At 39.8% G+C, this 234,216-nt stretch overlaps 1 protein-coding gene across 3 annotated transcripts; it reads right to left on the bottom strand.

The window, feature by feature from the left end:
* Positions 1-48,930: 48,930 nt before the first annotated feature.
* Positions 48,931-224,132, bottom strand: MAN1A2 (mannosidase alpha class 1A member 2). 3 transcript variants are annotated; one of them, XM_045478811.1, is made up of 14 exons: positions 223,003-223,523; positions 185,569-185,824; positions 177,332-177,428; positions 166,161-166,279; positions 160,503-160,583; positions 145,526-145,620; positions 120,055-120,178; positions 115,670-115,763; positions 90,565-90,680; positions 87,144-87,363; positions 81,438-81,610; positions 77,529-77,644; positions 64,646-64,697; positions 51,357-51,446 (listed from the first exon to the last, which is right to left on the bottom strand). In XM_045478811.1, exons 1-14 carry the CDS (start codon positions 223,302-223,304, stop codon positions 51,420-51,422), a joined length of 1,872 nt encoding a protein of 623 aa, XP_045334767.1. In that variant the 5' UTR covers positions 223,305-223,523; the 3' UTR covers positions 51,357-51,419. The 3 variants fall into 3 exon arrangements, with proteins under 3 accessions (XP_045334765.1, XP_045334768.1, XP_045334767.1); XM_045478809.1 differs by lacking the exon at positions 64,646-64,697 and having other exon boundaries at positions 48,931-51,446; positions 223,003-224,132; XM_045478812.1 differs by lacking the exons at positions 64,646-64,697; positions 223,003-223,523 and adding an exon at positions 190,637-190,719 and having other exon boundaries at positions 48,931-51,446.
* Positions 224,133-234,216: the final 10,084 nt, after the last annotated feature.

Below are 234,216 nucleotides of genomic sequence, written 5' to 3'. Positions count from 1 at the left end.
AATGTCTCATGGAAGTGAAGGGCAGACAATATTAAGGGTTTTCTTGTGTTTTGCGTGTACATGTGCATGCCTGAATGTGCATGCGTGTGTTTGGCCCCCTTCAATCCCTTCCTTGACTTCAGTTTCCAAGACTTGGCTCTTGTCCTCTCCAGTAGGGCACGAGACACCTTGGAGACCCTTCTTCTTCTTAACACTGTTTGTACGAATCCATTTGGCTGTGGTAACAAGCAACCCCCAAATCCCAGGGGTTCACGACGACAACAAACATTTCTTTTTCACTCCCATCACGTGTGGGTGACTGTCAGCTGTGGCTTCCATCCATTCACACTCCACTGGCCAAATCACGTCACGTGGTTAAGTCCAAAGTCAGTAAGGTAAGCATATATGCTACTCTCAAAGGGATGGTAGGCATGGATAGGGCATACAGTAATACAACCTGCTCCCTTGGTCCGCTCAGCAGTCTCCTCTGTGCGAGCCGGTTTTGTTCCAACACCTTTATGGAATGATAGCAGTTGCAACAGTGATCAGTAAAGGTGCTAAAGGCTGTACTCTTAACCTCAGCGTGATACCGCTTCTTCCTCTGAGGCCGGGGTCGGAGTAGCAGCAGCTGAACCAACTGAGAAAGGTGATTTGACTTGCCCAAAGATAACGCATCATAAGCTGAACTAAACTACAAGGAGCCTGTGATGGGCATTAAGGAGGGCATTGTTGTGATGGGCACTGGGTGTTTTATGCAAGTGCTGAATCACTGAGTTCTATTCCTGAAACCAATACCACCCCATATGTTGGCTAACTAAGATTTAAATTAAAAAATTTAAAAATAGGGGGGAAAACCCCCAAAAGATCAAATATAAAAAAATAAAATACAAATACAAATACGCTTGTGTTTGAAATTCAAATACCCTGGCCCTTTTTGACCCACCTCACTGCCCCAGGGAGCCCACTGGCTGCCCTGGTTTCTGGGGGCTCCTCCAGAGCACTCTTCTCCTCAGCAGTGCCCCCCCCCCCACCAGACCTGGGGGCACGGTCGTCCAACACTTTGGAGCCTCGACCACTCCTTGTGCTAGAGCCGGACAGAGTGAGGCCCCAGGCACTGTCCCTGTCCCGTCTGTCTGCCTTTCCTGAGGGGCAGCCCAGGGTGGTGAGGAAGCCAGGTCCTGGGGATCAGATGGACCCGCTCTCAAGCCCTGGCTTGACCACTGATGACTTCAGGCAGGTTCCTCGACCTCTCTGGGCTTTATGTGCCTCTCTGTGACATACGAGCTTATTTAGTGGGTAGGGTCCACTGCTGAGTACCGGCCTTGCTGTTCCTCTTCAGCTCCTCCATTCTGCGTCCTGGTACGTCTCCTTGGTTAGAACACTTGCGTCTGTCTCCGTCACCTTCCACCCCCACTTTTCCACCCCTCCTTTTTGGGCTTGGGTCACTCCCACTGCCCCCCCAGGCAGGTTGGTGCCAAGGCACAAGGTGAGGTGGGCGCACATTCCCATCTGCATTTGAACAAAGAAGCGAAATGGACGGGTTCTCTGTACTCTCTACCTGGACACACATACACCATACACACGTGCACACACGCACGCACACACGTACCCACCCATGCACGCACCTATACATGCACACGTGTGCGTGTGTGTACATGTGTGTATATATTTATACACACAGCACAAACACATATATGCATACATAGACAAACACGCTCATCCACACACGCACACATGCATATATATACAAATAAACACACATACACAAATACAGACGCACCTGCATGTTCCATGCTTGCACAGTCCCTGAACAGGGTGTGGCTGGTGGAATGTGTGATGCTGTCTGTCCACCCACTTCCTCCCACGCAGGGTAGGAAGTCAGGGCCTTCTTCTCAGGCAGAGGACACCGGCATGAAGAGGGCCCTTGGCGGTCCAAGTCCTTCCCCTGGCCCCGTCTTGTAGGTGAGGAAACTGAGGCCCCAAGAGTAATAATAGCTAACACATAGTACTTACTACAAGCCGGGCCCTGATTTAAGCGCCTCGTGTGTATTAACCCACTTAATATTCACAATCAGCCAGAGAGGTATCTCTTCTCTTGTTTTTCCAAATGAGGAAGCCAAGACCCAGAGGGTCATTGGCCAGCGGTCACACCGGGGGGGATGGTGTCAGGGTTAGGCCCCATGGCTCCAGTACCCATGCTCCCAGTCACTCAGCCGGGCTGCCTATCTGCCACCAACTATAATCTCATGTCCCTGGGCAAAGGCCTTATGATAGCAGAATCCGGGTTAGACCCCAGAACTCTGGCCCCCTGCTGCCTCGCCCTGGCTACTTGGCTGAGAGGCCTGTGACTTGACTGCTGGGCAGTTTACAAGGTGGGGCCGAGGGTGGGAAGGGTATTTGGGAGTGCGGTGGGGTCCTCGGTGCTCCTCTCCTCCTGCTTCCCGGGCACAGGGCACCAATGGCCCCCAGTTCCTGAGAATTGAGACCAGCATCTGAACAGGCCAGATGCCTGGCTTCTTTGGCAACTTTGCTCACATTCTCCTGGCTGTGCTTTTTGGGGGTTTGATTCAAGTTTAATTCCAGCCGGAATGACTGGAAATACCAAGTATTTCGCTAGGATTAATGCCTGGCTGGAAGAGCCAACAGCCTCCACCACGACCAGGTACCCTGGACCTCAGAGGATCGTTAATCCCAAGGAAATCTCTGTGACTCAGCTCCGGGAGGCTTCTCGGCCCCAGGAGGGCCAACCCAATTTTCAGACGCCCAAGTCCTGGGCTCTGCTTAGCTGGGGGAGGGGAGAGGGCGGAGCAGGATGGCTGAGCTCCAAGCAGCCCTGTTCACCCAGCCACTGCCTTGAGCCGGTCCAGCCCATCCCCCATCAGCAAACAGTGCAGGAAAGGGGGGGAGCGGACGGGTGGGCAGGCAGTGTGCCCTGGGGGCGGGGTGGCACTGTGCAGTGGTCGAGGGACACAGCCCCTAGCCACGCCACCTCTTATGGTTTCTCGGCCTTGGCCCCATGCCGCGGTTTCTCATCTCAAAGACGGGATGGTACCAGCACCTCCCACGCAGAGCCGGTACGAAGACTGGGTGAGGCGATGTTTTCAAAACACACAGCAGAGTGCCTGGCACGTGGGAAGCCCCAAATAAGACTAGGGACGGGTATGAAACCTGTCACGCTGGCCAAGGCCTTGAAGTGTGAAACACCCCCATCCCAAGGTGATTAAGCCGGTTTTCCTTCCTACTGGTCCACTCTGAACCCCCATACTGCTGCCCCAGGCTTGTATCCCTAACTGGTGGTGTTGCCCTACCCCCACACCCCCCCCCCCACCCCCAGTCATAGCTGCATCTTCTCTGCCCGGGGCTCTTATTCCTGGTTCTGACCAGCCACCCTGCTGGTACCCCAGATGCCCTCCAAAATGGGGTCCTGCTCTGAGCCCCACGTGGTGATTAGGAAGCAGTGGGGGAGACTGTCTTTCCTTTCCTAGGCCTAGCTTCCCAGCTGGGTCCTGCCACCACAGAGAGGTCCCCTCTCATCCCTTGGGCATCAACTGTCTCCTGAAGTCCCTGCCCTGCACCTCACCTCTCTGTGAGCTGCTGACGCAGCTGGAGAGCCCGCTGCATGGCTGGGGAAGTCCCGCAGTGCCTTGCGCCTGGTGCTAGACTATCTTAGAAGGGGCAAACACAGTGCCAGGTGAGGGAGTTAGAAAGAGAAGAGGTCATGGGGAAAGGATGGCAAGATGCAGAATGCCCTCGAATGCCAATCAGACTAGTACGTACTGCAAGGCAATCAGTGAAGAATTGCCCACACTATTCTCCAAGATGAATGCCTTGCTCCCAGGAGTGAGGTCGCCCCAGCAACCCAGCAAGACCTCATCAATGATCATAGCTCTGTACCCATCACGTACCTTCAGACCTTCCGGGCCCTGCAGATAGAGCTATTCCTTCTGCTAGAATGCCTGCCTACCTTCCCTACTATATACCATGAGTGAACCCATATTTATCCTTCAAAACCTCCACTTGAATGTCACCTCCTCCATGAGGCTTTCCCTGAACACTCCCTCCCATAGTCAATCATGCCTCCTTGTGGTGTCCCACACTTTGCACTTTGCACCTGTGCGTCTCTCTGTGTTGTGGTTTGTTGGCTATGCCATCTTCCCTCGCTCTGCTCAGGGCAGGGAGAATGTCTGGTCCATCTCTACGTCCCCAGCTCCTGTCACAGAGTTTGGCACTCCGTGAAAGCTCAGCTACAACAGTGACGTCTTTTGGCTAATCCTTCATGCCCGCCCTCAACCCTGTCGAAGCAAATCTAAACCCCAGCCCGAGCCCTCTATGGGGCCAGACGTCCAAGATGGACATCAAGACAAAGCTCCAAACATCACACAGCCTCAGGATGGGCCACCTTCAGGCATGGGGAGTCACAAAAAAGTTTCCAGAGGGGCTCACGAGTCACCTCCTGGTGTCCTGCCATGAGAAAGGCATCCCAGCAGGTGGAGGGCATCTGACGTGCCAGAAGCGTGAAGAATGGAAAAGCAGAGTGTGGCCGGCACTGAGAGGCTGGCACTTGTGAGCTGTTGCAGCCAGAAGAGAAGCTCCGGCCCTCCCTTGAGTCTCTCCTCCCTGACCCACCGCCCCAGGTTCAATCTCAGCCTCGGTCCCCTCCCACCTAGAGTCCAACATCCAGCCTCTAGGGGCTGGCGCTCTTCCAGCCCTGCCCCCAGGGCAGACCCTGTTTAAGACTCTCCCCGTGTCACCCCTGCCCTGGAAGAGGCAGCTTGGGGGAATGAGGCAGGGGTCGAAGGCACGAGAACTCCCAGCCCGGCAGACTTGATGCCCTCTGCTTGTCTCTCCAGCCGCTTCTCATCACTCGCATTGAATGTCCTGGCCTCCCTTCTCCACCTGCTGCCATCCCTGTCTGTCCCCACTGAGCGCGGGAGGAGCCCCCAGTGTTCACAGCCCCGGGCCCCACACCTCTTTTACTCTCAGGCTCGGAGTTCTGAGTTTCAATAACAGAGCCCCGGGGATACAACCATGAGCGAAACGGTCTGTTTTGTTCACAGACTGGATGGAAAGTATACCTTGTACGCATACGCATATGCATATGATGTCTGGTTTTAGGGGGGCGCGCTGGGGATTAAGCGGGGAGTGCCAGTGGTGCCTGACATAAGACCCCAGGGGAAGAGGAGCCAGCCACGTGGATAACTGAGGGAACTTCCTGGGGTCGTGGAAATGTTCTATGTTTTGACCACAGTGGGGGTTATGCAGTCGCATGCATTTGTCCAAACCCGCTGAGCTGGACACTTATAAACGGTGACTCTTACTCTTACTTGAATTGGACTGTAAACCTAACATCATAAAAGAGTGTCCCAGACAACAGACACCGGGAGGCAAGAGCGTGGCCGGCAGGATTGTGCAGGGTTCAAGGAGCCGCAAACCGGCCACGGTGGAGAGGACAGAGCAGGTGTGTGCAGGTGCAGAGCTGCGTGTGTGCGGGTGCACACGCGCGTGTGCCTGTCGTCTTCCCTCGAACGTCTGCAGCTACGCCAGCAGCATAGCTCGTGCTTGTCGGCATCTGGAAGCCGGGGGAAGGCAGGGATGGGGATACGCTCGCCTCTGCACCCCCAGGTCCCCCCTCACTTCCTGGCACCCAGGAGGGGCTCTACATGCAGTGGGTGGGGATTAAATGGCATTGATTGCCACTGAATCACGTCCGAGGGATGTGTAGCTGTCTGCGGTGGTGGCTGTCCCCCAGGCTGCAGGAGGGGGGCCCAGCCAAGCTCCCCGTGGATTTGGCTGGGACAAGCCTGTCTCCAGGGCTCACATGCTCCAGGGCAGGGACTCGCTAGGTGTGTGCAGTCCCACACGCTGGCCGATGCCGGGTTCTCTCCGCTCCCACCTGACACCACAGGCTCCAGGCTGGACACGAGCTAGCAGCCCGTCCGCCTCCTCTGTCCTCAGGAGCAAGGGAGGAGGGTAGAAAAAGCCTAGTGAGCAACTCAGAGGAGATTAAGTGAGGTTGACAGGCGGAGGCCTTACATGCCTTATCTGTGTGCGTCACTGGGGGTTAGGTGACACAGCTTTGGAGGCTTGAGAACAGAGCTGTGAGGAGAAGGGAGACTGTCCGAGGGGAGTGAACCCCACATTTCCAGGCCTGGAGCCAGCGCTTCGCACACGTCCTCATTGTCTCTTCGCTACAGCCCGCAGGGGGACTGGGTCGTGTTTCACAGACAGGGAGCAGAGTCCCAGAGCGCGAGTCACTGCCCGCAGCTGGACTCAAACCGTGTCTCCCTGCTCCCAGGTCAGCACCACCTCGGAAACCAAGGAAGGAGGGGGACGCTGTGAGGGAAGTCCTCACTGAAGGGATGGGGTGCGTGGGGGCTGTGGTAGCCAGGAGCCACGGGACAGGCCTGGGGCTCAGGGCAGGGGAGCCATGTCTCCCAGGCTAAGGCCAGTAAGCCTGGCAGGGCCTGGGGTGGGAGTAGGGTCAGCCCAAGGAAAGGATAGTGGCGCCTCAGAGGGTCTGAGCCAAGGGCAGATGGGAGCACAAAACAGAGAGGATTCTGGGGGACTTTATGTTGAGCCTGAGTACCACAGAGCCCTGTGACTGTGGTTCACCAGCTGCAGGGCCTCTGACGTCTATGCGGCAGGTGGTACTTCCAACAAGTGTCTTCATGTGACTATGGTCCATCTCACCAGCGGGCTTGAGGGGTGTCAGAGCAGACGAGGGGATGAGGTGGGAGAGTTAAGTGAGTGCACAAGGTTCCACGGCAAATCAAGGCTCAAGCAGGCCCAACGAAGGGCAGGGTGCATCCCGGGTCTACTCCTGTGACTCGTCCACGTGCCCCTGCAAGGGCCGGGTTCCCAGGCGGGGTTGCCCTGGATGGCGGGTGAAAGAGTGCTGCAGACTGGATGTTTGTGTCCCCCAAGAGTTCCTATGTTCAATCCTAATCCCCAGGGTGATAGTATTTGGACGTGGGGCTCTGGGAGGAGATTAGGTGGTGAGGGTGGAGCCCTCCAGGAGGGTGTTAGTGCGTTTATAAAAGAGAGCTCCCTGGCCCCTTCCACCATGGGAGGACATCCCAAGAAGACAGCCACCTGTGAACCAGGAAGGGGATCTCAGGAAGCATGGAATCTTCCGGCACCTGGATCTTGGACTTCCCAGCCTCTAGGACTGTGAGAGAGCATGTGTTGATGTTCAGGTCACCAGTCTGTAATGTTTTTGTTATAGCAGCTTGCAGGGTCTAAGAGAGAGGGTCCGACCAGGCCAAGGGTGCCAGAGTTCAGCTTTTGGAGGAATAATATCACCCTCCCACCTGTGGTCCCCAGGGCTCATGGCTGAGTCGGCCAAAGCAAGCAGTCCCAAGTTCAGTCAACTGTCGTTTGGTTGGGGGGCCACCAAGGGACATCCCTTTCAGCACCAGGGCTGGCAAACATGCAGAGAGTGAAAACCATCCAACCATCCGTCCATCCATCCATCCAACAGATGTCTACAGAATCTTGATCACTGCTTGGCACTGGGGATACTGGGGTCGAGGCCTACAGCCTAGTTGTCATGAAGCTTTGCAGCCTAGTCAGGGAAGCAGACGTTAACTGGACAGCACAACCCAAGCAAAATTCAGCAATGGCAAATGCTTCCAAGAACAAGGACGTGGTGCTCATAAAAAGAAGGTTTGACCTGGTTGGAAGATCTGAGAGAACAGTGGGTGGTAATAAGCAGAGAGGAACTGGAGGACCATTCTGGAAGGAGGGAGCAACGCCTACAAAGGCCCCTGAGCTGTGAAGCAGCAGGCCTGCTGAGAGGAACAGTGGATGGTGAGGGTGGCCCGGGGCTGACAGTCTGGTCAGGGAGGCCACAAAGATGAAGCAACGAAGGCCACCAAGAATGGAAAGGTGATAAGTCAGGTCTCCCTGGGGTGACAGCCAGGGCAACAGGAAGTGTGGTTACTGTTAGACAAATGCGGTCCTCATGGCCAGCACTGCTGAGAAGGAAAGCTAAGGTGCTTGCCCGTGTCTGGGTAATGGGATGTCTGTGTCTCCCCAGCAAAGACCTGGGAACTCCAACCCAAGGGACGTGGGGGGACCATTCCCTTCACCCCAGCAGCATCCATCTCTACTCAGTGCCCCTTTCATTCTGGATGTTTGAAGGCTGCAAGGGGCAAGGGCAGGGTTCCCCAGTGGTCGAGGGGTGGGGGCCACTGTAATGGGCAGGCCTAACCTGTGGGCCCATGTGGGCAAGGAGGATGTCAGAGGAGGCCTCACCACCACACACCCACTTACCGGTGGGGGGGGGGGGCGGGGAAGGGCCAGCTTAGGTGCTGTTGGATGACTATTAACACAGGCATTTGGTTTTCTGGGCCCACATGGGCCATCGTCAGGGTCTCCAGGGGACCCCAGCTTTGCTTTCCTCTCTACCCTTCTCCCTCTGAACCCCTTCCCTTACTAGCTTCTCTCCAGAACAACTAGGACAGTCAGCAGCCCCCCCAGACTCCCCACCTTACAACCCCCCTTCTCCACCCCTCACTCTATACCTCCTGAGCCTTCCCACCTTCCCCTCCCTTGACTAAGCCCCTGGGGGGGACGTAAGTCCTCAAACAGAACAAAGGGAACTGGCTGCGAGCCACCTGAACAGTCGTTTGTCCAAGAGGGGAAGGATCCGGGTCACTGCAGACCCCAAGGTCTCTGGCTGCCAGCTCTCCTTCTGACTCCCGCTCTGTGCTGCTCCCCCCCCCCCCCGGGGGCCTGATGACAGAGCAGGAGAAGAGCATGAGTTGAGGCTGCTGGGGACGCCTCTCCGAACTCCCGTCCACCCGTCTGCCCATATTCCTGCCAGAGTCTTCTTCTGGCTCATGAGTCCCAGGCAGGATGGCTGAGAGCTGCGGGGCTCGCCACACGCACAGCCCCAGCACATGTGTGTATTTGCACAAGTGCACATGCGCGTGTGTTCACAAGGAGACCTCTGATCCCCAGCTCATCAGGCTAGTCGTGGTCCTCAGAGGTTACCCCCAAGGCCCCAGCATCCTTTTGGGAGTCTGGGAAGCAGGAGCCTCTCTCTGGCCTGGCTGATAGAAGCTTGGGTGGCAACTCTCTGCTTCCTGGGCACAAATGGCTGGTACCTCCGGGCTGGGAGAGGCTCTGGGAGAAAATAAAAACGACCTTCATTCCTGTCCCCGCTTTTGTTGATTTGCTTTTTCCCACTCTCACCTTTAAGCTTCCCCAAGTTCCCACACAGATGTCCAGCAGACACAGGCCCCAGGGCCGTTGGGCTCGGGGCACCATCCTGGAGGCCTGACACAACCCCCTCCTCAGTGCAGGCTCGGGGACAGTCCCCGAATACAAGGACCGCACAGAGTTACTCGCTTTGGTGCTTGCCAAGCATATTGTCCCCGGGTCCCCCTGGGGCGTGTGGCACTTACTAGCTTGGGACACTAGCTGCCATGGAACTCATTGGAAACCCCTATGCCCAAGAAATGCCCTTCCAGGGGGCTCCCATTCCCACTTTGCATGCACACCTGCAAGGCTCTCGGAATCAAAGTGCTTTCTCATAACAGGCGGTTTTGAGTGTGCATCATGGAAAGTAGCCTTTGTGTTCCCTTCTTCAACAAATATTTATTGAGCTCCTTTATTACCTTTCCCTTTGTTAAATAATCGCTTCGTATGTACTTTGTAGGAGGCAAGACTTTCCCACCGGGACCCACACGTTCCGGAGCCTCCAGCCCTTCCCTTAACTGCCCCCTTTGTGGAGCTGGAGGAAAGCTCGGGATAAGGGATCCTGGCCAAAACAGAGCCCAAGAGATAAAGCCCAAGGCCAGGGAGGCAGAGATGGGTGTGCTCGGGGGCAGGGCTTCAGAGACACAGAGGGTGGCCCTTGTCAAACAGAGGCCCTGGGAGGAGGGAAGCAATCCTGGGGCGAGTGTGGCAGACGGGCTCTGCAGAGGCCCAAAAGGCTGATGGAGCTGTGCCCTGCAAAAAAAGCAAAGGAGAAAAGAATGAGTGTGCCCTTTCTCTCCATGGGACAAGAGACCCCAGAAGTTTGGGCCAGGCTTGGGCACCCCTCCGGAGTTGAGGGCTAAGGATGCAGAGGTGGTTCTGGGAGGAGCAGCAGAAGGGAAGGTCCATGTGACAGAACTGTGACAGAAACCAGCCATTGCAGTGACAGCAGGTGTTGAGGGCCTGCACACGGAGCCACATGACAATCACCAGCCAGCAGAGGCTCCCAGAGCCCTGTGCTGTTGACATGAGGTCCGAATGGTGCCAGGCCCTAGCACTGTTTGGGGTGGACTTGAGAGAACCTAATACAGTGGTTCTCAAAGTGCAGGAACCGATTAGAGATGCAGACTCATAGGCCCCACCCCAAACCTACTGAATCAGAGACTCTGGGTGTGGGCCCAGCAGCCTGTTTTAACAAGCCCTCCAGGTGATTCTGATATGCACTTAAGTTTGAGCACCTGAGGCCTAATGGGATCCCTGGTCCCCACCCCCCACCCCCAAATCCCAGAGGAGGGCTGGATCGAGGGCAGACTGGGCCTGTGGGGTTGGGCCCTTGAGGAACAAGAACCCCAGGACCCTTGCACAGGAGCACAAGCCGCAGAGGCAGAACTTGAAACCATGCTACAGGGGTGCTGCTTCCCCTGGTCTCTGCCCTAACTCCCTAGGTCTCCAGTGTGAGGATACCTGTTCCCCGTCGCCACAGCCAGGGCGAGTGCAAGCTGGTGTCACAGTGGCCTCGGGGGTTCCCTTCCAGGGATCAGCGTTTGACTTGGTTCTCTCACCCCAGAGCATGTGAATGTGGATTTGAATGTGTCCAACATCTCTCAGGAGTTTGCTTATGGGAGGAGTCTCCAATTCTAAAGCCTCCCCTCCTGGCACTCCCCGCACCCTGACCCACTGCTGGCATCCGCAGTGGTGTGCAGGCTGGTGGAGACAGGGGACGAAGGTGCACCTTATTTCCAGTGAGTCAGTCACGGGGCCGCGCTTCCCTGGGGCCTTTTTTTTTGTTTTGTGCTACTCCTGGGGTCTCATTTGCACTGTGTGTGCTCAAAGACCGCACCTCTGGAGGAGGACAGGTGTGGCGGGAGCGTGGGCAGGAAACCGCAGAGGAGCCTCATGCCCTGTCTGCCCCCATCGCTTGCGGCAGCCTCCTATGCTGGCAGGGAAACCCCACCGCCACCGCGCGGTGATGCTCCGGAGCCCTGGGCTCCGCCTGGGGTGAAGGGTCAGCCTGTCCCAAGGCATCCAGGAGGGCCAAGCCCAACGCTTTGCAGGAATGGTTAACAGTGCAGATTCTCGGGCCTCTTCCCAGACCTACAGAATCAGGAACCCTGGGGGTGGACCCAGCGCTCCACTGGAACAAGCCCTCAGGTGTTCTTGGACCCCAGGAGGGGTTCCTGGACAGGTAGGTACCCCCGTGCACCTGCCAACCTCTTCTCTCTGCACCAGCCCATACCCTCACCTGTACCCCCTACTCCGCTCACGCACCTCCTTCACCTGGCATGGCCTCTAACCACCTTGTCACTCTGTCCCCACACGCAGAGGCTCCCTTCACTTCCTCCCGCCGCTGTCTCCTCACTTCCCCTTCCTCGGGATGGATGTCTTTTTTCCTAACTCCAAAATAACTGAATCCTCGGTTCTTATGTTTGACGATCTCACTGCCCCATCTCCACGCGTCACATAGCGTTGGGCCCTGGGGACACGACAGTGGACGTACACAGCTGACAGTCCTGTGGGGGCTTGGGATAGAGAGAGGACTTTAACTGAGCATCTGTTCACTTACCATTCCAGGCCATTGGCCACCTCTCTGAGCCCGTGCCTGATTGGGTGCCAGGCCAGCGCAGGGCTTCCTCCCCACCCAGAGTGCCACCAGCGCCCCAGGTGCATGCACACATGCCCACAATGCCTCACTCCTGCAGCTGGCCGAGGGCCGAGGGAGGGGGCAAGAACCCGCGCAACTGGGCAGCACCGGGGGGATCCTGGTGGCCACATCGGTTCTTCGTACCGCTCACTGTTGGTAGCACAGGGAAGAGCCCCAAGGAACGTGTCCCTTTACTGAACGCAGAGGAAAATAGATGAAAACCATTTTCCATCTCGGTTACACCTTGCGTCCTCTGATGAACACCAGCATCTCAGTAGATTGCCTCAGTTGTTCCCGAAGCTTCTGTTGTGTGCTGTTCTGAAAAGAATTCACCAGAAGCCACCCCACTCATGGGGTCTCAGGCCTCTGCACCCTTCAGCTAATTGCAGACTGGCGGACCAACAGTGCCCACTGCCTCGGGCAGGCAGCATGGCAATACGGTGTGGTGGGTGACGGTGTGGCCCATAAAGTCAGACTGTCTGGAATCAAATCAGCTCCCCCACCCATCACCTGCTTACTGTGTGACCTTAGAAAAGCTACTCAACCTTTCTGTGCCTTCATTTCCTCATCCCACTGTTAAAATGGGCATAATAATAAAGTCTACCTCATAGAATTATTATCAGGTTTAAATTAACTAACACACACAATTTATTGAGTAGGTAATAAATGTTAGGAATTATTTTGATTGGCTGGTTTGGTGATGACAGATTCAAAATCCTGTATTTCTTACCAGGACTGGCATTTTCATGCAGCAAAGGACACCTAGATCTCAATACAAAGCTTCTGACTGAGACTATGAACAGGAAAAATAACATGCTCTTGGTTTATTGTCTGCCTTGCCAGTTAGGGTTCTGTGGGAAGGCGCCCTGGGGATTTCCGCAGACCCACAGAATAGACCGATGGAATTGACTAGTTCCAGCTACTAGGTAACATACATTCTAACCAGTGTTGGTTTGGGTAAGGTCAGTTTCCAGGGGATCATCCAAATGGACGAGGCCCAGGCTGGTTACTTATCTGCCTCCCCGGGCATCACCAGCCCTGCTCTTGGGAGTGTAGATGTCTCAGCCTCTCTTTTCTAGAAAGCACTCGGCGACCTGCAATGAAGAGCAGTAAATGAGCTCATACCCTTTCACCTAGTCGTAAACCCACTTCCAGGAATCCCCATCAAGGAAATAAGCAGAGAGGTGTACACAATTTTAAGTGGAGGTTTGTCCACCATAGCCTCGATTGTATCTAGAATAAAACAGGTAGAAATGTCAAACACTAGGGAAATAGTTAAAGGAAGTACATGCCAATGACCAACTATTATACAGCCTTTGATAACCTAGTCGAAGACTATTTAACACCGGGCATAAAATGAAGTGGAAAAGAGGCCTCTGGGAAGGGGAGTGACCCCACCTAACTCACAGGACCTCGGGAACCTTGAACAAGGCATTGAGGCTGGTAGAGTGCAGGCCACCTCGTCGGTACTCAGTAAAGGGGCTGCTATTCTCATTGGCTCCCACCAGCTCCCCTGAGCTAAGGGCCAGCCTCCCATTTTAACAAGAAGGAGCACAGGGCTTGGAGTGGTTGCACTGGTGGGTCTGGGGCCACAGGTTGAAACAGAAATGCTGGTTTAGCCTCAGAGGAAGTGGGTGTAGGTGTGACTCCCCCAGACCTCCCCTCTCCCATGCTCACTGGCTAGCACATACTTCACGTTTGCATTGAGCCTTCCACGTCCCGGAGAGTATCTTGGACGTTATTGCTGCAAACCTCTCAGCGACCCGGGACCCTGGCGGGGCCCAACGGGAATTCAGACCCCGCCACTTAGCGCTGCATGAACCGAGGCAAGTTACCTTCGCAAGGCCTCAGATTCCTCTTCCTGGAGGGGCCACAGGGAGCGAATGTGGAAGTGGCCTTTCAAACGTACGATGCAAAGCCGTGCTAGGGGCCTGTTTTGCAGATGAGGGAACTAAGGCCCAACGATGTGAATTTAAAAACTTTGCTCAAGGTCCTGGGCTTAGGCAAGCATGGAGCTGGGAAGTACCCGGCTCTTCCAAAGTCCTAACCTTTCTTTCCTTTCCTTTCTTTAAGCAGCTTTATGAAATATAATTCACATGCCATAAAATCCGTCCCTTTAAACTGGATGGTTCAGTGGTTTGGGGTGTATTCACCGAGTTATACACCATCCATACACTCTCATTTTAGAGTATTCTTATTACCCCAAAACCAAACCCTGTCCCCATCAGCCATCATTCCTCACTCCCCACCAACTCCCTCTGCCCCAGGCAACCACTAATCTGCTCTCCGTCTCTACAGATTTGCCTAATCTGCACATTTCGCGCAATGGAATGATGCTGCGTGGTCTTTCGTGGCCAGCGTCTGTCGTTCCGCAAGTTTTTAAGACTCATGTTTAGCATGAATCAAGACTTCATTCCTTCTTACGATGGATTTGTCTACTGTGTGGGTATTTGTCCACGCATCAGTTCTGGGACATTTGGGTTGTATCCTCTGCTTGACTGTCACCAGCAATGCTGCCACGAACGTCGGGGACAAGTTCTGTGAGGACATATGTTTTCAGTTCTCTTGGGCATATACCCAGGAGTGGATTTGCTGAGTCACTTGGCTTTACTGTACTATTTCTCAGAATGTTTGACAGAACGGGCATTTTCCACACTTCTTTGGCCTGGAAGCCGTATTTCCACAAAGCATCTCAGAAGAACTTGGAAGAGTCTGATTGAGCCCCACCCCCTCATTTTGGGGAACCGGAAGCTCAGCCGAGTTCAGTGACCTGTTAAGATCACCCAGGAAGTGCGAGATGAGGCCATCTCAGGAAACCAGAAGAAGTATGTGGCTCTTTGAGTAGCAAAGAGCTTCTTAGGCCTGAAAGATACTGAAGAAACCATAAAGGTAAAGAAAGATAAACATGGCTGCACCCGTAAACACTAGAACTACAGGACCTGAAAGACAAAGTCAGCAAGCAAGTGATGATACTAACACAGACAACCATGTCTGAACCCTGGCTACCGAGGGAGGTGGGAGTGCTAATTCTAATCCCCAGACCTCACTCTGGGAGTTTGAGAAGCTCCCAGGTGCCTCTACTGTGATCTAGTATTAAAAATTAGAAGATCCAGTGTTAATATAATTAACAGATAGAGACGTATTAAAAAGATCAGCAAGAAGAAGTCCTGTATTCCAATAGAAGAGTGGGCAGAAGACAAACACACTCTTTGTTGGAGAAGAAAGACAAGAAATGCAAAAGAAAATTCAACTTTACCATTAGCCAAAGACATGGAAATGATACATTGATTAAACATGTATCATGTTCCACGTAGCTTGCATTATCATTTTTAAGCCTTGCAACACCTCCGGGACGTATCCCCATCCTACAGATGAAAAAATTGGCCAAGGAACGCACCCAAGGTCACAGAGCCTGTAGGGGACAGGGCTGTGGCTGTGCCCAGCAGTCTGCCCCCAGAACCTGCACTTGAACTGGCACACCATGCTTAATATCCCCAGCGAGATGCTTTTTTTTTTTTACCCACCAAATGGAAAACAATATGGAAATGCTACCTTTCCATGTCGAAGAGGATGAAGGGAAAAGGAGGGCTTTTGCCCACTGCTGGAGGACTCTTCGGTCGGTGCGACCTCTCTGGAAAACTGATTGGCCATATGTGGCACCAATCTTAGTGCTGAGGCCCTTTGACCCGGGACTTGCACTTCTAGTAACCTGTTCTGAGGTGTAAGCACAAAAGAGGACACAGGACATTCCAGGAAAAGCAGAGTCCTAACTGCATTTCACAAGACAAGAAACCTGGGGCTCAGGAAGGTTAATACTTTGCCATGGTGACCTTGGTCACAGGACAAGAAGTTTCCACCCAGGCCCAGAGGCCTAGTGGTGTGGATGGGCCCCTCTCACGCTGTGGTCCAGGACGAAGCAGACAGCACGGGGGCTCCACAGTGGCTGGTGCAGACAGTGTGCAGACCTGTTTCATGGGCAGCACAAACCAGGGAACCTGCAGGTGCATGGGCAGGGCTCACTCCCCACCCTGACCCCCCTTCTTCCCGGAGACCCCTGGTCCCGACCTCTACCTTCCATGCCTGCCCACCCCCCTCCAAATCTCACAAGGCAGGGTCATCCCAACCCCTCCTGAGTCAGTGAGGGCCTGACTCACTCTTTGTCTGGCCTCCTTTCCCACCGGATACGGGAAACGACTTCAGTATCTACAACAGCTTGTGTGACCCAACATGGCTTCCCCGGAAATACTTGTTGAATAAGCAGACGTGATCAAATTTGGATTTGCAAAAAAAAAAAAAAAACAAAAAAAAACAAAAAAAACCAAAAAACCCTTTTTTTTCCTCTCAAGACTCCTTGGTTTTGTAAATGCATGCAGATGGCTTGCACAACTTTTGTCTCCGGAAGGGACCGTAAGAGCCGGTGCCGTGATGTTCTATCCTTTGTATTCCTGCTGTGACAATCCTCATCCTCCCAGAAGTAAGGGACGGCCCTGGATGAACCTGGAGGCTGGCAGCACACACAGAAGAGGCGAAGGGAAAGGCCACACGTTTTATTTATCATTCTTATTACTATTTACCCAAGGATGCCAATGAAGGTGTCACCAACTCGTCACCGAGCACTCGGTAGGCACTACCACCGAGAAGTTTTGAGTCCTGCAGGGCAGAGTCCCTGCTTTGCTGCTATCTTAATCCCCAGCACCTGGCCCGGGGCTGCTGTTTGATCACCAGAGATCAAAGACAGAAAAAGTTAAATATTTAATAATTATTAGCTATCATTCTTCAGTGACCCTTGCCCAGAGCTGTGTCGGCGGTAGGACGGTGGCATTAAGGACCGGTTTGAGGAACGGATCCTCGCTGCACAGGCCTGCAGGACGGACAGCCGAGCGCCACGCCTGGAGGCTCATGACCTGGCTTCCAAGTTATGTGACCTTTGGGAGTCCCTTCACCTTCCTGAGTCTCGGGCTCCTCATCTATAAAATGGCTGCAATAAGCAATTGGGTAGGCAAGAGGTCTTCTGAGTAAGGTGACCTGGTTTCATCCTGATCCTCGTGTTTCAGGGCCTGTGACAGGGCCGAGGGTAGATATGTGGCCCATATAGGCCTTCCCAGCCCCCTCGGATTACATACTGCTTCCCCTTCAGACTCATCAGACTGTGTGGTGGAAAAATCTGAGGACACTGTAGGGCCATGAGCCAGAACACTGCAAATCTGGGTCTCAGGCTGCCATGCCTCTGCGTTGTCTACAAGCGCTGCACACGGCTCGACAAGGTCCCCTGAGGACAACCGTGGTCATTGCCCCACCCTGAGTCCTGCCTGAGCCCCAGCAGTGGGTGCCTCTCCAGGCTACCTAGGCAGATGGCGCTCCCCCCTCCACCGGCCCTCCCTACCCCTCTGCCCTCTCCGTTCGGTCACCAAGGTGATGCTGGGCATTGGTCTGCAAGAGTGGAAAGCAGGTGTCTGAGCACTCCTAGGTCCATTAGTTGCTAAGCGGGAAGTTGCCCTGCAGCCTGGAGCCTGAGGTTCAGGCAGACATCCGTGGACCCTGGGGAGGGCAGCTCCCCCCGGAGCAGACTTGGAGGCCTCCAGGTTTGGTGGCCTTGCTTGGTCCCAATGTGTGCTGGCCACCCAGCTCATTTGGAAGTGTCCAGCCAGCCTGCGGGGGAAATCTGGCTGGGAGACCTGCCCCATGGCTCCTGGGGAACCTCCAGAGGCCCCGAATGTGGTCTTGTGTAAGGCAGTCCCATAGCCCACCCCCTGTCCCCAAACACCTCCTCTACTTGCCAGCCACAGGATCTAGAATTCACTTTGGCACACATAACAATGTTCCAGACCGCAGCCTAAACCTTGGAGAGACCAGGAGGGAAGATAATGACAGGACTTGTGCCAAGTACTTGTCCTGGCGTGAACACGTTCTCCTGATTCTTCCTAGGGAATGACGGGCAGAACTCAGGTTACTTTGATTATAGCAAACATTTATAGATTATTTCTTATATGTCAGGCATAACCCTAGATGATTTCACAACAAACTTCTGAGGCAAGAACTATGTTTGTCTCTCTTTTCTAGATGAGGAAATTGAAACCCAAAGAGGTTAAATAACTTGCCCATAACCACAGCTGTCAAATGTCAGCGTTGGAAGGAACCCCAGTGATCACTGGGTCTAAATCCCTTCTTTCACAGATGAGGAAAGGGAAGCCCTGGAGAGAGAGACATGTTTTATCCAAGGTCGTTCCCAGCTGGAAGGTAGGTGGTGAGTGGAGAGGAAAGGTCCTCAGGTCCAGCCGGCTGGGGGGACCAGGAGCCCCAGGCACTGGGTGAAGCCGGATGGTAAGTGTGGATCCCCAGGATCCATACTGCCTTTTTCACTTGAATTATCAGCCTGGCTGAGTTGAGGCTGGGCACACAGCTGCTGTGCCAGAAACGGCATTTCCCACATGCCCTTGCAGTAGGTGTGGCCACATGTCCAAGTTCAAGCTGACACATGTGAACAAAAACACCTCCGGGTCCTTTCTTAACACCCAGCTGGGGGCCCGGCATGCCCTCTCTCCCCTTCCCGCTACCTGAGAGATGGTGACACTTGGGGCCATTGCCTGGGAGACACCCAGGTGCAGAGGCCTCGTGTGGAGGGTGGCACAGAGCCTGGCTGCTGGTCCCCGATTGGCCTCAGGGCACAGAACTGCCTCCTCGGGAGAAGAGAGGGTCCTCGGGATGAAACAGACCCCGTACATGTCTATCTCAGCAGGGATCTATGCCACTTCGGCCCTGAACTAGCTCCAGGCACACACCCAACCGCCAGGGCCCTCATCCTGTTCCGGCCCAGGAGGTGGAGAGCCCTGGTGACCAGCAGGGACGGGCTCTGCAACTTTCTCCGCAGTCCTACCGGGGACCAGTCCTGAGAAGAGCGGCCCTTGACTGCCTGGAGTCCAAAGTCGTGTGGCCTGCAGACCAGGGTGCACGTGGAGAGGCCTCTTGGGTTCCCCTGGCCACACGCCATGGTGCGCTCCAGAAGCTCCAGGTGGAGCACGGGGCCGCGGGCTCTCCTGCAGCCCTTCCCAGCAGCCAGCGGGGCCTGACCCGGAAAATAAACTCAGCTCCTTGGTGATGGAGAGGTGGATAAGAATGGACAAGTCAAGCAACAAAGGCCATAAGCCTGGGTCCTGAGGTGGGCCTGCCTGGGGTGCAGTCACCTTCCTGCCCTGGCCCGGATGCAGCCGAATTCACTTCTCAGATATCTTCCTTGCAAACCTTAATTCTTTTTCTTCTTGTTTTTTTTTTTTTTAATTTTTTTTTTTAATGTTTATTTATCTTTGAGAAAGAGAGACAGAATGTGAGCCGGAGAGGAGCAGAGAGAGGAAGACACAGAATCCGAAGCAGGCTCCAGGCTCTGAGCTGTCAGCACAGAGCCCGACGCGGGGCTCGGACTCATGAACCGTGAGATCATGACCTGAGCTGAAGTCGGACGCTTACCGACTGAGCCACCCAGGCGCCCCAAACCTTAATTCTTCTGATTTCATCCCACTGGACACTGGACATCCCACCTGCCAAGTGCCAGGCATTTTTGTAGGCTCTCTGGGGTGACAGGAGGGGATCAAGAACAGGTCCTGCTTTTAATGGAGCTCCTGGCCTGGAAGGACTGAGGGACAAGTGCCCAAGGGATGACTCACCTAAGGTGAAACATTCGCAGGGGGAAGAGACCAGAAGTACTCTGTGCTTTGGGGAGCACTGGGAGAGAAGCAATGATTTCTGCCCACCTGAAGGGGCAGGTGTAGGTGCAGTGAGGGTGACAAGTGAGCAAGGCATGAACGATGAGCGGTGTGTCCCAGAAGGGTCTGGGGAGGTAGGGACTCCGAGTAGAGGGACCCGAGCAAAGTATTAAGATGGTGGCACGAAGGCCAGGCTTTGGGTCATGGAGGCAGAGGCCAGGAGGGCAGGGACAGCTGGCTGCCGGGTGATTACCTCCAGTTTCCAGCTTGGTGAGAGCTGACCCTCCCCTGTGCCTTGAAACCAAGGAGCTGTGCAGACCTTACTGTTCTCTCGCTGTTTACCTTGGAGAGGCATTTCTGTCTTTGGGCCTTGGGCTCCTAGCCCATGCGTGAGGGGCCCTGCACTGTGGCAAACGGCCAAAGAGCCACCCCAGGAGGAAGCTGTGGAGGGGAGGTGTGTCTGTTGCCTTTGGGGACTCGGGTGCCAGGCTCTGCTCTGCCTCAGGGGACTCTGGCACCTGTTGGGCCAGCTGCCTGACTCCCTGAGGTCCCACCCCTGGGGCCTGGGGCTCTCTGTTCTCTCTAAAGGTGAAGTGCTGACATCAGCCGGGCCCCTGTGGACATTTCCCACCAGCTCTTCCTCCTCTTCCCAGGCGCAGATGACAAATGTGTCCTGGCAGCTGCACAGAGAAAGGTCCTTTGATTGGGGGGGGGGGGGGGGCTGGGAGGGACTCTGTTTTATTTGTTGACTATAAAAATGTCAGCTTCTTTGGGCAGCTTCTTGAATCAATATTTGCTGTTCTGAGGCTGAGTTCAAATGCTCAGTAATCCACTCGGCCTGGCTCCTTCCTCCCTCACCTCACTCACACCCACAAATGCTTGGCAGGGTCCCTGCTGCCTGGGACGGGGAGCCCGCTCCGTGCCCTCCCACCCTGTGCCTCGGAGAGGCCGCCCCTACAGCGCTGGGGCCCAAAGGTGGCTCCCGAGAAAGGAAGGTTCGGGAGAAAGGATTTCGCTGTGTTTCAACTTGTTCATCTGAAAAACGGGCAGAATCATCACATCTACTTCCCGGGGCAACGCCAGCTCAAAGAAAAGAAAGGATGTGCAAGTTGTCAGGTGTCCAGCCGTGTTCGGTATAACAATGACTCTGATAACGACAGTGATGGCGTTGAAGGCCGCCTGCAGAAGCTTTCCAGGTGTTGCTGTTGCCCCGGGGTTATCCCTCTAGCCCAGTCATGTGGCAGTGATCCGACGGCAGATTCTGGAACGCTTTGCTTTAAGAACCTCCACACTGACTGCTAGTTCTCAATCTCCAGCAGGCTGCCCGCCTTAGGCTTCTTTCTGGTAAGGGCCCCATAGAATGTTAGTGGGGAAACATGGGACTCTGAAGCTGGATGGATCCTTGAGTCTCCTCTTAGGGCTGGGTGCCTTTTGGCCAGTTACCTAACCTCTCTGAACCTCAGGTCCATCTGCAAGATGGAACAACAAGGTTTACCCTGCAGAGGCGTTGTGGGGCTTAGAGAGAGCGCACATAAAGCAGCCAGCGGGGCACCTGGCACTTAGTGGGGGCTTCACGGGTGTTCATTCTCCTCCTCCATAGTTGGCGCCTCCCGGTCCAACAGGATTGTCTACCTCAGACGTGGTGCATGCACTAAGTATTGCCATCCTGGGTGCCAGACTGAACACCATCCTGAGAGATCGTGAGGCTGCTTTGCTGGCATAGAAGAAGCTCCCACTCCAGCCTGCTTCGAGTTACTCTGTGTCCTGCTTTTGTTTGGCTTCGGATTTGGCTTGGCTGCAGAGTTGGCAAGGAGCTTGATACCTGCAGGGTACAGGGCAGAGTCGTCTTCCCGGGGCAGGTGGAAGCCTTGCGTCTGAGTGGCCTTAGGGTGAGGGGTGCACATTGGGTCTGAGTCACACAGCGCCAACCCCAGGCTCCTACACATCGCTGCAGGGGACACAGGGCCCCATAGCCTCTTCCTACCCATTGCTGTTGGCCGTGAAGTTCTGCCAAGGTGGCCCTACCTCGGAGGCGGCATCATGGGGGAAAGTCCCAAACGCTGGAGGCGATGAGAAATGGCACAGTTATTTCAGGACACTGGAAGTTTCTTTAAAAGCAAAAACATACATTTACCCTAATTTGATTATATAGTAAACCGCAGTAAAACCACATCACTGCCGTTTATCATAACTAGCATTCGTGATACACTCTTGAAGGTATCTTTTAAGATTGAAGTCACAGGGAAGTGGCTGAGTTGGTTAACTCGGTGAGACTTGAAAAAGAATTGTCTTCCATTTCCTGTCTCCCCGTCCCGAAAGGCAATTCTTCCTCAAATCCATTAGTTTTTTCTTTTAATTTTTACAATTCTCCGTTTTTCAGATTTTTGTAGTCTAATTAACTTCTCGCGATGGAAGATGAGAATTTGGGTGTCTTTAATCAGAACCACCGTACATCCCAATCATCCTCCACCAACCCCTCTTCCTATGGAGCTACAGCTCAGAGTGTGTTGGATATTTAGTATTTACAGTGTTATTCTTTTTTAATTTTTTTTCACATTTATTTCTTTTTGAGAGACAAAGCGAGACAGAGCATGAGTGGGGGAGGAGCAGAGAGAGCAGGGGGACACAGAATCCAAAGCAAGCTCCAGGCTCTGAGCTGTCAGCACAGAGCCCGACGTGGGGCTCGAACTCACAGTCCCGTGAGATCATGACCTGAGCCGAAATCGGACGCTTAACCGACTGAGCCACCCAGGCGCCGCAAGTATTTACAGCGTTACGATTAAACGCTATTAATGGCTGAGCCACGTCCTCTACTAGTATTATTTTTTATGTCTTAACGCTACTTTTGAGTTTCCATATCGGTTTCTTGTTTATTTTAATCTTAGCCCAAATCCTTTAAAAAGTAGAGTCTGAAGTACAGACAACGCTGCATATACTTTATTTGGGACATGCAAATCCAGGTTATCGAGGGTGGGGAGAAAGGAAGGGAAGAAGGAAAGGTGGGTAGCAACGCAAAGTGGTGTGTTAGTGCGTTCGGTAACACAAAGAGCCACTACGAGCAGCAGGTTGCTGGACGGCAGATGCCCCCGTGATTTCTCCAGATGAAATGACAGGTTAAACTGGGCCCCCGTGTCCTCTATGGAAGAAAAAAAGAAAAGAGAATTTCTCCGCCTGGCTCCTTCTTGTCTCTGGTTTCTCATTTGGTAAAATTCACCCCATGTGAATCTACTCCCTTGCATTTCCAGGTTGGATTATCCAGTGCGTCCACGAGCTACCACTTACCCCAGTCTGGGGTGTAGTAGTTTACCTGACACTGGAAGTAGCGAGTGGAGACAAAGCCTGGGAGGCTGGCTGCTTGGCCCAGCTGCAGGTATGGCGAGGAGAGGCTCACAGAGCTTGTGTCTCATACAGTTTTCCACATACATATGACTCACGCAAACTTACTCTCCGCTATCCACCTAAAACTCCCCTCGATCATTCAGACACATCAGGTTTTCTATCAGTTTCAGTTGCCTGGAGAGGGATCTCTGATTCCTTTTAACCTGTTCCACTCAGGACTGACGCATTGCTGTTGTCCTAAAATCTCCTTTCATTGTCATTTGGAGGTTTTCTTCCTGCCTTCATTAAGATGGAACTCTGGTTTCATGGATTGCACGTTTCCTTCTTGTTTTACGCCTTTGTTTTGGTAGGCGACCGCCTCAGAAATGGAGAACAGTTTGCACAGGGTGCAAATTAGTTCAATTTTGGCGTTAGTATTAAGCCTTAGCCTTACGAAGGCCAAAGAGCCAAATGCATACTCCAGCATGATGTCTGGCATCCACAAGTTTGTGATAATCCATAATTACGTGACCTTGAGAGTTACCATCATATATAATGAGTGCAAAAATGTCAGTCATAGGAGTAAGTCGTGCCGTTCAGAGAATTGTTATATTAGAATATGCATCTTTGTGAATAATCGTTTTAGATGGATTTTGGAGTGAGAATGTCTTTGTGTACCTTGTCTGTTTTAATTCTATAAAAAAGTCAAATATAAATGTGTATCTACTATTGTGAAATTTAAATGCTATGACAATTAACACGTGGTTTTATGCACAAAAACAATTGTTAAAAACAAATAGCTATATAGGAAATAGGTTGTCAGCTGATATGAAGGGCAAGATAGGATGGGTTAGAAGGATAACTATAGGAAAAAAATTTATGAACCAAAAGTGTCAATAAAAAGTTAAATACTGCGAGAAAGAATAATAGAGCATAATTCAAATCGTTATAGAATAGCTTGATGTACTAGCACTCTTAACACTAACAAAATAAACTTTAAGAACTATATTTAGCTTTTGGTTATTTAATTCCACTTAGGCCAAAGGTATTTCAAGAACGCTTGTTATGGCTTCTGAGGATGTATTTTTGTCCCCTCAACATTTCAGAAGAAGGAAAAAAATCAAAATCATGTACAACACCAACCACAATAAATCATCTTCTATCTAAACATAATATGTAAATAATGTACCAAAAAGAATTTTTAGGGGAAAAAACGAGGTAAACAACACATTTTCTTTTCACTTATCAGATTTCAAAGTGATAGACATCATCTTAAAAGTGCTTTAAGATAGTTTCTTATGGTTTTGTGTCCTTGGAGAAAAATGCACACAATATACTTGTTAAAAGAACTGAATAGACTGCCATCGATTTTCAGTACTCAAGGATGACGTATTTTTGAGATTTGTTCAAGCAATGAATTTCAGGTTGAAAAAAAACCATGACACTAAAAAACTTACTTCTAATTATCTGCTATGCAGAAATGGCAATATTGGTAATCCTTCTGATATTAATGTAATAAACCCAGATTTTTTTGATTAGTATTTCCATGGTGTACCTTAATCTAGTTTATTGCTGTTTTTAAAAAAACATGTTATTGCTCTTAACATTTCTTATCCTTATATTTCAATAGAATCTACTGACAGCATCATATGGCTTATTTTGTTTGTTTTTAAAAATTCCGACTATCTTTGCTTTTAATTACAGAATGTAGTTCATTTATATTTAATGTAATTGTTGACATATTTGGGTTTAAATCTGTCATCTCATTATTTATTTTTTACTCATCTCAACTGATCTGTATGGCATTTTCTCTCCTTTTTGTCTTTTAGTACATTAATAAGTATATATTTTTTTATCATTTTTTCTTCCATCCACTAGCTTTTTTATATTATTATCCTTACAATTTACAAGGGTCTTTGACTTATTAAAGTCTACCACCATAAGTTAGTACTTCTACTGCTTCCCAGATATGGTATAATATTGTGATACAATAAGATATATATATAGATAGATAGGTATAGATATAGATATAGATATATCTTATTATATATATAATAAGCATATATAATATATAATAAGTATAAGTATAATAAGTATGCATATATGGTACATTATATATATGTATATATGTGTATATATATATATATATAATAGATCTATATATATAATAGATCTAAACCTTAATAAATAGATCTATATATATATAAATATATATAGACCTATTTATATATATAAATAGATCTATATATATAAATATATATAAATAGATCTATATATATAAATAGATCATATATATTTATATAATATATATATTATAATTTATATTTATATAATATATGTATATATATAATAGATCTAAAACCTTAATAAATTCCTAAGCAATAAAAGTGCTAGGAACATCTTCTATCCTAATATTTGGTCCTTGATTCCAGTTCCTGACACAGAGTTCCTATATCCCTTGGAATTTCCTGGGTGGTAGGAATACCTTTGTTCTAATAAGGTGACTCTTGATGGACTTCTAGATGGCTTCAGGATGGGGAATGGTCACCAAGACCAACCAAAGCTGGGAACTTTCAGCCCCACCCTCATCCTCCAGGGAAGGAAGCAGGACTGGAAATTGAGTTACTAATCAATCATGCCTATGTGATGAAACTTCAACAAAAATCCTTGAACTGGGGGGGGTTCAGAGAGCTTCCATGTTGGTGAACACATTTATGTGCCAGGAGGGTGGTACACCACAACTGCACAGAGAGAGAAGCTCTTGCTCTCAGGATGCTTCTGGACCTCTTTGTGTATCTCTTCATCCGCTATCCATCTGTATCCTTTATCATACCCTTTATTGCATAGTAAACCAGTAAACATAATTGTTTTCCTGAGTTCTATGAGCCATTATAGCAAATTATCAAACCCGAGGGGGAGGGGTTGTGGGAACCCCTAATTTGTAGCCAAGTCAGACAGAAATGTGGGTAACCTGAGGACTCACACTTGCTCTGGCTGTATTAAGGGAGAACAGTCTTGTGGGACTGAACCCTTAACCCATGGGATCTGCCTCCCAGTAAGTGGTGTCTGAACTGAATAGAATCGTAGGACATCCAGCAGGTGTTGGAGAATTGGTTGGTGTGAGAAAAAATCCACACATTTGGTGACCAGAAGTATTGGTGAAAATAGTAGTGAAAGGAAACAGTAGAGGAAACAATTGTGTTTTTCCTTTTCATAAGGTAAGGACTTCCAGGAACGAAAATACTCAATAAAGTAAAGTAAAAGTTGCTTGTCAAGGAGTAAGGCAGGGGTGGGGGAGTGGGGAAAGGCATTCTTACCGAAAGAATGGCAAAACTGGTAGAAGACACATTTATAGAACAGAAAACCAATCTTTAGACTGACAATAGAAAAATCACAGTGAAGATAATAAGTGACCTAGGCATCACAAGCAAAACATTTTGCACGCATCCTTAAGTTATGTATTAAGAATGTAATTACAGGAGTACCTAGGTGGCTCAGGCATTCAACTTTGGCTCAGGTCTTGATCTCATGGTTCGTGGGTTCAAGCCTCGCATCGGGCTCTGTGCTGATGGCTCAGAGTCTGGAGCTTGCTTCGGATTCTGTGTCTCCCTCTCTCTCTCTGCCCCTCCCCGGCTTGTGCCCTCTCTCTCTCTCTCTCTCTCTCAAAAGTAAATAAATAAATAAATAAATAAATTTTTTAACAAAGAATGTAATTGAAACTGTATATTTTAACAGAATTACAGGCTGAAGCAAAAAAGATAATGGGCCGTTTTCATGGTTCTTCCCCTGAAGAGAAACTGCATGACTTTGGAATTGTTTTGTCATTTACTTATACGAGATGGTCAAACAGATGGAAAAGGAGCTATGACCTATAAAAGACGGCTTGACATTTTAAAAAAATGACCTAATCTTGTATGCCTGAGGTAGTAACACCAGCTTCGTGGGATTAGCTAACATCCCCTGGTTAATTGCAGAGAAATTAATTCATTTGCTAGACTCTGCTGGAGAAGTAACCAGAATGAAAGACCTTGAGAGAACAACATTTTCTTAAATTATGCCTGTTTAAAAGATCCTCCTTTTGTTCTTCTCCAGGGAAGATGCAGAAATTGCTGTGCATGCAATAAGTTTTAGATGCAGATGAAAATTTATAGAAGACTTTGTTATTCTGAAACCCACTTCTGTTACTTCATTTCCACACCCGTGTATCCAAGCCTTTAAAAAAAAAACATATTTGTGTGAGAACAAATATTTGTTTTCTTTATGAGAATACTGCAACAGTACAAAGCTTCCATGCTATTTCCAGGAAAGAGCATCTTTATTGGCAACCAAATCTTCAAGTAGGAGTTGAAAAAGGAAACAAGCATTACCTGAGTTAACTATAGAGAAGAGGAACGATTAATCATTTGGGAACAACGTTACCTTCAGGGGTACCCTGTGCCGGCAAGGAGACACTAAAATTAGTTTTCTCCACCACGAAAGCTCAGTTCAAAGTCAGCATCTGTTTGTATGACAGATATAATGACCACAGGAATAATCAAGCAGGCTGAAGTGCTGACGAAAATGCCAGACTTTCAAACTCGACCTCTAACGAAAGCTTTTAGTAATAAAATTGTATCGATAGGCAAACTTTTTAAACGAAAATTTCTGATGTAGCCGTGTGTTTCTCAGATGGTGATTTTCGGCTTCAGCCAAACATTGATGTTCGCTTGGCCGTTTCGCAAGCGTCTCTCGTCAGGTGGTAAATTTTTAAGACCTTGCTCGTCTGAAAATGTGCTTATTTCAGCCTCATGCTTGACAGTTTGGCCAAATGTAGAATTCTAGGTTGGACATCACTCTCCTACAGAACATGAAAAGCAATGATCCATATGTCCCCTCATCCAGGGTGACTGCTGGGGAACCCAAACCCATTCCTGATCCTTTTAATATGGCTTTTATACTCTGACTCTCTCTCGAAGCTCTTCAGGTTCTGTTTGTTTGCTGATAGTGTTCAGAAATGTCAGTTTCGGATAGGTCGTCTTTCATTTTGTGATGGGTACTCAGAGCATCTTTTCAGTGTGTGTAAGTTCGTGTTTTGTTAGGTTGGGGAAATTCTCTTTATTTGTTTGAGACCCCCTTCTTCTATTTTCTCTTTCAGGAACCTACTCTCACTTGGATGTTGGTCTTTTTCTCAGGAACTGCCTACTGCTGCCCACACTTGAGAAATCTGTTAAGATCCAAATACAAGATCTTATATTGATCTCAAAATTTTCCTTATCTCTTGGAAAAAAAAAAAAAAACAACCAAACAAACCCTTTTACCTAAAGAAGAGGCAAGACGAGTGGGGGCGGATGGAAATACAGGCAGGGGGTCGGCCCATTTCTTTCCCACTGACTCCCTCGTATCACCCAGCAGAAAGAGAAACCAGCCCACACCAGATGAGCCGGCTTCCTTTCCCACCGTTGAGTGAGCTCAGGCAGGCCACGTCAGTTTCTGGGTCGCCGTCTCCTCATCAGTAAAAGGAAATGTGAAAAATAATACCTTCCCAGCCGACTGAAATAATAGGATCTCTTATTATTTTGAGGTGAGCTGTGAAGAACTTGGGAGAGCAGGGACTTGAAATCAGCCAAGCTTTGTTCATGTGGGAGGAATTTTTATTGCAATAACATTGGCGTTGGTCGTTTTAAAATATTGTGTGTGTGTCTCTCTCTCCCTAGTGTGCTGTTAGTTTCTGAGAGAGCGGAGACTCAAGTGAGAATTGCAAGAGATAGGTTTTCAACAGGACGATTGGACAGTCCCCTCCCTCAGTGGCCGGATCGGGAGGCCCGGACAGTCTGGGACACTAATTATGTCACTTGTAAGTAAGAGAAGGTGAACCTCTCACAGTCCTGGAGGCCCTGATATGGAGTTCAGAGTTCTGGCCTGGTTTTGGCACAAACGGTTACATTTCCCGGTTTGAGACCAGGGGCCTGTGGCTGGCATTCTGATTGGAAGAGCGTGGCCACTGTTGGCTTTCTGTCAGGATGACTGAGATGACTTTTTCATTCTCCCCACCCGGCCCTGCCGGCCCCTGGTCACTGCCACAGCCTCAGCTCGGGTCCTGATCGTTTCTGGCCCAGACTGTGGAGAAGCTTCCCGCCCCGGTGCACACGCCACGGGGGGCAGCCTCATCGTCCCAAAGCTCCGGTCTGACTTGCTGATCTCTTACGATAAACCTCTCGACGGGGGCATTTAACTTGTGTACGGACTTATCATTTAGTCGTGCGTTGCGTGCATAGCCTGGCACTGTTTTAGTTTATCCAGACCATTCTTGCCCTTCTCCATTCTTGCCTTAAAAAAAAAAAAATCAAGTTGTTTCCTTTATTTCATATTTTTCTGTCTCTCCACATTTGAAATGTTCACGTGTTATTTCTGTCCTTCTAGTGGTCACCTTCAAAGTTTACCGCACATATTTAACCGGAAATCTCTCTACCTCCCCTCCACATTTCTCCTTCTCTGAACTCACATGGTGCTATTTAGAATATCTAATTCAGGGGCCCCTGGGTGGCTCAGTCGGATAAGCGTCTGACTTCGGCACAGGTCAGGATCTCACGGTCTGTGAGTTCAAGCCCCACGTTGGGCTCTGTGCTGACAGTTCAGAGTCTGGAGCCTGCTTTGGATCCTGTGTCTCCCTCTCTCTCTCTCTCTCTGCCCCTCCCCTGCTCATACTCTCTCTTTCTCTTTAAAAATAAATAAACATTTAAAAAATATTTAGAATATTTAACTCAGGGGAAAGCTGTTTTTCGTTTTTTGATATAGTAACACTTAAATGCTTACTGTTTTTTCTTGCATATCATACCATTGGGTTGGCATCATTTTCTTCCTTGAAGTTTATTCTTTGGAATCGTTCTCTTGATGGGAAATGCTCTCAATTTTGTTTCCTACAGCTATTTTGCCCTTCGTCTGGAACAGTACTGTTGCTGAGTGCACAGATCTAGGGTGACAGCTATATTCGCTCAACCCTTTATGGTCAATCTTCTGGTGTCCATTGCTCTGTTGAGAAGTTAACTTGCTTCTAACTGTCTTTCTCAAGGGATCTGTATTTTCTCTCTGGTGGCTTTCAAGGTCTTCTCTCTGTCTTTGATGTCCTGCCATTTCAATACAGGATGTCTAGGCATGAATTTGGTTTCAATTTATCCCACTTACCATATGTTATGCTTCCCGGATCTGTGGGTTCATCTGTGTTTTTCATCATTCCTGGGATTTCCTTAATATTGACTGCCTCTGCTCCATTTTATCTTTATTCTCCTTCCAGAACTCCAATCAGGCATAATAGGCTTCATTCTATCTTTGACGTCTTTTCATTTCTCTTTCATTTTCTCCCACATTCTTCTGTTCCTTTGCTGTGCTCTGAATAAATTCTGTTTCAGTATGTCTAATCTTCTGTTTACTTTATTGAATGTGATTTTTCACTGCAATGGTTACACTTCTTGTTTGGATTTCCATTTCTGTGTTATTTGGATCTGTCATTTTTTGTTGCCTTTCTGTAGTAAACTTATCTTTGTAATTGTATCCTTGTTGGGGATAAGACAGGAGGACGTCAAAGAAGAATTCCTAATGGAAGTTTAGAAATACTCAAAACTAAACAATGGTGAAATCGCCACATATTAAAACATGTGCAGCACAGCATATGTGATGTTTGCAAACGTTTATATCCTAAACGCTTGGATCAGAACAGAAGGGAGACTGAAAATTAATTAGGTAAGACTCCACCCTAAGAAATGAGTGGAACAGAAGACCCGAGGACCATAGAAGGAAGTAAATAAAGATAAGCGTGGAAATTAATGTAATAGAAAACAAAGGAAAAGAGAACGAACGAAGCCAAAGTTGGTTCTTCTGAAAGAGTAATCTATACTCACTGTCTTCACACCCGCAATTTGGCTTTTATCTCATTATTCTGCTGATGTTGCTCCAGCAAAGGAACTTCTAGTAGTTTCCTGCAGACCAAATCTGAAAGAACTCTTGGTGGTCCTCACCCACCTTGCCTTCTGCGTGGCCGTGGGTGTTTCTGACTGGTCCCTGAAGTTCAGATCCAAGCGCCTGCCCAGTGTCTCCACTCAGATATACCTAGGGGCATTTTAAACTTGGTATGTCCCTGGCTGAGCCCCTGCAGTCCCCACCCCCAGCCTCACTCCCCTTGCCATTTCCTTGTATCAGAAAGGTCAACTCCACTTTTCGTTCCTCAAATTGAAAATACTCCACAAGTGCTCCTTGCTTCCCTCCTTGACCTTTTACGGATTATCGGAGTCCCTGTCCAAATCCCCCCCGTAGCCTCCCATCACCCTTGGAACACCACCCAAACTCCTCACGGGGGACCTTACTGACCTGTCCCCTCCCTTGCCTCTCCACCCACCTTTCCACCCGTTCACAATACTCCTGCCGTCTGGCCAGCAATCGTGTTCCTACCCCAGGGACCTTACGCTCGCCAGTTCCCTTTGCCTGGAACACTCTTCCGCCAGAGCTCCCAGGCTCACTCTGCCACTTAGTTTGGGTCCTTGTTCAAATGTCTCCACCTCGGAGAGGACTTCTCTGACGCTGTATTTGCAACGGACACACAGGCCTCCCTGTGTACATTCGGCCTGTGATCCCTGCACCTTATTTTATTTTAATTTACAACACTCACCATCACCGACCTGGCGGGATGCTTACCCATTCATTGGTCGGTGTCTTTCACACATCCCCGCCTATGGGAATGCACACAAGTGGTTGGGACTTGATCTGTGCCACTCCCCACTGTATGCTCGAGTCTAGCATAGGGCCTAGGACACCTTGGAGCTTCATAGGTATTTGCTGAATGTGTGCACGAATGACCCAGTGAGTGAATAAATACTTGGCTGGGATAGGACAGAGAGACAGAAGGGGGTGCAGAGTTGAGGAGGGGTGTACTAACTCTCTAATGTTGTCTCCTTCATAAAGTCTTCCTGATTTCCAGCTGTGTGGTCTTACCCTCGCTGTCCACAGCATGTCATGTCTTTTATGGCCACTAACTCTACTTAAAAATACCTTTGGCCTAGGGGCGTCTGGGTGGCTCAGTCAGTTAAGCGCCTGACTTGGGCTTGGGTCATGATCTCACAGTTTGTGGGTTTGAGCCCCGCGTCGGGCTGACAGTGTGGAGCCTGGAGCCTGCTTCGGATTCTGTGTCTCCCTCTCTCTGCCCCACCCCTGCTCACACTCTGTCTCTCTCTCTCTCGAAAATAAACATTAAAAAAAAAAATCTTTAATTGTTAGCTGAGTCACCTGACCCAAAACAAACCAGGTTTGAAATTTATTGACAGAGACTAGATGGTATAAAGCTCTTTCCAGGGTAATTTTTTTTTTTTTTTTGATTCCAATCATCCTGAGAGCAGAGCAAAAGTGACACTATAGCGATAGGTCCTTGAGCCCAGGCACTAACTATAACAATCTTTGTAAACCCTCCACTAACTCAGCACTAATGATTACAGAATGTGCTTTGTAAATAAATGTCGCATGAATGAATTTGACAAAAGCTCCCTCCCCTACCTCTCTCTCCCTCTTTTTATTTTTCTGTTTTCTGTTTGCAAATTGTCTCCAAGGACTGTCCCCAGGACCCCTTCAAGCTAGATTTAAAAAAAAAAAAAAAAAAAAAAAAAAAATTCTAGCTTCTTTTAAGCAGAGGCTCTTGGTTCTTAAGCCCAAGGTGAGAACTAAGGGAACCTCCAAGCGCCCTGTGGCTATGGGTGCTGGGTGGCTTTGCCCCTTTGCATCCTCTGCTCTCCTGGTGTTGGTCTTTTCTGGCCTATACTGGCTCCTGGAAGGGCCACAGAGGTCGCAAGACTCTGTCTTACTTTTCCGCAGGCTGTGCCAGCGGCCGGCACCTGCTGCCGGCTCTAGGGGGCGCTGGTGGCAGGTCTCTGCAGCTGCTCTCCCTCCGGCCCGACCCGGGGAAGCTGGGCTGCATGGCTCAACTGGTACTGAGCTGGGCTGACAGGGAATGGGGGGGGGGGGGGAGGAGGTGGAGGAAGAAGGAAAGGACTAGAGCAAGGGAGGAGTCACCTGTGCCCTATAAATCACAGACGTTTGCCAAGTGGAAAAATACCCAACCCTCAGAATGTTTCATTTTGTGTTTCTTAGAAACATTTCATCACAGGAGTAAAACGAAACCATCCGCGCGGGAGCCAGGTGCGACCTGCTTGCCTCCGTCCTGCGTCCTGCGCGCACCGGCTGCCTTTCCCCGCTCTTTGGTCTGAAGGGCGCCGGGCCCTGGATGCCCAGGGTGAAGCGCGCACCGCTGCGTCACGCTGGTGCCCTTTTCTGGAGAAGTTCCTTGACACGCCTGGAAGGCCTCCAGCGGTCTCCGGTCCTCTGCTCATTCCAGACCTCTTTGGGGACCACATAGAGCACACAGCATGGCCACGTGGTTGGCGGGGCTGTGCTGCTGCTTCCTCTGCGCCCCAGCGGAGGAGGCTGGCCAGAGGCCTGAGCTCTTGTTGGGTGCACATCCCCGTGGACAGCCCAGAGCTCCAGCCAGACTCATGTAGCCCCCAGCAACATGACCCCCGCTTGGACCAGGATGCGGAAGAAGGGGCCCACCCAGCTCTGAAGGAGATGGCCGGGTCCCTGTAACATTCCCAGTGGCCACTGGCGCTGGGGGTAGGCTGGCTTCGTGCTCTAAGAGCCAAGGTGGCCGGGGCTGGGCCCACAGGCAGACTCCATTAGCCACTGCCAGAGGTGGTGCGGCCTAGCGGTGAGGAGAAGGGGCTCTTGTTTCAAAGCATCACGGGGAAACCACTCAGGCTCTTCGAGGCTCAGTGTCCTCACCTGAAAACGGGAGCTACCAGAGTACCTACCTCATGCTTTGTCACGAGGATTGCATAAGATGATGTTTGTAATGTGATTATCGGGGCGCCTGGCATTTCAGAAGGGCCTGGAATACAAGGGCGTTTTGTCAAGCTGAATAACAAGAGCCTGAGTTACCGAGGGATCTAGGCTTCACAGGATGTATGCAACCACTGTCACCTGTAAAAGCCACATAGACTGGGGGTTCGTTGAGCAAGGCTGGAGCCGAATGGCGTCTCTGAGTGAAGACCCGACCCCTCGGCCTGGCTGCCAGCCAGCAGGACAGCTGTTCAGGGAGCAAGGTGGTCTGAGCCTCAGCGGGTCCAGCCTTGTGATGCCGTGTGGGGGACAGGCTCTTTGATCGCCACAACCACCCTATTCGAGGGGAATTATACCATTTTTCAGATGAGCAGATTGAGCCTTAGGGAGGGTCGATCCATGGCTCACGGTCACGCGGCGAGCACATCCCGGACCTGAGATTCGAACCTCGAGGGTTTGACTTTATGGATCATCTGTCTTTTCTGTTGGTGCTGCTTGCCAGCACCCAGACGGCCTTCGAAGGTTTACGGAATCCCTTGAGACATGAGTCTCAGAGGACAAAAGCTGCCCCCTGCTGCCCCCTCTCCACTGTTCACCCCGAACACAAACTTCAAACCTTGCGTGACGTTGCAAAGCAAGGGGTCACTAAGAATAGGCCGCGATGGTCCCACGATGGAGACCGTGTCTGACGGTGGCCTCCTGCCCAGGGGTGTCTGTGGCCCGGCTTCCTGAATCCCTGGTGCCTACCCATTCTCCAAGCCTGTGCCTCCAGCTTTCTGTAGACGGTCTGAGTCCCTGCATATTCTTGTCATAAGTCCCTTGTGCCTGAGTCCCGCTCCGTGCACTGAACACTGACAGCCCCGGGCCCAAAGCCACACCAGGCGTCTCTTCCATCGCTTCTGCCGACCTTGACTAGGAAGCGGGGGTGGGGGCTGCTTCAGCCCTACATGCAGAGCGGGGGTTTCGTTGCCTGCCTTTGACCTCATTCTTTCTGGCTTGGGATGCCCTTTGCTAGGGGCGCCTTGGGGGGCTCAGTCGGTTAAGCGTCCGACTCTGGCTCAGGTCACGATCTCACTGTTCGTGGGTTCGAGCCCCGTGTCGGGCTCTGTGCTGACAGCTCGGAGCCTGGAGCCTGCTTCGGATCCTGTGTCCCCCCCACCCCCGCCCCGCCCCTCCCTGCCCCTCCCCTGCTTGTGCTCTGTCTCTCTTTCAAAAATAAATGTTAGATATTAAAAATAAACAAATAAATAAAATGCCCCTCAGCACAGGACTTTAGAGGTTCTTGCTGGCCCACATCGGCTATGCTCCCTGCAGTCAAGAGAGGTGGGACCCCAGGGCCGGCCCAGGGCATCAACACACACCATATATGCCTCACATTCTCGCACACGCCCCACCCGGCTTCCCTACCTCCCCTGCCCCATCCTCCAGGCACATGCTGCATATGTCCCTTCTGGGGCCCGCTGGCTCCTGCGGGCCCCGTTGATTTCCTTCCCCTGTCTGCCAGCTGAGCTGCCCATTCTGGTGCCAGTAAAGTGAAGCCGGGAGGGAGCGGTGAGTGAGAGGCTAGAAAAATGACCAGACTTGGCGTGGGCACGGACGTGGGCTTGTGGGCTCCACTGAAGGCTGGCCTGTGAGCAGAGAGGGCCTCTGAAGTGCAAGGTCAGATATGAGACCTTGGGGTGCCCCCCCCCAGCTCCCTGCTCCAAGAGGTCAACAAGGCAGTGGCACCCACAGGGGCGGGGGAGAGGGTGGTGTGAACACCCACATGCAGAACCCTGGAAGGCCCGGCCCCTCCCACCTGGTCCTGTGCTTTTCTCCTCCCCCCCCCCCCCCCAGCCTTGCGCCACAGGGCTTTCCATCTTCCAGAGCAAGAGGGGGTAGTGAGGGGAGTGGATCAGTCAGCCTCCTGACCACCTGTGCATTTATTCTCACCTGGGCCCTCAGGGACCCCGGCCTGAGCTGCCCCTCCCCCCACATCCAGGGTTGTGTCCTGTCCCCGCGGTGCCCAGAGGGGTGCCTGGCAGTGTCCCACAGACGCACAGAGGACTGAGGGGGAGCCCGAAGGACGGGGAATCCGTGCGGGCAGCTGAATTGGATGCCCCGCTCCGGTGCCGCTGAGGAACTCAGTGCCCCAGCAGTTTCTTCCCTATCACCAAATGCCCTTGGGTCAAAGGTGGCCTTGAGCGTGGGTCTGACTTCTTTGGGTTCACGGCTTCCAGATTTGGGTCTGATGATACTCTGCTAGCTTTTAGTTCTTCAACGCTTTTAAAAAGATTTCTCTTTCCTTGTTAAAATTTCATTTGGCTTTTTCAATGGCCCTTGGTGTGAGCATTGATGGAAGATGGCTGGTAGAGTTCTTACAGCAGATGATGAAACGGAGGCAGCTTCCTCAGTCTTCCGTATTTCCCCGTTCCCCTGAAACTGTTTCTGACGCCTTTTCTCACCTCCTTTCTCCTTAAATCTCCTTAGATCCCACCTCCTCCACCTTCTCCCGGGCACCAACCATTGCACACCCTTACCCCCCTAGCCACACGGCTCCAGTGGCCACCCTTCCTCCCACAACAGCAGATTCTCCCTCCTGGATGTTTCCATTGGAACACGTCACAATATGTCCTTCTAAAAGAAAACCTGTCCTTGGTCCCGAGCCTCTTTTGCGTGGCTACGGCCTGTTTTCACACTCCTCATTGCAGCAAAACTCTTCTGAAGAGTTGTTGACACTGGTCTCCATCTCTTCCCCTCCCGCTTCTTCTTGATCCCGCCCCGAACTGGCTTTGGTCCCCACCGTTCCACAGAAGAGTCTCTGTCAAGGTCACCAATGAGCCCAGGTTGCCGAGCCCAGTGGTGGATTCCCAGCACTCGTGTGGTGGTGTCTCCCACCCCCTTCAGCCACGGTCTTCACTCTCTTCCCCTGGACCTCAGCCCCCCACCCCACTTCCCCAAGGCTTCCCTCTCTTGCTGCTAAGTGAGTGTCCCCCTGCATGACCGCAAGGCAGCCATGTGGCTAGGTAGCCAAGGTTTCCCCTCCAGCCTGGACTCTGGTGAACTCCAGCAAACCCCTCACCGCACCCCTCCCAGATCTTCGTCTTTCCCATTCAGCGAAGGGTAACTCCATCCTGCCATCGCTCCGGTCAAACACTTGGGAGCCAACCTTGACTTGTCTCTTCTGCACGCAGTGATCGCCAATCAGTGAACAAATCGCGTTGGCTTTTCCTTCCGAATACAGACCAACTCACTGTCCTCACTACTGGTCTGAGTCATCACGGTTCCTCACCTGGATTAATTCAGTAGCCTCCTAACGGCCTGCCCCCAGCCATGGGTTGTCCACGCAGACCCCTTAAAAACACAGAGCGATGGGTCTTGCGCGCTCCATCACCCAGGGCTCTCTCTGGCCCCAGTAAAAGCCCAGCTCTCTGCAGTAGATGGCTGGCTGTCAGGTGACTGGGCCCGGGCATGTCTCCGGGCTGCCCCCAGCTCGCTGGACCCCGCCACGTACCACGATGACCACCCTGCAGCCCTGCCTGGACGGGCTGGTGGCTGTAACATGCGCTCTCCTCCTCGCCTCCGTGTCTTAAAGTTGATGCTCGCTTTTCCTAGAATGTCTTTCCCTGTGTGCTGCAGCCCGGCTCCTCCCACATCCAACAAGCTCCCCATCCCTCAAACTTCAGCCTCGTGCTTCCTCCGAGTGAGGGTGGTTTGGGTTCCTCTGCGCTCTGCTGGCCGCCTAGGAGCCCTGCCTACTCCCAAAGGTGCAGCCCTCGCCCTCAAACCTTGCCCTTGCTTAGGAACACTCACTTCACAGACAGGGAGGACTCACAGTCAGGGCTCGTGGTCGCCCTGGCACATCCTCCTGCCCCCATTCCCGCAGTGCCTTCTCCCAAGCTCCGGTGGCAGCAGGTGCACACCTTTCCTAGAGAGCGTGCTCTCCGGCTTGCCCATCTAACCTCTTCTAGCCACAAGTGGATCCCCAATTGCCAGAGTTGATGCTGTATCTCCAGTGCCGGGCACGGTTCTGGCACATGGAGGCTCAGTAAATGTTCAAAGAAAAAATAATTCCGAAAGGACACAAGCGGAGCTGTATAAATAGGAAAACCAGCGGGCGATTACAATTTCATTTATGCAACGTTATTACATATACCGTTCCACAATATATCTGTTGAGCTAAAATCATTTGTAGGGTTGGAATTAGAATTTTCCTAGGTCTGTCTTCTGACGGAGCTATTTTTCATCTTCTAACGACTCTTACCTAGAAGTTCAAAGGCTTTAAAGGAAGGAGGGGCATATTTGGAGGGAAATGGAGAAGTCTTTTTCAGGCGACGTTTGTCTTCTGTTCGGCAAACATCCCATCGCTGACTTGGTTTCCGTGCGGCATGAGCTCCGGGGCAGGTGGGACCGCTGTAGGTCCCGGAGAAGCCTCAGTGTCAGTTTTGTCCCGCAGCAGGAGCTGTGGCATCCTCTGTTAGCTGACGTTAGGGTGTATTGAAACACACAAGAGGTTTCACTGCGGCTCTGGCCTCACAGGCTTCAGCCTGCTGAAGAGCAAATAAATAAAAATAAAGTAAATTGAGACCATCGCCCTCTAGTGGCCTGCATTTCTGGCTTCCTGCCGCTGAACTGTTTGAAAACACAGAGGCCACGCTTCCTCGTTTTGGAGTCAAAGTTTTAATGAGTATTTTTGAAAGACATTTTCAGGAGAGTCCCTCAACCACTTCCTAAGTGAAGTCTTTTTTTGTCTTTCCTTGGAGACGGCTGAACCCAGGCTTTCAGAAGGGAGAGGCACTCCCGGGACCCTTGGAGGGCCCCCTGTGGGCCTAATGCGGGCCATGGGCAATGCAGTCTCGGGGCCTGAAGAGAACAGCATTGTTTCGTGGGTCTCTGTGAAGCGGATGTCCTTTCTCAAGTTCAAGGCTAGTCTTCTCACCTTTGGAAATCATACCCCCTGCTTCTTCAGGTATCTTTCTTTGCCTTATCAAATGCCTCCTTTCCTCATCTTCAAACCCACTTCCTCTTACAATTTAGTTCAAATATCAGCTCCTGAAGAATCTCTCTTGGTGATCCTCTCCCCTCCAAACCCATCCTAAGCTTGATTACGTGCTCCTCTTGCTGTATATAAGACACAATGTATTCTGCTCTTAGAGCATTTGTCACAATATCAAGCAGGCCAGTCCCTGGTTGAGGGTGGAGATTTAAAAAAAAATTTTTTTTTAATGTTTATCTTTATTTTTGAGACAGAGAGAGACAGAACATGAGCAGGGGAGAGGCAGAGAGAGAGGGAGACAGAATTGGAAGCAGGCTCCAGGCTCTGATCTGTCAGCACAGAGCCTGACATGGAGCTCAAACCCACAAACCCTGAGATCATGACCTGAGCCGAAGTCGGACGCTCAACAGACTGAGTCACCCAGGCGCCCCAGATTTTATTTTCATTTGTGTATATTTGAAGCTTTTTAGAGCTTCTGGAAACCGTGGAAGTTCAATAAACGTGTGCGGAACATAATAACCATTTAATTATTTTATGCATCATATTCAAATTTTCTAGCCCAGGTCCTTCATTTTATAGAACATGCACCGAGCTCCAGAAAAGTTGAATGACTTATGTAAGGCCTTGCAATCAGTCAGGGGAAGACTAAGGTCTACAATTTTGGAGTCCTAACTAATCAAGAGATCCCTGTTCCTCCCACTAGGATTTCCTGACATTCTGTGTGTCAACAGCACATTTGCATAAAAAGGACACAATGCATACCATATCCCTTTTATGACACTTAGACTTTTCTTAGTGTCTGTGGCTTTGATAAAGTTTTTGTTGATAGAAAACTCCAAATCAAGAGGAATGGACTATAATCCGCCTTAAATGGGGCAGTCTGGTCTGGTGGTAAGTACCGAGGCCTGAGAACTGGGGGTTCGTTCAACACATATTTAGGCTGTTAAGTGGATTAAAAAGGTGACTAGTATACTGGCTACGCCCTTAAGCCGCTGACAATCTAGTTGAGGAAGTAAAGGCGTGCCCACAATGAAGGTAGGGCACAACGATATAAAGGACGATGGATGTACAAATATGCAAGAAGTCTCTTGAAACTGGAGGAAGTCGAGGAAAGTTCTGTAAAATTTTCAGTATGTGGGAACACAAACGATGAACAGGATTAAAGAATAAAGCTTTTAAGAAGGCTACAATTTGTAGAGAAATTTATGAAGAATGTCCATAAAGATATCCTTCCATCCATCCATCCATCTTCTATTTATTCCTGGAATGGCAAATGGCAGAGTGAGGAGAGATCCTTCCCCCCCTCCGCCCCAAAGTAACAAAACGGACATTTCTTGAAGTTGAGCAAAGGTGTACAATAAATCAACAAGTGCTTATTGAAGAAAAATCTCTGACTTGGGGGTAAGAACAGTGTGCCTGTGGTATTTTAGCCTAGAGCTGCTCCTGCCCTCTTCCAGCCCCTTCCCAGTGGCAGGTCTATCTAGCAGAGCAGGACAAGCTGGGAGGGGACCACTTGGTTGAGAGTGGTGTGCAGAAAAACACTCCCTTGGGCATTGTTAGCAACAGAAGCCATCTCAGTGGCCAATGAATGGGAAAGGTGAATGCAGCTAGCCTGAGGTTTGAATTCTGGTGGGGACAATCAACACACTGGCACACTGGCCAGAAACGTAGCAGGGAGCTAGATTTGTGGAGTGACACAACCACACTCTAGCTGGCCACACATCCCTGGCGGTCCGGTAGGCTGCACACAAAAGCAGGGCCGAGCAGAGCACACATTCAGCGAGACCAGAAGGAGCCCCAGACCTTTTATATACATCCCTGGATGAATGTGAGACCTTGGATACAGGCAGCCCGCATGCATACACACACACACACACACACACACACACACACACACACACACACACGAGGGCCTACGGTCAAAAGCTAGGGAAGGCATGTAAACTTCCTGAACTTTGAATGGGTTCCCCAACCTACACACAGCTCCACTGGCCAAGGTATTTGAGTACAACTTTTGACAAATTATTGACTGACCTCTAAGTAATGCTGACACAGGGATGACTCCGGGAAGCCAGATCTAAAAATAGAAGATTTAAAAGTACAAAACTGAGGGGCGCCTGGGTGGCTCAGTCGGTTAAGCATCCGACGTCGGCTCAGGTCATGATCTCACAGTTTGTGAGTTCGCGCCCCGCATCAGGCTCTGTGCTGATAGCTTGCTCAGAGCCTGGAGCCTCCTTCAGATTCTGTCTCCCCTTCTCTCTGCCCCTCCCCCGCTCACACTCTGTCTCTGTCTCTCTCAAAAATAAATAAGCATTAAAAAAAAAAAAGTACAAAACTGAGCAGAGACCTCGGTGGCCAGGAAAGACAACGTCCATACAATTAGTGCAAGGAAAGCACTACACAAAACACAGCAATAGCAACCACCACCACCTCCTTGGGTGGAGGAGAACAGATCCGAATCCACAGTCATTATAAAAACATATTACGTGAAATGTCCTCTTTTTAGTAAAAATTGTAAGCTATGCCAACAAACCGAAGAGTAAGCTATTATCAAGGTGGGGAAAGGAGTGAATAAATACTATCTCTGTCCCCGGTCTTCACCCACTAATGTCAGCAGCACTCCCCTGCCCCACAGTCATGACAATCAAAACTGTCTTCAGCGGCTCCTGGGTGACTTGGTTGAGCATCAGACTCTTGATTTCAGCTCAGGTCATGATCCCGGGGTCGTGGGATTGAGCCTGGTGTCCAGCTCTGTGCTGAGTGTGGAGCCTGCTTCAGATTCTCTCTCTCTCTCTCTCTCTCTCTCTCTCTCTCTCTCTTTCAAAAAAAAAAAAAATGTCTTCAGACATTGCCAAATGGGGAGGTAGGGTAAAATTACCCCTTGGTTGAGAACCACTGCCCTAAAGCAATAGTAATCAACCTAATGTGGTATTGGCACAAGGAAAGGCATAGATCAATGGAAAAATAATTAAGAATTCGGCAATAAAATCTCACATTTATGATCAATGGATATTTCACAAAGGTATCAAAGCAATTTTAATAGGGAAAGAGCAATCTTTTCAATAAATAGTACTAGGACAATTAAATACTCACATGCAAAAATGACTGTAGACCGTTACCATAAAAATTAATTCAAAATGGATCGGAGACCTAAAATGTAAGAGCTAAAATTATAAAACTTTTAGGAGAAAACATAGTTTTCTAGTCATAGTTTCATAGTCTCAAGTTTCTGTAACCTTGGATTAGGCAAAAAAAAGAGGACAATCTGTAAAACAAAATGTTGGTAAACTGTCCATTATCGAAATCAAAATATTTTGTATTTCAAAATACACCATTAAAAATGAAAAGATATGCAGCGCCTGGGCGGCTCAGTTGGTTGAGCATCTGACTTCAGCTCAGGCCATGATCTCGAAGTTCGTGCATTCGAGCCCTGCGTCGGGCTCACTGCCGTCAGCCTGTCAGCACAGAGCCCGCTGGGGTTCTCTGTCCCCCTCTCTTTACACCTCCCCCACTCACGTGTCTCACAAACAGTAAATGCAACATTTATTTTTTTTTTTATTTTTAAAAATTTTTTTTCAACGTTTATTTATTTTTGAGACAGAGAGAGACAGAGCATGAACGGGGGAGGGGCAGAGAGAGAGGGAGACACAGAATCTGAAGCAGGCTCCAGGCTCTGAGCCATCAGCCCAGAGCCCGACGCGGGGCTCAAACTCACGGACTGTGAGATCGTGACCTGAGCTGAAGTCGGACACTTAACCGACTGCGCCACCCAGGCGCCCCTAAATGCAACATTTAGAAAAAAAAAAAAAAAGGAGAGAAAAACCACAATGTTAAAGAAAATAAACATAGAATACAGAAAGAGCTCTTACAACTCAGTAAGACAGACAATCCTATTTTTTAAATGGGCATAATATTTGAGCAGACATTTTACAAAAGACACACGAGTGGCTAAGAGCATAGAGAGCCAACCATTAGTCATTAGGGAAATGCAAATTAAAACTACATTGAGCTACAACTTCACACCCACTAAAACAGCTATAAAAAAGATCAAAAATAACAAACGTTGGTGGGGGATGTGGAGAAACTGATCCTCTCACCCTTGTACACAGCTGGTGGGAATGGAAAAAAAAAACAGTTTGGAAGACAGTTTGGTAGTTTCTTCAAGAGTTACCCATAACTTTACTTATTACCTAGCAATTCCACTCCTAAGTACATACCCGAGAGAAATGGAAAAGTATGTCCGCGCAAGGACTTTTATGCAAATGTTCCTGACAGCGTTTTCACAATAGCCAAAAAGTGGAGACGATCCAAACGTACAACGTTCGTCCCTTGGTGAGTGGATAAACAAAATATGGTATATCCATACAATGAAGTTATTTCCAGCAACAAAAAGGAACGAACTCCTGATACTTGCTACCGCATGGATAAAGCTTGAAACGTTTTGCTAGGTTAAAGAAGCCACGTGCAAAAGACCACATATGAATGATGCCATTTATACGAAATGTCCAGAAAAGGCAAATCTATAGACACAACGTAGATTAGTGGTTGTCAGAGGCTAGGCTAGGAATGAAGACTGATTGCAAATGGGCAGGCAGGGTCTTTGTGGCTTATGAGAGTGTTGTAGGAGCCTCTAAGCTTACTCAACAAGCACTAATATTCCCACCTAAAACGGGAAAGCCATATGTAAATCCCACCTCAATGAAGCGGTTTTTTCTTTAAAGTTGAACAAATACCATAAAATTCTTACATCTTACCCCACAAAGATAAATGCCACTTTTAGTGTTTTGTTTTGTTTTTCTGTGTATGTGAGCAAAAAAGTGACTTCAATGGTTTTTAAACTGCTTCAACAAACTGCTTGGTTCACATTATGAACATATTTGCTTGCTATTAAACTTTTTTAAAGCAAAACTGCACAAGTCTTATTTCATAGAATCATGAATGATGAAACTGGAAAACCATCTTAAAGATCATCTAATGCCTTTATTTTACCCCTCTTTTGGTTTTAATTTCTTTATGTATAAAATGAAGAGGGGTAGAGCTAGATGGTTTTCTGGGCTCTTTACTGCCCTGTTCTTTTCTCTCCTCCGCTGCCCCCTCCTCCTCCCCCCCCCCTTTTTTTTTTTTGGTTTACAGAGAGAGAGCGTGAGCAGGGGAGGGGCAAAGGCAGGCAGAGAGAGAATCTTAAGCAGGCTCCACACTCAGCACAGAGCCCCACACAGGGCTCCATCCCACTCCCCTGGGATCACGACCTGAGCCGAAATCAAGCATCAGACCTCAACTGACTGAGCCACCCACGTGTCCCTTTACTGCCCTGTTCTAACCGCCCTTCCCCTCCTTATTAAAAAACAATTTCTATTCCTTCAGAAATGATGACTTGGATCTGCTAATAAAAATCATTAAAAACTAAATGAACTCGTGAGCTCATTTCAGGCCAGGTATATGGATTTTTCTCAAAAGAGAATTCTAAAAATTCTGTACTATCCTGCTTTTACCAACAAGAAAATTGTGATTTCCCTTGGTGTTAAGAAATTGGGATTTTTTGCAAGGGGAGAATGGGGAGTTATTTCTTAATGGTTATAGAGATTATCTGCAGTGAAAAGCACATTTTGGAGATAGTGATGGCGGTTACACAACATCATTAATGTAACTATTAATGCCAAGGGACTATATGCTTAAAACTGGTTAAAAGGGCAAATTTTATGTTATGTTTTACCACAAAATAAAAAGAAATTGTTAGGTCAGCCAATGACCTACAGTCTCATCTTATGTGGTATGCCACTTATATCTCGGCAAAGCTTTTTTTTAAAAAAAGCTTTTTTTCCTATGTTTTTTTAAAAACAGCTGTATTGATATATAAGTGGTACAAACTCAAGGTGCATGTGATTTGCTGATATATATTGTGCAATGATAACCACAATAAGGTTAACATATTCATCATCTTACATACTTCTGTGTGTGTGGTGAGAACACTAAAATTTCTACTTTCTTAGCAAGTTTCAAGTAGGGAATATGGTATTAATTAGAATACGGTCATTAATAAAATGACCGATGGTCACCATCGGTACATTACATTCCCAGAACTTATTTACCTTATAGAGGCTTGTGCCCTTTGGCCAACATTTCCCCCCATTTCCCCCACCCCCTAGTCCCTGGCAATCACCCATCTATGATGCCTTCTATGCTGAACCCATTCTCTTAACACAAAGGCTATTTGCACAGTGACAGTCTTTTGCAACCCAGTAAAATACTGGTGGAAATTTCAGGTATCTGGCAGACAGGCCCAGATTTTATCAAATCATAGTCATTTGGAGATCCTTGTTCTTGTATCTGGTCCTATTTTAAGTTGGTCTTGAAAAGGTAAGCCCACAATGCATTTTGGTACACTGGCAACGTAAATTTCCAAGCTTAAAATGTTAAGTTGACATTGACTGTGCTGGAAAGAAAGAGACCCCGAGGGTGTAAATTAGCTGCTGCTTCAGAAGGTTTTCCCATTACCTAACTGGATGCCACATGGGCTTAGGGTTTTAAATATCCCGTGTCTTTATGGCATCAGTAGATTAAACCACTCTGTAGTCCAGCTGATCCTACTCAAGCCCCCGAGGCTTTTGCCCAAGAATCAGGTCACATTTTAATGTGACAGAATGAGGTCCAGTGATTAAGGTGAGATTGAAGCTTGATGACCTCAGAGGTTGGACTAGACGAGGTACCGGCACAGCACTACCGTTAAGATTGTTACATCGGTCTATAGTTGGTCTTTTCAAAATCAGATGGGGTAAAAACTACCCTTGACTCAAGCTCTTCCCCTTTCTATAACATCAATAAATGTGAAGATGAGCTGAACCCAAAGAAATCCTCTCTGGAGGTGGGAGACTGAAGATTACCAGCTACCGAAAAATGGGCCAAAGATGTCGTGTAAGTAGGAAGACCGAACTGTGTTGCGATCAGTGGGTACAAATGAAGGATGAACAAAGACTTTCACTGAAGGAACATCTTTATTTGATCTTTAATATACAGTATTACCTTGAACTTATAAAAATTACATATGGAGGACATGACTGGAAATCAGCTCAAGAGCGGCCAGTGGGTACCGATTTTAGGAGGTTATACTTACCCCACTCACTAGCTGAGGGAAAAGTTTTATCAGTGAATTTGAGACCAGTGAGATTGAGGAATGGCATTTCAATCTCCAAATCTAGTAATTAAAACTGGGGATGCCTTATTTAGTTAATCCAACCCAAACTAACTTGTTTTCAAAGAAATAATTTTTCCCAAGAGCAAGCTGAGCTTATCTCTATGGAGTGTTCTGGTAAGCAATTTGCAGAATTCTGTAGCACTCAATAGCTGCTAAGACATCTGCCAACTGTTTAAAATCTGCCTATTAACATGTACGTATGTGGGCTTATGTGTCTGTGTGCATCCACATGCTTCACGTCCACGCTGAACCGAAGCCGTCTGTGGATGTCGGACCCAGAAAGGTAGCTCAGTTACAGGCTCTCCCTCTAGAATTTCCCAAACTAGTGAAATACCTACTTGATAAACTCCTTAGTGAAAAATCTCTCTCACACGGTGACTGGTGCGCTGCAACGTATCTACTAGTGACAGGGAGTCGTGTAACTTTGAGTCATTTCATGAGTGCTGCTGGGCCCGAGCCAAGTTTAGGAGATGAGTTGTTACACATTGGAAATGTAAGGCTGAGATTGAGGGACGCCTTCATTTAGATATGATGCATATCGACACTCTGAAATAATGGTACTGGCTTGTACAGGATTTGAGTCAAGTTATGCAGTACAAGAGAACTCTCCTTTTGGACAGATCTTTTCTCTACACTCCTCAGATTTAGGCTGTTCACGAGGTAACAGAAGCGGTACCATCCTGCAGTCTAAAAGAGGGATAGTGGCTGCCAAACGGCAAATGAGGCACGTAACCCATTTTCTGTTGCTTAAATTTTTTCAAGAGATTGGTTTTTGCAGCACAGAGGTCAGATTCTAGCTTATTCTCATTGGAGGGATCTAAAAGTACTCAAGTGGAGGAGTTTTTCCAGCTCCAGCAATCCAGAGTCCTGGTCCAAAGGTCAACGAGCAGGCAGAACTTGGAGAGAACAGAATATTTGGACACCACAGAGACCCTCCTTTTTACATGGGGTCTGGAACCGTGGCATTAAATGACAAGGCAAGTGCCATGCCCCCAAAACAAACGAAATTGCCTCTTTCATGACAGTCATATGATACTGCGACCTGGAGTCCAGAAGAGTGCATCTATTTTCAAGACAGCAAAACATACAGCGTTCGGTTTACAATCGTGCAGACACACACCTTTCTGCTTCAAAAATGAATTGCGTAACCCAAACACAGAGAAAAGATGCAGATCAAGGATTACAGGGTCTTACAGAAATTAAACGTGGGATCCAGAGTTAACGATTATGACCCGGGGGCCAAACCCAGCTCCCCATGCTTTTGTCAATCAAGTCTGATTGGAACGCAGCTATACTCCTTCACTTACATAATGTCTCCACCAACTTTCATACGTTCCAATGGCAGAGCTGAGTAGTAGAGAGAGACCGTACGGTGTAGAAAGCCCAAAATACCATCTGGCCCTTTACGGAAAAGCTTGCTGCCCCGTGAGAGGTCAAAGAATGTTTCCATCATGATCTGAATGGGCTGAAGTTAACAGAAAATCATCTTCACCTGTGTTCTTGAGCCAGAATAAGTACACTAAAATATCTCCAGATCATAATCTGGTTATTCAACTATTCTGCTTACGAGGTGTGTAGCCAAAACTTACTAACAACTGTGTTTGCTAGTGTTTGTCAACAAACACAGACCATATTAAAAATCTGTGTATAATTGTGTTTATGTATGTATCTATGTAAAGGGTGGATAAGATAGGAGTTAGCCAATTTGAAGGGAAGGAGACCTAAAGGAAAATAAGAATTCAAAGCACAATTACTAGAAACTATTATTTGGAACTTAGAAATATTTTAGTATATTTTTCTTTATATTCAACAGCATGGGACCATCAGTAGGGCCATTGGCAGAGCAAAAACAACATACAACTGCAAATTTGACCCATGACAAAATGTACGTGAATATAAAATAACCAGCGTTTCTATAAAACATTAATTTTTAATTATATAATTAGGGTGATATAGCAAAAGAAGAATGCTTTAATTTACTTCAAAAGTAAATATTTTAGTCAAAGTTGCATCAGAAGTCAAGTATGTCTTTAACATTTTCCAAGAGGCTTTAGTTATTAGCTACAATGATAGCTCTTAGTATTATATAGTAACACGTTGCTTAAAATATATTATAAACCATTTATTTTTCTCTTTAAGTGACATATAAAATTAGGGATTTTGTAATATGACTCAGACTGGGAAACAGTGGAAATGGTATGCATGCCACTGGAATCACAAAACGTCTGATGCTCGCGAGTGCCTGGCGTAAGGCTCGGCACCTACTAGGTACTCCGTGTTTGCACACTCATTCTCTCACTCACTCACGCATTCATTCATGGAAATCCAGGCTTGAGGGGAAGCTGCATAATGAGAATGGCAAGCGCAATCTTTTATCGACAGATCTGTGGCTCTGACAAAGACTTTGGCAATGGAGAGTGGAGAGGAGAAGCTGATGGTCCCGATTCCAAACCGCGTGGCACCCTGGGGTGCCTCAGATGACATCACAGAGAATGAGGATCAACATTCCACAAAAGGAACACACTCCTCCAATATCCAGGTTTTACATTTACATATAAACATCTGCTCAAAGACAGAAGTAAGGTGGTGCCAGACACAGGACAGAAAGAACGAACCCTCTGACCGGGGCCTTGTTTTTCTGCGCTGAGACTTCTTGGTTAGGACCGCACTCGCTTGGTTTGATCAATTTTATACCAGTTTCAACAAAAAAGCATGAATCTAAAATTCTAAAAGAGAAACGCAGAAGGGAGAGGGGTGTTCAACCTCCATTTTTCTTTTCTTTCATGTGCCAACTGATCGGCCTACTCAGCACACTTACGCCAAAGGCACAAAGCGGGGTGTCAGCTCTCTGAAGAGGCATCTGGAAAGGAGCATCTCTAGGTTCTTTGCAGAGAGTCTTAGACGTGTAATGAGTATTTTAACCTGAGGAATAAGGTCTACGAGATGCAAAGGACTGGGAGGGATGGAAGAAAGTAAATACTCTTGGAAACTAAGTAGAATACAGGACAAGGATTGATTCTGGAGGAAACAATTTTAAAAATCTGTAATAAAAACAAAACATGACACTGGCAAGTCCTTTGTAGCTGACTTTAATTGCCTTTGGTATCCAGAGAAGAAAACAATGGAAGCGTTGGGGTCAGCTCTAGTCTTACCATCACAGGGAGGGAGCAGGCAGTGAAGACGACCGAAGCTTCCCCTGCCCCTCTCCGGATTCTTCGCTTGCACAGAAAGGGCCATACTCACGCACCTCTCTGCCTTCTCTTAAGCCCCAGTCAGCCGAGGGGGCGGAGGCTCTGTCTTCTCTTTCCTTGAGAAGCTCCTGGGAGACCAAGAAGGCCCCTTACTCTGCCCTCTTCTGAACAGGGTACGGGCAGACTCGCTGCCGTCTACTCAGCGGCTCTGGGTCTTCGCCACCTCAAGGGGTTCACGTTTTTTAGTGACTCCTAAGTGGGCTTATGCTACTTTTAGGAAGAAGGCTAACGTTTTTTGGAGAACCAAATATTCTCCCTTTCTCAGGTTAGTCATCTCCCCTTCTCATTTCAAAATTTTAACTTTTCAAGTAGTAAAACATACTATAATTTCAAAATGTGTGCTAAAATTTAACTCTCTTAAAAACTTAAATAATGCAACTGGCTCCACATCCTTATTTCCTACGTATCCTGAAAAATCTCGGGTTTGGTTATCATTTATGGATCGACTGCTGAACTGTGAGGACGATTTGTGGCGTAAGATGATCACCCTTAGAAAATACTTAATTATGTTAATTTATTAAATCTTTTCTCCAATTAAAATCTGCTACGTGCTAATAAGAGATGAAAAAGAAAAGCTATCAAAATAAGAAAATAAGCCTTCAGAATTCCAAGGTGGGCTTCTTGCACAAACACTGTTTCATGAAATCTTCAAGTTCAGAGTAAATACTAGACTGATTATAATGCTCCCAACTTTTATTGTCAATGGAAGCTGTTTGTATTAAACGTAAAGAAGAAAAAGTGTCTTGCACTGTGACACAAATTCAAGGGACAGAAAACTTACAATCATATTTATCTTACAATACAGTTCTTGATAAAATTTCAGTTCCTCCCCCCCAAATATGAAGAAATAGTAATTTCTTTAAAAATAAATATCACTGCAAAATCTATTTATGGTAAGAGAAACTCCCTTAGATATATCCCAAATTTAGTTAATATGATTAATTATACCACACTTTTATCACTAAAAATTACTTTGAAGCGGTTCTGATTCTTTGGATTTCTATAAATATCCTTGGAGAAAATAAAAGCTGAATTTTATTTTTGACATAAAATATTTGTGAAAAGTTCGCTCATCTGACGAGATAATACAGGATCCCCCTGTTCCCATTTCAGATAGAATGTATGAGCAAGTTTCACTGTATTTTGTTTTTGATTTCATAAGGTTGTAAAAGTAATTTGGCTCATCAAGGTAAATTTGGAGCTGCATAATAGTATAGCGAATTGTGCCAAGCCACAGAGAGTTGTAAGTTGAGGGATTTTACTAAATTTGTAAGAAGGTTAAAGTGGATAAAATTCACTTGGTAGATTTGCTGGTTTGGGGAAAAAAATCTCCTACCAACAAAACCAAGGCTTTCTCTCAAAACGGGTTTCAAGGCAACAAACTGCAGCATTTCCCCCACTTGTCGTCATGCTACCAACACTAGACTGATCAACATGCACGAAATCCCAAACCCAGGCTCGTGAGTAGTGGTTTCGATAAACGACAGTTTCAATGATTCCGTATGGAGACGAAGACTTGAAGAGTATTCTTTGTGAGATCATGCCCCCAGAGAAAATCAAATTTAACCAAGAGATTTCAATGGAATAGATTGAGAGTTGAAATGGTTGCCAGTCTGATTGTCCAACAGGGAACCTGAAAACTGAGACAGGAACAGGTACTTTTGTTGTCTTTTGCCAGACCTCTTGCTCTTGATGCGGTTCCACTGCTCTTTTGTTGTTTGTTTTAGTTCCTTCCATTAAAAATGGAGAAAAAAGGGATGAACGATGAGTAAATATCTGATTTGAAAGCTGCTCCACTTTGGAAGGAACAAATGTATAATCAGTTCCAAAGGCCATCCCTCACTTCCACAAGGTGCTCCGCATTCTTGGCTTATTCTCAGGCAGTCTGGTCTCCGGATGCCAGGACTCTAAAAACAGTACAGTAGTAACAGGCATGATTTCCCATGTGACCATCTCCTTACGAAACAAAGCGTGTCAGGTCGCTGTCCTACACATACCAGAATATGTTTTGGTCAGGTATAAAATGGAATCATTTCAAAGTTGAGATATCTACAAGTTGAAAAGTCTTGTGGGGCACAGTCATGTTTCACCCTGCCATGTTGACTTATGAGGTCCAGGTTTCCAAAAGCCCCCCCTCCAGACTGATTTCTGTAGTGGTCCATGTAAACAAAACACAGGGGAGAATGGTCTTTCTGGAGCTGCTTTTCATCGAACAGCAGGATTTCCTGAAAGTGTGGTGTTGGCTAAATGTAACACGGGCAGAGGATGAGCCTCTGTATTGAATACCCAGTGGTCTAAAGGTAAAAGGTCATCACTGGAGAACAGCAGATACAAATATCTGAAAATAAAAGAGAGAGAAAATAAGCTTTGATTAGAATTCAACAAGAAGATCGTGTGATCTAGCTATGGTGGCAGAAGAAATCAATAACCTACTTTGAGCAGCTTTGATGAAAAACATCACACAATGAAACTCAGTCACGCAGTCACTCACATCATCTAAAACACAGTCACAATGAGTTCTAGAAGAGTGCGGTGTGTGAGAAAATCCAGTAAGATGCACAACTAGACTTTGGAAGTAAGATGGTTAGAAAACAAGCCCCACCTACCTGTCTGAAGCACATCAGACAACAGTGCTGTGAATCGGGATGAAACCACTGCGTCATAGTATTTCATGTTCTTTTAAGAGTCACATGTAACATCGGTCATATGTTTTGGCCAATTACAGTTCATAGGACAACTAGAAATTAATCAATTCACATTTATTAGCAGACACTGAGGCACTAACTAGTACGTTATTTGGACACAGAAAGGACTTTTTAAGTTTACTTATTTTGAGACCGTGAGAGTGAGCATGAGAATGGGGGAGGGGAAGAGAGAAGGAGAGAGACTCCCAAGCAGGCTCCATGCTGTCAGCACAGAGCCCGATGTGGGGCACAGAGCCCGATGTGGGGCTGGAATTCAGGAACCTCAAGATCATGACCTGAGCGAAAATCAAGAGTCAGACGCTTAACTGGCTGAGCCACCCAAGCGCCCCAGCAAGGACTTTTATATACTCTTAATACTTTATATACTTTACATACTCTTAATACTTTAGTATTAAGTACTTTATTATATAATAAATATAATATAATATAATATATAGGATAGAATATAGAATATTATATATAATGTATATATATATAATATAGAATATTATATATAATGTATACATTATATATAATATTCTATATTCTATTCTATATATAATATATATTATATATTATATATAGAATACTATATAATATTAAAGTACTTAGTACTTTAGTATTACTCAAAGTATTAATACTTTGAGCAGTTACTGCAGTGTTACATAAAAATTTCAGAAACACTATGGATTTACAGGAGGTCTAAGAATCTCGAATTGCTCTCAATAGGTAGTAACATTGTTTATATGAAAGCAAGACTCCTGACCTCTCCACGGGCACTGCAAGCCATGATGGTCACTTGGAAATCAAAATGACAGGGCTGACACAAACAATAACTTTTACTCATAATGTTCGGCACATTCTAATCTGAATTCTGTTAAAGGGTTATCAAAGTGAGCATAAAAAAACCAACTGCACTGAGTCAGGAAATCTGGGTTCTAACTCTTCATTTCAGCAATAACTAGCTGGGCCTAGCATCAGGCTTCACGGAAGAATTCCTTTAGAGTGGTTTTGCTGAAATCCCTATTTTAAAAACAGGCACATTAATCTTTTTCTGATTACTATTACAGTTCTAGATGGCAGAGTAAAAACACAGCACTGAGATAAACAGGGACTGTATACCAACTTTGTAACTGGTAGAGCTGGATGGACAGTCACAGGCTTCCAACCTCACTCCCTGTCCCTACACCTTGAGACCTGCCGGACTCGGATTTATTCACCAGGTCATGGGCAGAGACATTGGAAATGAAAAAGCAGACTTGGTTGGGCATAGCAAGAAGCTCTGCTGGGTCTGCTAACTCTGGGACTAGGAGCACAGTGGAGCTCGGGGCACTGACGTGTCCAGGAATGCTAGGCTCGGTACGATCCCACGGCTCTTGTTAAATGTGGGCCGATACATCAGGCTCACTCTAACCTCATCACTCTTTGAGACAGAAAATTCAAGAGTTTCCAGCAAAATGATTCCTTTCCACGGGAGACGCTATGGAAACATAGCGGATATAAACACAGGTTGTAAAAAATCAAGAAAATAACGAATGCGGACGTTTTAGATAATCAAAGTGATATTATTCTTAAACCATCATTTTAAAAATGGATTTTAATTAAAAACTACTGTAGTGGGTTGAACAGTGCCCCCCTACTCACGTCCACCTAGAGACTCTGAATGTGACCTTATTTGGAAAGAGGGTCTTTGGGAATTAATCAGTCAAGGATCTTGAGATGAAATCATTCTGGATTTAGGGTGGGCCCTAAATCCAATGATTTGTATCTTTACAGGAGAAAGGACAGGGAGATTTGGACACACACGCGCGCGCGGGGAAGGTTATGTGCAGCCAGAGGTGAAGATTAAAGTGATGCCGCCACCAGCAAAGGAAAACCTTCAGTGGGAAGTGGTTTCAAACTCCGTTATTCCACCAAGTGTGTGGTCACTTGTTAAGGCAGTGCTGGAAACTAATACAACTTTCACCCCCAACCTCCAGGATACCTTTGGCCCTTAAACGCTGCTGGCTTCCTTGGGCCAAGGGGTCTGGAGTAAGACTGGAGAGCAGGGCTTAGACGTACAGTCACACACACACACACACACACACACACACACACACACACTCACACAAACACACACCACATACATTCTCACAAATTTATAATAAAATCAATGTTTGAAATTAAAATAATATAGCTAAACATTCTTTTCAACTTTGGATTACACATTCAGAAGAGGATTTTTCACCAGGATTTTGAAAACAGAACAGTTGGAGAAGAGTGAGTTTCGCTGCGAAAGTTGAGCAAAGTCTACACTCTAAATTAGTTACCACACTACAATTTTTCCTCTACTAAGCATTTTTCTTAAACTATGGTTTTAATAGATGACAAACAGCACTGACAAAGCCTGTAGGTATATAAAAAGGTGCTATTAAGTACATTTCAGTTTGAATGGATGTGGAGCTTAATTTGTAGAGTTGTTTTTTTTTTTTTTTTTTTAAGTTTGTTTATTTTGAGAGAGAGACAGCACCCATTCACAGGCACAAGTTGGGGAGGGGTAGAAAGAGAATTCCAAGCAGGTTCCGCCCTGTCAGCACAAAGCCCAACACAGGGCTCGAACTCACGAAACGTGAAACATGAGAGATCATAACCTGAGCCGAGATCAAGAGCTGGAGGCTTAATTGAGCCACCCAGGCACCCCCCCCCCACCCCGCCCAGAGCTAATTTTCAATGTTGTTCACATATGTCTCTTCTAGCTGTCTCTTATCTAAAGACAAGGTATTCAGTGGAGGTGGTGGTGCCCCCAAGTGTTGGCAGTAACCAAACAGGCAAGTTTTTACAGACAGAAAAGTCCAGCAAATCTGAGGAGACAAATTTAAGGTCGACAGAGAAATGGTAAGGCTCACAGAACCAACTGTCAAGTTAATGTGTGCTTACTGAGTGCTTTATTTACTTATCAACCGAGCCTTGATGACTCATTTATTCTTCTTAACTATGCTAATATCTAGTATATTATGGGAAGATGTTACAATTCAAAGAGGCTTGCATGTATATGCTCATGTAACTTCTAAAAAAAACCTTAGACTGAAAAAATAATGTACTTAAAACTTGATTTCGTTTATACTAGTAATGTTTAATGTCTTTGGAACAGACTAGTTAGAAATCAAATTAAATTAAAGATACTCAGTGGAAATTATATTCTAAAAGGTAACACATTAAAACATGCCATTATTAATCTCTCCAAAAGACCTGCCCCTCTCTGCTCTTCCCCACATCTTTTCTCAAATCTTAAAGTTTTTTTCCTTAGGGGGAAGGGGTGGGTAAGAAAAAGAATATTAAAACTAATGTGGGTACATTACAAATTCAAGTGCAAAATAAACATGCATTTTTTTTTTTTTTTAAGGATAAACTGAAGAAAGCAGACATTTCTGATCACTGCAATGGCTTAGGCTTTCTCTTGAGATATAAGGGAGCTGGGAGGGACTCCTTTTCCTCTGCTTTTAGGGGCTGCATAAGTTAGGATGCAGAGGTTAGGTATCCTATAGGATAAGCATAAACAAAGGAGGTCTGCTCCTATAACAAAAAGCCCAGAGGAAGACAGCGACAAAGGATGGTTAATTCAGCAGTACAACACAATCTGGGTTGCAAAGGTTTTGTAAAGGTTAATAACGAAATGTTAAGTTTTTCCTGGTGCCAAAAGACCTTATCTTTCTTTCCCTTTTTCTTAGATCACTGCCTTGAGAAAACTTTTAATTGTCCCTCTGAAACACAGGTATATCTTTTTAAAAGCCAGCTTTACAATTTAGTTTTTTCTAAAGGCCTGCTTTTGTAATGTGAACGTCGAGGAAGATGCATCCCAATGTCTCTATCACTGTGGGAAGCTAGCTTAGGTGCCTTTTCTCCAAAGCTTTACTACCCCGTGTCACAGAGAAGGAAGTATATGATTTTTCCTTTGGATAAAGACAACTAATTAACATAGATGGCCACCCCAATTACCACGTGAATTTAGAACGAACTATGTATGGCAAATGGTGCTGTGGAGACAGTACTCTTATTTAAGGACGAGTTATCACTTATCTTCAGAACATGTATATAATGGATTGTATCCGCCTGGTTATATGGGAAGGTGAGATTTTCTGTCTTTGCAATCTGCCTGTGATGCAAATTGCAATCTGGTTTAGCGCTTATTAAACGATAAAAATATTTTTTTAAATGGTTTCTTTTGCTGCTATATTTGTGGAGAGGATTTTCTGGGTTGGCAGAAGACTTGAGTGCCAATTTTTTCCCCAGTAATCAGGATCTCCGTGATTTTTTTGACTTTCTCCTCAAATGATGCTCCACACCTTATATTTCCCTACAAGTCCAAAGTCCAAAAGTGAAGGGCAACATTTCTTCAGGTATGGGTCTATTTTGATGGTCTAATACATGTATAGTAGTATCTCACTATACAGTTTTAATTTGTACTTGATCATGTTATGCATTTTTTCCATGAACATATTTACCATCCTTGTATCTTTTATGAAGTATCTGTTCATTTGCCAGGTTTTAAACTGGATTGCATGTTATCTTATTTTTGAGTTTTTAGAATTTGTCATATAGCCCAGATAGAAGTCTCTTGTGAGTTACATACTTTGCAAGTGTGTGCCGTATCTCCTCATTCCTTTGCTTTCTTTCATACTCTTTCAAACATATTCCAAAGAGTAGATATTTTTTTAATTTTAGGGGCGCCTGGGTGGCTCAGTCGGTTGAGCGTCTGACTTTGGCTCAGGTCATGATCTCGCAGTTTGTGAGTCAGAGCCCCGCATCAGGCTGTGCACTGACAGCTCAGTGTCTGGATCAGCTCAGAGCCTGGAGCCTGCTTCAGATTCTGAGTCTTCTCTCTCTGCCCCTCCCCAGCTCATGCTCTGTCTCTCAAGAATAAATAAACTTAAAAACATTTTTAAAAAAGTAGATATACATAAATTTTTGACCAAGTGATCAAGTCATTCTTTTAGGTATCATGCTTCTGGTGTAGTTATTTAAGAATCTTTGCCTAGCCAAAGATCACAAAGATTTTCTTCTACATTTTCTACTAAAAGTTGTTGGTTTTAAATTTAGGTCTATGATCCATTTTGAACTGATTTTTTTTGAAGTTTATTTATTTGAAAGAAAGACAGGGGGTGGGGAACAGAGAGGGAGAGAGAGAATCCCAAGTAGGCTACCCCACTGTCAGAGCAGAGCCTGACGCGGGGCTCGAACTCACAAACTGTGAGATTGTGATCTGAGCCGAAACCAAGAGTCAGACGCTTAAAGGACTTCGCCACCTAGGCGCCCCTTGAACAGATTTTTTTGTTTATGCATACAGAAATTATTCTAGCACCTTTCGTTGAAAAGCCTGTTTTTTTCTCATCACAATGTCTTTGTACCCGTCAAAACTCAGGTGCTCAAATATATCTCAGGTTTTCTCTGGATTCTATTTTGTTCCATTGATATATTTACCTAGCATTATACCAATATCACTGTGTTTTGATTATCATAGCTTTATAGTAAGTCTTGAAACCAGGAAGTGTTAGGCTTTCAACCGTGTTCTTTTTCAAACTTGTTTTGGTTATTCTAGGTTCTTCACATTTCAACATTAAATTTAAAAACAGCTTATTAATTTCTATAAAAAAGCCTCTTGAGATTTCGAATGGGATTTCATTTAATCTACAGATTGATCAATCTGGGGAGAATTAACAATACTGAGTCCATCACCCAAGTGAATCTCTCCATTTAATTAGATCTTTAATTTCTTTCAGCACTGAATTTTAGTGTCCAGTGTTCAGGTCTTTTATGTCTTGTCAAGATTCACCCCTAAATATTTTATAACGTTACACTATTGTTAAGTGGTTTAAGTTTCAATTTGATTGTTTATTGTTAGTACATACATAATTAATTCTGACATCTTAATCTTGCATTTGCAACTCTGCTAAATGCTTATCAATTTTAGTAACTTTCTGAGAACTCCTTAGAATTTCCTACGTTGATAATCACGGTTTTTTTTTTTTTGTTGTTGTTTTTTTTTATGAAAAAAATGATTGTTTTCCTTCTTCCTTTCTAGTCTGGATATCTTTTGTTTCTTTTTCTTGGCTGACTATACCAGCTAGAAACTCCAGTCCAAGACTAAATAGAAGTGAAGAGAACAGGCAGACATCTTTATCTTATTCCTGATCTTAGGAGGAACACATTCAGTTTTTCAGTATGAGGTCAGCTGTAGGTTTTTCCCTTATGCCCTTTATCAGGTTGAGGGAGTTCCTATCCATTCCTGGTTTACTAAGAATCTTATCAGGAAAGGAAGTTCAATTTTGTCAAATAACTTTTCTAGGTCTATTGAAGTGATCATATGTTTTTCTTTTTCAGCTCACTGATTTTCAAATGTTAAATCAAATCTCCATGCCTGGGATAAATAAATCCAGTTGGTCATGATGTATTACCTGTTTAATAGGTTGTTAGATTTGATTTGCTAAAACCATATATATATGAGGAATATTAGTCTTGTTTTCAATGAGCACCATGCTGCCATTCTTATATTTGCTCCTTTTTACCTAACTTGTCTTTTTTCCTCTGGTTGCTTTTCAGATTCTTTTCATTATCAACTGGTTTTAAGGTGCCTTAGTGAAGTAAGTAGTCTTCATGTTTCTTGTCCTTGGAGTTTATTCAGCTTCTTGGATGTGTGGGTGTAGAGTTTACATCAAGTTTGGAAAGATTTGGGCCAATATATTTTTTTAATCCATTTCTCTATCCTCTCCTTCAGAAACTTCAATTTCACATATTTTAGGCCACCTATAGTTGTTACACAGCTCACCAATACTCTCTGCATTTTTATAAGATTCTCTTTTTTTTTTTGCTCATTTCATTTTTATTTTAACTGCAATGTCTTCAAGTTCACTAATCTTTTCTTTTACAATGTCTAATTTACTATTAATTCTATATGGTATTTTTTTCAACACAGACATTGCAGTTTCCATTTCTAGAAGTTTGATTTGGGTTTTTATATCTCCATGTCTCTTCTTAAGTTTTTGAATATATGGAATATAATCAAAACAACTGTTTTAATGTCATCTGCTAATTCTAACAGCTATATGAATTCTTAGTTTCAGTTGATTATTTTCATTGTTGACCATGTTTTCCTGCCTTACCGTACACATGGTATCTTTGGCTGGATGCCAGACATTAGGAGTTTTACCTTTTGGTTGATGGATAATTTTGTATTCCTATAAATCTTGAGTTTTGTCCAGATATATAGTTAAGTTACTTGGAAACAGCTTGATCCCTTCAGGACTTACGTCTGTGATTTATTACGTAGATCCGAAGCAATAAATTGTTCCCCACTACTGAGGCAGGACTGTCCCAAGTACTCTACTCAGTGCCCTGTGAAATTATGAGATTTTCCAGTCAGGCTATTGGGAATAGGCACTGACTGTTCCTGAGCCTTGTGTGATCACTGTAAGCTGTTCCCTTTAACCCTCATAGATGATTCTTTCCCCCAAACTCAGGCATTGTTTCTTTCCTCTGCTGAATACTCTTGGGGATTCTCCCGGGTTCTCTCTGTGCAGCTCTCTCCTATGAACACCAGCTATCTTAGTTTCCTTGGACTCACAATTCCAACTCCTTAGGGAGACTGTGCCTCAGGTACCCCGCCCTATGCTGTGGCCCAGAAACTTGTGGAGGCGGCAAGCTGGGGCAAACCCTGGGCTGCTCGTTTGTCTCCCATCTCTCAGAGATCACATCCCTTCACTGCCTCCTCTTCAGTGTTTTGAAAGCCACTGTATCCTATATTATTTATCTGTTTGCTTTGGGTGGAAGGGTAAATTCTGAACCTTGTGACTTCATCTTAGAGGAAGAGGCCTGCTCTTCCATTTTGAGATACTTTGCCAAATAATTTGCTGAATCCCATGTACCTATGTTCATGGAATCACTTAATCCTCTATTATTAAACCAATCCACAAAGGACATTAGAGTTGGTGGACCAAGAACTTGTTCTGAGGAAGCCTTTCCGGTTTTTCTGGATTACTAGTTCTTCTCCAGAGTCTTCATATCATGACTTTCTAGAATTTCATGAAAATGGACATTAAATCCATCTACTTTTATTTTCCTCAATCCAACTTTTCCCCTTCTTTAAAATTAGCTATCTATTCTGTTCTTTCCCTCCATCATTCCTGAAAGAATACTGATTATAATATTACATTTGCAGTAGCACCTTGATATGTAACTTCTTAGGATCCTTGCAGTCATTTAAAATAAGTTACTTTTCTTCCTTTAGGGCTCTAATTTTCTCTCAGCCATATTTGTTTTCCTTTAATTTCAGCCCTAGTATAGGTTATAAGGATTGGAGGAAGAGGTTGGAGTTAAAGTGTAGATGCTTTGCATTTTATCTTATGATTCCCTTTTTAGTGTGCCATTGCTTCTTCTTCTTTTTTTTTTTTTTAATTGTGGTAAGAAAACACACAATATAAAATTTACTATTGTATGAGAGCCTGCCATTTGTGACAGCATGGATGGGCCTGGAGGGTATTATGTTAAGTGGAATAAGTCAGAGAATGATACATGCCCTCTGATTTCACTCATCTATGGAATCAAAAATAAATATAAATAAATAAAGGAATAAACAAGCAAAAAGCAGAAACAGACCCACACAGAGAACAAACTGATGGTTGCCAAAGGGGAGGTGGTGGAGGAATGGGTAAAATGGGGGAGGGGAGAGGGAAACCGGCTTCCAGTTATAAAATGAATAAATGGATAATGTGGATAAAAGGGACACAACAGGCAATGTGGGCAATGGTACTGTAACAGCACGGTATGGTGACAGATGGCAGCTACACTTGCGGTGAGCACAGCATACAGGGACCTGTTGAAGCAGCATGTTGCACACCTGACATGAATGGAATATTGTGTGTCCACTTTAAAAAAGAGACAAAGAAATTTACCATCTGAACCATTTTTAAGCTGAGCAGTGTTGCTATATTCACACTATTGTGAAACAGATTCCTGAACTCTTTCATCTTGCCAAACTGAAACTCTATACCCTTGAAAGCAACAATTCCCCCTTCCCTTACCCCCAGCACCTGGTAACCACCTTCTCCTTTCTCTTCCTATCAATCAGCTTGGTCACTGGTACTTCATGTAAGTGGAATCCTAACAGTATGTCTTTTTGTGACTGGCTCATTTCATTTAACATGATGTTCTCAATGTTCATCCATACAGTTGCTTCCCTGATTTTGATTTTAGAAGCCTGTCTCCCATTACTTCTAATGAATATTCTTTAGTCAGTCTAGTTTTCTTCCTGTCTTTTTATTTATTTATTTATTTTTAATATTTATTCATTTTTTTTTGAGAGACAGAGAGAGAGCACAAGCAGGGGAGGGGCAGAGAGAGAAGGGGAGACACAGAATCCGAAGCAGGCTCCAGGCTCTGAGCTGTCAGCACAGAGCCTGACGCGGGGCTTGAACTCATGAAACGCAAGATCATGACCTGGGGTGAAGTCGGACGCCTAACCGACTGAGCCACCCAGGAGTCCCTCTTACTGTCTTTTTAAAGAGAGGTAGCATTTCTTTTCTCAAGCTGGATCTCTTTTCATGAAATGACTTTCTGCTTTGCCTCACCTATTAACATATCAGGTATCATTTAGCATTATCTCAAACTTTCTTCATGACTGCTCTAGCCCAAGCCAAAGTTCCCTTCTTCGAATCTAAAAGACTTATATTCTATTTGGTACTTGACTATATAGTCTGTACTTTCATTGAATTTGCCCGTTGCCAGAAGGAAGAGATTTCTTAACTAGCCTGCAAGTTCCTCAGACGGTATTACGTTTCATATGCTTTAATTCCCAAATCGCACAATTCTGGAAAGAGAGCGGTTACTTAATAAATACTTTTGAATTGGACTTAGTTTGCAAATCAGCTGTCAGAGCAGAGAACAGAACAGCACAGAACAGGAGACCTCATATGCTACTTTCCTCATCCAGCTGGAAAAACAGTCCTTCTCTCATGGCAGGAGGTTAACTTTAGGATCCAGTTACAGACAAGATAAAAGATAAATGGAAGGGAACAGTGGCTCTGTTTTCCCAGACTTCCCTCTTGAATTATTTTTTCCTAGGCTAACAATCCTCACCCCAATCATCTCATTGATTCCTGCCTCTCTCTCAAATATATTGCTTAGACACTTTTGCTTATGAACTTAAAAGTCATACTACCCTTGATGCTTTATTGACAAAACCATTATCAGAACTGTCTTTGAACCTACTTCAAAACCTTGTTCACTAGGGGATAAGCTTGAATAGTCTGATAGCTGGCTAACTGGGCTTTCATTTGCTTATACTGAGAATAACTTTACTGGCGCAGGCAGATAACAGGAGCTATAAAAAGCAAAACCAGAACTACCAGAGGACAGGATAGCAACATTTGTAACAATATCTGTCCTGTGCAACAATTCACTAGCTTTCCCCTCCTCCCCGCTCTAGTATTTTACTATAAAACCTTCACACCTCAGAAACTTTGAAAGGATTTTACAGTGAAACCCATACATACTTACCTCCTAAATGCTACTATTAGCATTCTGGTATATTTCCTGGTCACAAGTCTATTACTCTCCTCATGTATTACTAGTTTTATCATTCTAAAATATTCTCTCTAGAAAGAGCAGCTAATTAGCAAACCTAGCTAAAATATCAAGAAAAAATTTGATTAGTAAAATTATTTGCAAAGGGAGAACTGGAAGTCTCACTAGAAATTTTTAAAAGGCATTTCAAATTTTGAATAACAAACTTTAGGCAACGATATTTACTTGAGTTTTGACAGGAAGACTGGTGCCACAAATTTTGACTGCTATGGGTTCTTCTTTACCATCTCTAAGAAGCACCAAGATTAAAATATTTAAATATTTTATTTAATAATGGCAAACTATTTGGTAATAATTGGTTATTTGATAACAGCAAATTAGATACCACTACTTTTAAGGGAAGAATTAAAAAATTCCTAGAAAGAAAAAAATTAAGAGCTAGATACATGTAATCAAATGGCAAACAAACATAATTCCTCTTCTTTCCCTGATTCCTTTCAAAAGCACATGACTAATGCCATCAAAAAGAAGACAGATCCATTGATTGATGAATGGATAAAGAAGGTGTGGTGTATATATATATATATATATATATATACACACACACACACACACACACACACACACACACACACACACACACAATGGAATATTACTCAGCCATAAAAAAGAATGACTTTTGCCATTTTCAATGACGTGGATGGATTTAGAGAGTATAATGCTAAGCAAAATAAGTCAGAGAAAGACAAATACCATATGATTTCACTCATACGTGGAATTTAAGAACCAAAACAGGTGAATATAGGGGAAGGGGAGAAAAAAAGAGAGGGAAGCAAACTATAAGAGACTCTTTTTTTTGGGGGGGGGTACCTAGGTGGCTCAGTCAGTTGAGGATCCGACTTTGGCTCAGGTCACGATTTCATGGTTTATGAGTTTGAGCACCACGTCGGGCTCTGTGCTGACAGCTCAGGGCCTGGAACCTGCTTCGGATTCTGTGTCTCCTTCTCTCTCTGTCCTTCTCCCCCATTTGCACTCTCCTCTCTCAAAAATAAATGAATAAAATATTTTTTTAAATTAAAAAAAAGAGGTTCTTTTAAATTTTTTTTTTTAATTTTAGAGAGACACAGTGTGAACAGGGGTAGAGGGGCACACACAGAGAGAAAGAGAGAGAGAGAGAGAGAGAGAGAGAGAGAGTCAGTCTCAAGCAGGCTCCATGCAGGGCTCAATCCCATCACCCTGGGACCATGACCTGAGCCAAAATCAAGAGTGGGTCCTTCAACTGACTGAGCCACCCAGGAGCCCTGAGACTCTTAACTATAAAGAACAAACTGAAGGTTTCTGGAGACAAGATGGGCAGGGGATGGGCTAAGTGGGTGATGGGCATTATGGAGGGCACTTGTGATGAGCACTAAGTGTTGTATGTAGATGATGAATCAATAAATTCTGCTCCTGAAACCAATATTACACTATATGTTAACTAACTGGAATTCAAGTAAAAACTTAAAATACATACATACTAAAAAAATAATATGCCAGGGCATTATTTTGGTTGGGGCTGTTCTAAACAGCATAACCATGTATATATGCTAAGACTTCCTCAGGAAAAAAAATTATGTGGTACCATGTGTTTTTCTTTTCTTTTTTTTTTTTTTTTAACATTTATTTATTTTTGAGACAGAGAGACACAGAGCATGAAGGGGGGAGGGGCAGAGAGAGAAGGAGACACAGAATCAGAAGCAGGCTCCAGGCTCTGAGCCATCAGCCCAGAGCCCGACGCGGGGCTCAAACTCAAGGACCGCAAGATCGTGACCTGACCTGAAGTCGGACGCTTAACCGACTGCGCCACCCAGGCGCCCCTGTTTTTCTATAAATAAACTCAAGTTTTACAACCAAAAAAATAGAGAGAGAACAGATACACAAAACACAGTATATCCATACAACAGAACACTACTTACCAAAGAAAAAAGTGATACATGCAACAACACTGATTAATCTAAAAAACATTACGCTGAAAAAGTTAGCAGACCCAAATAAGTGCATACTACATGATCCCAATTATATGAAGTGCCAGACAGGCAACCTACAGTGATCAAAAGCAGCTAAGCGTTGGAGGTGGGGTGAAAACCACCATCACTGCAAGACTAGGATGGAAATGTTCCAGAGTGACTGGGGTGGTCGTTACCCAGGCTTATATATTTGCCCAAGACAATGAACTGCACATCTAAAATACTTCAATACAGTGGATTTTTAAAATTAAAATAAAGAAGACTAAAGGAAAAGGACGAAAAAGGAAAATAACCTTATTATGTGTTACTGACACATAAATACAATTTGGGTTGTAGCTCCCTCTGCTGCAGGGAAAAAAAAGGCAAGGATGTTTCAAAGTACACAGTTTTGACACTGAAAAAAATGCTTCATGGTGAAAGTGATATTCACTCTGTGTATGTGTGTGTCCCTACTGTCTAACATTTGGATTGCACTGTGACACTGTGGGACATCCTAAGAGGAATCAGAAAACAGGGAGACCATGGTTTTGGTCCTCCAGTATACCATTTGAGGAGACTGGATCACATGAACAGGCACTTGGCAATGACTTGCCCACCCGACCTCAAGGTGTACTGGCTATCCCTGGTCAGTGCAAGGAATTCCTTGATCCCTAACTTCTTCCATAATGGTTTACTGATTCACAGGTGTCAAGGGTTCTCAGAGTGTGATTCCCTAGACCAGGAGCATCAGCATCACCTGGAAACTTGTTACAAGTGCAGATTTTTAGGCCCCACTCAACACGACTAATCAGACTTTGGTGACAGAGCCCAGCAATCTTGTTTTACAAGCTTTCCAGGTGATTCTGACGCAAGCGCAAGCTTCAGAACCACAGTCCCAGGTGCACCAAAACTTCCAGCACTAGTTGGCGTGCATGGTTTCTGCTCTCCTTCTTGTGGGCATCTCAACCTCTGCCTCTACTGAAAGCAGGTCCACTGCCCTGACGACCTCAATCTTTTATTTAACAGATACTTAATTCTGAAACAAGTAGGTGTGGTCCCACCATAGATACAGAGATAGAATAACTAAAATACACAAAAATTACTGCCCTTATGCTTATATGGTATATGCTTATTCTCTAAGTTGGGGAATGCCTATGGAAATGACAGTATGTTAGAAGTTGGGTGCTGTGGAGTAAAGGTGAAGTAAGGGGAAATGATACGGGAAAAGGGAGCAATCTGAAATTTTATATAGGATGATCAGGGAGTGCCTTAAAAATATAATTAGAGGGTGCCTGGGTGGCTCAGTCAGTTAAAACATCTGACTACAGCTCAGGTCATGATCTCATGGTTCATGAGTTCGAGCCCCACATCAGGCTCCAGGCCGTGGAGCCTGCTTTGGATTCTGTGTCTCCCTCTCTCTCTCTGCTCCTCACCTGCTCTCTCTCTCTCTCTCTCTCTCTCTCTCTCAGAAAATGGATAAAACATGAAAAAAATTTAAAAATATATATAATTAGAAATGATAAAATGACACAACTAAAAACTACCATTTAACACCTGAAACTGCAAAACTCCTAGAAGAAAACACAGAAAGAGCTCCTTGACTTGTGCCTCAGCAATGATTTTTTGGCTATGACACCAAAGTGCAGAAAACAAATGCAAAAATAAATAAATGGAACTACACCAAACTAAAAGGTTTCTGCAGAGTAAAACCACACACATGCACACACACATACACACACACACACACACAAAATGGAGGACAACCTATAGAATCAGAGAAAATATTTGTAAATTGCATATATGATAAAGGGTTAACATAGAAAATATATAAAGATCTCATATGACTCAATAACAAAAATGAAACAATTAAAAAGTGGGCCAAAGAACTAAATAGACATCTGTCCAGAAAAACCATTCAAATGATGAACGGGCACATGCAAACACGCTCAACATCACCAATCATCAGGGAAATGCAAATCAAAACCATAATGATATCAACTCACATCTGTTAAAATGGCTGTCATCAAAAAAACAAGAGAGATGTTGCGTGCTATTGGTGGGAATGTAAACTGGTGCAGCTGTTATGGAAAACACTATGGAGATTCCTCAAAAAATTAAAAATAAAAATGCCTTATGATCCAGTAATCCCACTTTTGGGTATGTATCCACAGGAAATGGAAACAGTGTATCAAAGAAATATCCACATTCCCATGTTTATTGCACCGTTAAGCTTCACAATAGCCAGGATATGGAAATAACCTATGTGTCTACCAACTAATGAATGGATAAAGAAGACATGGTATGTATAAAACACACACACATACACACACACATACACACACACAGAAATACTATTCAGCCCTAAGAGAGATGATTTCCTGCCATTTGCAACATGGATGGACCTTGAGGGAACTTTGCTAAGTGAGATAAGTCAGACAAGAAAAGACAAAGATTGTACGATATCCGTAAGTGGAATCTTCAAAGGCCATACTTGTGTAGAAACTTCTAGTTGGAAGGTGAGTTCTGGGGATCTAATGTAGAGGATTAGATTACAGTCAACAATGCTGTATTATATACCTGAAAGTGGCTGAGAGAGATCTTAAACGTTCTCACAAAAGAGAAATGGTTAAGTACGTGACATGATGGAGGCATTAGCTAACACTACGGGTGGTAATCATATTACAATTAAGATAGATGTATTAGATAATCACTCTGTACACCTTACATTTACACAACACTGTATGTCAATTAGATCTCAATAAGGCTGGAAAAACAAACTACGACCTAAGAGCATCAGAGTACAGATGCAAATAGCCAACTTTGTTCTTACGTAACACATATTTATTGAGTATCTCTTACACTGCGTACTGGGTGCTAGGAAGGTGACAGTAGTTAAAAGGAAAAGTTCCTGCAGTTATGAAGCTTACATTCTACTTACTGGTAGAGACAGATAAAAAAACAAACGCATGTATCAGGTGGGAATAGTGCTGAAAAAATAAAGGAAAGATGAGAGAATGGAAAGTACAGATGATATATATACACAGGGCCTATTTTTATGGACAGGCACTCAAAAAACACAGCAGTTGGAAGTCAAGGGGAGTGTGAACACAATTTGTGAGTCCCCTGATGTCAAGACTGTTCTCTATACATTCACTGCTGTATCTCTGGCACATAAAACAGCAAAGGCACACATGAGGCATCAAGTATTTGTTGGATGAATTATTTCATACACTACAGTGTGTCATCTCTATATTCTGATCACCATTTACTTAGTAGATAAGGACACATCAAGAGTAAAGAGGTAGAATTAAGAACCCCAGGAAATAATAGTTTAAAAGGGTGAGCAAATTCTGAAACCTTTATCCCTATTAATTTCCTAAGAACTTCCAACTGTTTGGACTTTTTATCTGTGTTCTTAACCTATAGAAAAAAAAAATCAAGTGACTTATTCTCTTGAGTTTATTTTGAATCACTTAAAAATTCAAAATAATTTAAGACTGACTTCTAAAAAGCCTACTCATTCAAAGCTTACTTTACGTATCAAGTACTATCTGAGTATTTTGTTACTTCTCAGAATATTCTCAATTCTAATGTTTCTTACCAGTTAATTTTGTAAAATACTTTTTTCCCTGAACTTTCAGAGCTTTCCATCTGTGAGAAGTTTTGTGAAGAGTTAGCTCTCTAGACTTAACTCTGTTTAACTAAAATGATCATAACTCAAATGCACATGCCCCTTGACCCAGCCATTCTACTGTAAGGAATATAAATGACTATTTATAGTCATACAGGGAGCAGAGTTATATACAAAAGGATACTCACTGAAACGTTTATAACAGCAAAAAACTAGATCGAACTTCTATATCTAACAATAGAGTACTGATTAAGCAAATGACATACTCCTCAGTGGATTTATGTGTCCATATGGAAACCTTTTCTAGATAAAGAGTAAGATGAAAATTGCAAGTCTCAGAACAGCAGGTATACGTGATTGCATCTGTGGGCAGGGGAGGGGGGAAAAGGCTATTAAAAGGATACACATTATAAATATATATTTTTACATGTTTGCTTATACCCTGAAAACCTCTAAAAGGATACCTCAAGAACTGTTGAATAATAGTTATCTTTGGGAAGTGAGACTGGATGTGGAATCCAGAGAAATTTTTCTTCTCTGTTTTTTTTGTTTAATTCATTTTGCCATATCCACATTTTATTTTTATGATTAAAAAAAAGCTATATTAAAAACAATCCATTTGGCCTTGATTTTTGAGGAACTGCACAATATAGAGGAAAAAGATGTTTACACAACTAATTTTAAATATTACAAGAGCTAAGCTGTTCATTCTGTATCATTCAACAAACATTTGTTGAGTGTATACTGTAACCCAAATGTGAAACTAAATTCTAGGGCATTAATATTTCCTGTAGACTATTAGGACAAGGAAGTATCGTGAGTATACTTAAGGATCGATTAATTCTGCCTTAGTGTTGGAGAGAACTCACGGACAGTGATATCTAAGCTACACCTTGAAAACCTAGTTAAGAGTTTGTTAGGGATAAAAAAAGGAATGAGGAATCGCATGCAGAGAAGGACATGTAAGTGAAAATGCATAGTAAGCAGGTATAGACCTGCTAAGTGGTTCAGCAGGAGACGTGACCGAAAAGGTACATGCAGCACTTAATCTCAATTATTCAATATAGGAGCAAAGAAGGTGGACAATGTGGAGGCAAGAGGCATCTTTTTCATCCCTCTTTCTCACCTGGTGGAGTATACCTGCAGGACAGTTCAAAAAGCAGGACTACTGGAGCAAAATTAATGTGAACTTAGTATTTCAATAAGTTCTTTCCCAATGATCTTTACCCCCCACGTCAAACAACACTCTCACCCCTCCTGTATGACTAGATCCTTATATCCCTGCCCACACCAGAATATAAATTTTTAAAATCTGAAGTAATCTGATAGTAAAACATAATATTTGATTATTAATTTACGTCATTTCTCTATGAGTGGGTCAAACATTTAGTTTTCATGTGTTTACAGTATTGTCCAACTTTATTTTCAGTGAACTGCCTTTACTTATTTTAGCTTAGCCTTTGTTCCTTAATTTCAAATTTCAGTTATTCTACTATCAAATGAATTACAAATATGTTTTCCCAGCATGCCACCTTTTACTTTAGTGTTCTTTTTTTTTCCCCTTGCGGATGTTTTCCATTTTCAAGTGGCTGAAGTGTTTTATCTTTTCCTTCTATGATTTCTGGGGTTTGTGCCATGCGTCCTCACCCCCAGAGTTGGGAACAAACATTTCCGACTTTTTTCATGATTTTATTTCATTTTTTATATTTAAAGCATGTTCTATGTAAGATCATTTTTTGGTATTTAGCAGGGATCCAGCGAACTAGCCATGACTCTTTCCTAATGAACAGTTTTCCTAGTATCCTCTAGTAACTAATCTAACTTTTCTTCAATGATCTGGATGGATTTTCTACAAAGATGAAATTCCCACACACAAGAGGGCTTATTTCTGAACTCTGTTTTGTTCCACTGCTCCATTTACTCTTGTACCACTACTAACCTCTTGGTTTTTATAGCTTTATTAACAGTTTTTAAATGATCCTCTATGTATAAATATTGCATACTATATGATATAAAGTAGCTTATAATTTCTTTTATTGTCTGGAAGGGCTTGTCCCCTGCAGTGACTGTGTACTTTGTCAAACACAGCTAAGCTGGAACTACATTTGTCAGAACCACTTTCTCTGTATGCTCGTGGGTTAGAGCTGGCTACAGAAGACAGACCCTGCACGTGAGCCGGAGGCCGAAGTATGGCGGCACCCACCAAGCGTCAGAGGAGTCTAGTGTTGCCATGTGCTGTTAACACGATGCACTTGCCGGTCACTGCCTGGCTCACCTTGCAGGGTGGGGAGGCTGCCAGACCTTCAACACCTGCCACTCCTGTTGGAGCTCCTCAGTCATTTTTACAGTTCTGAAGCCAGGCATATATAGTCCCATGGCAAAGGGTGCCAGCTTCTTCTGCAAATTAGCTGCTTATCAAAGTCGGAGGCCATGAGACACAAATAAGGGATCATTTGTCCTTGTGAGTTCCAGTCTGCCCTTGTTCTCCTTTGCTTCGCATCTAGCTTCTTTCCCCAACTATTAGCACAACCATCCTGCAATGACTTTCCACCTGCTACCGTGTATTTTGTGCCAGATATAATTCTAAGTGCTTCACTATATTAATTTCCATAACAACCCTTTCAGGTGATACTATTATTAATTTTCTTTTTACATATGATAAACCTGAGGCAGAAAATTCAGTAACTTGTCCACATAGTTACTACGGGGAAGAGTTGGGATAAGACAGACAAATATGTACTGGTAGAGATGTTTGTATGATCTGATGAATTTGGTATATATAGAGAAGACATTAAATCTGTGAGTGTCACAAAGCTAGAAGAGCTAATACATTAAATGAAAAATGCAACAGTTCAAAAAATTTCAACAAATCAGAATATGTTAAATCTAACAAAGTAAAATTTAATAAGGATAAAGATAAAGTGAAATAAAATTAATTACATCAAATAGAAGAAAGTAATTATCTTAGTTCATGTTAAAAAAAAAAAACACAAAAAACCAGACTGGGGCGCCTGGGTGGCTTAGTCAGTTAAGCATCCCAACTTCAGCTCAGGTCATAATCTTGGTACACGGGTTTTGAGCTCCGCGTAGGGCTCTGCGCTGATAGTGGGAGACTGCTTCAGATTTTCTGTCTCCCGCTCTCTCTGCCCCTCCCCCGCCTGCACTCTGTCTTTCTCAAAAATAAACATTAAAAAAAAAAAAAAAAGACCAATAGCAAAATTTCAAGCTATACTGACAGGGTTACTAGAAAATAGAAGAGTATTATCTTGCATTGATGTGAGTATAATGACCAAAGTAGGGACTGGTAACCTGAACTGGTTTAACCACATCTTAAATGCAGTGTTCAGTCCAGAAAACCATGGACTCATGTCCACAGAAGGCAAGCAGACCAGTGCCATAGAAAGAAATAGTACACAAACCTGCAATCTTTAGCCTGGCAAATATGCAGCAGACTGTATACTTCCAAAGGGCAAAACATGTATCACTGAATGGAGCTCACAGTGAAGCAGATTTTAACTCAATGTAAGAAAGAGTTTTCTAATAAGAAAGGCTTTTGAATGGTGGCATGGGTTGGCCTTCTGAGGCAATGAGCTGCCCATCAACCGAAAAGATTAACAGAAGACTTTATGACACAATACTCTGTATGTTGTAAAGATACTTTTAGCACTGGGAATGTGTGTAGGAGGAAGAAATGGATTGTGGTGGTTTCTGTTGGAATGAATGACCTCTAAATTTTCTTGCAGCTCAAAAAATTCCTTTTGATTCTAGGCACAAAAACAGCAATTAAATTTGAGGCAGGAAAATATGGTTGTAGTTGAATTTACTTAAAAGACTGTGGTTTTTTTCTGATTACAAAAGTAAAAACAATGTTTTGATGTGGAAATACATATGAAGACATTTATCTACATGTTTTATCTATACATGTGTATATATATACATGTATATATTTATATGTGTATATGTGCAGGTAATAGCCTACTAATTATACCATGAGGCGTCTCTATTACTGGATCCATAATATCCACTATGGATGTGCCATAATTTATTTAACCATCCAACTGTTACTAAACATATAATAACTCTTTATTTTTATAAATGCACTAAACACCCTTGTACATAAATTTTTTTCTATAGCTTTGACTAAGATTCTTGACCTATTCTTACATAGTTTTCCAGAATTTTGCTATTATATTCAAAGTTTGAATTTTAAGAGATAGGAAGGGGGAAAAAGCACATAAGGAGGATTCACAGGAAGCCACACAAAACATAACTTCTGCCCCCAGAGATTTTCCCACCGAAGGCAGACACACTGTGGTGGCAAGCTTGGCCTTTACAGTGTTTCTCTTTCAATAACAAACTTTTAAGAGGACCATGGTTCCAATAACCTGTGATTTCTTGCAGCCTTTAATGCCTAATATATAGGAACGCAGAAGAACAGATGGGAATGCGTCTTCAGCAAGTACGCTTATCAGACCTTCGAATCAAGACCCAACAGCACTGTGCTGAGATCCGATGAAAGCCAAACGAGACCTAGGTTAACAGATGTAGATACTGAGGTACAGATATGTCTCTTGGAATTGTTGTTAACTTAAGGGGCCCTGGATCACCTGCTACGTCGATAAAAACCAATGAAAAAAACAGTCCTCAGAGCAAACAAACCCATTATCAAAGACTCTTTCTTGCAAGTATGGCACAGTGGTATTACCTCCTATTTCTGTATAACAGTCCAGACTCCAAACAAACGCTTCAAGTTTAGCAATTCCTCCTGAGCTGAAAGCTAGTCAAGGCTGGCTTTTCCTTTCTTCCATAATCCTTCCCCTCACCTAAAGAGCAGACTGCCTTGTATTACTAATAATATGCCACCATTTTCAAGAGCCTAAATCTCCTCTTAAAATATGCAGATATAAATATTCTACAAATTCAATCTTGAGAAAATCCCTCCAGGGCCTTCTGTCCCATTCAATCTAGACTGATAAACCTCTTGATCTTTCTTTCATTTGTTCCCTAATTCCATGTCTTCTTTTTTGGTTTCTACTCAGCGTTGATGGCACATATCCTCCAAGACATTAACTGAGAAAGTAGGTTTGTGAGACCCTGCATGACTAGAAACTTCGAATTCTAAGTTGGAATTTTCTCTCAGAATTTTGAATCAACTGCTCCACTGCTTCTAGCTTTCACTGTTGTTCTTGAGAAGTCTGAAGCCCCGCCTGATGTCAGATCATTTTTCTCGGACTTTTATTCCCCCTCTCTTTGGAAGCTGCTGGATCTTTCCTTTACCCGCAAGTGTTCTGAATATGGCCTTGTGCCTTGGTGCGGGTCTGTTTTCATCCGCTGTGCTGGAATCTTGATGGCTGCTTTCAATCTGGAAACGTCCTTCAGTTCTGGGATATTTTCTTGAATTACTCTGTTGTATTCATATTTTGTTTTTTAAACAAACTTTAAACACTTGAAGTATAACATACAGACATAAACATGCACATATCTTACATACTTATTTTGACAAATATTTCTAAGTCAATACTGCCCATTAACATTTAAAAGTGAAGCCCCAAATGCTGACTAGACACCGTAGGCATGTTGGCATTTCCTGGTGGTTGCACCACTCGGGGATGGGGGAGGAAATGGCCATTTTGCTGAGGGAGCCTCACGTAGCAGTGCCTCTGGATTTTCTTCTTGCAGGCAAATCCATTTCCCCGGAAAGGAGCCCTCCAATCTCCCATCTACTACCTTCAGCTGGGCCTGCCATCCCGGCAGCCCACAGCCTCCGTGATTTGACCTCTTCGGACAAGACATCTCTAGTTTCATTCGTGGTAGAGATGAGATGAGGCAGGGGGGGACTGGGGTCTAGCTACTCATTCTATAAAATTACTTAAAAATTCTACAGTTTTCAATCCTACCATGTCAAGTCCTGCGTTGTTCCAAAGTTCTAAAGCACTCACCAGTTTGCTTCCAGTTAACTTCTCCTGATGCAGGTACTTAGCTTTCTCTGTTTTCCATCTTCTAAAAATTTGCTGACATCTCTTGTCTCTGTTGATTTCTTTCTCATTCTTTTTGTCCTTGAACATTGCACCTGCTTAGCCCTCTATAGTCATTTTAATGGCTTTCATGAGAGAGTGGAGGATAAATCAAGTGTTCACTCTGCCAAGCTAACCTGGAACGCCTCCTTTGTTACATGTAGCCATCTTCAAACATCAGATATATGCTTTCTTTTCTCTTCATCCTCAAAAGCTTCCTGCACTTGTATTTTGAGCTCCAGATCTATATTTGCAAATGCCTCTTGGGAACATATGTCAAAAGTAACTCATTATCTTTTCTGAAAATCTACTTCTTCTTGCAACTTGGTGTCATAATCCTTACAGTTACCCACACTGAAAACTGAAATGTTATCTCCTACTCTTCCTTCTTTCTGGATCTCCCTATATCTAGTAAGATACTAGCACTTGTCAATTACACCCTCTAGAGCACCTGAATCTCATCCTTCATATGTCACTGTCTGCCTTACAGCTATTCCCCGGATACTAAGTCATCCTACTCTACCCATTTTGCCTTCAAGTCTGGCTTAAATGCCACCACTTCCATGAAGTCTTCCTTTCTGCTTTCTAGGTTAAGTAAACACTTCCTCCTCTGGAGGACTGCTCACTTTATTAACATTTCTCTTGTACACTTAACTATATTTAACATTTTTTGCAAACCTGCATGTGTTTTATTTCCTCTGTTAGAATGTTAGAGTTTTAAGGAAAGAGGCCTCGAAGGAATCTATCCCTGACCTTGCTCATTACATAGTTTTTATCATGCCATCAGTATGTATGCTATAGAAATAAACATATTGGCAACTACTGAGGCAAACAAAAGAAACAGAGGACACAGCATTTTACCTTCTGGAGAAAAATGTGTAGCTATAGCTGTAGGACAATAATATGTAAAAGGTAAAACAGCCCTCAACTAGGTCAAGAACACATGCTATTACATTTAACTCTGCTGCTCCCAAGCCAATCAGTTGCCATCTCTGGTAGCCAAAACACACGGATTACTGCCCTTTAATGAATGGACAATAAATATGAACCGCTTGATAGAATATACAATCTTCAGTCAACAGCTACTCAGCTTCTGATAAAAGCCTGTTTAAATTAATTGGTATTTGAGAAAAATCTATGAAGTCATACTAATCTTCATTCCTCTATAGAGTTTCAAGCTCTATCTTAATAGTAAGAAAAATATAAACCTACAACTACATTAGTCTTCACAGAAATGTCTTGATTCAAATGCATTCTACATTATGCAATCAGTTTTTATAAAGAATAAGTCACATTAAGAGTTTTGCATCTTCTATAAAACGTCACTGTTTGAAGATATCTGCCATTATGTACTAGGATGAGCCCTATAAAACTGCCAGTATTTCACTGTTGTTGACTTTTAAAAAGGGCATTTTTATGTGGTTCATCTAATAGTTCAGTACTTACTAACAAGCTATGAAATTAGGTCATCTTATAATTTAGCAGTAAGAAAAAATTGGTCTCATTTGTCAAAGTCATATGTTCTCCCAACTCACAAAGATGAAAATGACACTGAGCAAGATGCTTCCTTTTTGCTACCAGGAGGCTCAGTGCTGATGTAGTACTCAACTGTGATAATTCTGTAGCCTAGATTTTGTTATAATTATCTGAATGATTCTTCTTGTCTCACCCTTTTCACTTTTATTGATTCAAAAACGTATTATGTGTTTTTGTGAAAGTGAGTATTGTGGCAATTATATATATATGTATATATGTATATAAATGTACATACATATATACATATATATATATGCAAATTATATATACATAACTGGTTACCTAGAGTGCTGTGTTGAGAAGGATTCTTCCTGAACTTGGCAGTGGAAAGTACCAAGGTCAGCTGGTAATATTCCATATACGTAACTGGAAGGGGAAAGGCAGCATGCCACATATTTGCAACTCCATCTCATGTCCTAATGGGGACACTGAAGAGGAATCTGAGAATTAATTATGAAAGCCAATCTGCAAGAAGTGAGATCTGAACTCAATTTAGAAATAAGAGAGGGGCATTAATTGATAGAAATGGTAAAGGCATTCCCATCAGAGCCAATAAAACATGAAACAGACAATAAAATGAAAGGCAGTATATACATGTGTGTGTGTATGTGTATGGATACACAAACAGTCACTGTGCCATCCTTACAATTTCCTGGTCTAAAAAAAAAAAATAAGAGATCTTAGATAATTTGGGTCAAAGTCCACCGTTTATGGCTATGAAAACTGAAAGCAAAGAAACTTTATTCTGACACACTCTCCCAGCTTACAGCAAGTATGTAACTAAAGCTGCTGTGGTTTTGCCTTCTCACCCAGTGCTCTACCTCACACGGTCCCAGTCTAACCACGCAGGGTGAGCCCAACAAGGAAGGACCAGAGGCCGGGGGCTGACTACTGAGCAGATGTTCTAAACCATCAGCAGCAGTAAGGGTTTGGGTTAGGATCAGTCACAGATAGGGAAAGGAGGGGACAAAATAAAGAAACAATGTAACACGAATCGTAAAGAGTTAACGATATATTAGAGAAAAAAGAAATAAGTTTATAAATGTACATGAAGAAAAGGTGGGAAAATACAAGTGCTAGGGACACTAAAGGAAAAACCAGAATAAGATGGCCATTTGAGATCAGAAACTTAGTCTGCGATAGGTACATTTCGATTGTAATGTCCCAACACATACGCCAGAAGTAGACTAGAATGCAGACTCCAGGAGGGTAGGGATTTTTGTCCTTTTTGTCTGCTGATACATCCACAATTAGCCTGAACAATGCCTGGAAATAAACTTTTTTTTTTTTTTTTTTTTTTGAACAAATGAAGTTTGTTTCTGAGGCACTCAGGTACAGACACACAGGAAATAGAAATATGAAATTTACGAGAGGGTATCAAAAGAGATTTACTTGGGAGATCCGCAGGGAAGTGGACACATGTAAGGTGTCAGTTTCTGGAGCTCTGCCTGGAGTTCTGAGTACAAGCCCAAACAACAGTGGTCTTTCTTTTCCATTGTTCCTTTTATGTGTATCTTTACAGGAACCCTTACAGAGAGGAGGGATGACTGTGGTCATATACCCTCTAGTACCATCACAACTCCGTTATTATTCCTAACGGACTTCGTTAGTGTGAACAGTGGGTTCAGGTGCAGTCCCAGGGCCAGCAGGACCAGGGTCAGCAGGGAGTTTGCCAGAAACGCAAATTCTCAGGTCCTGCGCTAGGTCCACCACAGGAGAAACTGTGCGGTTGCGGCCTCGTTACTGATGCTTTCAGGAGTCTTCCAGGTGATTCTAACGCATCCCACAGAGCCGAGAACAAAGCAAAGGTACTCAACTCTCAGTGGACAAAATACCTACCTCATAGTTTAAGTCATTCTTCTGGAGATGCAGCTAACAATTTAAGACCCGATTACAGAAAAAGATATTTGTAATAGAATCTGGTGTCACAGGCCACCAGTCGTAACTCCTCAAGCAGAGACCACGCAGCGACACCTGCCTACAGCAAAAACAGAGTATTTAAAGGCATCCACTTACTTCAACGTCTCAGCGAGAAAGAAACTCTGCTGCACATCGTCGTGGGTAGGAGTAGACGAGTACACGTCCTTCACCCCGGAAAACCCGCCGCTCACTCGGCAATACTTCTCAATAGCCTGTGAGAGAGACCAGACAGAAGAATCAATTCCACACAATTTCACGTCTTGGGGACAAATTAAGGAACCCCAGTCAAAAGTTCACAAAGATCTATCTGAGGATTTGACAGGTTAAGAATAAAACTTATTACTAAATGGGAATATTCTCACACTGGAAAAATTAACGGAGGGATCTGTTTCCTGTGGAACTTTTCCCCCTCCAAAACTCTTCAATCTTTTAAAAGCATCTTCTATTTTCCTAACTGAAGAAAGCCAAGTTTGGGCTATTCACACTGAATTAGAGACCTGTCTGGCATAATAAAACCTCATTAATTCTAACAAATCAAGGACGGTCAGTCTGAATTAAAATTTTCAAAGGGAATTTTTTCACTTCTAAGGATAAACCACCCAAAACAAGCTTAAAGAAAAGTATTACCTAAGAGCTCTGCTCTCCATAGTAATAAGCAAGGAGGTAATATTTACTGCAAACATACTACGTGACAGATGCTACATTACAATCCTAGCAGTTAGACATTACAGGTGGTACCAACTGGCAGGAAGCAGCCATCCACATACTCACTACAACAAGAATTACCATGTTAAGAGCCAACCATTAGGATGTATTTGCTCCAAGTCAAGGCTCTTCTAAGAGCTTCACATGTATCATTGAAATCTCCCAACAACCCATGAGGTTGTCTTAGGAGGCTCCACTTTTCCCACAGGAAAACTAAGGCAAAGGGTGAGTTGCTCTACATTATTGCTAACTACTGCGCTCTGCTGTCCAACTCGGAGCTAAAACTCTTAATTTATATCTCTTCTTGCAGCTTTTGAACGTGCCTAAATAAAATATACTCAATCCAATGGAATCCATTCAAAACCCTGTTTTTTTAAAGTTTGAGAGAGAGAACCCATTCAAAACCCTGTTTTCTTAAAAAGTTTCTTTATTTTGAGACAGCAAGAGAGCACCCACAAGGGGGGGGGGTGCAGAGAGAGAGGGAGAGAGAGAATCCAAGCAGGCTCTGTGCTGTCACAAGGCTCGATCTTAGGAACCGTGAGATCATGACCTGAGCTGAAATCAAGAGTCAGACGCTTAACTGACTGAGCCACCCAGGTGCCCCTCCACACCCTATCTTTAATTCAGAGCAACCAAATATCCTGCTTATGCAGGTGTATATCATACTCTAAAATTAAGCCATTCATGAGAAGTTGAATTACACATGGTTCTTTTCTTTTTCTACCTAACCCTGAGATACTGTCTAATGAAGGTATAGTTATTTAATCATTACTGCCATGGCTTTTTGTTCCTAGTCTTGCTACTTTTCTTATTCTTCTGGTCTCTCTCCTTTCTAATGAGAAGCTAATTAACACTGAAAGTTTTTATTTAATCAAGCTGTTCGTTTTTATATAATTCCATTTTAATTACAGCTGGGTTTTAAAAGTCTTCTTACCAAACAGTTTGGGGCTTTTTTCTATCTAAATATTTTAAATGTATTTTGAATTCAAGAGTTTTTAAATGCCACATTCTGCGCAATGATCATGTGTCTTTACCACCAGAAAACTATCAGAGCAGTTTAAGGATACTGAGAAAGTAGCAGGGAGGCATGACTAATCTTTAAGCCATTTAGAGTCATTTCTTGGAGGCAAGTTTTCATGCAAATATATTCAAGTTTGGAAGTTTGAAGACGTGACTGGAATAGCTAAGACTATAGAAGACATACGAGATACCATTCTTCAGTCTCAGCCTGTCTTCCCTTTACCTTCTTCATACCCAACAGGGAGGTCAGTGATAGGGAAGAAAGCAACTTCTATTTAAGAGGTGACTCGTCCTCTTTTGTCTTTGCCCCCCTTTTCTGCATCATGGCATACTTCTGAACCTTGAATTTAGAGTATAATTATTTCAGTTCTTGTTCTCTATATTTGGAGTTTGTGTGTCTATCTCGACTGTAAAAACAACATTCTAACTCCTGTCATTCGAAAGACTTAGGTTAAAGCCTGAGCTCGTGAAACCTCTTTTTAATAGACAGAGTAGGGCCATACTTTAAGAAGGTGCACAGGAAAAAAGAACCTTAAGGATAGATTATCCTATAGTGTTTCTCACTGAGTGGACAGGTTTCTGCCTCCACCCCCCACTCTGCTGCCCCACGTGATTCAGATAAATCTTTCTTATTCCTCTGAATAAGAATCATTAAATATTAGGAGACATTCAAGTCAGACATCGCAGGGTTGCTTTACCTATTTCTCGCATATACAATATTGCTTAATGTACATGAGCATTAGTAAGCCACTGCTATCCACACAAGTGTGTGTGTCCTATTCTCGAACCACTGTGACAACAGTTGGTTATCTTCCCAACTGTGGCAGGACTCTGTAAAGAGAATTTCACCAGCAGTTATGATCCTGTCTGGAATTCTGGAAGTAAGAGGCCAGTGAAAAGCAGCATCAACAAATGCAGCATCCCTTCCCGTTCAATGTAACCACCTGTCTCCGCTAATGTTCTTTTTGTTAAACTCCACAAAGACTATCCAGGTCTGAATGACAAATGACACAGAAGTGCCCTCACTGTAGTGCAAGTCTTTATCACACTGCTCCTAGATCACTGGCAGCGGTCTCCCAAATCCAGCAATTTGCAGCTTATAATCAGAGCCTTTGTTCGGTCACTCCCCACTAAATAGCCTTTAGCGGCTCCTTTCTCTTTAAAAAACGTTTAGTAATCCTAGAATGGACTCTTCCAGTTAGTTGGTCTTGGTGGGCAAGACGTGGTGAGGAAAAAGATCTGACAGGCTGTTTAGACAGGCAAAGGACTTTCTATCTCCAACTCCTGTATGAGAAACACTTATGTAGTAACTGGGAGAGGTGTCTGGTTGTGAGTGCGTGTGTGTGTGTGTGTGTGTGTGTGTGTGTGTGTGTGTGTTATTCCTGAACCACTGGGTAAAGGACACATCCCTTGATCTGGCATGTAAGACCATCTACATAACGGCTCCAAACGGCTTCACTCCCTCTGGTGGCCACTGTGAAACCTTCTTTTTACATAAACTGGTCTACGTTCTGCCGGAAAACCTATCTTGCCCATTCTTACTTGAGCAAGTTACTGACACTACTTATCTCACCTACAATGTCAACTAGGCTGCACATTCATCATAATTAGTGCTATTTATCACAATTAGCATATCTCAGACAATAAATGCTCCCTCACTCCTGGGAATAAGCTATACTTTCATGAGAAGACTAATATTTTTCTTCCTCCCCAGGTACTGACAGCCACCTTGTTCTCTGAAAGGCTAGTCTTTTAGGAATAAACTGCTTGCTTCCTTTACTTAATAACCATTAAAATTTTCTCATAAATAGATAAGTAAATAAAGTCTTTCAACCTAGAAAAATTTTAACAATTCACTGATTCTTCATTTGGTGGTTACTAAGAAATTACCTGGAACACAAGCGAATACAGGGTAATCTACCCAGGTAATTGTAAGTCTGGGCAATTTTACGATTTTTTTTCTCCCCCTAGGGTTAAGCATTAATTGTCAAGTATAGAAACTGTATAATCATACTGAAACTCACAATGCCTTTTAAATGACACTTTATAGTTATTCAAGAAGAAGAATGAGTGCACACCCATAGGAAAATAGTTTTATTCAAGAACTAAATCGGATTTTCCTTCTATTGCTTAAGAAACTTAGAAATCGAGTCACAGAGTTTTTCCATCACATAATTGGCAGGAGCACTATGGTTACCGAACATGAGGCAACACGGATGGCACGATGGGAAAGCTTGATTTAGCGCTCACGCACATAAAATGAAATATTGGCTTATTTACCAGTGCTGCTTCCCAGCCCCACTGCCTGTATCTTGGATCGTGAGTGAATCGCCATAGGTACCAATAGGTTTCAATTACTTCTGGACGGAGGATGTAATACTTTTCAGCCTGCCGGACGGCCACAGCCTCTACCGCACCATCAAACTTGAACGACTCAGGACCCAGCTTTAATGCTGTAACGTGACCAAAGAAACAAATGAGCACAATAAGCCACTTGTGTTTGTTCACTAGAGCTTCTTTCTCCCCCCAAAACATGGGGTATAATATAAAGTTAGTTCCATTTTGTTTTATTTTTATTCTTGCTGTTTTGCAAAACCAGTGACTTTAAAAGATCTACATTTAGTTTTCTTGTAATAGACTTACAAATATTCCTACTATCCTGACACGAAATATTTCTCATACATAACGTTCATCAACATACTGCTGAATCTAACTATACTGACAAGTCTAGTAATCCTCTGGAAACAAATGCAAAGCTAGATGTAAGCACATTACATAATCTGTTTTGTTCCAAAATAAAATGACAGATAATTGTGTTGTACAGAACTATTTTTTTAAAAGTCAGGACAATTTTAAAGTCCTTTTAATATAACACACATATATAGGAAAACACTGTAGAGCTCAGATCTTGAATTAGATTTAGATGTAAGTTATATACTCTTCAAGCATACCATAGTATACAAAATGCAATATATTTTAAAACTTAAACCAGTTTTAAAAATAAACTCTTTTATCCTATAGCCTCTGTAAATATAGCAAGAAAGAGATTCAAATCGCCAATCACCAAGAATTTTACCTGTGGTGCTCATTTACCAGTTTGAATAAAATAGCGCCATTACACATATATTTCAACGCTACATACTATTCTGTGAATGATACGATTTCCACTCAGGCTAGAATATAGAACTACATGAAAGTCTTTTTAATCACCTCTTTCTAATCACGCCTAGCACCCTAACTTTGGCCAATATAAAGTCATCTTCCATTGGGATGCTGGAGTCACACACAATTACCACTCTCAGCGGTCATTCTTTCCGTTTATTGGTGGCAAACAGTTTCAAGGTCTCTAATCTTTCAAAAAATGCTGGAAATTTTTATATTTTCTCAGAAAAGAAAAGGTAAAATAAGAATGATAATGCTGGTAGACCATAAACAGAATCATGCCATAGTTGCTGTCATGACATGTGTTGCTGTGGCCAAATTTCAGCCTTACAAGGGAGACAACGTAAGCTCTAAATAATCACATACAATTGTGAAAAACAGTCTTTCTCACCATCTACCATTCCCAAGAGAAAACACAAAACCAAAAAACATTGTACCAATGGTAGATAATTCTACTGAAAGCAAAACATGTGATCCAGAAAAATGTATTGCTAAGTCTTAGAGAACTAAAGTAGAACTCAAGCACAGGACCTTCAACCTGAAGGTCATGAATTCTATCTCTGGTGGGCTCTGAAAGAAGAAGACATTGTGTTGTGTTGTGTTGTGCTGAGAAGCCTCTGAAATTGTATGCAAAACTCTGTGTGCACATAAAGGTTTGACCAGCTTCTCAATGGGATCTGAGATTAGGATTAACCAACAAATCCTCAGTATTTTTTGTTAGAGAACTTCTAGCCAGCTCATTGACAAGGTCAGCATATGATCAAATATGATTTGGCATTTTAATAAATGCTTTTAAAATGACTATAAAAGTCTAACATCCTAATGATGCCAATCTAATACAAGTACAGGAAGTCATTTGATCTGAATTTCTTATGTCTTTCCCTTCTCAAAGACTGAGTGGTAAGAACTGATTATATGGAATTTTTAAATGTTAATCTTAAGGCTAACTTTAAATTAGATAACTTCTGTAATGATAATATTGCCTGAATTTGAAGTAGAAATCGGCTGCATGGAACTAATATTTTTAACTTCTCACTAAAAATTATGTCTCACTTATTGGTCATTCATAAATTCACAAATAAAGCACACCAGAGAGAGAACATATCTGTTTTGTGAGGAGCTGGCAAATAAAAATGTACAAGCCCAAATTATACACACATTACATCCATTACTCTGGTCAAATCGCTGGTTTTCATGTTTCTAAGGCATCATTTCTTAGTGCTGTTTTAAGAACGTAAAAAATAATTTCCTAACAATCTATCTTGCATTTAATCTCTATTTTCTACCTTTAATTTCCCACTTACACTTGATACTTCATTTCCAACAAGTAAAAACTGAGTTGAAACCATAAATAATTTAGTGCTGGGATACAAAAAGAATTCTAAGAGGATGCAAAAATCATCTAACGTAGGCAAAGGAAAGAGATATGCACAAATAAAAAAAATTAAAGTAAAACGTCAAATATGACAAAGGTCAACAGTAAGACACTAAAAAGTACATTTAGAGAAGGCATAGATTAGTCTGCAAGTCATAAGATTCTTCCAGATATGTAGAATCTGTAGAGATCTCAGGAAAAATAAGCATACTCAGGTCAACAAAATAAATACAAGAAAAAATAAAAAAGCATAATAAGGAATATTCTGGGACAGGTAATTTGACTACAGTTTGAGTAAGTTAATAATAAGGGAAGAACCTAAACTATTTCCCTCCTATTAACTTCCAAGGAAAAAAATAGTTGAAGAAACTCTTAAAGTATGTCTAAAACTCATGTCCAATGGATCTCTTTTCCATTGGATACGTTAAATGTATCTAAATATTAAAATTTCCCCCAGATGTGATAGTACGTGGTCTAGGGAAGATCTTACCCAACTTTCATACGAAGTAAATTAAATAAAAGTCATTTTATTGATGTTCAGTAGTTTTTTTTTTTTAAATCTAGAAACCTAGAAAAAGAAAGAATAGTACTACGTTTTGGAAGTCTACCATCTTGTTTGGCACCAATTCTGCATTATACCTCAGAATAAGCTAAAACAATGTTGTCTGAAACTAAGCTAAGTTACTGCTCAGTTTCACGAACAGACTGAGAAATGTTTCCTACAAACCCAGCTAAATTATTAAGCTGCAGGCCATGCTCATCAATAAGGCAGAATATATAAAGATTACCAAACTTTGAATTAACATTAATTCTAATTCCAACAACAAATGAAAGTGAAATTCCAAAGTAATTATTGTGTGAATTTAGCTGAAATAACTGCTAAGAAGTGAACAGGTATTTTTAAACAAGGTGGCCAAAAATACAGCACAGCTATACCAAAACACATAAGATATAATAACCAAGTGGGAAGGAAGCAACACTAGAATCTTGCCTTTTAATTCGAGGATCTAAACTGAGATTAAAGATGAGTAAAAACAGGGGCGCCTGGGTGGCGCAGTCGGTTAAGCGTCCGACTTCAGCCAGGTCACGATCTCGCGGTCCGCGAGTTCGAGCCCCGCGTCAGGCTCTGGGCTGATGGCTCAGAGCCTGGAGCCTGCTTCCGATTCTGTCTCCCTCTCTCTCTGCCCCTCCCCCGTTCATGCACTGTCTCTCTCTGTCCCAAAAAATAAATAAACGTTGAAAAAAAAAAAAAAAAAGATGAGTAAAAACAGTGAAAGATTTGAAAATACAGGACACAAATCAAAGAGTAACCTTTTTGGGCATACCATGGCAAAGAGGGCCACAGGTTCATTGACTTGCAGGGTGAGAATGACAATCAGAACAAGTATGACAGCAACAACAATAGACTGGATGGTTTAAAATTTCATTTATACTCACAACAGCATTCTGAGGAAGACAGGATAGGTATTGTTATCCCATTGTTTTGCAGATGGAGCACCTGAGACTTAGGCAGGTTAAATGACTTGCCTAAGGTTCATAGATAATAAATAGTGGAACATGGGATTTTTGAATCCTAGGCCACATTTTCTTTCTAAAATATCACAGTATTTCATATCAGCATCAGCAATGTCATTACAAAATGTGAAAGTCAGGGAATCCTCTCATAACTCTGGTATTCTATGGATTTCTCAAAGGCAAGGGACAGGTCTTATTCACAATTCCACCTGTAAGCATCTAGCATAATGCTTGGCACATAATAGGTGCTCCATGTTTAATGGAGTGAATGATTAATTACACTAACTACAGCATATCACAATCACATTTTTAATACGTCTGTATGAAATCCTACTGTTTTATATCTATTAGTGGATTTGTGGCCAAGACCTGCATAATAAGTCTTATTATCATGGGTCCTAGTACATACACTAAATAGCCATAGTGGTCCTCAATGTTTTACTAATTTTAGCTGCATTTTAAATATATATTTGATACTCTATATTATTAACATAATATAATTTAGCTTCTATTTATAACTTAGATCACTGACTTTCTACATACTACATACCAACACTAAACCACCCTAAAATAACTTCTACTTCAATGTCCTTTTGACTTAGTTGTAGTTTGTCAAGAAATGGAATCCCTGCCTTACTTAGTGAGAGAACTGAAGGGTCAATTTCACCATAAGTTCAATTCCTCATTATATAAAAACAACCTGAACTAACCTGAACTAAAATGAACTAGGATAAATTTTAAGCCAGTCACACCTGTGTCATGGTACCTGATGGCACAGCAACCCTAAGATGGAAATTCAGTTATTTAATAAAAGCAACAATTCAATTTCTGAAATCACAAATAGAAATTACTAGTGTTTACTTTTTCTGGGAACTCATTGTCCATTATTTCATATAGAAACACATTTTTAAAACCAGAAAAAAATCTTGGAAGGTCTACTTCAGTATTTCTCAGTCCTTTTTCAGGATTTTTAAAAACCTAATTATGGGGCGCCTGGGTGGCTCAGTCTGTTAAACGTCGGACTTTGGCTCAGGTCACAATCTCATGGTTTGTGAGTTTGAGCCCCTTAGCGGGATCTGTGGTGACAGCTCAGAGCCTGGAGCCTACTTTGGAATCTGTGTCTCCTTCTCTCTCTGCCCCTCTCCTGCTCATGTTCTCTTTTTTTAATAAAAAAATAAATAAAAAACCTAATTGTCTTCTCTCTCTGTGCAATTTTAATAATAAATATACACTGTTTATCTATGACTGTATATAAATGACTGTATCTATGACTGTATACAAAAAAAGAAAAAAAGATTTTTTTCACCCCCAAGAACCAATTTTTTTCACCACTGAAAACCAACTCATTTTCCAGGTAAGGACACTGAAGCCCCAAAATATTACATATGTGCCTAAAGCAATACAGAGGATCTTTTTAGTTAAACACACAATCAACTCTAAAATTACTGGTAAACTAAGAGACTACTAGATACCTAGATAATAACTATACATTCAAATAACTACTATTATCTTTTGGTCACTCTTATTTTCACAAGAGTATAGACAAGCCAGTAATCTAAATCAGGTTTTGTGTTCTTTTAAGTAACTAGTCCTACAGAAGCTGAAATGAATGGCTAAAATGGATTCTTACTATACTAAATAATGTAATCCCATACCTCCCCAAATGTCATTTGTCATCCCCGCCTCTTGTCACTAAAACAATTTCTTCAAAATCTTTATTAACAAAGTTAGTAGTAGAATTCAGAATTGAAAAAAATGATTCAGGAATACATTTCCAGAATGAAAAATTCAAGGTCTTAAGAAAATGATTTACTGTGTTAGAATAACCTATTTTAAAGTGAAAACTGCCCATATATTTTCCTTCTAATTTCTGGACATATTTTTAACTTAGAGGTTATTTTAGTCTAAGTAGTTAGTGCTATTAATACTCTTACCAGTTCTGTCATATGACTCATGACATGTACGTGCAATTTCTGCCCCTAGCTCTAAATAATGACCAGCTTTATCCATCCTGGAACCATCTGCTCCTAGTGCAAACATTCCCCCAGCAAAACAGGCCAAATGCCCCATCTTCTTTTCTAAGTGCCCATTTTTCCACTCTCCAATAAAGGTGAGACCTCCTCGGGACTTCTTAATAAGATGTTTCTCTATAGCCTACGAGAAAGAGAAGACAGTTAAAATTTTAGAAGCAAAGTGTTAGTGTTACTACATCCTTCTACTTATCATAAAACCTTGGTAATAGGATATTCTACAAACTGGTAACTTTCCCAAGCCGGAAGAGTTAATTTATAGTAAGTAAGTTTTGGAGAGTAAACAAGTTGCATATAATCTTGAACAAATACCCCATCACTACTACGACAAAGACAAGGTGGAAGAGGGAAGACTGGCCTAAAGACTACCTTTCAACACACCACCTGTATTATAGGTTTTTTTCTTCTTGAGCTAAATGGAATTCATAATAATCAATTGAGATCATGAATAGAAATAAATTAATATAGTTATATATCAAGTTTAACCCAAAAGACTCTACCAACTTATTTTCTATTTCATACAATAAAACTGAAGATGAAGAATATCTAAGTTAGTCTAAAAATAGGATTTTGACAGTTAAAATGGTTTCTCCTTTTCCATATAACTATACCTCTTGTCAAAGTACTTTAAGAAGGTACTAGTAGATGAGGCATCTTATAAGTTATAAAGCTTACAAAACTAGTTAAAGGTTCAAACTTAACTCCATAGCCCCTTACTTTGCCAACTTAGGCACTTATTTTGGGTGTTGTGCCATGGCTATGAGAGACCAAGTGACAAACACAGTCCATCCTACTGGAATGTCAATTTTACTCACAAGATGTAGGGATGGCAAGAAAAATATTTTGTATTAAACTTGAATGTAACATAAAATAGAGTCCAACAATCACATTTAACTTTAAAAATGGGATTTTTGGGGCACCTAGGTAGTTCAGTCGGTTGGGTGCCTGACTTGAGCTCAGGTCATGATCTCATGATTCGTGGGTTCAAGCCCTGCGTTGGGCTTTGTGCTCACAGCACAGAGCCTGGAATCTGCTCCAGATTTTGTGTGTGTGTGTGTGTCTCTCTCTGCCCCTCCCCTGCTCGTTCCCTGTCTGGTCTCTCTCTCAAAAATAAGTAAACATTAAAAAAATGAGATTTCTAAGAGCTTTGTTCCTTTGGACTATGTTCTCAGACTTTGCTAAATGGGGCTATAAATTAATTTTCTACCTTTAGTGATACTTCTAGGGAAAAGTATAACTTCATAAATTCAGTTCTCTTTGGTGAAAAGGTAAAAAGTATTACATCTGATTAGAAAATATACTTTCCTGACAATAAAGAGGAATAAAAGAATTAACCCACATGTTTGTAGATTGTTCTCTGACAAGTTCAATAACAGCTTTGGAAAAATCTATTGTGTATTCTTTATAATGATGAGGTTTGTTTCAGAACTATAAGGAGTATGCCTTATTCGTCATGTTATACTTCACAAGGCCTGGTAAGTGTAGCTTACAGTCAATAAATGCTTGATTTACAAGTTTTTGTTGTTCTTTTAACCACAGTACACTGAGGCACAAAAGAAAAGGTTAGTTTTTCGAGTGCAAGGACAATGTTTTTTTATCTTTGTGAGCCTCGTGGCATCTAGCACGTTTTCTACATGTAAGGCACCAATAAATGCCTCCTCAAGAAACATTTGTTGACTGCCCACAATGGAAAGAACACTATATGCCAAGTATTAGTTTAACTCCTCTGAGTTAAACAACTACAGGAAATTAGTTCCTTAAAAAGTAAGGATATAAAAAGGATAAGATTTTTGCTTTACTTTAAAAACAAAACAACTGTAACTCTGAATAGTGTTAATATATATGAAATATATATACAATCAACAAAGCCTAAATGTGTCTCTTTGAAAATCACAAACAGCTTTGATCCAAAAAAAAAAAAAAAAAGGAGAAAAAACAGAACTCAAGAATATCAGGAATAAGGGGAGAGAAGGACGGGCAAAATGGGTGAAGAAGAGTCAGATATAGGCTTCCAGTCATGGAATGAGTAAGTCACAGGGATAAAAGGAGCGATAAAAGTCAATGGTGAGCATAAAAGGGATAAAAGTCAATGGTGAGCATAGCATTATGTACCGACTTGTCAAATCACTGTTTTATACCTGAAAATTAATGACACATAATGTGTCGACAATACTTCATTAAAAATAAATGAGTAACAAATTAAAAGAAATGTTTATATGTAACTTTAAAAACTGATTAAAATCACTAAAGGGCTATGGGGTTATAGTGGATCAGAAAGCAAATAACTTAAGTGGTTAACACACTTCTCTATCTCACAGTGTTTGCTTGGTAATATCGCATACAAGTGCTTCCAAGACTGAAACCTGTTCCAATTTTAAGCTGTCACAACACTGTGGTAAAAGGTTACATAAATATGAAACAGTCAAGTGGGTAAAAGCACAGGCCCTGGAGCCAGACTGTTCAGTTCCAGGCTCCATCACATACTAGATATGTGACCGTCAGCAATTATTCAACCTCTTTGTGCCGTAAGGTCCTCATGTGTAAAATGATGGTAAAGATTATTTGCTTTCATATACATAAAAGGGGTTACAACAGCACCTGGCATGTGGAAAGTACTAGATAAGTGTTTTGCCCTTGCTATTTATACATAAGGCTTTCCATGTGTAGGTTCAATGTCATTTGAAAGAAGAAATGTTTATGGAAATGTATATGTGACGTCAGAAGTTTTTTCAGTCTGTGTAGATAATAACTAAATGTAATTAAGTTTCCATACATAAATATGTTACACTAAATTCTTCAACAATTTCTTTAATGAATCATGGGAATCTACTCCCGAAACCAAGAGCACACTGTATACGCTGTATGTTAACTTGACAATAAATTATATTTAAAAATTTGTTTAATGTTTATTCATTAATGTTTAATGTTTATTCATTCATTTTTGAGAGACAGAGACAGAGCCTGAGCAGGGGAGGGGGAGGGGGGAGGGTACACAGAGTCTGAAGCAGGCTCCAGGCTCTGAACTGACAGCACAGAGCCCAAAGCGGGGCTCGAACCCACAGACTGTGAGATCATGACCTGAACCGAAGTCGGATGCTCAACCGACTGAGCCACCCAGGCGCCCCAACAATTAAATTATATTTAGAAGAAGAAAAAAGTAATAAAATTCCCCCAAAAATGAAAACTATGTAAGATTTTTATATTAAAATTCTAAAACTCTATAGGGAGGGCATATAATAAAACGCATGTAAGGTGTTCACTGGTCACTATGAAACACAGCATATATTCAGAATGTTAAGCAGGTAACTGTTGTGACAAGAATTACCTCAATAGCATCATCATACATTTTCCTTGCCTCATGGTCTGTTTTATCTGACATCAACCATGCTTTCAGTAAGTATTCATAAAAACTGTCTCCCAGCCCGCCAACTGATGTATGATCTGTAACGAAAGGAAAAGAGAAGGGTGAAGGTGGAGGAAAGAGAAGACAGAAGGCAATTCAATAATCTTTCTCAATTATAATGACTATTACTGGTCAGTCATTTAAAATTATACTGACAGCCTTACTTCCAGCCTACTTCAAATTTAGTTGAGCAAAAGTATACTCTCATCACTCTCCTCTACGTGGGTACCCAATTTTCCAGAAGTCTCTTCCTGCTGGATGAGGTATTTCACATATTTAGGAGTCTTTTTCTTCAGCCATGTAGTTTGTACATTGTCACACAACCAAGCTTTTCCAGAACTGAAAACAATTTTCTTTCATATGATAAGGACTTAAACTATACAAGCTAGAAGATTAAATATGAGATATACCTAAATCTGATGTTAACCAAAAAGAGCCCATTTTTTCCATAGGGTGGTTAATGATGATTTCTATTCTATAGACAGCAGATTAAAATAAGTCCAAGAATTCCTTGGTAATAATGCCCTGCACTTTTAATCCTATCCAAGGCAACATCATAACTCCCAAGACAACCGTACTCTTTTATCCCTGACTTTTGACAAGCCCTGCCCTACATTCTTGAGCTTTGTTTAAAAACACATATCCTCCCTGCATGAAAAGAAAAACAGCACACTTTTGCAAGCTGTCAATCATTCATGGAGTACCAGCACTGGTTTTCTACTTTCGCGGGGAAAGGACAGACCCCTGGGTGGTTTGTGGAACAACTGGTTTTCTGCTTGGGGGAAAATGCATATTAATGTTTTTATCTGTAGCTTATAAATATAAATTTGTGGTGGATTAATGACTTAACAGTAAAACAGAAAACTGTAAGTACACCAGAAAAAAATATAATAAAATGTCTGCCCTTCTTTAGCGAATGATCTTCTTTGGCAAAACAAAGGAGCCACAAAGAAAAAGATTTATAGCAATATATGGTACAAGCTACCATAAATGAATCTGTAAGGCAAGAAATAGAATAGGAACAGATATATGCAACACATAGAACAGAAGTAAGGGTTAATGCCCTGTACAAAGAAGCCTGATAATTAAATAAGGACAATTGCTACTGAGCACACACAAGTAATTTAAAAAAAGTAACACAAATTGATAATTAACGTAAAAAAGGAAGTTCAACTCCATTAGTGACCAGAGAAAAGCAAATTAAAACAATGAGGTTTCATTTTGTTGATTTAATTGGCAAACATTTTTCAAAGTATTTTTTTTAAGTTTATTTATTTTGAGAGCAAGTGAGAGCGGCGAAGGGGCAGAGAGAGAGAGGGAGAGAGAGAATTCCAAGCAGGTTCTGGGCTGACAGCAGGGCTCGATCTCACAAACAGTGAGATCATGACCTGAGCCGAGATCAAGAGTCGGACACTTTACCAACTGAACCACCCAGGCACCCTGGCAAACATGTTAAAAATTGTTAGCACCCAATGTGGATAAAGTTATGGTTCAAAGTTGCTGGGAATGGAGGGAAGTTTTATAGTAGCTTTCAAAATTTAAGTAGGCTTTCTACTTCTGGAATTATGCTGTAACAAATACTTGCACAAACACACAAGTATAGATATAAAAACAAAACAAACACTTCATCAGAGCACTATATTCATTAAACATAAGATAACTTCAAAAGTCTAGAGAAGTAGCTACATAAATTACAGTACAAACATATGTAACAGAACATGCAATCATTAAACAGAATCAGATGAATCTGCAATCTGTACCAGATATTGAAGGATATCTATTACATGCTGTTAAGTAAGGGAAGGACAAGTTTCAGAATAATATAGTTTGATACTGCTAAAATTTGTATTTTCAAAGAATATTACTGTACACATAGAAAAGGTATGAGAAGACAACTGTGCAGAGTAATTACATCTCAGAAAGTAGTCCTTCAGTTTTTATTTTGCATACTTATGTATTACTGGACTACATGTAACTTGAGTAATTAAATCATCTTTTGTTACAGAAAGTAATAAATGGGGGGAAGGCCACCAGTCACTTTCAAGAACATGTCTGCTAATACTGTAGTAATTTGCTTGTACCTTCAGTAGCCTGCATCTCATATGCTCTTTTCTCACTTTTTTCCCCACTAGTCATTAGTGCACATGATGAATTTCATGTATGTATACACCCACAAATCCACCACCAAGATGAAAATACAATGCATTTCCAGCATTCCAAAAATCTGCCTCATGTGGCCCTCACAATCAATACCCAACTTCCAAAGATAACCATTTTTCTGACCTCAATCACTAAATGATTTGTCAAGTTCACATAAAACGGCCATATACTCTCAAGAATGATTTGGTAGCTTAATGATTTCCTTTGTTTTCCATCTAAATGTCTAGAAGAAGGACCCCCTCTGCCTTACATAGGCTTCCTCAGTCTCCAGCATTAAGTGTTTGGGTATCAGAGAAGACACTTAGGGGAAGAGAAGACAGGTACAACGATCCCTTACTCTAAGCTTTGGACTGCACAAGAAAATCACGATTGAATTTCTAATAGTTTTCAATACTCATCACACATTTAAGAATTTTATAATGATGGTAATATATGGTGATGGGCTGAGAGGATAAATTATACTTAGATGCTAAATTAATTCTAAAAGATTTAAATATTTTATGGTTACTGGAAATCATTAAAGATAACATATAAAATATTAAAACAATATGGAACTAAGTAGACAGGGAATGTCCCTCATATTTAATGAACATATAGGACAGAGAAAGATTTAGGGATGCCTTTTAGGTACATTATTTGCTAATGAACAAGAACGGAGTCATTTTATATTTGGCAAGCAACTATTTTAAAGCAGCTATATCCAAACAAGTATGACAAAATATCCCCATCAACACTGCTACCTCAATTTTGTGGCTATGTCAAAACATCTGGACTCACTCAGCAAATGATACCATTACTATCTTACCAGCTGCCCAGTCTTGTCTTAGACTTCAATCAACTGCTTAAAAACATGCCTTACTGTAGTTGTCCTCTTATTTTAACCATGACTTTCTCATATAGCTTTTAGGTTTCATCCCCCAGATTTTCTAGTTGCCTTCCTTTCGTCTCCTATCTTTTTCTCTCACCATTTTTATTCTTTCCCATCCCCTCAGTCATGTCACTTACACTGAGTCACTCCTGCATTTCATCACCCTAGAGACCTTCTTCCTAAGCTATCACCTTCAGACTTCTCTTTTCCTGCTTTCCTAAGTTAAACCCATTATTTCCTCAATACTCTGTCTTAGTTCACGCCTGTTGTACTGAATCATATTCTTCTATGATTTCCCAAGAAAGACTATGTGGATTGTAGCTTTATTATGAGCTTCTTAATTTTATTTCATAAAGATATCAAATTCAAGGTTGGAAATCATTTTCCCTCAGAGGTTCTCAAAGGTACTGTTCCAGTGTCCTGTAACACAAGTATCATGAGTGAGAAACATTGGCGATGCTGTTTTATAGGCTCACGGTGTTCTCTCTCAATGCCCCCTTCCTCACACTCAACTCATTTTTCCAAGCTTTACATCTTCATTTTGATACTGGTTAATTTTTTTCCTACATTCATTGTGCTAAAAGTTAGTATCTTTCAGCTCTGAGAAAATTCTCTTCTATTGTTTATTTTCTTCAGTTTTGCTTGTTTCTCTCTTCTGAAACTCTCATTAGTTGGAAATTGGACCCCTTGGATTGATTTTATATTACCCTTCTCTCTCAAATTAGTCTCTTTGTTTCTATATTCTGGGATTTTTAAAAAAAATCAATTTTTTCTTTTAGTCCTTTCACTGAGGTTTTTCATGTAAGCAATTATACCTTTTACCTCCTTTCTGTTCTCTAATTCTTTCTTTTTCAATGTACCCTGTTCTTCTTTTATGAACACATCATCTTCTTAGAGTTCTCCAAAATAAACAGATATGTTTATTTATAGAATTACTTCAGTTTCCTCTAGGATCCCTGTTTGACTTTAATGATTTTTTTTTCTGCGAAATTTAACATGTGCACAGAAAAGCATATAAAACATAAATGTTATGCTCATTATAGAGAACATCTGTATAATTTCTACTCAGAAGAATGTCAGTACTCCAAGAGCCTTTCACATATCCTTTCTCAATTACAATTCCTACATCCTCAAAGGTGAACCACTATCTTGACTTTTGGGGTAGTCACTTTTTTACATGGCTATCATCTACTACCCTCTCTCATCTGCTACTATTTAGTTTTGTCTACTGGTATGTTTAACAAAGGTATCATATATTCTCTTGCATCAGTCTTCCAGATCTCAATGCTTAAGACTCAACCATGTGGCTATATGTATGCACCGCTGTTTGATATCCCACTGCACCAATCAACCATAATTTATTTATCTGTACTTAAGAATGAAGTTCTCAGTAGCTAGTGTGGGCTTTTCTCTACCAAACAGTAGGTACTCTCTCACTGAGCAGACTTATTGGTCACAAGGTCTCTCTCTTGAGTGGGAATTCTGACTGGATGCTTTCTGTGTAGGCTAAGTTGAGGAAAGGTGGGCTATGTGCGAGGCTTTGCTTTAGAGTCAGAAAAATGGTACTCGTTGTGAAATTGGATCTGCTCGAATTTCAGAATAAAGGGAGGCTTTATTCTGGGTTATTAACATCCATATGGAAAATTTTCAACTTTCTTCTCAATGAAATCATTAAATTTTTAAAAAATAAGTGCTCAAGGCATCTGGGTGGCTCAGTCAGTTGGGTGTCCAACTTTGGCTCAGGTCATGATCTCATGGTCTGTGAGTTTGAGCCCTGTGTCGGGCTCTGTGCTGACAGCTCAGAGCCTGGAGCCTGCTTCAGATTCTGTGTCTCCTCTCTGCCCCTCTCCCACTCCTGTTCTCTCTCTTTCTCTCTCGAAAATAAATAAGCATTAAAAAATTAAAAATAAAATAATAAGTGCTATGTAGTTATGCCTACTAGTAAATGTCAGAATGAGCTGGTGCATAAGAATTTTAAGTGGAGCCCATGTTCCCTTTAACGATCTTATACCTAGATTTTAGCTCTACTTTTTACTCATTATTCAATTACATGTACTTACAGTTTATGAACTCTGAACCTCTCTGGAACTAGATCAGTTACGGTTTTTGTAGTGTTCTTGTAGTATATTCTAGGTGTGCCTTTCTTGCTTCTACTCACACAGTCCCAGCCAGAATGCATTATGCTAATTTGTTGAAATATCTTGTCCATTATGATCTCCCGTTTATCACCAAATTTCTCTACCATCTTGGGTTTATTGTTTTCTACATTTTTCTATACTTTCATTTCATTGTGATCTCAATGAGGACGGCTGGCCACAGTGGTGAAGTTATAGTTCAATCTTCCACCATGGGGCAGAAGTCCTAACAAAGCTTTCTCAAGTTGAATTCTTTCCGGATAATTTGTTAATGCTGTATATGTTGGATTTCTCATTCCCCTGTCTCCTAATCTGCTTCCACTGTTGTCCTATCATGAATAAAAATCAAAGCAGGTGGGAACTTAGAGAATCTTAGTTTACTCCAGTATTTCTAGACTGTGTGCAACTTGTAAGCTTGCAACCACGTAATTCAAGATGATTTTAGGTGGTTTATGGAATAATTTTTTTAAAACCTGTCATAGTTTTATAATGACTTTTGTCAAGACGATCTTTTAACTTCATGCAAAATCCTGCCCCTTCCCTGAAACACACATCAACAACAAAGGATGAAATAATATTAAAAGGCATTTCCACACTTGAAAACAAAATACAAACTGTAATACATAAGAAATACAAAGAAACTCATTGTGTTAAAAGCAGAAGTTTCTATTTCTTGAAAGTGAAGTAAATAAAGACATCTAGAAGTTTCCCTCCTCCAACATAATGGGGTTCAAAGCACTCACTTATGGTGGGGACTCCTAGACTAGCAGAAGGAAGCGGAAACAGCTGTTATGATTGAGACTGGGATAAATTGCTATATATTGGGGAAAATAGATGTATAATACCCTTGGGAGAGCTGAGATTCCAGCATGAAAAAGAGTAAGTTCTAGACCGATGAGCCAGTGGAGGCATTAATAAAACTTCCCGGAATGGAGAAGTAATGAAAGTGGAAAGAAAAACATACACTTCATGAAGCTCTCACTCAAATTGAGCTTGCAAATGAAAACTCCAATGCAGTGTGCCTGGGGGCTCAGTCGTTAAGCATCTGACTTCAGCTTAGGTCATGATCTCATGGTTCATGAATTCGAGTCCTGCATCGGGTGAGCCCTGCTTCTCTTTCTCTCTCTTCCTGCCCCTCCTGGGATTCTCCCCCTCTCTCTGCCCCTTGCTCACTTGTGCCCCCGCCTCCTCAAAAACAAACAAATAAAAAAACTCCAATGCACATAAGGAAAATGAGTTATGAAAGAATTCAACTATGTTAATAGAATTTACCATACCACGAAAAAGCAAATAATGCAGCTATCTTCTGAAAGCAATTATAAAATAAGTATATTTTAAAAGTATACTAATAGAGGGGCACCTGGGTAGCTCAGGTGGTTAAGCCTCCAACTTCAGCTCAGGTCATTATCCACAGTTCAGGAGTTTGAGCCCCGTGTCCGGCTCTGTGCTGACAGCTAGGAGCCTGGAGCCTGCCTGGGGTTCTATTTTCCCTCTCTCTCTGCTCCTCCCCTGCTGGTGCTCTCTCTCTCTCTCTCAAAAATAAAGACTAAAAAATTTTTTAAAAAAAGTATACTAAGAGAAAGAAATTAATATATAAAGCCCAAACTGATCAACTTGCACTGAGAAGTTGGCAAATATGTAAGATTTTAACACACCTATTTGAAAACAGATAAGAAAAAAAAGTTAAAAAAAAGAAAAATGAAAAAAAAAATAGCTAATGAATCTGAAATGCCTTAAAGGAAATTAGACTCTCTGCTAAACTGTGAGCAACTTGACAACAGACACTCGTTGGCTTAAGTTTCTTTATATATCCTATAGCACCTCACATGATTCTTACTTACAGAGTACTCAATGAGTAATTATTAAACAAATGGCTGACTTTCCATTTTCAAGTATTAAAAGATTTTCACAATTATAATAACTTGTCTTTAAGGTATTTTTTCTTTTTTATTTTAAGGTATTTTTTCATTAAAAAAAAATGATTCCATCTTCAGTCTCTCACTTGTTTTCAGTTTAAGGAAACAAATAATTATGGGAGAAACAGTAATACCTAGCATAACACCTAATACTTACAAATTCAACAAAAAAAAGGTTTACAGAATGAATGCATTAACTACTTGAAGCACTCATTCTTGCAAGTTTTACTAAAATTTGCAGGTATACAGTTTTAAACACCTTCCTAATTTCCCCCAACATGAAGATGTCTATAATTGTAGTATATTCAATATCTTACATGGAAAATCCACTGAAAATATAAGTTTAAAAAACTTAAAACACCTCATTCCTATGAATTATCAGAAATATGCAAAAAAAAACCCTTTGTATTAAGATTTTCTTTTTGGAGTTTTTAACCTTCTGTAAACACATCTTTACACTGAGAGCTTTTTAATTTTCTCACAGCTCACTGTCCAGATACAGTATTTCAAACTACTCAGGGGACTGTAGTAAGAATGTATTTTGTAAAAATACCCAAATGCCCAAACTCCATTCCTCTCCTCTCTTTTTAAAATTTTTAGTCAATTAATTAATTAATTAATTTTATTCTTTTTTTTCCCCCAATATATGAAGTTTATTGTCAAATTGGTTTCCATACAACACCCAGTGCTCATCCCAAAAGGTGCCCTCCTCAATACCCATCACCCACCCTCCCCTCCCTCCCACCCCCCATCAACCCTCAGTTTGTTCTCAGTTTTTAAGAGTCTCTTATGCTTTGGCTCTCTTCCACTCTAACCTCTTTTTTTCCTTCCCCTCCCCCATGGGTTTCTGTTAAGTTTCTCAGGATCCACATAAGAGTGAAACCATATGGTATCTGTCTTTCTCTGTATGGCTTATTTCACTTAGCATCACACTCTCCACTTCCATCCATGTTGCTACAAAGGGCCATATTTCATTCTTTCTCATTGCCACGTAGTACTCCGTTGTGTATATAAACCACAATTTTTTTATCCATTCATCAGTTGATGGACATTTAGGCTCTTTCCATAATTTGGCTATTGTTGAGAGTGCTGCTATAAACATTGGGGTACAAGTGCCCCTATGCATCAGTACACCTGTATCCCTTGGGTAAATTCCTAGTCCTCTCCTCTCTTAAAAGAGTTTGAACTTAAGGGTGCTGCTTGCTCCTTATTCCCCTACATTCTGGCTTTAGCCTCCCGCACAGAGCCGAAGCAAAATGGTACTCTACAAGTTAACAGCCACTTTTCAGTCCCAATACATCAAATAAAATTTACAAGTCAGAGAAGATGACTAGATCACACAAGGCAGAAATAAGGGAGAGAACAGAAGGCCCAAATTAACTAAAGGGAAGAAGAAATCAAGGAACCGATTTTAGAGTTACTAAGAAGGTAAAAACAACAGGACAGGAATCTGGCCACACTGTCAAGTTTCTGGCACAGGCCAGGCTATGTAAAGTGTGGGTGAAATAAGGAATCACAATGAGGAATAAGTTTTAAAGTAGAGATAATAAGCTCAATTTTGTACCTAGTGAGTTTAAGATACCCCCAAACAATCAGGAAACAAATATCTTGTACATGGAAGGTTTTAAGTTTAAAGCCCAAGAAAAATCAGTAATGAAATACTGACTTCTATCAGGAAGGGGGTGGAGGGACAATTTTTTCCGTAAAGGGCCGGATAATATACAGCCTCTGCTGCGTGCTCCTCTGTTTTGTTGTTGTTGTTGACGGTGATGATGACTGTTTAAACCCTTAAAAAACATCGAAAAAAGAAACCTATTTTTAATTTGTAGGCCGAACAAATGCAGGCCAGAGGGTAGCCTGACGCAGTTTGCCTACTGCTGATTCAGATTTCACTGATATATAGGACACAGTTCATCCTGTAAAAAGAGAGGAGGTCTGTGAGGCACAAATGGAAAGGATAAGAAGAATTCCTGGAAATATTAACATTTAAGAAGCTAGGTGAAGAAGAATATGAAACAAATTCCCATCCCTTTAAAGCACACTGGCCTTGTGTGAATGTGGTAAAAAGTAACATCATGCTGGTTTCAAGTCCAACCCTCAACAGGCCTTACATGCTCCACTTCTTTTTATGGGACCTTGCTACAGTCAGGGAAAGATGCATGGTATAGCCCCTGATAGATGGTGAGAAACCCTAGGGAGCAGGGCTGTGTCTCCCCGGGCAGGGCCGTGCTAGATCAGCCAGTCTTCAGCCAACCTGACTGCTCGCTGAGACACATGAGTAAGTCCAGACAAGACTGGCCTCTCAGCCAACCTGTAGATTTTGAAGAAATAAGAAAGTTTTAAGCCACTAAATTTAGAGTGGTTTGTTATACAGAAATAGCCAACTCACACACTGTCCTTTCTGGACCAGTCTACTGGCCCACATAAGAAATTACTTTTAGTGGAGTGATAGAAAGCAGAGCCCAGAATGCAACGCATTAAGGAGTGAACAGAAGGCCAACAAGAAAAACCAACGAATATAAACATTTCTTCAAAAGGCTACGTCATGATAGGAAGAAGAGAGGTGGAGTGTCTGCTAGAAGGGGCTATGATAATGAAGAATCAAGGAAATAGAGACAAGGACTTCCCGGCAACTGAGAAAGGAACCAGGAGTGTAACACATGGTAAAATTAAAATGGGAACACCAAGACAGAAAAGAGTTCAAGAGTTGAAAGAAGACATAATACAAAACATAGGTCAAAGGAAAATCCTACCCAGGATTGTCTGAGGCTAGAAAAACAGAGAAAAGCCCAGTGACTAAATGAGCTGAGAGGTAGAGATCTCCTACATAAGGATCTTTACTTTCACTTTGACTTAGGAAGCAAGGTCACCTGGGTGAAGGGAGGTAAAGTGTATGGTGACCAACTTTTTAAAAACTACCAGAATACTTCTGGGAATAACTGCAATTTTTGAAAACTAGAAGAATAGAGGGGCACCTGGGTGGCTCAGCCAGTTAGGTGTCCAACTTTGGCTCAGGTCACGATCTCACAGTTCGTGAGTTTGAGCCCTGTGTCAAGCTCTGTGCTAACAGCTTGGAGCCTAGAGCCTGCTTCAGAGTCTGTGTCTCCCTCTCTCTCTCTGCGTCTCCCCCTCTCTCTCTGCGTCTCTCCAGCTTGTGTGCCTTCTCTCTCTCAAAAATAAATAAACATTAAAAAAAATTTTTTTTAAGACCTAGAAGAACAGAATGAGACATACAAGGGGCAATAGGAAACAAAGAAATTAATACCTTGAACAACAAGTTCATGATGAGGTTAGGCAATGGAACAATAGAAATGTGCTTCACATCTTGTTCAGAGGGAAGATACAGTAATGATTAATTCTAAATGTCATTAGAAAAATACAAATAATCAGGGTGCAAGTTAAAATTCAAGGGCAATTGTTAGAAAAGATGAAAAAATATATATGTTTTTGAAACCAGTAAAGAAAAAGACAATGAAACTAAAGACTTAAGGCAGCATAGGGAAGATATTTTAAGAATGTATAATAAATAGAAAAAACCCTAAATAAACAGAAACTGACTTAGAAAGACTTGTGTTTTGGACCCAGATGGAGTAACCAGTGACTGAGTTTACTCTGTAACCTAAAACAGCCAAAACTAATGGACATGTACATGAAATGATGGTTTTCAAGATACTGAGCATCAGGCAACAAAGAACGGTGATCTGTGAGATATGGAAAATAAACAAGGTGAGTCCCATGACTGCCCCAGATTACTGCCTCAAGAAAGTTTCCCGGCAGAAGCACAGGGAGAAGAAAATAACGCAGTCCAGAAAGTCCAAGGCAGCCAGGGTTCCCAGACCAAGGTGCCAGAGAGGAGACCTGCACAGAAAGAGAAACTAGGTATCTGCAAACGGTTCCCTTGAGTATCCAGCAGAGTACTGAGTAGCACACATATGTGAGGAAACTACCTGATACTGGGAGAAAATAGCACAAAAGGACTGTCTTGGGCTCACAAAGAGCCTACTGGTAATAATGCCTCTTCCCCTGAGCCAGACTAGAAAAATTCATACTTCATAGGGAATTAGACCAGAGAACACAGGAAGGGATAATTAGCCCTAGCACTGAGTGCAAGGCACCAGATTCCCCTAATAAATCATAAAATCAACACAGGAAAAGGTCCAACAGTTTCCAAGTAACTTAACTGTATCCCTGAACAAAACTCAAGACGATTTCTAGGAAAAGGAAACTATCTGACACTCAAGCAAGGTAAAACTGACAATGTCTGACACCTAATCCAAGATTACCAGGTATGCAAAGAAGCAGGAAAGAAACAACTCACAATGAGAATAATGAACCAGTCAAAACTTTATCTAGAATTGACACAAATGGTACAGTGACCAGAGAAGAATATTAGAAGTTATTAGAACTGTGTTACCTATATTCAAATAGGCAAGTAGAGAGACAAGGAAGATATAAAAAGATCCAAAATGAATTTCTAAAGATGAAAACTACTGTGTTAGAGACAAACAAATATAGTGGAAGGGATTAAATACAGTGGAAGGGATCAGATAATACATACGAAAAGATCAGTGAACTTGAAGGCACTGCAACAGAAATTACTGAACATGAAACAAAAAAAATTTTTTTAAAACAGAAACAAGTATCAGTGAACTAAGTGGGTCACTACACAAATAATTAGAATCTCTGAAAGAGAGACACGACAGAAAAACTATTTGAAGAAATAATGGCCAAAATGTTTCCAAATTTGATAATAACTGTAAACTCACATGATAATGAAAACACAACATATCAGCATTTGTGGGATTAAAGCAGTGCACAAGGGAAAATTAACAGCATGAAACCCTATTAGAAAAAAAAAAGGTTTAATATCAATGACTTCAGCTTCTACCTTAGAATCTAGAAAAGGAAAAGGAAATTAAACACAAAAGTAGGTTAAAAAAAAAGACAAATAATAAAGGTTGGGGTAAAAATCAGTGAAACAGAACCTACAGATTTTAAAAGGATAAGGGAGTATTATGAACAACTTTATGCCAATAAATTTTTAAAACTAGATGAAATGGACAAATTCTGATAGACCAAAATTACCAAAACTCACTCAAGAAGAAATAGATAATATGAAGAACCTTCCATCTGTCAAAGAAATTGAAATTGTACTTAAAAACCTTCCCCCCAAAAAACTCCAGACTCGGATAGCTATGTTGGTAAATTCTATCAAACATTCAAGGAAAACAACAATAAAACTGAGGAGGAGGGAATACTTCACAACTCACTCTGAGGCCAGCATTGTAATAGTACTAAAACCAGACAAAGACAAAAAAGAAACCTACAGAGGAATATCTCTCATTTAACAAATCAATTATAAGAAAATATTGAAAGGCTAATACATCATGAACATCTAGAATAAATACATATGATTTACTCTAGAAATGCAGAGAAGGCTTAACATTCAAAATCAATCATGTGGGGTGCCTGGGTGGCTCAGTCAGTTAAGCATCTGACTTTGGCTCAGGTCATGATCTCACGGTTCATGGGTTCAAGCCCTGCATCTGGCTCTGTGCTGACAGCTCAGACCCGGGAGAGAATCTCCCTCTCTCTACCCACCCCCTGCTCATGCTCTGTCTCTATCTCAAAAATAAACAAACATTAAAAAAATAAGATAAAATCAATGTGATTCACTCTATTCAATAAACCAAAGAAGAAAATAGATGCACACACAAAATATTTAAAATACATTCCTGATAAAAAAAATTTTAAGCAAACCAGGAAAAAGGAACTCCCTCAATATCACAAAGGGCATCTACAAAAAAAACCAAACCCTACCGTTAAAGACTGAATGCTTTCTCCCTAAGATCAGAAATCAAACAAGGCTGCTCCCTTTCATCACTTTTCTTCAACACTTCCCTACGGGCTCTAGCAGGTGCAAAGGTCAAAAAAGAAATGAATTAAATTTAAATAAATGGCATTCATATTGGAAACAAAGATGTAAGCTATCTTTACGTAGAGATAATAAGGTCATCTATGAAGAAAATTCAATGGAATCTACAAAAAAGCTACTAGAACTAAAAATTGAGGTTAGCAAGTTGCAGACACAAGATGAACATACTAAATCAATTTTATTTCCATATTTTAGCAACAAAATATAAGAAACTGGAATTTAAAGTATCATTTTTAACAGCATCAACAATATGAAACATCTACAGGTAAATCTGGTGAAACACATGAAAGACCTGTGCACAGAAAGCGACAGAATATTTGAGAGAAGTGGTGAAGAATACCTAAATAAATGTTGAGACTGATACAACCTGTGCACAGGCTGAAGATGTCAACTGTCAAACAGTGTTAAGATGTCAATTTCCCCCAAATGATTTCCCAATCAAAATACCAGGAGGGTTTTCTATAAATGCTGACAAAGTGATGCTAAAATTAATATGGAAATGCAAAGGACTTAGATAACCAAGACAGTTTTGAGAAAGAAAAAACTCAGAGGGCTAATCCTACTTGATTTCAATACCTGTAATAAAGCTAGAGTAATCAAAACAGCATGGCATTGGCATAATAATACATAAATAGGCCATCAGAACAGAAAAGAATCCAAAAACTTATACCTATATGTACAACTGATTTCTGACAAAGGTGCAAAGCCAAAGCCAATGCAGTGGAGAAGAGACAGTCTTTTCAACAAATGGGTGTATGGAATAATCAGACACCCACATGCAAAAGAGAAAAAAAAAAAAAAAAAAAGAACGAAAGAAAAAAAAAAAGAACTTTGATACCTATATAAAAATCAACTGAAAGCAGATCACAGACCAAAATATAAAACCTAAAGCTCTGCAACTTTTAGAAGAAAACACAGGAGGAAATTTTGTGGCCTTGAGTTAGACAAAGATTTCTTAGATATGACACAAAAGAATAATTCATTAAAAAAGACTGATAAAATGGGACTTCATAATTGGCATCTTTTTTCTTTAACATTGTTAAAGAATGAAAAGACAAGTCAAAGACTGAGAGAAAACATCCATTTACAAAATGGGCAACCGGAGAGGGGTCTGGTCTGATCAGATAATTCACCAAAGAAGATAAATGGATGGGAAGTAGCTCATGAAAAAGACATCTCACTGGTGATTTGGGAAGTGTTAATCACCTATTACAGTGGCTAAAAGGAAAAGGCTGACCATGTCAAGTGCTGGTGCACGTGTGGAGGAACGCTGCTCATGGGAATGGAATATGGTACATCCACTTCAGAAAAGAGTTGGACAATTTTTACTAAGTTAAGCATACACACCTACCATATGATACGAACATTCACTCCCAGGTCTTCACTCAACAAAAATGACAACGTATGTCAACGTGAAGGCTTGTATGTCAATGCTCATAGCACTTTTCTGTGATAACCCCAAAGTGGAAACAGCCCAAATGATCATCAACAGGTGAACGGAGAAACAAATCACGGTATTCTAGAAAGTAGAACTCTACTCAGAACTACTGATAAACATGGCATGGGCAAATCTCAAAATAATCATTCTGTGAAAGAAGCCAGAAATAAAATAAAGCATACAAAGGATTCCATTTATACAAAGCTCCACAAATGCAAATGTATCTATGACGAAAGAAAGCAGATCAGCAGTTGCTTAAGGAAGAAGTGAGAAGGGGAGTGAAAGAAGAATCAATCATAAAGGGGGATGAGGAAACCTTTAGAGGTGATAGATAGGTTCATTATTTTGATTGCAGTGATGATTCCATAGGTATATACTCATTTAAAAACTTACCAAACTGTACACTTTAAACATGTACCGTTTATTATATGTCAATGACACCTGTTTGTTTATTTAGAGCGGGCATGCAAGCAGGGGAGGAGCAGAGACAGAGGGAGAGAGAGAATCACAAGCAGGCTCTGCACTCTCAGTGCAGAGCCCAACGCAGGGCTCGATCTCACCAACTATGAGATCATGACCTGAGCTGAAATCGAATCGGGACGCTTAACTTACTGAGCCACCCAGGCTCCCCGACTCTACCTTAATAAAGCTGTTATTAAAAAAGCAAGTAAACAAAACAAAAAAGATACCTGAAATTAGTCCTATCAGTAACGCAACAAACTTAACTCCATTTAAAAAATACTGAGAATCACACTGGAATTCAAAAAAAATTTTTTTTAAACCTCTATAAATACACCATAAAACTTTTTAATCAAGATATACCTAAATAAAATTGCTCAGGAAACTGAAAATAAGGAAATGGTCAAAAGTGAGTTGGGGATGGATAGGAGGTTTGTATAGAAGATTTGGAAGAGTAAGCAAGACAAGTAAACTGATCAAAGAACTGTCAGAGGTACAAAAGATCCAGGTGGAATTGGAAATTATAAATTTATAGCAACTTCAACATAACTACAGATGATTTTCATCAGCAATGCTCAGCTGAGTCTACAAATGGGAAAGGTAGATGGCTGGGTTGATAAAAGTTTTGGGATTGGAAGGACAGATAAAATAGAAGGCAAAGTACTCGAATACTCCCCCGTTGGTTTGGATCCTATGCAGTCCAGGCTGGATACGAAAAGAAGCAACAGGTCACCAATCCTCTTGTCCAAATATTCAGGATCCTTGCTCCATTGTTTTGTTGCACCCAACCAGGTAAAACAGCAGCCCAGTTGTCAGTCTGCTCTACTATTATCCCCAAATTCGCAACTTTCACCATGAATGAGAACCCCAACATCGCTTGTCAACTTTAGCGTGACTTCTTGATTACTGTTCTTTCCCGGTCCTTAAAGCAGGTATTTGAAATCTCTTCTTCAAAAGTCCCCTACAGCTCTACCTTCTGCCTACTCTCAGCATACAACCCTGCCTCCTAATTCACAGAAAAATATAGACCACTGATGGGGGAGAGAGGAAACCCTAAAAACGTATCTTTCAACTTGTTGCACCCCCAACTATCATTTTATCTGTTCGCTTTGCTTATTAAAGAGGAAGAAATACCCCTTGTCTACATACTCCATCTAGCTCTGGATCCTAACTACTTCTGCTTCCTTCTCAGGAATCCTCCCCCTCTTGGCTGGTTTTATCTATAACATCTACCCTTCAACTGAATTTTAATGTTTATTAACATCTTAAAACTGAATAATCTTTCTTGAAGATACTATACTCTTTGAGTTTGAAACCTATCAGATGTTTACTGGAAAAAAAAGGTGAAAAAAGAGAAATCATGGATGATGTCTAGATTTCTGGCTGGGCAAATGGGTGAACAATGGTGCTCTTCACTGAAATTGATAATACTGAAGGAGGAAATGATTTAAAGTAGAAGGAGTTTGAATTTGGGGCATGTGGAATTTGAGGCACTAGCTGGATATCCAAATAGATGTGACAAACAGACAATCAGGTATGTGGAAATCCCGAGAGACTGGGGATATACACTTGGGAGTTACCAATATATGAAACAGATTTGAGCCATGGGAGTTTGCAGGGAGTGATTAAAGAACACAAATGGTACGTTGGGGCATGACACTTACACAAGTAAGAGTCATTCAAGTAACACAGTAACACATTGGGCATTTTCTATTTTGTCCTAGCCACCTACAAATATTTCTAGGCATGGTGTCATCTACAGAAAGGATTAACAAATGAGCAGGAAAGAAAACAAAGTAACGGAGACATACAGGAATTAAAGGAGGTAAAATAACAGTGTAATTAGCAGAGAAAGGCAAAAGTCTTTGGTATCATGATTTAGGGGAGATGTTGTTATAGGTCTGTGAATTACTGCCAGGGTTTACAGATTTAGTTCTAAGTTACCAAGGCCCTAGGACAACAAAGAGGTTCTCTCCAGCTCTTCTAGGCTGTTGCTCTAGTTGAAGATTATAGGCTTAATAAATGAACAAACAGCCGAAGCCTGAGATCCATGGTAACCTCAGAATTTATCACCCAGTAGTCTGACCTTGCTTAAACCACTGAATCATGTCTTCCCAGGCGTCAAATCTGATGAACCATGTCACTCTCAGGTCCTTCGGAGATGCAGACATTGATAACACATCATAAAGCACTACTAAATATCAATGATTCGTACGATCTGCCTCAGCATGTTATTAAGTTAATGGCAGGTTTCTAACGGAAGGTATTTTTTGAAGTTTTCTTATAGGAAATTCTAGAATAAAAGCTGATATTTGTATCATGTCATGGATTATGAGGCATTTTCAAACACAGTACCTCAAATATATGACCTACATGATCATCCTATTAGAAAAGGATAATGAGAACAGATGAAGAAACAAAAAGCATGGAGAAGTTAAATAACTCATCTAAATTATTACAGTAAATTATTAAGCAGGAAAGCAAGGGTTAGTCTTCCAACTCATACCCATACTTGTTTTTTCCATGATTTTTAATTTAGTAGTATAAAACATACTGAATCCGTAATGAACAATTTCCTATATTTTCTTCCCTTTAGTCATTATATGGCATAGGCTAAGCGCTGTGCTTGGAAAGCCAGTGAGAAAACAAAGAGGAGAAAAGAGAAAAAAATACTAATAATGTGCCTTTAAATCTAGGTTCCTTACTATGTTCTTTTATATCTGTTGCCAAGTACTTTTCCTGAAGGTAATTACCAGTAATTATTCTCTGTGATTGCTATGTGCATGTCGCAGACACCACCATTACTCTAATTACAATACAGTCAGCCAAAGCTGGATTGTTAAATTTCAGTTCGATTCACTGTTTGTTTTGCAGACTATTTATAGATGTGACAGATGTATAGTGCTCAAAGACAATAATGGATTTGATACACTTTTCTGAAGCTGATATAAAATATACAAAAACATTAAAAGGAACAAATTGGACAATTTAGTGAAGACCACAGCTGCTAAAAGGATATTACGATAGTTTCCCTAGGATTTTGAAGTCCCCTTGCTAAAATAACCAGTGAATTGTTCTTTTGTAACATTCTCAAAATTAATAACTGCTATGTGTGAATATATTCTGAAGAAGTAATTTGAATTTATTGTGAGAAGAAAAGGAAGAATGAAATATTTTATTGCCATTTTTTAATCGTGACGAAATATATGTAACATGAAAGTTGCCACTTTAATCATGCTTTAAGTGTACCATTCAGGAGCATTAATTACATTCACAGTGTTGTACAGCTCTATTTCCAAAACTTTTTCATCATCCCAAAGAGAAACTCTGTACCTATGGAGTAATAATTCCCACCTCCCCTTTCACCCAAGTCTCAACCACTAATCCACTTTCTGACTATGAACTTGACTGCTTTAGACTATTTGGTAAAGTGCAATCATACAGGACTTGTCCTTCTTGTGACTGGGTTTTTTCATTTATCACAATGCCTTCCAGGCTCATCTGTGTGGCAGCGTGTGGCAGCTCTTCATTCCTGTCACAGCCAAATGATGCTCCATTGTGTGCATGTGCCACAATGTGTTCGTTCATTCATCTGTTGGACACTTCGGGTGTTTCTACTTTGGCTACTGTGAATAACGGTTGTGTGAACGTTAGCATACAAGTATCTCAGTCCTTACTTTCAAACGTTGGGGTATATACTCAGGAGTTAAACTGCTGGATCACAGTGGGTTTTCTGTAGTTAACTTTTTGAGGAACTACCAAATTGTTTTTCACGGTGTACGTTCCCAGCAGCGATGTGTAAGGATTCCAATTTCTCCCCACCTTTGCTTACACATATTTTCTGTCTTTTTGATGACAGCCATCATAGTAGGTATGAAGTGGAATCTCACAGTGTTTTTTGACTTGCCTTTCCCTAATGACTAACGATAACGAGCATCTTTTTCACGTTTATTTTCCACTTGCAGATCTTCTTTGGAGAAATGTCTATTCAAGTTCTTTGCCCATTTTTTAACCACCTTTTCGTTGCTGAGTTGTAGAAGTTCTTCATATATTCTGGATATTAAACTCTTATCAGATATGTGATTTGCAAATATTTTCTCACATTCTGTGGGTTGTCTTCCACTGTCATGATAGTCCTCTGATGCACAAGTTTTTACTTTTAATAAAATCCAATTTATCTACTACTTTTTCTTTTGTTGCTTCTGCTTCTGAAGAAACCACTGCCAAATCCAAGGTCATGAAGATTTGTCCCTGTATCCTCCTAAGAGTTTTATAATTTATTTCTTATTTTTAGGGTCTTTGATGCATTTTGAGCTAAGTTTTGTATATAAAGTAAGGGCCCAATTTCATTCTTTTTCATGTCATTACTCAATTTTCACAGTACTATTTAAGAGAAAAAGTTGTATTTTTAATAATTAAGATGCTGTGAATGCTATACTGTTCGTCATTTTAAAGGCTGGCAATTCTCAGTGAGCTATTTTTTTTTCATTATTCTAAGATTTTGATGTGGAAAATGACATCCTCTTTTTTATTTAAAAATGTTTGGGGGCGCCTGGGTGGCTCGGTCGGTTAAGCGTCCGACTTCGGCTCAGGTCATGATCTCACGGTCCGTGAGTTCGAGCCCCGCGTCGGGCTCTGTGCTGACAGCTCAGAGCCTGGAGCCTGTTTCAGATTCTGTGTCTCCCTCTCTCTCTGCCCCTCCCCTGTTCATGCTCTGTCTCTGTCTCAAAAATAAATAAACGTTAAAAAAAAAATTAAAAAAAAAATGTTTGTGCACAGGGATGCCTGGGTGGCTCAGCTGGTTAAGCAGCCAACTCCTGATTTTGACTGAGGTCATGATCTCACAATTCAAGAGTTTGAGCCCCGTGTTGGGCTCTGCGCTGACAACATGGAGCCTGCTTGAGATTCCATCTCTCCCTCTCTCTCTGCCCCTTCCCCACGCCTGCTCTCTCCACCTCTCTCAAAATAAATAAATAAACTTAAAAAAATATTTGTGGGGTGCCCAGGTGGCTCAGTCAGTTAAGTGTCCGACTTTAGCTCACATCATGATCTTGCAGTTCATGGGTTCAAGCCCCGTGTTGGGCTCTGTGCTGACAGCTCAGAGCCTGGAGCCTGCTTCAGATTCTGTCTGTCTGTCTCTCTCTGCCCCTCCTCTGCTCCCACTCTCTCCCTCTCACTCTCAAAAATAAATAAAACATCAAAAAGAGTTTTAAAAAATATTTGTGCACAGTGAAGGAAACCATCAACAAAATGAAAAGGCAACCTACTGAGTGGGAAGAAAATATCTGCTATCGATATACCTGGTGAGGGGTTGATATCCAAAATACATAAAGAACTCATACAACTCAATAACAAAAAAAACAAAACAACCCAATTAAAAAATGTGCAGAGTATCTGAAGAGACATTTTTCTAGAGAAGACATAAAGATGGCCAACAGGCACATGAAAAGATGCTCAACATAACTAATTATCAAGGAAATGCAAACCAAAACCATAATGAGATACTACCTTACATCTGTCAGAATGGCTATTATCAAAAAGTCAAGAAATAACAGGTGCTGATAAGGATGTGGAGAAAAGGGACCCCCTTGTGCATTGTTGGTAGGGATGGACATTGCTGCAGCCACTACAGAAAACAGTATGGAGGTTTCTCAAAAAATTAAAAATAGAACTACCATGTAACCCAGCGATCCCTCTTTAGGTATTTATCCAAAGAAAACTAAAACATTAATTCAAAAAGATGTACATACCTCTAAGTTCACTGTAGCATTATTTACAATAGCCAAGATACGGAAGCAACCTGAGTGTTTATCCATAGAAGAATAAAGAAGATGTAGTTCATATATAATGGACTATTACTTGGCCACAAAAAAGAATAAGATCTTGCCGTCTGTGACAACATAGACAGACTCGGAGCATATTATGCAAAGTGAAAGAAGTCATACAGAGAAAAACAAATACTGTATAATTTCACTTATATGTGGAATCTAAAAAAAAACAAACAAAATGAAAGAAAAAGTGACTCACAGATACACAGAACTAGTGGTTGCCAGAAAGGGGGGGCGGTGGGCAATGGGAGAAACACGTGAAGGGGATTAAGATTTTCAAACTTCCAGTTATAAAATAAACAAGTCGTGGGAATATGATGTATAGCATAGGGGAATACAGTCAGTAATATAGTAATAACTTTGTACAGAGACAGTAACTAGACCTATCAAGGTGATGATTTCATAATGTATAAAAACACAAAACCACTATGTTGTATACCTGAAACTAATATAATATTGTATGTCAACTATAAATCAATAAAAAAAAAGGAACAACAGTGAAAAATAACCTGGTGGAAGCAACCCCAAAGTCATCAGCTGATGAATGGATAAACAACAGTGGTATATCCATAAAATGGGAGAATTATTCAGGCATTAAAAAATCCAAGTACTGATACAAGGTATAATATGGAAGAATCTTTAAAACATTTTGCTAAATCAAAGAGGCCAATCACAAAAGACCACACAGTATGTGGATGACATGAGAAGTCTAGAACAGACAAATCTAGAGAGACACAAGAATACATTAGTGGTTGTTTAAAGCTGCGGAGAGTGGGGAATAGGCAAATAGATGGGTGATAGCTAAATGGTACAGGATTCCTTTGGGGGTTAATGAAAATGTTCTAAAGTTGATGTTGAGGATGGTTATAAATACTAAAACCCATTCAACTGTATATTGTGAATGGGTAAATTATATGGCACATGTGCTGTTTCTCAATAAAGCTGCTTTAAAAAAATGTTTTTAATCTTACTTTAAAACTGATAGATGTCCATTATCAAATTTAGATTAATACAGATAAAAAGAAGAAAATAAAAACAAGCATTCAGGAAAAAACACAGATAACATATTTATCTAAGCCAAGTATTCTGTAACCTAACTTTTAATGGCTGCATAGTATATTATATCTGAAGGTACTACAATTTATTTAACTAAATCTCTTTCATAGGATGTTTAAAACTGCACTGTCCAATGCAACAGGCACTAGTCACAAGTAGCTGTTTACTTAAATTAACTAAAAGTAAATAAAATTTAAATGCAGCTCTACATCTGTACTAACATTTCCAGTGCTCAACAGCATATGCATTTAGTGACGCCTATACAGATAGCACAGATATAGAACATTTTTCTCATTACAGAAAGTTCTATTGGACAAGACTGCTTTAGAATGTTTCCAAATTATTCATATTATGAATAACTTCAAAGTTATTGCAAATAAACTTTATGTGTGTGTGTGTGTATACATATATATAGAAATATAATATATATGTATGCATATGTCCAAATGTCTTTGGAATAAATACCTAGAAATAAGTCGCTGGTTCAAAGGGCATACAAATTTTTCAGTTTTTGAAGCTCTGGATACAGGGATATGCCCATTTCCTTTATTAATTTAATAGATAAAGAATAGTGTCTTCTGTTTAAAAGCTGCATTGGGAATCACTATGTTGTATACCTGAAACTAATCCAGTTGACCCTTGAACAACATGGGTTTAAACTGTGCAGGTCCATTTACATGCAGTTTTTTTTCAATACAGTATAGTACTGTAAATTTATTTACTATTCCTTGTGATATTCTTAATATTTTATGTAGCTTTACTTTAAGAATATAACACACAAAATTTGTGTTAATCAACTGTTTATGTTATTGGTAAGGCTCTTCAGTCAACTACTAGGCTCCTGGTAGTTAAGTTTTGGGTGGGAGTCAAACTCCCACTTCCGACTGTGCCCCTAATCTCCACATTGTTCAAAGGTCAACCGTATAATATTGTATGTCAACTACACTTCAATAAAATAAATAAAAGCTGCATTGATTTGATAATGGTGGTGGTGAAGCGGGAAGAGAGGGACGACACCAAAGATGGTAGTGTTTGCAAATTCTACTATAGAATTTATATAGTAAATTATATAGACTTTATATATATAGTACCAGTCTGTACAGAAAGAGGATGTTGTCACATTACATTGTCTCCATATACCACATATCTTCAGTAACACCACTTTTAGGATTAAAAATGCACATCTGTTTATTGTCCATTTGTGTTCTGTTTTTTCATGAACCAATTTTTCTCAGTGTATCTTTCTATTAAGAATGATTATCTTTTTTCTTATTATAAGAGTTCTTGATATACAGAAGATATGAACACTCTGTTTTCCAAATACAATCAAATGTATTTCCTTAGCTTGTTATTTGCCTTTCCTAGGAAATGTAAGAGGTTAACATCTGGATAGTAAAAACTGATACCTTTTCTTTAAGGAGAAGGTTTTCCCGATTACAAAAAAAAAAAAAAAAAAATCTAGTATTTTTATGTTGTTGTTTTTTACAGTTCAAGTTAAGCTATACGTTATAGAATATACACTGGCATATGACGTAAAGAAGGAACTGAACATAATTTTTTCCTGATATTAGAGTTATTCCCAAATCTTAATAAAACTCTAAGAGGGAAATGTACTTTAGAATTTTAATAAAATTCACCCAAGTTACTAAGCAGACATCCAAACCAGTCATCCTTATCTGGAATAAGAAAAGCACATTTTTATATTTTAGCAATGCTGTCTTTGGGGTTTTGTTTTTTCCAAAAAAGTATCATTTCCACTCAGTAGAGGCACAGATCTTGTATTTTCTTCAAAATAAAGAGAAAAATGAGCTACACGTAAAGAATTCCAGAAGAGGAAAAAGAAAAGTACAGAAGAGGAACCAAAGACTGAGATTTATTCCCAGATCCATGAAAGACACAACTGTACTGACCACTGTGCTTTCCTTTCACAAAATAAAAGACAATTTCCTTGACAGGAGCCCCCAAGATTCCGTGACAAATGTTTTCCTACTCTTGGTAGCAAACACCAGCATAATTTCTCACTGATGGATTAAACATTATTTTCCATACATAAAATTAAGAGATTGTTATTTTCACCTCATTTTCTACTGTTTCATTATGATTTCATTAGTCTCAAAAATAACCCAACTACGTCATACTAGGGGCAAAGTAACACGTTCTACTCTTTGTTTTCGTTCTCTATCTTTCAAGAGAGAATACCATTGGTAAACCCATATTTTATTTCCATTCTACAAGTTCCACATTTCCAAATAAACATTTATTATTTAAAAAATTTTTTTAAACCTTTATTTTTGAGAGAGAGACAGAGTGAGAGCAGGGGAGGAACAGAGAGAGAGGGAGACACAGAATCCAAAGCAGGCTCCAGGCTCTAAGCTGTCAGCACAGAGTCCGACATGGGGCTCGAACCCACGAACCGTGAGATCATGACCTGAGCCGAAGTCGGATGCTTAACCGACTGAGCCACCCAGGCGCCGCAACATTTGTTATTTTTAAAAAATCTATTCCTTCGAAGATCAATTCTAAAGCTTTAAAACATCACCCTCTCATCAAACAAAATACCTTCTCCTCACCGAGGAAGTCACTTCTGCCAGTCTCACATCACAACTGGTACATGTCTGTACCGTAACACTTACCACATTATATTCCAGCTCCAACGACTCTGAAGTGTGTCTGCTTCCCCTGCTGGCCTGGGAGCTCCCTAAACTCAGACCAAGTTCTACATAGTTATCCCTCATCTCTAGTTTCATCCAAGCATTTGGCACAGAATCTGAATAATAAGACCTGGTATCTTCTGTTAAAATGACTGGACAAATCTTGTCCAAAGGCAACTGCGCCCCTCCTTTCTAATCATTTAAGACCCTTGTTTGTTCTTCATATTCCTTTAATAAATACCTATCCAAAGCAATGCTCTTATTTACATGAAGCTAGGGTTTATAAATAGGGGGAACCCTTTTTTTTTTTTTGCAAAGACGGCACTATTTTTAACAAAGTACTTAAACATAAATGGAGTAAAATACTGCTTGTGACACAGGTTATTAGTGTTTCCATTTACACGTAGAAAAACTTAAGCGACAAAAGATTAGAAATTTGCCAAAGGTAACGGCACTAGCAGATCACAGGGTTAGAAGCTGAGGGGTTCCAACCATACGTGTGATGGACTTTTCACTACATCAAGCAAGTCTTCAGACAAATAACCTTTTGACATAGCATTGGCTGTACTAGAAATACTTACACTGACCCCAGCGACCTGTTCTTGGGTTCAAATAATTTGGATAAAGACCATTTGGACGATCCATTTTCTGAAGTAGTTTCCGAATATGCATGACCTTAACAAAAATAAAGAATACAATTAATAAAGTAAATGTCAACTAGGTTTTGTGGTTTTTCCTCACTCAGAACCTATACCATCTCCCGTGTGTGTGTGTGTGTGTGTGTGTGTGTGTGTGTGTGTGTGTGTGTGTGTGGTGTTGGTGGTGGTGGTGGTAGTGGTCAGGAAAGGCTTCTACTTTATAAATGACTTGTTATTTTTACCAGATGATATACCACCATTATTTAAAATTCAAGAAACAATTGAAAATATGAAGAGCACAGAAAAAAACTAATTTAAATGCCAACATTTTACTATCCAGAAATAACCATCAGAAACATCAGTAATACACATCATTCCAGACACATTTAATATGTACATATCTAAATATAAAAACAGAAATAATTTCATAGAAATGGAATCACAAAAGGACATTTATAATAAGAAGTATGAAACTAACCTGAATAGGTGAAAAAGTGAACTAAATTACTGAACTCTAAAAATCGATTCCATAATAGAAATCTGAAAATTACTAAAATCCCCAAAATTTTGATTCCTGAAAGATCTCCCTAAAGCTACGGAGGAAAGAAATCACAAAAATATATTAAGAAGATAGAAATTTTCTCAGGGACTTTATCTGCATTCATCTATACACTGGATGGATTTTGAGAGTGCACAAATGTATTCTACTCCTTGTATTCTTATTTGAGAATGTTCCTTTTACCTCTGAAGGATAACCTGCTCAGTATGCATGACTTGGGGAAACATCTTCACAGAACCTTATATATACTTCATTATTTTCTGGCTTGAGCACAGCACAAATCCTGTTAGGACAATGTCCCGGTCATCTTTCATTTGGCTGGACTTTGTCATTAGGCGGTTTTAGGAACTGGCCCAAGGATGGTGTGCTGTCTGTGTTCTTTCAAGGCTGAGACCAACTCTATGTGCAATCCCAATCTGAATAATTCCGTGAACCACGATTAGGCAGTTTGAAATGATGCCATTAGGGATAATAAAATATTACCTTCTTTTGTCTTCTGAAAATTAGGCATACGTTGAATCCTCTCTGCCTCTTTCAGCTGCCTTTCCTTTCTGAACTTTTTTATCCATCTCTTTTTTACTGTCGATACCTTTACTAGCTTGTCTCAATTTTGTCTTCTAAGTCCATCATTGTCTTTGAACACCTCCTTGGTACTGCTTCCAATTTGGCTTTCATTTTTGGTGGTAACTGTTTCTTGCAATTTGTTACTGATAGCACATCTTAACTGTCTCTGAGCACTCTATTTCTGTTGATATACTTGTTTCACAGAGAGGAGGGCTTTATTATCTTCCCTCTCATGGCGATATTCGGTCAGGATTTAATTGCTATTTCCTGAGAAGTATTTTTTGGGCATCTCTTATATACCCTGTTCCTTCCCTCTTTTTTTCTGATAATATACCTCTGTATAAATTCTATCCTTGTTCTTTCCTGATGAATTACTCATTGTTATTTTCCTTGAACCAGCTATTTACACAAGGATGACATAAAAGGCCAGGAAGAGACCGGACGCCTTTGCTTTTCCCCAGATAACCGAGACTAGCAATGCAGTAGCACTGCTCATAAAAGAAAATGTGTCATGCATTCTCTTCCCTCACAGAAGTTTCCTGAGAATTCTGTTATCCTAGCTTCTCAACACGCCTGTAGAAGGGTCCAAAGAAGCACCCACCATCAGTCTGTGACCCTGTTCTCAATGCTGCTAATGAGGACTTCGGTTCTGCACCTCTAGATATACCATTTATTTCAGGGAACTGTGCTCTTCTGGTTTTTTATTCTTGAAATCTGCAGCCACAAATATCCTCTCTTGTTTCCCAAACCTCTCTGCCCTTGATTACAGCAACCTTTTCTCCTATTTTGTTGTGTGAAATATCAAGTATCTCTTAATTCTGTTAAAAAGGGAATTTGCAGTTCTCTCTCTCCTTCCTGTCACTTTTAGGTGATTCCTATCTGTCAGATCCTCTACTTCAGAAATACCACATGCTAGATTACCTTCATTTTATACATTTATCAGCTTTTAATCTCTTCATGCTTTTTCTTGGTTTCCACTATGATGGTCTCCTGCTTTTCCACGTTAGTAAATCGGTTTTCAATTATGTAAAGTCACTGCTTTGTTGTTTTTCATTTATTTATTCATAATAGAAATATAACGTTTTAAGATCTCAATTTGTTTCTTCAGTTCTGCAATCTTTTTGTATCATTATTTCTTTTGAGTTATAATTTTACTGAGTTCACTTGCTATTATAGTATAAATTACAGTGACTTCATGAAATTTGAAAGTGGGTTCTTTATCAGTCTTTTACATGCTATTTACCACCACGGTTTTGTTACTACCCTGTTGCAGTATGTTTATGTACTTGCCACGTTTTCCCTCTGCGTCTTGCTCACGTTTAACAGGGTCGGCTCTGACCTGAACTTTGGTTTGATATGTTACAGCTGCAGTGTCTCTGAATTCATCCCTACTGTGTCGGGTGGGTGAGAGGGAAGTATTCCTCCCCTCCTGGACACAATTTGAGATCTGGAGTCCCAGTGTTCAGGCAAGATGGAGGCAAGACCCCTCGGGAGCTGTGGACAAGTGAACACCCCACACCCTCGGAACTGGTGTCCTCTGTGAGATGGATTGATGGGGAGTGCCAGGAATCTGATGACGTGCTTCCTTTGCCCAGTAAGGGTTCAGAACAAGGTGGGAAACAGACTTAAGTACCATGCCACAAGCTTTCTGCTTCTTGGCTGTCACATACTTATGACATGAGACTGCAGCCTCTCCTCCTTTCATTACTATGGATAAATGTTTGCCGGTCTTTAAGATTTTTGTTAATTTCATCAGGAAAAGAAAAATTCTGTGTCTTCCTCCACTGCTGTCTTTACCTGCAAATTCTTCTCAACTGATGAAACAGCTCACACATAGAAAGGAATATACACAGATTCCACTCACATCCCAATTTAAGAAATGCAACACTACAAACACCTTTGCTGCACTGTTTATACATTTACAGAGCACGGACTCTGTCCTGGCTGTACTCACAGTTCTGAGTTTTATGTTCATCACTTCTGAATCCCCACACAAAACATATTATTCAGCTCTGCTTGTTTTTAACTTTTTAAAAAAGGTTGTATCATATTCTTTTAATTGATAAATATAATTCAATTCTTCCTACTGCTGTACTGAATTTTATTACATAAATTGCTAATGCAAATGATTCTTCTATGTATAGTATGGTATAAATGTACATATCAAAGACTGGAATTGCTGGGTCACAGGGTATATGTATTTTCAACTTCACTAGATTTGTCTTTTAGATTTAAGCCTTTAATGCTCCTCAAATGGTTATAATCTGCAATGCTGCCCCTGTCATAATGTTTCCACATATATATGGATCTATTTAAGGAACATTTATTCTGTTCATCAGTCTATTTGTCTTTATGCACCAACACTTCCCTGTGAGTGTCGATATGGGTGATGCAAACCCACTCCACATTTCTCCTCTATATAAATTCTAGAAGAATCTTGACAAGTTTCATTTTTTTAAAAGAAGCCACTGGAGTTCTAAGTGGCACTGAATTAATGCTACAGATCAATCTGGAAAAGACTAAAGTTTTTATGATACTGTTTAGCTGTACATGAACAGAACATCCTTCTCCATTTACTTAGGTCCTTCTCAATGTCATTCAAGTGTTTTGAACTTTATTTATCTTTTGTTAAGCTTATTTGTAAGGAAGTTACACTCTTGTTCCCATCACGTAAAGTTCCTACCACCTATGTGTTTGTTAACATTGATACTTTCTTGCCTGTTGTAGTTGGTGCAGAGAAATGCTGGTGATTTTTCGTATCTATATTGATCTTCTATTCAAAACTATAAATATGCTCTTATTTCTAATAGTTTAAATACAGATTATTTTAAGATTTCAGGTGGATAATCATGTAATCTGTGAATGATTATTTTTTTCCTTCTTCCTTTTCAATTCAATTCTTTAACTATCTGTTCACTTTGTTTTTCTTGTTCTGGGGCTAGGGACACTGCAACGCGATGCTGAATAGAGATGGCAACAAAATTTTCACAAAACTACTAGTGGTTACACTTCTCAAATAACAGTAAATATTGTAAAGAGAATGGACATTCCTTTAGATAGTTTAAAAAGAAAAAAAAAAAAGGGGGGCCCAGAGTACTGACATACACCTTCCTGGAAAGGCAAACATTTTCCAAGCAACGATCGTTCGTTAAATCTTAAAGAACTCTTTTATGATAAACAAAGAGAAGGCGGCGAGAAAACTGACCTTCTTGTAGTAGACGGGGTCCCCTGTCAGGTAGCTGAGGTGGACAAACTCCATGTGCAGTGTACCAAATTCGGCAAGAATGCTGCTACCTGCAGATGCCCAGCCCCAGTTCCGCCCTACTCCACTGAGGGTAGGCAAAGGTCAAAGGAGACAGAATTGGAAAAAGACCAGAACATTTTTGTAATGAGTACATAAACTTTAATTCTTTTAGAAATTATTATATCGAACATTATTATTATCGAAAATAATAATCTGTTGTTTATATCTAACAGATTATTATTTATAACTTTTTTTGAATAGGTACTATATCCACATGTTTTAAAAATCAAAACAATACAGGGAAGTATACAGTAAGTAAATAGACTTCATCCCTGAACTCTCACGTCTCTTCACCCTATCAGGCCCCACAGATAATCACTTGCATTAGTTTCTTATGTATTACTACGGAATCTTTACGCATATATAAGCAATCCAAATATCTATTATTTACTCCTCTATTACACAAAATATAGCAAAGTATACATACTGCTCTGCATGTTGCATTTTAAGATACACTGCAGTGGTCTTTCCATAATTGGTTCATCAACAACTTTCTCATTTTTTTTAAACTGTACAAAATTCTATGATATTAATGATTTTCAATTTGAATGCCCCACCCCAGAGGCATATGAAAATGTGTGAGAGCATTCTGAGTTGTATCGAACCTTGAAGGTGCAATTTACGTTTATTGTGTTAGGGCCAAAGATGTAACATGCCCGAGAATAGTTAAGTCAGTGTCATACAATAAAGAACTGTCCTGCCCCAAATGCTGATATACATGTGTAAAACACCACTATATTACACAAAAATAATTTAATCAATCCTCTGTTGGTGGTCCTTCAGCATTTTTCTAATATTTTGCTATTAATAAAGACTTTGACAGTGAATAATCTTATGTACATCTTTTTTGTGCTTATATATTCCTAGGGTATCTTCCTGCCTTTTTTCAGCCTGCCTTACAATTTACTGGAAGCTAGACTATATAAATGAAAAAGCACAGACACTTTGAACATTATATTCTTTCTAAAGGTTAAGTTCCTTCTGAAACACAGGTTGAGTGCAGGCAGACTTAAGGGGAGTCTATTTCCATTTTACCTCTATTTCTAGGGAGTGCCCTCTGGGACCGCGGCTGGAAGTCTGGGGTGTTAACAAGCGCCCTTTACCTTGGCAGCCTTAAACACTAATATCTTTCTCCCCAGTACCATGTGGCTGTCACATTTTTTTCTTTACCCTTTAGCCTCTAACCACGATTTCCTTCTAAGTTTCCTTGAGTCTTGCCCCCATGCACATAAAGTTACAGAATCAGCCAACAATTTGAGGGAAATGTATAAATTGCTGGGCTTAGAAATTTCTCTGCAATTCCTTCCTGTCTTGAGATTTTGTCTCTCATGCCTCAGTCACTCTGGCAACTCTACCTGAGCATAGTCTCCTCTGCCCCAAATGACCACCCCTTGAGGCTTGGCCTCTCTGCCTGCACAATGATTTAAAACATGTCCTCAGGAAAAAAGCCAACATTTATATGGATATGACCTTCTCCTAGGAAGTCCTCCCTCAGTTAGTTGCTCCAATGCCATCAAACTGCTTTGCTTAGCTGTTATGATTGGTTTTGTTACGGGAGGACTAGTCTGATAACAGTTGGAACAGGAAGTCTAGGCTAATTATTCAAGTAGCAGAGCTCATGGATTATTTCTATGAGAACTCTAAACCATTCTCCAGGGTCTTTTCTACTTTCAGGAGGAAGTAAAAATACAAATCTTTCTCTTATTTTATATCCACTTGTATGCCACCAATTCAATATACCATTATTATTTATCTGTCTTGAGAAAACATTAAAATAGATAAAGTTCTTTAATTATTTGGTGCTATTTTCATATTGGCTTTGAAAATATGCTAGGAAAATACCACAAATTTTTTTTTTGTAGCTATAAGTGAGAATCAAAGAAGAAATACGGATACAGTAAACTACACAGAACAGTCATTCATTTCCAAATATTAAGTGCCTAGTATGCTCTGGGAGATACAGTATTGAACCTGACATATAACATTCCTGCTCCTACATTAAATAAGACCATTTTAAATAGTGATAATTTCATACAGAAATTAGAATACTGAGTACTAGTGATAGAAGGTAAGTTAAAAGAAAGGTTCTTTATATATAGTGTTCAGAGAAACTGTTTCTGAAATGACACAATTTGCACTGAAACCTACATTAGGAGAAGGAGCCAGTGACGAACAGATCTGGAAGAAGAGAAATTCCAGTAGAGGAAACAACAAATGCAATGACCCCGAGGAAAAGGAAGGTGGCTGGTGTGGCTAGAGCTCAGGAAGGGGAAGTGAATGATACAGGATGAGGTTCGACAGCTAGATATAGTCCAGACTACACAAGAATTCTGGTAAGGCCATGCTAAATTAAAAAAAAAAAAAATTCTGAGTGTAATGGAAGGTCATGAAGGATTTTAAGAAATATAACTTCATATGTAAGGAATAAAGCGTACCATTAAGAAAGATTACCTAGGCATCAGTGCGGTGAATGGATTACAATGTGGTCAAGTATGAACACAAAGTCCCTAAGGAAGTCTAACAGCTTCCTCTTACCTACAAAAACTTTCTGTCCAAAGGTCCCAACATTGAATGCACTTAGAAGAAGTGCATTTAAACACTTTTCAAAACACTAAATTCTAAACAAGACTGTTCACATACTTGACACCCAACCTCACAGGAACGATCTAAAATGTTAAATTTGATATCTAATCTACCTATATTCCAACAACTCGGAAAAATAAAAAAATAAAAAAAAACCCTAAGAAGAAGGTATAACACTGGTGAGGTGATGGGCTGCCAAAAACAACCAGATCATCATTTCATCAAAATGCTGTAATTTTCAACTAATCAAAAATAAAAGGAGTAGATATTAAAATGTACATATGTGTATCAGAGAAACTGAACAAAAAATATGTAATGACTACCAAAAAACAAAAACAAACAACAAAGCAAAAACCATGATCTCTCTGGACTGACCACCAGCAACTGGAGTTTAAAAATGTTTGATAAGCTTCTGCTGATTTACAAGGCAAATCAACCTGTGTCCTACATCGTGTTAAATGTTTTTCATAATAAGTGATCTATATTTTGTTTTTGTTTTGTTCAAAGTCCATTGAAAATCTTTAATCAATGAATTCAAGGAATGAAATAAAGTTTTTAGCGTATTGCAATGATTAAAAACAAATAAGTGACACAGAGAAAGACAGATACCATATGTTTTCACTCTTATGTGAATCCTGAGAAACTTAACAGAAGACCATGGGGGAGGGGAAGGGAAAAAAAAAAGCTAGAGAGGGAGGAAGTCAGACCATAAGAGACTCTTAAAAAAATGAGAATAAACTGAGAGTTGATGGGGGGGGTGGGGGGTGGGAGGGGGAAGTGGGTGATGGGCACTGAGGAGGGCACCTGTTGGGATGAGCACTGGGTGTTGTATGGAAACCAATTTGACAATAAATTTCATATTAAAAAAAAAACCACAACAAAGCACATCAACAGGTTGACATTGAAATTTACCTCAGCAAAGGAGGAACTAAAAAATTAAATGATGTAAATTCAACCAATGTGTAATGTTTAACAATGGGTATATCTTGATTTATAGGAAGACTCTTGATGGAGCTCCTATTTTAAATTAAATATATTTATATATACTTCAGTGGAAAAAAATTGAGAAGACTTACGATTTTGCATCAGCTAAATTGGAAGAAATACTAAAGCCAGTTAAAAATAGAAGTTTTACACCAAAAAACCCCCAAATAATCCAATTAAAAAATGGACAGTGGACTTGAATGGACAATTTTCCAAAGAAAACAGAACAAGAGTTAACAGATACATGAAAAGATGCTCAACATCACTCATCATCACATCTGTCAAAATGGCTAAAATCAACGACACAAGAAAGAAAAGGTATTGGCGAGGATGTGAAGAAACAGGAACCCTCCGACACCACTGATGGGAATGCAAGCTGACGCAGCCACTGTGGACACTATGGAGATTCCTCAAAAGTTAAAAATAGAATTTCCATATGATCTAGTAATTCCACTACTGGGTATTTACCCAAAGAATATGAAAATGCTAATTCAAAAAGATATATGCACCCATACGTTTACTGCAGCATTATTTACAAAAGCCAAGATAGAGAAGCAACCCAATTTTTCCACTGGATTAAAAAGATATGGTATATATATAGATGTAGATACAATGAAATATTACTCAACTATAAAAAATTAAATCTTGTCATTTGCAACAACATGGTTGCATCTAGAGAGTATAATGCTAAGTGAAGCAAGTCAGAGAAAGACAAATACCGTATGAGTTCACTCGTATATGGAATTTAAGTAACAAAACAAATGAACAAAGGAAAAGATACAAAAAACAAAAACTCTTAAATACAGAGCACAAACTAGTGGTTGCCAGAGGTGGGTGGGCAGACTGGCTGATGAACACTGAGAAATGTTTAGAACTGCTGAATCACTATAACATATACCTGAAACTAATATAACAAGGTATGTTCATTATGCTTGAATTAAAAAAAAAAAAAAAGTTTTATGTAGAAAATACTCTGAGTGAAAAGAATCACATCTGTGAAAATAGCCAGGCTAAAATATTTACACATTTTAAATTGCAAAAAAATGGAGAAGTGAGAATATTCTACTTTTGAGCAGAACTTCCTCTGAGCAACTGTAGAGAGAATACCTTCTCAAATAAAAGCATACAAAAGAATCAACCGAAGGTGCCAATAATTTCAAATTTAGATAAATATACAAGGATATAGGTCTGTGTGTGTTTAGAAATGGTTTCATTTTGGGAAATCATTTTTGAACAGAACTATTTGAAAGGTCACCCAATAAAATAAAACTAATTTGTCAGTCTTTAAATGTAAGAAATTAAGTAAATAATTTAATTGCTCCTCCATTCACTCTTGAGTGTAATTGTACCCTTAATTGTACACTTATAAATAAAACGCTTACTGGTTACCCTCATTATATGAACGGCATAACATGTTTTTTAAATTTAGTGTAATGTAAATATTTTCCCCGTGACACCATTTAAGCGGGTGCACATTACTTTCTTATGTACTACCAAAATCTGCTTACCCAATCACGTTCCTCTTGGACATTCAATATGTACTTATGTCTCTGTTTTCATGAAATATGCTATGATAAATACCATTTCATATATGTCTCAGTCCGTGCCTCCAATTACTTCCTTATAGTAAACTGCCAGAGGTGGAATTGCTGGGTCAAAAGGAATAGGTTTTAAGGGATTCTGATAGATATTGATAGACGCTTCTTCAAGGATGCTAGGTACAAGGAAAGCTGTGATGTAAGAATGACCTTCCCACATCCTTATCCACAAGAGGTGACATTAAAAAAAATAAATAAAGCCTTCCCTATTTGGCAAAAAATAAATGCAATGGTTTCCTTAATTTTTATTTTAATGTGAAATCTTATTTTTGTTACATTTCACTCAATGGGGGAGAAGGGAAAGGTCACAGAGTCAATGATTTAAAATTCAAAAGATATGAAACAGACTTTTAACTACAGAGAACAGATGGTTCCCAGAGGGGAAGGGATGTGGGGATGGGCTGAAGAGGTGATGGGGATTAAGGAGTGCACTTGTCGTGATGAGTATCAAGTGATGTTATGGAAATGCTGACTCACCATGATGCACACCTGAAAGTAATATTACACTGCATGTTAACTAACTGGAATTTAAATAAAAACTTAAAGAAAAAAAAGATATGGAACATAGCACAAAGTAAAAAGTCTCCCTCTAAGTCCTGTACTTCTTCCATTACTTCCCAGCTCCAAAGCTAACCTTTGTTCTTTCTCATCTAGTCTTTCAGAAAATTCCGTACCTACACAAGCATAATTTGAATTACTACATTAGGATTTAACTTCACTTTGTATATTCATTGGTCATTTATTTCTGTTTTTAATTTTCTATGTTTTCCAAATGTTTTGTATCTAATGTTTTTTCAAATTTAAGAATGTCTTCAATTACAGATCAGTGATATTTTTTGTGGCTTTTTTTTTTCATAGCCCCTCAGTCAACTCTCGTCTATTTATTTTTCTTTTCAAAGAAACACACTGAGGTATGACTTAATACAGAAATGCATCAATTTAGACACAGAGTTTCAAGAGTTTTGGCAAATGAATACACTGGGGTTAAGAATTAAGCCAATCTCTCCAATCCTGTCCTCATACACCTTTGCAGTCAAATCACACTTTCCCTCCACCCAGTCTCAAACACACCATTCATCTACTTTCTCACATTATTCATTAGTTCTGTATGTTCCAGAATTTTATGTGAACAAAATCACACAGTATACATTCTTGGGCATTTGACTCTTTCATGCACCACATCTCTGAGATTCATCTATATTGCCATCTCCAGTAGTTCAATTCTTTTTATTACAAGGTGGTGCTCCATTGTTTTAATACCACAACTATTTAGTTAGGCACCTGTTAGATAAACCCTGGCGTTGTTTACAGTTTGGGGCTATTAGGAATAAGGTGGTTATGAACCACCTCTGTACAAACATATGCTTTCATTTCTCTTGGTCATGTATTTATCTTAGGAGTACAATTTCTGGGTCATATAATAATTCTGTTTTAACTGTATAAAACTGTTTTTGCAAACTGGCTATACCATTTTATATTCCAGCAACACAGACTTAATATTTTGCTTTTTTGATGTCTATTTTTTATGATCAGGTCTTTAGTCCTCTTTCCTGCCTTCATCTGGACTGAGTGTTCTTTAGTAATTCCGTTTCTTCACTGGCTTATTTTTTGTGTGTATGACTGCTTTACAGATTACCATAGGTACCAATAACCGATCACAGTATACTTGCAAATCTCACACCCCTTCCCACATAATGTAACAACACGACAATACCCTCGTGTCATCCTCTGTGCTAGTGTCGTCACACACTTCTCTCCCACGTATATTACAGACCTCCAGTGTGACGTTATTATGCTTGCTTTAAATAGCCAATTATCTTTTAAAGAAAACTGTTAAGACAAAAAAAAGCAGACTTTTTATATTTTTTATTTATGTATTTACTCTTTTGGCTATTCTTCCATTGCTTTATGTAGCTCTGCCTTTCCATCTAATGTCATTAAAAGTTCCTTTAACATTTCTGGTAACAGAGTCCTGTTGGCAAAAAATTCTTTAAGCTTTTGTCTGTCTTCAAATGTCTTGATTTCACCTTCAGGTTTTTTTAAAATATAATTTCTTGTCAAACTGGTTTCCATACAACACCCAGTGCTCATCCCAACAAGTACCCTCCTCAATGCCCATCACCCACTTTGCCCTCTCCCCCACCCCCCACCAACCCTGTTTATTCTCAGTATTTAAGAGTCTCTTATGGTTTTGAAAACTATTGTCAGTGATCACAGAATTCTAGACTGACTGTTCTCTTTCAGCACTTTCAAGATGCATTCCATTGTCTTCTGGCTTGTACTGCCTCAGACAAGAAGCAAGCAGTACTTCTAACCTTGTTCCTTGTGCGTAATGTCATTTTTCCTCTGGTGTTAAAAAAAAAAAAAAGAAAAAAAAAAAAAAAAGATTTTCTTTTCATTGATTTTCACCCATTCATTAAGGCTTCTTTACTTTACCTTATTTGGGTTTCATCAAGTTTCTGGGACCGATGGGTTTACAGTAGTTCATCGAATGTGGAAAATTTGGGGCCATTTCTTCTTCGAATAGTTTTTCTGCCCTCTTCCTGCTCCCTCCCCACCCCCAACTACTCCATTATGTGTATGCTAAACATCTGGATATTGTCCTGCAGGTCACCAGCTACACTGGCTACGTTCCTTTCATTTTTCTTTCTGTGCTTCCGTTTGGGTGGTTTCTACCTCCATGTCTTCAAGTTCATGGATTTTGTCTGAAGTGGTGTCAAATTTGCTGCTGAGCCGGTCAAGCGAATTGTTTATTTCATATTATTTCTCAGCACTACAAGTTCCATTCAGTCCTTTATAAAATCTCTCTTCTCATCTGGTTCATATTTCCCTTTGAATCCCTGAGCCTACTTATAATAACTATTTTAAAGTCCTTTACTGCAATCTGCATCACCTGTTATTTGTGCATGTTTCTACTGACAATTGTTTTCCTCCTGATTATAGGTTACATTCTCCTGAATGTATGAATTTTATTACCTTCCTTTAAAGCATTTTCAATTTTCTCTTGACAGTTAAATAACTTGTGGACAGCTTAGCTCTTTCAAGGATTGTTTCCAGGCTCTGCTAGGACAAATCTATATTGTCTTTACTCTGTGGCTAGTTTAGTTCTTTACTAAGGCATGAGCTTTCTGCACAGTTTCCAACCTCATATCCTTAGAGTTCAAAAGACGTTTTAATTTTTTAACTGGCCAATGTATTCAATTCTTTATTATCCCAATGGGTTTTCAATTGATCATCTTCTTTTTCTTGTAGGAAAGCAATCATATGATCTGCTATTAACTATAATTTTGTCTCCAATCCATATCTTCATATTATTCCTTTTTCCTATTTGGTTACCCTTGTTAAAACCTCCAGAAAAATGTGAAATACTTTCTTATTCTTGATTTTAATGTGATGTCTCTAACATTTCGTTAAATTTTGTATTTGATCAAAGCTATACAACTTCCAGGCTTTTTATTATGTTAGAAATCTTTTGGGGCACTTGGGTGGCTCAGTCGGTTAAGCGTCCGACTTCCACTCAGGTCATGATCTCGCGTTTCATGAGTTCAAGCCTCGCATAGGGCTCTGTGCTGACAGCTCAGAGCCTGGAGCCTGCTTCAGATTCTGTGTCTCCCCCTCTCTCTGCCCCTCCCCTGCATGTGCTCTCTCTCGTCTCTCAAAAAATGAATAAATGTTAAAAAAAAAAATTAAAAAAAAAAAGAAATCTTTTGGTGCCCAGAAGACATAAAGTCATTTTCTATGTTTTCCTCTAGAATTTATGCCCCCCAAAGTACCAATAAATATTTAAAAGGTTAAGCATTTTTAAGTGACCTTAAATGTTCAGAATCTATGTAAAAGAAGCCTATACCTCTACTGACTGACATAGAATAAGATTTAAATAAATGAAAAGACATAGCTTATTATACAGGAAAGGAATATTTAATGTAAAGATGTCCCCTAAAATAATTTCTAAATTTAGTGCAAACCCAAATATCAAAGATCAAAAAAAGTAAACTGGACACAATAATTCTAAATTTCATAGAAAGAAAATAAACATGTCAGCAAAGCTGATACTGAAAAACAGGACACTAAAGGGACCAGTACAACCTGACAGTAAAGCAATTATAACACAGTAATTAAATTGATGCAGAATTAAAATAAATACACTAATTAATGCAACAGAATAAGATCTAGAAGACAGATTCACATATATTTGGAAATACTTTTTATATTTTATTATATTTTATCATAAAATTATTACTTCAGTGTCAGAGCAAAAACCTAAACATCTCAAAAAAAAAAAAAGCTCAGTTTTTATCTTCCTTTGTATACCACAACACATTCCAAATGGATCAAAGTTATAAGAGAAAAATTAAACCATTATTATACTAGAAAACATGTAAATCTTTGAAGAAAAGCCTCCCATAAATAGTAGCAAAAAGTATTTGCAACATATATGACAAAGTACTGATTTAGCTAATATACAAAAAGATCTTGAAGATTGATTTAAATCTTAAATCTAGTGTATACTTTAAAATATCCACTAGAAAACAGAAAAAGATATAAGAAAGCTGTGCACTGAATAAAATGTACCCACCCTCACTCAAAAATCAGTGAAGTGAAAATTAAGATTTCATTTTGTCTCTATCTGATAAAAATAAACCCTATTTGAAAATGTTAGATAAGATGCACTCTCACACACTTATTGTGGAAATGTCTACTGGTATATGTCTTTGTGTCTTTCAATACAAAAAATGCACATAACTCTGATCCAGCCTTTCTACCAAAGACATCCTACCACATATACATATACACACATGTACACATACATATGATTCCCAACATATGCAGGACATTTCTTCTAGTGTTTTTTAATAGCAAAACTCTGGAAATAATTTAACTGTTCATTAATATCAGATTCATTTTAAATGAATCATAGTACTTTCATAATCATTACTATTATAAAGTTCTTAAAGATTTAGTAGGGGCGCCTGGGTGGCTCAGCCAGTTAAGGGTTCGACTCTTGATTTCGGCATTAGGATCATGAGATTGAGCCCCATGTTGGGTTCTGTGCTGACAGTGCAGAGCCTGCTTGGGATTCTCTCTCTCCCTCTCTCTCTGCCCCCACCCAGTGTGCACATGCACGTCATTGAACACTCACGTCACGAGTATTATCTTTTTTTTTCAAAAGTTCACTTCCAGAACACCATTTCAAATGGCTGTGTCACATTTCAGTATATGGACATGCCACTATTCTGTATTTAATGTACATTCTATTTTCATTAATATAAACATCACTGCTATGAGCATCCTTACAATTAAACCTTTGTAAGTACTTTCACCTATTTGTATTAAGATAAATTTCTAGAAGTGAAATTACAAGGTCAAAGGGCAAGCATATTTCAAAGTTTCTAAAACCTACTGCCAGTCTATCTTCCAAGTTACTACAATTTCCAATTCTAACAACTATATGTGGTTCATCATTTCTTCACTTTGTCAGTCCTGTTTTAAACAATACAATTTTCTTTTTGTCAATTTTCTAGGTAAGAAAATACAGTCTTATTTCCAATCTAAATGTTTTTGATCACTAAAGTGACTGAAGACTTTTTACATGTATCTTTAACCAGATTTATATATTAAGAATGACAGTCATATGCTATTAATACCACTAGTGCTATTAACATTTTTCTAGTTGGTTATTCCCCTTAAATTTTATGATGATGTCTTATAAGTGCTTTAAGTTCAACATGATTGAAAATTTCAAGCGAAGCAAGCATATGTTTAAAATCAGTTGAGTACATGACTCAACAATTCTACACATTACTCAGTACTCACATTATAAGTGTACTTTTTTTTGCAGTTTATTTATTTGAGAGAGACAGAGACAGTGCAAGTTGGGGAGGGGCAGAGAGAGGGGGAGAGAGAGTGAATCCCAACAGGCTCCATGCTGCCAGTGCAGAGCCCGAGGTGGGGCTTGAACTCATGAAACTGAGATCATTACCTGAGCAGAAACAAGAGTTGGATGCTCAACTGACTGAGCCAACACAGGCACCCTATGATAAGAGTACTCTTAATCATCACCTATTTCACCTACCAGCTACCCACTTTCCCTCTAGTAACCATCTGTTTGTTCTCCGTAGTTAAGGATCTGTTTTGGGTGGGGTTTTTTTCTTTTTGTCTCTTTCATTCTGTTTGTTTTTTAAAGGTCCTAATTTTTACCTCCTTACTCCTTCTTGAATAATGAGAGGCCCATCTAAATTACGTATTTACCCCAAGTAGACAAGTTCCTCTTAGAACCCTTCACTGAGCTATGTATAATAGAATTTCCTTCTGGGGTCAAGCTGAAGAAATTCAGTGACACGGCAGTTTGAGGTTTATGTGCAGGATACCAAAACTGTTGGCTAGGAAACTTAATCTCTGTGTGGTTCCTTCTGCTCTGTTTTTAATGGAACCTTCCAAATATGGTTTTGTTTTGTTTTGTTTTGTTTTTTTGCGGGGCTCAGTTTAGCTCCATTCACTGTGCTTTTGCCAACCATGGAAGAATCATACTATTGCTTATCAGACTTCTATCTGGGATAGGTGTCATTTGACCGCAGTCACCACATTAAGTGATACGAATATGGTGGTGAACAAAACATGCATGGTTCTGTTGGATGGATGTACAGAGCAAGAGAATTCAATCTAATGTAGGGGTTAAACAACGCTGCCTTTGAATGCTGTTGCCTTCAGGAAGGCAAAAAACTCCAAGTGCTTCCAGTCTGTTCTATGAGTTAACCCTCCAGAAGTAAAGTAACCTTCTTATTTCCTATGTACATTTTCCTCCTTTTACAGAGAAGAGAAAAGAATTTCAAATACACTCTCTCAAGATCTTCCTTCAATCTCCAGATAATAAAATTTATCTCAGTTAACTCCAAGGCAAGCTTTCCAGTTAAAGGTTAAGCCTCTTTACAGAAATGCCACTTCTGCCCTTTCATAAATCTCCTTACTTAAAGGATTAGCAGAGGCATTTGGAGGTTCTTATATACTGGTTCCCCATATTTCATCACCAGCCCTTCCTCTAAAAGTTCAATTTTCTCCCCTATATTTTCTCATCTCCACATCTCCTTTTGGTTAGACTACTTCCTCCACTCAAAATGCCCTACCCCATTTGTATCACCAATTAGTATCATACTTCTTTATAAAAGCAAATTAAAGCACTCCATGAAAACACCCTGATCTTCTTAAACAAACACAAGCCTTCTTTTTTCTGATGATCTCATATCATGTTGATTGCACACGGATGCCTTCTACTTTATAACAAAACATCTGGGTACCTGCCATGTGCCATTCCACTGAAAATCACAACAATGCAGTCCCAACTTGTCCTCTGACAGTAATAACTGAGTGAAATCTGTTGCGTTTCTATACAACAATAATGAAGCAGCAAAAAGAGAAATTAAGGAAATCAATCCCATTTACAACTGCACCAGAAGTAACAACACACCTAGGAATAAACCTAACTAAAGAGGTCAAAGACCTAATACTCTGAAAAATATAAAACATTGATGAAAGAAACTTAAGAAGACACAAAGAAATGGAAAGACAGTCCATGCTCTTGGATTAGAAAAACAACTATCATTAAAATGTCTATACTACCCAAAGCGATCTACGTATTTAGTGCAAGCCCTATCAAAATATCAATAGCATTTTTCACACAGCTAGAACAAAGAGTCCTAAAATTTGTATGGAACCACAAAAGACCCCAAATAGTCAAAACAACCTTGAAAAAGAAAAGCAAACCTGGGAGCATCACAATTCTGGACCTCAAGTTATATGACAAAGCTGTAGTGATCAGAACAGTATGGTACTGGCACAAAAAATAGACACATGGAACAATAGAACAGAATAGAAAACCCAGATATGAACCCACACCTATATGGTCAAATAATCTTCAACAAAGCAGGAAAGAATATCCAAGACCTTCTCTTCAACAAATGGAGTTGGGAAACCAGACAGCAACATGCAGAAGAATGATACTGGACCACTTTCTTTCACCATACACAAAAATAAATTCAAAATGGATTAAAGACCTAAACGTGAAACCTGAAACCATAAAAATCCTGGAAAAGAGTACAGGCAGTAACTTCCTTGACATTGGCCATAGCAACTTCTTTCTAGATACGTCTCCCAAGGCAAGGCAAACAAAAGCAAAAATAAACCATTGGGACTTCATCAAAATAAAAAGCTACTGCACAGTGAAGGAAACAATCAATAAAACTAAAAGACAACCTATGGAATGGGAGAAGTTATTTGCAAATAACAGCTGAAAAAGGGTTAATATTCAATATATAAAGAATTTATAAAACTCAACACCCCAAAAATGAATAATCCAATTAAAAAATGGGCAGAAGACATGAACAGACATTTTTCCAAGGAAGATATACAGATGGCCAACAGACACATGAAAAGATACTCAACATCACTTACCATGAGGGAAATGCAAATCAAAACTACAATGAGGTTATCACCTCACACCTGTCAGAATGGCTAAAATCAACAACATAAGAAACAACAGGCATTGGCAAGGATATGGAGAAAGGGGAACCCTCCTGCACTGTTGGTAGGAATGCAATCTGGTACAATCTGGTATCTGGAAAACACTATGGAGCTTCCTCAAAAAGTTAAAAATAGAACTACCCTATGATCCAGCAATTGCACTATGAGGTATTTACCCAGAGAGCACAAAGTTACTAATTCAGAGGGGTACATGGACTGCAATGTTTATAGCAGCATTATCTACTATAGCCAAATTATGGAAGTAGCCCAAGTGTCCTTCGACTGATGAATGGATAAAGAAGTGGTGTGTATGTATACAAATACACACATACATACATATATATATGCAAATGTATACACATACATATATACATACACACACAAACATACACACACAAACATACACACACACACACACACACACACACACACATTCATTCACACACACACACACAATGGAATATTACTCAGCCATAACAAAGAATGAAATCTTGCCATCTGCAATGACATGGATGGAACGAGAGAGTATCAAGCTGAGCGAAATAGGTCCATCAGAGAAATCACAAATACTATGTGATTTTATTAATATGTGGAATCTAAGGAACAAAACAAGCAAGGAAAGGACGACAGAAAGAGAGAAAAAACCAAGAAACAGACTCAACTATACAGAACAAACTGATGATTACCAGAGGGAAGGCAGGTTGGGGATGGGCTAAATAGGTGATGGAGATTAAGGAGTATACCTGTTGTGAACACCAGATGATGTAAAAAGAGTGTTGAATCATTATATGGTACATCTGAAACTAATATTACACTGTATGTTAACTAACTGGAATTTAAATAAAAACTTAGAAGAAAAGAAAATTGATAGAAGCACTGATCAAATGTCAGGAGACAAACCCAGGTGTGCCCTTTTGATGTCCAATTCCCTCATCTATAAAGTAAAGATATCTACTTCACATGGATATTGTTAGAATTAAATAAGATCATGTTTATAAATGTACCATGCTACAAAGATTCACTTTTTGTACTTCCTATTAAAAAATAAACAAAAACTGTGTTATTCATCTAACATATCTATAGTATATTGCTTAGGAGAGTTCAGCATAAATTTAAATGCTATCTTTTACCGAATGTATGATATCAGTATAAAAAGGAAAATACATAACAGATAACACAGAGTAAACAAATAATACAAGAGTGTAATATATACTGTGCCTGATGGACAGAGGCTTATGAACACATAAATTACTAAAATTTACTTAAATAGAAAACAGAAACATGATCTAATTAATGTCACTTATTAAGTGTCAAAAGACAGTAAATCAGTAGTATCAAAACTTACTCAAAATAAAATCTGGAACCAAGTAACTTTACCAGAAGTGTCTACCAAGAATCTTGGGATTACAAAATTAAATTAAATTAAATTAAATTAAATTAAATTAAATTAGTAAATATCTTAAACAGACTCTTCATGAGAAGAATCACTACCCCACATGTTTTGAAAGAGAACCTAGATATCAAAGCCAGACAAGAGTATTAAAAAGTGCAGACCAATCTCATGTGTGAAAAAGATAACAATGACCCCAAACAACATATCAGCAACTAAAATCCAGCAATATAGAAAAAGAATAGTACATCATGATCAAACTGGATTTGTTCCTTGAATGCTATAATGGTTTCTCATTGAAAAACAAATCCATGTGGATGTCTGGAATAAAAAGATTTAGGAACAAAATTCTTGTCAACATTTCGATAACTACAGAAAAATTGCTTGGAAAAAGTTCAACAATACACAATTTTAAAAAAGAACCTCTTAAAATATTAGCAATAATAGAAATGTCTTATGACTAGCATCACACTTAATGGTAAAAACTCACTTTCCACTAAACAAGAGTATCCTTGGTCACTATTTCTATTCAATACTATTGCTGTAAGTTCTAGCCAGTAAAGTAAGGGGGAGGGGGTAAAACCAAAACTGCCCCTATTCATAGGTGAGATGCCTGTATATAAAGAAATCTCTGATAAATTATTGCTATTAAACAAGAGGATTCAAATTCAGCAAGATCACCGAATTCAAAATAAGTTTACAAAAACAACTATATTCTATGTTCCAGCAGTAGGGAATGAAAGATTTTAAATAATACCATTTATTATAGTGTTTTTTAAACAAAGAATCTATGAATAAATCTAACAAAATTTTTCTAATCTCTGCTCTCATTATGACCCTGAGATCTTCTAATGACTTAACTAACCTCTCCTGCAGAAAATTAAAAACCAAGAATCTATGAATAAATCTAACAAATTTTTTCTAATTTCTGCTCTCATTATGACCCAGAAATCTTCTAATGACTTAACTAATCTTTCCTGCAGAAAAAAATTATAAACTCTAGATGAAATACAAACTGGCCTAAAGTCACTGGAGAATAAAACAAAAGTGGTCAGATTCCAAGGACAGTGGAAACTTGCAAATATGGGCAAGTATGGGGTAAGTTTCACACTTTCTTACAGCTTTTACCCCAAATTCAAAGCCCATACTAGGCAGAACAGAGAAAATCTGACAGAAAACCTGCAGTCCTTCTGTCTTAAAGAATCAGAAGCCAGTTTTTGCAGCAATTACAGCTGCTGAACAAAGAGGGAGAAAGAATGCTGGGGAGAAAAGAGCAAGAAAGGGGAAGCCTCTAGTTCTGTATGTGAAGTTTGTCCCTGGCTGCCATGCGAATCAGGAATGCTTGAAAACAGAAACAATGCTCTGGAGCAATACAGGTTAAAGATAAAGAAATGAAATGAATTGAGACATTGTTTGAAGTTTGAATCCAACTAAGAACGAAGTTAAAGGACTACTTAAATCCCTCTCTCTCCCTCTCTCTCTCTCTCTCTCTCTCTCTCTCACACACACACACACACACACACACATACACACACCTAATCATAACAGAATCCAGAATTTCCATAACAAAACTTTCAGAATGTCCCAGATTCATTCAAAATGTTACCTAGCCTCAAGTGAAAAGCTAATCAATGACACCAACTCCAAGATGGCCCAAGTGTTAGAAATAGTAAGACTTTAAACCAGGTATTCTAACTGTGCTTTATGAAATACAGGTGTGTTCACAATGAATGAAAAGAAAATCTCTATCTCAGAAACAGAATGAGAAAGAATCAGATCAAAATTCTAAAAACTCCACTGCATGGGTTTAAGAGCAGATTAGAGCAACTTAGGAAAGAGTCATGAAGACATGAAGACAGATCAGTGGAGATTATTCAGTCTGAAGAACATAGGAAAAAAAAAAGATTGAAAAATATAAACAAAGACTTCAGCGACCATGACACAAAAACAAAAATTCTGAAATACAAGTAAATGACATTTCAGAAGGAGGTAAAGAAAGGGGAAGAAAAAAACATTTGAAGAATTAATGGCCAAAATTTTACCATTATATTTGGTGAAAGACCTAAATATTCAGATTCAACAAGCTCATCAACAAAGCCTAAGGAGGATACAAAAGCAACAACAACCAAAATAAACCTGAGGCACCTCTTAATTGAACTCCTGAAAACCAAAAATAAAAAAAATCTTAAAAGGATTCAGAGGAAAAAGACTATATATGTATACGACAACAATGATTTAAATTATGACTTAATCAGAAACAATGGAAAACATATGAGAAACAATGGAAAACATAGGAGAAAGAAAGAATGTTTTTGAAGGGCAGAAAAACTCACCAATTAAAAATTTTACATACACTAAAAATAAAATCCTTTAAGAATAAAAAACTTTTTTATAAAACACTTTTCAAACAAAGAAATTCAAGTGAGAATTCAAGCCTACAAATGAGCATTACAAGAAATACTAAGGTTCTTCAGGCTGAAATGAAGTGGTACCAGATTAAAGAAAGGTCAGATCTTCAGAGAGAAATAAAGAGTACTAGATATAGTAACTCCCTGGGTAAATACTAGAATATCATTCTCCTCGATTCTATAAAGTAAATAGGTCTGTTTCAACTAATATTTTAATAATGCGTTTTGAGATTTAGAGTGTATTAAATGCAATTCATTTCACAACTATGGCATATAAAGGATGGGAGGGAGGAGATGAATGGAAAAGTAGGGTTGAAATGTTACTATACATAAGTAGTACAATATTAACTCTGTTAAATGAAAAATTAATTTTGTACCCCATGATTTTATAGCAACCACCCCCAAAATATAATAAATTAGTTAAATAAAAGCACTAATAAAGTAAAGCAGAATTCTACAACATTTGTCAATTCAAAAGATGTTAGGACAAAGGAAATGAAGGAAGGAAAAACAGAACTTACACCAAAAACCATAAAATAATTAGTAATAAATCTAACCAAAGAGGTGAAAAATCTATACACTGAAAACTATAGAAAGCTTTTGAAGAACTATAGAAAGAAATTGAAGAAGACACAAAAAAAATGGAAAAATATTCCATGCTCCTGGATAGGAAGAACAAATATTGTTAAAATGTCAATACTACCCAAAGCAATCTACATATTCAAAGCAATACCTATCAAAATAACACCAGTATTCTTCACAGAGCTAGAACAAACAATCCTAAAATGTGTATGGAACCAGAAAAGACCCCGAATAGCCAAAGCAATCTTGAAAAAGAAAACCAAAGCAGGAGGCATCACAATCCTGGACGTTAAGCTGTATTACAAAGCTGTAATCATCAAGACAGTATGGTACTGGCACAAGAACAGACACTCAGATCAACGGAATAGAACAGAGAACCCAGAAATGGACCCACAAACTTACGGCCAACTAATCTTTGACAAAGCAGGAAAAAATAGCCAATGGAATAAAGACAGTTTCTTCAGCAAGTGGTGCTGGGAAAACTGTTCAGCGACATGCAGAAAAATGAACCTAGACCACTTTCTTACACCATACACAAAAATAAACTCAAAATGGATGAAAGACCTAAATGTAAGACAGGAAGCCACCAAAATCCTCCAGGAGAAAGCAGACAAAAAAATCTCTTTGATCTTGGCTGCAGCAACTTCTTACTCAACATGTCTCCAGAGGCAAGGGAAACAAAAGCAAACATGAACTATTGGGACCTCATCAAAATCAAAAGCTTCTGCACAGCAAAGAATGAAACTATCAGCAAAACTAAAAGGCAACCGATGGAATGGGAGAAGATATTTGCAAACGACATATCAGATAAAGGGTTAGTATCCAATATCTATAAAGAACTTATCCAACTCAACACCCAAAAAACAAATAATCCAGTGAAGAAATGGGCAAAAGACATGAATAGACACTTCTCCAAAGAAGACATCCAGATAGCCAACTGACACATGAAAAAATGCTCAACACCACTCATCATCAGGGAAATAGAAATCAAAACCACAATGAGATACCACCTGACACCTGTCAGAATGGCTAACATTAACAACTCAGGTAACAACAGATGTTGGCGAGGATGCGGAGAAAAAGGATCTCTTTTGCACTGTTGGTGGGAATGCAAACTCGTGCAACCACTCTGGAAAACAGTATGGAGGTTCCTCAAATAATTAAAAATAGAATTACCCTACGACCCAGCAATTGCACTACTAGGTATTTATCCAAGGGATACAGGTATTCTGTTTCAAAGGGGCACATGCACCCCAATTGATAGCAGTACTATCAACAATAGCCAAAGTATGCAAAGAGCCCAAATGTCCATCGATGGATGAATGGATAAAGATGTGGTGTGTGTGTGTGTATGTGTGTATGTGAAATAGATAATTCCACAATCACAGTTGGAAACAGTTTAATACTTCGTGTGTGTGTATACATATGTATACATACATACACACACATGTGTATATATATATATATGTATACACACACATACACATATGTATATATGTGTGTATATATATGTATACACACACACACAATGGAGTATTACTCGGCAATCAAAAAGAATGAAATCTTGCCATTTGCAACTACGTGGATGGAAATAGAGGGTATTATGTTAAGCGAAAATAGTCAGAGAAAGACAAATATCATATGACTTCACTCAAATGAGGACTTTAAGACACGGAACAGATGAACACAAGGGAAGGGAAGCAAAAATAATATAAAAACAGGGAGGGGGACAAAACAGAAGAGACTCTTAAATATGGAGAACAAACAGAGGGTTGCTGGAGGGGTTGTGGGAAGGGAGATGGGCTAAATGGGTAAGGGGCATTAAAGAATCTACTGCTGATATCATTGTTGCACTACATGCCAACTAACTTGGATGTAAATTTAAAAAATAAAATAAAATAAATTTAAAAAAACAGAACTTAAATCAGACTGCAGCAATAATTACATTTCATGTTAATTGATTAGAAGGCAGTTATTTTCATACCGGCAAAGTCCAACTACATGCTGCCTTTAAAAGAACTAAAATTATAATATGGTTAGGCTGAAAGTAAAAAGAATACATCAGGAAAGTAGTAAGCAAAGAAAGGTGGAGTAGCTAGATTAACATCTGATAAAACAAACTTCCAAGCAAAAATATTACCAGACATGAAGAGGAGCACATCATAATGATAAAAGGGTAAAGTCATCAGAAAGACAAATCATAAACATGTAATACCTAAGAGTAAAGCTTCAAAATACAGGAGGCAAAATCTGACAGAAATAGAGTGAAGTAGGTAATTCCATAATCACAGTTGGAAATAGTTTAATACTTCATCTCAGCAACTCATTAAAGAAGTATACCATTAATTAACTTAATTAAAAATCCAGAAAGACATAGATAATCTAAACAACACCACCAACTAGCTTAACCTAACATAGAACATTACCCCAACAACTGCAGAATACAGATTCAAGTGTATTTTTACCAACAAAAACCATATGCTGAGCCACAAACAAGACACAATACATTTGAAGAGATTGAAATTATACCGAATATCTTCGCTGATCACAATTAAATTAGAAATCAAAACAATAAGGTATCTAAGAAACCTCCCTGATTCTAAAATTTGGCAAATTAAACAACACAATCGGAATAACTGATTTGCAGGAAAATACAGATGCTGGCGAGGATGTGGAGAAACAGGAACCCTCTTGCACTGTTGGTGGGAATGCAGACTGGTGCAGGCACTCTGGGAAACAGTGTGGAGGTTCCTCAGAAAATTAAAAATAGAACTACCTTACAACCCAGCAATAGCACTACGAGGAATTTACCCAAGGGATACAGGAGTGCTGATGCATAGGGGCACATGTACCCCAAGGTTTATAGCAGCACTTTCAACAATAGCCAAATTATAGAAAGAGCCCAAATGTCCACCAACCGATAAATGGATAAAGATGTGGTTTATATATACAATGGAATACTACTTGGCAATGAGAAAGAATGAAATCCTGCCATTTGCAGCAACGTGGATGGAACTGGAAGGTATTATACTAATTGAAATAAATCAGAGAAAGATAGTATTTGATGTTTTCACTCATATGTGGATCTTGAGAAACTTATCAGAAGACAAGGGGGGAAGGGAAGGAGAAAAAATAGTTATAAACAGAGAGGGAGAGAGGCAAACCATAAGAGACTCTTAAATACAGAGAAAAAACTGAAGGTGGATGCGGGTGGGGGAGAGGGGGAAATGGGTGATGGGAATGGAGGAGGGCACTTGGGATGACCACTGGGTGTTATATGTAAGCCAATTTGACAAGCAATTATATTTTTAAAAAAGGAATAACTGATTTGTCATAGAGGATATTCTAAGGAAAATTATAAAATACTTTTAACTGAAAAATGAAAAAAAACATTAAAATTTCTGGGATGAAATTTACAGCTTTAAAATTCTTATAAAAATAAACAAATAAATAAAATTCTTACAGAAAAAAATGATTAGGGAAAAAAGAGGTAAAAATCAAAGACCTAGAATTCCAATGTAAAAGCTTTAAAAAGAGCTAAGTAAGTACAGAAGAGGAAAAAAAAATTGAAATCAATGAGACAGAAAACATAAATCATAGAATTAATGTTACTAAATGCAGTTAAAGACAAAAGTCAGTTCTTTGAAAAGATTAATAAAACTGATAAATGCCTACCAAGATTGATAAAAGGAGAAAACAAATTACCAGTATCAAGACTGAAAGAGGGGTTATCACTATAAAGCCTAGAAACATGAAAGGCATAAGAAAGTAACATGTACAACTGCACACCAAAATCTTTGATAACTTCCATGAAATGGATAAATTCCTTATGAATACTATTAACCTGACACAAAATGAAAATAAAATCTGAATATCCATATATACATTTATATCACATATATAAGATATGTTGAATATACATGTATGAAATATGTATGTATATACATACATACATACATATAGTTGAATATGTTATTAAAATCTTCCCACAAGAAAACTTCTAGCCCAGATGGTTGTGTAGGTGAATCTATCAAATATTTAAGGAAGAAGTAACACCAGTGCTTTCAGAAAACAGAGGAAGAGAGACTATTTCCTACTTCATTTTATGAAACCAGATAACTCTAATACCAAACACAGCTATACATTAAAGAGGATAATATATTATGGCCAAGGACTATCCCAGGAATCCAAAGTTGGTTGAACATTTGAAAATCTAACAATAATTTACCATATTAACAGAATAAAGGTGAAAAATGTTATGATCATCACAGATGAAGAAAAAGAGTCATCTGGCATTTCTCAACATCCACTCATGATAAAAACTCTAAGTAAAATAGGGAGAGAAGGAATTTCCTCAACCTGACAAAGGCAATTGATGAGAAATCTGCAGCTAACACTATACATGATGAAATTTTTTTTAAAAAGCAATATTACAAAAACCTTTACTAGAAATCTAGAAGACATAAAAAATATAGGAGACAATCTTTTTAACAAAAACTGTAAACCCAAATGTTACAGAAGACATATTTGAATATATAAAAATTTAAAACTTATGAATAAAAAATTATAAATAAAGCAAAAAAAGCAAGTCTAAATGTCCAATAAATTTATGAAAATGATGCTCAAGTTCACTAGTCATAAAACACAAATGAAAATAACAATGACTAACACTTTATAGCCATCAGTCTATCAAAAATTAAGCAGAACTTACACCTGCGGACATTTAGGTACTCTCACACATTGTAGGTAGAAATATGATGAAACTATAGTCTTTCTGGAAAACATTTTGGGAGTAACTATTAAATGTAAAATGCATATACCCTTTGATCCAGCAATCCTACATTTGAGAATCTGTCCCACATACAGCCATGGGGCGCCTAGGTGGCTCAATCAGTTAAGCGTCCGACTCTTGATTTTAGCCCCAGTCATGATCTTGTGGTTGCGAGTTCGAGCTCCGCGTAGAGCTTCGCTGGCAGTGCGGAGCCTGCTTGGGATTCTCTGTCTCCTGTCCCCCTCTCTCACTCTGCCCCTACCCCGTTTGTGCTCTCTCTCTCTCTCTCTCAAAAATAAATGAATAAGCTTTAAAAAAAAAAAAAAAAAAAGGCACACAGCCTCTGATCCAGCAATCATATTCTTGAGAATCATTTTCAGAGAAAAATTCTCACTACAAGAGGACATATATAATAGGATACTATTGTTAAAAATGTTTATGGTAGCAAAATAATGGAAACAAATGCCATTGATAAGGCAATGATTGAATAAATTATGGTACAACCTATGTATAGCATTGTAACCAATGTATTTTAGGTTACACTAAATACGTTTCACTAGGTAGTCATCAGGAAGACTGACTTAGAGCTTTATCAGATGATCTGGAAGAGTATTTCCCTGAGATACTGTTGAGTGAGAAAAATAAGAGGCACAAAAGCAAGCATCCAAAAAACCACACAAAATTTTTAAACTTGCCCCAGAGCCTGTACCATACTGTAGAAGGTAAACACGTGGGGCTAACATAGGTTGGTTTTCAGGCAGCAAGAGAGGAGGAAAGCCTATGTATGGGACACGTGCAGAGCTCAACCAAAAGAAAAAGAAAAAGAAAAAGCTTTAAAAAAATAGGTAAATAATTAGTTATGATCTAAACTCAAATAAAATGTGTATTTGTGTGAATATACACAGAGAAAGTAAGTGAAAATTAAATTTATAAAATGTTCAAGACAATGATCGTTGAATGCCTTCCCACTTCCAGCTCGATCTGAGCTTGAGGTTTTGTGATTTAAGAAAACATCCTGCAGTCTTTCTTCAACTCATAATTAAATTTTAAATTAATAATAATTCTTATTATTTAGGAAAGTTATAGGACTCTGACAATGGTACTGACGGAAACCTCAGAAAATCTGTCTTAAAAATAAGGAATGAGAACAGATGTAGTACGTCATTTGGCCATCTCCTTTTGTGTAGGTCACTGTGGAACTCCAGCCAAATTATCCCCCTCACAAGGAGGTAATTTATATTATAGATAGAGCATGAAATCAGAGAACAGTGAAGTTAAATTTAATGTTCAGCATTAAATGCTAATTTCTCAATGGAAATCTAAACTCTATACAGCTCTCCATTATAAAGAAATAATTAAAATAGATCACTTTTTTCAAATAAAGTTGTTACAGAATCATGATTCCAGAAAAATAAGTGTTCCCAACCTTCATTCTAAAGGGCCTGGCAGCAAGAACAAGAGTCAAATTTTCATGTAATTTCCAAGCTCCAACATTGAGAGGAATAATAAATTTCATTTGGAGAAAAATGTACGCAGTAAAAATTCCAGTCAGCATAAATTATTTCAATGCAAGTTAGATATACTGACATTACCCAATTTTTTTATTTTTAATTATATATCTTTGCATGATTTATAAAGTTATCAAAATTTTTTCTTTCATCTATTTCTAAGTGAAACCAGTGTTTTCTATCAGAATGGAACATACTGCAAAGAATGTTGAAGAGTTCACTTTGAACTTCAACAGTACAAACACCATAATAAGAATCCTAGGGTCAACATCATGAATTATTTTCTCCCTGATCATTCAATAATAGGAAGGCCTGGTTTTAAGGCACATTTGTGTTCCATTATGACTTAGAAGGTCAACAGGTGGTACACAAAAAATTAAAGAGGCAAAGCACTTTGAATCCATTACAACATGAAATGGAAATGAATAAGCAAATAAAAGAAACATACAGGTAAGGAAGAGAAATTTACACTTAGAGAAGCAAGCAGTAGAAACCGGAATACAGTTAAGGCAGATGAATTGTTCCAAAGTGAAGAACTTTTAAACAAAACAAAACAAAACAAAAAACCAAAGAATGTTTTAAAGAAATATATTTCTGCATATATGTAGAGATAAACAAAACAAAAAACCAAAGAATGTTTTAAAGAAATATATTTCTAGGGGCGCCTGGGTGGCGCAGTCGGTTAAACGTCCGACTTCAGCCAGGTCACGATCTCGCAGTCCGTGAGTTCGAGCCCCGCGTCAGGCTCTGGACTGATGGCTCAGAGCCTGGAGCCTGTTTCCGATTCTGTGTCTCCCTCTCTCTCTCTGCCCCTCCCCCGTTCATGCTCTGTCTCTCTCTGTCCCAAAAATAAATAAACGTTGAAAAAAAAAAAATTTTTAAAAAAAATATAAAGAAATATATTTCTGCATATATGTAGAGAAAAACAATTTAAGTCTTATAAAGTATGGGGAGGGCTGATCATTAGTAATTTCTAACACTAAGTTAATCTAATTCTTTCAGAACAGGAATAACCACATAAAAATAAAATTTACCTTTTCAGATTCACCATTGCCCAAGGAATCCCAGTAGGTGTGTTAAAGGCAGGAAGGAGTTTCTCAGCCAGCTGAACTGCTTTAATCTTGAATATCTGAGATCAAAACAACATAAAGGAACTTTTTATAAAAAAATTATAGCCACCCATTCATAAATTAAAGCCATTGTCATTTGCTGATCTCTCACAGGTCACATACTACACAGAAGTACAAGGAGAAAAAAGGGCATCTCTTTGGTACAATGAAGCATACAGCAATCAGAGAAAACGTTTGTAAACTGGATACTGAGGAAAGCTGAGTATGTAATGGCCTGAAATTATAATTAACTGAAAGGGAAGGATGTGGTTTTAGTGTTAATATTATCTGTATTTTCAGCTGGCAAAAGTCCAAGAAATGTCAGGTTATGAAATGTCCATCCGATGGTATACAAGCTTAGCACAAATATTAAAACAAAGATTTGGATAAATGCCCTTGAATTACTGTAAGCATGTTTATGTCTCAACATTTTCCATCAACATCTATCCACATTATTAAAAAGAAAAGGTCTGAGTTCACATTCCAAGTCTGAGAGTTATAAATGCTTCAACTACTGCTATTTTGGGTATGAAACAATAAACTACACTAGTATCAGTGGTTTCCAAACTTTTAAAATCATGTACTACTACCAAGATATTCAGAGTAAACTTTCTAATATTCTTAGCATATCCAAGTGGATATGCCTCTCTATCCCACCTTTGGAGACTGTTGACTTAAAGGCTCCAAAATGAGACTGGGTCACAATAACCTAGTAGGAAAAAAGGCACATTCTCCTATATGCTTCAAGCCTATCTTCTCTCAAATTGATTTCAAACTCATCAGATATTTCAGCATTTCTCCTGGCTGCATGGTTCCAAGCTGTATTATAACAAAAATACCTGATGTCATGGCCCTCCCAAAGATTCTGTTAACGAGTCAGTACCCTGTAATAAATCACTAGGTAAAACAGATTCTGTTTTCTGCTATTATGATTCTTGATGGATACAATCATGAGTGCACATCAATTATTTCACATGTTTAAGAGGCTCAACAATATTAAGACTTCTACAACATTTCATTTATTTACAGAAAAACTTTTATGAGTCCAATGTGCATTATGTGAAATCCCCCAGTTATTTTTACCAGAACAAATGGTGGGCAATGGGACAATGCTAAAAGTTCCTAAGAAGACTTAGGACCAGAAGAATTATTCCTGGGTGTGGAAGAACTGGAAGAAATGGGGTTAAACAGATAGAATGTGGCAAGATTACAAACAACCTTAAAATAGAAACAATGAAACTTAAAGTAACACAACTGATAACACAGAACCACTGTAGATTATTGAGAAGGGAGGTGATATTAAATGCATGGGTACTTTTAATTGTTTTTCTTTACTGAATTAAATTAGTAACAGAATATTCTTCTAGCCTGTTTTCAACCTAGCAGAGTGAGAATACAGAAGTGAAGAGTTTAGAATGCCCAAATGACTCCCTAGGCCATTCAGGGTAAAAGTCCTTTAAGAGGCTCTAAATCTTTATAAGCAATGAATCTCTATGACTTCTGTGCCTCACTCTCTCCTTCCTTTCTCTTCCAGCAACCTACTTCAGCCCCACTAACCTTTTTTGTTGTTCTCTGAGAATGCCAGTTATGCTTTTGCTTCGCTGTCTCTCCCTTTGCTATCCCTTTCTAATAAATGCTCTTATAAAAAGATGTTCTCATGGCTCTCTCTTATCTCCTTCAGGTCTCTATACAAATGCTACTTTTGCACACACTCCCTGACACACATCCAATTTGAAATTAAAACCCCTTCATCCTCTTCCATGCTCTGTTTTTCCCCTTACTGCTTACCAGTAACAGTGCACGTATGTGTAGGTCTACGTGTGCAAACACACACATGCTCTCACATACCTACCCTGTTCATTCCTGTTACCCCCGCAAGTAGAATGTAAACCATAGATGGGCAGAAGCGGTTTTACTCACTGTTTTATTCTCAGAACTTAAAAGAGTGCCGAGGCTATAACCAGTACTCAACAAGTGTTGAACGAATCAATTTAGGAAGCCAAAAAGCACAGAGATTTATAATAAGCAAGTAAACTATCTTCTTTCTCTTCCACACCAACCCAAATCCCCAAAATATCTGAGGCTAACATGCCAAGGTTTTAAGAGCTTAAGATCTTCTACAGAAATGTTGAGATGATGACAATGATGATAATGACAAACACATATTAAACCCAATCAATTCTCACAACACCCCAGTGAGATAAACACTGTTACTCCCATTTTACAGGTTAGGAAACTGAGGTTTAAAACAAATAATTTAATTAACTAGGAGGTTTAAAACAAATAATTTAATTAACTAGGAAGAGGTAAGCCTGAATTTAAGCCTAGGCAGTCCAGCCCCAGAGTCCATGTTCTTGCTTGACTATTCCACTAATTAGAGACAGACACAGATATCTAGATGCTGACATCGCGATATAGACACAGAGGAAGACAAAAGACATTCCCACACCTTGCATTAATCTTACCTTCTGTAGCCAATAATTAAATTCCTCAAAATATTTCACTAATTCATTGCATATCTTTCTGTCTTGTATCTTACATCCTCCGTTTTGAATGACAGTTTGGGCTGATATAAAACCTCAGTTGTCAGTTACTTTATCTTAGTGGTCTAAAGATAATCACTCCAACATCTTCTGGCTTCTCCTGCTATTGAGCACTCTGCTGTCAGCTGTCATCCTTCTGTAAGTAATCAGCCCTTTCTCTTTAGTAGCTTTTCATATTTCCTCCTTATTTTTGGTATCTTTTCCAATATTGACTTTCTATCATTTATCCCATTAAACTCATCTGAAGTTCCCACTAAACATTCTTTGAAACCTCTCACTCTGTATCTCTCTTTTTTAATATCCCTTCTTCTTAATTTCTCTCTTTTTCTTAATTTCTCTCTTTGATTCATTTTATTTCATTCTGGATGAATTTTCATCATCACCATGAACAGAAACATCCTTAAGGGCTAGATAAGTGTTCCTTAGGACCAAGTGAAGGTTACTACAAAACTGTAGGTTAAGAGGTAGAAACATATTCACACACACACACACACACACACACACACACACACACACACACACCTCTCACTCAAAATGAGCCTACAAACAGTATTTCCAAACTCATGATGAAATCCAAGATTTATGCCATTTACAAACTAACAAGTCAGCCTACCACATTTTCATGAATGTCTACAAAATCGTGAATATCTCTGACTACTGGGTCAGAGGCAGAGAACTGAATATTATTCACAGCAAAGTGTCAGCCAAAGATTTGAGTTTATCTACACTGGCTGTACCTGGCCCACCCTCCGCCCCACCTCAATCTCACAGGTATGATCCAAAGGGTCCCCGATGGATTCCTGCACACACAGTGGACTGTGCTGCAGGGGAAGAACACTGAGCTTGGAGAATGTCTTTTACAGTAAGTGAAAGCAAGCCTACTTGATGAGATTAATTCATGCCTGCAGGCATGGCCCTAATGACCTGGGTAAAGAGCAGTCAAGGCCTTGTATTTGTGGTCTTCCTGGCAAAAGTGTGCAGGGACGCTCAAGTGCTACGTTGTTTTGCCTTCCTACCCCTCCACGTCAGCAGCAGTGCTGCCTTCCTGTAGCAGCAGTGAATCCACTCTCTTCCAATGCTTGCAGAACCAGCTTCATCACCCTCAGTCCTCACTGGAGACAGCAGCGGGAGCACCGACCTGCCAGCACACTGTCACCAGAGGTCTGAATTTCAGCTCTGCTTAGCCCTTCCCCTTACGGTTTCTAAGATTTAGGAGTTAAAACCTCTTCCCCATATTCCCTTAGCCCTGGTTGCCCTCCTGTAGGAGCCACCTCCATGATACTTTAGAAAATTCTTTTTAATCTTGCACTTACCTAGGTAACTTTATGCCTAGTTAACAATTCTGTATATTAAATTCTCTCTGTTCAAACAACTGGCAGTTTCTGTCTCTTATTTGGACCCTGGCTGATAAATACATAAATATTTTGTTATTACTATATTTGCTTATTTTAAAAACCAGGAAGATGAAAATTTCTAAAACTCATACACAGTTCCTATATTCTGAACCAAATATTTTGATTCATTTCCATCCTTTTACCTGTAAGGACACACAACTGTTAAGTGGTTAGATTTTTATTCTGTCTTTTCCTGCTACTAACATAGTAACACAAGTACCTTTTCAATTTTTACAAAACTGTCTAATTTACTGTATCCTTTTCCTCTCCTCCCACTCACTCCTCATACTATTTCAACATGGCTTCTGCCCCCATCATTTCATTGAAATGGATCTTGCTAACAATTAGCTGTACATTTCAGCATCGATCGCTTAGTCATTATTGACCAGTTCCTCCTTAAAATACTTTCTTCCCTCGTGTTGACACCCCACAATCTCCCTGCCTCCTTCACCGAGTCAGACTTCTCATACCTGACCTTTTCATACTGTGTTCCTCCAGGCTTGATTCCAGGTCCCCCTCTCTTCCTATTCTAAATTGTCTCCCTGAGCAATTTCACATGTGCTTGCTTTCAATTATCAGCTACACAGCCACTGATTCCCAACTTTGTATTTCTCATCAAGACTTCGCCAATGAGCACCAGCCCCATACATCTGCTTACTACCTATTTCCACTTAAACAGAGCAAACTCCCCTCACACTCGAAATACTTAAAATGAACTGATGATCTTCCTCTCCCAAATTAATGTTCTTAAAATGCTCAATTTCTAGTAACTGTCCCACCATTAGTCTAGTACCAAAACCCTGAAACCTGGGGCGGATCCAACTCCTCCTCTGCCTCATCCCACCCACAATCCCCACCCCCACCCCCGCCCAATCCTTTGGAATTGCCTCCCAAATCCCTTGAAATCATTTAATCTCTCATCTCTGTAACCCGTCGGAGTCCAAAAAATCATTATTTCTTGCCCCCAAATACCACAATGGTTAATTAACTGGAGGGACAGAACACACACACACACACACACACACACACACACACACACACACACACACGCATGCACGGTAAGCTCTAACTATTGGTCTGTAACTTACTTTTGTCATTTAATACATCAAGCATATTTTTCCTAGATAAAATACATCAAACTTACGTACACAGTTGTATAGTATTCTATAATATTCTATAGTAAGTATTCTATAGTAAGAGATGTATTAATTTATTCAACCATTCCCCTCTAGATGAATCAGGTCTGTTCAAACACTGGCTACTAAAAACACTACTGCAATAAAATATCCTGCTAAGTATTTCTTAAGCATCCACATTGTTACTTTTAGATAATATATCCCTAGAAGTGGGATCCCCTGTCAAAGAGAATTTTATATCTTAAATGTTTAGTGGACACCACCAAATTATTTTCCAAAAAGTTTGGATCATTTATATTCCCTCCAAAAGCTTATCACACATTTGTTAAAATTTAAACCATACACTTGAGAAACTTAACAAAAGTCCATGGGGAAGGAAAGGGGAAAAAATAGTTACAAACAGAGATGGGGGGTGGGGAGGCAAACCAACAAGAGATTCTTAAACACAGAGAACAAACGGAGGGTAGATGGGGGATGGGGAAGATGGGGAAGAGGGGAAAATGGATGATGGGCATTGAGGAGGGCACTTGTTGGGATGAGCACTGGGTGTTTATATGTAAGCCAATTTGACAATAAATTATATTAAAAAAAATTTAAACTATACCTTTAATTACATCCATACAATTAAAGTGAATGCATTTCCTTATAGGTAAATGAGCTACTTAAAATAAATAAAATAATCTTTGAGCTGGTCCTTGAAGTTCTTTACCAGGCAGAGAATGTGGAAGGGTTAGAGTCCATCTTACACATAAAATTATGGTAGAGGTCTATAAACACATAGGAAATAAAACAATGTGGTCTAAACACGTAGTTTCATGTACGCAGAATTTTGAGCTTCTCCTCCGTGGCTCCTTCCTGCCCTGGATTTCACTCCTAGATTTCTAGCTCCCGGGGTAGCTAGCTCCAAACTCTGTCTTCTGATTTGACAAACCAATAACCATAATCATGACATCCACTACGATGGGTATTGGCATAACGTTAAACATGTTAAGAATGTGTACAGATATGTAGATGAACTCACACCTTTAAGAGGAAAATGTTAGTGTATTTTAAAAAGGTTATCTGGGGCAGCAAAGCTTAGTGGAATGTTTTGCCCAATTACCAGCATGTCTATAGAGAAGGAAGAGGTCAAATTTTCCATGGAAATAGCAGCAATTCCTGGAGGAATATCAGGTTTTCCAAAAATAAAATGAGAATTAGTGCAGTAAAAACAGAGGTGACTAATATTTAAACCAGGAAATATCTGGGTCAAAAAGGGCTATTCTATTTGCTTAGAAAGTCTCCCTGAGCTTATTCAGAAACGATCCTAAACTATAGGCAACAGAGTACATTTGTGTTTTAGTGAAGATAGATTTTGTTGTTGTTGTTTACTTTCTTTTTATTATCTGTAAAACATGGATTAAACTCCACATAACCATTTCTCTATTCTATCTGACAGATTTCAGATGCAGTTATCCACATAAATTATGTTATTATCTTACTAAGGGAGGGATACCACTTTGATAACCATTAAAAAAATGAGAAGAGACAATCCTGTAAAAGAAATGTCATATATTAGAGGCTAACATCAAGTAAACATAATAAATCATCAAGATTTTTTTTAACTTGTGAATACTTAATATAAATAGCCTTGCTCTGAGAAATAAAATGATAAAGTTTCACATTTATTATACTAATAAATCAACAGGAGAGAGGAACACTTTGTCAGATGACATGTAACCCTTATTTGGTTCCCTGTACCAGAAAACAGAACGCATGTCAATGTTCTTTATTCTAGTTACAGACTACCTTAACATAAGAGATGCACTTTGCCAAGTTATAAATTAATTTTCTGGCTTATGTAAGATGTAGGAATTTCTTGTACATCCAGTATTACAGTAATGTCATATTCGAATTATTTTTCAATGTTGAATTCATTTTTAGCAGATCTGAAATTTACTATTGCTTTTCCAGAATAGTTATGAATCATAGTTTTCGACGTAAAATGATCAAGAAGAGAAGTATAAAAAAGTCAGTAAAATTCCACTGTATGAAAAAGTCAGAAAAGTAAAACATGTTCTCTTTATATGTACCTGAGTAGACTATGTCCTAAGAAATCGATTTATGACGTCTACCTCAAATAAGTAAAAGGATCCATCACCCCTTAGCAACACAGACTAGCTACCACTTGAGAGAAAGTCAAAGGAGGAAGAAAAGTAAAGCAGGACCGACTGAGTCAGGCACTATGTTAGGCACGGTCACACGACTGAATCCTCGCAACAACTCTCAGGTGAACGCTCTCACGTTTTCATAGATGAAAACAATTAAGTTACAGAGGTAAACAGCTTGCCAAATAGCACGAAAAGGAGGCAGAGTAGGGACTCGAGCCTCTCATCTCCAAAGCTATGTGCTTCTCTCCACTTTGAAATGTTTATTCTGGAAGTCTGATGCATAAAAACAGCAAAAATGAAAATACTGGCAACATCATACACTTTTTCAGCATGTTATTACTGTTTTCCTATGACAGTAACAACCAAACTCTCAACATTTTGCTTCAACTTTCAGACTAGGAACCTAATGTGAAACGGCCAAGGCTGGCACTTCTCTTTCATAAGCTGCTCATAATTAATTTTGAATCATGTGCCTTTTGATACTAAAATGAATCAAGCTTGTCAGCTACACCCCAAAAACTTAGTACATGCTCAGGTAAGCATGGAAATATGGGGAAAAAAATGCTCTCCTTTCTCAAAGACATCTTACAATGTCTAATTTGGAAACAAATCTGAAACTGAAGGCATCAAAACAGTTCCATTTTCTTCCTCCTTTCATTATTTAATATTTCAATCCAGAAGCTCCTGAAGCCAGGGGTCTGTGCCCAAAAGGTATGTGTAGGGTGCACACAGCACTGTCCCGGAGAGGGGCTCAGACCAACGTGAGGAAAGGGAAGCCAGCCAAGCAAAGGGGAATAAAATCCTAGAGGGTCCGTGTGAGGAAGATGCACTGAACAAGGTGGCAGGCAGCCTGCTGAGGGCAGCAAAGTGATTTCATACAGCAGGACGAGGCAAGTGGGTTAATATATGAGGAATAATAGTAGGCAGGTTTCACACTATCAGAAAAGAGTGTGAAAGATGAAAAGGCAGAAAGCCAGAATAAACCTTATGGTGTTGTGCTGAAATTAGAGCTATTAGTGTGAATTCGTGGCTGCCAATATTTGGAGATCAAAACAGAAAAGAGTATGGACATAAACGTTAGTAAGCAGAGTAACAGCAGCCCACACCTGGGGGAGGCAGGGCAGGGTCGACAGAGACCCCCTCTGAGGCACAGGCCTACAGGAAATGCCTAAAGCTGAGGACAGAGCCAGAACATTAACAAAACTTGCCGACTGGGCCCACCCTAAATACAGGGTAATGTTAGAGGAATCTGAAGCTAGCGGTGCACTGTGGCTCATCTCAGCAACGAAAAATCAGAATCTGGTTCCATCCCAGTCTAAACTGACTGAACTCCCGACACTAACAACACAGGCACGCTGCTCCAGGCATGAATACCATTAACCTCAGTCTCTACTGTCCCACACATGATGTTTGGCATTCAATCAAAAATTATGAAACACCTTACGAAGGCAAGAAAAAATAATCCACTTTATAGAGACAAAGCAAGTGACAAACCAAGCTTGGTGAGGTTAAAACAATCTGAGAATTTAAAGTGACTATATGATTACCACGTTCAAAGACCTAGTTAGGGGATAAGGTGGCAAGCATGAAGACAAGGAGCACCTGTGGCAGAGAAACAGAAATTATTAAGTCAAATGAAATACCAGAAATAATTTTTTTTAATGTTTATTTATATTTGAGAGAGACAGCGTGAATGAGGGAGGGGTAGAGAGAGATGGAGACAGAATCTGAAGCAGGCTATGTGCACAGCGCCCGACAAGGGGCTTGAACCCACAAACCATTAGATCATGACCTGAGCCGAAGTCAGATGCTTAACCGACTGAGCCACCCAGGCGACCCTCTAGAAATATATATTTTTTTTAAATCAAAGTAACAGAGACGCAGAAAACCTTCAATAGGCTCAAAAGTAGATTCAATGGAGCTGAGAAAAAAAGAAAAAAAATCAGTGTACTTGAAGATAGGTCTATAAAAATTACCCAAACTGGAACACAAGGAATAAAAAAAGCAGTGGGTGGGGTAAAAAAGAATACCTATTTCAAGAGCTATGAGACAATCTCAAAGAGTCTGATGAATGTATAATTGGAACTTCAGAAGAGGCAGAAAAACATTTTAAAAGATAATGAATAAGATATCAGACCATACATCTAAGAAGCTCAGAGAACCTCAAGCAAGATAAATAAGTCCTACTCGCCCCTCCAAAAAAAGAAAAGTAAAATCACCCAGATTCTTCACACACAATAAAATATGAACAGATTATCTTAAAGGCAGCCAAAGCGGGGGAAAAGACACATTACATATAGAGGAACAAAGAATTAAAGCAGACTTCTCATCACAAACTGTGCAAACTCTAAAAGCTAATGCAGTGACATCTTTAAAGTGTTGAAAGGAAAAATAGTCAATCCAAATTCTGTAACACAAAGAAAATGTCTTTCAAAACTGAAGAAATAGGCTTCCCAACCAACAGAAACCGAGAGACTGCACAACCAGGAGATGTGCACTGTACAAAAAGTTAAACGAAGCCCTTCACACAAAAGGAATATATACCAGACAGAAAGCTGAACCTACACAGAAATGAAGACCAACAAAAATGACTGAAAGATTAACAGGCATTTTTTTTTTTATTAGGCAGAAAAAAACAAAAGAGGAATGAGGAACAGATGGGTCAAATGGGATACAACTAACAATGTTACAGATTTTAATGCAACTGTATCTGTAATTATATTGAATCTACATGGTCTAAACAGACAAATTAAAACCAGACTGTCAAAGCTTTCTACAGGAAAACCAACTTTAAATATAAAAACATATAGGGTAAAAGATGTACGATGCACACATTACATAAAATAAAGCCAGAGTGACTGTATCAGTATCAGAGGAACTAGACATAAGAACAGAGAATGTGACCAAGGATAAAAAGAAAAATTTTTAAATAAAAGGATCAACCAAAAAGACAGAACAATCATAAAATAGGTGTATACCTAAGAATAAGCCTCCAAAATACATAAAGTAAAAACTGGTAGGACTGAAAGGAGAAACAGGCAAACCCATAATTATATTTGGAGGTTTCAAGACTCCTCACCTAGTATTTGACAGACCAAGTAGACACAAAATTAGTAAAATTACAGAAGATCTGAGCAACACTATGAACTGCCTTGACTTCATTGATTTTTTTTACCAGAACCACAACAGAATACACATTCTTTTCAAGTACACATTCTTTTTCAAGCAGGCCATATTCTGACCCATATTACCTGCCTACAAAAATTAACTAGAGAAACAGGAACCCTCTTGCACTGTTGGTGGGAATGCAAATTGGTGCAGCCACTCTGGAAAACAGTGGGGAGGTTCCTCAAAAAATTAAAAATAGACCTACCCTATGACCCAGCAATAGCACTGCTAGTACTTTACCCAAGGGATACAGGAGTACTGATGCATAGGGGCACTTGTACCCCAATGTTTATAGCAGCACTCTCAACAATAGCCAAATTATGGAAAGAGTCTAAATGTCCATCAACTGATGAATGGACAAAAAAATGGTCATTTATATACACAATGGAGTACTACGTGGCAATGAGAAAGAATGAAATTTGGCCCTTTGTAGCTACATGGATGGAACTGGAGAGTGTGAAGCTAAGTGAAATAAGCCATACAGAGAAAGACAGATACCATATGGTTTTCATATGGATCCTGAGAAACTTAACAGAAACCCATGGGGGAGGGGAAGGAAAAAAAAAAAAAAAAAAAGAGGTTAGAGTGGAAGAGAGCCAAAGCATAAGAGACTCTTAAAAACTGAGAACAAATTGAGGGTTGATGGGGGTGGGAGGGAGGGAGGGTGGGTGATGGGTATTGGGGAGGGCACCTTTTGGGATGAGCACTGGGTGTTGTATGGAAACCAATTTGACAATAAACTTCATATATTGAAAAAAAAAACAAAAAAAATTAAACTAGAAGTTAAGCTTCCAACTCTTGTTCTCAGCTCAGGTCTTGATCTCAGGGTCCTGAGTTCAAGCCCTGTGTTGGGCATTGCACTAGGAGTGAAGCTTACTTAAGCAAACAAAAACAACAAACAAAATAATTGAACTAGAAATGATTGAAAGATATATGGAAACCCTGAAATATTTGAAAATTTTTAAATAGACTTCTAAATAACTCCAGAATCAAAGAGAAGGAAAATCAGAAAATATTTTGAATTAAAGGAAAATGAAAATATATCAAAATTCAGAGGATGCAGCTAAAGAAGGGCTGAGAAGTGAATTTACGGCATTGCTGTTATATATGTATATTTTTTTTTAATTTTTTTTTTTCTTTTTGAGAGAGACAGAGCGTGAGCAGGGGAGGGGCAGAGAGAGAGAGGGAGACACACAATCTGAAGCAGTTCCAGACTGAGCTGTCAACACAGAGCCTGACACAGGGCTCAAACTCACAAACTGTGAGATCATAACCTTAGCCGAAGTTGGATGCTTAACCGACTTAGCCACCCAGGCGCCCCTTATATTTTTTTAAAAAAAGAAAGAAAGGTGTCATATTAATGATCTAAGCTCCAAGTCTAAAAAACTGGAAGAAAAAAAGGGAGCAAATAAACCTCAAAGCAAGCAGAAGGAAGTAAACAAGAATGAAAGCAGGCATAAAATTGCATGAAATAGAGAAAAGTCAGTAAAACCAAGTTCTTTGAAAAGATCAATACTATTAATACACCTATCTAGACTGACAAAAAGAGGTGAAACAGGAGACACTACTAGCGATCCCACAGATAGGAAAAGGATAATAAGGGAATATTACAAACAACTTTATGTCTACTATCTACACAACTGAGAGGAAATAGGCAAATTCCCTGAAATACACAAACTACAAAAACTACTCAAGAAGAAATAACCTGAACAGTACTATATCTACCAAAGAAATAGAATAGTTTTAAAACTTAAGTGAAAAAACAAAAACAAAAAACTCCAACCGCATGGCTTGAGAAGGGTATTTATTTTCCCAAACAAGTAAAGGAGAAATAATGTCAACTATACACTAAGAAGAAGAAGAAAAGAGGAAACACTTCCCAACTCATATTAGGAAGTCAGCATTACTCTTATATAACACACACACACACACACACACACACACACACACACACACACGAAGACATTAAGACTACATACAGATAAATATCCCACATGAATATAAGTGGAAAAAATTCTCAACAATGTTTCAAATTAATTCTGGCAGTATATAAAAAGATAATACACCATGACCATTTTGGGGTTTCCTCCCAAAAGTGCAAGCTTGGTTTGACATTCAAAAATCAACTAATATCAACAGATAAAAGAAAAATCATATGTGTATAATCATCTTATTAAATACCACAAAAACATTTGACAACGTTCAACATCCATTCACACACACACACACACACACACACACACACAAAATCTTAGCAAACTAGGAATGGAAAAGATCTTCTTCAAGGTGATAAAGGGTATCTACAAAAAACCTATGACTAACATTTATGCTTAATGGTGAAAGACTAAATGTTCTTCCTGTAAGATCAGGAAATTGATAAGGATGTAAAGCAAGACAAAGAAAGAAAAGAACTACACAAATGAAATTGTTCCTTATACAGAGAAATAAAACTATTCACTGATGACATGATCGTTTACAAAAAAAATTCCCAATCTATTAAAATCTATTTAAAAGCAACTAGAATTAGTGAAATTAAGAAAATCTCAGGGTACAAAGGTCAATATAAAAATCAACTGTATACTGCACAACATGAATGTTGTTCTTAATGCCACGGAATCATATACTTAAAAATGGTAAATGGAGGGGGCGCCTGGGTGGCTCAGTCGGTTAAGCGTCCGACTTCAGCTCAGGTCACGATCTCGCACTCCGTGAGTTCGAGCCCCACATCGGGCTCTGGGCTGATGGCTCAGAGCCTGGAGCCTGCTTCCGATTCTGTGTCTCCCTCTCTCTCTGCCCCTCCCCCATTCGTGCTCTGTCTCTCTCTCTGTCTCAAAAATAAATAAACATTAAAAAAAAATTTATAAAAAAATGGTAAATGGAAACTTCTGTTATGTATATTTTACAGTATTTTTAAAAATGATAAGCATCAGGAAGTTATCTAGTGATAAACAAAATGTCCTACATCAGCTGAAAATTTAAACCTTTATTAAAACTTACTTTCAAATCAATTGTATTTATATCCACTGGCAATAAACAACTGGAAATTGAAATAAAAAATATAGTACAACTTAGCACCAAAAAGCATAAAATATGTATAAATCTATCAAAATATGTAAAATATCTACATGCTAAAAACTAGAAACACCAAGGAAGAAAATGAAAGGAGGATACATCATGTTCGTGGCTTGGAAGATTCCACATTTGTTAAGATATCAATTTTCCCTAAATTCATGTATATATTCAAAGTAACCTCCATCAAAATCCCAGTAGAATATTTTGTAGAAATCAGCAACTGATTCTGAAGTTTATATAGAAAATAAAGTACCTGGAACAGCCACGACAATTCTGAAAAGGAACAAAGTTGGAAGACTCACACAACCCGATTTCAAGACTTCCATAATAACGAACACAGTGTAGTTCACACAGTGTAGCAAAAGGACAAACACATGCAAAGCAACAGCACACAGTCTAGAAGTCGACTCACACATTTATGGTTAATGGATTTCAAGAGGAGAACAAAGTCAATTAAATAAAGGAGAGTCTTTTCAACAAATGTTGCTAGAATTTTTGGATATCCAGAAGGAAAAAAAGAAAGCTCAACCTATACCTCACAGCATGTATAGAAATGAACTCAAAATGAATTATAGACTTAAAAGTTAACAGTAAAACCATAATACTATTAGAAGAAAACATGAGAAAATCTTCCTGACCTTGATTAGGCAAATATTTCTTAAACACCAACAACAAAGAAATCCATCTTTAACAACATATACAACAAAAGATGAATTTTCTTAAATTTACAGAGAGCTCTTACAATCATTTAGATCAACAAACCAATTAAATATGTAAGTTTCTCAGGAAATGAAGCAGAAATGACTTATAAGCTCTTCCTTTAGGTTCTCTTTCACCTACTCTCCAAACCCCATCCTTTAACCCACACCCGAGTAGTAGCAAAAAGGAATTTCCCACACCCACTTTCCCATCACAGCAGGTCACAAGTCTATGTGTATTACATACACCAAGACTTCTGGAAAGGAGAATTCAGAGTTGTTCCTGTGTTGTTTTTTTAAATTTACAGCAAAAACTTGCATTCAATTTCCAATCAGGCAGTTTTAACAATTAATTTTTGGTCTTAGGAGGATCCATATTCATGCAACCTGATTCATTCCTTAATTCTGATCTTATTAACTGCCCCCCTGCTCCTTGTTTCGACCGTGTGATTAATTGCGGTGGCAAAATCCTGGAGAAGGATTGCTCCTGCAAAGGAGAAGGGGTATATACAGAGATAGGACCTGTGATTTTACTTGTTTTACTGAGATTCTCAAAATGGCAAAATCATTCTTCCCAAGGCCAGTTCTACCTGAAGCAGCCAGCTCTCTCAGCAAACCTTTACATGTGCTCAATATTAGTCAATTAAGCAAAACAATATGCTGTTAGGGGAATCTTTCATTATTTTATTAAAGTCCATTCAGAGCCCTTCCTCCAAACAATGTATTACTTGAGTGGCTCACCTCTTCTCCCGAAAGGTAATACGCTGCAAGCAGGCCTCCAATAAATCGAATGTTGACTTCAAACACAGACACCTCTGAATTCTGTGAAAACATATTGAAAATATTCACATACACATTAAAGCTTTACAGTTTCCAAATATTTTCAATTCTTCATAAGTTTCTCACAAACACCCTGTGGAGGATGGTTTTTTCTGCTTTCCACATCTTCATTTCTCACGCAACTGCAATCTCACCTCCCGTTTATTAATGTTACTGAAACTCCCCTATTATTGTCACCATGGCTTCCTATTGGCTGAAACCATTTGTGTGTACCTTACATAGCACTGTGAAATTATCAAGATATTTGATGCTCTTGACTAGTCTCTCCTCAAGAGAGCCTCCACTTCTTGAATTCTGGAATAGCGGTCTGTCTACTGATCCCTTTCCCTCCATTACAGCATACTGCCCATTTTTACTTATATTTCTCATGAATTTTAAGTATTTTTTCCTAGTATGTATAAAAATTTAATAAATGTTAACAGAGGCACCAAAAAATGATAGGATGATGGATTATTCAATTAATAATGTTGAAAAACTGGCTCCTAGGTTAGAAATTTGGATACTCATTTCAGATACATCTCTCTCTCTCTCAAAATGATATCCAAATAATTTAGAAATAAATGTAGAAAAAATTACAATAAAAAAGTAGAAGAAAATGTGACAACATGAATTTCCTTGACAAAGCAGGTACTTTGTAAGCATAAAACCAACTGTATTGATACCAAACACAAAGACCTGAATTTCCCCAGAATGACAATTACCTAGAAGAAAAAATTATGAACAAAATTCAAAGGCAAACAAAAAACAGAAGGAAATTTGGCACAAATATAGCAGTATTAATAACCTTACCATATAAAGTCTACATGTTTGTATTTAGATACAGACATAGATAAGAAAAATTCTAATTACATGGAAAGAAAAGTAGAAGTGGCAGAGAACATGAGCAAAGAAGTCACACAATACACACAACTGACTAATATAAAGGTAACGTTCATGGGGAGCCTGAGTGGCTCAGTCAACTGTCTGCCTTCTAATTTTGGCTTAGGTCATGATCTCACAGTTCGTGGGTTCAAGCCCAGGGTTGGGCTCTGCACTGACAGGGCGGAGCCTGCTTGGGATTTTCTCTCTCCCTCTCTCTCTGCTCCTCCACTGCTTGTGTGTATGCATGTGCGCTCTCTCTCTCTCTCTCCCTAAATAAATAATAAAGATAACTTTCATAACTAATTTTTAATAAACATTAAAAGAAAATATATATTATCCCCTAAGGCCTTTCCAACATCTACAGGTAGAACACATAATTTGCTAACACAAGTATATATCTCCAAAATAGAATTTTCACAATGGAATTTTTTAGTAACATATATCTCCTCCCACCCCATCCATAAAAGCAAAATGCTTTACATTACTTCATATATTCCCAATACACAGCATACTGCAGGGCACAGAGCAACAGTCACTAAATACAGAGAAGAAGCAAAAGAGGGAGGGGGGGCAGGCCTCTATAACTCACCAAAACAATAACCTTCTTAAACAGTTTCCCTGATTTCAGCCTTACCTTCCTCCTTATAATCTATTTATTCAGCACCCTGCAGGCAGAGTGAACCTCTTACATTTTAAGTCAGGTCAGGTTACTGTTGTGTACAAACTCTTACAATAACTTCTGGTTACACTCAGAGTAAAATAACTGGTAAGACCCAACATAATCAGATTCCCCACTACCTGTCTGACATCATCTCCTTTCAACATCTCTTGACTTTTATTACCAAAAGGTTCTACTGGCTGTTCAAGAATTACCAAACTCAGTCTTTATGCTTTACTTACAGGTCTCCAAACAGGAAGTTTTTCTAACCACACAATATAAAATAATAAAGTACACCTTCATCACTAATATCTCTTAGCCTCCATTATTTCCCCAATTAACACTAATCAACATCTAATTCCATATAATTCTATATTTGTAAAATTCAGACCTTCCTTCACAAGAGACACAGAAGAGAAGTTCTAGAGGGAGAGAAGGGAGAGAATGGAAGACAGGCATTATTCAAAGGAGTAATGACTGCAAATCTTCCAGAAGTGATAAAAACATAAGTCTTCAGACTGATGGAACATTACGAGTCCTTTAAAGAATAATCCACACATGGACACATGGTAATGCAATTATAGAATGCAGAAAAATAGAAAAAATGAAAACAAGGGGAAAAAGACAGATTATTTGTGAAATATTAGATTGACAGCATACTTTTCAATAGTATGACAGAAACAGGAAGACAATGGAATTGTACCCTTCAAAGGTTAAGAGAAAATAATCAACCTCCACACAACTATATTCTACACTCAACTATAGTATCTATTATGAGAGAGCCTTATATCCAAATGGCTTCCATTGGGTCTCTTCTCAGAAATGTCACCAAAGAGTCCCTCTCACTAGCTATCCCATGTAAATAGCAACCCCACACCACCACTTACTCCAATCCTACTTGCTCCCCTTTATTGTTCTCCACAGCACTTATCACCACCTGATATATTAAACAGGACTTGAATATTTATTTACTGGTTTTCTCCCAAAACTACAGTACAAACTCAAGAAGAAGTTTTGCTCATTACTACATTCACATAAGCCAGAAGAGCACCTGTCACAGAGGAGGCATTTAATGAATGAATCATTTATTTATTCCTTCATTTGTCAGTCATCCATCCATTCATTCCTTAATTTGGAAGTTTCAAATACGAGTTGGAACCAGCTAGACAATGATTACACATAAGACAAGAGGGAGATGAGCTAAATTAAAGCATTCTAAGATCCTTATGGTCTTCAGAAGGAGGATGAAGAAACCGGTTCATTTTAAGCTGTGAGAAGTATGCACATGAAATTGTAAGGATAACCCCAAAATGAGTGGAAATGACAAGTAAAATGTCAAAGTAGTAGAGGGAAAAAGAGCCAAGAAGTAATTTAATCCAAAAGAAGGAAAACAGAAAATAAAAACAATGAAAAGTACAATAATAACACAGGTTGAAAAACACAGATGAAGACCCAACTCCAAATACACGTTATCACAATAAATGTAAATATTCCAAACTTGACAGTTAAAAGACTCCAAGACTGGATAAAAATAACAAAATTCAAATACATACTACATGCAAAATATACAGCTAAAACACAGGACACAGAAAGGTTAAAAGTACGGGGATGGCAAATGACTGCACTAATTATTAAGCTCTTTCTCCTCAGGTTCAAATTTATCCTTCTATACTCTACTTTGGTATCCTGGAATTGGAACTGTGTGAACATATGTCTCGTTAGCCAGCTGGCTCCATTATGGGCCATGCCAACAGGAAGTTTTACAAAGATAACGTACGGCTGGAAGAAGGAGAAAGGACTTATTCCTTCCAATTTACCTCCGGTTTTGGACAGTGTCAAATGAGTCATGGTTCTTCACCCTGGCAGTGGCTGTTGGTTCCAGGTTACAGTTTCCCTGCCACACACACTTTCTTTAAATCAGCCTCCCTGTGGCCCTTAGAAATACCAAGCAGTAGGTAGGTACCATCTCCTTAGAGGTCCGAGTCCCAGCTCTAAAAAAAGCCCTCTTAAGAGCTCCTAAAGTACCAGAAACAGAGTTCCAAATTACTCAAGTTTAATAGTCCCAACTTCTTCCCACTGTTCTCAGAGTCCCAGGGAGGTAGGTGTTTACTATAGCTACTATCTCTTGTGATACCACAATATTCTCTTTGCCTTTTCAGTTTCCCATTACTTGGTTAACAACTGTAAACATTAAATCCTCTAATTAAAATAAATGGCACAGTTCTGGCTCCTGACTGAGCCAACTGATACAATGATATACCAGCATATTATTAGGCCTTACAAAGCTGCCATGTTAGGGGACAGGAGTATTTGAGACCGTACAGATGCCAATTCTCTCCAAATTAATCTGTAAATTGAATGCAAGACTCATCAAAATGTCAACAGCACCCCAGAGCTTACAGGAACAAAGAGCAGAGAACTGCTAAGATAATTTCCTGGTAGAACAAGATCAGATATCAAACTTCCTATAAAAATATCATAGTTAAGACAGTTAAGTATTGATGTCATAAGCATAAAGAAAAAAGCCAAAAGAAAAGAATAGGCCCCTGTGACCCGTGTGGCCATGTATAAACAGCAGGGAAACGAATGGTGCTAGAATAAACTGCTGCCTGTCCAGCTCACCCTACATACAAAATCAATTTTATGTGGATTAAAGACCTAAATGCAAAAGCTCAACTTTAAAAAATTTAGGATGAAACACAAGAATTTATCCTCATGACCTTGGAGTAGGGATTTCTTAAACAAGAAGCACATCCTATAAGGACTACATGGCCAAACAGAGAGAGAAAAAAAAAAAAAAAGACTAAATTTTTCAGCCTCCTTTTGCATCAAGGTTGGGCTGTATGTGTCAGATCTACTCAACAGCATACAAGCAAAATCAGGGTAACCCACTCCTGGAAGGTGTTCTCACAGGAGAGTCACGGATCCTTCCTCTTTTCTACAACTGGAAGGTTGACCCACCTTATCAAGAAGCCGTCTTGTACCACGAGGTTGAAGCTACACACTGAGAAAGCAACAAGACAAAGGATCTTAGATCCCGGAGGATCAAGGATCTATCCAAGCCACCCCTAAGCTGCTGGTCTCTGTGCCTAATTTTCATGAAAGAGAAACACATATCTATATTTAAGCTCTTTTATATTAGATTTTCTGCCACTCACGAACTTAAACCCAAGTGGTAACTGATATACGTCCAAAATGCTAGAATCATATAAAAGAAAGTAATCCAGATTTGTGTGGTTAGCATCAGGAAAGCATGAGAGAAGAAATAATTATGGATTTAAATCACAATTTGAATGACAAATTGGGTCTGCCAAAGGAAAAAAAAAAAAACAAAAACAACACAGTAAAAGAGTGACTTCTGACTATAGTCAAAAAGAAGAACAATCACAAATGTCATGAAAGGTGATAATGAGTAAAACAAAACAGCCCATACACCTTGTGGGTGAATACTGGTAATAATGAAAACAATTGCTACCATTTACTGAGTACTTAACGTGTATCTGATTATCTCAAATAATCCTTACAATACTGCATTGCGATAGCAATTTTATGACACATTCAGAAAGAATAAGGAATGTTCCCAAGTCACACAGCTAGAATGTAGCCGTGCTGGTCTTCAAACTTCAGCCGCATCACTTATCAACTATGCAAAATGCTGGAAGCATGGGCATAGGCCTAGTTACGAAGGCTCATTAAACCTGCACTGAATTATTGAATCTTTTAAAAATAACAAAATGCTTAATTGTTTATAAAGGAGTTTATGCATTCCTGGTATTTCTAGTTCAATGTGGGTTTTTTTTTTTTGTAACTACTGCTTAACACACTGAACACACTGCCTCAAATGATAACATCAAGAAAAGTGACAGGAAGATGAGAAAGGGTATGTATTTTATGTAAAAGTTAAATAACCACTCTAATCCCAAAGGAGGACAGGGAATTTATGATTTCCTTAAACTGCTAGTAAAATGCTCAAAACTACTATGTTTATTAGACACGGTCTTTGCAGAGTTGATCAAAGAAGTCATCAACTGTATACTCACCACACTGAAATCAAGGTTGTGTTCAATCCATTTTTGCCCATCTCGGAATTCATCATGAAGTCCCATGATATAAAGGGTATCCAAAGCATCTACTATGGTAGCACCCATTTGTGAACTTCCTATATTTGGGGTGGGGGGGAAAACTGTCATTAAAAACACGCCCTTCATACAAGGTCTGTTTTAATTTTTTAATATGTAAAAATCAAAGTAGAAATATAAGGACCAAAAAGAATACCCAACATGGTTCACTTTTCCTTAAGAATAAATAATATACACTGTTTAACAGCTATTCCTAAAGATGGCATGTTGACAACTAATAGGAAGGAAAAGGAAACTAAAATTATAGTTCTCCTTCATTTTCTTCCTGGTCACAGTATGAGATCTCTATCTACTTAACAGAGATAAGTTTTTTTTTAAAAAAAGGATTAACTCAGGAAATGGGGAGGATGGCTCAAGATGATAAGCAAAGTCATAAGAACCACATTCTTCTGGTACAAATTCACAGAAGGAGCAAAAAAAATACTTAGAAATATTAATAAAAGCACAATAAGACTAAAAGACCACAGTAAAACAGAAACTATAACAATCCTTAACAATGAAAAAGCAGGTTAATCATATTGAAAAAGAAGGTATTAAACAAAATGTAAGTAGAAAAAATTAAAATAGTAAGATCTACCTATCTTCAAGAGAGAGAGAAACCTGATGTTAAAGGAAAACAATTCAGGGAGGAACAAATTCGACAAAACTAGCTGATATCAAAACTAGACACTGTAAACATGACAAGAAAATAGGTCACTCTTAGTAACAAATAAAACTCCAAAAATCCTGAATACAATCTAAAACAAATCTAATAGCACAGTAAAAAAAATATAAGTAACAGCAGATGAGTCCTCCTCAATTACTTCTATCTTCTGAGAATGAAAATCATCCACACTCGTTATTATCTACATTAAAACGGCTTCATTATTATACTGTCTTCATCAACATGAGTTTACTGTTATCCTTGCCAGAAAGATAAAAGGATAAAAGTTGCAAAATTATTTTACTGTTCATTCCAGGAACTTTCTGAAAGACCTGTCAACTCGTCAACATAAAGTACCAAATGATGGCTTATACCCCCCGAACTCCTTACCTCCAATTCTCTGCTTATCAATCCAAAACTATTATATTATGGTCCTTACCTAATCATAACCAAGTACCCACCCCTACCCCAACTGAAGGGCCCATCTTAACCCAGACTTAAAATCTCAATAAATATCTCAACTTTGTCCTCTGACAGGTTACTAAGGCTCTGGTTAGGTAGTGATCTACATTCCACAGTTAGCATTAAACTCGGCTGTGTCTTATCGACAAGTTATCTTAATGGTATTTTAGGATTCAGCATTTGTCATTACTTCGTTATTATTCTTTCTTTCCCTCTTTCATTCCTTTTACCAGTGGGTAAACAGCGTTTTCTCCTGATGCTTTAAAGTTATAAAAATTTGTCCTTATAATGTCCTTAACTGACACCACATCTTCTTCATGTGATTCTAATAATTTCTTCAACTTATCAGGAAGTATTATCTTTCCACTAACAAGACAAGTATTCCACCACACTCTGGTAAGTTCCTAGGTCTTCTCCCTTTAGCTCTCTTTATGTTGACATTGACTAGAATTTTTGTTCTGGGTTATTACATGCTTTCCTTTTACTTTTCTTTGTTCCTCAGCTTTTTATTAGGATAACAAATATTTTATCAACTCTTCAACATAAAGTACCAAATGATGGCTTATACCCCCAAACTCCTTACCTCCAATTCTCTGCTTAAGTATGTATCTCTTTATATTAGTATTTCATCCAAAATATTTACCATGCTTATTTTAAATCCTTAAGAGTACCTATTTTTGTTATTTCAATTTTTATAGAGAGTTATGCTTCAGTTCTCTAGTTATTTATGGAGTCCTGGAAGTGCACATTCCTCTAAGGTGCTGACTACTCTGGAAAACAAAGTCCAGACCCACCTGTTCTGTACCAATTCTGGTTAGTTCCACAAGAAGAGGTTTGTGCCATGGGCTAAACAGACCAAGGAAGAGAAAGGCAAAATTGGGAGTTCCTGGCTATTACTACCTAGGATTAATACCTAGACAACTCAAGATTTCAACTGGAAAAAGTTTTTAAAAATCTAAAACTACCCTTGGGTCAAAGAAGAAGTGAAACACAACACTGTAAAACATATAAAACATTAATAAATTTTATTGTGAGAACATAGGATTCAACTAATGAAGCTGTTAGAAAAACTCATAACTTGAAAATTTTATAGTATTTAATAAGAACAAATGAAAATAACTGAATTCACAACATTCTAAGGAAGAAAAAGAATGATAAACTTGAGCAAAAAGTAAAAGAATCAGAAAAGGCAAAAATTAACAAATTAGAAACAAAGAAAACTGTCAAAAATATAAAACTCAAAAGATAGTTTTATTAAAAGAACTATACAATGACTCTATCACTAAACAAATTCTAAAAAGTAGTCAGGGAATACAAAAGTACAAAATAAAACTGGATTGGGCACCTAGGATGACTTCGGCTCAGGTCATGATCGCACGATTCATGAGTTCGAGCCCCACGTCGGGATCAGTGCTGACAGATCAGAGCCTGGAACTTGCTTCAGATCCTGTATCTCCCTTTCTCTGCTCCTCCCCCACTTGTGTGCTCGCTCTCTCTCTCTCTCTCAAAAATAAACATTAAAAAAAAAATGCATCAACACACAGATACTGAGGAAATTGAGTATAAAAAGGCCACTTTAGTTATATTGTACCAATAAATTTGAAAAAAAAATGAGTGAAACTGATGATTTTCTAAGAATATATGCATTATATGTTTAATATAAATAGTAATGTATACTATATAAAAATATATGTTTTATATATAATTCTGACTTATGAAATAAACATAAAATCCAAACAAGCAAAACAGACCAAGAAACAGAGGAAACTGTGAAGTTCTCAAAGAGCTACCCACTATTAAAGTATCACACTCTGGAAGTTCCATAGAATAGATTCTACCCTAATTTTAAGGATAGCAACTCCTACATAAACTTTCATAGAACAAAGGAAAAGAGAGTTTAAATTCAATTTATGGATTCTGCATACCACGGATGCAAAAATCTCAGTAAGAAAAATAAAAACTACTATCTGATCTCATTTGTGAGCATCATGGACATATTTGGGAGTAAAACTGCCAAGCTGTATAGTAATTGACGTTGAACTCTACAGGACAGTGTGCAAGAGCTCTCCAGAGCTACCACTTTATACATGCAGCAACAATGGATGAGAGTTCTAGCTGTTCCACCCTCCTTGTCAGTATTCGGTATTGCTGGTCTTTGTAATTTTACGCGTTCTAATATGAATGTATAGGATGTTACATTGTGGTCTCAATTTTAATTTCTCTGACAACTGATGTGCTTACTGACTATGCATAAACTTTCTTTGGCATGTAATTATTTATATATTCTAAATACATCCACGTGTGTTTGTGTGTGTGTCACAAACACATTCTCCAAGTTTTGGGGCTTATTTACCTTTTTATTAATGTCTTTCAGAGAGCAGAAATTTTTATGAAGTCCAATTTATCCATTTTTCTCCTTTTGTGGCTTATGCTTTTTGTATTCTAAAACCTCTTTTCTTACCTCAAAGTCACAAAGATTTTCTCCAATGCTTTCTACTGAATGTTTTGTACTTTTTGCTTTTATGCTTAGATCTATGATCCATTTCAAGTTAATTTTTATGTACAATGAAGAATCAAGGTTTGTTATTTTTCTATATGAATATGTAGCTGATCCAGCATGATTTATTGGAAAGACTATCCTGTTTAGTCACGGACTTACCTAAGCAACTTTACTGAAAATTAATTAACCACGTATAATGTACATGCACTCTGAGTTCTGTTCTTTGCCACTGATCTCTGTGTCTGTCCTTACACTAAAACCATACTGCCTTCATTACTGCAGCTTTACAGTAAATCTTAAAATAAGGTAATATAAATCCTTCAACTTTGTTCTTCCTTTTTTTTTTTTAATTTTTTTTTAACGTTTATTTATTTTTGGGGGGACAGAGAGAGACAGAGCATGAACGGGGGAGGGGCAGAGAGAGACGGAGACACAGAATCGGAAACAGGCTCCAGGCTCTGAGCCATCAGCCCAGAGCCTGACGCGGGGCTCGAACTCACGAACCGCGAGATCGTGACCAGGCTGAAGTCGGACGCTTAACTGACTGCGCCACCCAGGCGCCCCATGTTCTTCCTTTTAAAAAATTATTCTTACTATTGCCCAAGCTTTGCATTTTTATACAGATTTTTAGAGTCAGACTATCAATTTACACAAAAAGTCATTTTGATTGGGCCATCTCAACAATACTGAGTATTCCAATTCATAAACATGGCACCTCTGTCCTTTCAAACTTCTCTCAATAATCACAGTTTTAAGTGTGTGAATTTTACACATATTTTGTTAAATTCACCTACGTGCAGTTCATATTTTTTGATGCTACTACAAATGACATTATTTTTAAACTGCATTTTGACTATTTACCAGTATACAGAAATACAATCTATTGGGGCGCCTGGGTGTCTCAGCTGGTTAAGCATCCAGATCTTGATTTTGGCTCAGGTCATGATCTTGCAGTTCACGAGTTTGAACCCCACAGCAGGCTCTGAGCCTGCTTGGGATTCTCTCTCACCCTCTCCCTCTCTGCCCCTACCCCACTCGCACACTCCCTCTCTCAAAATAAATAAACTTAAAAAAAATTTTTTAACATAATTTATTTTGTATATTAAACTTGTATCCTATGACCTTACTAAATTGTATTCAACCTAGGACTTTATTGTTGTTTTTTAGTAGATTTCTTAAGACTTTCTGCATGAATAATCACGTTGACTACAAGTAAAGACAGTATTACTTCTTCATTTCCAAACTTTATACTTTTGTCTTTTCCTTGCTTTAATGTACTGGTTAGGAGCTCATCTACAAAGTTACACAAAGTGAGAGAGCAGACATCCTTGCCTAATTCATAATCTTAGGGGAAAATATCTAGTCTTTCAACACGAGGCATGTGGCAAATTTTTTCCATTTGTTTCATCTTGGGGTGTGTGTTTTAATGTCTTTAATCAGGTTGAAGAAGTTCCCTTCTAACCAAGTCTGCTAAGAGTTTTTATAATGGATTGATCCTGAGTGTTGTTAAATGCTTTCTCTGCATCTACTGAAATGATCATATGGTTCTTCTTTTATTCCCTTAATATTTTCAATTACATCGACTAACTTCTAGATATTAAACCGACCATGTAATAATCATGAGTTACTATTCATTTTACATTTGCTGAATTACATTTACTAATACATGGTTAAAGATTTTTGTGTCTATATCCATGAGGGGCATAGGTCTACAGTTTCCTTTGCTTGTAATATCAGTGTCTGGTTATGGTATTAAGGCTTTTGTGGTGCTACCAAGAAGATATAACAATCCTAAAGGTGTAAACACTTAACAAGAATATATGAATATAAGAAATGTATGAAGCAAAAACTGACAAAACTGAATGAGGTTAGGAGACAAATCCAAAATTACAGTTGAAGACTTCAACACCCTTCTCTCAGTGAGTAATAGAACTACTAGACAGAAATTTAGCAAGCACAGAGGAAGTCTGAACAACTCCATTAACCAATGGCATCTAACTAACATCAAGAGAACATTCTACTCAATAACAGCAGACTACACTTGTATATATTCTTTTCAAGCACAAATGGAACATTCACTAAGACAGACTATATTTTGGATCATAAAGTAAATCTTCAACAATTTAAAAGAACTGAAATACAGTGTTCTCTGACCATAAAGGAATTCAACTAAAATTCAGTGACAGAAAGATAAAAGGAAAATCTCTGAACATTTGAAAATTAAACAACTTACTCAAGGGAAACTTTTCTTCCCCAAGCTGAAAAATACATGGCTTTTCCCATGAGCTTCTATTTTTTTTAATTAAGTTTTTGTTTAAAAATTCCAGTTAGCTAACATACAGTGCGATATTAGTTTCAGGTGTAGAATTTAGTGATTTAATACTTACACAGGACACCCAGCGCTCATCACAACGAGTGCCCTCCATAATCTCCATCACCTATTTCACCCATCCCTGTACCCCCAACCCTCAGATAGCCATCAGTTTGCTCTCTATGGTTAAAAGAATCTGTTTCTTGGTTTGCCTCTTCTTCCCCCCTATGTTCATTTGTTCTGTTTCTTAAATTCCACACATGAGTGAAATCATCTGGTATTCGTCTTTCTCTGACTGACTTTATTTCAACTTAGCAAAATATTCTGTAGCTCCATCCACATCACTGCAAATGGCAAAATCTCATTCTGTTGATGACTGAGTAATATTCCATTGTATATATATACCACATCTTCCTTATCCATTCATCCAGTCAGTGGACATTGAGGCTCTTTCCATAATTTGTTATTTTAAATAATGCTGCTATAAACATCGAGGTGCCTGTATCCCTTCAAATTAGTATTTTGGTATCCTTGGGGCAAATACCTACTAATACTAATGCAACTGCTGAATCATAGGGTAGTTCTGTTTGTAACTTTTTGAGGAACCTCCATACTATTCTCCAGAGCGGGTGCACCAGTTTGCATTCTCACCAACAGGGCAAGAGGGTTCCTCAAGAGAAATTTTAAAACATATTGAATTAAATGGAAAGTGAAACACAACATACCAAAATCTTTAGCATACAACTAAAGCAGCACCTACAGAAATGTACAGCACCAAATGCTTACATTGGAGAAAAGGATCTCGAATCCACACTCCAGGCTTCCAGAGCAATTAGAAAAGCAAGAGCTAAATCAACTCAAAACTGCAAAAGAAACAAAATGGTAAAGAGCAGAAATCAAAGAAATGAAAAACATAAAGAAAATATTAAAAAGATCAACAAATAGACATTTTTCCAAAGAAGACATATAGATGGCCAGCAGACACATGAAAGGATGCTCAACATTGCTCATCATCAGGAAAATGCAAATCAAAACCACAATGAGTTATATCACCTCACACCTGTCATAATGGCTAAAACCAAAAACATAAGAAATAACAAGAGATGACGAGGATGTGAAGAAAAAGGAACCCTCATGTACTATTAGTTAGTTGGTGCACAGACTGGTGCACCAACTGTGAAAAACAGTATGGAGGTTCCTCAATAAATGAAAAATAGAATTATCATATGATCCAGTAATTCCACTACTGGGTATTTATTCAAAGAAAATGGAAACACAAATTTAAAAAGATATGTGCACTCCTATGTTTATTGCAGCATTATTTATAAAAGCCAAGATAAAAGCAATACAATAGAAAATTACTCAGCCATCAAAAAGAATGAAATCTTGCCATTTGCAACAACATGGATGGATCAAGAGGATATAATACTAAGTGAAATAAGTCAGCTTGAGGAAGACAAATACCATATGATTTCACTCATATGTGGAATTTAAGAAATAAAACAAAAGAGACAAACAAAAAAACACACAGAGAACAAACTGGTGGTTGCCAGAGGGAAGGTGGGCAGGGGATGGATGAAAGAGGTAAAGAGGATTAAGGAGTACACTTACCACGATGAGCACTGACTAACGTACAGAATTGCTGAGTCATTATATTGTACACTAGAAATTAGTATACACTCTATGTTATTACTTGAATAAAAAAATAAAGTGAACCATGACAAATTTTTTAAAAAGATCAATGAAACCAAGCTTCTAGCAGGACAAAGAGAAAGAGAGAAAATATGAATTACTAATATCAGGAATGAAAGGAGATTATCTCTACAGCTGCCAAAGACATCCAAAAGATAGCAAGGCAATACTCCAAACACTCTATGCACATAAAATCAATAACTAAGATGAAATGGACCAATTCCTCAAAAACCATAAACTACCAAAACTCACCCTGAAAGAAATACAGTTGGTCCTTGAAGAAGCCTAGGGTTAAGGATGCTGACCACAATGCAGTCAAAAACCCATATAACTTGACTCCCCAAAAACTTAAATACTAATAGCCTACTACTGTTTACTAGAAGCCTACTGATAATAGTTGATTAACACACACTGTCTTAATAGACAATGTTTAGAATTAAATTTAGTTTATAATTAAACTACATTCTTACAATAAAGTATGATAGAAAAAAGTTATTAATAAAATCATAAGAGAAAATGCATTCACACTACTGTACTGTATTTATCAAAAACAAAACAAAACAAAACAAAACAAAACACCCTATATATAAAGTAGACCCATGCAGTTCAAACCCATGTTGTTCAAGAGTCAACTGGAGATAAGCTGATTGGTCCTTACTGTTAAACAAACTGAATTTTCAGTTTAAAAACCTCCCGGGGGGGGGGGGGGGGAATCTCTAGATGCAGATGGCTTCACTGGTGAATACTATCAAAAAATCAATATTAAACAATATCTTCCAGAAAAATAAAGAGCAGAGAACACTTCCAAATTCATTTTATGAGACATTACCTGGATACCAAAACAAGACAAAGATAATGTAAGAAAAATACAGAGCAATATAAATGCAAAACGTAAGTGCAAAAATCCTCAACAAAATATTAGAAGTCATAAGCCAGTTAAGTTAGAAATAGCAAAAAGAATTTATACATAAACATACCCACATACACAGACATAGACACGTATGGAGAAAATAAAGGCACACTTCAAAAAGCACTGCAAAGTTAACACTCTTTTCCAAATCAAAATTCTTCCCTTTAAGGGCGAGAAGACCTATTCCTAACAAAACTCTTAATTCTTCAGTATATCTAAGTAAAAAGAATTCATTCCATTAATTACTGTTGGAATAATTAGTATCAGTGCTAATTTACATCCAGCAACATTTTCTTCTCACTCACTAGCTCCAGGAGTTTGCCTTCACGGGGCAAAACCAAAAGAATATACACCATCCTTCTGGAAGTAGCATTTGGTTCGAGGATGGGCACAAAAGCCAATTTGAGACAAGAAACAATGAGTCAACGAAGTTTCTACGAAAACCAAGTGCTCTCTGCTCTACAGATGTGGTAGTACGTATATATACAGCTTCACACTGAGGCAGCCGTCCTGCTAAGAAGCCAGCCTGAAGATATCAACACACAGAGGAAAACGGAGAAAAGACATAAATAAAAAGCTTAGTTGGACTCCAATCTATGCTAGGACTTCATTGAGCTGATTAAATTTACTTTAGTTTAAGCCATTTTGAAATGGATTTTCTGTTATCTGCACATAAAGAATCCTATGATGCCAAGGACTAACCAGACAGAAGTCAGAGGAATGCTTATTTCAGTTACCACATAAAAGAATTTTTTAATAATTGAAGCTAGTAAAATGGAAAAGAACACGTTTTTAAGTTCTTTTCCATGTAATCTCAAATACTGTAAGTAAAGTTTCAATACTCGCCTGTATGTTCCTACCATAATAGAGAGGCTAGACTTTTGAAGTTTCTTTCAATTCTAAGATTCTGATTCTTAAAGACATACTGAATTTGGGACATCAAATGAGACACTCAGAACTATTACCACTCAGTTAGACTTCTCCTAAAGTAAAATGAAACAAAACAAAAACAACACAAAACAAAACAGGGGCACCTGGGTGGCTCAGTCAGTTAAGCGTCAGATTCTTGGTCTCAGCTTAGGTCATGATCTCAGGGTTTGTGAGTTCCAGCCCTGCGTCAGGCACAGCGCTGTCAGCGAGGAGCCTGCTTGGGATTTTCTCTCTCTCTACCTCTCCCCTGGTTGCTCTCTCTGTCTCTCTCTCTCAAAATTAATAAACTTACCAACTATTTCGCCTAGGACCCGTATCCATTTGACAAATGTGAATACAGTATATGTTCTGAGAAATACGGTTTAAAAAAGAAGTAGAAAATTAACATGCAACTTTTATTTTACACATTTATACTCTAATCCTTTAGAAGGACTAACAGTTTACCAAAGAGTTTAATACTGAAAAAAATATTTACTTGAAAAGAGGATCTAATTTTAATTAACCATTAAACATAAAATGTCTTTTCCTGCACTAATGTCTCACACTGTGGCATCCACAAAACAATGGGAACTTTTCCATTTGTAACCTTTGCTAAGGAAATATGCTTTATTTCATTAGGTGACAGATTCTAAGTTAACTGTATTAAGATATTTCTGGTGTCTTTGACGACCTAAAGAAAAATTTTTTCCATTATTCCTCAATTCCAACACCTCTGAAACCCAAGAGAAATGATCTTTTCAGACATTTTATGTTTTACAGAAAATAAGCAAGCAACAAATTACAAGAGAAATCATAGCATTAGAAAAACTCTTTCAAATGTCACGAGGAAAAATGCCGTGATTTAGGTTACTGTGGTGGCACATTACAATTAGCAAAGATAACTACGTTGCAAATAACTAGTCCATGTGCCTCCCTACCTCAATATTTTCTTAACTTCACCTATTATTACTTAAAAGATACCCATTACATCAAGAAAAATTGAGAATGCGGGAAAGAGATCAAGACTATAATAAATAACAGCTTGATGATTCTCAAGACTTATCCTTAGGTTAAGTAAAAGTTGTTAAGTACTTTTTGAAATGGAGAAGTTTAACAAGTAGAAGTGAGCTCAAGAGACCTAGAAAGTTAGAGTGAACTCAGGCTGAACATAGCTCTTCCCCAGACCTCCATCCACAAACAAATGAATCTTTCCCTTGGAATTGTGAGTGTACAATATCACCCACTCACCTTACCAACCAAATCACCTTGGGCATGTGACTTTTTTATATATACAGAGCACTACTGCTTTCTTTCACGTCTCTTCCCCCTCATAATGCGAGGAGTATCAGAACTGTGTTGAAGAAAGAGAATTACAAATAGGTACCTAACTTCCCTGACATTAAAGAAAAAAGTGCAGAAAAAGCTTCAAAACACTGATAAATGACTACAACATCTGTAGAGGTAGAAAATCTACCACATTATCTGTATATTCTAAAGCAACTAGCATGAAATCTTGACTGAAGCTTGCAAAAAAAAAATGCACGTTGCTTCAAATTATAATAGAAATGTTCAGGTTTTAGAAAGTACTTAAGAACTTAGATTCCGTTTTAAAGATGGATACAGTAGTTAGGAGAGGTAAACTTACCAAAGATATTAGTGGAGTGTCCTTTCCTTGCAATGGGTCTGAGTTCATTATGTCCCCATCCATATATCCTATAATTATCCCAGGCATGTTTCATCATCTGAGAAAAGAAAAATTATAATCCATCAATTAACATCACTCACAGACCGTTATTTCATCAATCTATACCATCTATCACTGCAGCCTTACCCATTCTTCCTGTTATCTCCTCTATCAGAATATTACTCTATTAACATTTTTTACTAGCGTGATAACCCACATCATCATGTTTAACCTCAGTCTACACAAAAGAAGAAAAACTTGGGTATAAAAGACAAGTTCTTTTTATTGGGGAAGAAGGTGTCTGTTCAGCACTCTTTCCTTTGAGGAACTGCCAATTCTTTGGGGAATAGCTCCCCTTCCCTCCCTGTGATCACGACGGCACTGTCAATCAAGGGGCTCTGATTCCACAACCAATTACTAGAGAACTCCTTACCCTTAGGCTGAAGATCAGCAAAATCCTTCTTTAAAATAAATACTTCAGGCTTTGCAGTCCATACCATCTCTAGCAATTACTTAACGCAGCTACCATAGCACAAAAGTAGCCTTAGACAATACATAAACAAATGGATATACCTTCTCCAACTAAATTTTATTTTATTTTATTTTTTTTTTAATTTTTTTTTCAACGTTTATTTATTTTTGGGACAGAGAGAGACAGAGCATGAATGGGGGAGGTGCAGAGAGAGAGGGAGACACAGAATCGGAAACAGGCTCCAGGCTCCGAGCCATCAGCCCAGAGCCCGACGCGGGGCTCGAATTCACGGACCGCGAGATCGTGACCTGGCTGAAGTCGGACGCTTAACCGACTGCACCACCCAGGCGCCCCTAAATTTTATTTTTAAAAAATAGACAGCAGGCAGAATTTGGCCTGTGGGTTGTAGTTTGCCAACCCTAACCTAATCACAGTGACTAGGTATCTGTGATTCAAGTAGTGGCAATCAAGTCCTTTTACGCATATTGTTATAGACACTAGGAGATAAAGGGACTCTCTCATTTTGCAATCTCAAGGTCTGTGTAACACATTATCTTGGGCTGATGGGGGCTAACACTCTCCCAACGTGGAGATACTAAACAAAAGGATAAAATGAATATTATTGACAATAACACCTACAGACTTGGATTTAGCCAAGCTCGAAGCCCTAGTTTACAGCCACTTAGCTAGTAAATATTTTTTTATATCAACTAGTTTGAACTATCAACTAGTTTGTTAATTATACAACAGGTGAATTATTTAATAGTGGACTGTGGTATATAAAAAAATCTATTCATTTAACAGTATATCACTCATTCAAATATTCCTCAACTTGCTTTTTTACAGCTTGCATTATTCACACACCAAAACCAGACAAAGATATTACAACAAAACTGAAAACCAGTGTATCTCAAAAACAGATGCAAAATTCCTTAACCAAAATTAGCAACCTAGAGAGGATACTACATCGTGATCAAGTACAGTAAAACCTAGTTTTAACCTAGACTAATTTAACATTCAAAAGCCAATCAACAGAATCCACGTTACTAGAATAAAAGGAAAAACATCATACGATCATTTTCATAGAGGCAGACGAAGCACTTGACAAGATTCAACAGCCATCCATGATAAAAACTCTCAATAAACTATAAGGAAATGCCCGCCATCTAATAAAGGGGATCTTCAAAAAACCTACAGCTGACATCATACTTAAGACCAAATTCTTAACCCTTCAAGTTGATAACAAATCAAGTATGTCCATTCTCCACATTTATTTTCAATAATGTACTGGAAGTCCTAGCCAGCGTAACAAGAAATAAAAGGCAAAACAATCAAAAAGGATAAAGGAAAAGCACCTCTATTCACAGAGGACATTACTATGTATAAGGAGAATCCTAAGCAATCTAAAAAATAATAATAATAACCCACTAGAACTATAATGACTTCAATAAAATTAACAGGGATACAAGTTCAGAAAACTAAAGTCAAATATATTTCTATATGCTAGTAATAAACACCAGAAATGGAAATTAAAAAACAAGTCCATTTATAATAGCATCAAAAAACATGAAACATTTAGGAATAAACATAATAGAACATGTGCAAGAAATTATATATGAAGAACTATAAACACTGACAAATTAAAGAAAACCTAAATAAGTGGAAACATGTAACATGCTCATGGAACACTGAATACTGTTAAGGTAACAATTCTTCTCAATTCATCTACAAATTCAGTAAAATCCCAATCAAAACCCAGCAACCTTTTATTTTACGTAAAAAAGTGAATTCTAGAAAGGCAAAGGACCCAGAAACACGAAAACAATTTTTAAAAAGAACAAAGTTTGAGGATTTAACCTGATTTCAAAGCTTACTATTAAGTTAAAGTCTTTAATACAGTGTCCTACTGGCATTAAGGATAATATACAGATTAATGGAACAGGTAGGAATCCAGAAAGAGCCTCAACATCTACTGAATCTGTCATTTGATTTTAAACAAAGTGCCAAGCATGAAAAGATGCTCAACGTTGCTCCTTATCAGGGAAATACAAATCAAAACCACACTCAGATATCACCTCACGCCAGTCAGAGTGGCCAAAATGAACAAATCAGGAGACTATAGATGCTGGAGAGGATGTGGAGAAACAGGAACCCTCGCACTGTTGGTGGGAATGAAAATTGGTGCAACCGCTCTGGAAAGCAGTGTGGAGGTTCCTCAGAAAATTAAAAATAGACCTATCCTATGACCCAGCAATAGCACTGCTAGGAATTTACCCAAGGGATACAGGAGTACTGATGCATAGGGGCACTTGTACCCCAATGTTTATAGCAGCACTCTCAACAATAGCCAAATTATGGAAAGAGCCTAAATGTCCATCAACTGCTGAATGGATAAAGAAATTGTGGTTTATGTACACAATGGAGTACTACATGGCAATGAGAAAGAACGAAATATGGCCCTTTGGAGCAACGCAGATGGAACTGGAGAGTGTGATGCTAAGTGAAATAAGCCATACAGAGAAAGACAGATACCATACGTTTTCACTCTTATGTGGATCCTGAGAAACTTAACAGAAACCCATGGGGGAGGGGGGGGAAGGAAAAAAAAAAAAAAAGAGGTTAGAGTGAGAGAGAGCCAAACCATAAGAGACTCTTAAAAACTGATAACAAACTGAGGGGTGATGGGGGGTGGGAGGGAGGGGAGGGTGGGTGATGGGTATTGAGGAGAGCACCTTTTGGGATGAGCACTGGGTGTTGTATGGAAACCAATTTGACAATAAATTTCATATATTGAAAAAAAAAACAAACAAAGTGCCAAGGTAATTCAATAGGAAAAGGATCATTTCAACAAATGATGCTGAACAGCTAGAAAACCCTACGGGCAAAAACTGAAGTGCACCCTTACTTCAGACAATAAAAAATTAACTGGCAACAGATCACAGACTGAAATGTCGAAACTAAAACTTAAACACGTACCCACACAAATACTGACACACAAGTGCTCATTGCCAACTTTATTCCTAATAGCCAAAAACTGGATCAAATGTTGAACAACCATTCAACAGGTGAATAAATAAAACAAACTACGGTACCTGCATATAACGGAATACTGTTAAGATAAAAATCACCTTCATGTGCAATCTACATAGATGAATCTCAAAAAAATTATGCTGAGCGAAAGTCCAGAAACAAAATATCACATACTTTATGATTCCACTTCACTGAAACTCTAGAAAAGACCAGTCTAATCTGCAATGACTAGAAACAGATCAGTGGTTGCCCGGGACCAAAGAGTAGACTGACCAGAGAAGGGCACAAGAAAGCCATTTTGAGACTGTAAACGTATTCACATCTTGATAATAGTTGCTGTTATACAGGTGTATACATCTGTGAAAACCCACAACCAAGCAGTACTCTTTTATATTTTTAACAAGCAGTACTCTTACAACAGGTACATTTTATTGTATACACATTACGCCTCAATAAAGCTGATTCTTAAAAGAAATCTAATAGTCTGCCATATCTTCCCCACTCATAATTCCCACTCTCCTGGGGCAATTAAACTCTTTCACCTGTTTTTTTCTATCTAAGACTATATTCTGAAATATAGTCTACAGTGCTATTTCAGCATTTAGATATTTACTGTACTCTCCTATAGTTACGGTAATTTAGCTTTCTTATGCCACTACTATCTCCACGTAAACTTCCCCACATAGATTTCTCCCGCCCACATCCTCCCAATTTAAATAACAACATGCTTTTTTTTTTTTTTTCAACGTTTATTTATTTTTGGGACAGAGAGAGACAGAGCATGAACGGGGGAGGGGCAGAGAGAGAGGGAGACACAGAATCGGAAACAGGCTCCAGGCTCCGAGCCATAAGCCCAGAGCCCGACGCGGGGCTCGAACTCACGGACCGCGAGATCGTGACCTGGCTGAAGTCGGACGCTTAACCGACTGCGCCACCCAGGCGCCCCTACAACATGCTTTTCTTATAATTATCACACTATTTTATTCAAGTTTTGTTTTTCCTGCTGTTACCTACTTGTCTGAGGGTTTGAGTTTCTTTGTTTGCTTAGGTTTTTAATGTATCGATTCTCAATTTACTTCCAAATTATACTTGAGCTTCAAAACTTGTCTCAGTATAATCAAACACACCAGATAAGACTATCAGTTCCATTTTATTCTCTGATGTACCAATCCTTCCTGAAGCTCTCCACCCTCCAGCTCTAAGCTCTGCCCAAAGCACAGCAGTCACCCTGCTGAGTCCCTTATTCACCATCCGGAGAGCGCCCTTCCTTTCTCTCTCTAGTGACAGATCCCCTATTGCCAAAAGCCCTTCTCTTCCTATTTTTGTGCTGAAGCATATTTTCCGATAGCAATCTGAGAAAATGACTAAATTTACTCTCAGATTTGATTCATAAATTGGCTGAATAGATCATTCTTTCTAAGCCATTGCTCCACTCTCTTCCAGTTTCCAAAATTGTGACTGAGGAATCTGAGGTGCCATTATGTACAATCCCATCTTTTGAGTGGAGCCTTTTTTTTCTCCCTAAACTTTTAGGATCACTATTATTATTATTATTTTTATTTTTATTTTTTTTTTTGAGAAGGAGTGTGCATGTGTGTAGAGGGTACGGGTAGAGAGAGACAGGGAGAGGGGAAGGGGGGACAGGGAGGGATGGAGGGAGGTGGAGAGAGAGAGAAAGAAAGAGAGAGAGAGAAAGAGAGAGAGACAATCTTAAGCAGACTCTATGTCCAGCACAGAGCCCAACACAGGCTTGATCTCACAACTGTGAGATCATGATCTGAGCCAAAATCAAGAGTTGGACACTTAACTGACTGAGCCACCCAAGTGCCCCTAGGATCTGTTTTTGAATGCCTATTTTTCTAAAATTTCAGTAGAAGTCTCTCTTTTTGTTTTTTTGTTTGTTTGTTTGTTGCTCACTGTTGTTCTATGCCTGACAGGTCCTCTCAATCTGTAAACTCACATTCTTTTGTTTCAGCCAATTTTCTTAAATTGTTTCTTTGATTTCTTCTCCTCCTTTTTCCTCTATCTAATCACCAGTTAGACGTTCTTGACTGATCTTATTTTCTTGTTTTCTCAATCTCTTTGTTCTACTGAGAGATTTGCTCAATTGTATCTTCCAACTCTTCTACTGAATTTTAAAATTCTATCACACTTTTTATTTCCAAAAGCTCCTTCGTATGCTATAAATGTTCCTTTTCAGAACTTATTTTTCTCACTTTATGAGTTCCACTTTTTGTCACTCCAATGATGTTAATGCTTTTGTTTTTTTCTCCTCCCTGTATTGTTTCTGTATTCTCTGAATTCCTTTCTTCCATCTGTTTTATTCTCTAATGTGAGAAACTTTCCTGAAATGCCTGGTGATCTTTGTTCTTCACATAAGAGGGAAACAAATGATAATTAAAGGCTATCAGTAAACAAGCAGGACTTGACCTGAGCCTCATCTTAGTTAGGGAGCACAGGTGACACCCAGTGGTGTTTCACTGAGGAACAGTGTAGAAGACTCTTTTGTCTTGGGACAGTCTCTTCAAAGAGAAGTCATCCACTCTCCTGCTTATTGAATACACACCTGGCTGTCAGAATTCTGAGAGCTCTCAAGAAAGCAGTCTTAATATATTCAGAACATTTTTCACTTAATTCCCTCCACCTTAGCCACTTTTTTTGTTTTCCCTCAGCCATACCTGGTGTTCCCCAAATCCAGATCTTCCCTAATTCGTCCCTCCAAAAGGTAAACTTTAGTGTTCTGTTGGGGAAGGGAGGGCAGCAGCTAGGATGCCAAAACTAGAGAACTGAGGACCTAGGAGTTAAGAGCACCTCTTAAAATTTTCAAATAATCCCTTTCCAATTTCATTATACCCCTGCCTTCAGAGGTAAACAATGTCTCTAATTCTTGAAATGCTCAGGTATCTTGCCATTCATATCACCTTGCCCCTTGTTAGCTTCTTTCACCACCAGCTTAAATTTCAACTTTCTCTGTGTGTTAAGCCAGTATCGATAATATTTAATAGGAGCCTATACAGGCATTGGCTTGTAAAAATACCGGATATTGTGGTGTGCTCTAAAGGGTTAACTCACCAGGTCTGAGTTGTCCAAACACTGTACATCCTAAAGAAAGATATGTCCTGTGCCAGACTCCTGGAAAATAACTGCTAAAATTTTATTATCCTGTCTGTCAAGAATATCTTCATTTAAATGAAGCTTTGGGCCATGTCAGTTCATGTTCACAATGTGATTTATGGTGGCAGCCTTGGGCCACATGGTATCAGCCTGACCTTTGGAGGACTTGGGAGAACTAAGTTCAGCCACGCCTAAAGAATGAATCTGAAATAAAAACCCTGGACACCAAGGCTCAGGTGAACTTCCCTTGTTGGTGATATTTCATACACAGCATCACACAACACTGCTGGAAGAATTAAGCGGTGTCCACTGGAAAAGGACAACTAGTAACTTGCATCTGATGTCTCCTGGACTCTGTCCTATAAGCTTTTTCTATTACTAATTTTAATCTGTTGCCTACTGCTGTAATAAACCAAAATCATGAATATAACAGCTTTGCTGAGTTCTGGGAGTACTTCTAGCAATCACTGAGGCTGTAGGTGGTCTTGGGAGTCTTCTAAACACACACTGTTATTTGAATTATCACATACATAAGAAAATATTTCAATAAATTCTAATGACATCTAAAAAAAAAAAGTCAGGAATCTCAAAAAACAAACAACAACAAAAACCCCACAACAACCTGTCAATGTTTCCCCCATACAGTCTAAATCCTTTAGCAGCCAGTGCATAAAACAGACTCCAGGATCCAGAGTACAGTTCTAGTTCACAATTCCATCAAGGTCAAGTTCTTACACTAATTCATAAGGTCAAGCTTAAAGAATCTACTAAATCTTCCATGTTCATTATTAGAATATATTTGAATACATATCTGACTATTTGAACTAAACTTATTGTCTTATTTTATGATAAACAATCCCTTTGAAATATTGTTGATGCTGTTACAACCTGACCAAATCTTTTTTTTTCACAGGAACTGCAACTGCAAACTCTACCAAGAATTAGCAGGAGTTCTAATTAACAAAATTTAACTGTAATATTCACCAGACTTTCCCCTCTCTGTTATTGTCTTTATCTCCAAGTAATTCCTAGAATAACAAATTGAAAGACTTCTGAGATTAAACAATTTAAAGAATTCTGAGGTCAACCGCTTCCCATTCCTCAATCCATTGAGACTGTTTGGAAGGAATCTGCAGTGTGGTTGAGGGGTTTCATGACCCATTCCTTAAAAGATGGCAGATATAATGTTAACTTTTCAGGAGCATGTTTATGAGGAGATTTGCATAGTATCTAGCAGAGTCCCTTGTAAGTAAACCCTTAAGAAATTTCCTATTCAATGATAAATTATTTACAGATCTAGTCTACATTATTTATAAAATGCTGACTGTCAAAAGATCTCTCAATACAGAATGGTATAACAATCCAAACATTATATCAAAATTTTAAGTGTCCAATAATATTACAATCCATATTAAGAAAGAGTGAGTTCTAGCCTTTACTGCCAACTTGGAATCTGAACTACGACCATGACCCAAAAACAAACAAGAAAAAGTATGACACCATAGATGATACAAATGTTCATATATATTAAAATCCAGTCAAACGCCATAACCATTCCATATCATAAATCTCAGCTTATTACCTCTTTAATTTTTTCCCTTTTCTTTCTTATGTCATTATCTTCTGGGTCTCCACCATCTATTCCTATTAGATTTGGTATAGGGACTGGTGGCAGTGGCTTCTTCTCTTTTGTCTTCATTTCTTGGACTACCTTATTTTTCTCTGTCTGAATTTCTGCTCGGATTTCCTCTCTCGACTTTTTTAATTTTTCTTTTGCTTCTTCCAGGGCCTTCTCGTGATCAGCTCGAATTTTATTTCTCAAACGTTCTTCTTCTTCCCTGTGAGAAGAAAAAAAGACTAGTTAAGAATAACCCTTAATTACTTCAATATAATATTTAAAGTTTCCTCCACCAAACCCTGGTAGATGTTTTCTACTCCTGCCATTAAAAGGTAAGGATGATCTGTGAGAGACCCAGCTCTATCTGCCCCTACAGGATAAATCTAACTTGGTATAAGCCCTGGGTGCTAAACAGTAAACACTCTACAAGCCTGGAGAAGAGGGAACCTAGAAAGAAAGTTACAATTGCAGGACCAAAAGAGCAATCCGTAACTTGTCAGGAGACACATGAAAAAGGAAAAGTGGGAGAAGGAGAGAAGGGAGGGGGAGAGGGGCAGAGAGACAAACCAGAGAGAAAACTAGATGGGGGAGAGAAATTTAGTAACAGAATTAAGTATGAAGAGGGGACAAAAATATAAATATGGGGTCAAGGAAAGAGATAAGTGGAAAAGATAAGAGCTCAGGAAATTTTTCATTTGTTACATAGTACAAGACATGCTTCTAAAACTTTCACATTTTGGAAATACCATAGATCTTAAAACACAATTCCCAACTGATGTGGGCAGAATGCTTAAAACTCCCTTGAGCCCTCGTTAAAAATACAGATTCCAATTCGGTAGGTCTGTATGAAACCCATGAATGTGTATTATTAAGAAATCCTCTGAGGAATTCTGGTATGCACACAGATTTGGAAACCACTACCACAGGGGACGCCTACAGGGTCTTTCACCCAGCCCTAGTTTTGTGAGAGCTCGATCTTCTCTCCACACATCTGCCTCAATCCACACGAATGAATACAAGAGTGGCAGTTACTATTTTCCAAATCAGCCAATGATGACTCCTCTAAGGGTAAATATCTAACTCCACAGTCAGCACAGTCCCCTCTCCAGAAATTTAATTCAAACTCTGCACACAGCTGGATCCACAACATTGCTGGTGGGAATATAAAATGGTACAGCCACTCTGGAAAAGGTTAGTGGTTTCTTAAGAAACTAAACACGCAACTATCACAAAATTCGGCAACTGCACTGGACATTTATCCTGGAGAAGCGAAGGCTTATGTTGACACAAAAACCTATACACAGCCCATGGCAGAAAGACAAGAACTGTATGATTCCACCCATATGAGACACTCAGAGTAGTCAAAATCCTAGAAAGGAGAATGGTGGCTGCCGAAGGACAGGGGAAAGGGAAATGGGAAGTTCCTGGTTAATGGGCAGAGCTGCAGCTCCTACAAGATGAAAGAGTTCTGGAGATGGCGGCTCAACAATATGACAGCATTTACTACCACTGCACCGTATGCTTAAAAATAGCTAACGTGACAGATGTTACATGTATTTTACCACAATTGCTAAAAATTGGGAGGGGGGATCCTATACAGGAAAGTTGGTGACGGCTTTACCCATGATAGGCAAAAACTGGAAACAACCCAGGTGTCCTCCAACAAGTAAATAAACAGACCACTGTTTCTACTTGGTATAGCCACAATATGGAATACTACTTGCAATAAAAAGAAATAAACAATTCATCTACACTTGAATGAATTTCAAAGGTATTACTATGTGAATGAAAGAAGCCAGTCTCAAAAGGTTACATTCTAGATTTTTTTTTTTTTTAACGTGACATTCTCAAAAAGACAAAAATGTAAGGATGGTGAATAAATCAGTGGTTGCCAGGAGTTACGGATGGGGGAAGGGTTGGCTATAAAGGAATAACACGAGAGTTTTTTGGGATGATAGCATTGTTACGTATCCCAATTATAGTGACTATGGGAATATGTACGTGTGTTTAAAAATCACAGAAGTGTACATCGAGAAAAATATCAATTTACAGTCTAATATTAAAAATTAAATTGTTAAATGTTTAGAGAAAAAAACTGGATTGCTAGCAGTAAGAAGGGGTGATGAGGAAAACACGAGAAAGAAAAGAGGGGAGAGAGCAACACAGACAGTCAGGGCAACACAAGGGAACTTGAGGGCAGGGAGAAAGCAGCCATGGGGCCTACAGACAGACTGGAGGTGAGAAGAATGCAGCAGAGGGGAGCCAAACAGAGTCTCAGATAACAAGGCAGACACAGGCAAGCACCGCCCAACAGCCTTCCAGTCCCCCTCCCTCCCCTTACAACACAGAAACCCTGTGCCTAGCCCCAGAGAAGAGACCATGATGTGTCTATGCCAACCAAGTCTTTCTCACACGCCCCTGTAGCTAGGGGTGGTCGCAGAACCTTATTCCAACTACAGAGACAAAAGAGGACTACTGGGAAATATTTTCCTTTTGGGATTAAAAAACGGACAGAACCATTTGAGAAAAGAGCCTGTTAGCTACTAAGACCAAATCTACCTGAACACAGATTCCAGCCTCCAAATGTGGCTGTGACGCCTAAAGCTATGATAGTCAAAACGCAGGAAGCCTGGGGACAAACGGCCAACACGGCTGAGAAAAGACAACAAAGAGGTAAAGTGCCTACTGATATCACTGGGTTGCTGCCAGGGCCTTTACCGGTCAGTCCCCTAATTTCAGACAGGGGGGTTGAAACAGTGGGGTGTTCTGTCACTTCCATCTAAGAATTTTTCCAAGTCACTCACTCAGTGAGCAGACAGGTACATGGCCAGGAAGGCAAAGGCCTAGGACTAAGCACCAACGAAGAAGCACATCAAACAGAGACGACCAGTTCTTTCAAGGGCAGTTTCTGTCCTGATGACAAGTGGGAGAGTCTCTATAGGGAACTACACTTTCCGCCTCTAGCTCCAAGCACCATGTCACCACTGAATGGCACACGGAAGCCCCCACCATGTTTGCAGTGGCTCATCTGTGACATCACTGCGGAAAGCATCTTCGCCCACCAGTGCACCTCCACAAAGTTGGGTATTACATGCCACTTTCTAGAGCCTACCCTGGGAGCAAGGGAGAAATACGGGCCACAATACATTCTATGTCCCTCTCCAAAGCTTCACAATGCACAGGGGTATTTTAAAGGCTCTGAGAAGTCCCGCAATAAAGGTGCCTAACACCTCCTAACTTTATTTAGTCACAGTCCCCATTTTCTTCACACACCACTTTTAGCATGCCATGAAACACGCCGCCACAGAAGATAGCCCTCCAACTATGCCATCAACCAAACAAGCCCTTGGGAGAACCCTGCCACTTTTTTGCTGTGTGGCATTAGATGGATGTCACCTCTCTGAGCCTCCTTTTCCCCACCAACCTCCCAAGACTGTTGTCAGGAGTAGATGAGATGACACAGGAGTCTAAGAGTATAGAAAAGTCTTTATCAACTCAGTTTTCTTCCTTCCCTTACTACCTACCCTCCCCGAGGCCATTTAATGATTTGGGCTAACATCAGCACTCTCAGGTACCAGGACCAACACCCAGAGACATCCTGCAACTTCTCGGCTTCCCTGCACTGAATGACACAATAGCTTCTGGGCAAACCTACAAGGACTCAGAGGGCACCAAATGCTCTTAAAATGGGGCCAGCCTCCTGCAGAACTAGGAGAGAGCTGTGCCCTTTCTCTTCCAGCCCTGACTCCTTTGCCCATATGTCCATAATACCAGTTGGGGCCTTCAGGATTACCTTAGAAATAATAGTGGGCATGAGTGTAGAGAAACTTATTTTCATTTACTATTCTTTAAATGCTAATATCTATTATTTCTCTGAAAGTGAAGAAGATGTTTGATAGCAACATATGTGAACAATTTTCAAATTATACTTTAAAAATTATTTTTAAAAATAAAAATTGGTGACTCAGTCAGTTAAGCATCTGCTTCTTGATTGTGGCTCCGGTCATGATCTCACGGTTGTGAGTTCTAGTCCCACATCAGGCTCTGCGCTGACTCTCTCTCTCTCTCTCTGCCCTTCCCTTGCTCGCTCGCTCTCTATCTCAAAAATAAACATTTAAAAAATAATAAAATAAAAATAAAAATTTGAACCCTCTAAATTTCAGTACTCTGTACAAAAGCCCCAGTCACATTATTCCAGTTCATTGTTAATGGCATCCAAACGGTGTTCACCAGAACCTATAGTGCGGCAACATTGTGCAGAGCTTTATTCAAAAACATTTTGAAAATCTAAAAGACCTATAAATTTGCATTTGTCCCAAATAATTGTTTGTTTAGCAATTTAGTGAGTATAGTCACCACAGAATAAACACCATGAACTGAAGTGCAAAGAAAGACCAGTCGAGTCCCTAAGAGGAACTCCAGAGTCCAAGGAATTGAGTCAGACCTCTTGTCAATGGGGTGGCAAGAAGAACTATTTTACAGTTGGGGAGAAAAAGTACTCAGAGTAAAAGTACTTAATCCAAAAGTCAGGAGACAATTCTCTTTCCAGCTCTGCCCCAACTTACTCTGCAATCTGGCACAAATCACTAAAAACCTCCAAGATCAGTATTTTTGGGGAAAACACATATTAATACTACCCTGACTACACCACTCGGCTAGTGATATCCAAGGTAAGTAAAAGTATTCCATTAATAATATCTAACATCCTAACCTCTCTGCTAGTTTTCTTCCATTTTTTATTTTCATTTCATCAGTGTCCTTTCAAGGGGCACCTCAAATTTTTAGTGGCCAAATCTCTAGATGTTTATACCAGCTGAATCAACTCTTTTGGATGTTTATTTTCACCTACTTGATCTTTTACTCACATATTTTCAAGATTTTTTTAACGTTGATATCTTCAACAGATAACCATGTGAACCTCCACCTGTGTATGTCTGTACCTTCCCATCAGTGACTTGTATCTTTTTGTTTAGTAAAGAATCCAGCCTTGTCTAAAGGGAAGTCTGGCCTTTGTCCTCAATTTCTCGCATACCTGATGAAAACGTCCTTGTGTATAGTGGGTGCTGGCCACCCTTGATCACAGGGTGGGGCCGGCCACATCAGACAGTCCCAGAGGCAGGGCTGGCCACTCTAGAAACACCAACAGCATGACTTAGGGTGAGGGTTCTGGGTCAAACAGTTTCACGGAGACTGACTTCAGTCATGTGGACAATCAATTAATCATGCCATAACAAAGCCTTAATAAAAACTCTGGACACCAAAGCTCAGGCAAGCTTACTGGCTGGCATATGTACTGGCACACACTGATGGGGAGAGACTAACGTCCTGACTTCACAAGGACAGGATACTAGAAGCCCCACGTTTGGAACCTTCCTGGACTTCACCCAATGTGAAGTCTGACTATAAACTCTATCCTTCCCCTGTAATCTATAATTCTCTCATGAATGTAACAGCTTTCAGTAAGTTCTGTGAGTGCTAGCAAATGATCAGGCCTGAGGGTGGTGGTAGGAGACCCCTGAAATTGCAGGTCCTGGCAGAACTGAGGTTGTCTTGTGGAGAACTTTGCCATTTGACTAACTCTGAATACCTTCCAAGGCTTCCAATAAAATTTGGCCTTACATCTATAGGTTCTCATGAGATCTGAAATTGCTTTTTTCAATTATATTTAATGTGTAATATTTAACTCACTCTTTGATACCTGACACATAACGTAAGGTTTGGTTTCTTTGCTACTGTTGTCTTGTTTTGTTTTGTCCTTCCACATATCCTCGATCCTTGAAAGGCAAAGGCAAATGACAAAAAACTAATAATTGTTGTGGCTTAGATATACAAGATACTGGCTTAGTCGGTTACTTATTTAATTCTGACACCAATTTATGAGGCACCCTCTATTAAGCACTGTACTCCATCTTGTTAGGAAAATACTAAGGCACAAAGAGAAAAATCAAGTAATCTGTTCAGGGTCATAAAACTAGTAAGTAGACTAGACACAAACATAGGCATTTTGACATACGTATTTATGCAAATAGTGCCTTTCATAGAAGAGATGAATTGTATTAAAGGGTTTGTCTCTTACTGTGCAGATACAAACACTATTTCTCAATCTTTTCTCCCTTCTTCTTTCATCCTAGAGCCCCCAATTTTTAGCTAAGCACATGCTCCTGCTAAATAAAACTCTACTTCTCAGCCTCCCTTACTGAAGCTGCCCTACAGAATTTGTATGATCAGAAATAAACTTTTATCTTGCTTAAGCCACTGTTGTTTTGTGACTTTTATGTTTGGTAAAATGACCTAATATTAACTGAGCCACTCTCCAACCTACATGTTCTCTTTCCCTCAGGCTTTCATTAGTATCTGAGGGCTGATCTGCCAGAAAGAAACTAACCAGGTGATAAATTTCAGTCTCCAATTAGAGTATTAAAATAAGTCATGTTTGGAAACACTGTAAAGGGCAAATACAGCCTCAATTACATGAGGATACCTAAGATCACACTGAAATCTTATTTGGCAAAGATTTAAGCAGATATACAAATACTTCCCCTTTATGCTCATTCTCTTCCTCTCTACTCTTCACCTAACAAACATGAAGTTCCATCCATCCTTAAAAAAACTAAAACCTTCCCTCAAAGAAGTGCCTGTCTCCACATTCATTGGTGTCTCCCTTCCTTCTACCCACTATACTTTTTCAAAAAGTACCACACTTGCTGTTTCCATTTTCCTTAACCTCACATCATTCGTCTATCCATGACAGTTAAAAACCAACAACGAAGTTCTCCTTTGAAACTACCTCTTCCTCATACTTGCCTTTCAAACTTGATCACACACTGGCTTTACCACCATCAATCCACCCCAAAATGTTGTATTCCATTCTCACTTCTGTTCTCACTCTATGTATTCCTCCTATTCAACACCAACCGTTTTCTCAACTATTATATTAAAAACAAAAACACACGGTCAGCCTTTACCAGGTTACTAAGTACTCCAAATCCAAATTTCTTTTTTTTTTATTTTTTTTTATTTAAAAAAAATTTTTTTTCAACGTTTATTTTTTTTATTTTTGGGACAGAGAGAGACAGAGCATGAACGGGGGAGGGGCAGAGAGAGAGGGAGACACAGAATCGGAAACAGGCTCCAGGCTCCGAGCCATCAGCCCAGAGCCCGACGCGGGGCTCGAACTCACGGACCGCGAGATCGTGACCTGGCTGAAGTCGGACGCTTAACCGACTGCGCCACCCAGGCGCCCCCAAATCCAAATTTCTAACAGCATGTAAGACACCATGCCAAACACCTCCAATTCAACATGTCCAAAACAGAACTGAATGATTACTATGAAAAAGGGACAATCACAGGCTAGGTTCATTCACGAACACAGATTCTTTTTAATTAAAATATTAGCAAAGTTAATCAGCAATAATAAAACATTGAAAAAAAATAATTCATCATAACTAATTGGACTCATCCCAGAAATAAGAACAGCTTAACATGAGAAAATTCAATCCATGTAATTTACCTATTATTAAAGAATAAAAATTATACAAATCATTCAGTAGAAACAGGAGAAACCTACATTTTAGGGAATTTGGGGTTGCGTTCATGGTAATTTCAGATTAAGTCAATAGTTATCAGTCAATGAATTAAGTTCAGCTTAATTCAGTGATAATCAACAAACAGCTACCAAATGTGAGGGAGCTAATAATCCAATAAATATGTAAACAAAGTAAATATAAGATGAGTGGATCACAACAAAGGAAGTAAGTAACTACAGGTATTGTAGGTTGTAGACAGGAGAGGTACTGTAGGCTAGACAGAATAGGTAAGATATCCACAGAAAAGGTATTTTCTAAGCACACAAGTATGCCTTGAGAAGATTTACATAGCACAATAGCATTTCTAATGCATGATCTTCAGGGCACCTGTGTGGCTCAGTCAGTTAAGCATCCAACTCTTGGTATCAACTCAAGTTATGATCTTATGGCTTGTGGGATGGAGCCCAGGCTGTCAGCACAGAGCCTGCTTGGGATTCTCTCTCTCCTCTCTCGCCACCCCCCCCCAAAATAAATAAACATTAAAAAATTTTTAAAAAGAAATGCATGATTTTCAAATACAAATTAAAAGGAAAAACATGAGTTTGCCAGGCAGATGAAGAAAATAAAGGCAAGCGAGGTATAGACAGGATAGTATATAAAGATAGGGAAGAAGTGAGACAACACACCAGTTAGCAAATAAATTGCTTTGGATGCTAAATGATAGTGTGCGTGGTGAGAGAGGGTACAGTAGAGTAAAACAGACCGGACATAACAAGGAAGCCAGAGAAGACAAAAGCTCAATCATGAACAGAGCTTGCACTGCATCCTGATGACACACACCTGTACTTAAATCTTAAAAAAACAAAAACAAAAACAAAAACCAAAACCTGCCTCTTGAGGACTGACTACTTGGGGGTAGGGGGTTAGGGAGGAAGATGATACAGGAAATGGGAGTTAAGAGATCACAACAGCCTCTCAAGCAAAAAAAAAAAAAAAAAAAAAAAATATAAGGACCTAATAAAAATCCATCTAAAGTAGATACGCAGAAGTGGGACCAAATATCGGAGATCTTAGAAAGGCAAGGCCAATAATATTTAGATAAGTGATTAAACATGAATGGGAAAAATTAAATGATAGGTTTTTTACTATAGTGACTGGATAGAAAGGGGTAGTTAACTAGCATTAACTAACTACAGTGACCTTGAGTAAAGGGAAAGATGAGAAAAAAACGAGTAGGTATGGTTTTACACATGCTATGTTTAAAAAGTCAACAGAGCAAGCAGATGTCCAGGGCTGAAGACATGGATTTGGAAATCATCAGCCTCCAGAGGAGCTGAAGCTCCCACCTAACTGCTCACTCACATGGGTGAACTTTATGGTATGTAAAGTAAACCTCATAAAGATGTTTATTAAAAACCAGGAGCAGTTATGCTGCTACCAGACAGCAGTTTTCAGAGCAGGGAAAAAGAGGGTTTTATAATAACAGGGTCAATACATCATGAGAATATAGCAAGAGAATATAACAATGTAAACATTATATACCTAATCAAAGGGTTTCGAAATCTGTGAAGCAAAACTGATAGAAATAAAAGAAGTAGACAAATCCATAGCATATTAGGCAAATTCAACACCTTTCATTCAATGATTCATAAAAGAAGTAGAAGGAAAGTCAGTAAGGCCATGAAAGGCAGACAACACACCATCAACCAACCTAACCTGACATTTAGAAAACACACTATCGAACAACAGCAAAACACACATTCTGTTCAAATGCAAACAGAACATTTACCAACACAGACCATTTTCTGGGCTGTAAAACAAGTCTCAATACATTTAAAACGAGTCAAACCATACAGAGTATGTTTTTTGCCCTCACTAGAATTAAAGTGGCAATCAATAACATGAAGGTATCCAGAGCATCTCCAAATATTTAAAGAATAGAGTAATACATCTCTCAATAATCAAGATTCTAAAAAAAATGAAAAGTGATACCAGATGGGGGCACCTGGATGGGTCACTCAGTTAGGCCTCCAACTCCTGATTTCAGCTCAGGTCATGATCTCATGGTTGGTGGGATCAAGCTCCACATCCAGCTCTGTGCTCAGTGTGGACAGCCTCTCTCCCTCTCTCTCTCTGCCCCGACCCCACTCACACACACTCGCTCACTTACTCTCTCAAAATAAATAAACATTTAAAAACACTTTTAAAAATAGGGATACGAGATGACTATAGTGATGGATGCACGTAAGAGCTCATATACTAACCACCACTGAATTGTACACTTTCAGGGGTTGAACTGTATGGTATGTGAATCAGATCTCAATAAAGCTATTTTTTAAAATTTTAAATTAGAAAGTGCCTTCAACTAAAAGATAATAGAAACATCAAAATTTGTAAATGAAGCTACAGCAATCCTTACAGAAAATTCACAGCACGAAAATGCAAGTATGAAGAAAAGAAGAAAGGTTAGAGGGACAGTTACAACACAACCAATCCATATTAGAAAGATCTTACATAAAGGGCCTCAGGTTCTACTTAACAGAAAAAGAGAAAATTAAACCTAAAGTCAGCAGAAGAAAGGGAGTAATAAAAATGAAAAAGAAAACAGAAAACTGAACTATGAGCAAAACCAATGAAGCAAAAAGCTCACGCTGAGATTTAAAAAAATAAATTTCTGGGGCTCCCGGGTGGCTCAGTCGGTTGAGCGACGGACTTCGGCTCAGGTCATGATCTCACGATTTGTGAGTTGAGCTCTGTGCTGACAGCTCAAAGCCTGGCGCCTGCTTCTGATTCTGTGTCTCCCTCTCTCTGCCCCTCCCCCACTCATGCTCTGTCTGTCTCAGAAATAAACATATAAAAACTTCTGACAATACCATTAAGAAAGGGTAAAAAGAGAAGCCACAAATTATAAAAACTAGAATGAAAGCACCAGCAAAACTACAATACTACAAATATTAAAATTATCGTAAGGGACTATTTTTTTACTAAGTTACATCAAAAAGTCAACAATCTACATTTCTTGTTTTTTAAAAAAAATAATAATACTTAAGTGGAGTCAAGAGGACCTAGATTACCTGAAAAGCAAGTATCTGTTAAAGGAACTGAATGTATACTTAAACCTTTCTACAGAAAACTCCAGTTCAGATGATTTCAACAGTGAACTCTACCAAGTATTTAGGGAAGAATTAGTCTCAGCTCCACAGAAACTCAGGAAACAGAAGAGGGGATACTTCTCATTTCATGAGGGCAACATTACCTTGATACCAAACCAGACAAAAATAATAAATAAATAATTGCTCCTTGTGAACACAGAAACACACTTCTATGATTTAAAAAATATGTAATGACTAAATGGCATTAAATTCAAAAACCAAAAGATGCAATTTACCATATTAACAGACTTTCAAGAAATGACTGCATGATCGATCATCTCAATAGATACAGAAAAGACATTTGGCCAAATCCCAATTCCTATTCCTGATTACAAAAACAAAAACAAAAAACTCTCAGCAAACTAACAATGTAAGGGAACTTCCTAATCTGATAAAGGGCATCTATGAAAAACCTACAGCTAACATCATCCTTAATGGTGAAAATCTAAATGCTTTCCCCCTAGAAGTTGAGGAACAAGGGGAAGGATGCCCACTCTCACTATTTCCATTCAAAAATGTATGAGAGATTCTAGTCAGTGCAAAAGGCCAAGAAAAAATAGGCAATTAGTCAAGAAAGGAGGAAATTAAACTGTATTAATTCAGACAGGACTGTAGAAAATCCGTAACCCAAGGCCTAATCATAATTTGAGATTTTGCACCTTTCAGACTATACACATGGTAACCCCTCCTTCTGGAATCTTCCCTATTCTCTCCCTGATGAGTCATACTCAGTCATCAAAATCCCACTCACAAGTTATCGCTATCCAGCACAGAAAATCCAGCATTCTCCATATTCCCCTTTGAGATATAATTGACACAGAGCACTGTAAATTAAATTTCAGGAATACATGTTGATTTGACAGATTTATATGTGGCAACATGATAACCACCATAGCATTACCTAACATCTCTATCATGTCACAGAATCACCATTTCTTATTTGTGGTAGGAACATTTAAGATCCACCCTCTTAATAACTTCCAAGTATATAATGCTGTATATTAGATCCCCAGAACTTCTTCATTTTACAATTGGAAGTTTGTACCCTCTAACCAACATCTCCCCATTTCCCCCACCCCTGAAAACCACAATTCTAAATCTCTGTTTCTACGATTTGGGCCTTTTTATATTCTACTTACAAGTGATACATTTGCCTTTCTCTGACTTATTTCACTGAGCGTAATGCCCTCAAAGTCCATCCACGCTGTCACAAATGACAGCATGTACTTCTTTCACATGGGAAAAAAATATTCTGCCATATGTATACATACATCTTCTTTATCCATGTATCCAAACTGACAAACACGTAGATTGTTACCACATCCTGGCTATCATGAATGATGCTGCAGTAAACATGACAGCGCCAATATCCTGTCAAGATCCTGTTTCCATTCCCTTTCAACATATACCCAGAAGCGGGACTGCTGGATCTTACGGTGCGTCAGTTCTAACTTTTGGAGGAACCTTCATACCACGTTCCTTAGTGCCATACCAATTCACACTCCTACCATAGTGTACGAGGGGTCCCTTTTCTCCACATCCTAACACTTGTTGTATCTCTTGTCTTTTTGACAACAAACCTCTAGCACCTGAAATGGTATTTTACTGTGCTTCTGATTTGCATTTCTCTGATGATTAGTGATATTAGGTATCTTTTCACGTATCTTTCGGCCATTTGTATGTCTTCTTTGGAAAAATCTATTCAGTTCCCCTTGTCCATTTTTTAGTTGTATTGTTTGGTTTTTTTGCTACTGAGTTGTATGAGTTCTTTATGTTATTTTGGATATTAACCCCTTATCAGCAATATGATTTCCAAATATTTTTGCCCATTCTGTAGGTCACCTTTTCATTTTGTTGAATGTTTCTTCTGCTGCACAGAAGCTTTTTAGTTTGATGTAGTCCAGTTATTAATTTTTGCTTTTGTTTGTGCTTTTAATGTCATTTCCCAAAAAAATCACTGAAAAAGGCAAAAATGTCAAGGATCTTTCCCCCTGTTTTCTTCTGTAAGTCTGACTGTTTCAGGTCTTATGTTTAAGGCTATAGTCCACTTGGAGTAAATTTTTTTGAGTGGTATAAGTCCACTCTTCTGTATGTGGTTATCCAGTTTTCCCAACACCATTTATTGAGGACACTATTCTTTCCATTGAATATTTCTGACTCCCTTCTCAAATACTGTAATGGTTTATTTCTCTTGATTCTGTTCCATCGGTCTATGTGTCTATTTTTATGCCAGGACCATACTGTTTTGATTACTACAGCTCTCAAGTATAGTCTGAAGTCAGTAAGTGTGATGCCTCCAGCTTTGTCACTCTTTCTCAAGAGTGCTTTGGCTATTTAGGGTCTTTTGTGACTCCATATGAATCTTAGGATTTTTTTTTCTTCTAATTCTGTGAAAAATGCCATTTGAACTTTGATAGGGACTGCACCAAATGTCTATGGATAGCTTCAGGTAGCACAAGACATTTTAACTACATTAACTCTTGCAATCCATGAGCAGGTATATCTTCCCATTTATTTGTGTCTCTCCAAGTTCTTTTACCAAAGTCTTAATAGTTCTCATTGACAGATCTATCACCTCCTTGGTTAAGTTTATTCCTGAGTATTTTATTCTTTTTGATGCTATTGTGAATGGGATTGCTTTACTTCATTTTTAGATACTTTGTTGTTAGTGTATAGAAACATGACTGATTTCTATATATTGATTTTATATCCTGCAACTTTACTGAATTCATTGATTAGTCCTCACAGTTTTTTATGATGGAGTCTTTAGGATTTTCTATACATATGATCATATCATCTGCAAAGACCAATTATACTTCTTCCTTTCCAATTTGGATGCCTTTTATTTATTTTGCCTGCTCACCCTGGCTAGGATTTCCAGTACTATGTTGAATACAGGTTGTTAGATTGAGCACTACTGCCTTATTCCTGATCTTAGAGGAAAAGATTTCATTTTTCACTGTTGAATATGATGTTAGCTGTGAGCTTATAATACATGGCTTTTATTATGTTGTGGTATGTTCCTTCTATACCCAATTTATTGCAAGTTTTTATCATGAAAGGATGTTGTATTTTGTCAAATGCTTCTTCTGCATCTACTGAGATGATCATGTGACTTTTATCTTTCATTCTGTTAATGTGGTGTATCACATATATTGATTTGCATATTTGGGGCCACCCTTGCATTCCAGGAACAAATCCCAGGTGATCATGGTGTATGATCTTTTCAATGTGAGGCTGAATGTGGTTTGCTAATACTTTCTTGAGATTTCTGCAGTTCTTTCCTCAGGCATAGTGACCTGCAATTTTCTTTACTTGAAGTGTCCCTGCCTGGCTTTGAAATCAGAATAATGCTGGCCTTATTAAATGAGTTTGGGAGTATTCCCTCCTTTTCAAAATTCTGAAAAGTTTGAGAAGGACTGATGTTAATTTTTCCTTAAAAGTCTGTGGTAGATTTCACCCATGAAACCCTCTGGTCCTGGACTTTTCCTTGTTTGTTTTATTACTGATTCAATTTCCTCCTTCTTCATGATCCAGACTTGACAGGTTGTAGGTTTCCATGATGTATCAAATCTTCTAGGCTATCCAATTTGTTGACATTTAATTGTTCTCAGTACTCCCTTACAATCCTTTGCATATCAGCAGTATCAGTTGTGTCCTCTTTAATTTCTGAATTTATTTGAGTCTTCACTTTAGTAGTCTAGCTAAAGGTTTGTCCATTTCATATTTTCAAAAAAACAGCTTTTAGTTTGGCTGAGTTTTTCTATTGGTTTTCTGATCTCCATTTCTTTTTGTTCTGATCTTTTTATTTCCTTCTTTTAACTTTAGGCTTTGTTTCCCCTTTTCTTAGTTTCTTGAGGTTTAAAGTTAGGCTATATAAGATCTTTTTTTTATTTAATGTAGGAGTTTATCACCATAAACTTCCCTCCCAGAACTGCCTTTACAGCATCCCGTAAGTTTTGGTATGTTGTGTTTCCATTTTATGTTTCAAGGTATTTTTTTGATTTCCCTTTGGATTTCTTCTTCAACCCACTGATTGTTCAAGAGTATTTTGTTGAATTTCAACATATTTATGAATTCTCCAGCTTTTGTTCTATAATTGATTTCTAGTTTCATACCATTGTTATTTTAAAAAAAGATATTTGGTATGATTTTAATATTCTTTTAAAAAAATTTTTTTTCAACGTTTATTTATTTTTGGGACAGAGAGAGACAGAGCATGAACGGGGGAGGGGCAGAGAGAGAGGGAGACACAGAATCGGAAACAGGCTCCAGGCTCTGAGCCATCAGCCCAGAGCCTGATGCGGGGCTCGAACTCACGGACCGCAAGATCGTGACCTGGCTGAAGTCGGACGCTTAACCGACTGCGCCACCCAGGCGCCCCTGATTTTAATATTCTTAAATTTATTGACTTGTTTTGTGATTTATCATATAATCTATCCTGGAAAATGTTCTGTGTACACTTGAGATGGATGGGTACTCTACTGCTGCTGGATGGAATGCTCTGTGTATGTTACATCCACTGGTCTCAAGTACGGTTCAAGTGCAAGTTTCCTTGTTAATTCTGTCTGGATCATCTACCCATAGTTAAAATGGGATATTGAAGTCTCCTACTATTATAGTATAGTTGTCTACTTCCCCTTTCAGATATTTTAGTTTGCTTCATTTAAGTGCTGTGATGTTGGATACATATATAATTGTTTTATCTTCTTGATGAATTGACAGTTTTATCATTATATAATGACCTGCTTTGTCTTGTTACTGTTTTTGCTTAACTCTCTCATGTGTCTTATTTTTAAGCTCTCTGCTTAAAATTGGTTTCAATTTTTACGGTTTATTTTGAAGGCAAAAAAACACATCTTGTCAATTTGCTTCTCTTCCTTCAGGTTTTGCTAGAGCCTGAGATTAAAATCTAAGCACAGATAATGCAGACACACATATAACTAGATCATATATGCAAAAACCCATTATAAAACAAAGCTTATAAGAAATGCAAAGTGTTTTCTTACCATTTAAAAATATGTAATAAGGCAATAGTAAAATCTCTACCCCAGAATGGAGATTCTAAATAAAACAAAGCCTGGCTATCTTCAATGAATCAAAAACTAAAAATGGACATAAATCTCAAAAGAAAAAGAAGGAACTAAGCATGCACCCAGTAACTCCCACCCTTTTGTTTCTTTCAGCTTCAATAAAAGACTTTTATTTCATAATGTTCTTTTGTCTTAGAAGGTGACTCAGTTATTTTTTAAAAAAAATTTTTTTAACGTTTATTCATTTGAGAGACAGAAAAAGACACAACGCGAGCTGTGGAGGGACAGAGAGGGAGACACAGGATCTGATGCAGGCTCCAGGTTCTGAGCCCCGTTGTGGGGCTCTAACTCACAATCCGTGAGATCACGACCTGAGCCAAAGTCGGGCACTTAACTGACTGAGTCACCCAAGCACCCTGTAGGTGATTTAGTATTGTAAGTAGTCCTTTCGATTAGCTAAAAATGTATAAAGAACAGGGGCGCCTGGGTGGCTCAGATGGTTAAGCATCAGACTCTTGATTTTAGCTCAGGTCACGATCTCAGTTTGTGAGATCAAGCCCCACACTGGGCTCTGTGTTGACAGTGTGGAGCCTGCTGGGATTCTTTCTCTTTCTCCCTCTCTCTCTTTCTCTCTCTCTCTCTCTCTTCCTTCCGCTCCCTTGCTTGAGCAATGTCTCCCTTTGTCTCTCTCTCTCCCTCTCTCAAAATAAACTTGAAAAAATATTTTTTAATAAAAAAAGTATAAAGAAAAAATGTTGATGGTTTTCTGATTATTATAAAGATACTCTCCCACCAAAATCATAGTCATCAAAAAGTAACCATAAGTGGGGAGAGACCAGAAGCAACACTAATATACTATAATCATCAAGCCACACATGCAAGCCTGTGTTTATTGCAGCATTATTTCCAGTATCAATATATGAAAGAAACCTAAGTATCCATCAATAAATGTATGAATGTGGGATAAATACACAACACAGTATTACTTGGCCATTAAAAAAATGAGTTTTTGCCACTTGCAACAACATGGACAGGCCTAGAAGGTATTATGCTAAGAGAAATAAGTCAGACAAAGTCAAATACTATATGATTTCACTTAGATATGTAATCTAAAAACAAAACTAATGAACAAACAAAATGCACAGAAACAGACCCATAAATGCAAAGAACTGGTGACCATTAGAGGGGAGGGTGGTGGGGGACGGACAAAACAGATGAGAGGGAGTGGGAGGTACAGGCTCCCAGTCATGGAAGGAATAAGTCACCAGGGTGAAAGGTAAGGCACAGGGCCTACAGTCGATGGTACTGTAATAGCACCGCATGGTGACAGACAGCAGCTACGCTAGTGGCGAGCAAAGCATATGTATACAGACTCCTCTGGTCGAATAACTGTGCTGTACACCTGAAACTAAAGTAACACCATGTGTGTCCACTACATTTCAATTTAAAAAAAAAATCAGCAAAAAAAACAGGAAGACAGAAATCATTGGTTCAAAACGTCACTATCGGTCATCTGTGAAGACATAAAAAGTTTACCCTAAGTGTTATTTTTTAGTACTTTTTTTAATGTCTTACTTATTTTTGAGGGGGGGGGAGGGGCAGAGAGAGATGGGGACAGAGGATCCGAAGCAGGCTCTGTGCTGACAGCAGAGAGACTAATGCGGGGCTCAAACTCATGAACTGTGAGATCATGACCTGTGCTGAAGTCAGATGCTCAACTGACCCACCCAGGAGCCCCTCTAAATGTTCTTTCTACAAAGGTTTTGTGGGGCGCCTGGGTGGCTAAGTCAGTTAAGCCCCCACCTCCTGATTCCAGCTCAGGTCATGGTCTCAAGGTTTCTGAGATCAAGCCCTGAATCAGGTTCTGCACTGACAGCATGGAGCCTGCTTGGGATTCTCTCTTCCTCTCTCTGCTCCCCCCAAAATAAAACAAAAACAAAAACTTAAAATAGAATTTTTAAAATAAATAAAAATCAAAAGTTTTTATTAAGTTATTCATTTTTTTTACTATGGAGCAAAACATTCATTATCCATTCAGGTTTTATCACAGCTCCTGGTCCAAAGACACCATTTTCACCAAAAGCATCTTTACCAAGTACCCCTACCTACGCTGGAAACAGTAAGATTCAGGAACAAAAGCTGTAGCCATCCCTCTTTGCTCCAGATCATTTCTCTAAGCTCTGCATTCCCCTTTTCTAGTTTTGAACCTTCCTTCTCTCGTTTCTCTAATTCTTGGCTGACATCCTCCTTCTCCACCTAGCCTCTTCAAACTGACAACTTGTTTCTGTGGCCTGCCTAAATTATTTGGACATTATGTCTTAGAATGAATGTGTCCCTAAAAATTCATAGACTGAATGTTCACATCACTAAAAACTCTAATGTTGAAACTAACTCCGAACACGATGGTATTTGGAAATGGGGCCTTTGGGACGTAATCAGGGTTAGACGGCATTGTAAGAGTAAAGGCCCTTATGATGGGATCAGTGGCCTTCTAAGAAGAGAAATCTTTTGCTCTCTTTCTCTCTCTCTCTTTCTCTCTCTCTTCCCCTCTATGGACCCCTCCTGTCCCACCCTAAGCACAGAAGAAAGGTCACATGAAGACACAGAAAGAAAGCAGCCACCTGCAAGCCAGGAAAAGAGACTTCCCCTGAAACCAAACACTGCTAGATCTTAACCTTAGAATGTCCAGCCTCTAAAACTGTGAGAAATAAGTCTCTGTTATTTAAGCCATCCACTCTCCGGTATTTTGTTATGGCAGCCCAAGTAGATATAGACAGCTCCCCATCCTCAGCTCCAAACCCTGCAGTCCACTAACTAATGATCACACAAAAGGTCTTAATTTTCATGAAGTCCCACTTACCTATGTTTTTCTTTTGGTATCATATCCAAGAAATCACTGCCAAATCCAATGTCATGAAGCTTTTCCCGTAAGTTTTCTTCTAAGAGTTTTATAGTCTTAGCTCTTACATTAGGTCTTTGATCCATTTTGATTTATTTTTTATATAAGTGCTGAAGCCAGATATATTTTTTTTTTTTTTGGCTTGAAAAAGGAATAAAGTCCTTTGAACTAAGGAAAAGTACCAAGAAACAAAGAAAGGAAGCAAGAAATAAAGTTCAAACTAGAGGGTGTATACAGTGAAGTAAATGAGATGGGTAATAATTTGCAGCCCTTCATTAAGATAATCCATACAATTCAGTGTTTCTCAAATGCACTATGGGCATTTGGGGGCAAGAATTCAAGTGTTTGTTGTGTGGACTACCAGGGCACTGTGCAGTGGTTAGGATTCTTGGTCCCCATTCACTAACTGCCAATAATGCTACCCTTCTCATCAGTGTGACCAGCAAAAAAATGCCCCTATGTTTCCAAAAACCCTCTAAGGGGAGCAGTACTGGCCCCTGTTTTAAACCCCTGCACAGAATATACTGAAAGGGTACAGTCTAGAAAGTCTATTTATATCTACATTTCTAAACAGCACAAGTAAGAACTTCATCCTCAACTATAACACAAGTCACTGTAGTAAAACTTACGGTTCTTTTCAATTTACTCTATGCTTAAGATGTCAATATGCAACCCCTTATCTAAATTAAATGATTCACCAGTATATTGGAAGCAGAATCCCTTCTCTTCATATAAAAGCCAGAACATTGAAGATAGGTTGTCTATCATCTAACAGCAAGACAAAAGCCCATGACCTACACTTAGGCAATCAGATTCTCTGGCTGGGACTACAGAGCTGAAGTAACGGACATAAAAAAGCAAGGACTCAATTTTAAAAATAAGAACCCAGGAAGCAGAGGAATCCAAGGTCAAAAGGTAGCAAAGCCATAACCCATGCTCAGTGACCAGCAGCACTGACAGTGGTACACTAACTGCTTCTTCGCCCTCACATTGGTTCTGCATACCCAGCTTCCTTTAATGCCTATTTTCCAAACCTCGTTCTCCAGCCTTTATGTCAATTCTGAAAGCCAACCAATATCCTTCTAATTAATATCTTTTTTGACATGTATTACACCTGGTTTCTACTGTTTGTATCCAAAATTCCTCTCCTGCAATATTTTTAATGCAAACAGAACAGGTATTCTGGGACTATGACCTAAGCTCATGCCTTTGACTCACTCTCAAATGTTGCTAAGGCAATTCTAACCAGCGTAGAATGAAATATTCTAACGCACCAACACCACTGAAAAACAGACGAGTCCCACCTAATGCTTTAAACTCCAAGTTATTCTGAATATGGCATAAATGAGAACAAGGCGAAAAGCAAGAAGGCAGTCAACCAACGCAGAATTTCTATTTACTATTACTCACTGATATAGAAATTACTTTCAGGAATGTGGGAAGAGACCTGAGACCTGGCACGAACCTACACAGCCTGCTCTCCTGCAAAGCTATTCACGTGCCTGAGTTGAGAACTGCTCTAACTTCCAGCAAAGGCTGAGAGGGCCTGCCTCAGTCACTCCTGCGAAGAGGTCCTCCTGATCACCTGCCCAATCTAAAAGCATCACCTGACGGAGACTACTAGGCTCTCCGGAGAAAAGGCCCAACCCAACAGGGATCCACTTTGCCTCAGGTGAGCTGCTGGCCATTCAACTCCAATTCTACAAAAAGAGGCCCCTCATAGACTGTTTCACTGACTGCTCATCTGGATCTGATTAAAGTCCATACACTAAAAACAGGGAAGCCAGATAACACCAGTGAGTAAACCTAAATCTTAAATTCTAAATCTACTCCTCTATACTCTGCCTCATGATCCTGGGGCTTAGACTCTGCAAATTATCTCTCAACTGGTCTCCTATTAGGTTCAACCAAGAGGAGTACAAAAAGAGACTGGAAAGCAGAAGGATGAGATCTTGATAACCTAATTCTAAAATAAATACTTACGGAAATCAATACATCAGCAAGATGTAGCAATTATAAACATATATGTAACACTTATAAACACCAAACAGCAGAATCCCATAATATATGAAGCAAGCATTGATAGGACTGAAGAAAGTAAAAGGCAATTTTACAATTGTTGGAGATTTCCATACTCCACTTTCAACAACAGCTAGAACATCTAGAGGAGAGTTGAACAACACTATAAAACCACTAGACCTAACAAACATATATAAAACACTACCCAACAACAACAAAATGTGCATTCTTCTCAGGTGCACATGGAACATTCTCCTAGGTAAACCATACATTAGACCACAAAATAATTCTCAATAAATGTAAAGAGATTAAATCATACAAAGTATCTTCACTGACCATAATGAAGTTAGAAATCAGTTACAGAAGGAAAATGACAATTCAAAAATATGTGGAAATTAAACAACACACTGAAACAATCAACTGGTCAAAAAAGAAATCACACAGCAAGTTAGAAAATAGGAGACAAATGAAAACAAAAATACAACATACCAAAGTTATGGGATACAAAAAAAGCAGTCCTCAGAGAAAAATTAACAGCAATAAAATGCCTACACTTAAAAGAAGATTTCAAAGTAAAAATGTAACTTTACAACTTAAAAACTAGGAAAAAAGCACACTAAACACAAAGCTAGCAGAAAAAAAAATCAATAAAGATTAGAGATAAATAAAATAGAAAATAGAAAAACAAAGAGAATCAATAAAATCCAGTTAGTTCTTTGAAAAAAGACGGACAAATCTGACAATCCCTTCGCCAAATGACAAAAAAGCATAGATGATGTAAGTAACTAAAATCCGAAATAAAAATGAAAACATTACTGCTGGCCTTACAGAAATAAAAAAGATGAAAAGACAGTATTATAAACAAGTGTACACCACCAGATCAGAAAACCTGGATGAGCTGGACACATTCCTAGAAACACCAAACTGCAAAAAGTGACTCAAGCAGAAACAAAATCGAAATAGACCTGGAACAGGTAAGGAGCTTGAATCAGGAATCAAGAAAGGCCAGGACCTCCCAACAAAGAAAGGCCCAGGACCAGATGGTTTCAGAAGTGAATTCCACCATGTTTAAAGAATTAACACCAGGGGCGCCTGGATGGCTCAGTTGGTTAAGCGTCCGACTTCGACTCAGGTCATGATCTCGCGGTCTGTGAGTTCGAGCCCCGCGTCGGGCTCTGTGCTGACAGCTCAGAGCCTGGAGCCTGCTTCAGATTCTGTGTCTCCCTCTCTCTCTGACCCTCTCCCGCTCGTGCTCTGTCTCAAAAATAAATAAACATTAAAAAAAAAATTAAAAAAAATAAAGAATTAACACCAATCCTCCCTAAACTCTTTCAAAAAATAGAGGCAAGAACACTTCTTAACTTTTTCCATTAAGCTAGCGTTACTCTGTTATCAAAGCCAAAGACACCACAAGAAAACTACAGATCAACACCCTTTATAAATATAAATGCAAATAACCTCTACAAAAGACTAGCAAACTAATCCCAACAGCATATTAAAATGGCTATATAAACCATGAGCAAGTGGACTTTATCCAGAAATGCAAAGATGGTTCAACATAAGAAAATCACAAAATGGGGGCGCCTGGGTGGCTCAGTCAGTTGAGCGTCCGACTTCAGCTCAGGTCATGATCTCGCAGTCTCTGAGTTCGAGCCCCGCGTCGGGCTTTGTGCTGACAGCTCAGAGCCTGGAGCCTGCTTCTGATTCTGTGTCTCCTTCTCTCTCTGCCCCTCCCCCACTCATGCTCTGTCTCTCTCTGTCTCAGAAATAAACATTAAAAAAATTTTTTTAATAAAAAAAGAAAATCACAAAATGTAATATACCACATTAGTGGAACAAAGGGAATAAAATACATAAGCATCTCAACTGATACAGAAAAAGCATTTGACAAAACCCAACACCCTTTCCTGATAAACATACAGCAAACTAAGAATATGAAGAAACTTCCTCAACATGATAGATACAGGGCACTTATGAAAACTTCACAGCTATGATCATACTCAACGGGTGAAAGACTAAAAGCTTTCCCAAGATCAAGAATAAGGCAAAGATGCCCACTTTCACCACTGCTCATCAACACTGAACTGTTAAGTTCTAGCCAGAGCAATCAGGCAAGAAAAAAGAAATTAAAGGCATCCAAATTGGAAAGGAAGAAGTAAAACTATCTCTATTCACAGATGACATATACACAGAAAATTTCAAAGAATCCACAAAATGACTACTATAGATAATAAATGAATTCAGTAAAACTGAGACCACAAGCTCAACACACAAAAGTCAGTTATGTTTCTATACATCACAAAGGAAAATTCCAAGAGGAAATTAAGAAAACAATTCCACTCATAATAGCACACAAAAGAATACCTAGGAATAAATTTAACTAAGGAGCTGAAATACTTGTGCACTGAAAACTACACATATTGCTGAAAAAAAATGAAGAAGATATAAACAATGGAAAGATGTATCACAGTCACGGACTGGAAGACTTACTATTGTTAAAATGAGCAATCTACAGATTCAACAAAATCCCTATCAAAACTACAAGAGCTGTTTTTGCAGAAACTGAAAAGCTGATCCTCAAATTCATAAGGAATTACAAGTGGTCCAACAATCATCAAAACAATTCTGAAAAAGAGTAACAACATTGGAGCATTCACATTCCTAATTTCAAAACTTGCTACAAAGGTTCAGTAATCAAATCAGTATGGTACTGGCATAAGGACAAACATATACAGATGAAAGGAATAAAACAGTGTACAGAAATAGACTCCTACTAGTACAGCCAAATGATCTTTAAAAAAGAGGCCAATAAAACAGTCTCTTCAGCAAATGGTGCAAGGATAACTGAAGAGCCACATACAAAATAATGAAGTTGGACCCCTTTCTCACACCATATACAAAAATTCAAAATGAATCCACAACCTAAATATAAAAGTTAAAATGGGGGCACCTGGGTGGCTCAGTCAGTTAAGCACCCAACTCTTGATTTTGGCTCAGGTCATGATCTCACTGTTTGTGAAATCAAGCCCCATATCGGGCTCTGTGCTGACAGTACACAGCCTGCTTGGGATTCTCTCTCTCTCCCTCTCTCCCTCAAAATAAATAAATAAACTTTCTTTAAAAAGTTATAACCATAAAAGTCTTAAGAAAACAAGAATAGATCTTCATGACCTTGGTTTGATAATGGATTCTTAAATACGACATGAAAAGCATCAAGCAACAACAAAAACTGAGCTTCATGAAAATTAAAAACTATTTACATGAAAGAACGTTTTTAAGTGAAAGATAATCTACACAAAGGGCAAAAATATTTACAAACCATCAATCTGATAAGGGTCTAGTATCCAAAAGATACAAAGATGTCTTACCACTCAGTAACAAAAAAGACAAACCACCCATTTTTTTTAAATTTAAAGACCAAGGACTTGGGTGGACATTCCTCTAAAAAGATATACAAATGGCCAAAAAGCACATGAAAAGATGTTCAGTATCAGTAGTCATTAGGGAAATGCAAATGAAAACTACAATGAGATACCATTTTACACACTAGGATGGACAGAATTTTTTTTTAATGTTGGCACATGTGTGGAGAAATTGGAACCTGTAGACATTGCTAATGGTAATGTAAAATGATTCAGCTGCCATGGAAAACAGTTTGGCAGTTCCTCAAAATGTGAAACATATAATTACCATATGACCCAGAAACTCCACTCCTTGCGATATACCCAAGAGAATTAAAAACAGGTACTCAAATGCATGTACACACATGTTCACAGCTGTCCTATTCACAACAGCCAAAGGGTGGGAACAATCCAAATGTCCATCACCAGGTAACCGCATATACAAATCACCTATAAAAACAATGGAGTATCACTTAGCCATAAAAAGGAATGAAGCTAAAATGTGGATTAGTCTCAAAAAAATTATGCTACACGAAGAAGCCAGACACAAGGGGTCTTATATATAGCATGACTGTGTTTATGTGAACCATATACCACATCGGTCGTAACATTTACCAGAAGAGATAAATCCTGGGGTACTTGAATGGCTCAGTCAGTTAAGCGGCTGACTACTGATTTTGGCTCAGGTCCTGAGCCAACATGAGCCAGCACGTGCTCTCTCACTCGCTCTCAAAATAAATAAATCAACTTAAAAAAAAAAGATAAGTCCTGAGAGACAGAAAGCAGACTGGTAATCTGCTAGGGGCTGGTGGAGAGGACAGAGTGGGGAGTAACTGCTTAATGAATATGGAGCTTCCTTTCGGGGTACGAAAATGTTTTGGAATTAGAGGTGGTGATTGCACGACACTGTGCATGTATTAAATGCCAGCAAATTGTTCACTTTTAAGATGATTAATTTTACGTTATGCAAAGTTTACCTTGCTTGAAGAAATACACACTTACAGAAGAGTTTAGACTCAAATCAAGGTAAAACCCACCTCATAATCAGGGTGCCAGTATGTCAGGTTCTGTAAGAACCCTCTTCCAGGTTGCTGACTGCCAACTTCTCACATGGTGGAATGAGTAAAAAACAAAGCAAGCTCTCTCCTATCTTTTCATAAGGGCACTAATCCCATTCATGAGGGTTTCACTCTCATAACCTAATTACCTCCCAAAGGCCCCAGCCTCCTCATACCATCACACTGAGAATCAGGATTTCAACATGCGAATTTTGGGAGGACACAAACATTCAGCCCATAGCATTATCTGATATCAAGGCTTACATAATGCCACATTCATTTTTATACTTCTTAAAACAGCAAGCCATGCTAATGCAAAAGAAATATGCAAAAGGACACAGAGAAGCCAGAAACAAACCTATGAAAATATGAAAAATAGCTTTATAGAAGAAATGACATTACAAATCTACGGGAAAGGACAGATTCTTCAATAAGTAGCAGAGGGAAAATCGGACACCTGTATGGAAAAATCTAAACTCAATCCCTACCTCATCATTCATACACAAAAGTCAAAACCATGTAGGTTAAATCCCTAGATGTAAAAAACAAAGTTTTAAAACTGCCAGAACTGAAAATATAGGTCACTATAACTTCAGGGTATAAAAGTATTCCCTAAGCAAAATTCAAAAGGCAATACCATAAAGAAAAATATTAACGATTTCAATTACATTAAAATTTTCCACTTCTGTAAAATCAAAGACACCATCAACAAAGTATAAAACTAAGGCATCCATTACAAGATATGTATAATGCATATAACTAACAATTCACTCAGAATGTATAATTCATACAAAGAAAAAGGAAAAAACCCAAAAGAAAAATTGGCAAAAAAAAAATGTAAACGAGCAACTTAAAGACTAGGAAATCCAGCCAACAACGTTAAAAAAAAAGAAAAGAAAACAATTCTACCTTACTAGTAATTGGAAATAAAAACTAAAATTGGCATCATATTGGTAAAGATTTTTTAAAATCTAACAATACCATCATTTACAAAGATGCAGGTAGGAGTTTAAATTGGTACACTCACTTTTGAGACAATTTAACAAAACAATTTTGAGTCAATGATATACCAACTTTACAACTCAGTTCTATTACTAAGTTTCTACCTTGGAGAAAAAATATGTGCCCAAGAACACATGTACAAGAAGGTTTCTGCAGCAATAGTATGAAATTAACCAAAGAATCTATCAACAGGGGAATATACAAACAATCTGAGGTTTACTCATAAAATGGACTAAGTAAATAAAATAATTGAGCCACAGCCCAATTAGAAACATACATAAATTGTTAAAAGAATGACGAGCAAAAAGAAAACTTGCAGAATGATATACACTGTTTAAGAACATGCAAAACTATATTATAATTATATATTTATACTTATTTATAGAGATAGTTTATATCAATATATAAAACCATGTACTTGAGACAATGTCAAACTCAGGCTAGAGGTTTGCCTCAAGAAGGGTAATTTTCAGCTAAAAAAGGAAAATGTTAACATTTTAAATAGCACCTACAGTGACAGTAATATTATGTTAAGACTTTTATTTATGCTTATAACTCTTTAAAAAACAACATTACAGAGAACTTATACCAGATATCAAAACATACTATTATAAAACTATGAAATTAGAACAGTGTGGTGCTTTCGGGAATAACCAGAAAGATCCAGAGGGGGTTAAAAAAAGAAAAAAAAAAAAAAAAGAACTATGCACATACTGGGATCTATTACCATTTATGTAAGTAATCCCCTGTTGACAGACATTTAAATCATTTAAAAATGTCATGTTATAGCTTCAAGGGATATTCTTGGAACATCTTTTTTTTTTAATATGAAATTTATTGTCAAACTGGTTTCCATACAACACCCAGTGCTCATCCCAACAGGTGCTCTCCTCAATGAATGGATAAAGAAATTGTGGTTTACATACACATTGGAACATCTTTTTGTGCAGTGATGTGAAGATTTCCCAAGAATAAGTTCTCAGAAGAAGTACTGAACCAAAGATATGCACTTTAAATTAGCTAATACTATCAAGTTGTTCCTCATAAAAATTCTATTAATTTAGACTTACAAACAGTGCAAGTGCAAGAAGGACCAGCCACTCAATGTTCAAGGTTATTACCAATCTTTTTAAGTAGAGGGAAAAATCCAGGTCATGAAAAGATAAATGTTTATTAATGGCATCACTCATTAAGAGAAAAATTATTCACATTTATTATTACATGCATTACAGATACATACCAACAAATATGTCCTTGAATCTGATGCCACCTTACTGCCAAGTAATTTAAAAGGTCATGTATGGCACACAGAACTTTACAAATAAAATACATATAGTTATATAGACAGTTTTAGACACCTAAATATACGCAATTGTGCCACATCTCAATTGGTTGGCATATTTTTTTCAGATGCCAGTGCCTAGTTCTTGACTGAAAAAAGCTATAGAACACTGCACCTTATTTCCAGATAACACATTCCATATTCCAGAAATGGATAAATTAATGACATAAATTCACTAGGAAAAAACAAAGGGGAGGAAAGAGAAGACAGTAACTTATCTGACCTCTCAAAAAAAATGCCAATGACCTAAATGCATGCGCCAGAGGTTCACCTAGGTGAAAAGGTATCGATAATATATACTCTAAGAATGATGTTAAGATTTGAATCTAAGATTTAAATTTCTGAGTAGTGTCCAAGTCAAAATTAATCTTCCATAATCCCCCATACTTAGTATAATGCTTAGCACATAATAAATACTCAAAAACCCTTGCTGAATAAATGAATGTGGCCAGTGTTTTTTTAACAGTAACCTCATTATCACTAAGGAGAGGCCAAGAGATCTGCATAGGTAATAAAGGTTGATTTTATAAATATGTAAATGTCAAAAATGCAAAAGGAAAAACAATATACACATTGTTCTTTGTAGTCTCCAGATTACTTCATATCCTTTTGTTTCTTTAACTCTTTACATAACTTGTCTTTAAAGTTCTTGTTTAGATATGGGAAATAAAAGAGAATGGACACTTTCAAAGGCATCTCTCAGTATTAATGTTAGAAAATCAAGGAAAATTTTCCATCAAGGGTAATAAGAGCCTTCACAGGTCTGAGGCCTGACTTACTCAGGGATGCTTGTTTTCCACAGCATCTATCCTAAAGACTTAGATACCAAATTAAGAGATGGGATTGTTAACTGGGCTCAAAAATGACACCTGGAAATACTTCTGTAAATATACCTATTACCTTCATTCAGGCCAGCATATAAAATGTTAAAAAAAAAAAGTTCAATAAATACTTTTCAAACATAAGAGAATCAAGAATGTATAAAATAGCATTTCATTCATTTACACTTTTTAAATTGGTACAAATTTCATTATAGAATATATAAAAGAATTATAGTCACATATAAAATAATTTTTAACCTTAATTTTTATACATAAAAATGACACTGCTAATTCCTATTTAGAACACATTTTGTTTTCATAGTATTTGTGATATCTTAAATTACTGCACATTCTTCAGTTCCCTACTTCATGAAATTATTAGCATTTCGTATGTATGAGCTGGAAGCAATCTAAAGATTCAATCAATTCCCTTATTTCATAAATAGGCACAGGGAAATTAAACAGCTTATCTAAATAATTCTAACAAGTAAGGACGATGCTGAAACTGGAGCTCCTATCTCTTAACACTGAGCCGAAGGGGTGTTTGTTTGTTTTATGTTTGTTTATTTTTGAGAGAGAGAACAAATGGGGTAGAGGCAGAGAGACAGGGACAGAGGATCCAAAGCCAGCTCTGTGCTGACAGCAGAGAGCCCGTGTGGGGCTCGAATTCACACATCATGAGATCATGACCTGAGCTGAAGTCAGACACAACCAACTGAGCCACCCAGCACGCCAAGCCCAATGTTCTTTTAAATATACAATGATGCCTTTCTCCTGGACTACAAAAATTCCAAGATAAATCACTGAAATCAATAACCTTTAAAGGAGATTTTTCTTATAATAAATCCTAAAACCTAATCTGTAAATTCTTCACTACAGCCATGTTCTAAAAGGAAAACATGTTCCAGCAAAGTTCAATGGCCATCAAAATAAACTTTTCTGGGGTGCTTGGGTGGCTCAGTGGGTTAAGCGTCCAACTTCAGCTCAGGTCGTGATCTCATGGCTCATGATTTTGAGCCCCACGTCAGGCTCTGTGCTGAAAGCTCAGAGCCTGGAGCCTGCTTTGAATTCTGGGTCTCCCTCTCTCTGCCCCTCCCCTGCTCGCACTCTGTCTCTCTCTCTCTGGTGCTCTCGCTCTCTCTCTCTCTCAAAAATAAACATTCAAAAAAAATTTCTTTTAATAAATAAACTTTTCTCAAAGAATGTGCACAGTTAATGGAAAATAAAAATAGTAAATGATTGTTCTGGCCAATGAATGTGTAGTGTCAACCCAAACCATAATCTAAATTTTTTTAGCATTTTCAAACAGTAGTAAACAGAACATTTGCCCAGCTAATCAATTCATGTTTACCATGTACTACCGATTTTGAAAACAGTAGTCCCCCTTCTCTGTGGGGGATAAGTTCCAAGACCCCTAAAGGATGCCTGAAACCACAGATAGTAACAAACCCTATATATACCGTTGTTTTCCTATACATACCTATGATAAAGTTTAATTTATAAATTAGGCACAGTAAAAGATTAACAACAATAACTCATAACAAACTAGAATAACAATATATTGTAATAAAAAGTTATATGAATGTGGTCACCCTCTCTGTCTCAAAATACCTTACTGTAGCACACTCACGCTTCTTATGATGATGATGTATCATGATAAGATACTTGTGTGATGAGATGAGATGACCTAGTGTTAGGCTGCTACTGACCTTACACGTCAGAAGGAGAATCATCTGCCCCCAGACCACAGTTGACTGCAGGTAACTGAACGGAGGACAGAGAAACCACAGATTGGGGGGTGGAGTGGGGGGAACATGTTTAGTTTCTGACGTGCCAACTTTCAGCATGATCCAATTTTATAATATCTATATTTGTAAAAATTAGGTTAGTAATACCTAACTTAACAGGTCTGATGTGAAAACTAAAGGTTAAACATGTGAAAACACTGATCACAGGCTCTCCATTGTTTTCCTCCTTTTTTCCTAAAGAAGGAGAAATTCAGGGGCACCTGGGTGGCTCAGTCAGTTAAGCATCCGACTTCAGCTCAGGTCACGATCTCGCGGTCTGTGAGTTCGAGCCCCGCATTGGGCTCTGGGCTGATGGCTCAGAGCCTGGAGCCTGCTTCCGATTCTGTGTCTCCCTCTCTCTCTGCCCCTCCCCCGTTCATGCTCTGTCTCTCTCTGTCTCAAAAATAAATAAACGTTAAAAAAAAAATTTTTTTTTTTAAAAAAGGAGAAATTCAATTTGAGGGCATGCAAAATACCTTAGGTACGTTGATAGGAATAAGTATGTTGTAGATAGGGTCAACAGGAATTCTTCCCTAATTTTTTAAATTATTTTTTATAAAGGGCCTTTATTAAAGACTATATGCTTCTCACTTTAAGACATCATTCCTCCTACTTTTGCTTCTTACTTTTCAATTCTTCCTGGTGTTTTGTTTATACCTTCTCTTGGGGAATTTGTCACCTTGCCATGAAACATCATTTATTCAATAGGTATATACTTTTATTAAGGACCAAGTGTACTTCAAGCATTGGAGATATAAAGATAAATAAAAGACAGTCATTTGCCCTCAAGGAGCCCATGCTCTTTTAGGAGAGACCGAGAAGTAAGCAAACGACTGTAAATATGCAATTACAGACATACGTGAGAAAGATAAAGTACACGGGAAAAACACTACCTACAGGCAGGGGAGGTAAGGGAATAAACCCATAAGTGGATTTGGGCAATCTCAGCTGTGATGATTAGTTAATATTAACAAGAACCCTGTAGATCAGAAAACACTATCAGGAAATAAGATTAAATGCAAATCACTGAAAGTAACTGAAGCATAGATTTACAACAAGCGATGCTGATAAAAAATAAAATCGAATTTTAAACTACATGTTCTAGAGGCTACAAGTAACATACATAAGACAATGTTAATAATTTGGACAGGATATTCTTAGATTATGTTTGATCCTTTAAAATAAGAAAATCCAAGAAATATTAATAAGAGTAAATAAACATTTCATAGCCCTAGAACACTTTTTATAAAACCCAAGAGAAATTCTGGAAAGGCTACCATAGCTTTTAAAAAAAAATAAACTAATGCTTGAACAAATCTGATTTCCTTAACACATTTAACTTCAACCAATAAATACCGTTAACATATTAACATTCAACTTGTGGAGCACTGTACAGTAGGTCATCTCCTGGAATTTCCAACACTCACTGACCAACATGAAAATCAGCATTTATACCTTGGCATTCTGCATTTTAACCAAACCATACTGATATCTTATTCATTTTGGAGAAAAATGAAAAATATACTAACATGTTCAGTGATTTTGTAATGCTGAACTAATAAAAGCAAGGTCACTATCATTTGGCTTAGGATCAGAATTAGACTTTAAGTAATATACAAAATGTCATCTGATGAGCAGCCCCAAAACACAGCCTCTTCCAAATCACTATCAATACCTATGAAAAATGCAGAAAATGACAAAACCTCAGATTACCAAAGAAATGAGAGCCATCGTATCAGAATTTGGAAGAATTCTTTACTAACTTATAACCACACTTGGACTGTCCAGAATCAAGCCTCACCTCATGCAACAAAAAATGACCAAACTACTACCCTACCCCAATTGTAACTAATCTCAGAGACCAAGGGTCTGTCCCAATGGAAAAATGGGACAGAGTCCTCCACGCAGTCAGAGCACTCACTGTTTAACTGATCTTTCCCCAGAGTCTCTTCCCAATTCTTACCTTATTATCTAACTAGTTAGTTAGAGAGCAACTCCTAGAGATGGGAGAAGTGCATGGGAAATAGAATGAAAAACTGATTTCTAGGTGGTAAGGGACAAGACAACAAAAACCTCAGTAGCTGTCCACGCAGCCAACTTACTCTCATTTCAGGAATTACATAAAAATGTTCTCTAGCACCAAAACAGTGAGAGGACTAAAGATGCTAGTATCATAGCAGAATAGAGGAAATTACACTGAGAGCTGCACAGATCAACTTATCCTCCAACTACCCAGGTGAAAAGGGTATTCACTCAATAAAAATAGACACACACACACACACATATACATACACACACAAATACACATATACATACACACACACACACACACACACACAATAAAGGCATCTATATCAGACTGTTGGTAAATATCAAGTATATAAAGACGTTCCTTTAAACAGACTCTGATTAAAGGGAAGTGGTAAAAAGAACCACCAGCCAAAGGGGGTAAATACATTACAAGGGAAAGTCCAGCAGACTTAAATGATGTAACCTCCCCCAAACACGAGCAGAATGCCCTAAGAACAGGATAAGGGGGGAAAGGCACGGAAGAGGGATGAAATAAGGAACGATATTAAAATTAAAATGACAACAGTGAGATTTTAAATCTCTACTCATGCAATAAAAAGCAAAACTGAATCAAGCAAAAAATACAAATCATGACATGAAAATCTTAAGAAACTCTCACTAAAGCACACTGCAATCTGGACTAGATACATTTCAAGTTCAAAAACAACATGCCATTAGTGACTACCACATTGGCCAGCACAGGGTCAATAGTGATTATGTCTAGTAAAATGTCTCACAGCTAGTTAGTAAAACCAAGATGCAACTTTAGGTCCCTTTAACTCCAAAGCCTGTTTGTTCTTTCTGTTTGAGGAAACTATCAGAAGTTAACATACCTTCAAGTATTCAATTCATACTAACAAAATCCTGACTAGAGGATGAAACACATTGGCAATTCAAATAAATATTTAAAAAACAAAACAAAACAACAAAGCCCATTTATACAATGCCATTATATAAAATGTCAGTTTCAAAAATGAAGGTAATAAGTAAAATTTTAATTAGATAGGTCTATTATGTACACAAATTATGAACATGATACTTTATGTATATCCAGTGTATATTTATAACAACATTCATGTTGTGTTATAACTGACCCGTTTTAGTTACCTTGAAATCACAGATGTTAAAACTATCAGCAACATCAAACTATGTGTTTTACATTATTATCATCTGAAAACTATGGACTGTTTGTGAACCACTTAATAGAAGGGAACATACAGGTTTTTCCATGAAAATGCTTTATCTTAAATTCTTATATAATATCAATCATATAAATTATTCATTCCACATAGTATATACGTCTTAGTAATCCATAGCCATGTCACCCAGAAACTGGGAGTTATCCTGGACTGCCTCCTCCTCCTCCCTTAGCCCCCATATTCAATTGACAATCAACTTCTGTGAAACTTAACACTTCAACATCTTTTGAATCAACCACTTCTCTCCACGAATTTCTCTCCTCCACTATCACCAGTGTGGTCTAAGCCAATCTCCTCTGTGACCTAGGCTCTCCTAATTTTACATTTCTTCCTCCTCCTCTCCAATCCAGTGTTTACACTGCAATCATAGTGATTATTTAAATTTTTAAAAAATGATTATGGCATTGCCCTGCTTTCATGAAAACCCTTTACTGGTTTCCTACAGTACTCAAGATAAAGACCAAAATACTTAACTGCAGACTCTCCAGGAGCCTGCTCAGGGATTCTGATCTGAATCTGAAAATTGCCATCTGAAAATACCATAGCCTCTAATTTTTTCAAGAGAAATCAGAAATCTAGACTTTCGTGGGAAATCTCCTGATATGTGAAAGCTGGCAACTAACCCATACTTTTTGAACAACAAGAAGGCCAAATCTGACCTCTCATGTAGTCTTCACCTAGCCCCACACCAGCCGTACCGAACATTTCTCAGGTCCTCAATGGTGCCAGGCTTTTTTCTTAGGGGTCTCACACATGTTGTATCCTCTGCTTTGACCACTTTTTCCCACATCTCTAGTTTACTTAGCAATCTACTAGTTCTAAGTCTCTGAGCCAGTCACTGCTTCCTCAACAAAGCCTTCCCTATTGGCACTGCCTGTCCCACGGCCCCAATCCACAGGGATAAATCGCACCATTATGTACTCTGACAGCACTGGGTACAACTTCATAACATTCCTCATACTTCAACAATAAATTTACTTATTTAATGCCCATCATCCTCCTAGATGGGAAGCTCCATTAAAGCAGGGCCTGACACACAGTAGACACCCAATACACATTTGTCACTAACTACTTTGGTTATAAAATGTTCCTTTGGGGCGCCTGGGTGGCTCAGCTGGTTGAGCGTCGGACTTCGGCTCAAGTCGTGAGTTCCAGCCCCACGTTGTGCTCTGTGCTGACAGCTCAGAGCCTGGAGCCTGCTTTGGATTCTGTGTCTCCCTCTCTGACCTTCCCCCACTCATGCTCTGTCTCTCTCTGTCTCAAAACAAATAAACATTGAAAAAAAAAATTTTTTTTTAAATGTTCCTTTAGACAACAAGATTCTGGTATGCTTTTAAAATATTAATCTGTATCTAACTTTTCAGAAACATGTATGGTATTTAAAGTGGCCTCAATATTAAAGGAATTCAATTAAAACAATAATTATTGATAATAATTCCTAATATTTATTGACCACTTACTAAATACTAAGAACTATTTTGAGTACTTTGTATGTTACTATCTCATTCAATATAACAATCTGTAAAGTAAATGCCGTCATCCAGAGGAAGCAACTTAGGCACAGAGTATGAAAATTTACTCAAGATCATACATCTAAATCAGTGACAAACTAGGGTATGAATCTATGTAGTCAAGACTCAGAACTTAAGCACCTAACTACAATACTAACCTAACTCATTAATAAAGAAAAGTCAATGCAACAAGTACCCCTTAAAGACTGTGAATAAGAAATAATGGCCATGATTTATTTTCCATTACTTATCCATTAAAGTAAGGTTCCTCATCCCTCTACCCTGCACCCTTCTGCACATACACAAAATTAAGATAAATTATCAACTTGTACTTTTCAAATTAAGAAAGATGTTTTTTTGACCCACACCCAAAATACGTATGATTTTAGCACCAACTAACTCTGTTAAAATACTATCTTTCTGCATGATTTTTATAAAGATAATGTGTCTGCATTAGCTTGATGTTTTACGTCTCACATTTTAAACTTGTTATTTGAATGATCTCTGCTTTGAAATGGATTTCATTGCTCAAATTAGAAACTGGTAGACTGTGCTTTAAGATATGGTAAGCAACAATCAATGACATACAAAACAAAGATAAAAACAAACTGATATAAGCACAGAAATATGTATAGAGGTAATACAGGGATCCCTCTTCACCCGAACCCTCACTATGTGAATTCTTGTTTTCCAAAATTCAGGAACTAAATAGACTGGAGTAAACTCTCACAGGTATCATTTGCTACCTGGACTCTTACTATCCAAAACTCAGGATCTGGCTCACCCACCATCCCTTACTATGAGAACTCAATAACCAACCCTCTAATTCCAAACTCAGGAACCCAAGAATTTGGGATAGCAATACACAAGCATATGCATTCACAGGTCCTATTAATTTAAGAATTTTTGTTTGAGAGATTTAAGTAGGCTTTTTAAAACATGAATAAGATGGACATACCTATTCTCATTCAAATCTTAAATTTTAACTCCACTTAACTGAGAATCTTTCTATGTGAATATTTCTAAACTAGGATGTTGCCATATACTGTATATATTTTAACCTTTAGACCACACTTAAAATGTGAAGAAAACTGCTCAGTATGTGACGGATTACTATAATTATAGAGTTAAACAATGTTTACGCGTGGTTGTCAAAAAAAAATCAGAAGCCAGTCTTAACACCCTTTATTTTCAAATATTTATCAGAGCTTCTATAAAAATCATGGGAACTAAGGTTTCTCCAGGAAAATAGTAGTTTCAGTGCTAATTTTTCAGCAACATATTTCACAGATCACATCAGATTTTCTCGAAGTCGCGAAGGGCAAAGGGCAAAATAGAAGGAACTGATGCAAAAGAGTACAGAAGATGAAAATGATGGCAAAAAGTCCAAATTTAGTTACAGAATAATGGCATGAAACAGTTTTAGAAGTAACTACTCCATAAGGTTCAGCCAAAAGTCAAAGAATCAGGAAGAAAATAATGAATTAACAAGATTGAGAATAAGGAAAAACCAGCTGTCATTACAACACTGCATTATCCCAAGTATTTAACTTAGGCTCACATTTGAACCTCAGCTTTTCCAAAAACCTCCTACTTAATAAAAAGTTAAAACAGCATTCAAACACATAGTTTTTTTCACACACTCAAAAATTATTTTAAGAAACAGGGAAAAGAGGGAATTTAACAGTTAAAAAAAAAAATGTAGGTTTGAGAAAAATAAACTACTTTCCCGAACTCTTCTTCTGACACAAACTGCATAAATGATTTAAAGAGACAGTCACTAGAGCTCCCATTTTACCCCAATTTGGCTATAATCACCGAGCGCTCCCCTCAATTTGGTGATCTGAAAGAATGTGATCCCTTTAACCAAATAAACTGCAACAGTTCCCTGAAACACTCCATCTCACACATTATAAAAAATAAATTAAAATATATAACCAAATCTTGTTACAAAACACAAAGTGAAATGACTGTAAGATTCAATGATATTTTTAACGTAACTAATTCCATATGGAGCACCAAAACAGGTCCCTGACAATAACAGAAATCAGTATATTTCTGTAGGCTAAGACACCACGGGTATATTCTGCCCATAGTTTGCCTTCCTAAAAAGCTAAGATTCACTACTAAGCTTTAACTACAAGCCAGAGAATAAGAGCCCTCTGGGAGAGAACAAACTCACAGAAGCGGTCAGGATTCAATGGGTCTATTTCACAGGGTGGCACTAAGACTGAATGCAACACATTCTTAATAAATGAAGGCGCAGCATAGGTCATCATTTCTTTAAATTAAATTTTCATACCTCCATTCCCAAACGTTCATATGAGGCACTACATCTCTGAGCACAAACGTTTCTCTCTCCTCTATAAAACAAAGGAGCTGGAGGACTAGGCTCTAGGAGCCCTTCCCGTCTATGGTTCCATTCCATCAGTTCTGAAATAACTACAACTCTAACGACTCGAGGAAAATTACATTTTACTGCAACAACAACAACAAAAAATTTTAAGACCGGTCTGATGCAATAAACCATACCTTGCTCTGCCAAGTGTTAATATCAGAACTTCTAAAATAAACAAACCTGTGTCTATGTTCATCAGGTCCATGGATCAGGAAGACTCCAGGGTTTTTGGCCCCTTTGCTGGCATCTACATGGGGAATTAACACATCTTCCAAACCCAGATCAAAGCGTTTGTGTTTTGAAGAGTCTGGAAGGAAGAAGAATGCCCCAAAACACAGGGTGATGAAGGCACTTAGAATAAGGAGGAGGATAAACTTCTCAGAAAGTCTCAAGGTAGCCCTGTGATGCGGAAAGGAAGGCGGCCCCAGGTTCAGAGGTGGTATCCGTCGTCCAGATAAAGGGAGCAGGGCCGGGGTAGTCATCGTTTACGCTCTCGGGCAGAATATTTTATAAAGTTATCATCTTATATCAAATGTACAATACATTGAACAGTCTTCAAAATCTTGGCAAAAATGGGGAAACTCAATTTTGCTCCTCTTAAAGGACTGTTGTGCTTTTTAATAGGGCACCTCTTTCACGCTCGTCCAATTACATTCAAAAACGTGTGTGGCCCCCACACGATCACTAGTTTGTGTCCTGTGATATTTTCTCTGCCATTTGGCTTTCAGTACCTCCTCGGGTTATCACAAGTCTCCTCTTCATTCCTAACGGCGGACGAGGCAAGCAACGCTGCAGAAAGGATGCAAGGTGGGGTCTTCCATTCCGGCACCCCAGTGAGATGCTCCAATGTGGTCTGCCGCCCCAAACGGGAGCCTGACCAGATCCGAGGAGTTGCAGAAGGTTCACTTAACCACCCCTGATGCTTCGATTTCAGAATCTCTTCACCTCGGTGGTGGAAAAATAAGGGGCTCCTCGGAAGTCTGCCAACGGGGAGGGAGGTCTCCCGCCTCGCCGGGAAGGCGAAGCAGCGGCGCCGGGCGAAGTCGCAGGGAGGGGGTCTCGCACGCCCGCGCCTCCCGACGCCGCCCCCAGGCTCCCGGCTCCCGGGAGAGCTCCGACGCTGCCCCCTCGACGGCCGGCACGAAGGGCATTCGCGCCCCCAAAAGCCTGCGCCCTCGCAGCCGCCGCCGCCGCTGTTGCTAGCGCACGGGTCTGGCGGGGAGCGGAACTTCCTCCTCGGGCGGCCACTGAGAAGCCCCGGCGTGTGCGGGGGGAGGGGAGGCGCGGCGGCCGCCCCCGCCCGGCTCCGCCTCCCGCTCGCCGCCGCCGCCGCCGCCGAAGTTAACCCCGGCGCCTGCTCCCCGGACGAGGCCGCCGCTGACCCCGCCGCGCCCCGCCGCGGTGACCGGGCCCCCGCGGCTCTGCGGCGTGGGAAGAAGCCGAGCCTCGGCCCCTCGGTCCGAGAGCCAGGGGCAGGCGCCTGCTCATTCCTCGCTCGGCGCTGGGGAGGCGGCGGCCCCGGGCGCGCGGGAGCGGCCGCGCCTCGGGCGGGCAGAGGTCGGCCCCGTCTCCGTCCTCGCCGGCCGCCGTGGGGGCCTCCTCGGCGCCGCCTCCGGTCGCTCGCAGCGGCGGCGGCTGCGGGAGAGGCGGCGCGTCCACGCGGTGAGGGGCTGCGGCCCGGTCCTCGGCCCCTGCCTCTGAGGCCCGGAGAGCGCAGACAGCAGGAGGCCGACACCCGTTGGGCACACGCCTGCGAAGGACCCGGCGTGCGGGGGATCGGATGGCGCGAGCCGGCCTGCAGCCCCGACTCGCGAGTGGGCGTCCCCCGGCGCCGGAGTGTGAGGTGCGCGCGCACGCTCCCGGCCCCGCCCCGCCCGGCCCGCGCTCTGGCCTCGCGCCGCTGGGGGCTCCATCGCCCGCCCGCCGTCCGCCGCCCGCGCGCCCCCCCGGAAGCGTCCTGCCGCCGTCGTCTGGGCGCGCGGTGGGCGAGGGTCGCCGGCTGCGCATCGCTGCCAACTTCGCCGCTGCCAGGTGCTTTGCCATCGCCGGTTGGTGGCCCTGACCCGGCTTTGGGGAGCGGGAGGAGGGCTCAGGTCGCGAAGGTTTCACCTCAGTTAAGGCTTACTAGAATTAACGGGCTCTGGCGTTTAATCTTGCTTCGCGGGGAGTCTTGTGGTATAGACCGTCCGTACCTAGGGCTCAACGGCCGGCTCTCAAACTTCTTCCATGCAGCCTATGTACACACTGCTGGGCACCCTAGGCTCGCTCATCAATACTGAGCTCGGGCCGTGTGCCTGGCTCCGTGTTAAGAATGGCGACCTTGCCCATTCCTTAGGGCTTCCATTCTGTGGAACGTGTGACCCCAGCCCGTATGACCCCATATGACCTCAGTCCCCTCCGGGTTCAATTTCGGCAATACATTGTTCTCCCGTGATCTCTTGGCACTCCTGAGCACCTCCACTCCCATTAAAAAAAAGGCGGGGGGGGGCGGGGCGCCTGGTTGGCTCAGTCGTTAAGCGTCCGACTTCGGCTCAGGTCATGATCCCACGGTCACTGGGTTCGAGACCCGCGTCGGGCTCTGTGCTGACAGTGCAGAGCCTGGAGCCTGTTTCAGATTCTGTGCCTCCCTCTCTCTCTCTGACCCTCCCCCACTCATGCTCTGTCTCTCTCTGTCTCAAAAATAAACGTTAAAAAAAAAAAAAAGGCAAGTATGAACGAGGAGGTGCTAAAACCCAAAAGGGCGATATTGTTGAAATCCAGGCCTAAAAGCAATCCCTTCATCCGTAGCGTTGAGAAGAACCATGTTGTGATTAAATACAAAAAAAAAAAAAAAAAAATTATACTATGTATACTGTCGCTTGCAACTTACTTTCACGTTGAGTTTTATTCTATTAAGATAAATTGTCATTCTTTCTGGGCACATCCTCACTGGTAGCTGGGGATTAGAGAGGAGGCCCTTAAATGGCAGGGGAGAAAAGGACAGTCTTAGCTCAAAAATCAAGCAAAAGAATCCTCATGTTCATTGGCACAAGTCAAAGTACATTCCAGTCTGCACTATTTTCAGAAGCCCTGCATATCTAACTACCTACAATATGACAAAAGAAGTCATTGTCACTTGCCATGCTTCACTGTATCAAAGAGATAAAAATGTTAAGGGAGCCCGCACCCCCCTCACGATTTCACGGAGTCAGGCTGGTAGTGAAGTGTGCTGAATCCAAAGTGAGGTCTGTGTTGGGACACTTGTGAAGAGTAGGTTTAAGAAAGGCCCTACAATGTTATGAATAAGTTTCTAAAGCTGAGCCTGTCTGGAAGCCAAAGGAGAAGACACATGAGTTTCCTACTGATGAGGTCATTCTTTTCCATGAAAAGATGAGGGGAAATAAATATTGAGCTGTGAATGATGTAGCAAGTTATGTGAATCCTGAAAAGTGAATATCTTTTAAGTTGACACCAAATCATTAACACTAGAGAGATCAATCAGGAAACACGCCATAATCTAATATGACTTAGGCAGGTTCAACCTGGAAAAGGCTATAGCTTCTGGAAAAGGGTTATATGTCCCCCTTCCTCTTTCTTGCCCTTGCCTTTTTTGCAAAATCCATTTTTCCTTCAGGAAAGTAAAAATGTCATTATTTAAATTCAGGGTTAGGGGCACCTGGGTGGCTCAGTAAGTTGAGCGTCCAACTCTTGATTTTGTCTCAGGTCATGATCCCAGGATTGTGGGATGGAACCCTCCATCAGACTCTGCACTGTGCATGGAGCCTGCTTGAGATTCTCTCTCTCCCTCTCCGACCCCGCCCCTGCCCAACTAGCACACTCTCTCACTCTCTCCCTAAAATAAAAAAATAACAAAATAAATTAGGAGTTATTACAGATGTCTAAACGCAGTCTGCAATTCTAAAGGCATTGAGAATACTATCAGTTATAATTACAAGCATCAAAAAATAGTGTGTAAAAAAATTAGATCTATATATTTAGTGTGTGCGTGTATTCTCTTCTAGAGACTAGGTCCCTTTCAATAAGTTGTAAAAGCAGCAGGACTGTTTTGTGGGGATTTTTAAAGCAAGTTGCAAATTTAATTCATAAATTATGATTACAAGTATATAAAATAAAAGATTAAAAGGTAAGATTTGAAAAATAATTATAGCTGTTGTGTTAGGATGTTGGTATTACATATGATTTACCCCCTGTGTTCTGTTTGTGTTGCTTTTATTATTAAATAAATAATGTTAAAGAAACTGGTACTTGAGAAAGTTGAGGTCAGGTTTCAAATAGATGGACTCCGTTGTATCAAGGTTAAAACACATCTGGAGGAAATCAACAGAAAGCAGAGAGTACATGAAATATATGTAAATATATGTTACAGGGAAGGATTTCAGTCTAGAGAGTGCAAAGAGAATATCTTATTTTCAAAGAGTAGTTATACTTTGATCACAGATATAGACGAGATTCCAAAGTGTCAGATAAAGTGATGATTTATTTCCCTTTTATAAATCCATATACATTAATTGATATTTTAGTAAATATGACTTCTTAAATTCCTAGTGAAACAAAATTTATCCGTACGTATTTCGGATTTATAAGACCATTGCTAGATCCACCTACATATTACACTGTAAAAATTATTTGTCTTTGTTCAGTCATCTGTTAAGTTTTCCATTAGCAAAACAATTTTAACACCTATTATACACAGACACACGCACACACACACACACACACACACACACACACACACAAATACCATCTAGCTCTGTTTTCATTGAAATTGAGGTTATATGCTAGAGGAGAAAAAAAAAAGAAAAAAAATATATGCATATACCTGATATGCAAAAAAGAGGTTTTTGGTTTACTTAAATAACCTGTTCCTTCCTAGTTTCACCTGGTTCCCAAAGTATCCAAGAAAGATGTTAGAGAAGAAATCATCAGATATGACCACTAAATGCATAGAGAGCCTGTTCTTTCTGCTCTTGCATTGTTCCATGAAGCTTTTTTTCCTCGGAGGGTAGGGATAAACTCAAGTTCAATGTTACGAAACTCTCAAGTTAGCTCTATGAAAAATCAGCAAAGCCATAAAAGCTTCAGCTGCCTCACCAGAGCCAAAGTCTTTGCGGCTTATCTGTTTATAAGAGACACATTTGTTGAAGGACTACTGTGTGACATCCCCTACGAGGTGCTAGAGATTTGGAAAATTAAATCAGAATCCCTATTTCAGTGAGCTCCCAGTCTGGTATGGGGAGATAGCTGAACACTGACAATTACAAACCGGGGAGAATTATATTAGAATAAAGCCCCAGGGGTTTGTGGGATCACTCAAAGGGCACCAGAGTGGGGGGGGGGGGGAGGAGAGATTGGGAGTGCATCAGGGAAGTTTCCTGAATCAAGTGCCACCTGAACTGAGCCTTTAAGTAACCAGGAGGAGAGAAGGGTGGTGTTCCAACCTAGGGAGCAGAATATGCAATAGTTGCTGCTTTTTCCTGCCACTTATCCAGACCCCTTCCCTGCCTACTCTTCCAATCAATAGCTTAGCTGCCTGGCCCTAATCCCTCAGTACTCTTGAACTGGGAAAGTGAGATTTTCTAATTTTAGAAAAACCTATGACTATTTAAACACGTTGCTGGGACCTCTCCCAGAGCCCAAGAAAGGGCCAAGCAAGGAGGAACCCAGAAGCCTAAGCTTCACTGGGCTCATATAAATTACTTCTGCTCTGTATCCAGCCATATCTAAGGCTAGTTCATCCTTTGAACGTCTCAGTTACCCAAGCTTTTCTCATTGCTTACACATTTCTTTTCTCATCAGAATTAGTGTCTGTGGCTTGCAGTGTAGAGTCTTGGCTAATACACAGCATGTCTGCATGGAGGTACCATATGGAGGCTGTACATGACGAAGCATCAGTAGTTTTGCCAGTGTAAAGGATCACTCTTTCGGGAGGCCAGCAGGCTTGGGCCAGGGACAAAAGTGAGATAGAACCAAGAGACGACAACTGTCTTCTTGAAGAGCTGGAGGAGACCTAAAATCGAAAGGGGTGGACAGGAGTGACAGCAGAGCCTCGCAGCCACTAGAGAAGCCTTCCAAGTGGATGCTCTCATCCACCTTGATAAAACGCAGTCTGATGCCAAAGGAAGTTAAGCATTCTTTATAAATCCTCATATTAAAGTTGTTTTTAATCCACTCAAGGCAGTTAACTTGAGACTATGTTTCATTGATTTATACATTCATTCATTAAATATTATTGAGCATCCACTCTCTACTGGTGCTATGCTGTGTTCTAAATATCCCAAGATGAATAAAATATGGAGGGCAGCTGCATATAATGAAAGGCATATAGGCTCTGTAACTGAAAGAATCTTGGGCCCAATCCTGCTTCTGCCATCCTACCTGCGTGATCTTGGAGACATTGGAATCCTTCCTTATGCTTAGTTTCTCCATCTATAAGATTACATTTAAAACACAAACCTCATAGGGTTGTACTTCCCCATAGTGGGGATTCAGTAAATATTACCTATGGTTTTACCATAGGCATCAGGAGGAGAAGGAGTTGGCAGATGGAAGAAGTGGGAAGAGCCTGTAAAAAGACATGAGGGAAGGAGGAAGAACATGGTATGTTTTAGGGGCATCTCTTTACAGGGGGTGGGTAGGAGAGTGTTCCATTAGAATATGACTTTTGGCTCCTTACATAGCTATCCTTCACACTCAGGAGTGAGTTTCTTGATTGGCGAGTACCATTACGTTCTGTGGCTTGTATATAGTTCTTTACTGGATGGAGCTAATCTATTAAAAGGCCTCAATTACTGAGGACTCGTTCTCTTGTTCTCCTTCTGCCACAGACAGTGCAGACAGTGATCTTGGGTAAACGTGTCTGCTTTGCAGACCCAACTTTCACCTTTGGTATGGTGTTTGGAGGCTAAATTCTGTGGGAGCTGGAAGCTGGTACAGAATGTCAGCAAGCCCTTTTGGGTTACAGATCGAGAACCTTGCTCTTTATTAGCTTTATCTTGTAATAAAGCTGGCATTTTTTTTTTCAATCTCCACTTGACCGTCCCCTATGTCTTACTTCATCCAAAAGTCAGGGGGCGGGGTGGGGAGAAAGGGTATGCAATTTATTGATCCTCTAAAGTAATGAATTTATGGCTAGAACATAGAGTGAGGGATGGTGAGAGATAAATCCAGAGAGGTAAACGCAGAAGGACTTCTATTCAAGTTGGTGCAGTAAGGTCATGCTTTGATCCATTCCCTTTACTCCACACAAATAGCAATGATAATTAAAACATAGAAAGAGAAAACCGGAAAGGTATAACCAGGCTCAGAAACAAATAACCCCTTTCATAGATCAGAAATGGAATAAAAATGTCTGCAGAAAGCACTTAGCAAGTCTGAAGCCACAGGCCTACTGGGGGCTCAGGTTTGAAAGCCAAGATTTTTGTCTCCTGCAAGGTGACAGGAACTAAAGATGCTCCAAACAAGGTGGAAGACAGAAGCCAGGCTTGGTTCTTGAAATCAGGAGCTCATGAAAGAAGGCTGAAAATAAACTGCTGCCAACCCACGGCCTGGGGAAGCAGAAGGACAAAGACACAGCCTTGGAATCAGGAACCAAGCCAAGCAGGTGGCCAAGGGACTGGTTCTGCAATAGCCCCAATATCACTGTCGGGTAGAAACATCAAAATGCCAGCAGTAGACCCGATTCTAGAATGGAGATCCAGGGAGGCAGGTGGAGGCAAAAGTCACTGAACATAGAGGGGTGAGCACAGGGTAAGTGAAAGGGGGGGGGAGGGGAACCCGACACTAAACTAAAACAGAAAACAGCAAATAAAAACTTCCCACTCAATATGAGCCTGACCACCAAGTTCCAAGCACATATCCATATCTAACACTGAGAAAAATGACCAAAAGAATGAACACTCAGAACATGAATTTTTTTTTAATGTTTATTTATTTTTGACAGAGAGAGAGAGAGAGAGAGAGACAGAGCATGAGCAGGGGAGGGGCAGAGAGAGAGGGAGACACAGAATCCAAAGCAGGCTCCAGGCTCTGAGCTGTCAGCACAGAGCCCGACGCAGGGCTTGAACTCACAGACCGCGAGATCATGACCTGTGCCGAAGTCAGACGCTCAACCAACTGAACCACCCAAGCGCCCCACTCGGAACATGAATTTACGCTAGATAAAATTAACTCTATGGAACTTAATTATTAAAATACTAAATATTAAAATAAATATTAATAAAATAAATACAATATTAAAATATTAATATTTTTTGCATTCTCAAAGAGATAAATGACAAGAAATTAGGGGCATTTTATTTTTTTATTTTATTTTTATTTTTTTAATGCTTATTTATTTTTGAGAGACAGAGCATGAACCGGGGAGGTGCAGAGAGAAGGAGACACAGAATGCGAAGCAGCTCCAGGCTCTGAGCTGTCAGCACAGAACCTACCACGGGCTCAAACTCAGGAACTGCAAGATCATGACCAGAGCTGAAGTCAGACTCTTAACTGACTGAGCCAGTCAGGTGCCCAGAAATTAGGGACATTTTTATTTTTTTTTAATTTTTTTTTTCAACGTTTATTTATTTTTGGGACAGAGAGAGACAGAGCATGAACGGGGGAGGGGCAGAGGGGGAGCATGAACGGGGGAGAGGGAGACACAGAATCGGAAACAGGCTCCAGGCTCTGAGCCATCAGCCCAGAGCCCGACGCGGGGCTCGAACTCACGGACCGCGAGATCGTGACCTGGCTGAAGTCAGACGCTTAACCGACTGCGCCACCCAGGCGCCCCTAGGGACATTTTTAAAGGACAAGAAATTAGGGAACAAATGCAAGCTGAATAAATAACAGATAAATGTGAAATAGACCAAATAGAAATCTTAAATATAAAAGTATGGCCACTGAAACAAGAAAAGCAATAGATGACATTAAGTCTGGAGCTGGTCAAAGTTGAAGAGAAAAAGTAATGAATTAAAGACATGTACTGAATAATTCACCCAGAACACAGTATAGAAATATAAAGAGATTTTGAAATGTGAACAAAAAAAAATTAAGATTCATGGGTTTTCTATGGAGTGGCTCCAACATATGTCTAATAGGGGTTCCAGAAGGAAAAACTGAAAACTGAAGGGCAGAGTGGAGAAACTGCTATTAAAAAGAAGAAGAAGAAGAAATGATTGAAGATTTTCTAATCAAAACATCAGAATACCGTGTGTACCGCTCAAGATAAATGAAAGTAAACTCATACTTCTGTCACATTAGAGTGAAACTACAGGGCAATAAGGATGAAGATAAAATCTCAAATCACGAAAGGGAAAACATTGGTTATCTACAAAGAGAATATAACTAGACTTCTCAAAAGCAACAGAAACAAGAAAACAATGAAATATCTTAAAAGTTAAATGGAACACTATCATGCAAGAATTAGATTTCCATTTAAGGGAGACGTCAAGACAAAGACATTTTCAATTGTAAAAGACTAACAAAATCTACCACCCACAGACCTGTACCAAAAGAACTGAAGAATGTCCTTTCCCCTTTCCCTCCCCTTTCCCGGTGAGAAAAAAATAAGCCCAGAGGGAAAGCACTGGGTTCAAGAGATACTGGTGAGGGAAGGAATTAATAAAAGGTGATGGTAAAATTAAAAATAACTACTTTAGTGTTAAAAAAAAAATAAGAAGAAGGAAGAAAATGTACAATGGATGGTTCAAGCATGTTCAATCCCTTGTCATGTTTGGGAGAGGTATAAACATAATGGCTTTGTCTGAATAGAATATTTTATATTAATAAAAAGCTGATCTAGAACTTCTAAATCTGCAGAGAGAAAAGAATGGCCAAGGATTAGGGAAATTTAATACAGAAAACCGATCATTCAAAAGAAGGAAAAGAAGGAGAAAAAAAAGAAAAGAAAGGCATGACAAACAAAACACACAAAATGGAATAGTAAGATTAAGTACAAATACATCAGCACGGAGAATAACTAAACAGATTTAAATTACTTATTAAAGACAGATAGGGTATCAAGTTGGTTTGATGATAGCAAATGACTCCCAAAACTAAACCACAGAAATACGGGACATAAAAGGATAAAAAAGATAAATTATCAAAATGCTATCAAAAAGAAAGCTGATGAAGCATTAATAATATCAGACAAAAAAGTCTTCTAAACCAAACGAAATAAAGAGGGTCGCTACCAAGAAGTTGAATGTACCTAATAACATAGCTTTCAATTACAGAAAGCAAAACCACCAGAAGTACAAAGAGAAATTGACAAGCCCACTGTCTGAGTGGGAGATTTTAACGATCTATCAGACACAGCTACATCAAGCAGACAAAAAACAGAGGTAATAGAGATTGTATCATGAAGGGCCTCTAAGGAGGCCACATTAAGGAGCCGGGTTTTATTCTGAGAGCAATAGGAAGCCATTAAAGGGTTTTAAACAAGGGAATGATTAGATCAGATGTGCATTTTTAGAAGGATCACTCTGGCTATAAAGGGGAGAGTGGACTTCAGGGTGGTCAGACTGCATAAAGGCAGGAAGGCCATTTAGAAAACTCATTCTACCATCTAGCCAAGAGATATTAATGGCCTGAACTACAGTAGTGGTATTGGTGAAGAACACGAGCAGGCATTTCAAGAGGCGTTCAGATAGCAGAGTTGATTGGATGGCAGGGGAGAGGATTAAAGATAGCACCCACATATATACCTGCCCTAGAAAATATGATGCATGGCATCAAAAGGAAGAGGAGGTTTTTTTGTGGGGAAAGAAGATATTATATCCTTATTTCTTTTTATGCCACTTAACACCAGCCCCACAATTTTGACATTCAAGCTGGTTCATTAAAAAGTTAAATTATAGGGGTGCCTGGGTGGCTCAGTCGGTTGAGCATCCCACTCTGGCTCAGGTCATGATCTCACGGTTTGTGAGTTTGAGCCCCATGTTGGATTCCGCGCTTGTAGCTCAGAGCCTGGATCCTGCTTCAGATTCTGTGTCTCCTTCTCTCTCTGCCTCTCCCCTGCTCCTGCTCTCTTTCTCTCTGTCAAAAATAAATAAACATTTAAAAACAAATTTTGTTCTCGGGGCGCCTGGGTGGCGCAGTCGGTTAAGCGTCCGACTTCAGCCAGGTCACGATCTCGCGGTCTGTGAGTTCGAGCCCCGCGTCAGGCTCTGGGCTGATGGCTCAGAGCCTGGAGCCTGTTTCCGATTCTGTGTCTCCCTCTCTCTCTGCCCCTCTCCTGTTCATGCTCTGTCTCTCTCTGTCCCAAAAATAAATAAACGTTGAAAAAAAAAAATTTTTTTTTAATTTTGTTCTAAAAAGTTAAATTATATTCAACATACAAGGAGTATGCAAATCCATTTTAATTAATGTCTATCAAAAGTATTCTACTTTTGAGGTGCCTGGGTGTCTCAGTCA

This window comes from Leopardus geoffroyi, chromosome C1 (assembly GCF_018350155.1).
Source record: "Leopardus geoffroyi isolate Oge1 chromosome C1, O.geoffroyi_Oge1_pat1.0, whole genome shotgun sequence".
In the NCBI taxonomy this organism is placed as follows: domain Eukaryota; kingdom Metazoa; phylum Chordata; class Mammalia; order Carnivora; family Felidae; genus Leopardus; species Leopardus geoffroyi.
The sequence above is the reverse complement of the archived record's forward strand: the minus strand, read 5'-3'. Positions and strand labels throughout refer to the sequence as shown.

Excerpts from the sequence above, each read along its gene's own strand:
- MAN1A2 (XM_045478809.1), bottom strand. The coding sequence starts at position 223,304 with ATGACTACCCCGGCCCTGCTCCCTTTATCTGGACGACGGATACCACCT. Across the intron at positions 177,429-185,568 it reads AAAGGGAAAAAATTAAAGAG|ATGATGAAACATGCCTGGGA; the intron begins GTAATAAGCTGA and ends TTCTTTTCTCAG. Across the intron at positions 160,584-166,160 it reads ACAACCTTGATTTCAGTGTG|AATTCAGAGGTGTCTGTGTT; the intron begins GTGAGTATACAG and ends ATGTTTTCACAG.